We start from the raw sequence: 227966 nt of genomic DNA, 5'->3' as shown, positions 1-227966 counted from the left end.
GGCCCCAGCCCCCGACCTGCCACTTCCGTCCACTCACGCTCGTCCACGTGGCCCCAGCCTGCAATCTGACACTTCTGCCCAGCAGGAAAGGAGCTGCCGGCCTCGGGCAGGCAGATGGGCTGGACAAACTGGGAGCGGACAGCACAGCGGTCCCCCTTCTTCTTCAGCCGGATCAGGACTGGGTGGAAAGAGACCAGGGGCAGCTTGAGGAGTGGGGGCCCACAGTGGATGGGGTCCTGGGGGACCGCCGCAGGCTCACGGGGGCTGATGCTGGGAGGCTGGGGAGGGAGCCAGCCAGGCCTCCTCCCGCCCAGTGAGGCCGCGCCTCTGACTCCCGCCCGCATCAGGGTTCTGATTTGGGGTACCCAGGTCCCCTGGCCTGGGGGTCCTGCTCACCGAGGTCATGGTTGCTGGGGTTGAACACAGAGTACAGGGAGTAGGGCACATACTTCTCAATGCTGAACGTCTGTGTCACGTCCGTTGTTTGGTTGAAGAAATGCTGGCCCAGCACCACCGACACACTGTCCCTGGGGGGGCTGGACAGTGGGGTGGACGGAGCAGGGACCTGGGCCTCTCCTCAGGCCACCCAGGCTGGCTTCCCCCACCATGGCAGAGCGGAAGGCCTGTGTCCCTGTGAAGGCTCCTGGTGCCAGGCTCCGGCCACTGCCACGCTCAGGAGCGGACCACAGCTGCCACCAGAGCCCTGGCCTGACCCCCACCAGCTCCGACAACCCCAGAGCACACCGCAGCTGTGCCTTCCGGGCTGTGCTGGGGGCGGACGCCTGGCTGGCCTGGAGCCTCCTCCCGACGGCATCCCCAGACGCAGCCCGGCCTTCCCAGGGCCGGCCAGGGCTTTCCTCCCTGCACTGCTCAGACTCAATGTCTCCCTGTGGGAGCAGGATGGGCCTCAACCCCCCACTGCCGGCCGCTGAAGAATGGGCTGGGCCTCAGTCTCCCAGGTTTGGCAGGGCCTGGGAGCTCTACTGTGCATCCCCCGGTTCCCTTCTCCAAGGGGGTGCTCTAAACACGTGGGCAGCAGGGCCAGGAGGATGTGCGGCCCCCTCGCCGGCGCCCCTCACACCACATTTCCAGGAGGGACGGGGTCTGAGCCAGGGAAGAACCACACCCAGCCCCCCACCCAGGTGCACCCCCCGTGGATGCCCCACCCCTGAGCCCCACAGGAGGGGCTGTGCACCCCAGTGCCAGCAGGGCTGGGGTGGTCCCACAGGAGTCCCGTCCCCAGGACGGGCCCTCCGGTGACACAGCCGCTGTGTGCAGTGGGGTAGGGTGGAGCCGGGGGTGGGCGGCTGGGGAAGTGGTGGAGGGGGGGATGGCCAGGCAGCGGGCGCGGCGTGGGGGTCGGTGCGCACCTGTTGGAGAAGCAGTGGGCCGCGGACAGCACCCAGCAGGTGTGGATGAGGCTCCCTGCGCAGAAGCTGTGGCCGATGTAGATGGCGGCCAGCCAGGGGTGGGAGCCGGGGAGGGCGGACGAGCCACCCACGATGCGCGGCCTCAGGAATGTCCTTTTCCTGTGCCTCCTGCCGCAGGTGGGCCGTGTGGCCGGCGCCGGTGCCGGCAGGGCCAGCAGGACCCCGGAGGCCGGGGGCTGGGCTCTGCTCAGGGATTCTGGGAGCAAAGGTCACGGGGTCACACTGAATCCCGCAGGCGCCCTCCCAGCCCTTCCTGGGGAGCCCCGGGCCACACCCCCGCAGGCCTTCAGGTCACAGTACTCCCACGACAGCACGTTGTCCTTCACCACGTAGCACCAGGGCCTCTCGTCTTTGTCTGGGTTCCTGGGGACAGGCAGTAGATCAGAGAGGGCAGGGTCCGACCGGACACCCACCACGCGGTGCCGAGCCCTGTGGGTCTCCTGGGGGGCGGCGCCTGGGCGTGCCCCACGGGGCTGGGTCCTGTCAGACTGAGGCTGCCCTGCCCCCCGCCCTGGCCCCAGAACGAGGCGGCCACTGGGTGCTGACCGGCAGTAGGCGTGGGGGCCGAGGCCGAGCAGCGCGGCGGCGCCCACCGAGTCCACATGCAGCTCCTGGTAAAGCAGCTCCGAGTTCCAGGCCAGGCAGCCCAGGCCCGAGGCGGCTGTGGCGGCCACGCCACGGTACTGGGTGCCATTCCCCAGGAAGCAGTGTTCCCCGGGCACTGTGGCACAGGGCAGGGGTGAGGCAGGGGCCGTGGGGGACCCCAATGCACCCCAAGCGGTGTGGCGGACGCGCAGCTCACCAATGTTGCAGAGCCGCCCGGCATAGCCCGGGGGACAGGCGCAGACGCTGGTCCCAGTGCCCACGATCAGGTGGCAGGTCCCTCCGTTGAGGCACGGGTGGCTGGGGCACGCTGGGGGGAAGCTGGGAAGCTAGGCGGGGGGCCACATGGAGCCCCGCCCTCTGCCCTCCGCCCCCCGCCCTCTGCCCTTCACCCCCCGCCCTCTGCCCTGCGCCCCCCGCCCCCTGCCCTGCGCCCCCCACCCCCCGACCCCCGCCCTCTGCCCTCCGCCCTCCGCCCCCTGCCCTGCGCCCTGCACCCCGTGCCCCCTGCCCTGCGTCCTCCGCCCCCGCCCTCTGCCCTGCGCCCCCCGCCCCCCGCCCTCCGCCCTCCGCCCCCCGCCCTCTGCCCCCCGCCCTCCGCCCCCTGCTCTGCGCCCTGCACCCCCCACCCCCTGCCCTGCGCCCTCCGCCCCCCGCCCTGCGCCCTCCGCCCCCCGCCCTGCGCCTGGCTGGGGTGGGGGGACATCCCGCCCGCCCAGGCCTCCCCGCCCGGCCAGTCAGACCTGTGTGACGCGCATCCTCGCAGTGAGCCCGGCCCTCCCGGCAGGTGCACTCCTCCACACGCGCCCCCTGCACCCGGGCCCAGCGCTCGGCCGGCTCCAGGTACTCATGGCGGGTCTCGTCAAAGCATTTCTCTGGAGGCCACACAAGGAGCCCCATGTCCTGAAACTGCAGTCCCCCCCCACGGCCCCCTCTCCCTGACGGGCCGCCAGGGCCCGCCTTGGGTCCCCAAGCCCCCGGGCTCCCTTACCTGTGCCACAGTCCTTGCCCATGAAGGCCGGGGGGCAGGCGCAGTGGTAGGACACAGGGTCCTGGGTGTTGGAGCAGGTGCCCCCATTGAGGCAGGGTCCAGAGGCACAGGGGTCAGGGACCGCTGGGGACACACAGGGCAGTGAGGCGTGGGGACAGGCGTCCTGGGGCTCCTCATCACCCACCAGCTTGCCAAGGGCCTCTGTTGAGTCTTCAGATGCCCCCCTCCTCACCCTGTCCTCAGGGGCACTGGCCTCCCCTTCCTCCCAGCGCCCTCCACCTGCTCAGGGGCTCTGAGCACAGAACCCACACTACCAGGGGCGCGGTGGCCAGGGAGGGAAGGCGGGCCCGTGGTCACCCCAGCTCCTGTGTGTGGCCACAGCGTTCTGGGGTCTGACCACCAGAGGGCGCCGTGGCCCCGCTGATGGCCGTGGCACTAGCCGGGCCTCTCCCGGGACAGGTGCTGTCCCTGGAGCCTTCCCCAGGCCGCTGCCATCTTCCTTGACCCCCCCACTTCCCGGCTGGGCCCAGGCTGTCCCCCCCTCCCCGCCCCGGCACCCACCTGGGCCTTCCGCGGGCAGGGCAGCCTCCACGCAGTAGCCCCAGGCCCTGTCGCGGTCATAGTTGTGAGTTGTCGCACACCTGGGGAGCAGTGTGAGGGGTCACGTGGCGTCCGAGCCCCCATGGGCGGGCCGGACCCGGCCGGACGCTGGCCTCTGCCCGACGGAGCCTACCACTTCCTGCGGGCGCTTCCCTCCGAGGTGCAGGAGTGCACCACGCGGCCACCATAGCGGAAGGGGAATCTGCAGGGCTGCCCGGCCTCCGTGAGCACTGCAAGAGCCCAGAGCGAGGTCCCCCACCGCCCGGCCCAACAGACCCCGCCTGCGCCACCCAGAGGGCCTTCCCCGGAGCCCGCTCACCTGGGCCCTGGGGGCTGAGGCCGGAGGGGGCCGCCTTGGGCAGAGGAGAGAGACCTCCGCTTTGGGACCCCTGGGTCACAGCCTTCGGAGCCCCAGTGGCTGTGGCCTCGGGGGTCACAGAGGTCGCAGGGACTGTGTAGATCCCAGGGATGTCCGTGGCATTCGGTCCCTGGGGATCCGTATGGTTCTGGTGGCATCAAAGGGCAATGGGTACACTGTGGGAGACCCCTCCCCCCAGCCCGCCCACCGTGCGGGCAGGCGGCCAGCACCAAGCCTCGGTTTCCCTCTTGGGGCCTCTGAGAGACACTGACTGTCCCCGAGGCCTGCGCTGGCCTCCACCCCCAGCCCGAGTCACTCGACCGCTGGCCCCGTGGCACAGCCAGAGAGCTGAGCTGCCCCTCGGGAAGTCCTGGTGTGGCCAGAAAGAGCTGCAGACCCTTAGAGTGCCCCCACCCCTGGCCCAGCGGAGGCGGGGCCCCACAGCCACAGGGTGCAGGTCGAATGGGGCCAGTGGGCCCAGGGGAGGCCTTGTGGGGCCGGGCCCCCGGGCGCCCAGGCCTCCTACGCCCCGTGGCTCCCGGCAAGGACCGGCTTTCTGCTCCCAGCCGAGCCTCAGCCCACTCCACGCCGCTGTCCCGACCCCTCCCGCCTTTTCCCGGAGCCCAGAGCAAGCCCACGGCGTGGCTGGGCTCTCACCCCGCTGGCCGGGGGCCCCCGCAGCAGCAGCAGCAGCAGCAGCAGCAGCAGGATTGCGCAGGGTCCGGGGGAGGTGAGAGAGCAGGGCTTGGGGATCCAGGCCGGGCTCCCCATGGCTCCTCCTGGCTGGCCACAGGGGCGGGGGAGGCGGGAGCAGGGCTGCGAGCAGTGGGGTCAAGGCCTCGCGGCAATGATTAACCCCGGCTGCATCCGTGGCCCCGTGGGGAGCCGCGCACCCCCTCCCACCCCTGCCCTGCACCCTGCTCTGCCAGTGGCTCCCACGGGGCTCAGCCCAGCTGCGCTTGGATGCCAGCCTCACGCTCAGCCTGGAGCCTTTCCGGGAAGTGTGTGGGGCCACATGGACAGGACAGGCCTGACCCTGGCCAGTTCGAGCTGGCTCCAGAACCCCCCAGCTGGCTCCGAGATCCCCAGCCGGCTCCAGGCCCCTTGGCCAGCTCCAGGACTCCCCAGCTGGCTCCGGGATCCCCAGCTGGCTCCGGGATCCCCGGCTGGCTCCAGGCTCCTTGGCCGGCTCCAGGACCCCCCAGCTGGCTCCAGGATCCCCGGCTGGCTCCAGGCTCCTTGGCCAGCTCCAGGACCCCCGGCCGGCTCCAGGACCCCCAGATGGCTTCAGATCCCACATAGGCTAGAGAGCTGAGCTCTTCGGTGTGTGACCCCTGCGCCGAGTCTCTGCAGGCCCACACAGCGACTCGGCGCTGACTTGGCAGGGACCCCTGCCAGAGATGGTGGCACCGGGGGAGGCAGAGCCCCACAGCACACAGGGTCAGCTCAGGGAGGGGGGCACGCCCAGAGCTGAGCACTGTCGTGAGCCCAGACCGGAGCCCTGGGGCGTCCAGGACCCCTGCAGATGCTCTGCCTCCTCCAGGAAGCCTTCCCACCTCTTGCTGCCAATGTGACAGGCTAGAGGACCAGAGCTGGGCCGGCAGTCTCTGGTCTCTGCACCGCACAGCCCTCCTGCCCTGCCTGCGGCCAGATGACAGTGCCTGGCCGGACAGCGGTGGGGCCGCCTCCAGCCAGCGTCCACTCCCCTGAGACAGCTGCGGCTGCACAGCCACACCGGGCCTCACCTATACTTTGTCCGGGCACTGAAGTTTTCTGTGTACCCCAAACCCTACTCTCTCCAGGCCTCCATTTCTCCCATCTGTGCAGAGAGAATGAAATTGGACAAAGGTTGGCACAGGGGGTGCTAAAGGCAAGGTGTTGCAGAAGATAAGATGATACAAAGGCGAGGTGGTGCTGGGACAAAGCGGTACTGAGGACAAGGTGGTACTGGGTCAAGATGGTACTGAGGGCAAGGTGGTGCTGGGTCAAGATGGTACTGAGGGCAAGGTGGTGCTGGGTCAAAGCGGTAATGAAGGCAAGGTGGTGCTGGGTCAAGATGGTACTGAGGGCAAGATGGTGCTGGGTCAAAGCAGTACTGAGGGCAAGGTGGTGCTGGGTCAAAGCGGTACTGAGGGCAAGGTGGTGCTGGGTCAAAGCGGTACTGAGGGCAAGGTGGTGCTGGGTCAAGATGGTACTGAGGGCAAGGTGGTACTGGGTCAAGCGGTACTGAGGACACGGTAGCACTGACTCCCTTCGTAGGCAGTCTACCAGGAACTGCTCTCTGGACCCATCCACAGCAGCACACTGTGTGTTGGGCTCCTGGATGACTTCTGACACACAACGCAACCAGGATGGTCACCAGGTAGACCTCCGCCTCCCCAGAGGCTGCTTACTGCTGAGGCTTTCCCCGAAGGCTGAGGCACAGTTCTTGTGTTCAACCCCGCCCTGTGGCACACAGCTTTCTCCTCCTGGCAGGGCTCTTGCCATAGCTGGAATACTCTGTCCAGGGCCTTGCACTGCCTGACCCTCTTTCTGGACCTTGAATGCAGTCAGGCTTCAGCTTGGATTGTCCCTCCAGAGATGCCCTCACGACCACCTGCTAAGAGGCCGAGGTCAGGGCGCAGGGACTGGGGCCAGAAGACCCCAGGCTGGTGCCCAGGAGTCAGAACACTGACCAGCCAATTTCTACCCCACTAGCGGCCAGCCTAGGCCTGAGACAGAGTGGGGCAGACATCAAAAGACAGGATTAGCCAGGGGGTGGTGGCTCAGGCCCGTCATCCCAGCTGCTCAGGAGGCTGAGGTCTGAGCATCATGGTGCTGTCAGCCCAGGCAGACAAATCTGAGACTCTAATCTTTAACCATCAAAAAGCCAGAAGTGGAGGTGTGACTCAAGTAGAAGCGTACCAGCTGAAATGGAGCAAGGGCCCAAGACCCTGAGTTCAAGCCTTAGTACTGTCAAAAAAAAAAAAAAAGCCAGATGCCAGTGGCCCGTGCCTGTCATCCTACTCAGGAGGCTAAGATCTGAGGATCACGGTTCAAAGCCAGCCGGGGCAGGAAAGTCCATGAGACTCTTATCTCCAATAAAAACCACCAGAAAACCAGAAGTAGCACTGTGGCTCAAGTGGTTGAGTGCTCGCCTTGAGTTGCAGAGTTGAGGGACAGCGCCCAGGCCCTGAGTTCAATCCCCATGACTGACCAAAAAAAAAAGACCAGGCCCAATCTGCAAGGGACAGGGAGAGGAGGTCAGGGTCTGGGTCTGGAGGCTCTCGGGCTGGGAGCCGGCGTCCTCCCCCCCCCCTTGGCCCACTGCTGGCCTCCTGGGTCCGGCGTCCTCCCCTCCCCCTCCTTGGCTCACTGCTGGCCTCCTGGGTCCCTTCTCCTGGGCGGACTCTCCGCGTGTTCTCATTGAAAGGGCAGCCCTGCCCACCCCCCGGCACTCAGCATGAGGCCAACACGCGATGTGTCCTCAAAAATACTTTATTTGTGGAGGTTGAGGCCCGGCCTGGCCCCCGAGTGTGGTGAGGACGGCTCATGTCCAGGGCCTCTGGACTGTGCGTCTGAGATGGAGGCCGGGCCAGGCAGCTTCAGACAAAGGTGGCGCGGTGCGTGCCGGTGTGCACGGAGGGCTCACCTGGGACGGGGCTCGGGCCGGGCCCGTCTGACGTCTGCGGCCCACCGGGCCTCCCCCGGGGACCCGGCCACAGCCCCAGCCCGGGGCCCGGGCCAGTGACAAGGTCCACGTCGATGATCCTGTTGACTGGGAGGCCCTGGCTGCCACGGGCCCTGCCCCCTGCCAGGGGAGAAGAGAGGCTGTTACCCACTGGCCCAGCCCTGGCCTTCCAGCACTCACCCCACAGCCACGAGTGCTCACTGAGGCCCTCCAGCCAGGGCCCAGGCCGGGCAAGAAGGCCGGGGAGCGTCGGCTTCCCAGATGTGGAGCTGCTGCTGGACCCTCCTCAGAAAGGTCTGAGTCCGCCAGCACGTCTGCAGTCCCCAGGGTGCCCAGCACCCCCGGCCACCCAGAGCAGACCGCCACCCAGTGCCAGCCGGGCCCCGCGCCGAACCTCGCCCCACCTGGCAGCCTCCACCCAGGAGCTGCCGGTCCCTGTGCTGATCTGCCCGGATGCCCTGGCCGGGTCTGTGAGTGGGGAGCAGCAGGCACAGCTGCTGCGGGCGGATGGGGGAGTTTAGGCCTGGGATCAGTTGGCCTCCAGAGAGTGGGGCGTGGAGAGCCGTCTCCACCAGGCCCAGCCCCTCGGCACCCCACCTGCCCCCATACAGCCTGGCCCTGGCCTTGCCTGTGGTCCGCCCGCCTGGCTGCTGGTTCGGCACAAGCCCCTCCAGTCCTCCCCCCCCAGTCCCCCCCCATCCTCCCCGTCCCAGCCGGCTCGGGGGCATGTGGTGGCCCCTCTGGGATGGACGCCGGTGCGTTTCAGCCAGCAGGCAGTGGTGGGCCCGGAGTGCCGCTCGGCATAGGCCGGGCCGCCCTGAGAAGGGGCTGTGGGGACCGCGGGGAGCAATCCTGCTCCCAGGCTGTGAGAACTGGCGTGCTCCACTCACGCCCCAGCCTCAGTTCCCTCTGAGCTGCACTGTGGAGGCCCTGATCCCCTTCCTTTCCCCCCTCCCCCACAGCCCCCTTCCCCGGGGGCTGGGCGGCAGAGGGGGGGCCTCTCCAGCCTCTGCATCGTGAGCACCCCAGAGCCAGCACGTGGAGCTGACAAGACCGGAAGCGTCTCCCTGTCTTCAGTCCTCTGGTCACTCTGCACACATCCTGCCAGCGCTCCGGGGTCACGCCTCACCCCTCCTGGCCCCTACTTTCCACCAGGCTACAGGGCCGGGGCCTGCGGGGCTGTGTGTCTGCCTCCTGTGCCCGCGGGCTGTGCTGGACCCTGCCATGTCTGTGGCTGGGGGGGGGGGCCGGTCCAAGCTCTTCCCACAGTCCCCACCGGGCCTGCCCTGAGGAAGGGGCCACCGTAGCCCCCCCATGGGCCCTGGCCAGGAGGCAGGACAGGCCTTAGCAGGGCCTGCCTTGTGCCCTCTGCCCCAGCTCCCCCACGACCTTCCCTCCCGGCCTGCCCCTTGGCTGACCAGCCTGCCAGCTCATGCCTGCGGCTCTTCACCCACCCACTGCTGCTCAGAGGCCTGACAACCGGGATGCCCTCCCCTGCCCGGCGGGCACCCCTGGGCCACTGCCCTGACTCTGGCCGCTCTTCACCACCCACAAATGCTCTCCATGAAGCTATGTCTGATCTAGGCTGGGTCCTGCCACCCCCCAGACACAGGCGGGGACCGGACACAGGAAGGGGCACCGGCCCCTCAGCCACCTCCCAGGCTCTCCCTGGACCCCGTCCAGGCTCTGCCCACAACCTATTCCCGGGTGCTGTCCAAGGCCCGGGCTCCTGCCGGAAGGGACCCTAACCCGGCCCCCAGCCTGGGATGCGGCTTCACCACAGGCCTCCTCGGCCCCACTCCGAGACCTCCACACTCTGCGAGGGGTGGAGCTGGCCTAAAGTTCCTCACTCAATAAATACTGACTGGGCTCAAAGGGGGGTGAACACAGCCAGGGAGGACGGCGCCCCCGGGCCACAAGGTAGACAAAGATGGGAATGGGGGGCGCTGCGGAGCGCTGCTGGCCAGCCCCGCCCCGGGGGGCAGAGGCCAGGGAGCCGTCCAGGAGGGGGCGGGGCCTGTGGACGCTGCGGTGGACGCAGCTGGAGGGCAGGTTGTCACCAGTGGGGGCAAGGCGGTCAGCCAGCTCTGAGAGCCATGGCAGCTGGTGGCCGCCGGCACACCCGCAGGGAGCGCCCGGGTGCCAGGATGTGTGCTGGGCGGCCTCCAGGTGACCGGGCGGGCAGGAGTCGCGGCAGCTTTGGGGGGAGATGAGGTCCGGGTGCCTGGCGAGGCGGGCGTCCGAATGGGAACCCAGGCCCGGGGACGCCGCGTGGATGCCAAGCCGGGCCAGGGTCTGTGCTGGCCTTGGTGTGACGCCACGCAGGGCTGGGTATGCCCAGTTGGGGAGTGGTCACTGGCGCCAGGTTCCTGGGCTCCTGCCACAGGAGGCTAAGAGGTCCCAATGACCCCACCCCTGGGGCACAGAGCCCCCCCAAACCTCACTCCTAGGCTCAGCTGGTAGAGAGGAACATGGAAGGACCTCGTAAGAAGCACCACAGGCCCCAGAGCGACTCCATGGCCAGACACCCCCCTTCCTCCCCCGCCCCCCGCGGGAGACACTGGTGGCTGAGCTACCAGGACACAGGGCCTCGCCTCTCCTCAGGAGCCCTGTCCCAGGATAGCCTCTAGCCCCCCGGGGGGCTAGAGGACCTCACTGGCCAGGAAACTGAGGCTGGCCTCCAGTGGCTGAGGCGGGGGACAGGAACCCTCCGGGATGCGCATGGGACAGGCCCTGCAAGGGCTCAGATGCCCCTTGCTGCCCCTGCGACCCTCCCCGCACCGTTGCTGGCCAGGCACTCTCCAAGAGCCAAGCAGCCCTGACCTCTGACCCATCACCACCTCTTCCTCCCGGGAACAAGGTGCCAAAGGCAGGGTCCCCACGCCCTCCCGCGGATGTGGGAGTGCATCCTACTGTCTCACCCGGAGCAGGGGCCTTAGTGGCCCTGTCACTGAGACATTCCACAGCAGTTGTTAGACACCACGAGAGCAAGTCCAGGTGGAGCCTGCACTGGTAAGCAGCGTGGGGCAGGTCCAGGGCGGAGCAAGGCACACCAGGAAGCCCTGGCCAAGGAGCTGAGTACACACACACAGACACCCGCGGCAGACACACACGCACACACACACACGCACACACACACGCGGAGACATGTGCAAGGTAGACAGACAGACATGGAGACATGGGCGCAGCAGACACACACGCACACGCAGACACACCCACGGCAGACAGACACACACACAGTGACACATGGCAGACCCAGACACACACACGCACACACAGACATGCACAGCAGTCACACAGTGACACACACATGCAGACAGAGACTGGTACACTCATGACAGACATGCTCATGGACAGATATACTCACTGAGAGGTATGCGCACAGGAGACAAGCTCATGGACAGGCACGCTCATGGCAGACACGCCATGGCAGACACACAGCACACACATACAGGGACAGACACCGGCACAGCAGGTATCCCTCCCCCACCCGGGCCCTCTCCCACAGACGATCCTGAGAGGCCTGGATCCATCCAGGCGGCGACTCGCAGCGGATCGTCAGTGCCCACAGCTGTCTGGCAACACCACAGCCTCCAGCCCCGTCCTGCCAGGGCCCTGGTCTCCAGGCACAGGGCAGAGCCAGCTCCCTGCCCCCTGCCGGCACATACAGGGTGCTCCAGCAAAGGCGGCCCGGCCGGGTGCCACGCTGAGTGCTGCTGCCCCTGCCCAGTACCTCCATGGTTGGAAACCTGGTCCTGTGTGGCTAAACGACATGGCATGGCTCTCCACAGAAGCTGGCTGCACCGCACGGAGGGGCACAGAGCCAGCACACGCAGCCACACCATACGTCCAGTGCGCACCCAGGGGAAAGAGCTCCACAGCCGCCGGCCCCAGAGCAGATCTCAGCTCCTGGCTTGAGCAATTCTGGCAACCTCCGTCCACCCAGCACCACCTCCGTCCCAGAATGCCCCTGTGATGGGAGCCCGGGTGGGGCCCCTCAGGTGGGAGGGCCATGCGGGGCCACTCCATCCCCACTTTCGAGACGGCTGCGGTGCCTGCCTGGGGACAGCTGGGCAGAGCCAGTGCGAGGGGGCGCAGGGCTTTGCCAACCGAACGGTCTGCTTTTTTTTGTTTTTTAAGCCAGTGTATTAAGGTAAGTCCATTTAATTTCCCAGAAATGTGTGATACTTTCCTAGGGAAGAAACATATCTATACATTTCTAAGTTGTGGAAACACATTTTCAAATGAAAAAGAAAAGAGTTTGAAACTAGTGAGGGTTGAGATCTAGAGTTTATTACTCTCAGAAGGACACAGATCAGAGCACAGGTGGGAACTGCGAACAGGAGCCACAGAGGAGCGGAAGGACACAGGACGCAGGCCAGGGGCCCAAGAAGCTCACAGGAGACCTCAGAGGACAGAGTTCTAGGGAGCTCACCCTACTGCAATGCCCCCCAAATGCCCAGATGTGTGTGGTGCGCAGAACATGCACTGGCCACGGCTGCTCTGAGCTGGCGGAGGCTGGAGGCCGCGCCGGGAGCAGGGCCTGGCTGCCCCGGCTGCCCCGGCGGGGCACGGCGGAGGCACGGGGGGTGGGGGGTGGGGCGCGTCCACCCGAACAGCCACGCGTGCCCTGGAGAACCCGGCCAGTCCCGAGTGGGACCCAGGGAGGACGCATTCCTGCCAGGAGTCATGCTGTTCACCTGCACACACTAAACTTCATGCTTTCATCCGGAAACTCCTGGACACAAACACTCGAGACTGGCGAACGCCATGGGAGGAGCAGCACTGGCCCAGGGCACAGCACGCGGCCCGGGGCACGGCCGGGAGCCAGTGCCCCCCACGCAGCTGCGGGGCCGGGCCGGGGCCCCGGGCTCTGCGAACACAGGGGCTCGCTGACTTGCTCGGGGTGGATGCTAGTTACAGTTCCGACTTGAGACTGAGACACTGAAAAGCCAGCTGTGTGACTTCAAAAAGTAATCCACGTTTCACACCGGCCCTGCCCAGGCCGTCCCTGAGCCTGGCTCACCCCTCCGCCTGCGCGCCGCGGCGAGGTGGCCTGGCGGCTCGCCCTTGGCTGCCACCCACACCCGCGTCTCAGAACCGGCAAAGGAGGCCGTCCCGCACGAGGGCAGGGCAGGGCAGGGCCACGCTGTCCCTTTTACCCCCGAGCAGCCCGGGCGCAGGTCAGAACTTGGAGGTACCTGGCTTCGGGGGTCCAGGGAGGTCCTGGGGGCTGGGGGGCAACAGCGTGCTGTTGGGGCTGCTGATGTCCCCTTCCGCCACCAGGGTCAGGTCGGCCACGTGCTCGTCCTCCACGGTCTGGATGCCCCCAGCCTCCGCGTCTGGAGATGGCCTCCTCCAGACCTGCGCGGTGCCGTCCTGCCGCGGGGAGGGGCTCAGGGGCGCCCCAGGGGGCTCCGGGGCGCTGTGGGACGAGCTGGGACTCTGGGCTGAGCCCGGGCTGGTGGCCGGGCTGTCGCTGGGGTCTGGGGCTGGCTCCCAGCTGTCCCCGCGCCGGGCCACTCTCCCCCGGCCGTGGCTGGCTGCGGCTCTCTCGCTGAAGCCCTTGGCCGGGGCCAGCTCCGTGCAGCCGGCAGGGAGGCGGAGGAAGTCAGGCAGCACCAGGTCCTCCTTCCTTAGCAGTCCACGCTGGTCATCTGCTCTGTTGCTCTGAGCTTTGGAAATGAGCTCAAAAAACTCTGTCGGAGGAAAACCGAAAGAACGTCAGTGTTTTAGACTTCTGGGAGGCTGGCTGGGGAGGGAGAGGGGGAGGGGAGGGGGAGGGGGAGGGGGAGGGCCCGCCCCGCCCCGCCCCGAGCTGCCTGCTGCCCTGCACTCCGGCCGCCAGCCAGCCGCCAGCCAGCAGCGGTGAGCCGCAGCGTCAGAGCAGAGCCCAACACCTGGCTGATCGCACAACCTGTTTTCGCTGTGTAAAACGGCTAGCTGTAGGACACCCTGCAAACCACACTGCGAAGTCCCAGCCCAGAAAGCTCAAAACTGAGCACTGTGGGTGCTGAGTGCTGGGTGCTCCACAGTGTGCTGCTAGAGCTCTGAGTCCACACCAAAGCCCTGGCTCCCTTCTGAGGTCGAGGCAGAAAGGAAGGCCAGACCAGGGCATGACAGAGCCAGGGGCCCCTGCTGCAGCTACAGACCCAAAGTTGGAAGCCAGTGGCCTACGCACAGAGGACAGGGAGGGCCGCAGCAGGCATGACAGGGAGGGGGAGAGGGGCTCAAATTCATCTGCGTGCTGGGCAGAGGGCGCCCCCCCCCAGCCATCCGAGAGGAGGCCCCTCACAGCTCCTCCGGCCCTCAGAGCTCCGTAGCCCTGGGCCTGGACTGCTGGCTCCCAGGGAAGGACTCCCTGTGCCTGGCACCCCACCTGGCCCCCCAGAGCCCCTCCCCCTCGTGTCTCACTGTAAAGCTCAGGGTGCCTGAACGTGCCCCGGCGTGGAAGTGGCACCGAGTGCACAGACCCCAGGGAGCCCCGGCCCCGGCCCGTGTCCCCAGAGCTGCACACGGCCCGCTGGCTGGGAAGCCAAGGGAGGCAGGCGGCGTGTGCTCGCTGTGAGGCTGGGGCGCAGGTCTTGCTTTCCAAGCTTCTCGTCATAAGCTGCCAAAGGAAGAACGTGCTCCAGTAATGGCGCCTGTCCCTAGGCCTGCAAGGGCTCCGCGCGGCTCCAGGGCCCAAGGCGGGGGGGGGGGGGGGGCGGAGGTTAGCAAGCCGTAGGCCTTCCCGGCTCAGACCCCGCGCTCCCTCCTGGCAGCCAGCCACGTCCCCACGCGGGGGGGGGGGGGGCAGCTCACGTCGGGGGAGGGGAGAGAGGCTGCAGCAGTCACAGCCGCTGCCTGGGGTTGTGTAGCCTCTGGGCGCCCGCTGCCAGACGGGCGAAGGGGCTGCTGGATGGACAGAAAGTGGTAGTGCATTTACTGAAAACCAGGGTTTAAAGAGTACACATACCCTCAGCTTCGTCCAAATTAATTTTCTGATATTTTTTTTTCCCAATCTTTGCAATAGATTCTTCTCTCTTTGAAAGCCGGGGATCCCTAGCATTTTTTCCATTTTCTCCTTTTATTTTAATAGAATTAGACTTGCCTAGTGTTCTTTCCTCTCCCTGCATTAGAAGGAAAGTCAAAGTTCTACTTACATTTCAACATAGGACAATACACAATTCATCTGTCATACCTGAGACACAGGGGCATTGATACAGAATTTTTAGGTGCATTGCAGAAAATCAATCACAATAATTGCTTACAACAAGCACAGTATGTGTCCCCACCACCACTGCAGAAGAAAAGAAAGCGCAAGACCCAGCCGAGTGAGAGCCAGCCCCGGGGGAACCGAGGGGAGACCCCACGGGGCGTGGCGCCCACCCCTGAAAGCAGAGCCTCCCCCAGACACAAGCAGGGCCACGGCGGAGCCCAGCGGGGGGAGGGGAGGGGGGCAAGGAGCTGAGAGCTGCTGGGAAGGGCGGGAGCGGCAGGGAGGCCGGGGTGTGAGGGAATCACCGAGGCTGCGTGGCTTCTGGGACTGGAGCTCGGGACGGCCTTCTGCTTGCCTGGGGCGCCCTTCTGTTTGTCTGTGGATGCCAACACCAAGATGAGCTTTACAGCGGCAGAGGCTCACCACGCCGGCACACAATGCCAGCCGCCTCTTCTGCCTTGGACAGCAAAGCAGCAGAGAAGCCAGAGGTGCCCGGGCCTCCCCCGCCCCGTAGAACCCGGGGCGGCCTCCCCATCCTGCTCACCCGGCAGGCCACGGCCCTGGGCCTCCCAGGCCTCCCATCCTCCTCCCCACCTCCCCCACCCCGCAGATCCACGGCCCTCGGGTCTGCCCGGCTGGCGGTGGATGGGGCACCGCAGCGTTCTGCGTGAGTGTGCCGCCTGCTTTTTGGAGCAGCGAGCTGGAACCCCGTTCCATACCCAACCGCCTGCGCACTCCTTGGGAAGTAAGTTTTACAGTCATGACAAACGGGTCCAGCCTGCCCCTTCCCAGCAGGCCTGAGCAGGACAGGAGGCTCGTATCCACCAGTACCCAAGGGGGGGGGGGGAGTGCTGAGGCCACACCCCCAGTGGGCGGAGCCCTGGCCTGCACTCAGCCCATGGCCTCCAGGGCAGGGGGTGGGGGGTGGGGGTGGGGGGCAGGCCTCACTGCAGCAGAGGCGGTGGGGGGGGGCGGGAGGGGGGGCAGGCCCTCAGCCCACGGCCTCCAGGGCGGGGGCGGGAGGGGGGGCAGGCCCTCAGCCCATGGCCTCCAGGGCGGGGGTGGGAGGGGGGGCAGGCCCTCACTGCAGCAGAGGCGGTGGGAGGAGGCAAAGCTGGGACGAGGACTGAGCAGGAGGGACGCACCCCCACCTGGTCGAGGACTGAGCAGGAGGGACGCACCCCCACCTGGTCGAGGACTGAGCAGGAGGGACGCACCCCCACCTGGTCGGCAGCATGGGGACAGGCCTGCACCGCCACCTCACACACAGCCCTCGGGGTCGCTCCTCCATGCAGAGCACCCCAAGGCAAATTTCTAGAAAATTCCTCCTCCACCTAGACAGTCCCTGAATCACAAAGGGGCCCCGTGTCCCTTATGTCCTGCAGACTGAGTGTCCTCATGTCTGTCCTACCAGAGGGACAGTCCCGGAATGGCCCCAGCTGAACGGCCAGGAGGCCCTCAGGGCCCTGCCCAGCCTGGTGATGGCAGTGGGCAGCACCCCAGCTGAGAGTAAGGCCAGGGCGCCCCCTCCCCTCCCTCCTCCCCCCCTCCCCTCCCTCCTCCCCCCTCGCCCCCTCCCTCCCCCCTCGCCCCCTCCTCCCCCCCACATGAGGGCCTAAGGCGGTCAGTCGGAAGACAACAGCCACTCATCAACCGCAGCAGCAGGCTGGAGGCAGGGGCAGGGGACACAGGCCAACTCACCTTTCCCTCTGCAAGAGTCTTTCTCCTCCAGGACCACCCGCTGCCCGTCCAGACTGGAGATAGGGGCACCGAGGTCCAGGGGCTCCTTCTCCCCGCTCTAGAGACAAAGAGGACACACTGATCATTGACTGAGGTTGGAGCTTTCTGGAACACTTGCTCACAGCCCAGCCACTGGGTGCAGGAATGACCCAGGCTTAAAGGCATCTCATACGGGGTGCCCCCGGGCCAGGGCCCTGAAGGCCGGGCAGGGCAGCCCTTCCCGCAGTCAGGTGACGAGGGCACAGAGGCCATGCTGTGAGCACGACACGTCTCCCGCTCACAACCCCTGAGGGCTGGCCTAAACCTCCCTGCCTCCTCTCTTCCTAAACCTGTGAGGAGCACCCCAATGGAAATTAGGGCCCAGGGCCGGTGCCCCGCCTTTGCTGCAAGCGCCCTCTGTCTTGCTGGTCCCTCTTGCTGCTCACTCACCACCACCGTTGTTTGCGCCGCGTGGCTCGCGCCTGCAAGCCTCGCTCTCAGGATGCTGAGCGCTGAGGACTGCAGGTCAAAGCCAACCCACACAGTGAAGCCTGTGGGGTTTTATCTCCAACGTACCACAAAAAATCTGGAAGTGGGGCTATGTCCTGAATGGTAGAGAGCTAGCCTTGAGAAAGCTCAGGGACAGCATCCAGGCCCCAAGTACACATGCACACACACACACAGGGGTACCTGAACTTCTCGCTCGCATTTTAAACTCCCTGTCATTAGGAGTGTGCCTAACCTGACCAGAAAGGCGGGGCTCGAAGGGGCCACGGCTGGCCACGCTATGGCCAGCGTCCCAGCTGGACTTCGGTCTGTACACCTGCCAGGTGACTAAAGGGGTCACTGACTCCTGGTGTGGAGGAATGCAGGGTTGGAGGGGGCTGCCTGGGAGCCCCTGCCACGGAGAAAGACCCCTGGAGCACCAGACAGCCCTCCACACCTCACTTGGCAGATAGAGAAACTGAGGCCCTGGGGCTAAGCGACCACCTAGGCCCTGGGCAGGACGCAGGAGGGAGGCATGCTGGGAGCCGGGCCGGGTCTGCCTCTGCCCGGTACTTCTAGAATCTGGGGCAGGGCAGACCGCTTCAGGTTCCCCCTGAGCTCGTGTTCTTGAATAATTGAGTAAGTTCCTCCTGGTTGCATCAAAGCTCTTGAGCGATTTTGAAGCCAATTTGAGAGAAAAGTAACATCCTTAACATATGTGAAGTCACAGCCAAGGAAGGAGCCGCTGCCTCGGCACACCGCCACGCCCCCGCCGCGCACACTCAGCGCACACTCAGTGTGCTCACAGCAGCGGCGGCAGAGATGCCTGCCCGCCGCCGCTCCTGGCCTGCGTCTCCCTCCTCGGCCCAGCGCGCGTGCCAGGCGGCGCCCTGATGCATCAGGCGCGGCTCTGGGAGCGCCCGCCAGCCCGCAGAGGGCTGGGACGGCTCGGGGCCTCTGCGTCTCTGTGAGTTCCCTGAAGTAACGCCTTGGGCACATGGCAGGTCTTCCACAGCCGTGCAAGTGAACAAGGGTTTTTCCCACAGGGTGGAGTGGAGCGGCGGCAGGGAGGCTGTGGCACACGGCGTGCCCGTGCCAGCCCCTCACCGGGTCCTTGTCGGTGCAGAGATGGAGGCGCCAAAGAACCAGGCCAGGCCCGCGTGGAGAACACTCACCAGCCTCACCAGCAGGCTGCCCAGGTCCAGGCCGTACTTGGCCACCACGGGCCGCAGCACCTCCGTGACGGGCTTGGTGGGCTTGGCCTTCAGGCCCACGGACCGGTTAATCGGAACGAGATCCAGCCTGAGGGGAAGGGACGAGGGACGTTTTCAGAGACTCGCATCAGCCTGCAGTGAAGACCACAGGTCACCTTACGGACAGGACAGGGCACCGGACACAGCACCGCAGTCCTTGCGACCCGCTGGGCTCCGAGGGAGGGGGCCTGTGTGCGAGCAAGCCCACGAGGCCCCTGTGAACTCTGGGCTGCAGGGACATGCCGCCGGTCACTCCCGGCACCGCAGGCAGAGGGCACCCCTCCCTGCCCCACCGTGGTCCTAGAGCCAGGGAGGCCTGCGGGTGGGCAGGCTCCACCTTTGCCAAGCGCCAGATGGGGCACCGACCCAGGGCTGTGCCCGCTGGGGAGACGGGCAGTGCCCGGGAGTGACCGCGGCAGGAGGAGCCCCGAGGATCAGACACAGCCCCCGGGGCTTCGGAAGCCGCACTCTGCTCTTACCTAAACAAAGTGCGCTTCTCTAGCCGCAGGTCCCGCGACGCCAGGATGCTGCTGTCCTGGTGGAGCACCAGCGGCTGCAGCACAGAGAGACCGGGGTTAATGTGGGGGTGCGGGCCCGTGGGCACACAGCTGCACACAGCAAAAGAGCCGCGTCAAAAATAGCCCGCCGCATCGGCATGCAGGGCTCCGCACAGCGCAGCCCCGCAGCGCCCGCGGGGGTGGGGAGGCCGGCAGACCTGAGGCGCTAGCCGCTGGGCCGAGCGCACTGCAGCAGCCGCACGAGAGCTCACGCCTGGCCGGGCCAGTACCTTGTCCCCGCCCGCCAGGAAGAGGTCCACGGCGGCCCCGTTGATGCCCTGCCGCTCGCAGAGTCCCGCCAGGATGTCTTTGATGGAGAATCCGGACCTGACGGCCACCGAGCAGGAGGTCCCGTCCGGGAGGTGGATGCAGCAGTGCCGGGCAGCCTTGTCCCTCTCGGCCGCCGGGGTTCTGCAGGCCTCGGGCTGTGGGGCAGGGAGACGGGTCGCGGGTGCAGAGTGGCTCCCCAGGGAGAGCCCGCGGCCCACCTGCCCCCACACAGCCCGGGCAGACGCGGCTCTCCACCCAAGCCGTCTCCGGGGAGGCGCAGGAGGCAGGGTGGGGGACAAGCCCTTCACACCGCCCACCAGGGAGCGTGGCGCCCACCCAGGCCGCAGCTCAGCACAGACCCTCTCACCCCGTCACCCCCTCCCGACCCGCACTCTCATTCATCATCACCCTTCCTGACAGTCTGAGCGTTATTTCCAAACCCAGCCGGCAGAGTGGTGGGCTGGCTGCAAAGATGGCCGCACGACTCCCCGCAAGCCCATGTGGGCCTTGCAGGAAGAGCGGGGCCTCGGGGCTGCCTGGGGAGGCACGCGGGGCCGTGCTGGCTCCCAGCTTGGCCCACCAGAGGCCACGCCGTGGCCCCTGAGAACACCAGAGACACGAGACTGGACTGGCTGCTGCTGCACAAGCCCCCGGCCCGGGGCCACACAGAGGTAAGATGGCCCAGGAGCTTCCATGCCCAGGGACTTGGGGCAGCGAGAGCGCAGCCAGGGTGAGCGCAAGCTGGCTCCTGGCACAGCACGGCGCTAAGCCACTGAGGTTGGGGTGGTCGGGCTGCAGAAGAGAACGGGTCTGTGCAAAGCCCTCAAGCTCGAAACCCTACGTGGTACAACTGAAGAGCTCCTCTGCATGGAAGCAGCAAGCCCCCAAAACTCACCGAGGACCCCTCAGGTCCTAGGCCAGCTGCCCAGCCCCCTCCCCAGCTGCAAAGGCCAGAACAAGCCGTGGCCAGCAGTCAGCAGAGGAGCCAGGCTGCGCCAGACCTTGCTCGTAGCGGGAGCCAAAAACTCAAACAAATTAGAACACCAGGATTAAAGAAGCAAATGCAAGCTGGATTCAGTCCTCAAGCATCTTATCTGCCAAACAGTGACCCGAGCTGCCTCTGGACCCCTGAGCTGGGGTCCGGTGCCAATTTCTAAAATGAATGCTGGGTTTTTCATGGGACAGTCTCGTCCGCACAGCCTGCGCCCCGGCGGAGGGGGCAGAGGAGGGGGGAGGGGAGGACTCACCAGGTCCACGCTCCCTGAGGAGGACACGGAGCCCTGCGACTCCCGGCGGCACAGGCTCCCGTTGGCACGAAGGGCATCTTAACAAGGAGACAGCCGGTGTGAACCCAGAGCAACAGCCTGGACTGTCCTCACGTAACACAGAGACAGACACAACGCACACAGATACACAGACACAGACACGCACAGGCACGCACATACACACGCAGACACACAGACACACACAGACACACCACCTCCAGTCCCAGAACAGAGGGAAGAGGAACGGCACTCGGGAGGTGGGAGGCTGCGGCCGGGGGAGGCAGCCCAGCCAGCCCACACAGGGCCAGCCCTGTGCTCCCAACGCGCCCCTTCACCAGGCTCTGCTCTCCAGCTCAGAGGGTCCTCTTTGGGCCCCCGCGGCCGTCCCTGTGGACAGCAGCCGAGGCTCTGGCCAGCGGCTCGTCTGACCGTGTGTGGGGCCCGCGGCCTTTGTGTGGTGGCTGATGGCCCCTGTGCACCGTGAGGCCCCTCCACAGACAGGCTCCAGCCCCCGTGACCCCCGCATGCAGAGACGCTCAGGGCTCCTGTGACAGGCACGGCCAGGGCACAGGCGTCCAGAAGGAAGCACTGAAGCGAACCACAGAGGGGACAACGGAGCAAAGAGCCGGATGCCGACAGCACGACATTTTTCACAAATGTAAAAGTTGTTTGCTGACTTGCCTAGACCTAGACGAAGCTGAGGCACGGTCCCCGCAGGAGAGGGACACAGCAGTCAGCCACCCGCAGCGTGAGTGTGAGACGCCGCAGGCGCAGTGCAGCCTTTCTCATTCCTGCAGACGGCCTCGGCACCCTCACTGCACCCCTGGCCGCGACCCGGGACCCACACGTACCGTGGGCAAGGTCCCCCTGCTCCCTCCTCTTCTGGGATCGTCCCGTGCTCCGATTCCTGGACCAGGAGAAAAAGGCCCCTTTCCGCTTCCTCTCACTGTCCTCGTCCCCCGCATCTTCATTTAGGGATCTTCCTGACTTTGATTTTCCACTTAACTGCCAGAAAATTGGAGCCTCGATTAAATCACTGAAGTCAGGCGAGTGCAAGTAGTTTCCCTCTGTAATCCCAGCGACTGAGGAGGCTGGGCCCTGAGGCAGAGCCGTTCCCAGCGCTCGGGGGCCTCTGGGGTCACTCGGGGCCTCTGGGGTCGCTCGGGGGCCTCTGGGGTCACTCGGGGCCTCTGGGGTCGCTCGGGGGCCTCTGGGGTCGGGGAGCTGGGGGAATGGCAGACGGTGACAGGGTACGACGCGCTGACTCACAGCCCTGACCTGCCCGACCGAAACCCTTCTCTGCAAATACTTAAGGATATTTTAAAAAATGAATCTTGAAATGACTTGGAAAAAACCCACCTCATCTCTAATAAGCCAGTGAAAAGCCAGACTTGGAGTTCAAATGGTACAGCACCAGCTGTGAGCAAAAAGCCAAGCACTCAGGATCCTGAGTTCAAGCCCCAGAGCCAGCACACACACAAAAAGAACAAAAAGGACAACACTGTAGTGTTGCTTTACGTTTCATGAAGCCAAGGATCTGAATACAGAGCTGTACACAGAAGAACTCCATGGAACAATCAAGACCCTTCTGTCAGTCAAGGAAACTGCCCTGACCACGACGCGACCCTGCCCACAAAGCCAGAGCCCCGCAGGACGCCTCCGCGGAGGACACCGCAGCCTCCTGTCAGCCGGGCCGGCACCTTTTTCGGCGTGGACGCGCTGGAGTGCTCGGAGCTGAGGCTCTGCTTGGAGGCCGGGCTGCTGGGCACCGGCTGGGAGTCCGGGAGGGCGCGGCCTTCCACCTCCGCCAGCACGCAGTCTTGGTACATCTGGGATTTCAGGAAGCGAGTGTAGCTATCAAACTTCATCAGATTGAAAATCTGGGGAGCAAGCACCACACAATACGGTGACAGGAGGAGCCGGGGTGCCCGCCCCAGGCCCGCCCCACCGGCTGGCCCGCTCTGAAGACGCTGCCAGCCTGGCACTCCTGACGCCCGCCCGGGCCAGGCAGTCTCCTCTTCCCCTCAGGAAGCCAGCCTCTGCCCCTGCTCCATCACTCCTGCCCTGGGCCAACCCCACGCACAGGCAAAGCCAGCCGCTCTGCGGACTTGGGGCCTCAGGCTTAGAGAGCCCTTACTTAGGGAGGGGAGACCCAGGTCCGGAGGCAGCCTGGGGTCTCACAGACTGGGAGGCCTCCCCTTTGCTGTCCTTTTGTGTCAGGTCAGTCCTGCACCCCATGGCAGGGCAGCCCCCAGCGGGGCCTGTGAGGTGCAAGGTCCAGATGCGGCTGTTTAATGCCACCAGGCCGCAGAATTTAAAATCACACGCAGGAGGCGGGGGGGGGGGGGGACTCTCAGGCGGGGGGGGGGTCTCAGGCTGGCCAGCCCAGGCCACACGGTCAGTGCAGGGGCGCCTGGAATTATTCTTGTGGTGGTGGTGGTGGTTTTGGTCTCAGAGCCCTCACTGCACCTTGCGCCCAGGGACCCCTGGGGACCCCCACCTGGAGCTGCTGCTCCTTGAACATGTCGGGGTGCGGGGCGTTGAGGACGTCGTCCGCCAGCTGGGCCTGGCTGTCGATGTTGACTGGGGTGGTGGCCTTGCTGCACAGGAACTTGCTGAAGATCTCCCGAGCTCTGTAGGAAAGCTGAGGGACGGCCGGTCTCAGGGGCGGGGGCCACCCTCACGCCCGCCCCGCGGTCCCGAGCGGCTCTGTGAGGGCCCGGGGCGGCACATGCCCGCACGCGCGCAGGCCGCACCCGAGAGGGAGGCGCCCGGAGACAGGGACCGGCCCGGGGATGGGACGCACGGCGGCCAGCACGGTGCCGCCCTGGGCTCCCGCTGGCCCCACGCCCAGATCCGCTCTACCTCCAGCCTACTGAGGCCAAGGCTGTGACGTGGGCTCGGGGCTCACAGCCCTCACACACATTATGTTTAGACGGAGCTAAATGCCATCCGCATTGACAAGTTAATTCTGAAAAAGAAATGACCTTTCCAAATGCGCGGTGTCTCCCACGGAGCCGGCCCGGCCGCCGCAGGCAGGCGGGACTTACCTCTTTCTTGTCGTGCGCGGGGACATGATTGAAATATTCACAGGCCTGCCAGAAGAGGATGTTTTCCTCACTGAACTCTTTCCTTAGGAAGTCCTGAAACCGCAGAGGGGAGAGGTCACCCTGCGGCAGCACCCCACAGCTCGGTGCCGCGCCCCGCAGGGGCCAGCAGCAGGTGTTCACTGCCCTGTTCTTAGGAGTGCGTTGTCCCTGGGCCGCACCCGGCTTGCACAGGGGCCTTGAGTGGGTACTCTCCCCTCAGACCCCAGTCCAAGCACCGGCAGTCTTCAAGAGCTGCACTAGGCCGTCAAGTCTCACTCCCAGACATTTACAGGAAACTCCAGCCAGGCCAGGGAGTACACACCTGTAATCCCAGCACTCAGGAGGCTGAGGTGGAGGACCGTGAGTTCCAGGCCGGCCAGAGCTCGTAGTGAGACCCTGACTCACTTCAGGCAGAGAGGGGCGCACCCTAGGGAGACCGCAGGGCGGAGGGCCAGGGGGCCTGGACCTGCCGCTTACTCCGGCTGCCCAGTAACCGGGGGGACCCAGGACAGCGCTGGGCCGGGCCGCTGGGGCCCGCAGGGCGCTACCCCCGCTGAAGCAGCTCTGTAGAGCCCGCGCCCCACCCCTGCTACTCACGGAGAAGTAGCGCACACCCACGGGGTCCTGCAGCAGGCGCTCGAACGACACGGCCCAGCTGGCCACCCTCCTCTCGCACAGGCGCCGGCAGCTGTGCACGCTGGGCAGGCTGGCGTTGCTGCTCAGGCTGTGGTTGCTCACGCAGTCCTTCAGGTCGGCACCCGTCAACTCTGCGGGACCAGCACAGCGCGGCTGCAGCCCTGCCGCTCCTCCCAGGGGCCACGGTGCCCGCGCCCACGCCCGCTCTCTGCAATGCTTGCTGAATCACACCACACACGACACCACAACTGGCCCAGCACGTTCTCGACATACACAGCACTCAGACCCCCGCCCTGGCGCCGTTCACACTTACTCACACACACACGCTCTACACTACACCCACGGGGAGGAATGGGAGAATCAGGAAGCTTTAACAGAAGTGAGGGTGCACAGAGCAGAAAGAGCAGTGGCGACGCACGGCCCGGACACGCGTGACACGTGCAGGGCAGAGGCACTGGACGCAGCGGGAGTCCAAGGAAGGCTGCCGCTGCCGGGCGCCAGCAGGCACGCGTGGCCAGAGACGGCGCTCCGGGGCAGCGCAGACCCACAGCGCCCGACGCCCAGTGTGCACACAGGCTGCGTCTCAGAGCAAAGCCCTCCTGCCATGTCCGCTCTTCGTGGCACTGACAGCACAGAGTTCCTGGTTCAAAAACACACTGCTGTCCAAACAGAGACCCCGCCCAGAAGCTGGGGCATCAGCTCTGGCCTAAGCCCGGGAGGGACGGGCTGAGCAGGCACTCTAAGGACCACCACGTTCCCCGGAACGTGTCCCCCTATGGGAGCATCCTGGGTGCACGGGAGCCCAGCCCGGCCAGCCGGCGGCACGGGGGAGGCCTCGCGCTGTGTGTGGCGGAGCTGACCGGCACCCACCTCCCGCGTTCCCCGTGGCCCCCTCCCCAGTTCCGATCCCCAGTGGACCTGCTCCCTGCTCCTGTGCGGGTCAGGCCACGCAGCCGCCACGGATGAGCCCGGGGCGGGGGTGAGCAGGCCCCTACCGTGCCACCTCCCGCGGGTGGGGCTCCGGGAAGCGGCGGCCCGGGGTGAGCGCGGAGGCCTTCCCAGGACGCCTGGTCCCCAGCACCCTGCCGCTCACCTGAGACCCAGCACAGCACGTTGCTGTTGTGGGCCGGGGCAAACCCGGGACTCAGTCACAGAACTCGGGTTGAGTGGGGGTGGCCTCACCCTCCTGTCTAGCACGACTGTTCACATGCGGCCCTCATTAGGTTCCAAGCAGCCCCATCTTCTACACACCACAGATGCGCACGTGCAGAGAAGTAACGTCACAGGACCAGCATTTGCACACGGTGAGATTTTCTTTGCACCCACCTTCCCGGCTCCACTTTTGAAATAAAGGAGCGCATGGCCCGGCCCTGGCACAGGGGGACACCGGGGAGGCCTGGCGCCAGGCTGGCATGCACACTCTGAGCGGCTCTTCTGGAAGACACGTCAGGGTGGGCAACATGGCCAGCGCTGAGAAGGCCAGACACTGAGAAGCCAGCAGGGTGTGGCTGCTCTGAGCAATGCTGCGGCCCCATCAAGGAACCATCTGGAAACACCTGACATGGAACGCTTGTCCACAAAGGAAGCTCCTGTTCACGTGTGAGAGGCTTGGGCACACTGGTGTGCACAGACCCTGGCTCTCCCGCCTCTGGGGCCGCCATGTCCGGTAGCTTGCACCGTCTTGGTCTCCCCCTCCTCGTGCACCGAATCCCGTTGTGCATTAACAGAGCTTTTGTCAGCCCTGCACCTTCCCTTGGGGCCAGCTCCCCACCCACGACCCACAGTGAGCCAAAGGGTGGAGAGATCTCCAGGCCCACTGTGCACAGCAGGTGCACCCCGGGACAGAAGACCAAGTCCAGGAAGGGGCTGAGGTCTCGGGACAGGCGGGTCACTAGGTGGAGACGGGTCTCACCTGACCTCCAGTGCCCGTGAAGTCCGACCCAGGTGACCAGATTTCAGTGTAAAATGCAATTAGAGAAATACTGGGAGACCCGAGGTAGTCCTTGAAGACACCTGGTAAAGACACCTGCACGTGTAGGTTCACAGCCACACGCGCACGTTGACTGCTGCTCTACTCACAACAGCCCAGTGCCCCACAACAAAAGGCGGTCCACACACACCGTGGGACTTGACTCATCCTCAGAATAACTAGTATTATGTCACCTGGAAGGAAACGGATAGACCTCGAAAAAAATAGTTACATCAAGTAAGCCAGGCTCAGAGAGAAACATGGTGCATGCTTTCTCTCACGTGTGGAAGCTCAATCTAAAATACAAACACACGTGGCAACATACGCAGGTGATACGCACATGCACACTAACGGCTAAAGGAGAGTTAGACTTGGGGGAGGAGCCCAAGGATTTTGAACTAATGAATTGTTCAAAAAATGAATACCAGGAAGTAGAAAGATTTGGGGGCACAGGAATGGAGGGAGGAGGGAGAACTAATGCAGTCGCTACATTCAATGCACACTATGTGGAAGTGGGGGGGGAGATGGCAGAGAACGGTGGACAGGGTGATCCACTCACAGCTGACCTGCGGGCTGTAAGCCCTCTACCCACGTGCCTGTCAGTCCCCGCACCCTGCTGCTGCGGGGGGGGGGGGGGCGAGGGGAGGAAGTCCAGCTCCCAGACAGCCCAGCTCTCGAGCCTGCTCCGGCCCGCTCCACACCCTGCGCCCGGCAGGCTGCACCAGCACAGCCCTGCCCATCCCAGCCACAAGCCGGCACCCGGGGTGGTCCGGCCGCTCCAGAGCTAGCTGCCGAGGTGCTGTGCTTGTGCAGTGATTGAGTGAATGAACATAGGAGTGCTGACTGGAAATGTAAGCTAAACATGACCCAAGCGTTGATAGACTTATCTTTATGATAAGAGCTAGCCTATACCAAAGGCAGAACTTTCTAGACTCATAAACCAATACAGGCACTTTGAAAGTCTAAGCAAGAAGTGAACATTTTCCTCACACAAAACCAACCTGGACCCTCGAGTGTGTGTGCGCTGGCCTCGCACTCAGCTCCTCAGTGTGCACCAGTGCGTGGAAGGCCCAGCCTCGAGCGTGAGGGGGAGCGGAGGCCATCTCTAGGTGTCCAGGCTAGGGACGTAATGCTCAGGAAACAAGGGTGTCCTCGCCAAAACTGTAGACACCGTCCAGCGAAGGGGGGGGGCGTGCAATGCGTGAGACCGGGGGCCTCCTTCAGACCCTGGGGGCACACCCTCCCTCACGTGACCGGGAGAGCCGCCCCCACCCCATGCAGGGCTGCGGTCACAAGTCCAACACGGGGGCCCTGGAGCAGAGGGGCGTCCAAGGCCAGCGCCAGGCCACCCCACATGCTCACAGCCTCCAGGTCACACAGGTTCAGAGTGGAAAATCAGAGAGGATGATAGAGCCCTTCGACGGACGGTACACAGAATCACATGAGCACAGTATGATCCTACTTGGGTAAAATGTGAGCACACAAATGGATGGAGTGTGTGCACACACGTGTGCAGAAGGCCGTGGGGGTGTGGATGGAGCGTGTGCACACACGTGTGCAGAAGGCCGTGGGGCGTGGATGGAGCATTGCACACACGTGTGCAGAAGGCCGTGGGGCGTGGATAGAGCGTGTGCACACACGTGTGCAGAAGGCCATGGGGCGTGGATGGAGCGTGTGCACACACGTGTGTAGAAGGCCGTGGGGGCGTAGATGGAGCGTGTGCACACACGTGTGCAGAAGGCCGTGGGGCGTGGATGGAGCGTGTGCACACACGTGTGTAGAAGGCCGTGGGGGTGTGGATGGAACGTGTGCACACACGTGTGCAGAAGGCCGTGGGGTGTGGATGGAGCATGTGCACACACGTGTGCAGAAGGCCGTGGGGCGTGGATGGAGCGTGTGCACACACGTGTGCAGAAGGCCGTGGGGGACAGGCGGCAGCAAGGCCCGTAGGGTTGTGGCAGAGACACCCTGTGGAGTGGAAATCTCAGCACCATGCTCGACACAACAGGCACAGAAAGTTCCATTCTTGTGGAGCTGCAGTCTACAGCATGTTCTAGAACTGTCCTCCTGCATGGAAAACCGTCTGTGTTCACCGAAGGCTTGACCCGGACCCATGAGCACTGCCCTCTGACGTTCCCTGCGATCCGACAGCTCGCGGTACAGCTCGCGGCCCGGCGGCAGGCGACGCGGCCCGGCCGGAGCCACAGCCGTCCACGCGCCCCCCGCCGCCAGCAGCTGGCAGGGGGGACGCACCCTCCCCGCTTCCCGTCACCTCAGAGACTTTTTCTGAGGGTTTGTTGTGGGTTTTCATTTTCTGAGTCACCGAAGTGCTCTTCTGGTGAGAGGGTTTTTGTGGTCTGTCAGATAAGCCAGAAAAGCCACCACATCGCTACTGATTGGTTGGCAAAGGGACAACATGTAACAAATTTAAGTGACACCTAAGTTTGGGGCTAGCGTCACAGCACAGGCCCTCAACCCCGCGTCACCTCTAGTCACGCCGCCCAGGTGGCAGGCCGCCGTCCCTGCACAGGCTCGCCCCGGACCACACGGACCCCCTCTCCCCCGCCCCGCGTGGCAGGCAGACCCGCAGGCCGGTGAGGGACTTTACCTGGGCAGAGCCGATACGAGCCGCTGTGAGGCCATTTAGCCCAGTACTTCCAACCGTTCAGCGTCAGCCACCCCTCTGCACCCATCCCCGGGGCCGCGCAGGGCCATGCTGCCCGGCTCCACCCGGGCCTCCAGGAGTGGCAGCCGCCGCGGCTTCTCCAGGGACAGCCCCGCTCCACAGGCCTCCCGGGGCGGAGGCTCCACTCCGCTGCCCCGTGCATACATAATTCACAGCCGCTGAATTATTTACACGAGGAGTCAGGAGACAGCGGGGCCGCGCACGCTCGCACGCCTGCCCGGCGGGCGGAGGCCGAGGCTGAGCCCTGCACGGAGAGCAAGAAACAAACTCCCGGCTTCCAAGTATGAGATTGCTACGCTTGTGCCCGTGTGTGCTTTGATGCCAAACACGTTTAATTGCATAAACACAAGTGATCGCTAGTGGTCTCCTAGGTAAGAGGCAAATGAACCACGCCAAGCCACATCCAAAGCAAAACACACCACACGCTGGAAAGCCTGGAGCCCTGGAAGCCACGGCCACCACACAGGCCGACACCGCCCCCACCCCCGCCCTCCCTCCAGGACCTCACCCCATGGCCTGGGCAGAGCCAGGCCACCTTGAGAGCCTCTCCAGGTACAGAAGCTCTCCACACACATGGCAGTGCCAGCTGTGAAGGGCCCATAACCACGTCTACTTACTAGCGTGACAACACATGCCCACCCGCCAGCACCAAGAGGCAGCCACTTGCCTACCCAGCCAGCGCCTACACTGCCAGCCCACCACCCACCTCACCAGCTGCCTACTGGCCCCACCCACCTCACCAGCTGCCTACTGCCCCCACCACCCACCTCACCAGCTGCCTACTGCCACCTTCCTTCACCCGTGGCCGATCCTCCCGTCAAAGCAGTGAGTCCTTCAAGGAAATCATCCAGGAGCCTGCTGCGGCTTTGGAGCTAGGGCTCCAAGGAAGGAGGGGTGCATGGGCGGGAGCCTCGGCCCTGTCCCTACCTCCGTGAGGTGGCTGGTACAGGCCTGGGGAAGCCACCCAGCTCCTCACGTGAGCACTGCTCTGCCTGTGAGGACAGAGCCCTGCCGATGATGTGACCTGACGCCCCGACCCCACAGCAGCCCGATCGCCTGGCCCGCTCCCCAGCCAGGCTGCTCGGGTCTTGGACGGGGCCCCTGCCCAGGGCACGGCCGTGGCGGTGGGGCGGGCGGTGCCCCCCAGCTCCCAGCTGACTCCCGGTGCCCACGAGCAGGCAGGCTTCTCCTAGCCAGACCTCGCAGCCCACCCAAGAGCAAAGCCCCCGTGGCAAGCACGCCCCCAGCACCGCGCGCGCCTACAAGAAAACCTTCTCGGTTGGCGCTTAAGCGCCCGGCTCACAACCACCCAAGGAGCTCCCACCCCGCAAAGAACCTCTCAGCATCTGAGCGGCAGAGCCTTCTGGAGGAAAATGCCAAGCAGATGGCAAATGCTGAAGAGCCTGCGTGGCCTCGGGCGGGCAGCGCGGCCAGCGCGCGCGTGGGGTCAGCGTGGCAAGTGGGGGCGAGGGGAGAGGAGGCCTGGTCACGACCGGTGCTGACGGGAGGCGCGGCGCGCAGCCAGCCCGGCAGAGCTGAGTGCCCGGCCCCCACCTGCCAGGCCTGAGCCGAGGACGCCTGGGGGTCGCGCCCTTCACAGAGCAGCTACGCTTCCCAGAGACTCAGGAATCTGAGTCCTGCAGGCTGGCCTGCCCCACCAAGAAGACAGACTCCACACACACACACACACACGCACGCACGCACGCACGCACACACTCACGCACGCACACACGCACGCACGCACGCACGCACACACGCGCGCACACATGCACGCACGCACACACACACACGCACGCACGCACGCACAGACATGCGCACGCACACACACACGCACGCACGCACACGCACGCACACACACACGCACGCACACACACGCACGCACGCACGCACGCACACATGCTCAGACACGTGCACGCACGCACGCACACGCACGCATGCACGCACACACACACACGCGCACACACACACGCGCACACACACACACGTGCGTGCGCGCACGCGCTCTCGGGCTGGGGAGGAAGGTCAGAACTGCCACTCCCCTCCCCACAGCTGCGACAGGCCGCACGTGACAGCAGGCAGGGTGGTGAGCGGCGCTTGTCCGGCAGGCCAAAGAGGAGGCAAGGACCCTCCTCGGCGGACCGTGCCCCAGGGGGCCAGCCTGGGCTCCTGCAGCAAAGGCCACATTCAGAGGAAGGAGGCATGCTGAGCACTGTAGCTCATGCCTATAATCCCAGCCACACGGGAGGGAACGAGTGGAAGGACTGAAGTTCAAGGATAGCTTGAGCAAAAAAGTTAGCAAGAAAAAAGAAAGCAAGATCCTCGCTCGAGCAATAACCCAGGTGCGGTGGTACACATCTGTGAGTCCCAGCAGGCAGGAGGCTGTGGTCAGAGGCTGGGCCTGGGAAAACACAAGACCCCTCCATTCCCCTCTCCCCAAACGATCATCTAAAAACAATGGTTGGGAGTAGGGTCCAGCACCAGAGCACCTGCCCAGCAAACACAGGCTCTGGTGACCCTCATGCCGGGGGAAGGGCCGTGAGAGACAAGGAGAGACTCACGGCCCGCGGCCCGCCTAGACGTCACGTCATTTTAATCATAAAAGCGGTCCAGCCGGAGAGCGTGGCTCAGGGGCGAAGGCAACAGCACAGCAAGAGTGAAGCCCCGTTCAACCCCACTGCTGCCAAAGGGGAGGAGCAGAGAGGGAGGGAGGGAGGCGCAGCACTGGTACACGCAGTACTTGAACTTGCACTTGACTGCAACTTTATCAAGCAAGCAATTTTAAACGCTGGAGCTCCCAAAACTCCGCTGAGCGAGGTGCCCGTCCCCTGCCCCCGGGCCGGCGCCTCCCGGCCTGCAGAGCCGCTGGCGGGAGGGCACCCACTCCTCCTCCAGGTCCCCCCTCCCCTTCCCCTCCCCCCCCCCCCCCGAGACAGCTCGGCAGACCCCGAGTGCGGGCCGCCTCGGGACCTGCCATGCAGCCCTGTGGCCCCAGCGCCGGCGATGGTGTTGACCACGCGCGGAGGCGCAGACACAACTCGGGAAACGTCCACATTCCCAGGAAGGCAGTATGAAAAACAGGGCGGGTTCCGTCTACTTGCAAATCTTTATAGGGGTCTTTCCTGTGAGAGGCTGTCAGTCATGGAGTTTCCCTCCGTCCTGACTCTGGTGTTCACGCCGAGGACAGGTCTGCCTGGCCAAGCTGTGGTGTGTGCGGAGCAAGGCTGCGTGCCACGTTACCGTCGGGGCTTCCTGCAGTCAGACCTGCCCACGGTGTCCTCAGTGTGGCTGCGCCCACTGCCTGGCTGGCTGAGGGAAACACAGCACAAACACAGATGCCCAAAGCAGCGGGCATGAGAGCCGTGAAAGCCCCCGGGAGTGGGACAGCTTGTTACAGGGCCTTACTCAACCTAAGCTGACTAGGACACTCATCTAGAACATAGTGGTCTTGTGGGACAAATGCATCCTTAACTTCCCAATCCCGCCAGCCCCCATTCGTTTATCTAATCAGTTTCTATTTCTTATAGTCTGTATTTTCCTTTAAAAAGTCAACTTGCTCTAATAACCATATGTATTCATAGAAAGTTGCTGCTAGAATTCTCTCAACGCTACTTTCTAGCCAGAGCTGGGAGCTGCTTCTCTTGGTGCTGCGTCTGTCGATCCCTCTCCCGCGTCACAATTGTTGAAAACTCATCTGTTTGCATTATTATTATTAGTTACATGTGTTTTGTGGGGGTTTTTTCTTATTTTTGTCAGTTGTGGGGCTTGAATTCAGAGCCTGGCCGCTGTCCCTGAGCTTTTCACTGAAGGCTAGCACTCTACCTCTTTAAGCCACAGCACCACTTCTGGTTTTCCAGTGGCTAATTCTCCAATTAAGAGTCTCACGGACTTTCCTGCACGGGCTGGCTTCAAATCACAATCCTCAGGTCTCAGCCTCCTGAGTAGCTAGAATTACAGGTGTGAGCCACCGGCACCCGGCTTATGCATTTGTTTTGTGATATATTTTGTTCATTTCCAGGTTTATCCTTATTTCCTTCATCTTAAGTTACATTCATTTTGTTCTTTTTTTTCTTACTATTTCAAACTTTTTTTCCTATTTACAGTTAGTGCTTTACGTTACTGTTGCATAGATTATTCTGAAGCATGGTTTAAATTTTTTAATGTAGAAAGCCCTCCCATGTTCATGGACTGGTGGAATTAATATGCCAAAGGCGATCTATAAACAACATAATCCCCTCAAAATCCCAATGCCACTCTTCACCAGTATACAGAAAACAAGCCAAAAATTCATATGGAACCACAAAAGACCGCAAATAGCCACAGCAATTTTAGACTGAAAAAGCAATGCTGGTAGAATCACAACCCCAGACCTCTAGCTTTACTACAGAGCTCTAATAACAAAAACAACTTGGTACTGGCACAAGAACAGGCCTGAAGAGCAGTGGAACAGACTAGAAGACCCAGAAATAAAGCCATACTCTTAACAGTTATCTGAAATTTGACAAGGGAGCCAAAAACATATGGTGGAAAAAGATAACCTTGTCGATAATTGTGACGGGAACACTGGACGTCACATGAAGAAAACTTAACATGGGATGCCTGCTGTCACCACCTACCAAGAGGAACTCAAAGCGGAACTGTGAAACTACTCCAAGACACTGTAGGAGAAATGTTAGAACTCATAAAGCATAGTAGGAACTTTTTGAAAAAAGTCCCAGGGGCATAGTAAATAGGAGAAAGTTGACAAATGGGATTACATCAAAATAAAAAAAAGGGTTTGCACAGCAGCGGACAGGAGCACAGTGGGAATGCATGCTAGTACAACCACGCGGACGGCCATCTGGAGGGTCCTCAAACAACTAACCTTAGACCCACCCCAGGACCCAGCCACACAACACTCAGGCTTCGGCCCAAGCTTCATGAGCCAGGGTATGACTGGGAGAGAGTGAGGAACAGATGATACAGCAGGGAAGGAAATGCACTCATTACTGACTCATGTAAATGGAACCCCTCTGTCTAGCACCTCTATAATAACAATAAAAATTTTAAAAAGACAGCCAACATCCTAGGGGAAAATCTTTACCAGCAATAGATCTGACGAAGGCCTAATATTCAAAATATGCAAGGAGCTCAAAATTAAACCCCACACACAAAAACTAAGAAACCAATCTATTGATTGGGCAGAGGAACTAAGGAGAGACTTCTCGGAAGCAAGAATGGCAAATGGATGCGTGAGAAAATGCTCAACATCCCTCTCTGGCCATAAAGGAAATGCACATCAAAACAACTGTGAGACTCCAGCTCACCCCAGCTAGACTGGACCAGAATTCACACAACAAATGCAGGTGGGGATGTGGGAAAAGAGGAACCCACTGCACTGCTGGAGGGAGTGTGAACTAAAACGACCACGCGGGACAGCAGTCTGGAGGGACCTCAGAAAACTCAACATGTCACACAGAGTAACATTTATCGGGATGGAAACAAGAGGTTTTCCTCTTTGTTGCTGTTTTTGTTTTCTTTTTTTTTTTTTACTTGTTTGTTTAGTTGTATCTTTCGGAGGGTAAGGGGAGGCACAAAAAATTAGACGCTACATTGAAAATCAACTATACAACTTGTGGGTAGGGATGGGAGGGAAAAACTTGGGAAGTGTAAGGGAAGGAGTAACATTGCCCAAAAAGAAATGTACACTTTACCTGTAACTGTAACCCCCCAAAACCACCTTTATGATAACAAAAAAAGAGAAGGAAACATAGACCTTCCCTGTGACCCAGCCAAACCACTGTGGGCATCTACCCTGATCCTTACAAGTCAGGATACAATAAAACACTCACACATCCAGATGCCCTACAACAGATGAGTGGATCAATAAAATGTGGTACCTACACACAATGAAATGTTACTCATCCTTTAGAAAGAGTAAGATGATGTCATCTGCAGGGAAATGGATGGATCTAGAACAAATTGTGCTAAGTGAGGTCAGCCAAGCTCAGAGAGACAAAAGATGAATGTTTTCTCCCATCAGTGGAAGCTCGATCTAAAACAGAACTGGGCATGATAAGCTATGCAGGCTCTAGGCATTCATGCACGCAGTCCAGCTAAAGGAGGCAACCCTTCAGGGAGGAACACAAAGGCGTGACAAGTCTGAACATTTAAGTGCTATGTATCAAAATGAACTCTGGGAAATGAAAACGTGGTTTTTGCTGTTGGTGGTGGAGGTGGTGGTGGTATTTTTGCTTTGGGGTTTTTTTGGGGGGGGAAGGGACAGATAAAGCGGGGGTAGGAAGGAAGGGTGAACAATTCAATCATGCTGTTTGGTAGATATTATGTAGGAAATGAGCTATGTAACTTGTGGGCAGGAACAAGACAAGAAAACTGGGGGAAAGCAAAGGAAGGAGTGATAGTATCCACAAAAGAAGTGTACTGGTTAGGGGCTGGGAAGTTGGCTCTGTGGTAGAATGCTTGCCTTACATGCAAGAAGCCCTGGGTTCTATTCCTCAGCACCACATAAGCAGAAAAAGCCGGAAGTGGTGCTGTGGCTCATGTGGTAGAGCATTAGCCTTGAGTGAAGAGCTGAGGGACAGTGCTCAGGCCCAGAGTTCAGGCCCCATGACTGACAAAAAGAAAAGAAAAGAAAAGAAAAGAAATGCACTGGTTACTGAAAAACTAAGCCCTCTGTACAACACCTTAATAATAACAATAAAATTATAGTTAAAAATAAAATTAAAGCCAAATGCTGGTGGCTCACGCCTGTAATCCTAGCTATTCAAGAGGCTGAGATCTGAGGATCACGGTTCAAAGCCAGCTCCAGCAGGAAAGTCCATGAGATTCTTACCTCCAATAAGCCACCAGAAAACCAGAAGTGGCGCTGTGGCTCAAGTAGTAGAGCACTCACCTTGAGCTGAAGAGTTGAGGAACAGCGCCCAGGCCCAGAGTTCAAGCCCCATGACAGACAAATTTTTTTTAATTTAATTAAAAATTTAATGTATAATAGATAAGGATGGTAAGCATTTTCTGCAGAAGTTAGGGTGGTGAATGCTTCCAGCTCTGCCAGCCATGTGGTCTCTGTCACAACTGCTCAAGTCTGCAATCCAAAGAAAACTCAGCAGTGAGTGACCGAGGATGATGTGTGACAATAAACCTTTATGGATCCATAAAAAAAAAATTTAATGTATAAATTCTATTTTTTATTCTGGCATCTATTTACATTGCTGCCAGGAGATCCATGCTATAGTACTTTTACATTTGATAAATGTTCTGTATGCCTTTTTTTTTGGGGGGGGGTCCGGTCGTGGGACCTGAACTCTGGGCCTGGGCACTGTCCCTCAGCTCTTCAGCTCAAGGCTAGCGCTCTACCACCTGAGCCACAGCGCCACTTCCGGCTTTTTTTCTTTTTGCTTATGTGGTGCTGAGGAATTGAACCCAGGGCCTCAGGCATGCAAGGCAAGCGCTCTACCACTGAGCCACCTTCCCAGCCCCTCTGTATGCCTTTGAGAAAATGTACTCTACACTGGGCTGGAAGATCTGTCTCTGGTGGTCCGTCTGTCACTCAGCTGTCGCTGGGGCACACGGCCGGCGTGCTTCCGGGAGGATGTGTCCGCAGCCGGAGCCTGCCTCCCTCGGCTCACGCATGCAATGCTGTCGTTTTGGTGCACAATGTCTGCTTTGTCCTGCTTTGTTCACCGTGAACTGTCCTGTCTGATACGAATATTGCTACTCCAGTTTTCTTGTTTCATAATATCCGCCTGTACGTTTTCTTTCATTTATTTCTGTCTTTCTCGCTGCTTTGTTGTGAAATTGGACTTGGGACAACGTAAACAGTGTCTGTCTCCTTTGATCTCGCCCCTTCCGCTGCTCGGGTCCTGTCCCTCAGGTCCTGCTTTGGACTCTTCTCCCCAGTCCCTCTAGGCAGCCATCGTCCCCACAGCCAGTGGAGCGGCGGCGTGCCTGTGGGGGCAGAGGCAGGCTGCGTGCGGGCAGGCGCAGCTGGCTGCGGCGCTGAGCGAGGCCGAGGCCGGTGGGAGGGCGCCGAGGGATGGGCGCTCGGGAGCGGGGGAGGGGGGGTGCTGCACGCGCGCACACGCGGCGGGGGGGAGCCTCACGCATCACCCACCCGTGTGCGTGGAGGTCACAGGAGCACGCTGTGGGACGCACACGGGGCGGCGGCTCTCGCACACTCCGGCCTCTGACATGGGGCCCCTGCGCTGCGGGTCCTGGGGGTGAGGCCCAAGCCTCTCGTGTGTCGGCACGTGGCAGTCCACCGCACCCCTGGGCACTTTGGTGTCAGACTCAGCGGCCTCCCAGGGCCCCGAGGACGCGAGCCCTCACCCACCGACGGCTCCCTTCAGCCTCCGTGAGTCTTTGATAATCATTTCAAAAACTACTCGTGCACAGGCAAGACTCGCAGCCACCGCCCAGCCCCTCCCCGTCCGGTCCTCCCCACGTCTGCCAAGTTCACAGCCACACAGGTGTGCGTGCACACACACTCAGAGCAAGCCTTCCAGGCCGGTCTGAGGCCTCCCCCGTGTGCTCCAGCTGCCCGCGTTCCTCTTCCTCCCTCCTCCTCAGCACGGCCTGTCCCTCCTTCTGCCCCAGACGCAGGGTGGGGCCAGATCAGGCCCTGCCACGCCCACGCGCGCGCGTCCTGCCCGCATGGGCGTCCCTGCAACACCTGGCACATTACCACCGCCTTCTTCTTCCTCTTCTCAACCAGAGCCTCCCGAAGGGCGAAGGGCGAAGGGCGAAGGGTGAGGGGCGCCAAGCCGCCTGATGAATGCTGGGTTTAGATATTTTTAGAAGCCATTCATCTTGAAGACGTGGTTTTGTAACAGGCGAACAAACCAGTTCGCCCTCTGCTTGTCCCACAGAGGACTGGCCTCAGGGAGCGAGCAGCTGCAGCAACAACAGTTAGAAACGCAGTTGCCCTGGTCAGTGGTTGTTTGTGACTTGTGGCAATGCTTCTAGGAAAAGCTTTATGTAGATTCCAAAGCGCCGTATTGCACCAGCTCGGATAGAAGAAAGCACTGGTGCCAGTGACTTAAACACTGGCTCTACAGTGTGTAAGAAAAACGCAAGTGCTTGAAGACAAGCAAAGAGAGACATGTCAGTAGGTGTCCAGGTGCCCGACAAACAGCAGTAATGTGACGTAAGTCCTGATCTACTGACGGATGACAAGACTAACAAAGCAGAATGCAGCCACATACAGGGGCAGAGACAGACCCAGAGCACAGGACCGCTGCACACCGTCCGGGCGGGCGTGGTGTCGGTGAGGAGGGACAGTATTTCCAACAAGTAGCACCAGCACAAATGGAAACCACCTGAGGATTCCCCACTCGAGCCAGGCGCCCAGCCCACTGCAATGGGGCCGGAGGGCACTGGGCACCGGGCAGAGGCTCGGCCCTTGCCAACTGGGAAGGCACCAATTGAACAGCCCCCTCCCTCCACCCCTGCCCCCCCCCCTGGTCCACTTGAGCCATGGCTCCACTTCTGGGTTTCTGGTAGTGAATCAGAGATAAGAGTCTCACAGGGACCAGAAAACCAGAAGTGGCACTGTGGCTCAAGTGGTAGAGCGCTCACCTTGAGCTGAAGAGCTGAGGGACAGTGCCCAGGTCCAGAGTTCAGGCCCCAGGACCAACCAAAAAAAAAAAGTCTCATGGGTTTCCCTGCCTGGGCTGGCTTTGAACTGTGACTCAGATCTCAGCCTCCTGAGCAGCCAGGATTATTGGTGTGCCCACCGGCACCTAGCAAAAGACACCTTTTTGAAGACTGGAAAATGGTAAACTAGGTCAGGACTCTCCAATTTGGTTATTTTGGGTGCCTAAATATATATGAAAGATCTCCACCTCTCAGAGTCTGACAGCAGGCCATAGAGATGTGTTGCTGGTAGCTGGAGGAACACGGGGGCGGGGGGGGGGGGAGGAGTCTAAGAACCACCTCAGGGCTGGTCCCCTCTGCCCCAAGTCACACAAGAATGTACTCCTCCCTGACCCGCAAGTGTCCCTGAGTCCCTGCGTCCCTCGGAGGGGAGCCTGCCGGACAGTGGCCCTCCATCATACACACAGCGCTGAGCACCAGCCTCAACCAGCCCCTACACCCTGTGCACATCCTGAGCACAAAAACATCTTCTCTGGGGGCTGGGAAGGTGGCTCAGTGGTAGAGCGCTTGCCTTGCATGCCTGAGGCCCTGGGTTCCATTCCTCAGCACCACATAAGCAAAAAGAAAGAAGCCGGAAGTGGTGCTGTGGCTCAAGTAGTAGAGCGCTAGCCTTGAGCTGAAGAGATGAGGGACAGCGCCCAGGCCCAGAGTTCAGGCCCCCCCCAAAAAAAAAACAACAACAAAAAACATCTTCTCTGAGCAAAGCAGGTGCTAATGGCAGCACTCAGCCCAGCGGGAGGCCACTCCTGACCAGCACGAGGTCCCCCAGGAGCCTGGACGCCACACACAAGGGCCGTGGCCCCGGGGAGCGCGGGAGACGCAGGCTCCAGCTGCAGCACCACCACGGGTGACATGTCCCCGTCGCAGCAGCTCTGGTCGGAATCCTGGGCAAACTGTAGCTCTGCTGTGACGGCAGACTCTCAGGAGGGGTCCGGCATGCGCCAGAGCTCCAGAGCAACCCTGAGACCCTGCTCTGGCTGCAGCAGCAGCATGGACAGCCCCAGGCAGCCTCCCCTCCCCTCGCCCGGCCCCCTCGCCCGCCCCGTCCTCGCCTCCTACCACCCCGAGAGCACAGGACACACACCGCCCGCCAGCCCAGAGGCCCTTCTCAGGCTCTTGGCCTTTGTCTGCCGGGAATGGAAGCAGCACCAGCCACGGAGCACTCGTGAAGATCCTCATAGGCATTTGATGAAACGCTTATGCCGCTTTTTCTTGTTAAGCAGCCTACTGTTAAAATTGGATTCCTAGACCCAGCCAAAGAGCTTCCGGAACTGAAGGAGTGGAGGCCGGGAGACCACCCTGCCCGCTCTTCGCTCCAGCGCGGCGCTGTGGACCAGGCCAGGCCCAGGCCACAAGCGTGTGACCACAAGGTGCACAGGGGCCCCGGGCTGAGCGAAGCAGTGGCACCTGCAGCCCGGCCCAGGCACCGTCCTCCAACTCTGACCCCTGCGGTACCGACCTGGACTCGGGTGTCATCTGCCACAGGCTTTTCAAAACAGGGCTATAGTTTATTGTGTTTGGCTGTCCAAGAATCAAACTGCTTTCAAGTCACGTTGGGAGAGGGCAGGGTGCACCTCCGCTTCCAGACAGGGCGGGGGGGGGGGGGGGGGAGGGGGAGTGCGGAGGATGCAGGGAACTGCCCGCGCCGGTGCCTACATCGGGTTTGGAGACAAACGCGTCTGAGGGGCCGAGCCCTAAGGAGGCGGCAGGGTGACCTCGTCCGCTCCACTATCTTGGAACTTCTGCTTCAAAATGTTTACAACCCAGTTAGTAATGCAAACTGTGCATGCATCTTGCAGGGCTAGAGGGAAGCAGCATGCCGTGTCCAGGCCCTGCGCTGGCGGCTCTGGGGAGCGGCTAGCCCCATAAGCAAACCACCGAGAACGGGACTGTATTAAGTCAAATAGTTATTGCTTCAAACAGCCGCCGTCACGCGGCGTGTGACACATTATCACTCCAGCTCTCCTCATCAGCAAACACTTTCTGAAGTACGCAATTAGGTGGCGTTTTAAGTGAGAAAAAATGTGAGTTCACCAAATAATGTTCCATAAAGAGCCACAGCACAATGCTTGGGCCTTCTCCGTTTCCCTCCGTCTCTCCTAACTTAATGCAGTCACCTGCCGCAAGCTAACGTCGCCCTCTGTATTTTGAGGCTGGCGGCGGCGGCAGCGGCATTCCAGCAGCCCTGCACCCGCCCGTGCGAGGGCCGCTGCCCCGCACCCCAGGCGCCACCAAGGACGCTCACAGGACCCTGCACATCCGGGGTCGGCTCCCACGTGTGGAGACGGTGCTCAGGGGCCAGCCCTCCAAATCGCCACCTCTGACACTGAAAGGCTCCCTTCCAGAAATGAAGGTTGAACAGGACACGCTTAGTGCCTGTCAAGCAGCTGAGAGGCAGGGGGAGGCGCGGGCTGGGTGGAGGAGAGGGCGTCCTCTGGACAGGACGGAGGTGAGGGGTCTCCCGCAGGCCTGGCCCAGACCAGCAACAGCCATAGCAAACTGGGCATCCAGGGAGACAACGGGAAACCAGTGGCAGTCAGGCCCCTGCATGGCACCCGGTGGACAGGACGGACGGGAGTGGGCAGGGTAGGAGGGGCAGGGGAGCTGGCTGGCAGCCAGCTCACAGCCATGAGGATGGTGAGTGTAGGCAGGCCACCGCTGGCCCGAGTCCCGTGGCCCTTGTGCAGACAGGGCAGGTCGGGGTCCCTGCTGGGCAGGGCGCAGCTGCAGCCCTGAAGAGGGCCTTCTGTCCGCAAAGGCGTGAATGAGCGACGGAGGGGGTGGAGGAGGAGCCCACCCCGAGGACGTGGGGGCCTCCAGCTCCTGCACTGATCTGGAACAATCGCAGGTGCCTCCCAAGGCCCTGGGGTCTTCTCTGACCCTGCAGTCAGGGACCGCGGGTGGCTGTCATCTGCTGGCGAGCCCAGCCTTGCTTGCTGTGCACCATTTCCCACACACCCCCAGACGTGGCCGCGGCCCCTCACTCCAGAAGCTCGGGAAGGGGCCACCATCATGGCTCTCAGAGTGCGGTGCGTCTGCCGTGAGCTCCCTTCGCAGACCAGGCCCAGTCCCCACAGGGAAAGCCCAGCGCTCTTACCTATGCCTTCCCTTTTCTCTTTCCTTCTCTGCCTGACCCCTCTCCCTGCCCCTTTCTCCCTCTTTTTGAGGTGCTGGGGTTGGGGCCAGAGCTCAGCGTGCTGGCCTGGGGCCTGTTGCATATTTTAGCGACTTGAAATGTCCCTCCAGGTGGATTCCTGGAAGGAATTATACTCTGTACAGACTTTTGCACAAGCCTCCAAATGCTAGAATGTTCTTTCTGCTCTGAGCTAGACCTCCAGTGGTCTCTAGCCTCAAAGTGGGTACTCACAGCCCTTCCCTTCTGAGCAAGTACAAAACACAACTGTTAACCAAGACTGCAGCCAGCACTCACTGTGAGCAAAGGCACACACTGCCTGGACTGGCCGCGGAGGGGGGGGATGGGGGGGACGTGCGGGGGGGGCGTGCAGGGGGGGCGTGAGGGGGGAACGTGCGGGGGGGGCGTGAGGGGGGGACGTGCGGGAGGGGGGCGTGGGGGGGGTGTGCGGGAGGGGGGTGAGGGGGGGACGTGCGGGAGGGGGGCGTGCAGGAGGGGGGTGTGGGGGGGTCCGCCAATCCCGAGACCAGGCTGATGCAGACGCAGCCCCAGGTGGGCGCTCGGCCTCCCAAGGCTGGGGCTCGTCCACCCTCACCCCTGCTCAGACCACGGTGTCCCACAGAAGCTGCAGGTCCCAGGCTCCTGCGTGACCAGCATCTACCACTGACCCGCGCCATGAAAATGTCTATGGAAACACACCTCAGTTCTGCCCAGCCCTCCTCACCACTCCTGCTAGTCCCTGGGAAGGGATGGCCAGGGTCAGCAGAGGGGGCGGGGAGCTAGGGAGAGGGAGGGTTGAGGGGAGGGGAGAGGGAGGGGGAGGCCTCCTGGGAGCTGGGCTCCACAGCGGCGGCGTGGCTCCAGCACGCAGCAGAGCCCAGGGCAGAGGCTGCCTCCCTCCGGACGAGCCTGGGCCTCGAGCCTGGGCCTCTCCCAGTCCACCAGCCCCGCCTCAGCAACCCTACGGTCATAACAGCAAATAAGGCAATATGCATATTCAATCAGGGAACACCTTCTTCTCACTCATAATTAGAAAAGCCATGTCCTTTGCCATGCAGAAGCTCTGCAATTTCATGCAATCCCATTTGTCCAACCTTTCTTTGATTTGTTGTGTTTCTGGGTCTCTATTAAGAAAATTTTGGCCTGAGCCAAGGAGACCTAGGGTTTCTCCTATTCCATCCTGTAATGTTTTCAGAGTGTCTGCTTTGACTCTGACGTCTTTGATCCATTTGGAGTTGATTCTGGTGCAGGGTGCTATATAAGGAACTAGCTTTAGTTTTCTACAAGTAGTTAACCAATTTTGCCAGCACCATTTACTGAAGAGGCTGTCTTTCTTCCATTCTACTTTTTTTTAGCTCCCTTATCAAAAATGGGATGGCTATATGTCTGTAGGTTCTAGCAAAATCAATAGAAAGCCCACGGATTAGGAGATCTTTACTAGGCATACAATGGACAAGGGTCTCATATCTAAAATATACCTGGAACTCAAAAAATTAAATCCCCAAACAACAAATCCTCAAAGAAACAACTGCCCAATAAATAAGTGGGCTAAAGACTTAAAGAGAAATTTCTCTGAAGAGGAAAGAAGGATGGCCAATAGACACATGAAGAAATGCTCAACCTCCCTAGCCATAAAAGAAATGCAAATCAAAACAACATTGAGATACCACCTCACCCAGTTAGAATGGCTATACTCAAGAACTCTAATAACAACAGATGCTGGAGGAGATGTGGACAGAAGGGAACCCTACTGCATTGTTGGTGGGAGTGTAAACTTGTCCAACCACTTTGGAAAGCAGTATGGAGGTTCCTCAAAAGACTCCACATAGAGCTCCCCTATGACCCGGCAATCCTACTTTTGGGCATTTACCCAAATGATCACAAACAAGACCATACTAAAGCTACCAGCACAACTATGTTTATTGCAGCCTTATTTACCATAGCTAAGATATGGAACCAATCCAGATGCCCCTCAGTAGATGAATGAATCAAGAAAATGTGGTATATATATACAATGGAATTCTATGCCTCCATCAGAAAGAATGATATCACCCCATTTGTTAGGAAATGGAAAGATTTGGAAAAAATTATATTAAGTGAAATAAGCCAGGCCCAAAGAAACATAGGTCCCATGGTTTCCCTTATTTGCAATGACTAGTATATGTCTGAGACAAGCAGAAAACATTGGATAAGTTGATGTTAGGTGAAATGAACCCCCAGATAAGTATTCAAATGTTTTTTCTTTCTTGTGATTCTTTCTAACACATTTATAAGATTATTTCTTTGTTGCTTTGTATGTCCCTCCCCTGTGGTATAACCCCTGTTTTCACTATATTTGATGTTGGTATAATTTGGGGGAGTGGAAGGGAAAAAACAAATTGCTTAAATAGGGATACAGGTGGACCCATTGCAACAATGAGATGTACAAGTCGTTATGTCGAAAAATGAACTTTACAATTTGGGGGGGGGAGGCAGCGGAGATGGGAAAGGATGGGAAGGGGAAGCAAAGGAGGAGGCTACAATGCTTGATAAGAAATGTACTCATTACCTTGCTCATGTAATTGTAACCCCTCTGTATGGTGTTTTCACAATAAAAATAATAATAATAATTAGAAAAGCCAGAGAACACAGAAGAAAAATGAAAGGAAAACCAATGTCCAGAGAGCCGGGGCGCCCCACCAGAGGAAGGTGGTGAGGAGCCGGGCGCCTCGGCAGCCCCCCCCCCCCAACACCAGATAGGATCAAACTGCGCACTACATTTATAATTCCCTGTGAGAATGGAGTCCCCTCCAGCAGCCAGAGGGCAGGCCTGACCTCGGAGATGGGCTGGGCTGGGCTGGGCCCCACAGCTGGTTTTCTTTTCCTGCATTAAGGAAGTTTTCACACTTCCAGTTCAAGACTGATTAAGTGACACATCCACTATTGTCAGTGATATACGGAAGGGAATATAATTCCCTTTATTCAAAAGCTCCACCCCCACCCTGGAGCTCCAGGCCGCTGGTCCGGTTCCTGGGTTCCCGGTTCTCGGTTCTCGGGTGCACAGATTGTTATTCAGGAGAACACATTCCTCGGTCCCATGCGGACCCCTCCCCCAGGCGTCCCCCCAGGTCACAGGCTCTCCCAGGTCACAGCAGCCTCTCCCAAGGCCAACACTCAAGGTGGCAGTTGTGGGACAAAAGGAAGTTTCCAAAAGTTTCTCTCAATACTAAGAGTTACACGAGAAACAAGTCGTCTTTGGATGAAACTCTCCAACAGTTTCAGTTTTTACAGAATAACTGGAGGAAAATTGACAAGGATCACACCGAGTTCTCCTAAATTAAACTAAATGTTTCTGGCTATTTCCTTTTTGAACTGATCCTATTAGAAGAACCTCTGTGCGCAGAATTTCTTAACAACAAAGGGAAGTGTTTGAAATGTTTGACTCTTCTTCACCGGGCCCTCAGCTCACCTTTCCAGGAGTCTCAACCCAACTCCAGCACTGCTGGGCTCAGGGAGGGCTCTGAGAGCTGGCTGGCAGGGTGAGGCTGGTTGTGCGGGAAAGGCGGGGCATGTTTGAACTTGCCACCCACCGCCGCAGGAGCCCTGCCACGGCCCAGGCCCAGCCCGCACTGGTCCGTGCTTCCCCTCTGTCACCCGCGCCGTGGCCTCCGCAAAGCCCCAGGCCGGCCGTGGCCAAGAACCTCCCACGGAGGGCTAGGGACAGGCAAGGAACACTTTCCTGACTGGGCTAAATAACAAAACATTTTCTCAATCTGAAAACGTCATTGAAAAATAAAGTATCATAAATCAGGACTTACCACCATCAGACACAGTTGCGGACTGAAAGAAAAGAGAGAAAGACATGAGTTAATTAGGCCTCAGGAAACAGCACATGGTCCACGGAAGAACAGAGCCCAGGTCCAGGGGAGGCTGGGAGCTGCCCAGGTAGGAGGGAGCGGCCGTGAGTCAGCCCGGCAAGAGGCACCTCCACCTCCGGGCGGCTCCACCCAGCAGGGGGCCTGGGCCGGCCGGGAGGAAGTCCACGTCATTTTCATTTGCAAGGAGCAAATCCCAGCACGTCCCACATCTCAGCTCTGTGTCTGTGTGGAGGGGCTCTGGGCACGGTGCGTGGGGAGGGGCGGGGCGGGGCGGGCGTGCACCAGGGCAAGCCCACACCAGACTCCAGCCTGCAGGGCCCACCAGCATCACCTCCACTCCACCCTGGGCGGCCCAGCCCCTAGGGGCGGAGCCGCCAGGCAAAGGCAGGGTCAGAGGCGGGACAGTGGGCAGGGCCCGGACAGGCGTCCAGGGGGTGCAGGGGGTGCAGGGAAGAGTGGGATGGAGGCCGGGGAAGGGCAGGCTGCACAGAGCCGAGTCCTCCAGGACAGGCTGGCTTGCTGCGGGGAAGGCCAGACAACTCTGAGGGGCAGCCCCCCCTCCCCGCCCCGGCCGGTGGAGAGCTGCGCCACGGCAGACATGGCACCGGGTTGCCCTTCAGAGGGTCAGGGGATGGCAGCCCAGGCTGGGACGGGAAGGACAGGATCTGGAGACCAGCCAGGCCGGGTGGCGGGCATCCCAGGTTGCCAGGGAGTGCTGGGGGGTGGGGGAGGGAGGGCCTCCTGCTGGTATCCACACCCAGCGAGCTCCGGAGCTGGCAGAGCAGCAGCGGGGTGAGGACATCACAGACCAAGACCACAGGCGGCTGTGCTGCGGGGTTGGTGCACCCGGGTCGGCTGGCACGCCAGGGCACCTGCTGTCCCCAGCCCTGGGGAAGCCCGGGACCCGCACGCCCAGGGCTGGCCTTGGCACAGGGGGCTAGAGGACAGAAGCTGGGTGCCAAACCAGAGGCCTCTGGAGGTCTCGCTGGGCCTTCCCCACATCCAGGCCACTCGGGCAAGGGAGGCGTTAGAGTTCTAAAACAGAATGAGAAAGGCACAGAGGACACCCTGGGAGGCAGCCTTACACAAGGACCGTGGCACCCGCCCAGCCACGGGCAGGCCAGCCTCCATCACACTGGGAAGCCTGAGCCTGTGCCCTGAGCTTCAAAACAAGTGATCCAACAGCAGCGCTAAATACTTCCCACCGGACCCCAGCCTGCAGAAGGCAGCCCTGGCCTGCCCTGCGGGCTGACACCGCGTCCCGATGTGACCCATACCGCAGGGGCCCGAGGTCTACCAAACAACCACTCTTCCCCCAACCAAGGGCACAGAGGAGGAAGGACTTCCCAACAGCCACACTCCCAACCCTCACGCACCCTGGAGCAGGGCCTAAAGCCCAAGGTCCCAAGCCAGGGGCTGGTGGCTTGTCTGTGACTCTAGCTACTCCAAAGGCTGAGATCTGAGGACCGTGGCTCCAAGCCAGCTTGGGTAGACAAATCTGAGATATTCTTAGGTTCAATAGCCAACAAAAAGCCACAGGTGGCAGTGTAGTTCAAAGGAGAAGAAAGATGCAGATATGCAAGAAAACCACATGCAATATTTGCTGCAATATTTAAAAATTGCAAATGTCAGAGCAGAGAGATGAAAGGTGAGGGTCTGGAAGGCAGGGCCACACAAGACATCCCGCCTCGCTGAGGGCCCGAAAGAGGAGGCAGAAGCTGGTGGGCTGGCTCAGCGGGGGTGTGGGGAGGAGGGGTGGTCTGCACTCTGCAGGGGTGTGGGGAGGAGGGGTGGGCTCTCTCTGCAGGGGTGTGGGGAGGAGGGGTGGGCTCTCTCTGCAGGGGTGTGGGGAGGAGGGGTGGGCTCTCTCTGCAGGGGTGTGGGGAGGAGGGGTGGTCTGCACTCTGCAGGGGTGTGGGGAGGAGTGGGCTACACTCTGCAGGGGTGTGGGGAGGAGGGGTGGGCTCTCTCTGCAGGGGTGTGGGGAGGAGGGGTGGGCTCTCTCTGCAGGGGTGTGGGGAGGAGGGGTGGGCTCTCTCTGCAGGGGTGTGGGGAGGAGGGGTGGGCTCTCTCTGCAGGGGTGAGGGGAGGAGGGGTGGTCTGCACTCTGCAGGGGTGTGGGGAGGAGGGGTGGTCTGTACTCTGCAGGGGTGTGGGGAGGAGGGGTGGGCTCTCTCTGCAGGGGTGTGGGGAGGAGGGGTGGGCTCTCTCTGCAGGGGTGAGGGGAGGAGGGGTGGTCTGCACTCTGCAGGGGTGTGGTAGGAGGGGTGGGCTCTCTGCAGGGGTGTGGGGAGGAGGGGTGGTCTGTACTCTGCAGGGGTGTGGGGAGGAGGGGTGGTCTGTACTCTGCAGGGGTGTGGGGAGGAGGGGTGGGCTCTCTCTGCAGGGGTGTGGGGAGGAGGGGTGGGCTCTCTCTGCAGGGGTGTGGGGAGGAGGGTGGTCTGCTCTCTGCAGGGGTGTGGGGAGGAGGGGTGGGCTCTCTCTGCAGGGGTGTGGGGAGGAGTGGTGGGCTCTCTGCAGGGGTGTGGGGAGGAGGGGTGGTCTGCACTCTGCAGGGGTGTGGGGAGGAGGGGTGGGCTCTCTCTGCAGGGGTGAGGGGAGGAGGGGTGGGCTCTCTCTGCAGGGGTGTGGGGAGGAGGGGTGGGCTCTCTCTGCTGGCTGGCCTGTGGAGACCAGCCCAGTAAGAGCTGCAGTCTGTACAGGGCTGGCCATGTCGGCCAGGCGCCCGCTCACTGAGGAGACAAATTCAGGAGCGCGGCTAAGCGGGGAGCTTCACTCCGGGAGGAGGGGTCTGTGGTAGAGTGTCAGCCGAGACCAGGCCAGGTGAGCACTGGACGCTGAGTTCATTCCAGCCGAGTGTGGGCACAGATAGGCACACACACGCAGCACAATCACCTGACCTGACACAGGCTCTCTCCTCTCAGCTCCCGCCTCACCACTGACCTCTGACCCCAGGGACTGTCCACCTCCACCAAGCTGGACACAGCCCATGTTACCCCTCTAGGGTCACATCCCTGCAGAAAAATAAGTGACAACTTTTTCTAAGAAGTTAATTCGCAAGGAAAACTTCCCATTACCGTGCGTCTCACCGACCTGCCCGGGGCTGACCGCACGCCCGAACGCACCCTGGCGGGACGGTGCCGCGTGTCACAGGAGCCTGAGCCCTGCGCTGGGCACACGGCAGGCTGGCACGGCCCAGAGCGAGGACGCCCAGCAGCGTGGACACGTTCCTGGGGGCGGGGCTGCGTTCTAGCAGCCACGCCTGCTGCCGGGACTTTACCTGGGCATGCAGGTGCCGGGGCCGGCTACCGAGGGGCGCCAGCCAGGGGCCTCCTGTTTACGGGGGCAGGCCTCGGGCCCGGGGGCAGGCGGAATGAGAAGGCGGGGGGGAGGCCAGCGGGGCCCAGACCAGCCCTCATGCTGCCCGTCCGCCTAGGCCTGGTGTGCAGCTGTCTCTCAGCTCACAGGCCAACACTCGGAAGCCGTCACAGTCCCAAGGACAGCCCTCACCCACAGTTCCGCCGGGACCGTGGGGCAGCCACGCACGCAGTATTGCTGCACTGATGCGTTTCTGTAGTGCGGTGGAACGCACCGCAGGTCGCCGTGCGCAGCACTGTGCACCATTGCGTTAGCACTGCACACCGAGGGCAGCACCCCACAGCGCGGTACGCCAGTGTTTTAGTACTGCCAGCATCACCTCTAGGCCCTTTTGGGATTTTCCTTTCACCAGGACCAACCAGAACCACAGAGGAGGCTTCACAGATCTGACACGGACCAGAGCGATAAGACCCTGAAATTCTTTTGAAAGAGATACATTTCATTCTTGGTTTGAAACTTTTTTTCTGTCCCTCGTGGGGCCTGAACTCTGGGCCTGAGCGCTGTCCCTCAGCTCTTCAGCTCAAGGCGAGCGCTCTACCACTTAGCCACAGCGCCAGTGCCAGTTTTCGGGCTCCTCAGTTCTCAGCCTCCTGAGCAGTTAAGATTACAGACATGAGCCACCAGCACCGGCCTGGTTTGAAACTTTCAATCTTACGTCATTAACATAACTGGAAAAAATAAAGTGATTTCACAGCACTGTCATAAATATGCCCACACAGGAGCATCCGCGGCGGCAGCGGTCAGTGCCACGGAGGGGGTGGTTGCGGCTTTCCTTTGCTAGATACCAATTACAGAAATTGAAGGTGTACAGCACAGCGTTTTGATACCCTACACACTGCAGTACAATTACCACCATCAAGATGATAGCACGTCCCTCCCACACACGGAGGTTACCTGTGTGCACACAGTACTCAGTACTCAGTACAGAGCACTGACTAGCACTTGCTCATCAAGTGTGAACTTGGACCCACAGCTCCTCCACCCCACCTGACGGCCCGGGGACCACCCATCTCTCTGCTTCTAGGACTCATCCACATATAAGTGGATGAGAAGATGCAGTGTTTGTCCTTCTGTGTCCGGCTGACTTATTACACTCAGAACACTGCTTTTTTTTTTTTTTTTCCCTCAATGCTGAGTCTTGAACTCCAGTCCCGCACTCCCTGGGTGGGTGCTCTACCGCCTGAGCCACACCGCTAGCCCTTATGCTTCAGGTCTTTTCTGAAGAGGGTCTCAGTGCAGCCTACCACACCATCTCCTATTACACCTCAGACACACCCGGCGTGACAGGCACGTACGCTGCGCTTTTAAGTTGGCGGGGATGTGGTCTTGTGGACTATCTCCTGGGATGGCCTGAACTGCAATCCTCCAGATCTCTGCCGCCCAAGTAGCTAGAATTACAGGGGTGAGCTGTACTGAACATGGAGTGCAGCTGTCTCCGGGAGATGCTGACCTCCTCCTGGGGGGCTCCTCCTGGGGGCTCCTCCTGGGGGCTCCCCCTGTGGAGGACACAGGCACTCCGGGTCTGGTTTCCCAAGGATCTTCACCTGGTGTTCACAATGGCTGTGCCGACTGCCACTTCACCACTGGTGAGCACGCCGCTCCCGCGCCCCCGGCCCCCAGCAGGTGCAGGGGTCACAGCTCACGGGCATCTGTGGCAGGCCCACGGAGGGTACGTGCAAGCCTTTTTTGGAGAAACAGCCTCTCGGGCCCTCTGCCATCCGGTGGTCGGGCTGTGCCGCCGCGGCCCTCAGGGGACAGGGTGTGCAGACACCCTCTCTGGTCCGGCGCGTCTCGCTTTGTTGGCAGTGTCTTTTGCAGGCAGCAGTCTCCGGCCGGACGCGGCCTCCTGGTTCACCTCTGCTTTGGTTTTCTGCACTTTTGGTGTCATATAAAAACAAATCATCACCAAGACCCTATGTCTTCTAGGAATCGGATTCATTTTAATTCATTGTGAGTGGCTTTGTGTGGTGTGAGGTAAGTATCTCATCTAAGGACTTTGGAAGGTAAGTACCCCAAATTTCTTGCATACTTGGACCACTATAAGCACTTTTTTTGGGTCAGTCTTGAGGCTTGAACTCTGGGCTTGGGCACTGTCCCTCAGCTCTTCAGCTTGAGGCAAGCACTCTACCACTTGAGCTACAGCACCACTTCCGTTTTCTGGTGGTTTATTGTAGATAAGAGTCTCACAGACTTTCCTGCCCGGGCTGGCCTTGAACTTTGATGCTCAGATCTCAGCCTCCTGAGTAGCTGGGATTCCAGGAGTGAGCCACAGGTGCCTGGCGTTTATGAATCTTTTCTATAAATAGCCTTTCTGATGTTTACTATTCTGTTATCTAGTGTGGCTGGGTTTGGTAATTTATTTTCACTAGCCAGCACTTCTTAGATTCTTCCCACATCTATACATTTTATTTACAAAAAAAAGAACAAAAATTTTAAAGTACAACCACAAAAACAAAGAAAATGTGAAAAGACCCCAGTAAATTAGCATTATTCTGTGCTTATCGTTTGAAAGGCTCTGAAATTAAACAGCTCAATGAATTTCTCCAGCGTGATTCCAAGATTAGAATTTAAAGTAAATATATTTCTTCTTTATTATTTATTTATTTTTATTTTTAATTTTTGATGCTAGTCCTGGGGCTTAAACTCCAACAATAGGCACTGTCCCTTAGCTTTTTGGTTCAAGGCCAGCCTCTATCACTTGGGCCACAGCTCCACTTCCAGGTTTTTGGTGATTACTTGGAGATAAGAGTCTCACAGACTTTCCTGCCTGGGCTGTCTTTGAACTTTGATGCTCAGATCTCGGTCTCCTGAGTAGGTAAGATTACAGCTGTGAGCCGCCGGCATCCAGAAATATATTTCTCCTTTAAAATGTTATATTATAAGAAATATATTTCCACGTCTGCTGGCGTGCGGCTCGCTCCCCAGGCCGGCCTCAGACACTCACATCTTCCTCTACCTTGAGTGGCGATCAAGAGCTCCTCGGCAGACTGGTGCTGCCAGCGCCTGCCTGGTCCGTGTTGGTCACCGGGTTCAAGCCCCAGCACTGGCCAGCACCTCACGCATTCTGTCGGAATTTTATTGTGAATCGACGTTTTGAAGATTTTAATAATTTGTATTCATCAGTGTTACATGATGAATATAATCTTCACCAAGCCTGTTCTCCAACCTCAGCAAAAGGAATTACTAGAGCAGATAATCCGTATGCACTGGTGGAGGCTGTGATACAAACTTTCTATTTTTAGACACCAGCAAAATTTCCTGCCTTGGACATAAAAACTACTGAGTAGCCGCATGAGAGTCCCGAGAACGAGAACAGAGGTTTGCGGGACGCCGATGCACCGAATAAGAAGACAGCAGATCTAAATGATGAAAACCTTAGGAGTTCAGCAGTCCAGTTCGCATGCATTTATTCTAAAACCGCCCTGTGCAGTTTGGGGAGTCTCAGTGCCTGCGGGATGAAATACCGAAGACAGCGGCTCATGTCTGCGTGTGTGCATCTGTGCACGTGCGCATCTCTGCGTGTGCACGTCTGTGTGCACCAGGTGATGTGGGGTTGCACCCCGCCCCACGGCTGCTGTGCAGGACCAGCCCTTCCTCTGTCCTCCCCGCCCTCCGTCAGGAGGCGCGGCCCACCGCGCCCTCGCTGTCACAGCCCCACAGCAGCACCGACGTCTCCCCTGGGAAGCCCCGCTGCCTCTGGCCAGCCCTGCTGTGGGGACAAGCCCGCACCAGCTCGAAGCCTGCTCTTGCAGACCCACGGCCCGCACGCCCACCCTCTGGCCGGCAGAGCAGGAAGGGCTGATGCACAGCCAAGCTGGGACTCGAACCCTGTGCCCGAGCCCAGGCACGCTGGCATGAGCACAGAGTTTGCAACCACAACCCATGCTCCACTGCTCTCTTCTGTTCACATACACAAGCACACACCTCCATAAGCACACACACACACACACACACACACACACACACACACACACACACACACACACACTCTTTTATTTAATAAGCAAAGACAATTGGAGAAGTCCACACAGGACACAGTGGAGGAGGCACACATTTCCAGTCTACTCTTGGGAGCTGGGTGCAGCTTAGGAGGCAGCCATCAAGAGGGTTACGGCCTGAGGCTAGTCCAGGCAGAAGGTTAGTGAGACCCCATCTCGCAGTAATTCTGGGCATGGTTGTGGATGCCTGCCAGTCAGCTATACAGGAAGATCATACAGAGTCCAGGCTACCTCAGGCACAAACATGAACCCTAACAAAAAGCTAACGAAAGCATGAAGGACTTAGCTCAAGTCTAGCAAGTATGAGACCCCGAGCCAAACACCAGTACTACCAAACAGATCATGAAAAGGAGCGCTGTAGCCAAGTGGCAGAGTGGCCATGCAGTGGCACTACAGGTGCACACGGGAAGGCACCGGGGCCGGGGACCAGGCGTGGCCGAGGAAGGGGGGCCTGCCACAGAGAGCTTCCCCCGCGCCTGAGCCCCGGCCGGTGCCCCCTCACCTCTGGCCGAAGCCCAGGCCTCTCCCGAGACTCAACAGCCACGGAGCAGAGGCCACGACGTGCAGCCCAGGGCCACACGGCCAGGGCGTCTGCGGACGCTCCCTGCACAGCGGCAGCCAGGCTGTGCCCTGCACCCTCTGGCCCCTGGGGAGGACTCACAGCCCAGGGGATACCCGCGGGAGACCAGCACCGGCTTTCCTCCCGGCCGCGGAGCCTTGGCTGTGGCATCTGCAGCTGCCTCCCCTGGAGGCCAGCCTCCCGCCCGCCAGGCAGGCCTCCGTCCTCTCCCACGAGCCCCCGCTGTCCAGGCCCACCGCAGGGCTCTGGCAGATGTGGGGTGTGTGCGGGGTGGCCTCTGTGCGGAGACGGGCGGGCAGCGTGCGGGGCAATGCAGTAGCGCCCCCCACACGCGTGCTGGACAACGAGGCCCCGCGGGTGCGGCCTGCCCGTGGGGTCTGGAGAGGGGCCCACAGACGCCCGCACACGCAGCAGCACGCAGGGCGAGGCGGGAGCGTGTGGGGAGAGAAGGTGCTGTGCATCTGGGGCAGATTTTCAAGGTCGAGCCCGCGAGCTGCCGGCAGCCGGCCCGAGCCGCAGCTCCACGCCGTCCTCCCAGGGGCTGGGAGCAGGGGTGAAGGCCCAGGAGGCGGCGGCGCTGGGGCCTCACAGGCCTCCCCAATGTCAAAGGGCACCTTGGGGGTCAGGTCGGAAGCGCTGACAATGAAGTTGAGGAAGTCTAGGGTAACACATGTGCCAACAACACACAGGGGAGTTGGGGGACGGCTGAATGAAGGGGGGGAGCGGCCGGGCCCAGGAGGGCGGACGGTGCGGGGGGGGGGGGGGCGCCAGGTCTCCTCCGGTGGCCCTGGTCAGCTCCGCCGCGGCAGGACCCGCAGCAGCCTGACACCAGAGGGACAGGAAAGGCGGTCACGGGTGACGGGGAGGAGGAACGAAGAGACTCAGCCAAATGCGAGGCGGCGGCGAGCCTGGGAAGCAGGCAGGGCCGCCGACACGTCCCCCCACCCCCGTGGCACGCGGTTTTTCACGCCCCACGGCCGCCCCGTCACCCTGCTCACCGTGCCTGTAGCCCGTCGCGCGCACGCGCCGCGGGGGTCTGTGGCAGGATGGCCCCGGCGAGGCCCACGCTGCCCACGCAGGCCCTGGGAGGAGGCAGGGAGGGAAGCCGGGGCAGCTGGTCCCGTCACAGCCCCGCCCCTCGACCCCTCTTCTCTCACCCCCCACCCTTCCCACGGCCCCACGCCTGCCTTCTGCACGCCTCACGCACCTGTGTGGCCGGCAGCGCTCTCCGCAGGCCGGGCCCACCGACCCCCGTGACCGTGAGGCCCGCACTGCCCAGAAAGAGCATTCCGCTTCTCCAGTGGTAAACGGAGATGAGGGACTCACGGACGCTCCTGCCCGGGCTGGCTTTGAGCCACAATCCTCAGATCTCAGCCTCCTGAGTAGCTAGGATGACAGGTGTGAGCCACCAGCGCCGGCTTCTAGTACAGCCCTTCCATATTTTCAAATATGAAACAGAACCTAACATGCGAAGGGAGAGAGCCCCTCGCCCTCTAGAAAGCTCTCTCCCTGACTGCTCCAAGCTGACAGAAGCAAAGTCAATCCAATCATACACACGGGCAGAGTGTATTTCAGGAGAAGGACAGGGTAGCTGGAGGATCACCAAACCACCACCTGCCGGCCACCCCCGCCTGCCCTGGCGCGGCAGCACCAGCACGGCCCAGACATCTGAGGGCTGAAGAGAAACAGAGACACCCCCCCCCCCACAGTGGCCGTGGAAGATGCCTCACCCCTCAGCTGGGCCTTCGGCTCCCCAGGCCGCTGGCTCTGCCCCGCCCCGAGGCCGAGGCCAGGGGAGAGTGGGCGGCGGCTGGGCAGGCTCACACAGGGGGCGGGCTGGCGCTGTGGGAGCGAGGGCTGAGTCTGCGGAGAGGCTCTCGGAGCCCTGAGAGCAGCCAGGGCCGCGTGTGTCCTGCCCGAGGGGGCTGAGGGAGCTGTGGCCAGTGTCTACGGCCAGCCAGAGCCTCGAGTCCTCCCCACTGCCCATGCCCCCCAGAGCGTGCTGGGCTCGCAGAGGGGGCAGGGGCGCCGGCACCTGCGCACGCGCACACGGCATCGAGACCCCCCCCGGGGCCGCACACCCGGGACAGGCACGCCAAGCCCAGCCTCGCATCCTCTCCCTCTCCCTCCCACGCGTAGGGGTCGTGCGATGGCCATCCCGAGTGGCCAGGCCAGGGGCCAGAGCTGGGACCTTCCCCCCCTTCCACGGCAGCCGGTGCAGTGAAGGGAGAAAGTTACGGGCATCTTTAAATACAACCTTCCCGGCCAGGCTTCAGCTCCACACTGAACAGCTATCTGCCTGTTTAAACATCTGGGAACACTGCAAAAGGCAGGTCAGATTTACAGAGGGAAAGAAAAGTCGGGTCTGTCTGCACGTGTGACTGACGTGGACATGGCAGCCCCTGGTTCTCGATCCCCCGGTGCCCGGCACGCACCCTTCCAACACCCCAGGGGACACCGCCGTCCCAGAGGCCGGCCGGCTCTGACTAACGCACGCGCTGGAACCCCTTCCATCCAGGCCCCCACACCATTCAGTTCCAACCAGTGGTTTCTCCTGCAATGCTCAGCAGATGACTCCAATTAGATGCTAAGAAAACATCCTAAGATGAAGCAAGTTCCAGACATGAACCAATTAAAAATCAGTACCTAGCAATTAGTAACCATCTCCTGTACATAATGTTTATCTTTGCATCAACACAGCAAAGCCATGGAAGAAAAGTGAAGATTTTTATCTTTTTATTTACTCTTAAGCTTTTTAAACACATTTTATCCTATGCTCAACTTCATAAACTCATATAACAACCAGTCATTAAGTATATTCACGCAGTAGAACCAACTCTAAAACCTAAGCTATAAACTGGCAGTCTAAAAAATCATGAGAAATATCAGTGCTTATCTAGTTGAAATTTCCTATTTCAACCACATTGACTCACATCTTTAAGGTTTTAGGATTACTATGATAAGGGAAAGGACGTTTGGCAGTCTCTGGAAGCTAGGAGGATTTGAAGTGACCCCCTGGGGAGCAAGGCAGGCCCTGCCCCGGCCCCAGCCCCCAGCCGGGCTCTTAATCCACGCTGTGTGCTCTCAGTTCCTTGAGACAGAACCAAGAAAAGCAGCTTCCGCTCTCCGCTTAAAATCCTTGGGAAATTCCCCAGCGGCCATTCAGAGAGCCAGCTTCAAACAAAGCAGTGGCCAAGATGCCAAGTTCTCCTACAACGCTGGGGGGAGGGGAGAATCCCAGTGAGAATCACTTACCTGCTGGCCTGTAGAAACATCGGATTCATCTGACAACGCTTTTTCCAAATTCATCTTAAGACAGGAGAACTTCAGTACTGTGCCAGGCACCAGATCGAAGGCGCCGCTGGGCACGGTGCGCCCGTGCCTGTCAGAACAGCGCAGGCATTTCAGCACGGCCCATGTGCTTCCTCCGTAACCTATGGCAACAGGAGGGGGCGGCCGTGGTCTGCAGAAACCCCGCCCGCCCTGCCCCGCACTGGGAGCACGTGGGGGAGACAAGTCTCAGAAGGGGCACCACAGCTGCCGTGATCTGCTGCTCAGCCGCACGCTGCGCTCCCCTCGCAGAGTACCTACAGCTGCCGCCGGTTCCATGAGCAGCCTGCCACACGTGCACACGCAAACACACACGTGTGCACACACACACCCTCCCCGCCCCAGGTCCTGAGAACCTCCACTTCATCGATGGTCCGTGGTCGGCTCCAAAGCAAGCAAGCAAGCCGGAAGATGCCAGAGCCAGCGCCCCCACCCCCCACCCCAGCCTCCACCTCGCTCCCTCCCTCCCCCTCCACCGGGAGTTCCCCCCCCCCCAGACCCCAGCCTCCACCTCTCGCTCCCTCCCTCCCCCTCCACTGGGAGTCCCCAGGCTCGGCCCCCCCCCCCGTGCCCCTAGCTGCAGCTCCTCACGGCAGGGGTGCGGCTCTGCTCCCAGGCGGGCGGCCCCAGTCCCAGGGCAGCTGGGCCAGCCTTGGGTCTGGCGCGGCCTCCGGCCTCCGGCCTCCCCCTGGCGGTGGTGATGGGAAGGAGCAGTGAGCGCAGCGGGCGGGCGTTCCTCCACAGACAGACAGACAGCCGTTCCATCTTCTCTGCAGCGAAGGGGAAGGGGCGTCCACCCCCACCCTCTCCCCAGCACAGGGGCCAGGGCCGCCCCACCCTGGGCCCGGAACCTGCGCTACCACCGCCTCTGGCCGGGGTCGGTGCCGTCCCTCCTCCTGCCTCAGGCACACCTCGGCAGCAGCGTCACCGCCACCTTTCCTGACGCCGCTCACACCTGCCTCTGTCTCAAGGTGGAGCCCTCCCCAGGAGGCCCCAAGATGGGCCGCGGCGCCTGGGCCTCCCTTCCGCGGTCCCCTTCCCCCGTCCGGTCATCTCAGCACACACCATGGACCCAGCTGCAGCTCCTGCCACCGCCCTGCATTAACCCCGCTGCCGGACTCCCTCCTGAAACCCCAGGGGCCTGCCCTGAGCTGAGCGCAGAGGCTGCCGCATGGGGCCGGGCCCAGCAGCACCCTCCAGTGACCACACAAGGCCCAGGCGCAGGGCTGAGTGGGGACTGCGGCCACCCAGAAGCAGGTCACCTGGGTCATGGTTTTAGTCACTCGGTGGATGCTGGGTTGTGTCCCAGCCCAGTGTGCTCAGTGAAGGACCCGAGGAGAGACCCGCGGCTTGCCATGTTGTGCGCACCCTCGGGCCGGCTGGTTCTCTCCTCCCTCGAGGTTGGCCGGGCCCGCGTGACGGGGCACTGCGGGTCAGTCTTGGAAGGCGGAGGCAGCGCCCAGGCCTGGCCCAGCAGCCTCGGCCTGAGATGAGCTCAGGGGGAGCTGCCGGTGGGTGGGGGACCTCGGGGGCACGCACATGGCCTCGCAAACAAACCTGCAGCCACTCCAGACACACGGCTCCACACTGAACAGAGAGCTCACACAACTCACAGTGCCAGAGCCACAGGGACTGGAGTGAGTGACTGACCTCATCACCTGTAGGAAGAAGCGCCGGTAGGCGCCCGCTGACCCCGCTGGCCCCCGCTGACCCCACGCGTCCTTGCCCCTGCCCACCTGGCGGTGACTCTCAGGCTCTTCTGGTCCCACATCTCCCTAAGGCAACGCTCCCGTTGTCTGCCCATCAGTTCTGCTCAGAGCCTCACCAAGTGGACCACCAGCTGGAGACGAGCCGGTCTGACCCGCTACCGCCTGCCTGCCCCCTCGCTGCCTCCTTCCTTCCCTGGTGCCCCAGCTCAGCACGAGCCCCTCCCCGCTGCAGAGTGCCACCCTCCACCGCAGGGCGGCGCATACTACCCCGGGCACACGGTGAATGTGCCTCCGAGTTATCGGATCTTAGAGAGAATTTCTCAAATAAATAAAAGTAGACCAATACAGGAAAACTTTTTAAGCCAAATTCCCTTGGAAACAGTGAAGTACAAATTTTTAAATGTGTAAGAGCTAATTTGAAACATCTGCAGGACGCGCCCCCCTCCCCACAGGAGGCTGGGCTGGAAAAGCAAACCAGCCAAAGCGGCAGGGAAACCCTGGCCTCCTATCTTGTGTTCTGTCCCTGTTTGCCAGTGCTTGTGACTGACGGACACGAGGCATCAAAGCAATTCACCGAGGCCGTCCTCTCCCCCTCCCCCACCGCCTCTGTCCAGCTCCCTTCTGCTTCACACTGGAGCAAGTGTCCAGTAAGTTCTGACCAAGGTTCAAGCACTACCTAGGCGCCCTCTACTGCCCAGTGCAAGTCACTACCAGTCTCTGCAAACAGCACCTGGCCTTGGGTGTAGAGCAGCCCAACTCCTCCAGCCAGGATGCTCTGGGACCCAGCAGGATGCTCCGGGGCCCAGGAGGATGCTCCGGGGCCCAGGAGGATGCCCCAGTGCCCAGGGGGATGTTCCAGTGCCCAGGAGGATGCTCTGGGGCCTTGGTGCATATAAATAAAGTCTTCAAATGCTAGAAGAGTGGCCCGGAGCAAGGCTGAGGCATAGGAGGGCTTTGAACACGTTGAGTCTCGGGTAGCTCAGGGCACACAGGCCTCATGGGCCTGGGCATTTCAAGCCAGGGCAGGTCAGTGTCTGGGGAAGGTATAGGGCGGGGTGTCTGCTGAACAGTCTGGAGCAGGCGGGAAGGTAGGTGCTGCTTTCTGACAGCAGCACCGTGCCAGCTCTGCTACTGGGGAGTGTGGGGCTCACGGCAGAAAACACAGGCCTTCTCCACGCAGGGCCCACAGACACCCCTTCAGCTTTTCAGTCTTGCAATCCCGCACCCGGCCTGCGCCCGGCAGCTGCTACTGTGGTTCCGATCATGGCCTTGGATGGCCTGCAGGTAGACAGGAGGGGACACAGGGTGGGTCCCCAGTCCCAACTGCCCTTCAGCCCGGTCCCCAGCCCCAGTTCTCTCCTGGGATCCTCTGGGAATGCCCACGTCGCTCAGGAACGGGGCTGTCCGGTGCAGTGGCTCCATCCTGGCCCCTCCCCAGGAGCAGACCCCACCCATGGCCATGCCCAGCTCTGTGCGGCCTGTGACCACACCCAGCCACAGGCGCCGAATCCCCACGCCTGAGCCAATGTCCCCCAGATCACACTCAGTACAGTCAGCACCAGCTCAGTCCTCCCTCTGGCACGTCCTGTCCTAGGACTGGAGCTCGGCATGAACACCTCGCCCACGGTCCTTGTGGCACACACAACCATCACACTGCCATGTGCCACGACTCTCACACCTGGAGGGCGGGCTCTCTGCGGCAGGCCTGGCTTCACCAACGCTGCCATAGCCGGAGCAGCCTGGGGACAGGAGTCTGAAGTCAGGTGACCAGACCCGAGCCCTGGAGGGCTGCCCTGCCAGAAGTTTGTAAAAGTCCGACACTCGCCCCAGGAAGGTCTCGGCACACAGAAGCAGCCATGGCCCCGAAGCCCCGGGAACATGGCTTCCACCTCCCCCGGCCACCACCAGCTGCAGGCAACGAGTGGGGCCTGGGCAGGAAAGGGAGGCGGCAACATAGTGCTAGAGACTGCTGCAGTTGGGGGTCCCAGAGCCGACCAAAACCCACAGCAGGCAGGGGCGGGGCCTGCCCCAGGCCACAGGCAGTCTGGGCTGCACACTGAACACACATTGGATGCATGCAAGCCCCAGCTGCACGCCCTCCACACACTGAATGCACACTGGACGCAGGCCCCGGCTGCACGCCCTCCACACACTGAATGCACACTGAACGCAGGCCCCGGCTGCACACTGAATGCACACTGGACGCAGGCTGGGGCTGCACACCCTCCACACACTGGATGCACACTGAACGCAGGCCCCAGCTGCACGCCCTCCACACACTGAATGCACACTGGACGCAGGCTGGGGCTGCACACCCTCCACACACTGAATGCACACTGGACGCAGGCCCCGGCTGCACACTGAATGCACACTGGACGCAGGCCCCGGCTGCACACTGAATGCACACTGGACGCAGGCTGGGGCTGCACGCCCTCCACACACTGGATGCAGTCCTCGCATGTCAGCCTGGACACACGTGTGCTCAGCCAAGGCACGCGGCATGCTGATCCCGGGCCGTCAGCCCTGCAGATGTAGCCGTCTGTGGTCCTGGGACAAGCCGGGCAGCAATGCCTCCTGCGCCGGGTGGGGCAGGCTGCAGGCCACATGCCCCTGGCTGCAGGGTTGCCCCACTAGGCCAGGCAGGCAGCTCACGGCCACAAGAGGAGGAAGGGGAGTGAGAAGGGGAGCCAAGGGGTCAGCTCGGATACCGGGAAGACAGAAACCAGAGCCAAGGAGTGTCCCGGTCCTCTTGACCCAAGGCAAGGCTCTGCAGAGACCTGTGGGCAGGGCGTGCAGGCTGGCCACAGGACCAGGAGGACCAGGGAGGCCGGTGCAGGAACGAGTGGGACATGGACCGGCATCACCACGGGGCAGCACGCCACGGCACGTGGCACGCAGAGAGTGAGCCGCTGTGTGCCAGCCTGGCCTGGCCTGGCAGTCTTCGGTCTGAGCGACCTGCTGGCCAGAGGTCTCCATCGCTAGCCGCAGCGCCTCTCCACTGCCCCCGTCCCCAGCTGGCCATCGGGGGCAGGGCTCAGCACACTCACTGCACCTTCTGGGTCAGACTCAGATCCCCAAGGCCAGCCACACCCCAGGGAGCGGAGCCGGGTGTGACGGTCGGGAGGAGGGCCGGCGCAGCAGGATGGCTCCTGGCACCTGCCAAGAGTAGCCAAGCACGGGACAGCAGGACAAGCTCACAGGCTTCCCCAGAAAGAGCCCTGCAAACAAGAGTGGCGGCCACACTGGCATCCTCAAGCAGAAAACTAGGAAAAGTCTAACCCTCAACTCTGACAAAACAAGAAGTCACACATGCGGCAGAGAGGCCTCGGCCTCATGGCACTCAGCCCAGAGCGGCCCAGATCCCATCCGCGTCCAATAACGTAGCCACGCTACACAGGTATGGTAGCACACACCTTCGATCCGGCACTCAGGAGCTAACTCAGGAGGATTGTTCCAGGTCAGCCTAGGCTACAGTGCAGAAGAAAAAAAAAAGGTGGCCATGTTTACAACCCACTGCCAGGCAGTTCCAAGACAACACGGGCTGCACTGCGCTGGGAGCCCAGGCTGCGGGCAGGCCCTGCACACGCTCGGAGGCCGAGGAACAGGCCAGGGGTCGGCACCGACAACTCGGGGTGGCATCAGAGTGGTCCCCACCCCCACAGGGCAGGGGCCCGGGCCTGCAGCCGGCACCCTCTCAGTCCAAGAACACTGGCACTGAGTGGCCCATGCACGTGGGTGAGACCTGTATACAAGAAGGGTATGCAGGGGGCCCAAAGATGGTGGTTAATCAGAATGTCAATGCACACAGGGTGCAGGTGACACCCGCGATGCGATGCCAGTCCAACAAGGGACAGAGGCGCATGGAGGGGGCAGCACATGCGCGGCAGGAGAAGCGGGGCGCAAGCACCTCACACCTATAATCCTGGCCACCCGGGAGACCGAGGCCAGAGGACTGAGGAGTCTGAGGGACTCTCTCCAATTAACTAAGCAAGCCAAGCAAGTTCAGGCCCCGTCCTGGGGCAAAACACGATGTGGGGGCAGGCGTCCAGGGGAACTCGAAGGGGAGTCGGGCACGTCTGTAAGGCCGTTTCCAGCTCCAAAACCTCTAGGAAGAAAGAGCCGAGTCTACCCACCTCGAGATCGTCCAGGGAGCGCGTGATGCTCAGCCTCTTGGATCTTCCGAATGACCTCCGGGCGGAGGAGCGCTGTGACGTCTGGGCCAGTCCGATGCCCCGCCCAAACTTGGAGCCCTAGACACAGAGAAGAAGACGTGTGTGTGAGCGTCTGCAGAGCGGGTGCTCTCACCGCAGGGAGAACAGGGCCAGACTCCGTCATCCCAGGCCCTGCTGCCAACGAAGCGCACGTCACACGCTCGAAAACACACTCCAGAGTCGTCCTCTGCCAGCCACCCACTGGTGCCCAGCAGCTGCCTCCAGCACCCCGCCCCCGCCTCCCCACGCCCAGTCCTCCGGGCAGGAGGACCTCAATCGTGTGCACCTGAGGAGTGACGTACAAGCAGAGCCGAGGCAAGGCCTTGGATGTGCTCTTACCAGACTCCCTAAGCGTTCTGTGGCATCTGAAGACGGTCCAGGCCCTGGTCCGGAGCCGGGCTCCTGAGCCCGGAGGGGACGGAGGCCCGCGCCAGGCCTTGCGGGAGGTGGTGAGGCGCTCTGGAAGGCTCGGCCCCACCCAGACGACGGGAGAGGCACGGATCCGCACCTGCCGGTGTTTCTCCCCCGCTGCCTCGCCCCCGCGTGCTGTAGGTGGCACACGTTGGCCATTGTGATGCCATCAGTAGATTTTTCTGTCCCATTGTTCATGCTGGTAGAATTTTAAATTTCTAACCAAACAGTCTCAACCCTAGACCACATCCTCCCTGAGACAGGCGTGGACGCGTCCAACCCCGGAGGCTCGAGGATCGCGCCAGACCGCCGTCCCCACACACAGCGCCAGGCTGCGCCTCTGCCGGGTGAAGATGCACCCCAACCCCAGGGACCCAAACAGTTTCCATCACGTCCGCCTGCCAACAGAGAACGCACTCGATCCGCTGTCAGCCGGGCCACTTTCTGCACAGTCCGCTACCGCGGCCCGCCTGGGAGGCAGCGGCTGAGGAAGCAGGCCCTGGGGAGGACGGCGGGACCCAGGGGACACAGACCGCGCCTCCACTCGGAAGGCCACCGCACACCACTCCATCCTGCGGACTGGAGTTTTAGAAAAACCACAGGACCACAACTACGCAAGCGTACTCTGTGCTCGCTACACCACGGCCCACGGTCCCTGTGGGGAGATGACCCAGAGAGCTGCCCTCTTAGCTGCACACGCGGCGAGAAACACGGAAGGAGGGGGAGGGGAATCCCGCATGCAATGCCTCCCTCTCACCCCCTCACCCCTCTGCCCTGGCCCCGACCGGCCAGCAGCCTGTGGAAGACTGGAGGGACGTTTTCAGCAAGGTGATTAAAGCAGAGCAGGCAGACTTCCCTCCTTGGGCTCTAGGAAGGAAAAGTCAGAGAAGCACTGGGAGACGACCTTCAGAAAGACAGAGCCGACGACAGCACCGAGAGCCACCAGGGGCAAAAGCACAGCTGGGAAGGGTAGCAGGACGGGGATCGGTGACGAGCCCGCCCAGGCCGCCCTGGCCACCTCTGCAACACGACGCATGTCTCCTGCAACGCATTCCCCAGCACAGGCCCGAGGGACACCCGTGCCCGGGGCAGGCTCCCGCCCAGGGCAGCGCAGCGCGGGGGCGGGACGCCACAGGCACTCCGTCGGCCACCAGAGGCCGCCAGTTCTCAGCTCGGACACAGAGAGCGGCCGTCTGCACACCCAGCCAGGGCTCGGGAGCTGACGGCCGGCAGAGGGTGACGCCCATCAGTGAGACCCTCATGAGACCTCCGTGCTTGTCCAGAACACATTTCAGAGCAGCCCGCAGCTCCATCGCACACTGCCTGCAGGCGGGCACGGGCCTGGCGGCCTCACCCGCTAACGACGCCGTCCCAGGCACTCTGGGAGGCAGGGCGCACGCAGCGGCGGCAAGCAGCCTGCCTGCGGACAGGGCAGGCTTCAGGTGCAGCCCAGGCACAGGTCTGCGGCAGACGCAGTGGCTTCTATGGGATGGAAATTAAAGACAGTTGGGACCATGGGGGGGCGTGGTAGATGTCCGAGCCCCCGCCCCCCAGGAGAGAATCGTGTCAGTCAATGGAAGAGAGGGGGTAAGGAGACTCCAGGCATGCTGCACGTGGAAAGCTCACCGCCGGACACTCACTGCTCGGGGCAGCGAGCCAACCCAGAGCTAACTCGCTCGACTGCTGCGCCGACACAGCCTCCTGAAGACCTACACATACACCTGTGTGTGTACAGGTATGTATATGACCCACTTTCTATAAACCCTCATTGATTGATTGATTGAACTCAGGGCCGGGCACTGTCCCAGAGCTTCTTTTGCTCAAGGCTAGCACTCTGCCACTTGAGCCACAGCGCCACATCCAGCTTTTTCTGTGTATGTGGTACTGAGGAATGGAACCCAGGGCTTCATGCCTGCTGGGGAAGCACTCTACCACCAAGCCAGATTCCCAGCCCCAACCCTCCATATTTATTCTTTCCTTTTATCCACAGTAGGATTGCTGTCTTGCTCTTTTTCTTTCTACCTCTAATCCACCCCTAATCTAACCTTCCACCTTACCTATACGATCTACAGACTTACTCAGTAACTGCCCAACCCAAATATTCATTTTTCCTAGGTATTTTTGTGTGTGTGTGTTATGCGTGCATGTACGTGTATCTCGTGCTGTTCTGAGCTTTGCTTGGTCAGTTTTTTTCCTGGTCGCTGTTTTATCCAGTTGTCACGTGCTGACCTCCCCCCCCCTCCCACCCGTTCCTTCCCTCCCGTCTGCCTGCACACCGGTGCTGTTATTGTTACTCCACTGTCGCCCTGGTTAATCAAGCTCTTCCTAGGACATAGAACTCAGGGCCTGGGTGCTGTTGCTGAGATCTTTTGCTCAAGGCAAGCTCTCTACCATTTTTTTTTTTTTTTTGGTCCGGTCATGGGGCTGAACTCTGGGCCTGGGCGCTGTCCCTCAACTCTTCAGCTCAAGGCTAGCGCTCTACCACTTAAGCTACAGCGCCACTTCCGGATTTTTTTCTTTTTGCTTACGTGGTGCTGAGGAATCGAACCCAGGGCCTCGAGCATGCAAGGCAAGCGCTCTACCACTGAGCCACCTTCCCAGCCCTCTCTACCATTTTTAGCCACAGCTCCACTTCTGGTTTTCTAGTGGTTCACTGAAGATACGCGTCTCCCCATAGCTTTTCCTGCCCAGGACTCAGCCTCCTGAGCAGATATTTTTATATCTACATTGATCTAGAGACACTGGAGCACTAGAAGGGTCTCACCTGCATACGGACTGTCACGGATGGGAGGCTGTGTTTATCACCTGCAACGTCTGGAGCAGAACTGAGAAGACTCTGTACTTTGTATCTGGGACATCAAAACTGACTGTTGGACAGCAGAGACCCACTTCTCCAACACAGCAGCAGGAAAACATACCTCAACCAACCATGACCCAGTCCTGAGTCCTCTATAAGAAATCACCAACTAAAAACATAACACAGGAAATTGAACTCTCCACCAAAACTTGACCCCAAATACACAAATATCAGCAAAAATAAAATCACTAAATTTGTAGATAAACAAGGTGATGTGACTCCCTTTAAAAGCCAACAACTCCACAATAAAGGACTCAAGGGATAATGGAGAGGAAAAACACTCAGAGAACTCAATGGAACACTGGCGAGAATGGCTAGTGAATGCTTAGACACCTGGACACATTAAAACAGGATTCAAACAAACGAGAGAATACAAACATTAATGCGCTGCACAAAATAAAGAAGGCAACGCCAGACATGAAAAATGCCCATGAAGACATAGACATTTGATTTAAAAAATCAAGCTGAGCTGGGCGTTGGTGGCTCACACCTGTCATCCTAGCTACTCAGGAGGCTGAGATCTGAGGATCACAGTTTTAAGCCAGGTGGGGCAAGGAAAGTCCGTGAGACTCTTATCTCCCATAACCAGCAGAAAACCAGAAGTGGCGCTGTGGCTCAAGTGGTAGAGTGCTTGCCTTGAGCTGAAGAGCTGAGGGACAGCGCTCAGGCCCAGAGTTCAAGCCCGACGACAACAGAGGAGGAGGAGGAGGAGGAGGAGGAGGAGGAGGAGGAGGAGGAGGAGGAGGAGGAGGAGGAGGAGGAGGAGGAGGAGGAGAAGAAGGAAAATGAGAAGGAGAAAAGGAAATAGCTAATAGATACTTATCCTGAGCGATAAAGGAAGTGAGAATCAAACCACACCAGGATCCCATCTCACCCAGCCAGAATGACAGCACCCACACATGCTGTTGGTGGGAGTGGGAACTAGCGCAACCACTACGGAAATCAGCATGGAGATTCCTCAATAACTGATCGCAGAGTGATTCTCTGGCTCCATCATGGCACTATTGGGTACAGACCTGAGGGAGAGTGAATCAAAACCAGAAAGACACCCACATACCCATGTTTACCAAAGCACTACTCACAACAGCCAAGCAACAGAATCAGCCAAGATGTCCAGCAACAGACGCTCAAACAATGAAGATCTTTATAAACCACAGACTATCACACAGCTCTAAGGAAAACTGAAATCATATCACAGCTGAAAATGGATGGAACTGGAGGATTTTATATTGAGTGAAATAAGATTAAAAAAAAAAAGCTTTAAGGGGCAGGGAAGGTGGCTCAGTGGTAGAGTGCTTGCCTCACATGCATGAGACCCTGGGTTCAATTCCTCAGCACCACTTAAGCAGAAAAAGCCAGAAGTGCTGCTGTGGCTCAAGTGGTAGAGCGCTAGCCTTGAGCTGAAGAGCTGAGGGACAGCGCCCAGGCCCAGAGTTCAGGCCCCACAACCAACAACAACAACAACAAAAAAGCAGCTGTTAATGTGGTTCATAGCTAGAAGCTAGATCTAAAAGAAGTATACGCTCATGGACATACATATACATACCTGGATACACTTGTATTTATGGATAAACATAAAACATGATCTAACTAAGGCACTACTTAGAGCATAAAGGGAAAGCGGAAATGGGAAAAGAAAGAAGATGAATAAATTTTAAATACAGGGCTGGGAAGGTGGCTCAGTGGTAGAGCGCTTGCCTTGCATGCATGAGGCCCTGGGTTCGATTCCTCAGCACCACATAAGAAAAAAGCCGGAAGTAGCACTGTGGCTCAAGTGGTAGAGCGCTAGCCTTGAGCTGAAGAGCTGAGGGACAGCGCCCAGGCCCAGAGTTCAGGCCCCACAACCGGACCCCCCCAAAAAAAATTTAAATACATTAACTATATCTGAACACAGCATATATAACCTCGAGGAAGCTGTTGGTCAGCAGTAAGAGAGACCGGCTCTGCTGGGGCGTGGGGGGGGGGGGGCGTGTAGAGGAGGGGGCGGGCCAGGGTGAGTGACTGACACACAGAACCACAACAATGAATCTGCCGAAAGTGTTGTTACGAAGTGGGTGGGGGGGAAGAAGGGGGGAGTGGTAGAGGGGGCTCTTGACTGGAACACATTGTACCCACGAGTAAAATGTCACAATGAAATCTAATGGTTATTAACTAATGTATGCGAATCATTTCAAAAGAACTGCAGTGTGCACACTCAGAAAATCACTTTGTCCACAATGTTCTGCGGGCACAGAGCTAAGCTCCGCCCCTCGCAAGGGCGCACACCCTCCTTCCAACCACAAGGACGGCAGCCCGCCCTGCCCTCTGCTACGTGGGGGCGGGGGGGGGGCGAGGGGAGCGGGGTCTCCCGATTCCCTCACGTTTCCATCGCTCATGCTCCGAACTCGGCAGAACTAGGTTCTCTGGTGCTGCCTGAGCCACAACGCAAAGCACTGAGTTCGCTCAACCAACACCCGGGCCAGCCCCGGAGCCCGGAGCCCGCAGCACGGGCTTACTGAGGCCCACCCCATGTGAGCCAGCTCTTGGCTTCCTGATCCTACCTCGGTCCCTGGGGGCCGGAGGGAGGCTCTGGGGTCGGGTCTGTTGTACGGCCTCGGGAGGTGGGGAGGGGAGGGAGGTCAGGAGGTCCTGTTAGGCTGTGGAGAGCCACCGTCCCGCGCGCTCCAGGCAGGCCCGGCCGGCCAGCAGAGGCCTGGGGCAGCTGCTGCAGCCCGGCCCGGCCCGGCCTGCTGTCTCACACCCTCGGCCTCAGGGGGACTCACCTTTTTGTCCTCCTTGGTCTTCCGAATATTTCGGTGAGGCCCGAAAATGTGCTGCATCCCAAAGGCCTTCCGGGACCAGTCCCTCTTCTGGGCCCGGGGCGCGGCCTGCGGGAGGCTGCCCTCCACCCGGTAGCGGTCGGCGGGGATCTTGCTCATGGGCGGGGGCAGTGTGCCGCAGTTCACGCTGGACCAGCCGTCCGTGGAATCCGTGTAGGACTCCTGGTCGCTGGCGTGGCCGCACTGCCACTCCTGGAGTACGTGGACGGGGAGCCACCTCTGGCTGGAAGCGCCCCTCCTGGAAGGGGGCACGGAGCTCCGCAGGGCGGCGGGGGGCACCTCCCCGTGGGAGGTCGGTCCCGAGTGCCTGGCCAAGTCACGGAACCTGTCGGCCTGGGCACCGGTCTCAAACGGGGAGCCCCCCTCGGGGTCATGGCAGAAGGTCCCGTTCCAGGGCGCGCCCCAAGGCTGGGAGCTCCTCCCGCCCGCCCCCTCCCACGGGGGGCCGCCGCCCTGGCTGTGCCTGTTGGAGGCCCCCCCCAGGTCCACCACAAGCACCCGGTTGCTCTTCTCCTCCTGGTTGAAGTTGCCGATGCCGCTGTCGCTGTTGCTGCTGGTGCTGTGGTTCTGGTGGGCGTCGGCGTCCCCGTCCAGGAAGGCCCGGGCCCGCACACCCTCCATCAGCTCGCCCATGTCTCGGTAGAGGACAGAGATGAACTGCAGCACGGGCAGCGAGGACGAGGGGAACTCCAGACAGCCGCCGGTGTCGGGGTCGGCCGTGCAGGCAAATCCAAACCTGCGGGCGACGCCCTGGTGGACCCGGTGGTGGAAGAGGTCGGGGTCCACCATGAACACGTGGCAGGACGTGCGCAGGGCACCCTCGGCCTCCTGCGCCGGGCCCCTGTCCTCGTTGGTCTGCATGGTCACCAGCCCGAAGAACCGCCTGTCGTCCGGGCACACGGCGCTGAAGGCCAGCTTCTCTGCGGGGTACTCGGCCACCACGCCGGCCCGGTCCGTGCACAGCTGCACCCGGTCGTGCATGACCCTCAGGGTCACCAGCGAGTGGATCTTCTGCTCCGCCCGCAGCCGCCGCATGCACCCGCGCATGGCCTGCAGGCTGTCGGTCTCCAAGTTGGAGCTCGTGGAAGGAAGCTCAATGGAGCCCAGATAGCCCACCACCATGGCCACATTCAAGATGCTCGCGTCCAGTCCACAGGCGTCGTGACCGTGGCCTTCCAGCCCCCCGGCGGACGCGGAGTCGTCGCCCGTGGTCTGGGCCATTTCGTCCTTTGGCGGCAGGCCGGGGCGCGGGGCGCTCGGGCTGTCCTGGCCGGGGGCCGGCCCCACCGCGGCAGACTCCGACAGTGACCTCTGCTTCAGCCTGGACGGCTCGGAGCTGCTGGCACAGAGGCCGGGGCTTTCAAACATCATGTTGAAAATCCCCCCGGACTGCACTTCCTCCACAACCCTCTCTGCCCGGTTGATGCCCAGGGCCCTGGAGTCGAGCTTGGGCCTCAGCCAGCCCTTCCCGTGGTAGAGCCCGGTCTCGTCGTCGCTGGAGCAGGACTCGGCGTGGCGGCCATGGCCCGCGCCCTCCCCAATCACCATGCGCAGCACCCCGGAGCACTTCCCGATCAGCTTCACCACGTCTTCGTGGGAGGCCTTCTTCACGTTGATGTCATTGATGGCCAATATCTGGTCTCCCGCGCGGAGGCCCACAAAGTCTGCGGGGCTGCCCCTCAGGACGCAGCTGAGGGCACAGGGTGCCTGGCCCGAGAGGCTGAACCCGTAGCCGGCCCTGCTGCGGGCCACCTCCACGGCCCGCACGCGCGGGGGCGCGGGGCCCGCCAGCCGCCGCCCCGGCTCCCCCGCCCGGAACATCCTGGGCAGCCGCCAGGGCAGAGCGCATGTCGCCTTATCCCAGGGGACCCATGCTGCCAGGAATGCCGTGCTGCTCTGCGCTTCCTTGAGACGAGGCCCTAGGGAAGAAAACAGGGGCTGGTTATTAACGACCCCAGTCCAGCCGTCTGCCGCCACAGAGTGGCGATCGGGCCAGGACGCCGCCATCCGCGCGGGGGGGGGGAGGGGAGCCCTCCCGCGCAGCAGACAGCTCCTCAGGCTCGGGGGCCCACTCAGGACTGCGCAGGGGGAGGCTGGCAGAGCAGCCCCTCTGCCTCTTCCATTGCGATAGCGAGAGGCCCCGCACACAGTCCCCGCTCCCCTCCAGGCCACACGTGTCTGGTGAGCCCCGTGGCACAGAGTGCAAAGGAACGGCAGGGCTTCTCCGCCTGACCGTCCCATCCAACCGCGGCCAGCAGGGCCCCCCGCCACGTTCCCCCGCCCCACGGCACGAAGTGCTACGTGAGGAAGACACATTCGCTGAAATGACTCAGTCAACAAAACCACCGTGGTTGCCCGACAGAAGACATAAAACAGCACCAAATGTAGACTCGGTTTGCTCCAGGGGCGTGGCAGCGGGCAGCCCCTCCAGCACGGGGCACAGAGGCCGGAGCAAGCCCAAGCCCGCTACAGTGGGGGCCGCAGAACCAGCAGGGAGCCGCCCTGGCCACAGGCTGCGCCCCCCGAGCCCGGGCAGAGGCCGCGTCCAGAGCTGCCATGCCAAATCCAGACTCCAGAGCATTTCCCAGGAAGCCTCCGAAGCAGAGCAGCGTCGCTCCAACCACACCGTCCCGTGGCCAGCCGAGGCTGGGGGCCCGATAGCAGGTGTCCTCCCCGGCCAGGCGCCCCACCCAGCCCGAGGCCAGGGCTCCCCCCTCCCCGGCGCACACGTGCACACGCGCGCACACACACGCCACACCACCGAGAGGGCTGCCTCAGATGTTCAAAACAATGAGGTCTGGGCTTGGGCTGTGAAAAGCGTGATTTTTAAGAGCAAATGTCCTTAAAATAATTGTTGTTCAAAGATATTCTCGTGTCTCAGGATAGAGTTTCCCGTGACGGCCTCGTGGGACTCAGGGCGGCCCCGGCCCGCGCTGGCCGCGCTCGTCTCCATACACGCGCGTGTGGTAAAGTATCACGATGCTCAAGTTATTACGTTACTATTGTGCTATTGATAAAGTATTGTGCTAAGTGGTGCTAAAGTCATCATCTCAGTATTAGGATTCATCTTATTATACGTTACTATTGTGCTATTGATAAAGTATTGTGCTAAGTGGTGCTAAAGTCATCATCTCAGTATTAGGATTCATCTTATTATTCATTAGTAAGGTGCAACTCAGGGTAGAGATCCTGTTGAGCAGGACAGAGGCCCCGAGTCCAATCACCAGCACTGCAAAAAAAACAAAATACATATATGTATATGTTATATAACACACATACACATGTATCGCAACACATACATGTATTATAGATACATATACACGTATAGATGTGTTATTTTTTGGCAGTACTGGGCCTTGAACTCGGGGCCTCATGGTTGCCAGGTAGTCCCTCTCCCACTCTAGCTACATCCCCAGCCCTTGTTTGCTTTCCTTATCCTTCAAATAGGGTCTTGAGCTTTGGCCGGGGGCCAGCCTCTGACACAGCCTCCTTAACCACGTCTGCTGTATGGCTGTTCACACTGCAGCTGGCTGGACGCCGCGTGAGGACCTTGTGCTGGGTCCTCCCGGTGTGGACGGCCGAACTGTGCCTCCAGAGCACCGCATCCCGGCCCAGAGCCCAGGCCGCCCCTCACAGGCCCTCACAGGGCACCAGGAGATGGGGAGAGGACCCCGGTTAGGCCTGGGCCTGCGGAGGAAGGCAGGGGGCCAGCCTGCGGAGCCTACCCCAGCAGGCGGGAACCCGCGGGAGCTCCCGCACAGCTCCGGGCCCTGCCCCGCACGCCCCGCACCCCCGGGAACCGCACCCTGGCTGGCCGTCGTGGCCGTCCGGCCAGTGTGACGGACCACACCAGCCATCCACTTCTCCTGCCACGGGCCTCCTCGCCCAGCCTGGCTGCCGGCACCACGAGGTAGCAGTCCGCCCGCCCCACACCCACACTGGACCCCCCGGGGAAGCCAACCACAGGCAGCTCCCGCCCCACGCAAGAGCACAGCCCGGGCCCAGAGCATCCTGCCCGGCCTGTGATGCTCCTGTATCTGTACACTGCAGCCCCACACACCCGCCCCCTTCCCTTCCTGCTCTGGCTGCTGGCCTGCCCACCCGTCCATCCCCAGGCTCCTCCTCCGTTCAGCCCCAGTGGGGCCCAGCTCCTGCCTGGCTCCCGGGGGACCTTCCCCACCCCAAGGCCGCTCTCCCCTCTCTTTCCTCCCAGGCAGAGGAGGCTCTGAGAGGGCGCTGAGGCCTTGCCCAGGACATGCAGAAGACGCCACCGGACAGTCACCCAGCCAGGACAAACCACGCCCCAGGGAATCTTCCAAGTCCAAAACGCAGGAGTGCGCTGCACGGGCCCGCAGCACAGAGCAGGGGCCGGGAGGACCGGGGAGGCCCTGGCTGGCCATCCACCAGGAAAGTGCTGCTCAGCGGCAGAGGCCGCACAAACGCTCCTCACGGGGGATGTGTGGCGGCTGTCCAGCGTGAGCTATAGGTCACACGCGCGTGCACACACACACGCACAGACACTCCAGCATGGAGGGGGCTGGCGGCTCAGCCCTCACCGCTGGTGGGCTACTCTCACACACACACACACACACGCACACGCACACATGTATTGCTCTTTATGGTCAATGATCTTGGCCATCAGTATTTTATCTTTCTATATAATAGAACCACCAAAGTCTACAGTTTAAAGGATTTTTTTTTCATTCTGTTCTTAAGATGTTTGTGATTAAGGGCTTTATATTTCTTACAAATAATATAAGCAATACAGTACAATTAGAATTTGTTTTAACATTTCTTTTGAGGTATGTAGAATGGTTAATTTAGGAGTGATTTTTTTCATAAACTCAATTTCATTTCTGCATAGTAAGTAGAGTGACTGCCTTATGTACCTCCACTCCAGCATGGAGGAGGCTGGCGGCCCGGCCCTCACCGCTGGTGGACTGCTCACGCGCGCACACACACACACACACACACACACACACACACACTCCAGCATGGAGGAGGCTGGCGGCCCGGCCCTCAACGCTGCTCGGACTTTTTTAAAAGGTGAGGGGAGTCAGAAGAAACCCCAGCTAAGCAGGAGGGACCTTGTTTGTAGTCACCCACGCAGGGACGGGCAGGCCTCGCGTGGAGCCAGGCTCAGAGCAGCACAGACCTCCAGCTTCCCACCTCTCAGCAGCAAGCACCCCGCCCAGGTGACACAGCTCACAGCCAAGGCCAGCCTTGCCCAAGGCCGGCTGACTGACCCGAACGCAGCAGCCCTCTCACCACTGGACACACAAACCTTCACACTCACAGGCGGGAGAAGGAAACCCCCACGGAATAGTCCAGGGCAAAGGCCTCCTTAGAAGACACAAGAACCCCCAGACCTGAGAACACAGGTGCCCGGCACCGGCAAGCCTGGCTACCGACATCAAACACACACACTGGCTGCAGCCCCAAATCCAGGGACCGTCCATCCTTCCCCAATGCCTCCCACTGGTGTCCAGAGCCCCACTGTCCCCATGACCGAGCCTGCGGCCGCGGCTAAAACCCCAGCACCAGACAACACGGAGCACGGCACACAGTCCCGGTGGGACGGCCCGGCGGCGACGGCGCCTGTCACACGTGCACGTGCGTCCGCCCTGCTCAGATTACCTCGGTAACCACCCACAGGGCTCTGCCAGGGAACAGGGTGCTTGCTGATGCCAATTAGGTTCATTCATGCAGAAAGGCACCTGGTCCTGTGGGCAGAGGCTGGGGGAGGGCCACAGCCATTTGGAGAGACCTGGGCCCTGTTCCCACGGCCCTCACCAGGCCAGCCATTAGAGACACTAGACAGATGTCCTCTGGACAGCCCCCAGCACAGCCCTCCTATTAACATGACCTCACCCATCCATCCTGGGGCACTCAGTCAATAGATTCAAGATCAACCAGATGCCAATGGCTTCTGCCTGTCATCCTAGCTACACAGGAGGCTGAGATCTGAGGATCACAGTTCAAAGCCAGCCCAGCAGAAAGTCCATGAGACTCTGATCTCCAATTAACCAGCAGAAAACCAGAAGTGGCGCTATGGCTCAAGTGGTAGAGCGCTAGACCTGAGCAAAAGAGCTCAGGGACGGCGCCCAGGCCCAGAGTTCAAGGCCCACAGCTGACAAAAAAAAAAAAAAAAAAGATACAAAGTCCAAGACCCCAATAACTGCCCCCGCTCGATGTGCCTGTGTGCATCTTCTCCCGCCTCTGGAGGCCCGGGGCCTGGGTGATAAAGGAAGCGTGCTTCCTGAAGGGCTCTCTGAGGCAGGGTCTCCCGAGCCGCAGCAGCACCCAGAACAGGGACGTGTCCCCGAGCACCAGCACAGCAGCGTTGTCTCTGTGCTCAGTGCTCCTCCAGACAACACGGCCCACTGGGGGCCCTGAGGGTCCACCTGGGATAACCAGAGGCACCAAAGGACGAGAGGGGCCAACCTCCGATCCCAGCAACAGGAGGCTGGAGCCAGGGCCGGAACGCGGGGCCTGCGCTCCTGCAGTCCATACCCCCCCCCGCTGTATGCAGCTCCTCTCCACGCAGGAGCCCGCAAAGCAGGGAGGCACAGCGAGGAGCCCTCCGGAGCCCAAGAACAGGACAGCAGGACAGGGGGGCTCCGGCCCTGGGACGCTCGCCCGCCCGCCCCTCCACCCTCCTGCAACCGCGTCGCCATCGCTGTCATCAGCCTCTCCCAAGACCCACTGCCTGAGGCCCTTGTCCCCACGCCCCGGCCACCTCTGCTACGTCCACGCAAGCCCAGAGTACACGCCACGTCCAGCCAAAGCGGTAGTAACACAGGTGCCAGCAAGCGCAGTGCCTGTGAAGGGCCGCGGCCCGCCTCCCAGACTCCCCGACGAGGCTTTCAGTGCTCCGGGGCTGCTCGCCGCTCCTCACCCAGGAGCACGCAGGGCGCAGGTCACAGCAAGGGGTCCAGCTGGTGCCGTGACACCAAGGAGAGCTGCAGGAGAGCCATCGAGTTCAGAAAACCACGCTGGGCGTGCGACACCACAGCTGGAGGCGGACCGGGGCAAGTGGGCACTGGGCTTCCAGGAGTCAGACACTGGTGGGGGTGGGAGGAGGGCCACAGCTCCCAGGACTTGAGACCTGACGAGAGATTTCCACACAGCAGTCTGGGTGTGGGGAACTCCCACTCTCTCTGATGGAAACTCCATGGAGCCCTGTCCAGTTACCGGTGTCCAAGCGCAGGTGCCCAAGCACAGGTGTCCAAGCACGGGTGTCCAGGCGTGGGTGTCCAGGCGTGGGTGTCCAGGCGCGGGTGTCCAGGCGCGGGTGTCCAGGCGCAGGTGTCCAGGCGCGGGTGTCCAGGCGCGGGTGTCCAGGCGCGGGTGTCCAGGCGCGGGTGTCCAAGCACGGGTGTCCAGGCGCGGGTGTCCAGGCGCGGGTGTCCAAGCACGGGTGTCCAGGCGCGGGTGTCCAGGCGCGGGTGTCCAGGCGCGGGTGTCCAGGTGCAGGTGTCCAAGCACAGGTGTCCAGGCACAGGTGTCCAGTTACGGGTGTCCAGGCGTGGATGTCCAGGTGCAGGTGTCCAAGCACAGGTGTCCAGGCGCAGATGTCCAAGCACGGGTGTCCAGGCGCAGGTGTCCAGGCGTGGGTGTCCAGGCGTGGGTGTCCAGGCACAGGTATCCAGGCGCAGATGTCCAAGCACGGGTGTCCAGGCGCAGGTGTCCAAGCACAGGTGTCCAGGCGTGGGTGTCCAGGTGCAGGTGTCCAAGCACGGGTGTCCAGGTGCGGGTGTCCAGGCGCAGGTGTCCAGGCGCGGGTGTCCAGGTGCAGGTGTCCAAGCACAGGTGTCCAGGCGCGGGTGTCCAGGCACAGGTGTCCAGGGGCGGGTGTCCAGGGGCGGGTGTCCAGGCGCAGATGTCCAAGCACGGGTGTCCAGGCGCAGGTGTTCAGGCGTGGATGTCCAGGGGCAGGTGTCCAGGCGCAGATGTCCAGGCGTGGATGTCCAGGGGCGGGTGTCCAGGTGTGGGTGTCCAGGCGCAGGTGTCCAGGCGCAGATGTCCAGGCACGGGTGTCCAGGCGCGAGTGTCCAAGCACGGGTGTCCAGGCGTGGGTGTCCAGGCACGGGTGTCCAGGCGCGGGTGTCCAGGCGCGGGTGTCCAGGCACGGGTGTCCAGGCACGGGTGTCCAGGCGTGGGTGTCCAGGCGCAGATGTCCAAGCATGGGTGTCCAGGCGTGGGTGTCCAGGGGCGGGTGTCCAGGGGCAGGTGTCCTGGCGCGGGTGTCTCACTCCGCCTTAAGAGCAGAAACAGGGACCAGCCAGAGCTGGAGAAGCCTGGAGACCACAGTGGAGGACTGACTGGAGGTTCAGCTCAGAAAGCGCCATGGACCTGGGAGCCAGCACACCCGGGACTTGACGGCGGCCTCTGTGTGGTGAGGGGCGGGACCGCAGCACGGCCGCCTCGGGAGGCCGCGGCCTGTCCAGGAGCAGCCTTGGGGCTCCCCAACAGCCTGCCCAGGTCCCCACGCAAGGCCTCCCGAGGGAAGCCAAGCCTACCAGACTCAAGGCCGCCCCGGATGCACTGCAGCGTCTACACCGGTACAGAAATACAACTAAAATCAAAGTGAAATCCTAGAAACGAAGGGCTCGATTACTCAAATGGAACACTCAATTGAAAGCATTGGTAACAGAACAGAAGAAGTTGTAAATAAGTTTCAGGGATAAGGATAAAACCAAGATCTTGGATCAGTCAGAGATGCTGGAAAACTTAGGCGATGCCAAAGACCTGGAGCAGAATAATTGCAAACCTAGAACTGCGGCCTGGCCAGAGGGAAGAGAGAGGAAACTAGGGAGTGCCAGCATTAGTGAGGGGGCAGGAGGGCCGGGCAGGCACGGCGGCCCCTCCCCCTTGGAAGGAAAGGATGACACTAAAGCCACCGCGGCGGGCACGTGACACCGGAAGCTCTGGGACCACCCTCTGGGGTGCGTGGGCGGGGGAGGGGGCAGGGGAGGGGGCAGGGGAGGGGGCAGGGGAGGGGGCGGGGGGGGCCACAGGTGCCACCACCTGAGTTCCATCCGGTGGCTGAGTCTTCTACCTGGGACGGCAATGGAGACCACAGCTGGGGACACGGGAGGTGCACACGCGTGTGGGACTGTGTGCACAAGGAGAGCGCTGGGGAGGTCCCAAGATTACAGGCGGGGACACGGCCGTGGGGACAGGGACGACATGTTCAAGCCAAGGAGGAGGGCCTCTGACACAAGCCTCCTGACTGGCAGGCTCCAGGGGGGATCTGGGAACTTCCTAACCAGGGCCCTGGGTACCACTGCGTGCACACCACCGCGTACACACCGCCACAAGCTCGCCACCATATGCACACCACCGTGAGTACAGCACCGTGGGCATACCACCGTGAGTACAGCACCTTGGGCACACCACCGCATGCACAGCACCAAGCGCAAGCCACTGCAGGCACACCACTACGGGCACAGCGCCACGTGCACAGCACCGTGAGCACACCACCATGAGCATGAGCACACCGCCATGAGCATGAGCACACCGCCGTGGGCACACCACCGTGGATACACCACCGTGGACACACCACCGTGAGCACACCACCGTGGGCACACCACCGTGGACACACCACCGTGGATACACCGCCGTGGGCACACCACCGTGGATACACCGCCATGGACACACTGCCATGGACACACCACCGTGGATACACCGCCGTGAACACACCGCCGTGGGCACACCGCCGTGGACACACCGCCGTGGGCACACCGCCGTGGGCACACCCATGGACACACCACTGCATGCACAGCACCAAGTGCAAGCCGCTGCAGGCACACCGCCGCAGCACACTATGGGCACAGCGCCCGTGCATACACCGCACAGCACACTGCCTGCACACGTGTGTAGTGTGCATCCAGGTTTTTGCTTTGTGCTTCATCACTGGAATTGCTGAGACAGGCCTCCCTATAAAGCCAGGGCTGGTCTGAGCATAGCCCCTGCTCAGCCGCTAGCACTGGGGTGGCCGTTGGCCATGACTGAAGAGCCCTGGAGATGGAAACGCCACCCAGACAGCTCTGGACCCGACCCCGCCCTCAACTGGACCCACAGCCGCACACCCTTCCCAGGGCGGGCCCGTGGACACCCACATCCTCCTAAGGAGGGAGCATGAGGCCACGGGGACCCCAGGGTGGGGACCTGGGTCTGAGGCTGGGCAGTTCCTCTGTGACAAGGCCTTGAGAACATGTAAGTCCCGAGGTGGGGGGGAGAGGAAGATCTTCCTGGTTGGTCCTAACCCTGGCATTACAGGCGGGGGCAGAGGGAGAGCCCAAGACCAAGGAGGGCCAGCCCTGGGAAGGGCTGCCCACAGCCATGCCGGGACATGAGACCCCTGCAGACTTCTGGCCTCCCGATGAAGAGGAGGTCAGCGCAGTCCTTTTCAGCCTCTGAACCTGCGGTCTGCGTATCGCTCCAAGGGAGCTAACAGGTGCTAACCACAAAGTTTCCAGAAATTCCACCAAGTTGGAGTAGGGGAGCCTCCCGGTTGCCGTGTGCTTGTAACATTTCCCACCCCCCACTCCCCACCCCAGCCCCCACCTCTTCCCAGGGCCCCGCCCACCCCGCCTGCCTGCCCCGCCTGCCCGCCCCGCTTGGCCTGCCCACTCCCCCCAGCCAAGCCCCGGCCCCACACTGCCCACGGCAGTCCGGCGTCCCCGGCCCTCAGCTCCAGCCCTCCCCTGGCCCCTCCAGCGCAGCCTCGACTCTCCTCTCCTAAAGTAGGAACGGCTTGAACGTGCAGCTTCCAGAGACAGAACTGGTTCTGGGTCTGCTGCCTGTGATGCCTGCAGCAACCCAGGCCCGCGCCGGCGGGTGTGTGTGCACATCTGCCCCAGGGCCTTCGCCCAAGCAGAAGGGTACGGGGTCCCCATCCCTGGGACTCTGAATGCTCCTCTGCTGTCCTTGGCTAGTGAGTCCATCCCTGTTTCTACAGGGTCCTGAAGCCCAGTGCTGGGCCTGGCCGCCCTGAGCCACCGTCCGCTCCCCCAGACGATGAGGAAAATGATGCACACTTCACTGATTCTTCAGAGATGTTGCAGAGACGATTCTGTCGCCTTTCAAAACCTTTAAGCACAGGCTTCCCATCTGGGAAGTTCTCCCAGCCCCGCCCCACGCCCTGCAAAGGTGGGGCAGGCTCACTCCGGGGGCCAGGCCCTCCTCCCTTGGAGAGGGGGGGACTTGCGGGCTTCAGGCCCTCCTGGCTTCCCACAGCCTTGGGCATCTTGGGAGGGGCCGCAGGAGGAGGGCAGGTCACACAATCTGCACAGGAGGCAGCAGAGGAAGGGGCAGGGGAGGGGTCACTGCCCGTGAGTGGCCAGGAGGAGACCAGGCCCAGCAGGTGTGGGGCCTCCATCTGACCCTCCAACCCCACCCTCTGCCTACACCTACCTACACCCCGTCTGAGTCCAAACCCCACTGTCTACAACTCAGTCTGAGCACTTCTGTCTGCGTCCCACGGTCCGCACTTCTGTCTGTACTTCTGTCTGCGCCCCACGGTCCGCACTTCTGTCTGTACTTCTGTCTGCGCCCCACGGTCCGCACTTCTGTCTGTACTTCTGTCTGCGTCCCATGGTCCGCACTTCTGTCTGTACTTCTGTCTGCGTCTCATACTCCGCACTTCTGTCTGTACTTCTGTCTGTACTTCTGTCTGCACCCACAGTCCGCACTTCTGTCTGTACTTCTGTCTGCACTTCTGTCTGTACTTCTATCTGCACTCACGGTCTGTACTTCTGTCTGCACTTCTGTCTGCACCCACGGTCTGTACTTCTGTCTGTACTTCAGTCTGCACTTCTGTCTGTACTTCTGTCTGTACTTCAGTCTGCACTTCTGTCTGTACTTCTGTCTGTACTTCAGTCTGCACTTCTGTCTGCACTTGTCTGTACTTCTGTCTGTACTTCTGTCTGCACTTCTGTCTATAAAAATTGTCTGCACTTCTGTCTGTACTTCTGTCTGCACTTCTGTCTGCACTTCTGTCTATAATTCTTTCTGTACTTCTGTCTGCACTTCTGTCTTCATCCCACGGTCTACACTTCTGTCTGTACTTCAGTCCGCACTTCTGTCTGTACTTCTGTCTGCATCCCACGGTCCGCTCTTCTGTCTGTACTTCTGTCTGCGCCCCACGGTCCGCACTTCCGTCTGCGCCCAGGGTCTGCGCCCCGGCTGCCCGGCCCCGGCCCCGCTCGGGCCCCGCGGTTCTTCCCGGGTCCTGGGAGCCGCCGCCGCCCAAACAAAGCGGCCGCCCGGGCCGCGGGGCGGAGACCGGGACGGGAGGCCGCGGCCCGCCTGGGGTGGGCGCGGGCGCGGCGCCGCCCGAGCTGGGCGCGAGCTGGGCGCGACCCGGGCGCCCCGCCGCCCGCCGCCGGCCCCGCCCCGCCCGCCGCCCGGCCAGGGCCCGCGAGCGCCCGGCTCCGGCGCGAACAAAGGAGGGGCGGGCGGCGCCGCGGAGCGCGGGCGGCCGGGCGGGGCGGCCGGCGGCGGGCGCCGCGCGGGGGAACACGAAGAGGAAGGCGGCGCCGGCCCCGCTCACCTACCGGGCCGCGCCGCTCGCTCCGTGGGGCCCGCCGACCGCGCCAACCGTCACCGCCGCCGCCGCCGTCGTCGCCGCCGCCACCGGGGGGCTCCTGGGGGCGGGGCTCCCGCGGGGCGGGGCTTCAGCGGGGCGGGGCTCCCGCGGGGCGGGCCCGGTTCGGGGGCGGGGCTCCCGCGGGGCGGGGCTCCCGAGGGGCGGGGCTCCCGAGGGGCGGGGCGCGGACTCCGAGGGCGGGGCTCGCGGTGGGCGTGGCACGCGTCTCGGGAGGCGTGGTTTGTCGGGGCGGGGCCTCGGGGCGTGGTCGGGCGGCGGGGCTCCCGCGGGGGGGGCTCGGGTGGGCGGGGTCAGGGCGGGCCGGCGGGGTGGGAAGGATCGCCGGGACTGGATAACGGACCACTGCGGATCCGGACGGAGGGACGCGGGACTTCCCAGGGGCCGGGTCTCCAGCCCCAGCGCCAAAGCCGAGCATGGTCCTTGGAAGAGCATAGGATGGAGAGCAAGGCGGCTTCTTTCCCAGCCAGGAGGCCAGGAAGCCTCGTCCTCCCCGGAGTGGCGGGGCCGGGCAGGGCGCACCTGCCCAAGGGTGGTGCGCGCGAGTGTGAGCACCTGCGAAGAGGGGTGCACACATGGAGAGAAGTGTGAAGGTTCACAACTGTGGGTGTGCACCTCTGGGCACGGTGTGCGCAGCTGCAGAGGGCTGTGCACGGCTGGAGAGGGTGCGCACAGCTGCAGAGGGGTGTGCACCTCTGGGCACGGTGTGCGCAGCTGGAGAGGGGTGCACCTCTGGGCATGGTGTGCGCAGCTGGAGAGGGGTGTGCACCTCTGGGCACGGTGTGCGCAGCTGGAGAGGGGTGCACCTCTGGGCACGGTGTGCGCAGCTGGAGAGGGGTGCACCTCTGGGCATGGTGTGCACAGCTGGGGGTGTGCACCTCTGGGCATGGTGTGCACAGCTGGGGTGTGCACAGCTGGGGGGTGCGTAGCTGGGGTGTGCGTAGCTGGGAGTGTGCACAGCTGGGGGGTGTTCTGCCTGGGAGTCTGCTAGGCTGGGAGCTTCCCACGATCTTTGTGCCCCTCGGACTGCACACGGTGACACCGCGTTCATGCCTAGCCAACACGTGAAATCAATTAAATGACACATGAAGCTGGTTTTAATGAGAACACATGAAGTGAACTAGACAGGACACGCTGTTACTCAATAGGGTTTGTGCCCGGGCGCCAGTGGCTCACGCCTGTAATCCTGGCTCCTCAGGAGGCTGAGATCTGAGGATCACGGTTCAAAGCCAACCCCAGCAGGAAAGTCTGTGAGACTCTTATAAACCACCAGGGAATCAGAAGTGGTGCTGTGGCTCAAGTGGTAGAGCGCTAGCCTTGATCTGAAGAGCTGAGGAACAGCACCCAGGCCCAGAGTTCAAGACCCATGACCGACCAAAAATAAATAAATCGGGTTTGTATTAATCATCAAATAGAATACACACCACTTAAACAGACCACAACGCCACCAAATGGATGGATGCTGTCAGTTCCTTTACTTTTTCAGGGCCCCAGGAAGAAGGGGGGGGAGCTCCTGCAGGCCAGGGGTAGCACACTGACAGGCTGGACTCTGAAATGCCTCTTTGTGTCAAAGACCAACATGCAGCTGTGACACAATGTCTCCAAAGTCCCAACTCAGAGAAAATGTGCTTCAGCATTTCCTATTGTGCAGTCTTTTTTTTTTTTTATTGGTCAGTCCTGGGGTTTGAACTCAGGGCCTGGGCACTGTCCCTGAGCCTCTTTGTGCACAAGGCAAGAGCTCTACCACTTTAAACTACAGCACCACTTCCAGTTTTCTGGGGATAACAGGAGATAAGAGTCCCACAGACTCCTGCCCGGGCTGGCTTCAAACCACAATCCTTAGATCTCAGCCTCCTGAGTAGCTGGGATTACAGGCGTGAGCCAGCAGAGCTCAGGGCTGATGATGGGCGCTGGCCCATGGAGGAAGGGGCTGTGTCCCATCCTGGAGGCCTCCCAGAGAGGAGCGGAGCCAAGGGCAGGCGGCTGCCGGGGCACTCTCCCCAGGTGACTTGCCCTCCCTCTGTCTCTCCTCAGAAGGAGACTGGGTGCTTCCCTCTTTGTGGCTATTAACCCCTACCTAACTCCGTGTGCACCCACAATGGTTATGGAAACGGAAGCTGGGAGGTGGCTGCTGAGCCTTTGCTGGGCATCCAGTGCCCGGGGGGGTCCGGAGCCCTGGAGGATGGGCTGTGAGAGCGGCCCAGCCCATGCTCCCAGCCCTCAGCCTCTCCCTCACCCGCCTTCCATCAAGGCCTTCGCCAGCTTCCATCCTCAACTTCCAGCCTCTAGAGATGTGATCCAAAGAAACTTCTTGTCTTTGTCAATTACCAGTCTCTGGTGCTCTGTGACACAAGTCACAGAAAGTGGACCGGCTGGCACGCCTCCTGGACCCAGGGGACAGACACCATGTGGCACCACCGCCAGTGTAGGGAGAGGCTGCTTGGGAAGAGCTTCGGCTGGCGGAGCAGGAGCCGCTGCTTGGCGCTGCCCTGGCCGCATGGGGCCGGGCTGGGCTGGGGAGGCCCGGCGGGGGGCACCGCCATCTGAACACACAGTGAAGCACACCTAAAGGGGGTTGAGGTGGGCGCTGCCTTGCCAGCAGGAACTGGAGAAAGAGCAAGGCAGTGGGAGCACCTCCGTGGGGAGCACCTCCCTGGGGAGCCGCTCTGTGGGGAGCACCTCCCTGGGGAGCCGCTCCGTGGGGAGCACCTCCGTGGGGAGCACCTCCATGGGGAGCACCTCCGTGGGGAGCACCTCCATGGGGAGCACCTCCGTGGGGAGCACCTCCATGGGGAGCATCTCCGTGGGGAGCACCTCCCTGAGGAGCACCTCCGTGGGGAGCACCTCCCTGGGGAGCCGCTCTGTGGGGAGCACCTCCATGCGGAGCACCTCCCTGGGGAGCACCTCCCTGGGGAGCACCTCCCTGGGGAGCACCTCCGTGGGGAGCCGCTCTGTGGGGAGCCGCTCCGTGGGGAGCACCTCCGTGGGGAGCACCTCCGTGGGGAGCACCTCCATAGGGAGCACCTCCGTGGGGAGCACCTCCCTGGGGAGCCGCTCCATGGGGAGCACCTCCGTGGGGAGCACCTCCGTGGGGAGCACCTCCGTGGGGAGCACCTCCGTGGGGAGCACCTTCGTGGGGAGCACCTCCGTGGGGAGCCGCTCTGTGGGGAGCCGCTCCGTGGGGAGCACCTCCGTGGGGAGCCGCTCCGTGGGGAGCACCTCCCTGGGGAGCACCTCCGCGGGGAGCACCTCCGTGGGGAGCATCTCCGTGGGGAGCACCTTCGTGGGGAGCACCTCCGTGGGGAGCCGCTCTGTGGGGAGCCGCTCCGTGGGGAGCACCTCTGTGGGGAGCACCTCCGTGGGGAGCACCTCCGTGGGGAGCACCCAACTCTCTGGGTTCTCCAAGCCCACTCACCAGTTTCTGTGCTCCCTCCCAAACAGGCCTCTGCTGAAACAGGCACAGGAGCCGAGGAACAGGAACAACAGTGACCAGGAGACACGGCCACCCGCCCTGGCCTCCCTCACCCAAGCAGAGCCAGCGCAGTCCCGCGCGGGCTCCCAGACGCCACCTTTCCCGGTGGCAGAGGTGCTTCATCAGCCCCGTGGACCATCAGGTGGACCAGGCGGAGATCTGTAGGTGGGGGGGGCTGGAGGGGGGGAGGGCACCGACCCTCGTGAGGTCAGTGCGGCCAGTCTCTGCTCCAAGCTCCTAATGGACGCACTGTCCTCATTCCCCTGTCCCTCACTCAACAGCCAGACCAGGGCTCAGCACACACGCATGACACCGACGAGCCACCGACAGTGCCAGCTCGGGCTGGGGCACAAAGCACGGCTTTGCCCTCCTGCCTGGACGGGACCCGCTTCTCAGGCTGGGGCGTGCACAGATGGAACCCATCCCAGGCCTGGAGGAAGGGACCTGGCTGCCAGGTCCCTCCATGGTGCTGGGCGGGGGGCAGGGGTCACTGAATAATTCAGAGAGAATGCAGGGCTGCCTCTCCTGAGCGATGCGGCTGGAAGTGTCTTTTCATCTCTTTGTGTCCAGATGTCCCCCACAAGCCCGGGGGTCCCTCTCCTCTCCGCCCCGTGCCCCTGACCCAGGTCAGCGGTGCCAGGCAGACTCGTTCTCACGGCCCTGGCCTCCCAGGCCTGAGCATTCGGAGCAGGTCCCTCTCACCCCAGCCCCTCCCAGGATACCCTCGACCTCGCAACCCCAGAGTGACAGAGTGGTGGCTAGATGGCGAGTGCTGCCATCCTCAGGAGAGGAAGGAGTTCCTGCAGACGGCTCTGGGGCTGGAGGAAAGGGGTCCCAGGAACAGTGGTTTGTGGCTGGCCTGTCTCTATCTCTTTGCTTCCTGGCCGCCACGAGACCCACAGCTCTGAGCACAGCAGTGCCAGCCAAACGCCTGGCAATGGCAGCCAGGCACCGTAGCAATCCCACCGCAGACCCCCAGATGCCCCTTCCTGTACTCATGTCGGCAAACCAGCAGCCGTGTGGTTAGAGCCCAGATTCCCGCCTAACTTGTACTCTGTTTTCAGTGTGGAGAAACTTCCCTGCTTGGGTGGAGGCCTTCATACCGCCAATCAAATCTTTCCAGCAAGTATTTACAGTTGGAAAGAGCCACAGATTGAATTTATCACATTCCAACGTTGTTCTGGGACTATCACAGAAAATATTACCACGGAAATCAACACGGCTGGCAGCAAGCTTTTCACTATCATTAAGGCAGCGTTGAGAATAATACTGCATCTTCAGGTCCTTCTTTGAAATTTTTGTGCTGAGATTGTTGTTAAAATAAATAATCTTTTTCCATTATTCAAGTCTTGAGTTAATTTAAAATGGCAGAAAGTCATCTCTCGAATTAGGTGAGGTCATTTGATGTAAATCTCTTTCATAATCAACTGTGTTTCTTTTCCTTGGATTTTTACTAAAATGATATTTTTGTGGCATATCTCACATGAAGTTTTTTTTTTCCAGTAAAGAAAAGCCATTTTCTCTCCAATTCGGAAGATATTTTTAAGTTTGTAAAACGTGCAATAGGTTTTTTCTTTTTTGGGGAGCTTTGGCTAACGTGCTGATGGCCAAGTGGCAGGGTTGAAGCCTAGTTACTTTCCTTTCCCGTCTCTCGGCGCATCGGCGCACCTTTGTCTGAGAATGTTCTGTGGTGCCACCGCTCAGAGGATGTTTCGTGATGCAATGTCGGTCACGCCCGATCGCTGAGCAGCGCCCTGCCCTCGCTCCGCGGGGTTCTGAGGGTGACCGCAGGTTGGCCAATGCCTGGCTCCCTTCTCCCGGGGCCTGGCACCCACCGCCTGGCACCCGGAGTCCAGACTCCTCCAAACAGATTCAAACTGCGCACGGCACCGGGCTACAAATGAGGCTTCTGAGCTCGGCGGGTTCTGGCTTCTCCAACTTTTCTTTCATGGGCTGTTGAGGCCATCATCGTTCGGCGTCTTGCAAACAAGAGCTCTGAAAGTGTAACTGAATCTTCTTCAGCAAGCGGCTCTCAGCCTCCGAGGGCGCCGCAGCCTCAGGAGCCGGGGCACAGGCCGCCGTCCTCACAGCGGGCAGACGCTGTTGGTGTCACAGGCCTTAGGCCTCCACCCTGGGCACAGGCCGCCGTCCTCACAGCAGGCAGACGCTGTTGGTGTCACAGGCCTTAGGCCTCCACCCTGGGCACAGGCCGCAAGGCCTGCGGTTCAGTGGCAGGCAGTGCCACCACTGGCTGGCCTGCTGCTGAGCGGCTGCTGACCTGCCGGCTGACCAGGCACCCTCTGAGCTCTCACCTCAGGAACTGGGTGGACAAGAAGGGGTGCGTGCAGGGAGCTCTGTTTAGAAGAGAAATGGCAGCTGAGGCTCTCTCCCCCCACCCCCGTCAAGGTGGCTAGGGGTTTGTACACTCTCGGCTGTGCTCTGGTGGTTTGCCCCAATTACAATTAGGCGTTTGGATTCGCGGCCCCTGCGACTTGGTCCTGATCAGGACCTTCTTCAGCCCTCGCTCTCGGGTCATGGGAAGGCCACCAGAACCTGCAGGCTCACAGGGGAGGCAGCGCGGGAGGCCTGTTTCCTACTGGAACCTCTTTTGCAACAAGGTTGACTCTTTTGTATCTAGTTTCCACTTGCCAGGCCAAGATGTTTCCACCTGCAAAGGCCCTGGGCCCCTCGTCTGCCCTTCCCTGCGGGGGTGCTCCAAGCAGAGCATAGTCCCCGGCGGGGTCTCAACCGCACATAGCCGCCAGCCTGACACGCAGGGAGCAGAGCCCTTCCCCCCAACACACAGGGAGCAGAGCCCCTCCCCCCAACACACAGGGAGCAGAGCCCCTCCCCCCAACACACAGGGAGCAGAGCCCCTCCCCCCAACACACAGGGAGCAGAGCCCCTCCCCCCAACACACAGGGAGCAGAGCCCCTCCCCCACCCCCACTAACACACAGGGAGCAGAGCCCCTCCCCCCACTAACACACAGGGAGCAGAGCCCCTCCCCCCAACACACAGGGAGTAGAGCCCCTCCCCCCAACACACAGGGAGCAGAGCCCCTCCCCCCAACACACAGGGAGCAGAGCCCCTCCCCCACCCCCACTAACACACAGGGAGCAGAGCCCCTCCCCCCACTAACACACAGGGAGCAGAGCCCCTCCCCCCAACACACAGGGAGTAGAGCCCCTCCCCCCAACACACAGGGAGCAGAGCCCCTCCCCCCAACACACAGGGAGCAGAGCCCCTCCCCCCAACACACAGGGAGCAGAGCCCCTCCCCCCAACACGCAGGGAGCAGAGCCCCTCCCCCCAACACACAGGGAGCAGAGCCCCTCCCCCTCCCCCACTAACACACAGGGAGCAGAGCCCCTCCCCCCAACACACAGGGAGCAGAGCCCCTCCCCCCAACACACAGGGAGCAGAGCCCCTCCCCCACCCCCACTAACACACAGGGAGCAGAGCCCCTCCCCCCAACACACAGGGAGCAGAGCCCCTCCCCCCAACACACAAGGAGCAGAGCCCCTCCCCCACCCCCACTAACACACAGGGAGTAGACTGCCCCCCCAAATCTTGCAAAGCTGCAGCCAAGGCCCCCGCTGCTCTGAGAACCAGGGAGAAAACCACATGGGGGCGTCCTGTGTTGGAGAGGAAGGACCTGGCAGGTCCGCGTGTGCACCTGCGTCGGGTGGAGGAGAGGAGAGTGTCCCCTGGGGCAGCAGACACAGGACTTTCCCTCGCAGAGTAACAGGAAAACCCCACTAACCAATCCTTCTCACCGGCACAGGCTGGAAACACTGGAAACCTTCTAGAAAGCCTGCGGGCCGCCAGGCACCTGCACAGCCCAGGTGCCCACAACACGTATCTCCAGGAGGGACTCGGGGACCACCTGCAGGAGGGCAGGCGGCCCAGACAGGCCTTGCAGCCAGACTCCCGGCCACCCAGCCTCAAACTGACAGGGCAGGGAAGGCCGCACTGGAGGCAGACAGAGGCCTCCCCAGGCTGGGACCTGGGGTCAGCCTGGGGGTCAAGGCCAAGGTGGAACACCACAGACACAGCTGCCACCACAGGGACACCCCCAACACTGACAAGATCTGAACAGAGCGGCGAGGGCTGGGCTGGTACTGGGCCCGGAGCTCCTGCCTGCAGTGTGGCAGTGTGTGTGTGTGTGTGTGTGTGTGTGTGTGTGTGTGTGTGTGGCGGGGGGGGGGGGAAGGGGGAAGACAGAGAGGAGACCCTAGCCGCACAGAAAGAGTGTGAACCCAGGAAAGAACATGGCCGTTGTCCCTGCTGTTCATTTACACCCAGTGGAAGAAAATACTACACAACATGTAAAGAGAAAAAAATCCACCCACAATAAAAACGATCTCAGCCAGGTGAGCTGATGGCTCACACTTGGAACCTTAGCTATGTAGGAGGCTGAGACCTGAGGATCGTGGTTTAAAGCCAGCCTGGGCAGGAAGATTAGTAAGGTTCTTAGTAAGGTTCTTAATTAACCCACCCTCCCCCCAAAAAAAGCTGGAAGTGGAGCTGTGGCTCAAGTGGTAGAGCATCAGCCTTGCTCAGAACAGCTCAGGGTCAGTACGTGTGCCCTTCAAGCCCCAAGACCAGCATAAAAAAAGGAAAGAAAAATCAATACATGGATTGCAAAAGCTTAGTAAACAACAAGCAGGACAGTTACAAAGAAAACACATGCAGGAAGGAATTGTCTGAAACAAAAACTAAAATCTTAAAACAGATACATTACCAGCATTGACACAGCAGTAGAAAAGACTGCAGAGTTCTTAGCAGAAACAATGAAGCCCAGAAAACAAAAGAACATCTTTACAGAGGGGAAACTGTCAGCTGAGAAATCTGTATCTAAGGAACAGATCCTTCCAGAATATTAGCAAGTTGAATTCTACCATGATAGAGTATGGTATGCCTTAGGAATAAAGTTTATTTACCATTTGAAAACAAGTCTTACAATCCAAACAAACAAAATAAGAGTCTTGTGACCATCTTACATCCAGAAGCAGCCTCTTGTCAGACTTTGACATGGGTTTATGAGGAGAACTCTAAACGAAGTAAAAATAGAGGCCAAGTCCCTCAACTTGGCACACCACAGCTGCCTCAGGAGTAAGGCAATGACCTTGCCTTAACCTCTTTTCCACATTGAAGTGGAAGACCCAGCCACAGGAACAAGGCAAGAAACAGAAATAAAAGGTCGTACGAAAGTAGGAAACCATGCTTACTCATAAAGCATGTGACCATGAACACAGAAAATCCCTGGGAATGACCAACAATAAGAGAAAAAGAGCAATTAGGAATAAGAGGGGACATCTGCAGGCTACAGACACAAGCTCAGTGTGCTTCCACAAGGAATCGCATCCTCAGGAGTAAACTTTGTGACGGCTGCCCAGAGCTCTCGGGAGGAAGCCATACTCTACACTCCACGGGCATAAACCATAAGGCTCAATGGTTTTTATGTTTTATTCTGTTTGGTAGTGCTAAGATTTGAACTTAGGGCCTTGGGCTTGCTAGGCAGATGCTTTACTACTTGAGCCACATGCCCAACTCTCAGACTCAAGATCATTCAACATGTCCCTTTCTCCAAGTGGGTCTATGGACTCAAAGATATCCCAATCAAAATTTCAGGAGGTTTTTTATGTTTGTGTGCTGGTACTGGGGCTTGAACTCTACACCTTCCAACTCTTACATTTTTTGCTCAAGGCTGGCAACCTACCACTTGAGCCACGGCTCTACTTCTGGCTTTTGGATGATTAAATGGAAATGAGTCTCAGGCTTTTTTGCCTGGGCTGGCTTTAAACAATGATCCTCAGATCTCAGCCTCCTAAGATGCTAGGATACAGGCATGAGCCACCAGTGTGGAAAGTTAGCAGGCTTTTTGGGGGATAGAAGTTTATCAGCTTTTCTAAACTTCTATGGAAATGCAAATATTGAATAGCTGAAACAGTTTTTGAAAAGAGGAACAAGGTCAGAAGACTTTCACTATGTGATCTGATTTTCTGGCAACTATGGTAATGAAGATCACAGACGGCAGACAATGGACTGAAGGAACTCTGGAAATAGAGTTCCGCCCCGGTTCCGTGAATTGATTTCTGACAAAGGACCTAGAAAAGACCACTAGCGACGGAAATACTTGTAAACAAATGGTTCCAGAATAACAGGTTAATCCTATAAGGAAAAAAGCGGCTCCTGCCGGCCGGGTAACACGGGACGGATGGGGCATCCAAGGGCAGGGCTGCTTCTAGGACAGGACATGGGAAATGTACTCCTGACTTCAGTGAAGGTTTCTTAGGACACAGGAAGCCTTCACCATGAAAGAAAAACTTGGATCATCCTGATTTTATGGAAAGCAAAGTCTTCTGCTTATCAGAAGGCAGCCTAAGCTTGTGCTTCCAGCCTGGATGGAATCCCCGGTTCTGGACTCTGTCCTTGCTGAGTTTAGCGTGGAGGGGCAGAGTGGGATTGGGGGGCCTCCTGCGCCCCTTGGCTCTCCGCGAAGCCTGGCCTGGCTCTGCTGCTGTGGGACCACATGGCTGCTCAGAGAAAGCCGCTGCCAGACTGCAGGGCTGCAACCTGGCCCATGGGGTGCGGCCACAGAGAATATGTGACGCAGGGGCTCAGAGCAAGCACCGGGCCGTGCAGCCAGGAAGGCCGGGAGCGGTGCATCTTCAGGAGGGAGTGTGTATGGAATCTGGGGTGTGGCTCTCCACCTGACAGGCAGCCCCATTTCCCACCACTCAGGGTAGCTGTAGGGGGTTGGGCCTGGGCGGCCTCCCAGGCCTCCCCCAGGCCCCCCTCCTCCCCCCTTCTCCTCCTCCTCCCCTCCATCTCCTCCCCCCTCCTCCCCCTCCTCCTCTCCCCCCCCTCCTCAGGGCCCTGGTCCCAGCCACCTGGGTGGAACGTTTCTATTCTTGGCTGTAACCTAAGCAGCTGCCCATTAAAATTCCATTAGTTTGGAAGGCTTGGGCTGCAGTTGATATTTCTAATTATTGTGAAATTAAAATTGTCCCTGTAATTTAATGATAATTGCCGACGATGCCAGCTGGGCCCCTGGGGCGGCGCTCAGTCCCGAGCCCAACTTGGAAAGTCTCTTGAAAGTGCTTTGAAAAGACAAAGGCTTTTTTTTTTTTTTTTTTTTTAATGAGAGTGGGGCTCAGGCATGCGTCAGAATCTAAATTTCGAGCACCAGTAGCTCTGGGAGCAGGTGGCCGCTAGGGAGAAGCCCCCTCCCCCGCCAGCCCCCCTCCCCTGCCCTCTCACCCCCCAGAGGCTGGGGCAAGTCCGAGGGGAGATTCAGCGTTAATAGGGAGGATCAAGGCACACACACAAGCAGGTAGGACACCACAGAGCACCTTCCAGATGCTGACAGAAGCTGGCTCTGAGGGAGGTATGAAGGGTGGCTGGTGATGGGCACTGGGGGAGGGGAGCAGGGATCCACCCTGCCAGCCCCTCCCTCCAGTCTCCACGGCAGGTGAGAACGCTTGGACGCCCTCCCTGGCGTCTCCGTACATCCTGGCCTCTTCCCCTGTCAGGGTGCGTGCACCCCGGACCCCCTGCCACTGAGCCTGGGTCGCAGCCAGTGGAGGGCCGGCGGGAGGCAGGAGCTCCACCCTGAGGCAGAGGCCCTGGCTGCCCCGTGGCCCGGATCCTTCCTGTCCTGAGGTCCAGGCTTGCGCCACACCCTATGGGCTCCTAAAGCGCCGAATGTTACGGGCGGGGTTCTCCCAGCCCCGCCCCCCCAGCCCCTTGAGCAGGCTGGAGTCTGATGACTACCTCCTCGGGGCTGGGGTGCGTGGGGGGGGGTCATTGGTCCCCAGCTTTGCTGGGATCCCTGGCCTGTGTCCATGGACTGGACCTTGGGGGACCCCGAAGCTGGGGGGCCCAGCCCAGCCACCGGGCTCAGGGGCGGGCAGGCAGATGACACCCCCACAGCCACGCGGTCTGAACCACCACCCCGCTTGTAGGCCAGCAGCTCAGCCTGCCGTCCCTTTGGCTGAAAGTGGCCAGCAGGGGACCAATCGCAGGGTGGAACTTGGAGTGCTTTTCCTGCCACGCCCGCCCCTCCCGCTACTGCCCTGCGGGTTGCTGCCCAGGGCTGGAGAACACAGCAGGTACACAGCCACCGCCTCCAGCCACCAGCTGGCCCCACGGGCCCACAGCCCACCCACCCCAGGACCCGACTGCCACTTCAGCATCTCCTTTTCTTCCTGCCACCAACTTCTCTGTTTAATATTGTGTTTGGCTGCAAATGGGAGAATAACACTGGTCTGGTTTGGGATTTTCTCTCTTATAGAGAAGCCACATCCGCCCACTAGCTCTGGGTATAACCAGACTTTTCCCTTGAGGTTGCTGGGCAGACAGCTCCACCTCACTCTTTCTGTACAGAGTATGGAGAAATGGCAACAACAACAAAAATCCCACCTAGTGGGGCACCAGTGGGCATGCCTGTAATCCTAGCTACTCAGGAGGCTGAGATCTGAAGATCACGGTTCAAAGCCAGCCAGGGCAGGAAAGTCCATGAGACTCTTTATCTCCAATAAACCACCAGAAAACTGGAAGTGGTGCTGTGGCTCAAGTGGTAGAGCACTAGCCTTGAGCTGAAGAGCTGAGGGACAGCGCCCAGGCCCAGAGTTCAAGCCCCATGACTGACCAAAAAAAAATCCCACATACTTGCTGCTTTAGGGGCTAGGGTGGTACCAGAGCTCGAACTCAGGGCCTCAGTCTCTCACATGGCTTTTTTCCCCACTCATGGGTGACGCTCTATCACTTGAGTCACACCTCCAGTTCCTTTGCTTTTTTGTTTTTTTTTGTTCTAAGTGTTCATCAGATTCTGCAGCAACTGCCTTAGATGTCTGGCTTGACTTCCTAGCCTGGAACGGACATGTGGCTGGATTTAACTGAGAATATTCCTGCCCAGAACAAAAGCAGCCTTTAGTTTTACAGAAGATCACTGACACCGATGGCCGTCCGCAGGCTGTGTCGGGGAGCGTGTCCGGAGTTCACCCAGACCACCAGCTGTCGAGGTCCGATAAATAAACTCTGGTGTCCTGTCCCCCCTCCCCCTGCAGGCCCAGCCTCCCAGGGCTGCACCTGCGCAGGTGTGGCCCAGGACCAAGAACCGTGCACCTGCTCCGTCCTCTGCTGCTGGGAGTGGCTGGCTGGCTTGCTTCCCCTCGGGGGCACAGGCTGCTGGCAGCTGGCCCTGCAGGACTGTGAATGGAGAACTGGGCCCTGCAGGACTGTGAATGGAGAGCCGTTAGCAGGGAGGCTGTAGGGCGGGATTCGGGGGACGGCGCTAAGCTGCTAAGCGGGCCTCGGGGACACCCGGCCCGCTGCACCCTCAGCCACTGCAGCCTCCGAGCCGGGGAGGGGGGGCTGGGGGCTGAGCACCGCTCCTGATGATGAAGTAGACTTAGGGATGAAGCATCTTAGTGGCGCTACCTATCTTGCTGCATTTCAGTTATGTTTACTTATCTCTTATCTCGTCTCAAAATGTGAACTCCAGCCCAGTTCTGCTCTTTTACTCAAAGCTATTTCTCTCCTACCTCACAAAACGGCTGCGGACTCTGTGCACTGTCCAGCCCGTCCCAGCTATGCGCTGTGTGGGATGGCTGAGGGAGGAGGTGCACCAGGCCACAGGGCAGGGGGGTGCCGGGGGGGGGCGAGCTCCTGGAAGGGGGGCTCTCCCGGCCCCACTCCACCCTGGATGCCTCCCAGCGGTGGCCTGGGCCAGGCTGCAAGGCGGGTTCCCACACACGCCTCTCAGATAGGGCTGTGGACCCTGAGGGTCACTGGGCACACAGCGTGCAACTCCTCCAATGATCTGAAGCAACATTCTGCTGTGCAGCTTGCTGGCGGAAGGATAGCCCATGAGCCCTCGGCGGGGGCCAGAGCCCAGGCAGTCGGCCTCGTCTGTCCGCCTGACTACACACGAAAAAATGCATTGTTCTTGCAAATGTCCTGGAAGAGGCAGTAGAATGACCAAGCGCATTATTGCTGGAGGCTGGCGCTCTACCACTTGAGCCACAGCTCCACTTCAGCTTTTCTGGTGGTTAATGGGAGATCCAAGTCTCACAGACCTCCTGCCAAGGCTGGCTTTGAACTTTGAGCCTTAGACCTCAGCCTTCTGAGGAGCTAGAACCACAGGCATGAGCCACGCCCCCAGTGCCTGGCTCACAACTAAGCTTAAAAACAAGACCAGGGCTGGAGGAGCAGCTCTGTGGCAGAGCACTTCCCAGCAGACAGCCCAAGCCCTGGGACCCCATCCCTCAGAACCAGCATCAAAACCAGCACCAGCGTGCAAAGACACTCCTGTGCTTGGGCAGGGCAGAGTCAGAACAGGATGATCTGGGAAGTTACTGAAGTGGTCCTTTCTTCTCCAGGTACACGTCCACGGGAGCCATTTCCCAGCCCCATTCCCACACTTTGTGGCCAGAACAAGAGGCGCAGAGCAGACCACAGGCCCGGGGCTCCTGGGGGAAGACTCTGAAGCCCGAGATCTGCAATGCTGCCAGCCAACGCCACGCTTCTCACGGCTCTGCAATCGTGAGGAGTATTAACACAGACTGGGTTTACTGTTTTGAAAGGAATAAATACTTTCCAAATGTCCAGAGTTCAATTTCTAGTAAGTATTCTGCTGGTTGTTGACACTGGGAGCTGGAAGTTTGCCCAAGCCTTGCCCGTGAGTGCGCGGCCTGACGGGCAGGAGGCGGCCCACGGTTGGCCAATCCGATGCCCACCTGCGACTTTCCGGGCGCACTTAGCAGGCCCCGAGGCTAGTCTCCAGCCAGCCCCGGCTGGGGTCCCGGTGCGCAGCCGCACGTGTGCTCACGGGGGTCTCCGTCCACGGGGGTCTCAGTGTGCAGGTTTGGGGGGGAGGTGTCTCAGTGCGCAGGCTTGGGGGTGTCTCAGTGCGCAGGGTCGGGGTGGGGGTGTCTCAGTGCGTGGGCTCGGGGTGGGGGTAGTGTCTCAGTGTGCAGGCTTGGGGGTGTCTCAGTGCGCAGGCTCGGGGTGGGGGTGTCTCAGTGCGCAGGCTCGGGGTGGGGGTGGTGTCTCAGTGCGCAGGCTTGGGGGTGTCTCAGTGCGCAGGCTCGGGGTGGGGGGTGTCTCAGTGCGCAGGCTCGGGGTGGGGGGTGTCTCAGTGCGCGGGCTCGGGGTGGGGGGGGTGTCTCAGTGCGCAGGCTCGGGGTGGGGGTGGTGTCTCAGTGTGCAGGCTTGGGGGTGTCTCAGTGCGCAGGCTCGGGGTGGGGGGTGTCTCAGTGCGCAGGCTCGGGGTGGGGGGTGTCTCAGTGCGCGGGCTCGGGGTGGGGGTGTCTCAGTGCGCAGGCTCGGGGTGGGGGGTGTCTCAGTGCGCAGGCTCGGGGTGGGGGTGGTGTCTCAGTGTGCAGGCTTGGGGGTGTCTCAGTGCGCAGGCTCGGGGTGGGGGGTGTCTCAGTGCGCGGGCTCGGGGTGGGGGTGTGTCAGTGCGCGGGCTCGGGGTGGGGGGTGTCTCAGTGCGCAGGCTCGGGGTGGGGGTGGTGTCTCAGTGTGCAGGCTTGGGGGTGTCTCAGTGCGCGGGCTCGGGGTGGGGGGGTGTCTCAGTGCGCAGGCTCGGGGTCTCAGTGCGCAGGTGCTGCACCCAGTCTCCAGCGGTGTGTTTCATAGTTGGGAGGTGAGCTGTGGCTTCCCAGGTCTTCAGCTTCACTCTTTCCTCACAAGAATTTAAACATGATTTTGTCCATTTCAAAACAAAAACATACATTGTCGAGAATGTTGGAATTAGGTACATAAAGTTACTGGGTTCAGGAGATCGTTGGCCAGCCTTGCGTCTTTCACGGTCGCTCCTTGGCTTCTGTGGTTAGACGCATCCGCAGATAACGCTATTGCTTTCAATCACAGCTCCGTGTGGGCCATCTCTTTATGCCTCATCTCTTTTGGGTGTCATTTGCGAGGCTGAAACTCGGCTCTTGTTGCTTTAGTTATTTTTCACATAGGCCCCACTAACTTTTTGCCCAGATTGTTTTCAGACCACGATCTACATCTGCCTCTGGAGTAGCTGGGATTGTAAGCATGAGTTATCATACCTGGCTTCATTTTCATTTTTAGTATGAATAAACTGGCTTAAAGAGCTCTTGTTTTTTTGTATACTTGGTTTTCCAGGCCTATAAAAACATAATCTGAAAACAAGGGAATTTTGTCTCTTCATCTTTAATCCTGATTTTTTTATTTTTTTTTAACTTATCAATGCATTTGTGTAAATATCAAAACAACATGAAATAGTAAGGTAGAAGTGAGCACAGTTGCCTGGCTCCTGATTTTAGTTGTCAGTGTTGATATGCCATCTGTGGAAGCCTTATCAAGTCTCTCAGCATTTACTCAGAGTCACTTTTCTCCTTAAATGGACCAGCCATGGAGGGACAAATCACAGTCATCAGCACAAGGGGACATCACCAACCGCATGTGTTTTGATGGCTGAGTCCCGCCTGGCCTTAGATTCCATTCTACCACAGAAAGGGGGGGTACACCCCCAGTGTGAGCTGATGCCCCAAGGACACAGGCGGAAGGTTCTAGCACCCAGAAAAGTCTAAAGATGTCACCACACAACTGAGAACCTGCCTGTCACCTCCCCAGGCCTCTGGACTCCCCGCCCAGCCCTGTCATTCCTCCTGTAGCCTGGGAGCTGGCCTCCGGCAGAGATGTGGACACTTCCAGGTCAATTAGCCGCGGCAGTTAGAAGCCGGGGACAGGCAGGTTACTGGGCACCCACAGCTAGCACCCCAAATTAAGAGAATTTTTTTTGGTCGGTTGTGGGGCTTGAACTTGGGCACTATCCCTCAGCTCTTCAGCTCAAGGCGAGCACTCTACCGCTTGATCCACAGTACCACCGTCCAGTTTTCTAGTGGTTTATTGGAGATAAGAGTCTCATGGACTTTCCTGCCCGGGCTGGCTTTGAACCGTGATCCTCAGATCTCAGCCTCCTGAGTAGCTAGGATGACAGGTGTGAGCCACCAGCGCCCGGCTCAAAAGAATTCTTAAATGTGGTTTACCTGAGCTACAAGCAGACTCCCCCAACACTACAAATGTTGGAATCCTCCATCATTCGGGGGTCACCCCACTACTGTTCAGGAGGGAGTTGGAGCACTTGCACCAGCCCACAACGGTCCACAGTGCCCAAGGCTTGCTGGCTCTTGCTGGCTCGGGGCGCAGACGTGTCAGGGCAGCTAGAAACCAGAGGCGGGGCCGCGGCCTCCACAGCAGCGGGGCCACGCGCTCCGGGACCCGAGCGGCCCACTGCCTCCAGCAGGGCCATCTCTGGCCACAGCACTTGGGGTCGGGACAGTCCTGACCACCAGGGGCTAGAGGATCAAGCGGACCGTGCGTGTTGCTGCCTCTGGGCTGCACGCAACGCCCCGCCCCGCCCCGCCCCACACATGGGGCACCACGGTCCCACACCTGGCAGAGCCCCTGCCACTCTCCTGCAAGTGGCGCGAGTGACCGTCCACGGGGGTTTACACCACTCTCATCCCAGCACAGGGCACCCCCCACCCCCAGCAGCAGGAAGGGGAAACATGGCACCACACCGCCGCTCGGACCCACCGTCCAGGGCACCAGTCAAGCTGGACGCCATTCGTGGGATGTGCCCAGTCCCAGCCTCTCGTGCGGCTCCGGTGGCAAAAGCCAAGCCCTGGCCAGCGACAGGATGAACCCAGCTGGGGGCTCTCAGTACTTGCCGAGGACACGCGAGGGGACGCAGGACGCACAGCCACTGCCGCTGGGGCAAACCCAGCCAAGCTCCTCCCTGGAAGGCTACACCCAACGTACACCAGGCGAGAACGGAACCACACACTCGGGGGGCAGCAGGGGTCGAGAAGGGAAGCGGGGGGGGGGGGGAGGATGGAAGGAATAGGGTTGAGCAAGATGCAGTGTACTACTCATCACCTGACGTCTGCAACTGAAACTTCCTTTTACAGCTACGTAGTAATCATTTTTTCACAGGGTCTGTCTCTCCTCCTCCCTGCAGGCACACGGCCCTGGGTGCTGGCCGCGGGTGGCAGCCCCCTTGCTGCTCCTGGGCCTTGCCCGGTGTCCTCCGGCTTTGCGGGTGTTTGCATTGGCTGTTCCCTGAGTGCACTGCTCTTCCCAGCTCCACATCTGGCTCCATCTTCCCTCCAGCCGATTCCCCACATCACCTAGCACGGAGCATGGTCTGCTATGGTTTCTGCACTGTCTGGCTCCACTGAGGGGAGTCTCAGGCCAGGAACCGTGTCTGTCTCTGGGGCCGGAGGATTCAGGTGTGTGGGCAGCAGGTGGCATGCCACTGGCACTGGCGCTACCCCTCGGGGGGGGGGCAGGTCCGGCTGCAGTGCCAAGGGCCCCCAGAAGGCAGCAGGGGCCTGTGGGGGTGTGCCAAGACAGAGGCGATGTTAGGGCTGATGCAGTGGGCCCTGGGTGGGGGGACACGGGTGCCCCCTTTGGCAGTGTGTGTTTCTGGACGCCAACCTATGTCCACTCACAGGCTGACGCTGCCCCTCGGCACAGATGCAGCTACTAGGCCTTCAGGCTGTGCCGGAAGGACACGTTCACCATCAAAAGCTCCCAGTCCCCCTGCCCGTTACTCTGATGATGAGCAGACTGCAGAACATTCTGACAAGGAGCGATCCTGGAGGCCTTGGCCTGGGCCTGAGGAAGGGCGTTCATGCTGGAGATGGGACCCTGGCTCCCAGGGCCTGATGGGTCCTCACAGAGCCCTTGGGAGGGGCATTTGTAGGAGGAGCAGCCCGTGAGGCCTGCTTCGGCTGGCCGTCTCTCGGGGCCCTGCCTGGGAGAGCGGGCGCTGTGCCCAGTGAGCCAGATGACGGGCCGCAGGTGCCCGCCGCCGCCGCTGCCGCCAGGCCTAGACGTTGGACTTGGCGATGATCTTCTCGAGCAGGCTCATCATGCGCTCCTGCAGCTGCAGACTCTGCACCTGCAGGATGTTCTGCTGGTCCAGCACGCGGCGCACCTCGCGGCACGTCTCCTCCATGGCGCGGCTCAGCCGGCGCTGCTCCTCCAGCATGGCCTCCAGCAGCCGCAGCTTCTTCCTCTGCAGGTGGCAGCTCTGCACCTTGCGCTTCTTCACTGGCCGCTCCTCTGACCTGTGGGGCCAGGACAGCAGCGGCTGTGGAGCGCGGCTCACAGCCTGGGGCACCCGGGGCCTCACGACGCCCCTTCCCTCCCCCCGCCCCTGCCCTTTCGCTCTGCTGACCTGATGAGGCCCTGGAGCCACGGCCCTGCCCTGACAGGAAGCAGGCAGCGGGGCCTGGGCACTGCTGACCCAGGGACAGTCCGCATCCTGCGCTCTGGGGGCACGAAGAGGCACAGTGGCCCAAGATGCCCCAGCCCCTGGGCTTGGGGGGGCCTGGCCTCAGCAGACTCGGGGTGGACAGGCCAGCCCGGGACACGGGGGCAGCTGTGTGTGTGGCGCTTGGTGCTCCCCGGGGAGGCCCGGCCCAGCGAGGCCCAGCTAGCCTTGGGCAGATGAGGAAACAGGCACTGGGAGGAAGGGCCTGGGATCCGAGCCCTTGGTCTCCCTGCAGCTGGAGATGGGACCTGGAGGTGGGGGGGTGGGTGACACAGCCCACAGGCTCCTCCCAGGGCCCGGAGCTCCGGCAGAAGTGGGAGGTAGAAGAGCGCGGGCCCGGCTGCCCGTGGAGCCCGTAGCTGGGGTGGCAGGCGTCCAGTGACCCTTGCTGAGAGCCTACCCCACGCCCGCCCGCCTGAGCCGAGTGGGCAGCCCGCCTAGGGACAGTGGCGCCCTCCCCAGCTCTGCCTGTGCCTCGGGCAGCTGAGCCTGGGAACCCAACTCAGCCATCCAGAGAACAATTGGCCATAAATCCCACCCCGTTTGCGTCTGGGCCCTTCCGTGAGAAGTCTCCAGTGGGAGGCAACGGGCGGTGGCATGTCGGCCGAGGGTCCCCCGACACGGACGCCTCCCCCACCTCGGCTCCCCAGAACTGAAGATCGTGACTCAAAGCCATACTCTTCCCAGTCTCCTCAAAGCTCGTCAACTCCTATTTTAGCGTGAAGGCCCACTGTGTGTGTCCCTGCCTCAGAAGCGCCTGCTAAGCTGGCTGGCCAGCCCTGCACCCCAGGGTGCCTCTCGTGCACGCGCTCTGGCTCTCCGCTGCCCAAGCGTGGGAAGATGGGGTGGGGGCGCCACCGCTCTGGAGGTGCAGCCCAGCCCCTCCTCCATGCTGTGGAGGGAGGGGAAGGCCCCCCCCCCCGGCAGGCCCCAGGGGGGCGGGCGGGCTGGAAGTTGCCAGCCACCCTCTGGGGAAATACTGGTTCATCCCCACCTAACAGAAGGGAGACTGAGGCAGAGAGGTCAAGGAACTTTCCATGCAGCTAAGGAGCCCCTTGGGCCTGGGGGCACTAAAGCCCGGGCGGGCGGGCGGGCGGGGCACCCGGGTGGCGAGAAGAAGAAAGACACACTACCTGAACTTAAGGGACAGTAAGCTGGAGGAGCTGTCGGAGCCATCGTCCTCAAAGCGGCCTTCGTAGGAGCACTGGGTATACGGTAAGTACAGAGGGGTAGACTTAGCAGACGGCGACAGAGACGCCTCGGTCTGGGACGTGGAGGGCCCCGGCTGCTGGCCATCCGGAAGTTTGCCCTCACAGGACTCGGGGACCTTGGCCAGAATCCTATCAATGGCTAGGTAATAGGGCCAGTCCGGTGGGACGGACTCGCTATCTGTCATGCATTTTAATTTCCTGAAACGAGAGACACAAGAGCCAAGGGTGAGAAACAGCTAGTGCAGCCCGTCCCGCCTGGCCCCTGGGCAGAGGGGTCGCCAGGCTCCAGGACCCCAGGGTGAGGTGTGTGCCAGCACGGCAGGAGCCTCCACAGCCAGCTCGGGGGCCCGGGACAGCAGGATGGGGGTGGGGGGCACTGGGACCTGAGCAGCCTCCTGTTAGCAAGGCAACACAGCCAACATAAGGGTGTCTTCGGGGGCAGGGACCCGCTGCTTTCGGGTTCTAGATGCTGCAGTGCGTGCACACTGCTTTTCACATGCGTACCAGCAGTAATGAAATGCCGTGACTAGATGGTGTATTATACACAGGGTCAGAAGGCATTGTAACAAAACAGAATCACAGGAGCACAGGCCACAGTGTCCACAGCACTGAGGCTGAATCTGGTCCACGCTACTTTGTTGTATGACCTTGGGCAGGTTCATTAACCTCTCTGAGCCTCCACTTTCACATCATTAAAATGGGGATGAAAGAGTAAGCCCCTCACAAGATGGAATTCATCCATGCTCAGCGCCTAGCCAAGAGCACGCTAGTTTCAGTGTTGCTGCTGGCTGAGCCTATGGGAGCCAGCCTGGGTCCTGACCTGCCGCTGGGACCCCATCGGCCTGGGCAGGACCCAGATCCCGACCGCACACTGGACATCCGGGCACACGCCCCATGCTTCGCTCTACTCCGGCCCCCTGCCAACAGTCAGCACAGTGCATTTGTGCCCGGGGTTGGGCCAAGGCCCAGGCCTGCGCCCCACCCTCTCTGCACAGGAAGGGAGGCCTCAGGGTGGCTGGCTGTGGCCAGCCAGGGTACAGGCCACAAGCCAGGGTGGGTGGGGACCTCTGCCTAACAGACGGGGTCTCCCAGTGCCTGCCAGTGCTCTCTCCTAGGAGAGAGCTGAGGGCAGGCCGGGCCCAGGCCCGGCCCTGGCCTCACAGTCACCTGTCTCCACGGCTAGATCCTGCATGGACAGCTGCCAGCAAACAGGCACAGCGGAGGAGCAGGGCCGCTGACTCCACCAGGCCACAGGTGGAGGGGCTGGCTGTGGGGAGCCGGCAAGGCCTGGGGCTCCTCCCACCACGTGGACGAGGCCCACGGGGCAGCAGCTGTACTCCTGACAGTGGAGGTGTGTCCGACCACCCTGGGAAGGGCGTGGGGAAGGTGAACCTCACACCTGGCATTCCATCAGCCCCCCACCCCCGCTCCCCCACAGCTACCCCTCCTCCTCCTCCCCCATCTGCCTCCTCCACCTCTGCTGGCCACCCCGTCATCTTCAGCACAGAGGCCCAAGTGGTGTTCCAAAAAACTATGTCCCATGGTTAGTATGATAACCTTCCTATACAAAGAGTTCTGGAAGAAAAAGAAATATGCAGTGGAGAGGCTGGGATAGAAACTGTTCACCCAATCACAGCGTCATCTTAAGACGCTCTTAAGGTCTGTGTGGCAAGACGCTCTCCCTATCTGGACCTCAGTTTTCCCCTTGGTAAACACGGCTGATAGAAGTGTGTGCACGCCTAGACCACAGTGGCTGTTGAACCCCGTCCCCGGGGCCTCCTGGGCTCTCAGACTCCATCTCCAGGGCTGGAGACAGAATCCCTCCCCTGGGACGCTGAAGAAGGCTTTCTGGATAAATAATGAATAACTCAGCCAGGCGCCAACTGGAGCACGCCCAGGCCACCACTGAGGAACTGAGTTAGAAGGGAGGTGGGGAAACGGTGCAGGCCGATCCTCACTGGGTGCTGGGGCCGGGGCCCAGACGACAGGGAGCCAGGCAGAGCAGCGCCGGGCGGCCGTCCCCACGTGCCTGTCCATCGCTGGACAGCAGCCGTGCCCCAGCCCTCACGCCACCCGCGGAAGGTTCAAATTAATGGCAGTTCTGCTCAGTAGCTCCTGTCAGGCTGACCAGGGGAGGGTGTGAGGGTCAGACGATACAGACAGGCTTCAGACCCCTCCTAAAATCAACACACGTGGAAATGGGGTCTCAGGGCCTGAGGGACTTTCCAGACCCCAGGAGACCTGCCTGGCTCCCAGGAGGCCGGGCCCTGAGCAGGGACTCCCCTCCTGCCTTGTCCGGCCCCCCCTGGGCTGGCGTCTCCCTGAGAGGGGCGTGGAGCTCCTTCCTCTGTGGCCATGCTCTCAGGCAAGTGTCTACACAGCACCTTGTGAGGCCGGGGTGGCGCCTGCCAGCTGGGGACCCAAGGCCTCTGAGCAGCCTGGACAGGCCTCTCGTGGGCCCAGTGCCGTCTGCCTTCAGCTCCTACCACGTGCCTCACTTCTACACCATGACCTTCAACCCTCCTGTAACCTTCACCCCATGCCCCCCAGTTCATAACCCTGACCATCCACGACCCCTAACCTGCCTATGATCCCTTCCGGATCACCTTCACGGCCGGGCCGTGCATGGTGGTTTGCGTGTGGGGTCACGATGCTGGTGGCAGAGGGGCCCTGGGCACACAGGCCCCTGCTGTGGGGCAGGGAACAGCTGTCCTGGCACGAGCCACAGGAAAAGTTAAGGGAAGATCTAGAGATCCCCAAACCAGGAGTCCCCAGGGCCAGAGCCAGGCTCTACCCCTGAGCTGGGCATGGGGTCAGCCCCCAATGTTCCCTTCACCCACCCTGGGCCTAGCTCAGATGCTGTTCAAAGTTCCAGACCGGGCCAGCCAGGCCTGGGAGCCGAGCCTTCTCCCTCTGGCTCGCTCTGCCTATCTCTACGGGGGGGCCTGACGCTGCTGAGCTCAGGGACCGTGGCGGGCGGGGCCCAGCCTGGCTGGCGGCCTGCAGCTCCCGCCTGGGCAATGTTACCCCCTGAAGCGTTGTATGGGAAAGGACGCCATCTCGGTCACACCAAGCATCAGCCCCAGACCCAGGAAGACGACAGCCACCCAGCACTCCCACCCGGGAGTTCCTGACCAGGCTCCTGCTCTTGCTGGGCCTCCATTTCCCGGCCTCTCCAAGGGCAGGCCGCACACACGGTCAGACGAGGCCATCTCACCCATGGACCCCTGGTGACCCGGGGTCCGAGGTGGCCAGGAGCAGGCGAGCGCAGCCTTCTCCTGCCGCCGTCCCTCACCCACCTGTACTGGAAGGTCATGTTGGTGATTTTGATCTTGATCTCTTCGCCCAGACGGCGCTCGCCGGTCATCTCGAAGAGCTTGCTGGCCATCTTCTCATATACCTTGGCGTTGCGCTTCGTCTGTTTGAGCTCCTCGAAGAACTCCTCCCAGACGAGCATGAGGCCGCGCATCTCGGCGTCCGTCCAGTTGCGGGCCCGCCGGTGCTTCTCCGTCGGAGGAGACACAAGGTAGCTGGGCACCTCGGCGGCCGCCATGCTGGAGGCCCCTGCGGGGTGAAGGACGGTGCTCAGGTGAGGCCCCAGGCCCGGCCAGCGCACCATGGGCGGAGGCAGTGCGCTTGCTCCCTCGCTCGCTCGCTCGAGGCAGCTCCACGCTCAAAATGGGGCCTACATCTGACAGGCAGGAATTTAGTTAAAAGCTTTTAAACGGGAAACGTCATTTTGATGTCACGTTTCCATAGCAACAGAGCAACGGCATAAGCTACAACAACAGAAACCTTTTAACTGAAAGCACAGGAATCAGGGCCGCACTGACGGGCCATCAATATTGCAGGAACCGGCCGGGCCCCACCTGCAGCCCAGCTCCCTCTTCCTCTCACCCGGCTGGTCCTTGGGCCTCACAGCCCCTGGGACAGCCGCTCCGTGGGCCCAGCAGGCTTCCCTGAGGCCTCGTGACACCCCACATCTCACCTCACCTGGCTCACGCAGGCCAGGGAGCTGGGACAGGGCAAGCCGAGCCACAGAGAGGATGGGCAGATTGGTCCAGAGGAGCCTATGGCTGCCCTGACGAGGGGGCTGCTGGTGCTGTGGGGTCCCTCACTCTTCCCAGAAGACCCCACCAGGCTGGCCTGAGGGGGCCCCTCAGGCCACTCTGATAGCACGAACTCTTAAGGCCCTGCTCCCCTCATCGGCCCCACCCACTGAGCACCCTGAGCCTCAGGTCATGTGGATACAGGGAACCAGGCTAGCCAGAGCCCAGCCCCGGCCCTGTACGCAGTTCAGGCCAGCGGGGGCCAAGTCCTCCCCTCGGGCACAGGCAGGGGCAGGAGCCCTGCACTGGTGGTGGAAACAAGCACCGTGCGGAGATGAGGAAGAGCCCTCGGGAAAACTGGGAAAAGCCTAAGAAAACTCATGGGAAGCGCTGGACACCCCGGCAGTACACTAGGGCCAGGTGGGGCGTGCAGGGAGCTCCTGCAGAGCCACGACCACAAGGCTGTGCAGGGGACACAGCACCCAAGGTGGGCCGAGGGCCGGGCTGGGCACGGGACGCCTGCCTCTGCAGGGCTGGGCAAGGCCCGCACCCCAGGCGTCCATGGGAGCCAGGCCGGCAGGAGCGCGCCATGGAGGGTCTTCCAAGGGGAAGGCTTGCTTCAGGGCATCCATAGCCAACACTTAATTTTTGCCAGTCTGGAGCTTGAACTCAGGGCCTGGGCACGGTCCTTGTGCCTCTCAGTGCTCAAGGCTGGCGCTCTACCACTTGAGCTCAGCACTACTTCTGGCTTTTTCTGTGTATGTGGTGCTGAGGAATCAAACCCAGGGCTTCATGCATGCTAGGAAAGCAGTCTACCACTGAGGCACATTTCCAGCCATGACTAACATTTAAAAGGTAAAACTCAAACAAGAGTCCATGGAGCCCAAGGCCCCGGCGGGCCAGTACACCATCGACAGGCCTGCTAAAGCCCATGTCCCCCAGCTCAGCAAGGGAACGGCGAGCGACTGTCCGTCTTGGACTTGACCAAAGGGAGGAGGAGCTGCGCCCTTGGAGAAAGGAGCACACGGGGCCCATAAGCAACAGCAGCTGACCCAGGAGCTGCCCAGTCTGGCTGCAGCATGTGGCGTGGGGAGGAAGCCTCATGGAAGTGTCTGGGGGACAGCAGGTGTCCGTGGCAGCCCCCGGAGGGCTCACTGGCCTTGCCATTCACCCCCACGCCTGGTGGCGCCCCTTATCTGGCTCTGGGGGGAGGGACTCGGGGATATGTACCCACCACCCAGGCATGCAGCCCCCTCCAGATGCTCACGGCTGCTGTACTTAGGGCGCTTGTGATGGCCCCCTCGATTCCACTGTGCTACGGGCAGTCTTTGGTCCTGCTGCTGGCCTGCCAGCTCCCCGCCGCCCTCTAGTGTCCAGTGTGGGGCCTGGGCCTGGCTCTCTGAGCTCGGAGGAACATGTGCAGGGTGCTTAGAGGGCCCCTTTCTCCAGAAAGCCCCTGCTCCTCTGGCACGGGAGTGGATGCTGCGGAGGGAGGCTGGGGACCGGCCCCCTGGCCTTCGCAGTCATGTGGAATTGGCCCCCGCACGCACGGAGAGACAAACAGCCTCGGAGTCCAGCCTCACCACAGCCCCTAGCCTCAGCATGGGGACCACAGGGCTGAGGGGGACCACCAACCCCCAGCACAGCTCCTCCAGCATCCTGGGGGAGCCATGGAGGCCCCTCGGCCCCACCCAACCCCTTCCACAAATCTCAGGGCTTGAGCTGGCATGAGGCCCTGGCAGGGGACAGCTGCCGATGGTGGATGGCACTACTGGCGCTTGGGTTCCCGTAGCCAGATGTTCCTAAGGGAAGCGCCAGTACCCCTGCCTGCCCGAGTTTGGTGGCAGTGTAACCAGCAAGGGCCGCCCCATGCCCCCTCCCAACCCCAGCAGCACCTGCAGAGGTGTGGCTAGGTTCCTACCTTCTCTTCTCAGCTTTGGGGTACACTGGAGCCTTAGAACAGGGACCGCCCAGGGTGGGGGCTCCTCTTAAGCAGAGCCTTCACCTGGGCCTCCAATAACAGGAACATACTGGATTGGCCAAGCCAGTGCCCCCGCCTAGGGACCTGTGCCTGTCCCAAGGGGTGCCCTCCATACCTTGGCACAGCTGCATGGCCTGCTGGGACCTCAGTCGCTGTGGGACGGGCCCAGGGTGGGTGCCCGGCAGCACCTGCAGGGAGAGGGAGCAGTCAGCCCAGAGCGGGAGCCGAGGCCCGGGGCCGGGCGGACTTGCTGTGTTCTTGGGTCTCAGTGCTCCCTCAATCACGAGGCTTAGCCCAACGCGGCCCACCTCACTCAGCATTTGTGGCACCTGCTCTGCCTGGGCTGGGCCAGGCTCAGGAGCACAAGGCCCAGGACAGAACACGGACAGCACGCCGGGTGCCAGGCGCATTCTGGAGCAGGTGGCTGTCCGCCAAGCCTGGGCTCAGGGGAGGAATTTGGAGGCTGGAGAACAGTCTGGAAGGCCTGGAAGCACGCATGTACCAGTGCGTGTGCCAACATGTATACACACATACCTGTGCATGTGTGTCAACACACACCTGTCAGAGTGTACAAGTGAGCAATGGCCAGAGGTAGCAGGGCCAAGTCCAGGTGACCTAGAACAGCTCAGAAACTAGAACTGCATGGGAGAGGCAAACCACCCCTGGGGGGCTGGGAAGGGTCCTGGGTGGACAGCAGGGGACTTGGGGGTCTAGCTCGTACGCTGGGGGCTGCCATCCTTCTGACCCAAGACCCCGAACTTTTAGCCCTGTCTTGGCTGACAGGCTGCCCTGACCCACTGGCCACATGGGTCTGGCATGGCCCGAACGCCTGCTCTGCAGGAAGCACAGGCCGGCAGTCCTGACGCGCTTCAGGAAGGTGGCCACGCCAGCGCTGGGCTCACTCAGGTCCCTGGAGAATTCCTTGGTGCCTCACTGCGCTGCCTGAGAGCCTTTCGAATCCGGTAACCAGTGCTCCCTGCAGCTCCAAGACACCCAGAGCTGGCGTGGGCACTCACCTCACACTGGCCGCCACCCTCACCCCATGCGGTTAGGCGCTTCCTTTGGGAAGGTGCTTCAGAATGCTTTCAGAAGGAAGACATAAAAGCCGCTGCCGGCAGGAGTGTCCGTCCCAGGGGGTGGTGGGAGAAGAGGGGCCTAGCCACCTGCCTCCAAGCCCGCTCTGGCCCTGTGTGGCTGCTGGAGCCAGTGGGGCACGCTGCCAGCCTACACCAGGGGGCCTGCCCCTCTCTCATCCAGTTGGCCCCATTCGGCAGGCGTGTCAAAGGTCTGCTGTCCACACCTGAACCAGGGCGAGGGGTGCTTCGTTCCACTAGTGATCTGAGCTCAGCGAGTTCCAAAGGGCGGGGCCGCTGGGGGTCCAGGAGTTTAGTGACCTCCCGCCTGCCCCCCACCAAATGCACATGTGGTAGGGCCACTGACAGGGAGAGGATGGGATGCTTAGATCACAGCCTGGACCTCACAGAACCTGAGGAGGCTGCAGGCCTCTCCTGGCCTCACCCACAGGGCCAGCGCCTCTGGGGAACCGTGACATCTCCCTCCAGTTAGCTGCAAACAGCAGGCATTCAGCAAGTGCGCACCGAATGCAGGGCCGGAGGCTACGACCCTGAGCACCAAGCTCTGGGGAGGGGCCTAGGAAGGCACCGAGATGAACAGAGCATCTGGACAGGAAGGACCTACAAGCTGCAAGGGATAGGGCAGGCACCGTGGCCAGCACAGGCTGAAGGTGGGAAGGCCAGTGTTGGGGGTGGAGATGGGACTGGGTCAGGCACACGGGGGCCAGTAGTTAGGAAGGGGGCCAGAGAGGCCATACAGGGCCTCCAAAGCCAACCCTGTGCTGTGTCCAGAGCCTGGGAGCCACTGTGGAGGCAGAAACAAGGCCATAGCCAAGGCCTGGCCCAGTGAGCTTCCAATGTCATCAGAGCTCTGCCAGTGCCATCTGCCAGAGACGGAGGCAGAGGCAGCCCCCTGGCCCGGCCAGGCCCAGGTTCCTACCTTCATCACTGCCCCTGCTGTGGCTGGCTGAGGTGTGCGAGCAAAGCACGCCTCACACAGTACCACCGCGGGGAGGTGTCCGCGCAGAGCATGCCTCACACAGTACCACCGGTGATTAATTGTTCCTTTAATTTGTCTGTACAGTGTCTGCAGCAGTTTAAAAAAAAACAAACAACTAAATATACATCTCATGTCAGTCCTTCCTCTTGGAAGTGGACAGCCAGGCCTGGGCTCCGGGACTCGCCCATCCTGGCCCTGCTGACTCCGGGGAGCCGATGGCCTGCTCCCGGCGCTGCTGCCTGCGCGTGCATGCGCGCGTGCACGGCTCACAGCGGCAGTGCGCACGGGGCCTCCACCATGGCCACAGCTGGGCGGGCACATCCCCAGCACCACGACGCCCAGCCAGCTCGCAGCACAACTCTGTCCCCACACGCCCAAGTTTGTCAGGCCCTGCCTGGCCCTTCTAGGCCCCCTTCAGTTGTCACAAGTCTGTTTGGGCAGCTTCTGCTCAGCCTCAACAGCTCTCCGTGTCTTCTGCACTGACCCTGGGCGGCTCGAGGACCCCGAGTATGGGCAGTGCCGGCGACAGTCCCAGTAGGGAGAGACTGAAGTCCACGCGGGGATGTCTGCCAGGAGGAAGCTTGTGGGTGGCAAGAAGAAAGTACCTTCCACCTCCACAAACACCTGGCTAGTCCCAGACCGCCAGGTGGCCACGAGCCAAGGTATTGCTGTGTAAGACCCAGCCCAGCCGGGCTCCGTGGTGGGCAGGCACCGGAGGCTCCCCAAGAAGTCCCTGTGTGCCTTCCGGTGCCTTCCCTCCTGAGGGGTGCAGGTGCAGGCAGAAACAAGAGCAAAAAAGGACACTTGACAGCTGGGAAGTCACCTACATAGGCCAGCAGAGCCAGCAGAGAAAGGGAGGCACATTTTTGGAGAAGAAACATGCTTAAGTGCATTGCCAGATAATTCTACCCTGGTTTCAGTAAAATCTTTCCTGATAGTACCAGCAGGAAACAAAAATAACCTTACCTCCCCACACACACCAAAAAACTGACCACCAAAAGCGGTATTTTCAATGAAATTTCAGAATCCATACATTTGGAGGAACTTGATAAAGTCTCCGGTCCTTCTGCGGAGTTGACCAGATGACGCCGCTTCCTGCGGGCTCCCTGGCGGCGGGCCCCTTCTCTGTTGAGTTCCGCTCCTCAGGTGCTTGGGTCACCCAGCCAACGTTCCATGGCGGATCTCAGTTCAGTGCCAGGAACCACACAGGTGCGTCCAGAGGCCTGGCACATCTGTCTTCAAGTGTGTGTGTGTGTGTGTATACAAATAGATTCGTGTGTGCTTGCACATGCGCACACCTTACACGATTAGACACGGGAACTCATGTACATCTCGAACACAGGGCAGGTCTTTGGGTTGACGTCCCCACCAAGAAGGGCTATCAGAGCCAACAGAACCAAGCCGAGCCCAGGACAGGACCCCGAAGGGCACGGCTCCACACTGTGCACTCACAGGGTTATTTCTCACATGTAAGCACACAGCCTGGAGCAGCATCTGGCCTGTTGGAACAAGCTGGGTGTGGGGCGGTAGTCCACAAACACTCCCAGCAGGCATTCATGGGGAAAGCTGGGATGAGAAGCAGGAGTCCTGGATAAGCGAGAGAGCTGGTGACCTCCTTACTTCTCACTAAAACCCGCAAGGTCCTCCTCAAACTCAGAGCCTCTTCTCTGCTCAGGTCAGCTTGGGAGGCCCCTGCCGGGACTGGCAAAAGACTCAGCAGTGGGGCTGCAGTGGGGAGTCCCCTCCCTGTGCCCCCCCCCCCATGAGCACAGTGGGCAACTCTGCATTCTGGCTGTCCCCACCTCCCCTCTCCCCCCAAGGGAGTGCAAGGGTCTTGGGCAGTTGAAACATTGACAAGACTGACAAGCAGTTAACTAAAAGCTCTCTCCTTTGGAAAATAGTACTGAATCATCATGTACCAAGGTAAACCCTGAAACATCAACCACTGGGCTAACTAGCATACAGGTCACCAACCATGCAGGCTAGCCTCCAGGGTGCAGGGAGGCAGTGACTGTCCTACCACCAAGTCAGACAGTAAGCAGAACTTCCAACTCAAGCCAAGAAATCAGAGAAAGCCTTTCTGTCCTGGGTTCATCTTCATTTACAGGGGCACTCCAGGGAGCTCTGATGGGCTCGCAGAGCGGTCCCTGAGCTGAGCTCAGCTGCCACAGACCCCTCTCCTCCTTGCCGTCTCGCCCTGTCTGAGATGGAGCCCCTTTGTGGGCTCTGATGCAGATCTCTGGGCTGAAAGGCCTGGGTAGGCGCAGAGCTGGGAAAGGAAGGGAAAGAGGAGGTGTTGGGAGTTTACCCTTACCACTTACTGGAACACTATGCTTTGTTCTTGACTAACAGAAGCCTAGGCAAAGTAGAGCACAGTGACACCCTGGGGCTGCCGGTCAGGTACCTATTTGGACCCACTGTGCAGAACAGGCAAGGGATGGTGTATTCAACACTGCTGGCCAGCTCCATGGAGACCACCACCTGGAGTCAGCTCAGAACTAGTTATCAGAACCAACATTTCTGGGCGCTAGAGACCGCTCACGGCCGCCCTTCCTGACAGCGAGAGGAGTGCTGCAGTGCGCGCAGACCCGGACGGCGGACAGCAGGTCTTCGCCGCCCCTGGAGCCAGCCCGAGGAAGGGAGGAAGGGTTTCTGCTGTGGGCACCCGACGGCAACCTCTGTCTACATTCTAAGTAAATGTGAATGCATAAAAAAGGGAGACGTGCCACCAGGTATTAGGATGCTACAGGAGGCACCGGCTGAGCGGACGGAGCAGCTGGAGGGGGCGTGGCAGCCTGGGGCCCTCCCACCTCCAGGGACGTGATCACATGCAGCACAGGCCTTGCAAATCACACACTTTACACGGGCATAGGAAGAGTTACATTTAAAATTAATCTCTTTACTTACAGATAATTTTTAAGTCCTGAGAACAACAGAGAACAGGAGACAGGAGCTAGGCGCCTGGCACCCTAGCCCCAGCTGGCTGCACACCACAGCGTCTGTGTGCGGACACCGGTGCACCAGGCGTACCCTGTTCAGGAGACGCGAACGTGTGCCAGCCCACTGGGCTGGTGGGAGTCTGCCTGCGGGACAGGAGGGCTCAGAACCAAGACTCCTGCCCCAGGGCAGCTGCCGCCTGGTGAGCACTCGAAGGACGCACACCCCACTGACTGGGACTGGCACCAGAGACAGCAGGGCCAGGACGCAGGACGCAAGCTCCACCCCCGACACGCACATTCCCTGCATGGCCGCCGTCGCCGCTGCAGAGCACTGCTGCTATGAGTTATCCCACACTGCTAGCTGCCCCCCAACAATGCAAGCGGAAGCCTGAGGTGAGGCAGGCGTGTGCTTGCACGCTCGGTCCAGGCTCCCGGCTCTGGCTCCTGCAGCTACTAAGCCATCCTGCCACAGGTGCTCAGCAGGCGGTGACCTTATGGACGTTTCGCAAACACGTAAGTAGCCGATGATACGGGCCTCCTGGTGTGGCTACCACTTCAAACACAGACTGGAAGGCCCTGCGATCAAACTCCTCCTCTATCTGGTGTCTGTAGAAGTCTGTGGCAACCAGGCAGAAAAGGTTCACATCCACCTGCTCCAGCTTGCCCATCCTGCTGATGAGGTGTGGAAGGCTGGCGAGGAGTCAAGGGAGAATGCTGGCAAGGGTGGGGAGGGGCTCCCTGGGGAGCCCTGTGCGCAGGCTGGCGGGCTGCAGGAACACCAGCACCTATGCCCCTCTCCCTGCAGCCCAGCTCTCCCACACGGCAGCACTTACCTGACACAGTGCTGGTAGCTGGGAGCCCCGCGCCCCGGCTCAGTGCAGGGAAGGCCGCGTGTGGCTGCTTGCTGGTCTGGCCAGCACAAGGGAAGGCAGGGCCGAGCTGTCGGCACTGCCGCAGCCACTCTGAGCAGAGCCTCTTGTGGTCTGCTGAGGGGAGGGGTACTAAGCCGGGAGCTCCTAGCTGGCAGCACTGTGGGGCAGGAGCTGGCTCTTCACTGAGGACTTTCCCTGGGAGGCGGCCATGGCACAATGACACACGCTAATGAGAAGCAGCACTGGGAAGAAAGCCAGGGGGCAGAGCATGCTAGTGGATGGACCACCGCAGGGCCAGGGGCTGACCTGAGCCGCCCCTCCTCCACCAGCCACTAACCCTAACCAACACGGCTGCCACACTGCAGCGCCCCCCCCCCCCCCCAGACCTCCCTCCTCGAAGCCTGGCTGGCAAATGGCTGGCCCTTCTGTTTTGTGTCCTGTCCATATTTTATGTCTTTGGGACTGGGCAAACATCACCTTGATGCTGTGGGGGTCTAAAATGTTAGGTTTTAAAACCTTCAGCGAAACCTGATACTGGGAGAAAATGAAGGAGGAGATGACACTGTTCAGAAAGGACTGTACTCATCACCTTATGTAACTGGAACCCCTCTGTACCTCAATTAAAAAACAAACAACAGGGGCTGGGAAGGTGGCTCAGTGGTAGGGCGCTTGCCTTGCATGCCTGAGGCCCTGGGTTCGATTCCTCAGCACCACATAAGCAAAAAGAAAAAAGCCGGATGTGGTGCTGTGGCTCAAAGTGGTAGAGCGCTCGCCTTGAGCTGAAGAGCTGAGGGACAGCGCCCAGGCCCAGAGTTCAGGCCCCACACAAACAAACAAACAAACAACAAAACAACATCTGAACCTAATGCCAACAGAGCAGGCAAGGGCTGGCAGGAGGTGAGCACAGGAAAGGATACATGGCTGAAACCCAGAAGCTGGTAGATGCGCTGACAAAAAAGCAGGAGAGGCTCCACATGGCCATGGCGACAGGCGTTCTCTGCGTGAAGTTGGACAGGGACAGCATGACCCAGTCCCGGACCATCGATGACTGTCCCGCGCTGTGCAGAGTCTGGAACACCTAGGGAGGAGAGACACAGCTAAGCGGGGCCGCGCACACCGGCTGGGGCCTGAGCTGCTGCTGGTTAGGACTGGATGGCCCTGGCGGGCGGCGAAGCCAGTGGAGACCTGGAGCCAGCTCCACCACTGCTCCTTCCCTACCCAGTCGCCTGTACCTTGTGCACCACGGTGGCCATGAACTGCGGGTACGGCTGCTGGCTGGATAGAAACTCTCCGATGACTTTGTTCATGACATCCTGGGGCGGGAAGAAGTCGTCCAGGAACTGAGGCAGGATCCTTGCCACCACCCTGGCTTCACAAGGAAACCCCTTCCTGATCCTGGAAGGGAGGCATCGGGTCAGAGCATCGCCCTGGGCCCCGCCCAGGGCTGCCCTGCAGGGATGTTTCCCATGGGGCTCAGGCCACAGTACAGTATGAGGTCTTGAGAACAAATTGTGACATTCTGGCCCTCCCTCTGCTCTCCTCACTGGAGAGGTGAAGGCCGTCAGTGTGCTGGGCAGACCTGGGACTTCCCACCCCTTGTGGGATGGATCACAAAGAGGGATGTGAAAGTACTAGAAAAAAAGCCAGCAGGAATAGCATTGGGTGACATCAGAGAACACATTTTCCAGGTCCAAGTACGCTATGGACTCCTCCCCCAGCTCCTCTCTCTTCCTTCTCTTCCTTCCTTCCCTCCTTCATTTTAGTGGTATTAGGGTTTCAACTGAGGACCTGCTAGGCAGGCACTCTACCATTTGAGCCGTGTCTCCAGCCTGTTTGCTCTGGTTATTTTGAGGTAGGTTATTTTAGTCCAGGCTGACCTCTCAAACGGCTAGGATTACAGATGTGACCCACCAGCATCTAGTTCGATGAACTTTTTTTTTTCTTTCTTTTGGTTGGTCATGGGGCTTAAACTCAAGGTCCAGGAGCTGTCCCTCAGCTCTTCAGCTCAAAGCAAGCGCTCTACCACTTGAGCCACAGCGCCACTTCCAGGCTTTTTTTGCTTATGTGCCCATTATTGTAAGGCAAGTACTCTACCACTGAGCCCCCTTCCCAGCCCCTCCATGAAATTTTCAACACCCCATGTCCCAGTGCCTGGTAGCCCTGCTACCAACTGAGGCCTTTTCTTGTTCTCAAAAACCTGACGGTTCTCTTGCCGACTCATCTCTCACAGACCCTGAATTCTGAGCGTGGGAAGACACTGTGTGCCCATGAGTGCAGTGCAAGGCGGAGAAGTGCAGAGTGGCGCAGCACACGGCTGTGCCTCCTTACAGTGAGCCCGAGTGTGCCCGCCCGCAGACTGTGCCCAACAGTCCTCCCCGGGGCCCCAGCAGGATCCCTGAGGGCCCTGGGGTTGAGGGGCCGCGCCGAGCACTGAACCGTGAACTCCGTTAGGGCAGTGGCCTGGCTACGCACTGGCACGTGCCCAACTCCAAGCCTGCTCACAGGCAGCGCTCTATCGTGTGTGCACTGGAAAGTGGCTGCAAGACTGACATCTTAAGAGTCAACATAAGCCGGGCGCTGGTGGCTCACGCCTGTAATCCTAGCTACTCAGGAGGCTGAGATCTGAGGATCGCGGTTCAAAGCCAGCCCGGGCAGGAGAGACCGTGAGACTCCTATCTCCAATAAACCACCAGAAAACCGGAAGTGGCGCTGTAGCTCAAGTGGTAGAGCGCTCGCCTTGAGCTGAAGAGCTGAGGGACAGCACCCAGGCCCAGAGTTCAAGCCCCACGGCCGACAAAAAAAAAAAAAAAAAAAAAAAAAGAGTCAACATAGAAACAGGCTGGTGTCTAGAATACTTTCTCTGGCCAGAGAGGACACAGGTGAAGAAGATCTTGGGGTGTGCTCTAGGGACAGGCCTGATGGACTCCCATCGGCCTAACAGACCTGAGGATGAAAGACTGGGCCTTGTCCTTGAGGAGACACTTGGTGTGGCTCCCGACGCTCTCCAGAACGGAGACAGACAGGTGTGCAGGGTGGAAGGCCCCACATACCTGCCACGGCTCTCAAAGATGTTTCTGTTTGTTCTGACCTTTGCCTTTGCTGGAGCCTTTCCCAACAAAGCTGTTAGGTGCCCTGTGCTCCAGCCCACAGGCCCCGAGGGTAGGAAGGAACTTGCTTCTACCTCTCTTCACATAAGGCAGCGAGCGTGAATGGGACACACACCTACACCCATCCCACAGGTCTCTAGGAGAGGCTGCCGTGGAGTCAGCCCTACACTCCCATGTTCTGGGCCCAAAGACAACCTATCACACGAGATTCCCCAGGCCAGGCCGGGCTGGGCCGGGCCTGGATCAGGATCAGGGTGCCAAGAAGATGAGCAAATGAGCACAGTGGCAGGCAGCACAGGGCGACAGAGCAACCTGAATTTCTTACCTGTCGAAGAGAACAGACACGCGCTCCATAGCGACGATCACGGACTCACTATCTGGGGCTGCAGGGCTGGGGTCCGAGGCTCTGCCTGGACTGGCTTTCTCCTTTCCTGAAATGAAGGTGCTCCAAGTTGAGGCCTAAGAGGCTCTGCAGACCACACCTCATACAGAGCTTACCACATCACCAGAGGTGGTCCCGGGAAGCCAGAAGCCAGCCCAACCCCCGGCTCAGCCACAGGGCTGCAGCCAGACCCCGTGGTGTGAGCTCAGCTCAAAATCTCTCCCAAGTCTTAACACTACAGATGCCATGCCAAAGGGACCCAGCCTCGTGTCCCCAGGGTGCAGGAGCTCACCTGTGTACATGCAGGTGAGCATCAGGCCGAGCGCTGCCATGGCCCGGTGCGGGCTGTGCACGTTCACCCTGTCCACACTCAGCTTGACCAGGGACTCTGTGTCCAGCCGGGAGAGCTGCTCCGACAGCAGGAGGCGCTCCAGGCCGCGCAAGGCGCAGTGGTAAATGGTGGACGGGGTGGAGTCCTCGCTGCCGGTCAGCATCACTCCACACATCTGGACACGAGGAAAGGTTCATTCTCGCCACTGACTGGTGCAGCCATGCCTCCCCTCTTCAGAAGAGGCCCGGTAGAAGCTGCCTACCTGTATTATAGATGCAGAAAACTCCGGCCCCACATCTAGAGGATAGTTCTCGATTAGGTAGAACGCGGTGGCACACATCACCAGCACGTGCTGCTGGCTGTGAACGTTCACGCAGCTGAGAACAGGAGTCAGATGTCATGCTTGGCCTGTCTGCAGTGGGGACAGCCTCACCGCACATCCAGCCCAACCGCAAGTCCAGAGCTATGCACCCCAGCGGCCAGCCTGCCCACTGCATCCTACCCAGCTGTCTGTAGCGGCGTGCCTCTGCACGCCTCCTGCCATGCTGTGCTCCCACAGTCCACTCCCACCCCCTAATGAGGCCGGACACTCCTTCACATCCAGGAGGGATGGGAGCTATTTTCTTCCTGTGTGAACGTGCCATCCTGTAGTCCTCTGACCTTCGGGATCTCCATGGGCACCTGTCTGCCCCACAGCAGAGGGGCCCAGACCTGGCTGGCTAGTCTCTCAAACAAAACAGCCAGTCACCTCGCTCTCCACGCAGATGCCCACAGATGCTCCATCAGCCTCTGAGGGCTGGACCGAGGCTCAGCACGTGCCACAGGCCCTCTGCTCAAGGTGCTCCCTCCTGCCACAAGCTTCTACCCCCACCCCCCACGTCCTCTGTACCCCCCCCCCCCCCCCGTGCCTCACTGCGCACGGCACTTCTGCATCCCTGAACAAACCTGGGCCCATCTCTGGGGATCATGGAGACTGGCCAGCTGTCCATCTGCCCTGTTCATCATCCAATGAGAACAAGTGAGACAGACCTCTTTACACCTGTGCCACCACTGGCCTTGAAGACGCCTCCGCAGCGCTTCCTGCCCTGTTCCAGTGCACACTCCCACTGCCCGATGGGCATCCAAATGCACCCCACTCAAACCTCACCCTGTCAGAAACTTCACCTCACCACAACAGCCTCTCACCACCTCTCAAGCTTCAATCTGTGTCCCCAGACTTGCACTCTGTCACAGCACAGCTGCGTTCTCCTCCCCGTGCCCTTATCATCTTTGATTCCCAACTCTGGCCCCTAATTCCCTCTAAGCCTGGGCTACTGGGTGAGGTGGGCTATGGCGCTAAAGAAACCTGCTCATGAGGAGCCAGGTCTTGAGGGATGGCCTGGCTCTGCTCCCGCATTCTGGGTGTACGGGGTACGCAGTGGAGCTAGGATGTCACTGGGCTTCCCTCTGCTTCAAGACACAGATTGATGAGCTGTACACACAGCTGCTTTGGAGAGAAGGGTGAGGAAGACCAGGGCAGGCACGGGTGACTTTCCAGGGCGGATGGGGTGTGGGGTGGGCTGCGGAGCCTGGTGATAAGTAAAGCGGCTGTCTGTGACAGCTGGAGCTAGAAGTGGCCATGTAGAAGTGTATGCCAGGTACTAAGGAGCAGGGCGAGGAAGCAAGACTCTTAACACATGTCTGTGACCTTGTGACCCACTGACCTCTATTGCTAATCCTTGGAGAATGCTCATCTGGGGTCCCTACCCTCTATTCTGTGCCCACCTGGGATCCCCATCCACCATTCCAGCGGGACCTCACAAATGCTCTGAAAGGCAAAACGTGGCCCTTTGCTTGGCTCCTGTCAAGCCTGCCGGCCCTACTCACTGGGCTGCCCCTTTGAGGTTAGACAGGAGATAGTCGCTGACGACCGGGATGAGCTGCTTCGCGGTGTCATCCAGGAGGTCACACTCCAACACGTACAGGATGCCATGCAGGGCTCCGATCTGGCTGGGCAGGTGGCTGCTCCTGAGTGTGCTCTCCAGCAGACGGCTGACCGGCTCTGCCACAGCCTTGTCCTGGGCACAAACACAGACACCGGCTGCCAAGGCAGAAGGACAGCTCCGCATCCCAACTGACCAATGTCCTTGTGGCTAAGAGGGCTGCCCCACATCGAGGAGACCATTGGGCGCAAACTGGCAAGGCCTGTCCAGCAGAGACCCACATACAGGGCTAGTCCTTCACTAGATTAGGAAACCCAATGAGCCAGGCAGAGATGCCCGTGTAACCAGCCCTGGCCTTGGCATCTGCCCTGGGCTCCCTGGTGGGAACAGCTCCTTCTGGGGAAGGCAGCCTGCATCCAGAACAACTCTACCGAAAAAGAATTCTGGAAGATTCTGGAAGATCACTGGTTTCCTGGGCTTAGGCCACTTGACTTCTCCTCTGCAGATTCTGCTTGGGTCCCCTCAGCAATACATCTTAGCTCTGGCCCCTAGCAAAAGCCCAGGGTAGTTTATGCTAACTTGGAACAGAAGTGGGTGGAGCTGAATGTGGACCTGGACACCCGCATGCCTGCACTTCAGACTGACTTCTTTGATGGTGCAGACAGCCTTCACAGGAAGTGAAGCGGGGGCTGGAATGGCAGGTCAGTGTTTGCAGCGAGTTCTCCTTCAGCAAAGGCTGGCTGAGCCTCATCTGGTTCCACAAGAGCAACAAGAGGCCACAGCCCTCTGGTTCTCTGTGGGGTCTGTGGCTGAGGGCTCCAGGATGAAGACCGCCACTCCTTGCCAGTCCACTGCGCCTTGTCCCCTTCCTGTGCTGCCCCCACCCACACCACAGAGCTGTGGGGCGCCTTCCCAAAGATGGCCTCCACCCGAGGGCCAGTCCACATCCGCGATACAATGCCGCGATCTGCTGTTGAGAGCAAGCAAAGAAAGTGACATGCCTGGGTGCGAGAACACAGGACAGGCTGGAAGCCAGACAGAAGACAATCACCTTCAAAAAGGAGCATTTGCATACACAGAGCTGGGAATGCCCGCCCTGTGCCATCCGGCTTTAGGGCCTGTTTTTAAAAACCATTATTATTTGCTTGATGGATTTGACTTGCATTTTGCCTGGGGATCTGGAACTGAGCACAAAACCACAGCCACAATGAAAGTCAAGGCAGCAGCTAAAGCCCCCCATGGAGAAGAAAGGGCCTCCCACAAAGACACAGTTGGGCCAATGCCCCAGGGTGCCTACTTGAAGAACAGGTTCACACGAGGGGACAGTGGGTCCCTGTCCTACCAGGGACCCCGGGACGCCTGCCCTCGCCCGAGCTCAGGGACCCCGGGTTCTTTGGGAAGCAAGCTCTGCCGTGGCCTGCACGTCCTTCTGCTTTGTCAGGCCATGAACAGGGTTGGACGGGAGAAAGCCCGGCAGACAGTGGCGGCTGTGTGCTGGTGACGCTGCCACTAACCATAGCAGCACTGTTGTTGACAGGCAGAACAGTTAGGACAGGGGTGTGTGAGAGGGGCAGGGCCTGCTGAGCTTCCCAGGCCATTCCTGACAGTGGTGGCCACTAGCGTGTCCAATGCACAGGTATGCTGCTACTGCTATTATAAAAAGGGATTCTAGGAAACTTGGGTATGAAGCATCATGATAATGGGCTCACGCTACGTGACAAAGCAAACACCCACCAGTTTTGGCAGTCTGGAGTCTCTTTACTGGCAGTGCCAACACCCTGTAACAAGAGGCAGCAATTTTCATGTATGTATCTGGTGTCTGTACGGAGTACCATAAGGTGACATGGACATGGGACAGGAGGGCCTTGCCACTGTGGCTCGGCCCTGAAGAATGGGGTTATTCCCCCTTATCAGAAAGGCCCTGGAGCCTGCTCACCACTTCCATGATTTAAGAACACAGCTATCCCTAGACTCTGAATCTGCCAGCACCCCAGCCTTGAGAACTGTGAGCAATAAACATGTATTACCTATAAGCTACCCAGAATTCTATAACAGCAGCATAAATGAGAAAGAAAACCATGGTGCACAGAACTACTGCAAATGCAGGGCTACTCGAACCTAAGGCCGCAGGGAGGCAGACGGTCCAGGAGAAGTGCTAGGAGAGGCAGACAACATCAGAGGAGGGGAAGAGGCCCCTAGGCCACGGGAAGAAGGCAGTTCTGATCCACTGGTGCAGCTCCTGTGCCCTGCCCACCCCTGCCTCTGCGGGGTGACCTACTATGATGACACAACACAAGGACACAAGAGTCTCGGGCCAGCCAGCCACTACAACACATATCACAGCGTCCTGAGGGAGACACCAACAAGGAGTCCTCTGGGCTAACCAGTGCCATAGCTCACTCATGCTGGGGACCTGTGCTTGAGACAGACCTGTGGGAAGGAAGGGTGTGACTACACATGTCACGCTTGGCAGCAGCAGCTGCCAATCCAGAACAAGCCTCATGCAGCTCCACACCCCGCCCCTTACCATGCCGAGCACAGCGGCTGCCTTGCAGGTGGCAGGCACCAGGTACTGAACAAGGATCTCATCTTCTGAAGGGTGCACCCTACGCAGCTCTGTCAGCGTCAGGTACATCATCTCAAACTGGGTGCGTTCGGTGAACAAGTCTGAGACCACGAGAAGCTGGAGACAGCACATCAGAGAAGGAAGGGGCAAGTTAAACTCCAAAGAAAACAAATGCAGTGCAATACACGATTAGTAGTAAAACTTGTTCCAGTATCCAGAATAAAATACGGAATTCACAGGGGCTCTTACAGAGAAAATAAGTCAATATGGACCTAAAGGCTTAAAGACTATATTATAAAGAAAACCTGGTGACCTGATACCTTGTGAAAAATGCCTCTGCACCTCTTGCAGCTTGAGGAAGGCTTGGGCCTCAGTTGCCACCTGCATGGAGACCCTCACTTATAGGCTTCCCCCAGGAAAATGGCTGCCTGGGTCATGTTTCAAAATACTAGGCCCGGGCTGGGAAGGTGGCTCAGTGGTAGAGCACTTGCTTTGAATGCATGAGGGTTCGATTCCTCAGCACCACAGAAGCAAAAAGAAAAAAGCCGGAGGTGGCGCTGTGGCTCAAGTGGTAGAGAGCTAGCCTTGAACTGAAGAGCTGAGGGATAGCAGCGCCCAGGCCCAGAGTTCAGGCCCCATGACTGAACCCCCCCCCCAAAAAAAATACTAGGCCCTCTTGCAGCCCATGCAGACAGACCCTCAAAACCCCTTGGAAGAGGGAAGTTGGTGATCATTTGTTCCAAAAACACATGCTCTGGCAACTCCTCTTTGTCTCCCTAGCGCTCCTGTCTCTATTTCATGCCACACCCAACACTAGATCTTAGGTGCTGACACCTGTCCTGTACATGTTCAGCGGGGCTGGGGTAAGGACATCATGGAAGCCAGGCTTCTCAAGGGACCCTTGTATGTCTGGGTACTGGAGTACTCTTGAGTACTCTTGAGTGTTATCATTACAGGCATGTATCACCATACCCCACTTGAAAATCTATTTCCCTAAGGACTAGGAGCTGAAACAAAGTTACTTTGCCTTTCCATCTTCAGTCTTTCCTAAGTGTATAGTGGGATTTCCTACATGGTATAGCAGTCAAGAGAATTTTTCTTCTTTCTCCTGTGTGTGTGTATGTATGCCAGTACAGAGGTTTGAACTCAGGGCCTCATACTTGCTCAGTGTGCCTGTTCAGTTGGTGCTCTACCACTTGATCTAAACCTCTAGTCTGGCTTTTTGTTAGTTTTTGGAGATGGAGTTTTGCAGACTTTTTTTTTGGTCGTGGGGCTTTAACTCTGGGCCTGGGTGCTGTCCCTCAGCTCTTCAGCTCAAGGCTAGTGTTCTACCACTTGAGCCACAGCACCACTTCCTTTTTTTCTGCTTATGTGGTGCTGAGGAATTGAACCCAGGGCCTCATGCATGCAAGGCAAGAACTCTACCACTGAGCCACCTTTCCAGCCCATTGCAGACTTTTCTATGGACTGACTTCAAATGGAAACCCTCCGGATCTTGGCCTTATGAGTAGCTAGTATTATAGAAACCTGGCTTAAAATTACAAAAAAAAAAAAAGGCTCTCACTGTATAGCTCAGGCTAGCCTAGAACTCTAGAGCTTTCTGCCTTATCTCTTGAGTGTTATCATTACAGGCATGTGTCACCATACCCCACTTGAAAATCTATTTTAATAAGCCTAACATTTTCATTTACATTGCAAAACTATCATTATTGTAACTGGACACATCATCTATGTTTTAAAGCATTTCTGATTCTATTTCCAACCCCGTGAACAGTGATAGAGTTATGGAGGGGCCTCTGGCTCCTCATTTGTAATGACTGCTCTGACCTGGGCTCCTCAGAAGTGGGGTCAGAGCCCTAGAGGAGAGAAGCTGTGAAGGAAAGCAAGCCTACAGAACAATGGCAGCGGCCAACATTCTATACATCTGTGAGACAACCTGCTCTCGATCTGAAACAAGAAAATCTCTCCCTTCCCCAATTTCAAAAGTACCACTTTATCATTCTGTAGCTGAGAGTGTTAGAGCTCCTTCACAGATTCGGAGATATTACAAACCGTGTGTATGGCATGTGGGGCTGTGGTGTGTGTTTAGCATATGCCTGTGTGTTGTGTGTATGTATGTGTGTGGTGCATGCATATGTGTATGGTACATGGATACCATGTACTCATACCATATATGTGTGTATCTGGCACACACAGGCAGTACACGTGAGGGGAAAGCAAGCTTACCGATCGAACCACTTCACTGATGAGGATGACCGGGGTCCTTCTGGCAGAGCTGGACGGCAGGATCCATCGGCTGTATAATTCAAGCAAAAACTGCGAGCACGAGTGGATATCGACTCCAGCCCGGTGCTTCCTGTGGAATGAGTATGCAATATGGCTGTTTTCCCCCACTCACAGATGAGGGGTTCACGTTCAGACACACCCAAAATCAGATGACTAATAAAGCCAATGTAACCTGGAGTTGACTGGAGACACGGGAGGAGATGCTGGTGCGGGGATATCAGCTTCCTCCTCCTCCTCCTCATCCCATTCCTCCTCTCTCAATGGTGTGATGTTGTTCCCCAGCCACACCGAGTGTATAGATACCTGTCACAGAAACAAGATGTTGGGGCTGTGCACCCCAGCACCCCCAGAAGGGCACACGTTTACATCGGAACAGGAACACACAGAGAGGACAGACAGCATGGCCACAAAGCCAGAATGTGGCCATGCTCCCTACAAGTCTGAGGCCTGCAGTTGATTACATTCCAACATCATTTGTCTCAGCATGGAAGCTTCTCTATAAAGCAGTGGAGGCGCTTGTCTAGACAAGCAGTGGGGCTCACGGCCCCTGCTCCAAGGCCAGTGCGTGCTCTGCTCACGGGCCTGGGGGAGGCTGTGCCCACAGAAGGCACAGAAGGACGCAGTGGGACAGCCCGGTGGGAAGCTCTGCTGGGAAGGCGTGGCCAGCCTGGTGGAAGAGGAAACCCTTGGAAGCAACCAGTTTTTAAACTCTATTCTGATCAGAAGCTTCTGAAATGAGAATGACAGAGAAATTTGCCTAACTGGCTTGCACAGAAGTAGAGGGAAAGGGAGTGGAGGAAGGGCCGCGGGCAGTGCAGCGGCTCCACAGCAGGTGCTAGGAAACTGAAGCAAGTTTTCATGGAACCCACCCAGCGTGGCACCATCTGTCTGATGCCTCGGAGGCTGGGCAGAGCCGCCCTCACCGGGCCTCATGGGTACCAGCTGTCTCCCTACACCATCCCACTACGTGTTATGCATACCTGTGTGCTCACATGGGAAACGCCTTAAAACTTAGAATAAAGAGTGCAAATCAAAGGGAGAGTACAAGTTCCTTCTACCTAAGAAACTCATGTAGCTTTCCCCTTGATGCGGGACGTGGTTGTGTGGGCCTGCCTGGGGTGCGGGCACTGTGACTGACCTGGCCCAGCTTGTAGCTCATGTTGCCCAGCTCGCGCTCCGGGTTGGTCTGCAGCAGCAGCTTGTCGTGGCTGATGAGGGCACCTAAGAAGCAGCGACACAAGGCGTTGCTTTCTGCGCACTGGCCGGCAGGGCAGACCCCAGGCTGCAGGCCTACCAGATACAACCCTGCTCCTTCCCACCCAGGCAGGTGCCCACCGCGCCATCTGTTCTCATGACTGGCAGGATAGCTGCAGCTGTGCAGAGGCCCATGGATCATATGGCTCTGTTAGTTTGTAACCTATTAAGCTGGCAGGCCCAGTGGGCAAAATGGACTCTCGTTTTATTTCTGGAAGAAGTCTAGCTAACCTCTGCTGGGTCTCATTACCCACCCTCTCTCAAAGCACATGCTCCCACTGCCTCCCAGAAGCACGGCCTTCCTCCTCCAAGCCCCCAGAGGGCCTGCCCACGCTCTGCTGCCCTGTACCAAGCAAATGCTTCTTCTCATCAGCTCTACTGGCCTGTAGGTTCCTAAAGAACCAAACCTACCATTATCCAAGTCCAGTGTTCTTATAATTCAAGATCACAATAGATACTTAGGGGCACACGACATACTGCACTTCCATATGAAGGTTTTTCCAAAAACTCTTCAAGCAACTTAAAATTTACGGCACCAATGACTACTAAACACTAGGGGAGGAAAGTGTCACAAATTAAAATACTGCTTGTTCAACAACAGAAAAAGTGTATTAAGTCCCTTCTTTTAAGTCAGTGACAAACTCCAGTGCCATGTGAGACAGGCCCAGGTGCAAGAGGCGTCTATGCCACAGAGCACACAGGACGCAGGGCAGGGGGGGCTCATCAAGAATGCATGCCCTTGTGTTGTGCATGGGGTTTTTCATGAGAAGCGGGAGGTTATGGCTAGTTGAGACAAACTGCTGATATTTTTTCAAACATAAGTAACCAAAGAAGAAAACAAAGCATGAGCAACTACTTTGGCTTTTAAATCCTGTGGAGGCCACCAGTCTTCCAGTCTCAGGAACTCTCCGGCTTGTCAAAAGTTGACAATGCTTCTAGTTCATTTCCAGATTTATTTCCTCAAGCCTGATTTTTTCCCGGGTGGCATGATACTTGTGAATAGGGGTGGTATACTCTGCACACAGCCTGTGCCAGTATGTGTGCCCGTACCTGTAGTAGCCGGGGACAGGGAGGGGACCGGATCCCAGGCCTGGTAAGGGTGATGGGTGGCGATGTTTTCTCTCCGAGAAACCATGGCTTGAATCTCCTGCTCTACAACCCCCCTGATCACGCTCAACTTTCTCCCGAACCTAAAGGTAGAACAAAAGGTAAAAAAACACTGTGTTAAGTGAAGAGTGCCGGGCCTTTCTCTCTTCTTTGCTTTGCCTGAAGGAAGCTGGGACAGTAGTAAATGAGCCCTTGGGCTATGCCCGGGTCTGTCCCCAAACACCCAGCAAGCCCCATGTCATTTCAGGGCAAATTTTCAACTTTATGGTTGGTCAGAAAATCACTTTTGGATCTTCAGCAGGGCCAGACACAGTGTTGTCTCAGTTCTGATCAGGGAGGGGTGAGGCGCCTGTGCTCCTCTTGCAGTAGGGGGCGTGGCCACGGAGAGGCTCAGGCAAACCTGGTGTCGAGTGCTTTCAGGGGTTTGTTCCTCGGCTGTTGTTCCAAGCAGCTCACAGCGGGGTTGCCAGCCACAGGCACAGTCATGGCACTGAGCACCAGGGAGGTAATGGCCTGCACGGCCAGCACGTGGATCTGTGTCCTCTCCATGTCTTCCTGGAAGGACAGTTCACATGCTAATGACATCAGCCAGCAACTACTGGCAAGTCAGTGAGTGTTCACAGGCTACATGGCCTCGGAGGCTGGAGTCAATGCCCTGAGGGCTGCGGAGGGGCAAAGCTTCCCACATGCGAAGCCTTGTGCCTGTCTCAGATCTCCAAGCATGGAGCCACACCTCCACACACCTATGTCATAAGAGTAAAATCTAAGGCACAAGTGTCTATTTTTCAAAGACAGGTCTTTTAACAGCCACAAAATTCCAAATGCAAATTACTAGGTAATAAACTATCCTTAAAATTTCTCAGTAACTTTAGAAGCTCTGCAATGGTAACCTACTGGCACATCCAGATGGATTTAAAGACAGCCTGGGTTTGTGACGTGTGCCCCAACCCTTTATTTTAGACACTGAAAACTAACGAGAACTCAAAATGCTGTCAGGAGAGGGAAGGACACCAGCCACAACCTGGCACTCAAACCCCAAACTGCGGGGAGGCCGGTGCTCCCTGGAACTCCGGTCAAGATCTGGTCTGGCTGGTTGCGAGCGTCGTCTCACCACAGAGCTCAGGCTGGCCTCAAGCTGCCTCCTGAGGCCTGGACTTAAGGTGCACTCCACCCTGCGCAGCCGGTCCGCTTGCTCATTTATTTATATTTACATTTTCGTACTCTACCACTTGGCCCACACCTCTATCCTGCATTTTTTAGTCATTCATTTCCTGCCCAAGCTGGCTTTAAACTCAATCCTATGATCTCAGCCTCCAGAGTAGCTAGGATTATAGGTGTGAGCCACTGATGTCAGTAGCTGTAGTTTTAGCTACTCAGGAAGGTGGTAAGAGGAGCTCTGTTCGGGAACAGCCAGGCAGAAGAGGTCTCAAGATCCCTTTTCAACTGAGCTGGGCATAGTTTCTGTCATCCTAAGCTATGTGGGAGGCTGAGATTGGGAAGATCTTGGTTCCAGGCCAGCCCAGGCGGAAAAGTTCACAAGACTTAAATCTCAAAGGAAGAAGATGAATGATCACATGCACCTGTCATCCCAGCTCGAGTAAGTGCCTGAGCAGGAAGCAAGCCTTCATCTCAAAAATAACCAGCACAAGAAAGGGCTGGGGGCATGGCTCAGTGGTAGAGCTCCTGCCTCTGTTCAACCTCAGTACTGTTCCGCACAAAAGTGCCTTTAGCCAGAAGTCAGCATCACTGTGGCTTCCCAGTCCGCCACACCCTCGTGGCAATGGCCTCACCTCTGGTGGGCTTTCCTCCTGCTCCAGCACAAGCGGCTGCGTCACCAGGACACCAAGGAGAGTGGCCCAAGTTTCTTCAAACTGAGTCCGACTAGTCCACCCTAGGAAGTAAGCATTCTGTTAGATAGTCCACTCACCTCCCAACCCTCAGGGTGTTACCTACACACAGCAACTCTTTTGGTTTTTTTGGTCGGTCGTGGGCTTGAACTCTGGGCCTGGGTGCTGTCCCTCAGCTCTTCAGCTCAAGGCTAGTGCTCTACCACTTGAGTCACATCACCACTTCTGGCTTTTTCTGCTTATGTGGTGCTGAGGAATCGAACCCCGAGCCTCTTGCATGTGAGGCAAGCACTCTACCACTGAGCCACCTTCCCAGCCCCAACACATAGCATCGCTTAACAGTTCTTTGTAATCTTCCTGGCAATTACAAGACACAGGGAATACTAGTCTACTTGGTCAAGAACATCAAAACACAATGAAACAACAACACATGGAAAGGAGCCACACTGCCCAAGATCACGCTCTAAGTAGGAGGAGCAGCCCAGCTCAGCCCAGGTGCCTCTTGGGGTCTGCTGCATGGCAGTGACTGTGAAAGAGCATCAGAGCAGGCTAGGTCTGAGCCGGCTTGGGAGCCGCCAGGAGGCAGGAAGTCTTTCCTCAAGTCCCACCTTGAGACTGTGCTGATGGCAGCTGTATGGCTTCATGAGCAGAACCGAGGGCAATAGACGTACACACTCCCAGGGGGTGGGCTACGTGGTAGGTGAGCTCTGTCTCAATGAAGCTGTAAAGATGAAAAGCCGAAGCCACCAATTCTTTGTCCCTGTCCAGAATATGGACCGTAAAAGCCCATGGTCTAGTTGGGTATGCTCCAGCATTCAGAGAAGCCCAACCTCTAGCTTTGCCAGAGGCTGCATTCGGAGGTCCCTTCGCTGTCTCTGTGCCACTGGCCTTGGACAGGTGGCTGCTTCTGGGGGCGGCACTTAGTGCTCCTGCTATGACCTCAGAAGAGCCACAGGATTCATATTAAGGCCACGAGGCCAGGTTTGGGGGGGGGGGGGCGAGGACAGGGACGTTGAACACTAGGACCTCCCTGACACACTGGAAATAGAAAGAAAGGCTGATTCCGATTCAGGAAGATTCACATACTGACAGACACAGTTGACAACTGGCATAAGGAAGAAAGACAAAAACAGGCAGGAGGGCTAGGAGGGTGGCTCAAGGGTACAGCACTTCCCTAGTGTACCTAAAGGGCTAGGTTCAATTTTCATTATCATTTCAAAAAAATAACACAACAAAACAAAGCCGCAGCAAGAGCAAAGGCAGGATCTAGAAGAGACCAGAACTGGCCCAGGTCAGGTAGGCCACAGGAGGAAGACTAGGAACTGGCTCCAGGCAAAGGCCCTGAGGATGCTGCCTGCCATCAGTCTGTAAGGAGAGGGAAGAAGAAAGCTTCTCATGAGAATGTCACTGAGGACAGTGATAACTAAATTGTCCAGCTAAGGAAAGATATCTGCTGCCAGAACCTTCTGGAATCAAAATAAACACAAAAATCTGCAGACACCCAAGGTGCTAAGGGCAGACTCCGCACGGAGCTGTCCCGGAGAGACCAGACCATGGCTCTCGTCATAAAACAGCAATTCATTCTCTTTAGAAAGCATGGGAGGGCTCTGATCGAAGATCATGCTGCCGCTTGTGAAGATGCCAAGCAAGGTACACTCCTTAGCAGTCCAGGTTGCTTTGCCCCTCCCCTCACTCCTGTCCTGGCTCCCTGGCAAAGTCAGCCTCTACCCTTCCCAACTGCTTGATCCACAAATGAGAACCCAACAGTGAGAACATCTGGAGAGAACCCCTTCCACAATTGAGCCTGAGTGCATAATATGAAGATGGGGTCGGCTGCACCTCAAGTCACATGCACATAAAACCCTGCAATTACACCTGCACCACCCTTGGGTCTACACTGCCACTAGGTTTCCGTCACCGTCACATTCTGAATCTTTCCAGGCCTTGACCCTGGGGCTTCCAGAGGTGGTGCTCCAGGTCCAGGTCCAGGTGGTATGTGTGTGTGTGTGCGTGCGTGTATGTGCGTGTACGTGCGTGTGTGTGTGTGTTACCCAGGGTGTTGATGCGGTAGATGAACTCTTTGAAGATTTCCTTCTCCTGGAGGAACTCCACAGGGATCTCAGGAAACACGGTGCCAAAATCCCCTCCTGGTTTGGGCGACCATCCGAGTTTCCACACCTGAGATGAGAGAACGTTCTGACTGAGCCAGGTGGCAGGTGCTGACAGGTAGCCATCACATACCCCTTTTCTCTCTGTGGGTCCCACTGCTGAGCCAGCCAAATGGCCCTCACCGCTCTCACAGACTTGCCCAGAGCCTGCAGTGCTGTTTCAGGAGAACAGCTTTCACCCTGTGCCCAGGACCCCCTGGCCAGTATCCCCCCACTTCCCCATGCCTGGCCCTGCCTAGGCTACATCCATCACCTTCCTGTGGCACTGCCCACTGCCCACACCCCATTCAGGCTGGCTGTGCAAAGTGGGCAGACATCAGTCAGCACTCACTCCACAAGTGTACGATGTGCTAATCAAGTTCTGCTTCATGTGTACTGGCAAGCCCCACTTTCCTTAGGGGCTGGTCAAGCACTGAGCATGCACAGAGAGCAGCTTGAGATAGACTCAATGGTGTAGTTCCAGTAGCAGGACCGCCAAGCTACCCTAGCTATGTCCCTCACGGAAGATCTACAGAGACTGCTCTAGATTCCATAGCTAGGCTTTGCTATCTCTTAGGAAACTTTCCTTACATTTCTGATACCACCCACCAAGATGTGTGGGCACTTCTGGGGGTGAGGTGGGGGTGGGGAGAGAACGGGGCGCTTGCCATTGCTACCTCCCTGACCAGCGCACCCCAGGGAGTGAACTCAGCCCTGCTGCAGATTTCTGTCCAGCATAGGACTGTGCAGGCAGATCCCTGTGGACCTGGCAACCATCATGACCTCAACACTGTCTTCCTAAATGGTTTCCTCACAATCTTCCAAAGGACCAGGTGCTTACTGTCCTAGACTCACATACACCAATGGGACGGGTGAGCCCTGCCCGCTTCCTGTGCTCCTGCTCCAGGCTGGGACATCTGCGGCTCTTTATTCCATAAGCACTTTCAGCCTGCCTGGCTCTCCCTCAGAATGACCCTGTGTCTCTCAGGTACACTGAACGCTTCGTTCTAGGATCTCACTTGCAGACTTCCACATCCACAGATGCACAGAGGCTATGACCTGGCAGGGGGCAGAAACAAGCATCCTCCCTTGCTCTGTGCTTAGGCCTTCTGCATGCTACTGCTTCCCTGCACGAGGCTGTGACTGGAAAGACATGTTCCACTGTGGTATTTCAGAAGGCCATGAGAGAGCAGATGATGCAATTTCATGGGGCTAGGTTGGTTCAGATCCTAAGCTAGGCTCTTCGTTCTAAATATATTCCTGTGATCCTGTTGGATAATGCCTATTTTAAGCTGCCAATTTTTAGAGAGGTTCTGCAAAACTGGTTGCACTGATATGCACAAGTATTTTCAAAAGTGACTTTTTTTTTTTTGGTCGGTCGTGGGGATTGAACTCTGGGACTTGCCATTGTTCTTCAGCTCAAAGCTAGTGCTCTACCACTTGAGCCACAGTGCCACTTCCCGTTTTCTGATATTTTATTGGAGATAAGAGTCTCACGGGACTTTCCTGCACAGGCTGGCTTTGAACCACAATCCTCAGATCTCAGCCTTCAGAGTAGCTAGGATTACAGGCGTGAGCCACCAGCAGCCGGCCAAAGGTGACTACTTCTGAAGGAAATTACTTACCATTAATTGGTTTATTTATTTATATCATATCCCACATTAACATATGAGTGAAGATGAAATCTTATTTGGTGAAGTAATGCCTCATCCTGTATTTTTACTAGCAATCACTGTACACAACGCCTAAGGCCACTAGATAGCTATCACTGCATACAACAAGACGTGTGCCACTGGATGGGAGCATGGGAACTTCATGGTTCCTTTTCAACCCAAGTATGATGTTCATGCCTATAACCCCAGCACTGGGGAGGCAGAGAGAATCATACATTCTAGGCCACCCTGGCCTACACAGTGAATTTAGCTAAAAAGAGAGATCCGTCTCCAACAACCCAGAGCTACATGTTTTGTAGCTTAGTGGTAGCGCACTTGCCTAGCATATGAAAAGCCTATTCCTAGCAACACAAAACAAAACAAAACAAAACAGCCCCCTACCCCCCTGCCAGGATCGTGATTATTATTTTCTGATCTCCCAACTCTGGGCTGCTTGGGTGTCTTGTGCCTCTTGGTCTTAGGCAAAGAAAAGGCACTACCAGACTCACCAGTGGGGGCACACGGGTGTAGCTGTTGACAAGGGGGAGGCGGGCCAGGCTGATGACAATGTTCTTCAGCACGGCTGTGAGAAATGCGGGCACGCTGCCATTCCTCTTGTGGCCTAAGGCCAGAACTGACTGCAGAGACTCCACCATCTCGGCCACCATCTCACAGGCCACAGCCACACACCTGGGGTCTGTAAGCAATCATGTGAGAGGAGCCTGTCAAAACATACTACAACCCTGTGAAGGAGGTGCGCACCTATCCACAGCCGCTCAGTTCACCTGGGCTTCGGGCTGCTCACTGGAGGGGTTCAGACAGGACTATAGCAATGACCTTGAATCTGAGCCTGAGGCTCAGTTTCTTTCTTACGCACTCTCAGCAGATAAACAACTCAGCTTATCAACATCTACAAGCCATTGTGTAGCATCTCAGCTTCCAAATTCCTTCAGGACATCTGTCCCTTGCCTTGTAGCTCTCCCAGTACCTAAGCTAGCACCCAAAGAACCCTCTGGCAATCCCTGGCCCAGTGGTGTTTCACAGGATGGGGCTCTGATGGGAACTCCTGAAGCTGAATGCCGAGGAAAACCTGAGACCTTGGGGGAGACCCACCACTATGCACCAGCAAGGTGTCACAGACAGGGACTACTATTCACTGTGTCTGATCTACAGTAAGGGACTAACTCACCACGTTGCACTGGTAAATGATTAATACGTTACCCTAGGCCCTAAGATGTAATAGTTTAGGTGACTTCTTAGTCTAGAAAAGGGATTCTCCTGGGGGGAGGGGAGGGGGAGAAGGGAGACTGGGAGAGAGTGATGGAAGGGGTGACACTGCCCAAAAAGAAATGTACTCTCTACCAGACTTATCTAACTGTAACCCCACGGTACATTACCTTCATAATAACAAGTGAAACTTAAAAAAAGAAAGAAAAGGAATTCTTGGCTGGACATAGAGGCACATACCTAGAATCCCAGCTACTAGGTAAGCAGAGATGGGAGGAATATAGTCTGAGACAAGCCTAGGCAAAAATATCAGCAAGACTCTCTCTCAAAAAATAAAACAAGGGATGGGAAGTTGGCTCAGTGGTAGAGCGCTTGCCTTGCATGCATGAGGCCCTGGGTTCGATTCCTCAGCACCACATAAGCAAAAAGAAAAAAGCCGGAAGTGGCACTGTGGCTCAAGTGGTAGAGCGCTAGCCTTGAACTGAAGAGCTGAGGAACAGCGCTCAGGCCCAGAGTTCAGGCCCCACGACCGGACTCCCCCACCCAAAAAAAATTAATAAAACAAAACAAAACAAAAAACTGAGGATGATAGTTCAATCTTGTAATCCTAGCTACTAAGAGGTGTAGACAGGAGGAACACAGTCCAAGGCCAGCCCTGGGGAAAACAAAATCCTGTCTAAAAATAAACCACTGAAGGTGCTGTCCGCGTGGAAGAGTGCTCGCTAATTTATTAGCAAGTACAAGGCCTGAGTTGAAGCCCTGTCCCACTGAAAAAGAATAATTCTTATAGAACTTAGTACCAGGATTGAGAAATGAGATTGATGTCAATAAGAATTGGTGTCTTTAAGAAGTAACAGTAGCTGGGCACCAATGGCTCATGCCTGTAATACTAGCTACTCAAGAGGCTGAGATCTGAGGATCATGGTTCAAAGCCAGCCTGGGCAGGAACAGCCATGAGACTCTTATCTTGAATAAACCACCAGAAAACCGGAAGTGGCACAGTGGCTCAAGTGGTAGAGCACTGGCCTTGAGCTGAAGAGCTGAGGTACAGCTCTCAGGGCCAGAGTTCAAGCCCCATTACCAACAACAACAACAAAAAAAGTAGTAACAGTATATGGAGATGATTTTAAAAATACAAAACAAAAAAGCAAAAAACAGCTTCTTCCTCTGACTGCAATTAAATTAACAAGCCTGACAAGGGAGGGCATTAAGCCTAAGCACAATGACACCAGCGAGCATTAAGCAGGCAGCCAGCTCTCAAGGTCAGTGTTTCACGCTGCCTATTACCTTTCTTATGTTAGCCAAACTACAGAAGTTAGAATACATAGAACTGTGCTACTCAGCTAGAAAACAGTTAACATGGGAGGTGAATGTTTTCTTATTGTGTACTTATCAGTAAGAAATCATGAAATGACAAGGCTACAGAAACTGTAGGAGTTCAAAACAAACTGAAGAGAGTTTGCCTGTGTACTGAAATCACACTGCTTATGGTTCATCATCCAAGTGCACAACTTGGAAAAGGAACTTGGAAAATTCTATACATGGGACTGAAGACAGAAAAACTGCATCTGTGACTGGCATTTCACACCTGTGAAGACAAAGGCACCTGCGAAGTATGCATACAACTCATGTTACCAGTGGTACAACAGACAGACAGCTCCCCATGAAGCACATTTTTCTGTTTTCTCTTTTGTTGGGGGGGCGGGGGTAGGCCTGCACTGCAGTTGCAGGTGGTACTTCAGCACCTGGTATCAAGGCTCAGAAGGCCCCAGGATCTGGAGGCTGGGAGAACAAGGAGTCCCAGGACCAGAATGCTGTGACTCTTATCACAGTGAGGTGGCCACCTAAGAACCAAGAGGGGCCAGCAGGAGTGGCCGCAGCATGTGTCTGAGCTAGCACTTTAAATGATGGGGATTTGAATGGCTTTCTGTAGAAGAAAAAATATTTTCTTTTAAAGATCCACCAAAAGTTAGGCATGGTTGGGGCTGGGAAGGTGGCTCAGTGGTAGAGTGCTTGCCTTGCATGCACGAGGCCTTGGGTTCAATTCCTCAGCACCACATAAGCAGAAAAAGCCGGAAGTGGCGCTGTGGCTCATGTGGTAGGGTGCTAGCCCTGAGCTGAAGAGCTGAGGGACAGCGTCTAGGCCTAGAGTTCAGGCCCCATAACCGACAAAAACAAAAAACAAAACAAAAAAAAAACAAAAGTTAGGCATGGTGGGGGGTACATGCCTGTAATCTCAGTGCTCAGGAAGCTAAGGCAACTCAGGCTGGGCTACATATACAGCAGGACCCCGTCTGGAAAGAAAAAAAAAATCCACCAAAAGAGATGGCTGAAATAGTCACCTAGGTAATAGTAAACCCTATAGGTTTTTTCACTAATTTCAAGTTCCCTAGTGTTTCTATTTATTCATCTAGCAGTCAGTAAGCATTTGCTGGTTATTTACAAAAACCTATTAAGCTTGAATTCTGGGGGCACAAAGGAGGCGAGCATATCCCCTGCCCTCAGAAAGTTCAGAGTGATTTCGTATGCAAAGGGTAGAGATGGGGGCTTTCCAGGACACTTGTGCAAAGCACGGAGACGGGGGCTGCTAGAACACTGGTGCAAAACCAACGCAGAGGGAAAAAGGATTAGGGAGGGAAGCCGGAGGGTGTCGGCTGGGCTGGCAGGAGCACTAGACAGCCAGGGAAGAGGGCAGTGTCAAGGCTGAAGAGGGAACGTAGTGCAGCCATGGCTGACACCCACCCCTTACGTTTATGATGACAAGCAGTTGAGAGAAGCAAGCTCTCAAGAGCTCACAATTCTCATTTTCTCTTCTATGAGTGACTTTCAAGCCCCCAAAGAAAGACAGATTTTTGTGTGACTAGACTTACTTTGTGTGTCTGAGTCCACCTTCTCCTCTCTGACGGTAGTTGGAGTGTTCAGTCTGCTTTCTGGACTAAGAAGCTGGTCTCCAGGCTGTACCACAACTAAAAGTACAACAAGCACTTTTGTCACTCTTCATTCTTAGACCTTTCCATCTTAGACCTTTCCATCTGTGCAATCTCGAGCAAATTCATGGTACAGCTCATGTCAAATGAAGTTGAGAGTTTCTAGAACCAATTTTAAGCAGAAAACACTAGACAATACCAGATTAGGTACTCATCTCTTGGTTGATCGTTGAAGTACAGGGATTTAGACTTCTCAAATTTCTAATACTTGCCGTCTCTATCGTTAATGTTTTAATCAAACTGTTCACAATTTATTACTGGTAAAGGCATCACTGTGGCCCCCAAGAAACCTAGCTTTTAAAAATTAATCCCTGGCCCTTCATTTTCAAGTTCACTACAAATGCACAGATGAAAACAATTTAAACAATGAAACATCAAAACACCACTCTATAATGTTTAATTTGAAAATACAAAACTTCAAAACATCCACTAACATGTAAACTATAATGTCCAATTTAAAAAATTTTTTGGTTAATGACCCTAGTCGAGGACACTATTCCTTAAAAAGAATGAGTCGCTTTTATTTTACAACTTATTAGTATTACAATGCAGTATAGAAACACACATTTCATCTCTAACAAAAAACAACTCATCTTTTGAATATAATCTTATTAATCTTATAATCATTCAGAACGAAAAACATGAAACAGCCAATGAGAACCAGAAATCAAAAGGACATGAAACTTAGAAGTCTTTTTTAAAAGCTGGAACTCAAAATATAAACAAAATGACTTGAAAAGCACATTCAAACTAATTCCAGTAAAGATGCCAAGACTCTGAAGGTGAAGAGACGGAGCCTTGTTTCTAAAGGCAAGGTCACATTGTATTCACTTCCTCACCCCAAGTTGTAACTACTTCCTGGCCAATGGGTGGCACAGAGTAGAACTGTATGTGCCTAGCCACATTGATGAATACCATTTCAGCAGAGCAAGGATCAAAACCCATTCAAGGACACATGACTTACTAGCTTCAAGGAGGAATCGCACACAGTGGATCAGAGAGCAGACGTGGGTCACAAACTCTGCAGAGGAGATCACACTGCAGAGGCCAGGAACCTGCAGTGCCAGGCAGCAGCAGTCCAGCCCCGCTTGGAGGTCCAGACTCAGTGGGATCTGCTCGTGGATCAAATGCCATGCCAGGGCCTGCAGGGAAGCACTGCATCAGAGAATGGCCACCCAGCACCCTGGCTCTAAGCCCTATCTAGGGAAGCAGCTCCACCAGCAGCTGTGAGGAACCACTCAAAGACTAGGATGCCAGAGGATCCTGCCCTTCCGGGGTGGCCTCACCCTGTGTCCTAGGCTGCTACCCTAAGCTCACTCACATCCAGTCCTGACCCACTCCCTGAAGTGTGAGGCTCTCCTCTTGTCAGAGCACCACACAATCCCGCTGCCTGTTCCTGCAGCACTGTGGACACTTCTCTAGCTGCAGGGCGTCTGTCCAGAGGCTCTTTTTTGGGTCCCAAGTGCAGGGCTTGCTTTAGGCATAGCCATGAGGCTCAGGTTGGGGGGGTGGACTCTGGAGACAGCAGGACTGAAGCTCAAATGCTACACTGGCTACTTCCTAGCTGAGCAAACCTCTAGGCCTTGCTGCTTTCCTCATCTGTGACATGGGATCAGTGCTGGTGTGGGACCTGATAATACAGGTAAACTTGATCCTGCACACGCTGGACAGGGTGTGAGCACTTGTCCCCAGAAAGAGACCTGAAGGACGGGCTCACACTGACTCTTTTTTTTTTTTTTTGGGGGGGGGAGTCCGGTCATGGGGCCTGAACTCTGGGCCTGGGCGCTGTCTCTCGGCTCTTCAGCTCAAGGCTAGCACTCTACCACTTGAGCCACAGCGCCACTTCTGGCTTTTTTTTTTTTTTGCTTATGTGGTGCTGAGGAATCGAACCCGGGGCCTCAGCCCCAGAGCAGTGTTTCAGCACTGCCTTGTGAGCAATATACACAGGCCTAAGCCACTTGTTTCCTTGGTGCTGGGAGGAGGGGAGGTGCAGTGCAGCTCTGTGCTCACATGAGGAGAGCAGCTGCAGCACTGGAGGCCAAAGGCAGCTTTTCAGCTGTACAAAAAGGCAGTACATCCACTGTATAGACCTGTTTCTGGAGCCAAGTATTTGTTTCTCCCTAGCGGAAATACCCAGGTTTACTGCCTAGATTAGGGTGCCCGCTGGGTTCATCATGCAGTTCTATGTGGGAGTGGTGTGGGGGGAAAGCAGGGGGATGTTAAGCAGATGAGAACTTGATGACAGTACTCAATGCGTTGTGTTTTGAGACATTATCTTACTACGTAGCCCAGGCAGGCCATGAACTCCCAGTCCTCCCCCAAGGACTCCACACACAGGAGTGTGCACACCATGTACACCACACGCAGCAGGCTCTGTTTTTGTTTTTTGGTTTTTTTTGGGTCCGGTCGCGGGGCCTGAACTCTGGGCCTGGGTGCTGTCCTTCAGCTCTTCAGCTCAAATCAAGCGCTCTACCACTTGAGCCACAGCGCCACTTCCGGCTTTTTTCTTTTTGCTTATGTGGTGCTGAGGAATCGAACCCAGGGGCCTCAGGCATGCGCTCTACCACGGAGCCACCTTCCCAGCCCAGGCTCTCAGTTTTCAAACAGAACTATTTCTCCTTTTCACTCACACCAGGCACATGTCACCTCCTCGCAGAAACCCTGAGTCCCAGAGCTGCACATACTCACCTCGAGGGTCATCACCACGAACCTCACTGTGTCCCTCTCCTTCTCAGCAGGAAGGTGCAAATGGGTGGGCACTTTGGAGATCACTACTAGGTACTGCGCCAGGGCCCGAGCCAGCGTGGTCATGGTCTGGTATAATGTGGCATCCCCTGAAACATGAGCCCTGTGAGCATCTGTGATGTGAACACAGGCCCCTTCCTCTGCATTCTGTGCAGACACACACAGTTCCAGATACCTGGCCTCAGAACACATCTGCACGCGCTCAGGTGCCTGCATGCAGCAGGGACTTGCTCCTCCTGAGTATTCCTAAAGGATGTGAGACCCTGACTATGTCCAGGTTGTCCAAGTGGCAAACACACAAAAAGAAATTTAGAGCTCAGACCTGGTGCCAACCAGGTTTTCAATCAACAGCACTGACAGGTATTCTTACCTAGGCCACACACCATGCTAGCCCTCAGAACTGTAAATAAGAGAAGCTTTTACTTAAATTACCAAATAGATTATTCAGCTTGCTCCAGTAGCCTGTGGGCTCTGTGGGCAGGAAAGGCTGGAAGACCTGATGGACAGCAGGAAGCTGCTGGACGATGCCAGTCACACGGTCCAGAGTCACCCCACGAGCAGCTTCAAAAAGGACACTCTTCTGGCCACACGTGATCTCGCTCATGCCGAGGCTCAGGCATGGAGCCAAGAGGCTTAGGTTGAACTCCTAAGATTAGAGCATTAAAGGTGAGACAAACAGGAAGAATATTAAGCTTTCTATCAGATAAGGCAAACACAGTCAGGACTAATGCAAGTGTTTCTAAGATAATAACAATGAACTGTAAGTAAGGCTTTCAAGAACACTCTAGAGACCCAAACACTAACTTGCATGCAGTGATCTAAGCCAGCTTGGGACTCTGGCAGTAAGGCCATCAGGTGATGAGGCCCCAGGCCTTGCACCTCTAGAACCATAAGTCAAAACCAGCTAGACCTCTATAGCATAGCAACCAAAGTGGACCAATACATTCAGCAAGAGGCTTTTGTTTGAGCATAAACAGACAAAATAAGGAAATAGGTAAGATCTATTTGAATTCCTTATTAACAAAATATACTGTTTGATGTCTGCTAAAAAAGTATAAACAATTTAGTCTAATATTCTCTCAGAAGAATATGTCAATGGTCTCTTTATGGCACTTTCATTTTTATCTATTTTTTTTAACCTTTTTTTTTTTTTTGGTTGGACATGGGGCTTGAACTCTAGGCCTGGCCGCTGGCCCTGAGCTCTTCAGCTTAAGGCTAGAACTCTACCTCTTGAGCCACGGTACCAGTTCCAATTTTCTGGTGGTTAATTGGAGATAAGAGTCTCACAGATTTTTCTGCCCAGGGTTGGCTTTGAACCATGATCCTCCGATCTCAGCCTCTTGAGTAGCTAGAGTCACAGGCACGAGCCACTGACGCCTAGCAACTTTTTCCTTTTTACAAATAAAATGTTGAGGCTAATGTGCCCCATATGAAATGAATGAGACACCTGCATTCCTGGAATTAGAGGCAAATGTGCAGAAGCAGCTAGGACTGGTGACTCTAACACACACCTGGCTAGCCAACACCTGGCTGGGAAAGGGTATGTCATAGGACAATCTACTTGTTCTGTCAACTTTTTTTTAAGACATTTAAGGATTTGGGAAGCCAGTTTCTCAGGTAACACATCAATTTTAGCTTAACATTTAGAAAACTGTATTTCATCACTAATATTGCAAAGCAAATGTTCCTTTGGTTACAGCTAAAACCTGTAAAGCTATTAAAAGTTCACTTGCAAATTTGGAAAATCCAATAAATGAGTCACTAAGCACATTTATCTGTGAGTCAGATTCTGCTGCATGCTCTTTAAGAGGAAGCGAACTTTGGCAAACTGACTTCTTTTTCTTGTTCAGTGCTGCTCTTATTTACAAACCAGTCAATAGCTAGAACTTCAGAACATACACACGTGCTGCCTGGACCACAAATCCTTCTTCACTAACACTTGATTATCCTCTGGATCACGTGCTCTGTCTGTGGGGCTCTTTTCCTGCATTTGTCCGCCCAGCACTGTGGCCTACAAGTGTCCTCATCAATCTGAAAAGGAGCCCTGCTAAGTCTATGGCTACAGAGTGACCGACAGGGGCTCACTCCTCACAGGAGTCCACAGAGATGAGGACAGGAAACTCACACTTGTGAGGCCTGCTAGACCAGCCCTGCAGTATATTCTGACACCAGGGAACCTCATTACATCTAGAAGACATGAAGGCCCTGTTTACGGGGAGGACTTATTAAAGATCAATTTCAAAAACAAGTTATTTAAATCAAGAACCACGATGCCAACACAATACATTCCTTCATTATCATGAAACACACAATGAAGAACTAAGTTTGTGGATACCCACAGCTTCTTGACACATATGCCAGGCTCAGTTAAAACAACATGCCTCTTTGGGGACTCTGTTCCCCTGTTCCCCACTGGAGTACCACCCATTCTGTGTGCTATTCCTGAATAGACTCAAGTCCCCACATAAGTCACTGCTACGTCAGTCCTGCGAAGGCAAGGCAGATCCCACTCAGAATAATCCGCAGAGCTCATGGGTCCCTGCACCTCCACCGCGTGCATACCGAGCTCATCATGAACACGCTCATGTCTTCAGCAGGGATGTGATTCACCAGCTCTGCACCTTCCAGCAGTGCAGAATCTGACTTGGTCCAACATTGTGATCTGACGAGACGGAGGTACCAGTCCTGGAAAGAAGAAACAGCCATCAGGCTGGCACTCAAGAGCTCCCGCCCCCGCCAGTAACACTGGATGCCTGGATGGCTGGGAAGGTGGTGGGTATGCCCTAGGCTTATAGCTAACTCACCAGACTTCAAGCATTTCTGTGCTGTTTTCCCTCTTCTTTCCCACCACCTGGGCAACTTCCTCCAAACTCAGGAAAAGTAGCAAGGGTTAGCCAACTTCACCTCTGCTACCCTCACAAGCTACTGTAGCAACCACTGTCGATTAGTGATCTGCTTCCTTCATCTGCCTCAGCAGCCAGGACCACGGAGGTCCAATGCGGCCCAGGAGTACACAGCAGAACCTGTGTTTTTCTTCACTCAGGCTGCTGATTTCTGAAATCTCAGCTCATCTTTCCTGAGACCCCATGTGGTCTGTAACTCTGAGGTGAGCAGTGATGTTAATGACAACATGCCAAACTGCTGGCAGTGGCAGCATGTGTGAGAGGTAGAAGGTACAGGGAAAGGGAGGCAGGCCAAGTCTGCCAACAGTCTGTTGCAGCTGGCTGGAACAGCCAACTTCTGACCTGACCAGTGATCCCCCCACCCCCACCACAAGAATACCACGTCAGCCTGGCAACCGCTCCCCCGTCCTGTCACAGAGCACCACACCAGCACTGTCTTCCTCACTAGGACACCATGGTTCTCCTGTGTCCACCCCATTCACCAACCAGAGCTGCTAGTGACTGGGCAGAAAGTCAGAAGGTCCTATGTGCAGACTGCCCTCCACCTCCCAGACGCTGCACATTCTGCACAGAGGTGTCAGTATCTTTGTGGGTACTTTGGCATCATACACAGACCCACAGAGCACTAACTTTGTCTGGAATCACCGTTTCCAGTGGCATGTACCCATCCCCGTCCAGCGGGTGGGAAGTGACCGGAGGTAGGGGGCTGAGGGAATCTTGCACAGTGGAGAGTCGGAACCTGTCCAGCAGGGAATAGAGCCTTTGATGTCTGAAACACAAACACAAATGAACTGCCGTATAGTCTGTTTTTTAGACTTAGTCTCCATATTGCAAACCAGGGTGCTAGAAACACAATATAAGAAGAAAAGTTAAAATGCAGCTTGTTGAAAACATTCCCTTTGACATTCCAAATGCAAATCCAGGTCCTAGTTACTTTTAACTACCATAATTTTTATCTCGTTAATATTTTCCAGAAATTTCATTTACATTCACGTATTTCTACAGGCACTATATGGCATAAGAACTAATATCTTTACTATATGCAAAACAGATGATTGCTTCTAAAATCCAAGTGCATAAACTTTCCTAGTTAATCTCCCACAAACAATTTATGGCCAAGTGTTGGTGGCTCATGCCTGTAAACCTAAATTACTCGGGAGGCTGAGATCTGGGGATTGCAGTTTGAAGCCAGACCAGGCAAAAAAGTCCCAGTTGGACTCTAATCTCCAATTAACCACTCAAAAACCAGAAATAGCACTGTGGTTCAATGTGGTAAAATGCTAGCCTTGAGCAAAAAGAACTCAGGGACAGTACCCAGGTGGAGTTCAAGCCCCACAACCATTAAAAAAAAATTTATTTTATACCACCAGAAAGTCATTTCATAAAAGGACCATCTCTTCTGGCCCGAGGTATCTATACTCTTTTCTAATTTCCTCATCTGGACCAAAAACTTGCATCTAGAAGCAAAACACAGTAACAGTTCATCCTCCTATTACCTCCTCCCAGACTGACAGTGACTCAGGCTGCACCAACACTTGGGGCTGCAGACTGAGAAGTCACCCCAGACTGTGTCCTGTTCTGTGTAAGGGCACCATCTGCAAGGCCTCCTAGGACTGGAGTCACGGTAGAATTACGCTGCCATGCATACGCCTCTCCACATGAAGCCGAAGGTAAAAGACTCTTATGATTACCTTGTAATCATAAAACTATGCTCACATTACAGATGCATGTATTTCTGAGAAAGGCTCTGAAAGACTTTTTCAGACAGACGTCAGTGACTGAATAGCTATAAAGACACAGAATTTGACAAGATATAGATGTAATTTGTACATGCCAAGAGCCAGGTAATGCTTTCAGATTCATGATCTCTTACCTAGTGATTTGGTTATGTGTCTTGATTGTACTAAGAGAAAGCTGATAATTCATATTCCTATTCATCACAGGGCAATAAAAATAACAAAGTTACTATTCTTCAAACAGCCAACAGGTTCCTGGCATCCTTTGCTTATGTAGCAGATGTGAGACTATCTGTTTTTCTTCACTTCTCATACAGTGGGATTGCACTCTTGGAGATTGGGGAAGCCTTCCTGCCGTGGCAGTTCTACTGCCCACCTCACAGCCTGGCCGTTTCCTAAGCCCATGTGTCTGCTCCTGCACAAGCCCGAGTCCTTCCAATCTGGCTATGGAAAACCAAGGCCGCCAAGGACACAGCCTCACCTCTGCGCGAGACCACTGCTCTGGAGATGCTCCTGGATTCTGTTCAGCTCTTCTACTGGTAACTGGGCCATGCTGCTCTACACAGACAAGAAGACATCTGTGAGGAGCCATGATCACCTACGCTCAGGTGAAAACAACAAGCTGGGTGGGCGTATCTGCCCCCAGCACAGCAGGGTACAAGAGAAGCGGGTTGTCAAGTAAGACATGGCATTGCCAGGTTTGCCCCGGTACTCATCATTCTGTTGGTGGCTCCATCAAGGCCAAACTTATGGAGAAGAAAACCCAGCCAAACAGTTTGTTTGCCATGCTATTTTGATATAAATCAGTGTCATTTTTTTAAGTACCTGTAAATTTGCAGCCAAAAGCATTTCTACCCGGCGGCAGGCCAGGGTGTCAACCATGCGAGCCAGTGCGCGGAAGGGGGTGCCCAGGAGCCTGTCCACATACAGTGTGAGCACAGCGCCTGACTGGCTGAGGTGAATGCCTTCCAAGCACTGCAGCGTGTTCTTCAGAGTGGTTGGCTAATGCCCAAGACAAGGAAGAGACAGGAGCTGATTATTGTGCCAAATGGAAACAAGCACTTTAAACATGTCATTACTCCATGTTTAAGACAGAAAGCTGACAGGCAATAGTTGGCAGACTTACCGTTGAAAGATTTTCACAACGAGATTGGATTGCTTGGATAAAAAGGCCACTGGCGGCAGAATTCCGATGAATTGCACTAATAAAGTCCTGGACTGGAGGCTCATGGGACAGGCTGATCAGATCTTGAATGTGATTCACAATGAGCCACGTTAGGTGCTCTGAGTCATGGAGGTTCTGACACTGGGAAAATACAATCAAAGGCTCATTTGCAAGCAGGCAAGATAAAAGGGAGATAGTTATACCACAAGAAAGGCCACAGAGGGTTGGCAGAAGACATATTTCAAATGTCAACTTTGCCTCACTAAAAATATAGAGGTTATTTGAACACAACTAACGTAAGAAGCAGGACATTCAATCTGCAGAGACTGTTACCTCCAACCACAAGCCACGAGACCACACAAGTCAGAACTCACAGCCAATGCCAAGCTCCCACGAGCAGTAGAAAATGGTCCAAGGTCAGACAAAAGGAACAGAGGTCCCTTCCTATGGAGAGGTCTGAGGCCAGAGAAGCGACACATCACCACCCATGGCCCTCTGCTTTCCCCAATCCGCGTACAGCGTTTCCAAACTTACGACATAATCACAGAAGAGAATGAGGGCTCCCCTTCGCACAATCTCTCTGTTGCACATTCCAAGTTGGGCTGCTGAGTCAGAATCCTCCTCGTCAGACATCTGGGGGCTGAGCGACTTTGTGCAGGATAGACTGTGTCTCCTACAGGAGTGACAGATGCCGTGAGGGTGTGTCTATGGCAACAATAGGCATGCGCACAATACAGAGCAAAGGTATGCTTGAGTCTTGTTCTTAAACAGACAAGTTATCCTCAAATTGCTACATCACAATGATGTGCAAGCAACAGGAAAAAAAAACTTCACTTGGTCATCTGTGCTTGAGACTATGATATAAAAGCACACGGGAAAAAAGTAAGGACACAGGGAGTTTAGCAGGCAGAAGATTGAAGTGCTTGGCTGAAGGAGAAAATCCATCACAAAACTGCACATCCAAGCCTCATTGCTCTTTCAGAATTCACATTGGCCATGTTTGGTCATAAATTCCTGTCTGCCATACTCACTGTCAACTTTCAGAATGACAGAAATAGTGACACTGAACAAGAAGCACTATACTCATTATCAGACATGGAATTGTAACTGCTTTGTGTAATTACATCAGCAGCAGCAGCAGCAGCAGCAGCAGCAGCAATAATAAAAAAGAAAACTTTTATACTTTACTATCAATTCCAAACAAAACATTACTCTGTGAATGTGTCTGCAGTGCACATCCTATTGCAGGATCATGGTTTCAAATATTTCTGGAGGCCTGTAAACCTAGTTTCTAAGGAGTCTGAGATCTGAGGATTGCAGTTTGAAGCTGGCTTGGGCAGAAAAGTCTGTGAGACTTGTATCTCCTTAAAATTAAGTACCAAAAAAGCCAGAAGTGGAGCTGTGGTTCAAGAGATAGAGTGCTTGCTTTGAGCAAAAAGCTCAGGGACAGTGCCCAAGGCACTAAGTTCAAGCCTCAGGATAAGCATAATTTTTTTTTTAATGCCATTCGCGAAGGCACCTCTCCTGGCCCCGGTGATAGTATTGGCCTGACCTGAGCACAAGACAGACTTCTGACAAGCTGAGGGAGGGGAGGTAAGCTATCATTCCACTCTTCCAAAAAGTTAACAGAACTGTTTTTGTCTTGTACATGTAGTCAAGGCAATGAGCATAATTCCTTAAAAAGAAAGAAATCCCTTGGAATTGGGCGGTGAGAATTTTAGATGAAAGGGTGGAGCCTCTGCCTAGCAAGCCTGAGATGAAACTCAAGTCAAAATTTAGTAACATAAATAAGAAAATAAGACACTTTGCTAACTGGTGGCTTACGGGTGGAGCTAGCAAGCCTGAAGTGATGCCTAAGTTCAACCCCTGAACAATACAGAAATGAACCAACAAGTAGAAAACAGTGCTGTGGAGGTGTATGAGGACAGGCCAAGCAGGCCTGAAGTGAGACCTCAGGTAAAACCACAAACTAAATACGTGAATAAATAAGTAATAATAATAATAAATACGTTGAATAATAAGTAATAAATAAATAAGCGCCTCTCTTCCTATTTCACCTCATACTTAGTCTCAGTGTCTCTTTTTCTTTTAAATAGATGGGAATTATAAACTTCAAGACTCAGTTCTAGCTCAAATGCTTATGACATGCTCTGGCTTCGGGGTGTGGGAGAGGACTGTGTCCTTCTGGGAACAGCAGGGCCCATCTACCTCCTGCTGAAGCCTGGTGGGAACAGAGGCCATGCGAGCACAAGCTGGAGAGGGCATGTGGTTGGAGGTCACAGGCTCTGTAAACGGAACGTCCTGCCTCTTCAGTTGGTTGTGTTCAAACTTCTGAACTGTGTCTACTGATACTTTGGCTTCCTGATTTAGAAGGTAACTAGAATAAAACATTCTACAAGTTAAAAACTTTTCCAAACAGCTATTTCTGTTTCTCAACTGATGACTGGATAAGCAAAACACCAAATTTGTAACCAAGAAATATATGTGGAAAAATCATTAAACTTACAGGAAACACAACAGCAAGTTATCCTTCATCAATACAATTTTAGGAGACGTTTTTGTTTTATTTTGTAAATCACATGAGTGATGCTGGTTTTATAGTTAAAACCTCCACAGAAAGCCAGGCACCAGTGGCTCACACCTATAATCCTAGGCACACAGGAAGCTGAGATCTGAGGATTGCAGTTTGAAGTTAGCCCTGGCAGGAAAGTCCGTGACACTCTCATCTCCAGTTAACCACCAGAAAAAGCCAATAGTGTAGCTGTGGCAAGGGGTAGAGTGCTAGCCTTGAGCTTTTAAAAAAGTTCAGGGACAATGCCCTGACACTGAGTTCAAGCTCAAGAACAGGAAGGAAGGAAGGAAGGGAGGAAAGGCGGGAAGGAGGAGGCAGGCAGGCAAGCAAGCACACACGCACTAGTATTATGAAAAAGCTGCCTGATGACATCAAAGCACCCTGTCACTTACAGCATGCTCTGGGAACCAGAGGTATCAGCACCACTTAGGAGCTTGGCAGAAATGCAGGCTCCCAGGTCCGAGCAAGCTAATGCCTCCAAGTGTTAACTAAACTAGCTTTCTGGCTGATTTATGTGTACCTATTATAAGCACAGAGCTGACCTCCAGACTACTAGAGCGCCTACAGCTGAGTTGCTGTGACAGACCTAAGGCATTCTCTAGGCATTTTGAATACTGTTTGGCTCTATCTCTTCTAGCTGAGCGATCACATGTGGGCAGGAAGCAGCATTGCTTTTTCCTTTGCAAATTGCACGGAGCATGAAGACAGGCAATCATATCCCTAACAAGATGCCTGGTTAGACAGAAGGCCTGACAGAAGCCCCATTTCCTGGTACCAAGCACACTAGCACTTCTGGATCTTTTCCTTGAAGGGTTTTCAAGCTGTCCAGAAACTGCACCAAGGACTTGGCATGGCTCACTGCTTTCACTTCCAAACATGAGTGAATGTCTGAATAAGCACCTGGACACCAGGGCTTCAGCCTGAAAACATACGAAAGTGGCTACACACAACCAGAAACTTAACAGTAAGTCTTTCTGAGTAATTTTTTAAAAATCCTATTTCCAAACAGTTGTGAAATTTGCTAAATAATTACTTCATTATCTAAGAATAACCAGAACCACATTTAACTCATAATGCAGTTATTACAACATGTCTCGCTGTGGAACCAATTTAAATCCTGTAGCCTAGCAGGAGGGACACGGCCCGACAAGAGCATCAGGCAAGACAAAAAGTGTCCAAGAACCTGTCAAAGATGATCACGTTGAAAAAGCAGCTGCTCGCTTTGAATGCCGATAGTCAAACCACATTCTCCCCTACAATACAGTGCCTATGAAAGGAAGATTAATAATACCGCCAGAATTCCACAAAGCCTCACGAAGAATGGAAACTGAAAACGCCTTCAGAGTAGTCAAGCCTCAAATCACGTAGCATCTTGAGCCAAGCACTTGGCAGACACCCTGGGCTGAAGGAGCCATGTACCTACTTGGGAGTCTGTTGCACCTCTGCCCACCAGCAGTGGTCTGTGTGGTTGACAAGCAGCAGGATCTGGCACCAGAGGAGCACCAGGGCCGGGTGCGTGGGCACCATGGAGCGCACGCGCGCGTTCAGACTCTCTAGGGTGTAGAAGCTGCCCTCACCACTGTCGCTGCTGAAGAGTTTAGTGGCAGCTGCTGTTATTCTCCGGAACATTCCTAGAACCAAAGTAAATGGATTATGGGAAGGTACCTCCTGTCATCTCAGCCTAGCAACACATAGCTACATGAAGACTTCACATCAAAAATGCACAGGTGGCTCTTTCCCGTGCCACATGGTCAAAGTACGTGGTATTTAGTAAAGTCTGATTTTCTAAGCAGAAATACATACTCTACTCAGGCCAGAAAGCAATGCCTGTCCCTCCCACTGTCTTCCCCTCTGCTGCTCAACACTGCCACATTCTCCAGACACTCCAAGCTGGGTGCTCCAGCCTGGACACAGCTATACCTAAGGAGGCAGCCAACACAGTGTCACACGTCACTGAGCACAGGCCACAAAGGGCCTTCCTGGAACTGGGTCACAGCCGTGAAGCAGCACAGTACCCTCACCTGCTCCTTGGCTTGTTGGTAACTGAGCGACAGAAACACCACAAAAGGTTTTTTGGGTTGTTGTGGTTGTTCTGAAAATTTAGACATTGTCACAGGAGGCAAACAATGTGATCTATTTTTCAAATCTGAAAACGTATTCCTTCTGTTTTGAAACCATAATTAATTTTGAGTTTTATTCACTCATTGATTCCAAAATGAAAGCTCAAGAAGTATTTTTCATGGACTGGCAATCGGCCACCTGAGTCACACCTCCACTTTAGGCATTTTGCTTGTTATTAATTTGCATGTCCAGCCTGACTCTAAACCACAAGATCTCAGCCTCCTCTGCAGCTAGGATTACAGGCGTGAACCACCAGCATAACTATTTTTTTCTCTGCCAGTCCTGGGGCTTGAACTCAGGGCCTGGGCGCTGTCCCAGAGCTTCTTTGGCTCAAGGCTAGTGCTCTACCAATTGAGCCCCAACTCCAGTTCTAGCTTCTTTTGGTCGTTAACTGAAGATAAGAGTCTCACAGACTTTCCTGCCCAGGCTGGCTTCAAACCATAATCCTGAGATCTCAGCCTCCTAAATAGTTAGGATTACAGGCCTGAGCCATTAGCAGCTGGGATCATAACTCTTTTTAAGTATACAGTTCTGGAATTAAATACATTGATAATGTTGCCCAACCAGCAGCACCACCACCTATTCTGTCTGTCCTCTAAGTTTCTCATGAAAACGAAATCAAACATTTGCCCTTTTGTGTTTGGTTTACTAGCAGAATGCTGTAACATATGTCAGAATTATTTTCCCTTTTCAAGATGAAAACTCCATTTCTAGACAAATCCAGCTACCTAATGTACCACATACATACCAGCTTTTGTGTATCGATTATCCCACCAGCAGACACCAGACGTGTCACCAGCTTAGCTACTGTGAGTAACAGTTGCTGTTATGAACATCAGCTTGGCACACAAATCTCTTCCACTCACCCTGCTTCCATTTCTTTGGGCATCTCCCCATAAGTACAACTGCTGGACCACATGGTCTCAGATTTACTCTTTTCATTAGCAAAACATTTTCAAATGGCACAGCAAACACAGAAAAGCTTCCACAGCACAGCCCCATGTCCTAAGAGCACACTGTGCAGGAGAAAAGACACTGAAACACCACAAAGACGACTCCTCATCGCCTACCAGACTTGAAGATGTGGATGAGGCACATGAGCAGTGTGCCTAATTCCTGGCAGTAGAAAGTATGCTGCTGTTCACTCATTTCCACTTTCAGTTGCTTTGTAACAATGTCCTCTAGAAGAACACCAGCCAGCTGTAACAGAAACCTGAAGAGGGGCGGGGGGGGGGAGGGAGTAAGGGGGTGGTGGTGGTAGAGATGGGGGGGTGGGGAGGAGACAGACTGTGAGAAGGTAGCCATCATAGGGAGAGGGTGACAGTGAACAGGCAGCTGTCACAGGGAGAGAGCAACAGTGAACAGGTGACCATCACAGGGACGGGATGACATTGAGAAGGTGACCATCACATCACAGGGACGGGATGACAGTGAGCAGGTGACCATCACAGGGAGAGGGCGACAGTGAACAGGTGACCATCACAGGGACGGGATGACAGTGAGCAGGCAGCTGTCACAGGGGAGAGGGTGACGGGAACAGGCAGCTGTCACAGGGAGAGGGTGACATTGAGCAGGTGACTGTCACAGGGAGAGGGTGACAGGAACAGGCAGCTGTCACAGAGCGTGTAAACCAAGTATATATGGGACATAGACACAGTAAGTTAGGTAATGTAAAAAAGGTACACTAAACAAAGTGGCAGTGAATGTTTCATTACCATTACTTGTGTGTGCACGCACATGTGCACACTGGGATTCCAACTCATGATCTGAACATTGTCCTTAAGCATTTTCGCTCAAGGCTGGTTGTCTACCATTTGAACCATACCTCTACTTTCAGCTTTTTGGTGGCTGATTGAAGAAAAGAGTCATGGACCTTCCAGAACAAGTTGGTTTTGAACCACAATCTTTAAATCTCAGCCTCCTGAGTAGCTAAAATTACAGATATGAGCCACTGGCTCCTGGCCCCATCACTTTGGCTCAGTGACGTTCCTCCCTGTATTCCACCTTCCTCACTTACTCATGAAAGCAACCACACCACCTTCAAAATGACATCTGTATGTATGGGGCTTTTTGGCTTTGTGCTGGTCCTGAAGCTTCAATTCAGAACCTCGCATTCTCACTCGGCTTGTCCTACTCACAGCTGGCGCTCTACCATTCAAGTCATGACTCCACTTCTAGCTTTTTTAAACTGTCTGCAGTCACCATGAGACCTCCCAAAAGCTACGCATTACGAGGTTAGACAGAACACATACCTTGAGAATATTTCTTCTGGCAAACTCTTCACTTGTTTCCTTTCAGTGTGTTCTCCCGTTGTTGAGCTACTGTCTCCATCTCTTAAACGGTTAATTACTGGACAGGAGATTAAATAGGGAGAGAAGGAGAGCTCCTGAATACGAGAAAGAACAATATCTTCAGTTGACTGGGAAATGAGAACCCTCAGAATGGCTAGGATTCCAGATATCCACAGTTGAACAGTGCTCACAGATGCCTGAAAGAAAGAAAATATATCATTAAGGAAAGAAAAAGATGACAATTTCCCAGGTCGTCAGTTCCCCTACGAGATGAACTGTATCACTCCTGCAGTGAGTCCCTGCGCCCCCGGTTCTCCAAGTGTGGTGACAGCAGTAGCACCAGTGGCGGCTGGGGAGGTGGGAAAGGAACTTTGAGCCCCCGAACGAGACTGAGGCAGCCCTGTGCTCCAACCCTCTTTCCCACCCAGGCAAATTGGGTGCATCATGTGACTCACCATTGTACTTGGCGTGACAAACATACTCCGCAAAAGCATGTCCACAGGACGGAGGGAGGAAGGAGCCAAAATCTCAAATAAGGTATTTAACACTCCAAGGGCTTCATGAGAATCAATATGCATCTGCAGAATTGAACAGCAGACATTTCCACATAGGCCAATGGAACGGCAGCTTCACGGACAGCAGGCTCTGTATCTCCAGGGCACCCACCACCATGGCCAGTAGCACCCTTCCCTTAGAAGCTTTTAAGACAGCATTGTGTCTGCTGCACTTCTCCCTTTTTCTCTCACTCTGTTCTCTTCCTCTTTTCATGGTACTGGAGACTGAACTCAGATCCTCAAGCACTATACTACCTAAACCACTCCCCCAGGTTTGGCTGGATTCATTCCACAATAAAAACCTTCTATAAAAGATTCCAATACACAAAGGTGTCACAATGGACGGAACCTGAGGTGCAATGACCAGCCTTCTGTGCCCTGCCCCTCTCCCAGTGCCTCCAGACAGCACATGGGACAGGCACACACAGCCTTCCCACTCCACCTGCATCCCACCCCACCTCGCCAGGCAGCCACGAATATTAACAAAGCAGCACATTTCCCTGTCTGAACTTTCCCATGTCCCTGCAAGCACAATACCTACCTTCACAGAGGGTTTTGTTTTGAAAAACCGTATTAGGTAGGTGTTTGCCTTTTCTCACTTAACAATACAATGGAGAACTCCCAAGGCAACTGCCTACAAAATCTGTTACCTTTTTTTTTTGGCTGAGAATGGAACTCATTATCTGGTGCTTCTGCTCACTGGCTGACACTCTTACATCTGAGCCATAACTCTACCCTAACATCTATTAACTTTTAATGGACACAAATGATTACAAACTAAGCCTACAGCACAATGTAGTCAATCATTCCCCTAGTACTTGGTGCTGACTCTAACTCCCCACTTTCTGTTACTGCTGAGGGTGAATACTTCCTTCAGTGCCACTTCCTCTTCCTCTAGAATCCCCCATGTCCACAGTAAATGCCACCTCCACCGGTGTGGTCTTCATAGTGGGTCCTGGTTGTGCCAATGACTCTTCCCATTCCTCTCTCCACAGGTGCTGCCCTTCCTCCTGTTCCCTCATCTAGCACATCTCTTTCCAACGTCCTCTTCCTGTTGAAATCCTGCTCTGTCTGCTTCTCCAAAATCCCTCACTAGTGCCCCAGTCCTGTCAATGCCAGCTGAGACCCCAGGACTCCCACATCCACCCCCTTGCTCCTCCATGGAAAGTCTTTCCCATGCTTGGCTTTAGGAATCCCACATCTGAGGTTCCTCACCTCTACCACAAAGAGGCTGTGCCTTCTCCATACTTGTCTGAGCTCTATGAAGCCCGATCCAGTGGGTTCAGACCAGGACTTTTCTCCAGCAGCCTTATCCACCTCATCCACCCCTCTGGGATCCTGTCTAGAGGCCAGTCTCACCCTTACGAGGTGTGTCCACTGAGCAGACAGACCAGGGGTCTCCGTTCCCAGTCTCTGTGTTCTGTCCATAGGACCTCCACAGGTACCCTGAAGTTACTAACCCAATGCCTCTCCCTCACAAGCCACATCCACATATCCGTTGGTCCTATTTTTATATTGTGTCCAAAGATGCTACTAATGGTGAGTGCACTCTGCCATGGGACAGCTCCTGTACACCACTCTGGGAGCCTATATTCATCTTAGCAATCAAAATAATCCAGGTAAAACTCAAATCTTATCACCTTGCTCCTTTGTGCCAAAGTGCCCTCTTCCTGTGACTGCTCCACCAGGCTGGTCTTCTGAACCTATCAGGCAGGCTCCTGCCCCAGGCCTCCTTACAGCTGACTGCTCTGTTTCCAGGTATTCACTAGTCACCCACCCTCCACCCCTCCCATCCCTCCATTCCTGTCCCTCCCTCCCTCCCTTTTACTCAAGTGTCAGCAGCCATTCTGGGTAAGGCCTTTTCTCATCTCCAATGGAATGTGCCCTCACTTCTAGGCCTTCCTCCTCAATTTTTGCACAGTACTTACTACCACCTGATACTTGTGTATACTTTATTCATTTATTGCTCTATCTGATCTTCTATACAGTATCTGTCCCAATGAAACTCTTAATCTTTGATAAATACTTTTTAACTGTTTTGTTCATTAATGTGGCTATTGCCAGTACCCACATGACTGCCAAGCACTATTGCAATAACTCACATCTGTATTAGGGTACTGACTAGAGACCTTGCCAAGAGTTTCATATGATAAACATCAGACATTCACAGAAGCAGATGTTGAGCTGGGCATTTGTATGCATTCAGGCTTATTTACCTGTAGTAAATAAACTCCCATGTAAAAATGTCTACCAACAGGCCTGGAGTCCCCCCTGCTCACTCCTAACACTGCTTGTCCATCTCACCACGTGCCCCCTGCATGGTCCACCATGGAATTACAACATGGAATTACCTGCTCATTCTACCTTATATATACTTTTTTAGCAAGTGCCAGAAACTGTGACTCGCACTTGTTTAACGTAGACAAATGCTGCCAAGCCACACCAGGGAGCTGGTAGGCTTTCTGGTAGCACTGTGTACACCCCGCAGCCCTCCGCCACTCTTACAATGGTGTTGGGAGAGGCACAACCTCCCGCGCCCTGGAGTCCTTGTGGTCCAGCACCCCTGATATGGCACAACTGAGAGATCAGATCTTCCCATTGCATTTTTTTTTTTTTTTGGTTGGTTGTGGGGCTTGAACTCTGGGCCTGGGCACTGTCCCTCACCTCTTCAGTTCAAGGCGAGTGCTCTACCACTTGAACCACAGCACCACTTCTGGTTTTCTAGTGGTTTATTGAAGATAAGAGTCTCACAGACTTTCTTGCCTGGGCTTGCTTTGAACTGTGATCCTCAGATCTGAGCCTCCTGAGTAGCTAGGATGACAGGTGTGAGTCACCAGTGCCTGGCTTCCCACTGCATTTTTTAGAACAACCAGTTATGTCATTTGATTCTTGAAATTATGATTCAATGATGGGTAACCAAGTGACTGTAGAAATGATAAGGGTCCATATCTTGTTTTCAACTCCAACCAGAGAGGGTTATTATGGGAAAAGAAATTCATCTAAGCTGGGTACCAGTGCCTCATGGCTGTAATCCTAATCAGGAGACTGAGAACTACAAGATCACAATGTGAAGTCAGCCTAGACAGGAAAGCCCAAGAGACTCCCTGTACTAATGAACCAGCTAAAGGTTGGGCTGGAGGTGTGGCTCAAGTGTTAAGAGTGCCATCCATGAGCAAAAAAGCTCAACAAGCATGGGACCTTGTGTTCAAATTCAGATAATTCTATCATCAAAGCCTAAGTCTACTATGATTTGATGATCACAACCCACAAAACTACACAACAGCAAACCAGGGCCAGGTGACAGACCTGCTGCGTGGCTAACATAGGCAGGATGATGTCGGCGACCTGCCGAGATAAGCGCTTCCACCTGTCCTCACTCTCTTTGTGGCACTGCTGCAGGACAAGGATGAACATCTCCAGCACCTGCAAGAGTGTTTGTATGCCATTAGGAACCCTCTCGTCCACACAATCTTCCTGTTCCTACAAGGCTACTTCCCACACAGATCCCATTCAGCTGGAAGGCTCTGGAATTCAAACAGATGTAATACCCATGGAGATCCACACAAATGTGGAGAAACCAGAGGGAAACACAAGGGATGGAGCAACAAGCTGCTGTAGGGAGTTGCGTAACTTGCACCATCATCAGTATGACTTGCAGTCATTTCTGCTTCTGTGGGATTTATAAAATTGTATGATCAATGATAAGGCACACAATGAAAATTAAACTTGTAGTAAGTTTGGTGAGGTATCCACCCTCTGCGGTGCCCTGCTGCTCTGTGCACATTCATTTCTTTTTCTGTTTGCAAAGGTGCTCTATTAAGGAGCATTTATTTCCAAGAGTTGCACAGGGCTGAGGATAAGCTAATTAACAATAATTTCTATACAACGGCATCTGTAACTGGGCAGCGGTATGGTAACAAGGGGCGGCCAGCCTGCTGCCTGCTTTTGTAATGTGCTATCCATGTTCACGCTGACCCTGTCTGACAGAGGTGAACTGTTGCGAAGGAGACCGCAGACTTGCGAAGCTGCTCATGCTTATGACCTACTGCTTCACAGAAGTTTGCGAGCCCTGACTTCTAAAATGTAAATGGTGTAGAACACATATCCACCTCTGGAACAAATTCTTTTTTTTTTTTTTTTTTGGGGGGGGGGTCTGAACTCTGGGCCTGGGCGCTGTCCCTCAGCTCTTCAGCTCAAGGCTAGTGCTCTACCACTTGAGCCCCAGCGCCACTTCCTGCTTTTTTAATTTTGCTTATGTGGTGCTGAAGAATCGAACCCAGGGCCTCAGGCATGCAAGGCAAGTGCTCTACCACTGAGCCACCTTCCCAGCCCCCTCTGGAACAAGTTCTATAAAGTCTCCTCCAACTACCTCATCTCCATTGGCTTCTCTCTTCAGAGGCCAGGTATAGAACTTATATCACACAGGAACTTATTGCCCCTTTGTTTTAAGAAGGTGATAGAGTCTCAATGAGATGTGCTGAGACAGACTTTGTCACGACCCTCTTCTCCAGGGCTCTGCCAGCCCTGCTGTGCCTGCCAGTTCAGCTGCACACACACACCACTCTGTCACTATTTTTTATTGTAATCATGTGGCATAATTAAGCTATTAGGTATATAATGCTACACAGACTGAACAAAATATAAATGCACAATCCCCAATGCACAAAGATAGTATTGTTTCTTTTGTGAAGACCTTATGGCTTCATAAAGATTCAAAGACTGAGAGCTAAAAAGAACTAACTAAGTGAACACCAGGCAACAGTGTAACTTTCAAGAAACAGAAAAGTCAAGAAAGCTACATTTCTACACTCAGACTACTTCAAATGTTTTAAATTCTTGTTCAAGGTTAAGGAAAACAAGGCCAGAAACTTGCTCAAAGAAAACAGAGCTTACTTCTGTTAAGTTGAAATTTAAAAAAAGAAAAGAAAAAGAAAAAAAAGCCGTTAAATTATTTCAGATTTCAATTATTCTACTTTTCTGACAACATTGTCAACTAATTGATTCTTTTTCTTTTTTTCTTTTTGTATGCCAGTCCTGGGGCTTGAACTCAGGATCTGGGCATTATCCCTGAGCTTTTATGCTCAAGGTTAGTACTCTACCACAAGAGTGACATCTGTTTGAAGTTTTTTTTTGGTAGGTAATTGCCTGGACTAGCTTCAAATCATGATCCTCAGATCTCAGCTTCCTTAGTGGCTAGAATTATATGTGAGCCACTGGAACCTGGCAAATAACTGATTCTTGAACCCTGTCTTAAACAAAATACCTCTGGCCACATTTAGTATCCTGAATGATGGGAAACTGTCAGCAAGGTATCAGTGACCTCTGGGGCTGTGCAAGTTTTAAAGATCCAACCTCACTACATCTCCAGTCACTCCTGGCCTTCTCCCAGTCCCAAGAGAACCTGATGGTGGTCCAAAGTAACATCCAATATATAATACACAGGACTCCCTAGCATTTCCTTCCAATGATGTATAAATGACTATTGCCGTTCTTTCCTCTTACCTGATGGTACTGGATGAGTCTCAACAACATCGACACCACCACTTCCTTCTGGGTTTCAAGCTCTTTGCCTGCATCAGCCTTATTTGTTCCCCTTAACACAAAGAGGTCATGAACTATGGGCTGCAGAGCTGGTATGGCTATGGGCACAAAAGGGAAGGCAAGATGGCTTTACAAGAAGATTAGATTTGGGAGACAGTTTTCAACAGCTCCATCATATTTTCAAGAAATAAAGAAAAACTCTTTGTTTAGTTTATAATAAGGGATAAATTAAGATTACCAGTGAATGTTGTAAAATTATCTTGGTATTGTTGTGGAAGGATAAAGTTCTTCTCTGAACACTTGCAAGGTTTTTAAAGATTTAAAGAAAAAAAAAAAAAAAGAAAACTAAGATTCCTGTAACAAACACAATGTCATTTCTGACAAAAGGTCACCCAAAGCCAGGTGCTGGAGGCTCACAGCTACAATCCTAATTATTATTTATGAGGCTGAGATCTGCAGAACCTGGTTCAAAGCTATCCCAGACAGGAAACTCCCTGAGACTCCAATTACGAAGAAAAAAAAAGTCAGAGGTGGAGCTGTGGCTCCAAGTGGTAAGTGGTAGAACACTAGGCCTGAAGCACAAAAGCTCAGTGACAGAGCCCAGCCCCCAAAAAGGCACCAAAAAAAGAGGAAATTCATATTTAAAACTCTATTTGAAAACTAAGATATCCAAACAAGCAAAACAGTAACATGATTTAATTCATAATCTACTTGATTAACATAGAAACAAATCAGTATTTTTCCTATAGAATACATTTCAGAGCCGGGCGCTGGTGGCTCACGCCTGTAATCCTAGCTACTCAGGAGGCTGAGATCTGAGGATTGCGGTTCAAAGCCAGCCCGGGCAGGAGAGACCGTGAGACTCTTATCTCCAATAAACCACCAGAAAACCGGAAGTGGCGCTGTAGCTCAAGTGGTAGAGCGCTCGCCTTGAGCTGAAGAGCTGAGGGACAGCGCTCAGGCCCAGAGTTCAAGCCCCATGACCGACCAAAAAAAAAAAAAAAAAAAAAAAGAATACATTTCAGTCTGTCATAGATTATTATACTATTTTAGTAAAGTACTGTTTAAATTAGATAAAAGAGGTTTTCCCTGTACAAAAGTAGCTATTCTAAGAAAACCATACAGAGAAAAACCTACCAAAGAAATGACTTGAATTGCACACCACACAATATGACTCAGCAGCACGCTCACACTCTTTGGTGATACCACACATATAGATTCTCTGATACTTGGTGACACACACTGACCTTCAATCTCAATCTCTCTCTCTCTCTCTCTCTCTCTCTCTCACACACACACACACACACACACACACACACACGTATAATCAGATGATAAGTGTGTGTATGCATACTTGCTGAGCCTCAGTGACACGGACACACACTTCTACCTACAATGACCCGCAATGTACATACTGCACATTGTGCACACTGCCCACAATGTACACATACAGATAGAAACTTTAACCCAGGGGACCGTGGCACGTTCACATGTATCCTGTCAGTAACATGCACGCAAGCATTTTTATATATGATGATATGTCCACAAGGACACACTTGCTGACCTTCCTTCAGATGACAAGTGTCCCAGGAGAAAGCTCTGTGTGGCAGTGCCACCCTCACAGGGTCTTAAGATAGATCCTTACCAAATGTCAAGAATCTCCAAATTCCTGGCAAAGACACAGGCAGGAGCCAACAGGGAAATACTGAAGACCAGTTTTAGAAGTTCAAGAAAAAGGTTCATAGTACATCCTTAAGACACACACCACCTCTCTTCATGGGCTGAAGGGACTACCTGAACAGCTGGCCGGCTGTGTGGTTCCTACTTAAGCTCTGGTGAAATGATCTACCAGCGCTGGCTTCATCCTCAGGCGGGCGCTGTGATGAGGTGCCAGGGTAAAGGAATGTCCGCTTTAACAATAAGTCTGCTTTGCTAGTCATTACTTAAATGTGCAGTGCATTTGTATACAGGCTACATGTGGACTTATCATAAAAAATAACTTGGTTGAGCCGGGCGCTGGTAGCTCATGCCTGTAATCCTAGCTTCTCAGGAGGCTGAGATCTGAGGATCGAGGTTCAAAGCCAGCCCAGGAAAGAAAGTCCGTGAGACTCTTATCTCCAATAAACCACTAGAAAACCGGAAGTGGTGCTGTGGCTCAAGTGGTAGAGCACTTGCCTTGAGCTGAAGAGCTGAGGGACACTGCCCAAGCCTCCTCCCCCCAAAAAAACAACAACAACAACAACAACAACAAACTTGGTTGAATATTTATCTCCCCCCAAAAAGCCTCCACTAAATCAGGTCCCCACTACATCCAAAAAAAAAAAAAAAAAAAAAAAAAAGCCCACTAAATTAGCCTAATACCAGTGAAATAGAAAACAAAGTAGATTTATGTCAAGCTAGACTGTAAAATTTCTGAGTCTGGGGTTGTAGCTCAATGATAGAGCACTTGCCTAACAAGTGTGAAAAATCTAGATTTGACTACAACCCCTCCCACCAAAAAAGAAGAATAAAAAATTACAAATACTTTGTTTTCTATAAACAAACAAGGGAATTTATATTCAGAATCTATCTTTATCTTTTTTTGGGGTGCTAGTCCTGGGGTTTAAACTGAACTCAGGGCCTGGGCGCTGTCCCAGAGCTTTTGTGCTCAAGGCTAATGCTCTACTACTTAAACTCCACATCCAGCTTTTTGGTGGTGAATCTGACTTTTTGGTGGTAAATGGCAAATAAAGCTTATGGACTTCCCTGCCTAAGCTGGCTTTGAACCCTGATCCTTAGATCTCAGCCTCCTGAGTAGCTAAGATTATAGGTGCACACACAGTGAAAGTGGGCACTCGCAGAGTTGAAAGTGGGTAGAAGACTAACACTGCTGGGCACATGACACTGAAGATAAGGAAAGGGGTATCCTGTTACCATGTGTCACAGCCTTCCTCCCACTGGCCATGATGCCGTCGCACAGCTGAATGATCTTAGGAATCCCGATGATCTGTTTTGAATGGTAGCGCTCATAAGATAGTAATACCAGGAAGAAAAAGATGTTTGGAATAATTGCCTCTGATTCCCTGGAAACAAAAACATCCATTTAGACATTTCTTCTTATTAAGAACACATGATCAATAGGAAAAGCATAAAATAACTGAAGATTCAACATCAAGAGGTGGTGAAGAGTTCTGAGGTAAAAAAGATTCAGCAACCTAATTTTATTCTGCACTTTTAACAGTGTCCTGGCTCCGTGCACATGGAGAATGTGTCTGCTGGACCAAGCAGAAGGTACCTGACAGCCCTGGATGCCCAGCATATGAAATCTTCCTAATTCTCCACTTTCCCTTCATTCACGAACAAATGAACACTAAAAAGAGAAAAGTATAATGCCTAAAACCACACAATCAAGGTTCCATATCATCAGAGTAAGACCTGGGTATGAGAAACTCAAAAACACTTTCCTTCTACACAGTGTTCCACAAACTTCTCATTAAGTACTTCAGAAAATAAAGAACGGCAATCTTCCATGATTATAAACCTGTAACACGCACTGCAAAAATGCACTAAAGCTTTAATATATAGTAAGGAAAAGCTGTAGCTAATAAGTGAATAATCATTGCTTTTATTAAAAGCTTACTTTAAAAATGCTTTTGGCCAAGTGGCTAGTGGCTCATTTCTGTCATCCTAGCTACTCAGGAGGATGAGATCTGAGGATCTTGGTTCAGAGCAAATTGAAAATAATCTTATCTCCAACTAACCAGAAAAAGGCTAAAGCTTGAGATACAGCTCAAGCGGTAGAACATTGGCCTTGAGTGAAAAAGCCAACCTAGATCTCAAGGCTTAGAGTTCAAGCCCCAATACTTGCACAAACACACACACACAAAAGCAACAAAAGGGAAGGTGGCTCAGTGGTAGAGTGCTTGCCTTGCATGCATGAGGCCCTGGGTTCGATTCCTCAGCACCACATAAGCAAAAAGAAAAAAGCCGGAAGTGGCGCTGTGACTCAAGTGGTAGAGTGCTAGCCTTGAGCTGAAGAGCTGAGGGACAGCGCCCAGGCCCAGAGTTCAGGTCCCACGACTGGACCCCCCCCCCAAAAAAAAAAAGCAACAAAAAAGTTTTCTCTTAGAAAAAGTCATGATCAGGTAGACATAGGTATCTCACACCTGTAATCCTAGCTATTCAGGAGGCTGAGATCGGAGGATCCCAGTTCAAAGTCATCTCAGGGCAGGAAAGTCCTGCCTGAAATTCTAATCTCCAATAAACTACTCACAAAAAAATGGAAGTAGCACTATGGCTCAAGTGATAGAGCACTAGCTTTGAGAACAAAGAGGCTCAGGGACAGTACCTAGGCCCTGAGTTCAAACCCCAGGACCAACCCACCAAAAAAAAAAAAAAAAAAAAAAAAGTTATAATTTACACGGTGAAAAGTCATCATTAAAATTTTGAGATATAAATTGAAAAGTGATAACATATGTAATTACCAGATACAGAACTACTCCTAAACCAATCTTAAGAAAGCTTCTATTTATTTTTAAGAGAAGTAAAAAAATGTCTAGCATACTAATCATATTTCAAAGGATGCCTAATAATACTTCAAGGTAAATTTTCTTCTTCACAACATATAAATACAATGATAGAACTCTAATAACAAAATACAATTACCTGAATTGGCCTACTTCGATGTATTCAAATTGTTTCAACACAAATCCAATGAACACCTATAATCAGGAAAAAGTTTCACATAAATAATAAGATAACAATGTAAAAAAAAGTTTTTTTCTTCCTGCCTAACTGTATAAATTTTGACCACAGATAAGCAGATAAACTTTTGATAATCAAGAATTCAAATCCACTGTAACAGCAGTAACAACAGAGAACTTCCAACAATCCTTTTATTTTATTTTATTTTGGGTCCGGTCGTGGGGCCTGAACTCTGGGCTTGGGCGCTGTCCCTCAGCTCTTCAGCTCAAGGTTAGCGCTCTACCACTTGAGCTACGCCACTTCTAGCTTTTTTCTTTTTGCTTATGTGGTGCTGAGGAATCGAACCCAGGGCCTCATGCATGCAAGGCAAGCACTCTACCACTGAGCCACCTTCCCAGCAAGTTGAGTACAAGTGGCTCACTGCTTTAATTCTAGTATTGAATTGGCAGAGACAGGAGGATCAAATTTAAGACTCGCCTGAGATCCAGTGACACTTTTAGAAATAATAAAGAAAATAATGACAGAGCAGAGAATGCACTATATAGGCCTATAATCCTAGCTACCTACGGGCTGAAGAAAGAGGGTTCCACGTTCAAAGCCAGCTTGAGTAACACAGTGAGAAGCCTGTTTGAAAAACACGCAAAGGAACTGGAGACCTAGCTCAAATGGTACACAAGCCTCTTGAGTGAAAAAAGCCGAAGGAGAGAGCAAAGCGCAGAGTTTAAGCCTTCATACCAACACACAAACACAAACAAATAGTAATTTAAATTAATTAATTCCAGGGCTATCAAGTATCGTTCAAAATCATATCTATTCCAGGAAGTAGCAAACAGAGCAGTTCAACCCCCAATGACACACGGGGCATGGAGACAGCCTCCTCTCCAGCACACAGGGGCATCCAGTACTGAGCACCAGAGGTAGTTTGTGCAGCTATGGAGTCACTCTTGCCCTCTGTGGAGCAGTCCATGGCTCCCTGGCCAGGCCAGGATGCTCCTACAGACCATGGAGGTTCCCATGGAATCACACTGGCGGATTCTGAGGGCCCAGGGCATGATGCTGACATTCAGCACATGTGCAATGAATAATCATCTGAAACTCAATACTGGATCCTGACACCCAGGGGAACGGACAGGCTGATGGAAATCACCAAAACAAAAGGGAGGCCCACGTGCTCACAGCAAGAAAACAGACTTCTCTCAGGTGGGAGGCTGGGCAGGAGCTTGGCTCATGTGAGACAGGGGTCCAAGGTGAAGCACTCGCTATAGTGAGTTTGACACCCATGCAGAGGCCCAAAGGCACAGACGAACTTTGGCTGTTCTCCCTCAGAATTAAGGGTCATTCTAAAGGAGATCTTTGAAGACAGAAGGAATAGCAAATATTACTCTCCTACTTGGGAAGGAAGGCTCCAAAAAATGTGATATGCCTAGGGTAGGGTGGGGAGTTGATTTATTTTCTCTGTCTATAAAGAATTCCCAAAGAGGTCATAGTGTCTAAACTGCAATTGGAGAATACCAGTTTCCCAGTTCTGCTGAGTCAGAACTAAGAAAATGTGGGGAAAAAGGCAGACTGAATGCAGTTTTGATGGTTTCGTGCCCTGCTTCCCTTTGGATACCATGGTTATAGCCTGAAAGTTCTTGTCCCTATGCATCTGGTGTACCCCTTTCTGCCCCCACACCCTTCTGCTCTTGTCTGTTAATCCTATTGGAGCATGGCACAGACTTGTGAGTTAGGACCAGGGTGCCCACACCTGCTCATCAGCCACACACCTGACCTTCTGCATCTACTAGTTTCATGAAACAGACAAACAGGAAGAAGCTGGGGCAGGGGGGAGGGGGAATCATGACAAACCTCCCATTTCGCTACAGTAAATGCCAGTATTATTTCAGGATAACCGTTACTTGATGAGGACACAAGGGAGAGTGACAAACCTGATCTGAATCCAGGAGACAGTAATTGACCCGTAGCTGAACCAGCTGTGCCAGCAAATCCAAAACCTGCTTCTGCAACTGCACAGATGTTGTAGTGGTGTACTGTTTTAAAGCTTTTATAACAAGGGGTTCAAATAAACGAATGTGGTTGTGAATAGCGTTCTAGTAAAGAGAAAAGAAAGAAACTGGTAGCTATGATGTCCCAAGCTCAATGAACACTCATACTATCAAAGCTCCATGCTCACTTGGACTCCAGCTGCAGGGCATTTACCTTATCAGCTCGATTCTTTGTGACGCTCGTGAGGTTAGTCTTCAATTGGGTGGACACTTTCTGGAGTACATCAAACCATCTGATAAATGGGCAAAAACAAACAGAAGATTATTTTCCATCATCTCCTCTGTCCTCAGCTATGCTCAGTTGAAACTACTGTCATGTGCACAAACTCAGAACACGACTAAGTGAAAAAGAACTAAGAAGGTCATCATGTACTAGTACCACACACTGCATGTGTGGCTGCCTGACTGCACTGGTTCTAACACCTGAAAAAGGCTACTGAAGCCTGCATGTGCTGCTATGGGACACCTGCTCCTCGGTGCTGTCTCTAGAATTTGAGAGGAGATGACAGCCATTCGGAAGACAACATTTGATTTTCTTGAGGAAAAAAACCTTTGAGGTTTATGTGTGAAGGCTACTTGGGCCCATGAGACTGAGATCAGCCTAGGCAACATAGTGAAACCTACACCAAAACATTTTTAAGCCAGGTGCTGGTAGTTCATACCTATAATCCTAACTACTCAGGAGACTGAGGATCACAGTTTGAAGCCACCCCCAGCAGGAAAATCCATGAGATTCCTATTTCCAATTAACCACCCCCAAAAAGCCGGAAGCAGAGCTGTGGTTCAAGTGGTAGAGTTCCAGCATTGAGGGGAAAAAAAAAAAAAGATAAGAGTATTACATAGGCCCTGAGTTCAAGCCATACTACTGGCACAAAATAATAGAAGAAACTAAAAGAAAAGAACCTGTGCGTCTATGCTTTCTATATGTGAGCACACTGTTTGCCCCACTGCTATGAGTACAATTTAAGAGTTAGAGCTAGTGCTTTGCAGGCAGCCTGAGATGATATAATGTCCAAAGCACAGCCCATTGGCTGGACAGGGCGCCATTTAGAAGGGCCTATGCCTTACTCACCTTTGCAGTAACCATATTTCCTAAACTTGCTCCAACACAGGAAGCTGTTAGAAGACCCTGGCTAACTTGTTTTTATTTTTACTGCTTTTGCCAAGTACTCCTTGCCTGACGTCTGTGTCCCACCAATGGCAGATCACACCACACTCTTACCCCGAGGCATCATGCTCCTGCTCCACCTGTACCATGTTCCTCAGGCTGGCATCTGCCAGGGCTTGTGTGAAGTGGGTGTATGGAGCCATGAAGCAGTAGTGATACAAGCCTGGTCTCATACTCGAAGAGCCCAGGCGCTGGGCTCGGCCTTGAGACTTGCTGGGGTTCCAAGATAAGCTGTCAAACTGGGAAGCCAAGTTTGTTCCAAAGAGTGTCTTCAGTAGCTAAAGTGAAAGAACTGAAGCATCAGCAGCTCACCAGCTGATTTACTGTAGATGAGCAACATTTTAAGATTCACACTCCCAACTAGTAAGTAAATCCAGCCAAAATTCATAATGTGCATTTCTCATTAGGAATCCCTGCCGCTGCCCAGGAGACCCTGCTGTGCAGTGTGACTGGTGCCTCAGACATAAGTTTGGGTTTCCCTGTGCTTCTATGTGAGACGGGGCATTCTGATCAGAGACCTGCAGAGATAGGAAGACTAGGGCAAAGCAGAAAGGGACCAACACAGCTTCCATTGTCCTGGGCTCTAGGATGGATTTGGAGAGGGGGAAAACCTCCAATCATCCAGGAAGTGAGAGAATGACAGCTAGGACCACCCAATCCTTTCTGAACACATCTCCAGCAGCAGCTTCTGAGGAAGCAGCATTCTGGTACCAGGCCGGGGCAGGATGTGGGACCAAGGATAGGAAATGGCACTCTTACCTGCTGAACGCAAACCGTTGCCATCATTGGCTCTCGACTAAAACACGATTTCAGGTAACCAAGGATCTCTTCAACACACTGTGGAAAGAAAAGTAAGATACTAAGAGATTCACAGATGATCCATTGTTGTTGTGAAACCTACACAGCAATCAAAGATGCAAGATGGCTCCATTTACATTTTGTACATGTAAGGTTTTTAATTTATTATCCTGAACAGTATCCATACAAGGTATTGAAATTAAGCCAGGTGCTGGTGGCTCACGCCTGTGATCCTAGCTACTCAGGAAGCTGAGATCTTAGGTTCATGGTTCAAAGCCAGCCTGGGCAGGAAAGGCCATGAGACTCTTACCTCCAATTAACCTCCAGAAAACTGGAAGTGGTGCTGTGGCTCAAGTGGTAGAGTATTTGCCTTGAGCTGAAAAGCTCAGGGACAATTCGCAGGCCCAGAGTTCAAGCCCACGACTGACCAAAAAGGCAATGAAATTTACATAGGCATATGAAAGCTGCTTCCTTGAATTTACACACCTATTTTTTCACTCATTTGTTTATTCAACAATGACCAAGTATGTAGGGTCTGTGATGCTTCCAATCATATTTTAGGTTAGGAATTAGGAAGTGTGCAAATGAGTCCAAAGCCCTGCCTTTGTGGATATCTTCTGGCCTATGTATTCAGCTGAGCACATCACCTAATGTAACGCTGTGATTATGCCAGTGACCCCTGGAAGTGTCTCACAGCAATCTGCAACAATGTGTAAAGTAATGGCATTAATGTTACCATGTTCAAGTCTTCTTGGTCAGTGTTACCTCTTCCTTCACCTCCATTTTCCCCCTCCTATCCTTATCCTGAAGAGATCTTGTTTTTATCATAATTTAAAAAAAGTATACAGTCGGTTGCAGGTGGCTCATGCCTGTAATCCTAGCTACTCAGGAGGCTAAGATCTAAGGATTGCGGTTCAAAACCAGCCCAGGCAGGAAGTCTGTGAAACTCTTTATCTCCAATAAACTACCAGAAAACTAGAAGTGGCACTGTAGCTCAAGTGGTAGAGTGCTTGCCTTGAGCTGAAGAGCTGAGGGACAGACAGTGCTCAGGCCCAGAGTTCAAGCCTCACAAATGACAAAAAAAAAAAAAAAAAAAGTATACAAAAGGATGCATACGTACTATATAAGTCTAAGAACATTCTATAGATACATACTATATCTTTTTTCATGTGTGCCTGTCCTGGGGCTTGAACTCAGGACCTGAACACTATCCCTAAGCTTCTGTGTTCAAAGCTAATGCTCTACCACTTGAGCTACAACTCTACTCTCAGCTTTTTGCTGGTTAACTGGAGATGAAAGTCTCACAGATTTTCCTGCTTAAACTCTGAGCTCTTCAGATCTCAGCCTCCCTAGTAGATAGGATTATAGGCATAAGCCAATGGCACCTGACACAGCATCATTTTATATGAGGGATATGAGCATTAATAAATTTTGGTATATGCAGTGGGTGAGGTGGAATGTGAATCTTAAACCAATCCTCAGTGAATACTGAAAGAAGACTATACTGCATTTTAGTTGAGGATAAACAAATGAAAGGGGACTGTCTGTGAGTCACTTTGAAACATACTGGACACGAGGCGCTGATAGAGGATTAGTGGGGATTTATACAATACAGAAGAAAAACTTAAAGGATTTAAAGAATCTGTGTGGGGATGTGATGGTGTCCACCACAGAATATATGTTTGAGACTTTCATTATAAAATAGAGTAGGGAAGAATCAAAAAACATGAGTTTCCCAGCTCTGCCATACCCAAAGACATGAAGAGAGCCAGTCACTCACACTTGCTCAATCCGGTTTTGCCATGTAAAGAGCTCAAGGGGAAAATAAATGATTCTGTAAGCACATTAAAAAACCCAATATTCTAGAATAAACTAGGTTTAATATAAGATAATGTGATTTAGAGAAAATAGGGTATGCTTAGAAATGACTCTCCCCCTACCCGCCCCAACCCATGCATTTTATACCTAGGACACGAACAGTGTTCAGGTCCAGGACAGGAGTACACAGGGGCAGAGAGCAGTCTTCCCAGGCTGTGGTGCCTGGAGCCTGAGGTACCATCCTGGTCCCTGGGCTAGGGTGACATCAGGTTCAAGAGGAAGAAATGAAACACAAACCTTCCCAATGTCCTGCAGTGTCGCCAGCTCTAGAATCTGAGAAAGAACGTCCAAGGCAGAGCGCAGGAACCCCCCAAACTTCTCAGTGCTGTTCTGAAGATCCAAAGTGACCTTGGCAAGGTGGAAGGAGAGAGCACAGGGTTACTGGCACCACCTCAGTTCTGGTTATCTACAACAAAGACACAAATGCCATCTGCTGCAGCCAGAGGTCTCTGTGGACTGGCCATCTGGGTGTGTCTACTCACTAGCTATTTCAGGGACAGTCATTCCCATCCTGCCACACAATAGTACGTCAGTCTTATTATAATTAAATTAAGATTCTGAAGGATCCGGCTTACTTATACAGAAATTCTCCTATTTTCTAGAATCAGAGGATAGGACAGGGGGAAGCCAACTTCAGTATGCTTCCAACAGACCAGGAGGAAGAAGAGGAGTCCCTGTTGTGAGACCCTGGGACTTGATATGATGATGTCATGGAGGGCTACAGAGCCTGGAAGAGGCTCCCCTCCAACTTCTTCCCCTAGATAACTGAGAAGGGGAAAGAGGAGAGAGGTGTGGGATTCTAGAGTTCAGGTACCTAGAGAAGGCAGTCATGCAGTAAAAACTAACATAAGGGGCTAGGAAGGTGGCTCAGTGATAGAGCACTTGCCTTGCATGCATGAGGCCCTGGGTTCGATTCCTCAGCACCATATAAGAAAAAAGAAAAAAGCCGGAAGTAGCGCTGTGGCTCGAGTGGTAGAGCGCTAGCCTTGAGCTAAAGAGCTGAGGGACAGCGCCCAGGCCCAGAATTCAGGCCCACAACTGGACCCCCCCCCCCAAAAAAAAAAAAAACCCTAAGATAAAAGGGACAGCATGAGTGCTTAAGAAGCACTGAACAAGTCCTGGGAGACTGGAAACCACAGAAATGAGAACCAGAGACAGGAAAGGGATCACAGAGAAGAAAAAAAAGGGGTGTGATATGGAGTGTGAAGATGGAAGGAAAGAAAGAGAAGATGATAAGACACATATCAGGACAAGTCAGCCACTCCAAACACAGGGAAACTGAGGAGTAAGATAGGAACAGAGAACCAAGGAAGCAGAAATCCAAGTGACTAAGAAAGCCAAAATTAAGGTGGAATAAGGTTACAGGGAGGAAAAAACAGCAAACAGGGAGAACACTGGGAGCATAGGAATGAAGCCTCTAGCTAAAGATGACATGAACTAAGCTAAAACAAATTTTTTTTAAAAAACCAAAACAAAATAAAAACAGGCTGGGCCTCAGTGGCTCATGCCTGGAATCCTATACTCAGGAAGCTGAGATCTGAGGATCATGGTTCAAAGCCAGCCTGGGCAGGAAAGTCTGTGAGACTTTTTCTCCAATAAACCACTCAAACACTGGAAGTTGCAATGCAGCTAAAAGTGGTAGCTAGAATGCTAGCCTAAAGCTAAAGAACTCATGGGCAGTGCCCAATACCTGAGTTTAAGCCTTATAACTGACCAAAAAAACCCCCCACAACATTCTTTTTTGCATGGACTGACATGTGGAACATACTAAACAGAGGCCATAGACTTGCATAAAATGTGATGATACATTTTTTTAAATCAAAATACCTTTTAATTTAAAAAAGAAAAGCTTCTTTTTTGGAGGACTAATACTGGGGGCTTGAACTCAAGGTCTGGGCACTATCCCTTAGCATGTTTACTCAGTTGATGTTCTAACACTTGAGCAACACATCCACTTCCAGGGTTTTGGTGGTTAATTGTAAATAAAAGTATCACAGACTTCTTTTTTTGCCAGAGTTGACTTCAAACCTCAATCCTTAGATCTCAGCTTCCTGAGTTGTTAGGTCTGCAGGTATAAGCCACTGGCACCCTGCTTGATTCAAGATTTTATCTTTCAAAATGATCACTATTCCTCAGAAAGAAGCCAAGAGGTTTATAAATGATTTTCCAGCCAATTAAGAAGTTATCTATTAGTACAGTGAAAGAGGAGTATCTGGGACCCCTTTAGTGAGACATGTACAAGTACTGTGAGACATAATCTTTCAAAATTCTTCAAAGGTCACCTGGTTCTGAAGTAATTCCCTACACTGGCCAAGCACTGGTGGCTCACAACTGTAATCCTAGCTACTTAGGAGGCTGAGATCTGAGAATCATAGTTCAACGCCAACCCAGGCAAGGAAAGTCCATGAGACTCATCTCCAATTAAGCCGGAAGTGGTGCTGTGGCTCAACTGGTAGAGCGCTCACCTTGAGCTGAAGAGTTCAGGGACAGCGCCCAGGACCAGAGTTCAAGCCCCAACAACAACTCCCTACCCCAATAGGACAGTTTCCTTAGATGGAAAGGGGGCTCATGTGCTCTGAATACCTGAAACAGGTTTATGTGAAACGCGTGTCTTCCCTCGGCAGACCCATGAGGGAGACCTGCACGCTGCTGCCCTGTGATGTGCACCCCAGAGGGCGAAGCAGAGGAAACCTGCATACAGAGCTACATGAGATCCCTGTAACCTGGCTGAATGGCCTAAGAAAGAGGCTGTGGTGAGCCTCAAGGGTGCACACCCAACACACCAAGCCTCAGGGTCTCCCACTTGCATATGAACACCAGCTGTTTTGAGAAGTCCATAAACCATAAGAAATCACTTCCCTACTATAAAAATCCCAGATCTGTAAGTATCTGGAAATATCGGTAAAGCTACCATAAGCCAAGCTGAAAGACAAACTTGGTAAAAACAATCATAATTCATATCTCTAACAGTATGTCCATACATATATAGTTCAAATCCTAAGAAAAAGACCAAAAACCCATTAGACACATCAAAGTAGCCACACATTTGGTACCTTGTAGTTGGCGTGAGTGGCCTTCAGGACATCATGCAGTCTGAGGTAGGATGGGAGATGGTAGAAACTGCCCACTGAGGAAGATTTACTTGCTGTGACAGGGCCTGAGGAATCTGATTGTCGAGAGGCTTCAAAAGTATACAAAAAATAAATGTTTAGATTAAAGAAAAAAACCTGCCCAAGTTAACAAGAATTACTGATAATATGATTCTTTTTTGGTCGGTCGTGGGGCCTGAACTCTGGGCCTGGGCGCTGTCTCTCAGCTATTTAGCTCAAGGCGAGCGCTCTACCACTTGAGCCACAGAGCCATTTCCGGCCTTTTCTTCTTATGTGGTGCTGAGGAATCAAACCCAGGGCCTCATGCATGGGGGGCAAGCACTCTCCCACTGAGCCACCTTTCCAGCCCCTGGTAATATGATTTTTAAGTGTTCTAGAAAAAACAAGTTCGGGGGCTGGGAAGTTGGCTCAGTGGTAGAGCGCTTGCCTTGCATGCCTGAGGCCCTGGGTTCGATTCCTCAGCACCACATAAGCAAAAAAAAACAAAAACAAAACAAAAAAACCTGGAAGTGGCACTGTGACTCAAGTGGTAGAGCGCTAGCCTTGAACTGAAGAGCTGAGGGACAGCGCCCAGGCCCAGAGATCAGGCCCCACGACAGGACAAAAAAAATAAAAAAGAAAAAGAAAAAACGAGTTCGAGGACTGGGAAGGTGGCTCAGTAGTAGAGTGCTTGTCTTGCAGGCATGAGGCCCTGGGTTTGATTCCTTAGCACCACATAAGCGGTAAAAGCCAGAAGTGGTGCTATGGCTCAAGTGGTAGAGCGCTAGCCTTGAGCTGAAGAGCTGAGGGACAGCGCCCAGGCCCAGAGTTCAGGCCCTATAACCGACCAAAAAAAAAAAAAAAAAAAAGTTCGAATCTCACCTCTATCTTCCTGATTAAGTAGAATGAGAAACTGACTAACAAATCAGAGCCTGAGGCCTGAAAAGTAACATAAGATAGTAAAAAGAGCACTGGCTGTTCTCGTTGGTTTCATTTGCTTGATTGCTTTAGAAGGCATAAGTGTGTCCACTGGGATCTGTTTACTGGATGAATGCTGGCTGGTTTTAGGCATCAGTTTGTTGACTGAATGCCTGTAATCAATCCCAGAACCACTCTGCCCATGCCCAATAAGAACTGTACAGACTGGATCCAGTTCTTCCCGCAATGTCAAAAGTCTGGCACCTTTTCTCTGACCTTTTCCCAGGTACTGAAGCCCCTTCCAACATCTGTGAATTTTCTAGTCTTTTGCAGCTGACTTTACCCCTTTCTTTAGCAGTCTGTTTTTCAAATAGGTACCACATAGTCAGCTCCCACATTTGTTGTCTCTTCTAAATGCAAATTCTATTTCCTACTCCAAAATCCCTACCAAACCACAATCAGCTCTACACACACACTCCAGGCTATCCATACTACCTCCTCTAGTGAAATCACAGCTACCTCCATTGCCACAGCCAGATGACTTACAGGCAAGAGTGACTGCTTTTCAGTAAGTAACACTTATAGATGCTAAGACCAAAGAGTGTGCTGCTGACAAATAGCACGTTTATTAACTGAAGCAATTCAGAGAACTCCCATTGACTTCCTTGCTAGGTACTAGATTTCCGTACAGCACCAAGTATTCTATGGATTTCAACAGGAGGGTAAGCTTAAGTCCCACCCTTCCGCCGCACAGACAGCGCCTGTCCCTCCCTACCCAGCAGGTGTTCCTTACCTGTATTGGCCTCATTGCCTTTCTTGGGACTCGGTGGAACAGATGCCTGTTCTCCTGGTTCTCTCTCCTTCCCCTTTCGCCGGATGGGACTTAGGGAAGGGGGGTTTGCTAGAGAAGGCAAGGCTGCCTGAAACAGAAAACAAAAATGAGGTAGGAGTATGGCCAACAGACAATGGGAACTAAAATGACTCATATACGGTTTTGCCATATAGTGAAAAGCGCTAACCATACAACCCATCTTGTTCTTTAAGCCTGTCTTTAACAGAGCTCTGAGCTACAAATGCCTGTACTCATCCACACAACAGGTTGCACCTGGTAGGTGAAGCCCAAAACTTCTTCACAGCTGCATGGTGAATGTGTTGCAGATGCACAGGGTTCTTGGGCTATGGCAAGGACTGGAGGCCACCAGCACCCCTCTAATAGTAGGCAATTGGGCTATTCTATATAAGCCAGGACATGCACAGGACATGATCCTGTTTTAAATGTCACTTTTCAAGTGACTCACTCAAGGTCACAGTTAACAAGCAGCACAGCCAGGAGCCAGCAAGTACAGACATAGCCACATTCTTTCCCCTCCGTGAGTGAATATAGACTATCCAGCTCCCATGCCAGAGGTGGCAGCCAGCACGGACAGAGTGGAAATGACAGAGCCGCACTTCTAGTCCTTGCTCTGCTACTCACTTTCTCCCCAACCGTAACAAAGTGCCCACACAATGTCCCTGCCACTGAGCTGTTGAAACTTAACCTCTAAGATAATATATTAGGAAGTGGGCAATTGGAGATGAGGCCATGTGAGTGGGACCCTCATAAAGGGAATTAGTTCTTTTTTTTTTTTTGTCGGTCGTGGGGCTTGAACTCTGGGCCTGGGCGTTGTCCCTTAGCTCTTCAGCTCAAGGCGAGCGCTCTACCACTTGAGCTACAGCGCCACTTCCGGGAATTAGTTCTTAAAAAAGAAACCAGCCGGGCGCCGGTGGCTCACGCCTATAATCCTAGCTACTCAGGAGGCTGAGATCTGAAGATCGCCGTTCAAAGCCAGCCCAGGCAGGAAAGTCCGTGAGACTCTTATCTCCAATAAACCACTAGAAAACCGGAAGTGGCGCTGTAGCTCAAGCGGTAGAGCGCTCACCTTCAGTTGAAGAGTGCAAGGACAGCGCCCAAGCCCAGAGTTCAAGCCCCACGAAGACACTGTAAGAAGATAGTTCTATGAGAGAATGGGCCCAAACAGAAGAAAATATCTGTCAGCACCTTGATCTGACTTCTAGCCCCAGAACCATGCCACTCAGGATATGCCATTTTGTGATGGCAACTCAAACGAAGACCGAACTTCATCTGTAAGGATGTCACCCTGGGCAAATGGCCATAGTAAATGTCTATGGGAATGGGCAGAGGGAACAGGAAGGACTGGACTACAGAGGCTAGGTGAGAGGGTCTGTCACAAGGCCCCCGAGAGCATGAGCCCATCTGTAGGACTGTACAGAAGAGGCTTCCAAAGACAGAAAGCAGATCAACGGCTGACTGCTTGGAGCCAGGGGCAGAGAAGGTTTGGGGGGAAAAGTGCAGGCTTCTTTTGGGAGTCTAAAGTTGACTGTGGTGATAACAACTCTATGTCATACTTTAAAAGAAAATGAATTGTGGAAGTAGTGCTGTGACTTAAGTGCTAGAGCACTAGCCTTGAGCAAAAGAGTTCAAGGACGTGCACACCCAGGCCCTGCGTTCAAGCCCCATGACTGACAAAAAAAATTTGTCATAGAGGCTGGGAATGTGGCTTCGTGGTAGAGTTCTTCCCTAGCATGCATGAAGCCCTGGGTTCACTTCCTCAGTAACATTTAAACAGAAAAAAACGGAAGTGGCACTGTGGCTCAAGTGGTAGAATGCTAGCCTTGAGCAAAAGAAGCTCAGGGATAGTGCCCAGACCTTGAGTTCAAGCCCCAGGACTTGCAAAAAAAAGAAAAAGAAAGAATTGTATATTTGAATTATGTAATATGTAAACTATATTATTAATATTATTTCCAAAACTAGGCAAAATAGAGATACTACATCAGTCTATTCAGAACAAACTGAGAGAAAGAAAAGGAGAAAAGGATATAGTCAGGGATGTGTATATTTACATGAATACATGTAAGTATACATATGAGTTTTTTTGCAAGGTATTTATTTTTATTTTTATTGTGAAAATACCGTTCAGAGGTGTTACAATTATATGGACAAGGTAATGAGTGCATTTCTTATCAAGTATTGTTGCCTCCCCTTCCCATCCCTTCCCATCTCCACCCCCCCCCAGCCCCCCACCCCCTTGCAAGGTATTTAATAGGAAAAATAAAGGATTTGCTGACCCAGAATGAAGAGCTATCACGGCTCCTATCTCTGGCTAAAAAAATACAAAGTGAGGGAAGAGGCACAGGCACAGACATGGGGAGGGGATTAGAAGCTCAGTTCACCATGGTCAACACATCTACGATCAACCAAACAGAAGCACCATGCGGAAGTCCACTGGGCACACGTGTCTGCAACTCCAGACTGTCCTGTCCACTGCTGAGACACTACCACTAGGTGGCTATTTACATTCAGACTTAATGAAAATTGAACAAGCTTTAAGTTCAGAAGACACACTAGCCACTTTGAAGAGCTCATGAATCCTGTGTGGTTAGTGATGCTGCTGCAGCTGCCATGGACACAGACTACATCCACTGACATCAGAAGCTCTACTCGACATGGATGGTCCAGACAGTAGTAAGAGAAGATGACCCAAGACAGAGCTTTAACAGTGGGGAGGAAAAACTGAACAAGGCAGTGCTGGGGGGGGTTGAAGGAAACACAAGAGACAGACTAGAGCGAATGCTCAGAGGCTGAAGTGGGAAGAAGGAAAGAGATAGAGAAGAGTCCTGGAGACATGATACTGGCAGGAAGAGTGTGTGGGGCGTGATAGCAGAAATCAGGCTAGCAGAGGTTAAAGAGAGATGAAGTAGAGGGTCAGAGTCCAGCTGTACAAGGCCCGAGAAACCTCATTCTAAAGGTGTCTGAGAAGGGGTAAAGGCTAGATGTTGGGATGGGAGACTGAATTTTCAGAAGGCATTGCAGAAGAAGAGAACCAAAAGATAGAATGGTTTAAAGATGAAAGACACAATGCTAGGTGTAGTGGCTTACGCCTGTAATCCTAGCTACTCAGGAGGCTGAGATCTGAAAAATAAAAAAAGATGAAAGACACAGAAAAGAGAAGAATCACATGTAACTGTAAGTGAACTGGTAAATCTGTGAAGTTCATTGTGTGAATACTTTAACATTTGTTTTAGTGTTCTTTTTTTTTTTTTTTTTTTTTTGGTCGGTCGTGTGGCTTGAACTCTGGGCCTGGGCGCTGTCCCTGAGCTCTTCAGCTCAAGACAAGTGCTCTACCACCTGAGCCATAGCACCACTTCTGGTTTTCTGGTGGTTAATTGGAGATAAGAGCCTCACAAATGTTCCTGCCTGGGCTGGTTTTGAACCACAATCCTCAGTGTTGATTTTTTTTTTTTTTTTTTTTTTTTTGGTCAGTTGTGTGGCTTGAACTCTGAGCCTGGGCGCTGTCCCTCAGCTCTTCAGCTCAAGGCTAGTGATCTACCACTGGAGCCACAGCGCCACTTCCCATTTCTGATTTTTGAGTGGTTATTTGGATATAAGAGTCTCACAGGGACTTTTCTGGTACATGATAGCCAGGACCATACTGAGCTCAAAGAGGCTTGGCCTCACTAAGGGGCTGGACTGGGAAAATGCTGCTCTCCAGCAACACACAGCCCAGAACAGCTGCCACTGCACACATTCACATATGCCAGCAACATCTGAGATATCTGGAATGAAGGAACCAGCTATCCTGGAAAATGACCAACAATTATTTTCCCTTGTGTGTGCCCCTCTTCCCCCCCCCCCCAGACGGTAATCAGAGATAAAAGCCTTTTAAAATAAATAACCATAGTTTTGATGTTAAATGAAGCATCAGGATATGTGTGACATGGTTTACTTACAGCAAAAGTGAGTGAGGAAAAGGAAAGGATGGCTAAAGCAAGGTGTTCTGGAAGCCCAGTCGCCAGGGCTGCCTTGAAGAAGAAGTTACCTTAATTGCTGGCCCCGGAGTCACATCATCCAAGACGTGAGCACAGATATTGATCACCTTCAGCAGGTGGGAGAAGAGCTGCTCGACCATGGGCACCAGTGTCCGGTCACCTAACGCTGGCCACACCTCCTCTTGTCTGGTGGCTGTTGGGTTGGCTTCTTCTTCAGAGGTCCATGAACTTCTCAGAGACTTGGGGGCACTGGCTGTGACACAGGCACACACATTACTCCCCCTTTTCCAGTGGAGGGGAAGGAAGCTGCTTGTTGAAAACACAAGTTCCTCACCTATCTAGTGACAGACCGCTGGATCTCTGTACCTGACGCTCAACAGATGCCTCCAACTGTGTTCCAACTTCTACAAAAACCCAGGCTCAGTTGCAGACTAAAGCTCAGTAACTCTGCCTCTTTCATTCTTTGAATCACTTCCCTCTAATCCCAAATTACTTAAACAGAAGCTGAACCAAGATGGTAATTCTGGTCAGAATGTCAGTTAATCTACTAACTGATCTTCCTCATCTTCTCCTCCAGCCTGTACTGAATTAAGTTGCGTGATCCTTTTAGAACACAAATCTAACTACTGGTTGTAGCTTCCATGAATTCTGCGGGTGGTGAACAGAACCAGCCCAGATTCCTTACAGGGAACTGGTGTCCCTTCACCATAGCTTCAGTGGACTTGGCCATCCTGGCTGGTGCATCCTCCATTCTCATCCCTGCACTCTGTGACTTCCACTCCCCTGCAGCCACACTTTTGCATCTCCACACCCTCACATGTGCAATGCCTCACCTGATGTGTCTAATCTATACCTACCCTGTGCTGCTACTGTACTAGTTTGTATGACTCTTCTGTCAGTCGGCAATCAACTGGAAAATGAAGCCCATACATAGGCTCTAATGCTCCAAAGGTGTCAGATAATTCCTGGTACATGATAGCCAGGACCATACTGAGCTCAAAGGAGCTTGGCCTCACTAAGGGGCTGGACTGGGAAAATGCTGCTCTCCAGCAACACACAGCCCAGAACAGCTGCCACTGCACATATTCACATATGCCAGCAACATCTGAGATATCTGGAATGAAGGAACCAGCTATCCTGGAAAATGACCAACAATTATTTTCCCTTGTGTGTGCCCCCTCCCTTCTCCCCAAGAAGGTAATCAGAGATAAAAGTCCTGGAGACTCTACTTCAACTTGGTACCTGCAAGCAAGTTTCCAGCCAAAATCAAGGCGTCTTGATGGGCTGAGAGATCCAATGGGAACCAAGCTGACGAGAGCAAGGTGAGAATCATGGTGGCCATCCCCACGGTACAGCTTTTTCTAGAGTCGTCAGAGGCGCTGAGTGGGGGCGCTCTGGAAGGAGGCATTTACAAGGTAAAATGACAAGGAGTTTCAAGCAAAGTCTCAGGAGAAAGCATGTCAGATGCATTTCACACCAGCTCAGAAGTTCATTTTACTACTGCTAAACAACTAACACCCTTTCTGTGAAGTACCTAAAAACTATTTGAGAAATCAAACCAAGTAATAGATCTGATTAAGAGAAGTAGCACTATGTGGTTATTCTGATGACTTTCTAACTTCCTTTGTGTTTTGATTTTGTTTTTACTTTGACCTAAGTCAAAGTCTAGTGCTGGACCTCTAACTAAAACCTACAGTTGTGCAGTCTCTATTTGTGAGAAAAGGAAAGCAATGTTGTATATTAAGTATACAATCTAGCCAGGCACTGGTGGCTCATGCCTGTAATCTTAGCTACTTAGGAGGCTGAGATCTGAAGATCATGGTTCAAAGCCAGCCCGGGCAGAAAAGTCCCCATGAGACTCTTATCTCCAAATAACAACTCAAAAATCAGAAATGGAGCTGTGGTAGAGCACTACCCTTGAGCACAGAGGCTCAAGGACAACGCCCCGGCCCTGAATTCAAACTCCATAATGGAAAAATTTTTTTAAAAATAAAAAAGAATATAATCCATACACGGAGTCACAGACGTCTGCATATCTACTGTCAAGCATGACAGAAGTCATCAAAATCCCATAACCAGCACACAGATGGAGGCTTACTTCTTAATGCTGCACAAGAGACAAAACACTTTCCCAGATGCCAGCAGGCTATTTACTAGAGGAAAATTATTATTTAATGGTAACTCCTAACATAACATGCAAGAGTTCCTAAAGTACAGCCTTATAGCTCATCCCAGTAATTGTGCTTGTCCATGTAGTATCAGACAACGACAGGCTGGGGAAAATACATACCCACAATGCCAACCTAAACTCCAGACACAAACTGGAAAAGATGCAGAAAGAAGACACAAAGCTTCACAGCATCCAAACTACCAAAGAGAGAGAGAGAGAAAGAAAAAAAATCACCCAAACAACACAACATATTGACCAAATTAAACCTCATTTTACCTTTTATAAATAGTACAACAGAAAGAAAACTGAGAGCTCTGCATGACCACAAGACATTCACCCAACCAAAGGACACACTGATAATTTAAGATACAGCTAGACAACTGCCATACATGGTAATAAAAGGGTGATGACACCCAGGGAATAGGAGCCAGCAGTTATTTTTCATACTTGAGATCCAACTGTAAACAACCCTAGCATGGTTTTGTAGTTTACCTTTTTTCTTTCAACATTAAGAATTAATATTATAGCTCCCCATATCATTAAAAATTCTCCAAAGGATCATATTAATAAATGTACAATGTGTTAATATATGAAATTTAATCACTCTTAGCTTTTAGACATAGAGTCCAACTTGAAATCATGATATGATTACATTATATAATAATCTTTGTATTTCTGATTTACCCTTTAGTATAATTACCAGATCTCTGAGTTAATTGTACTAGAGATGCTGCATTTCTCATTCAGATTATAGAGTTTCTATTTTGTCTTCTAAAAGTGACTGAGCTAGTTTCTAATGAGTCTGTACTAGTTTCGATTCTGTTGATAAACACAGTTCTTTAGCAAGCCTCAGAAGAGTGCCCACACACCATCTCCTGTGACCATGCATGTGGATTTTCACAGAACTACTTAAAATCAACCTCCTTAAGCCCAACCAAGAAGACTTACTGTGAGTGCCCTAGTGGTTGATGTGATCAGCTCATGAGAAACTGCAGCAATAACTCTTGACAGGTTATTTTCCATGGTGACATCTGTTATGCTTGGTAGTAAGCTATAACCTCTATATATTCTAGTAAGAAAAATACAAGACTTAAAATGTACTCTTAAAGCATACAACATTGTCTTAAGATCAAATTACACTTAAAAGACTGTAAGCCAAGTGATGGTGGCTCACACCTGTAATCCTACTCAGGAAGCTGAGATCTGAGGATCGTGGTTCAAAGCCAGTCAGAAAAGTCTGTGGGAGACTCTTATCTCCAATTAATCACTCAAAAACTGGAAGTAGTGCTGTGGCTGAAATGGTAGAATGCTAGCCTTAAAAAGAGGCTCAGGGACAGCGCCCAGGCTCTGAGTTCAAGCCCCACAACTGACCAAAAAAAAAAAAAAGTATAACATTGAAGTCTAGAAACAGGAAATAGGGTTGAGGATATAGTTTAGTGGTAGTGTTTGTCTAGCACAAAGCCCTACGACCCCTAGCACTGCAAAGAGAAGGAAAGGGTAGAGATGGCGGGGGAAAACATAAGAAACAGAGGAAGTGAGGAAAAGAAAACCATGTGTGGAAATAAATCTGATACCCCTCTTTTTCCACTAGGTGCCCTCCTCCCCCAACCTGCACGACAGCTCTGGGGCCACATCCCCGGCCCGCTGCTTCTTGTGAAGACCCCTGCATGTTCTGAGCATCCAGATCACTACTACTGAAGTCGCAAGGCACTTCTTCCATATTCCATCTGTGCCACCCTGTCTACCTCTACCTTTACAGATTCTAATTCTCCAGGGGTTTAAATCAGGCCCATATGGAGTTCACATTTGATTCACTTTTGTGTTCCTCAGTGTTCTGTCCAGATAAACTCAGCAACAAAACTAAGGAGAATCTGACATCTTTTCCTAAGTGAGAAGCATGGCAAAACCTACTGGTTAACTATGACTACTATACAGACACTAAGTACAGGTGACTGTCAAGGGGCCATATGTCAAAAGAACCATGGCAAAAAGTGCTAGCTGCGTGGCTGAAGCAGCAGAGCACCCGCCCAGAAGCACTGCTGCACATCACTGAGCTAGGTGCCCCCACATAGTTAGACACTTCAGTCATCTGCCCACCTAAACATTACCAGGCATGCTCTCGACAGAGCCACTCACTTCAGAAGGGACACTAAAACAGTGTGAATTTTCAATGGACAAGTGTTCAGATTGACAGTCCCACACAAAAATGAAGCTGTCATTACAACAAGTGATGACGTCACTCTTCAGACAGGGCTTAATTAACCAGAGTGGTGGTATGACAACAAACCACAGTGGTGGTTTGACAACACCTGAAGAAGATAAATAGCCTGTCAAAGAAAGATGAGCTACAATATCCAGAATTAAAGCCTTCTGTTTTCAGAAAGGAGAAAGCAGGCATCAGAAGAAGCCTATTGTGCCAACGAAATTGGGGCACACGGGCAGTATACCTGGTAATGGTGCTGACAGAGAAGTGCGACGGAGGCTGTGTCTCGTGCATGAGCAGCTTCAGGTAAACACCACTTTGATCTCTTGCCACAGCCACTACGGGATCTGCCTGTCCTTGGTCACATTTATAAAACAGCTTTGGAACCAACCTACCAGGAGAGCAAGGCTGATTTACTCAGAAAGCACAGTGAACACGCCCATGCTTTACCCTCTCCCTCCAGGCAGCTGGCTACCCTAAATCCTTTCCCATTGCCAATAGCAATTACCTCCAGGCAGCAAAACTGAAGGCGATTGATTTTTATTCCTTTCCTACTGCCACTCTGCATATTCCAAAATTTTGACAATGAAAAATCACTTTTACAATAAAAGGTTAGTAGTTTGTTTTTCTAAGTATCATTTTAGATTCTTATGGTAAAGAGCAGAATGGCTGAAAAGACTCAGGGATACCTCCCGAGAGCCTCTGAATTCCACCCACCCTTCCCACCATCACGCCATTTATACTTCAAATACAAACAGGCAGGAAGAGAGAAAATACTGGTAAATACCTTACTAATGAAGCTGCAGCAACATGTCGCACCCTGGGGTCTTCATCCCCAAGCAAATAGATTACCACATTATTGAGGACTCGTTCTTGCAGTTTTAAAAGCTTTAGAGAGGCAGATAATAAAGATAAACATAATCTCTGTATCTGACCACATTTCAGGTGAGATATTATAGAAAGCTAGTGAGGAAAAGCCTGAGATAACTAATCTTAAGTCTATACCAAAAAGTCACAACTTTTGTAACAACTGCTAAATGTATCTAAAAACACAACAACACCATTACGGAAGTTTCACACACTAGGAAGGTCCCACCAACACTCAGGTTCCTGGAAGGTAGGGCAAGGTCTCCAAGAATGAGCTGCTTACCCCTGTGTAATGATGAGCCCCTCTGTGCAAGCTTTCTGCTTTTGCCTCCAAAAAGCTCACCAGCCTAACAAAAGAACATATTCAACAATGAAGTCACTCAGTCACTCAGCAAGCCCTCCGAGCGAGCTGCGGCCCTGGAAGCTGGGACACAAAGGCTGTCCACCCAGTCTCCAGAGGCAGCCATTCCTTGAAATGGCAGATCTAAAAGTGTACTTAAGAAAGGCTGATTTACATTCCTTCCACAATTTCAGACTCACCAAGACAGTGCTTAATAAATGGCTTTTCATCAAAGTGCTCATCTACTCTTTCAAAGACTCCAAGACTGCCCCAAAAGTGAATTCAACCACTTCCTGAGGAAGGAGGCCCACTGCAAACTATCCCGCCCACCAAGGGACCAGGCACCTTGCTCCACGGCCCTCCCTGCAGGTACAGTAAGAACTGTTCTCAGAATGGAACAGGGCTCATCCTAGCTTTAGAATCAAATAAACAAAAACACCTCCCCACCCCGCCCCTCAAGACTGGGAATGCTGCTCAGTAGCAGTCATTGCCAAACAAGTATAAAGCCCTGGACTCCATCTCTATTACCTCAAGAAAACAAAACAAAACAAATGACCTGGATTACAAAGGTATGTGATTTCCCCTCTGAGATAAATTGTTAAAAGAAAGCACCTCAACTAAACCTATTCTGAGAAAATTAAAGTTGAAACACAACAGAAATTTTTTTAATTGCAAAAAATGCAAATAAGCTAATTCCCTTAAATTCAGAAATACAATAATAGTACATTATAAACAAGCAGCATTGATAAAAGTCTACAATTCTTAAAAGTTTAAGACAAAAGTGAAAAAAACCCAGAGCTCTTTTATTCCTGCACCTAGAAAACATAACTCAAGACTACCAGAAAACCCTAGTTCTCATTTAGAACGCCCAAGCACAGGGCAAAGTTCAAAAAAGGGCTACCGTGAAGGATGAAAATCACAGCCCTCTGCCTGAACTATTGAGGTTTCTAATGACAAAACACTCAATAGCTACAAACAATCCCAGGAACTTTGACTTTCTATTTGAGCCTCTGAATTTAAACTGTATTCACTTACCTGAAGTCAATCTCAGCAAGAGTCTCCAACAGCTCTGTCCTCAGCAGCCAGTAGGGGCTATTCCTCAGAGACAGCACATCAATGAGCAGCTGTAATCCCAGGTCACTGTAGCTGCTGCTGCAGAGACTCATGACACAGTGCTGAAAAGCAGGACCCACAGGCCAAGGTGGGAGGATTAGCCCCTGCACAGCCTCACGGCAACCGTTGTAGGTGGTCTTACAATAGCACTCTTACAACTACACCTCTTTTGAAATTGTGTTGTTGTTTGTTGCTACTAGAGCTTGAACTCAGGGCCTGGGCCACTGTCCCTGAGCTTTTTCACTCAATGCTGGCATTCTACCACATAAGCCATAGCTCTACTTCTGTTTATTTTGTGATTAATTATAGATAAAAGTCTCAAACTTTCCTACCCTGGCTGGCTTTGAGCCACAAAACTCAGAGCTCAGCTCCTGAGTAGCTAGGATTAGAGGTGTGTGAGCTACCGACACCAACTCTGTTTTATGATTTTTAAATGGCAAGAGGGGATGGGAATGTGCCCTAGCATGCATGAAGCACTGTTTGATTCCTCAGTTCCACATAAATAGAAAAAGCTGGAAGTGGTGCTGTGGCTCAAGTGGTAGAGTGCTAGCCTTAAGCAAAAGAAGCTCAGGGACAGTGCCCAGGCCCTGAGTTCAAGCCCCAGGACTAGCAAAATAAACATATTTCAGTAAAATCAAGAAAGGGATAACATTGTCCAAAAGTAGTAAAAACATTCATTACCTGACTTACAAAATGGTAACCCTTCTGTGCAACACCTTAATAATAACAATAAAATTATATTTAAAAATTAAAAACTAGGTTCAAACATCCAGGCACTGGTAGCTCACATCTGTAATCCTAGCTACTCAGGAGGCTGAGATCTGAGGATTAAAGTTTGAAGCCTGCCCACACTGGAAAGTCTATGAGACTCTTATATCCAGTCAACCACCAAAACACTGAAAGCGAGTCTGTGACTCAAGTAGTAGAGGCTAGTCTTGAGCAGACAAGCTAAGGGACAGCGCTAAGGCCCCAAGTTCAGGTCCCAGTATCAGCACCAAAAAAAAAAAAAAAAAAAGCAGGTTGATTATATAATCCTTATGGCTTAATTTATTCCACATTTTATGTATTGGCTTACTACAGAATTTTATTTTGTTATTCAATGGCTTTTGCATTTAATAATAGCATGGTGTAATTCCAAACATATTCTTTAGGAGAAGTATGTATTTAAAAAATATTCAATGAATTTTAAAAAGTTTACTTAAGCTTTAGTGTTCTTGGCAATGTCTTCTAAAACAGAACTGGCGTGTACACATGTCATTGTTTTGTTTTAGAAGATAAAGAAATACTTCCTCTTACACTCCAATTTTAACAGTAACAACAGTAAAAAGTCCACTGGTCAAAGAAAGTCACAGGAGACACAGCACTCACCCTCACAGCTGTACAGGCCAGCTTACAGGTAACAGAAGACTCATCCTTCAAAGTTTTCCTCAGCAAAGGAATGCAGTCTGCCAAAGAAAATCTATTTCCTGACCAGGAGAATAAGCAATAAACATTTTCACTGAAATTAAACGATGGAACACTAACCAGAAAAAGCACCACTGAAGTGTCCATTACCTGTTAGGACTCTGATGGTGCCAAGCCAGTCCCCCACATGGAAGCGGGAGCGGCTGAGGATGGAGCAGATGAGTGTCCCACAGAGAATGGCAGTGGCTCCTCTGACCTGTGGGTCTCCATGATCAATATAGTTCAAGATGTCTGAGACATACTGCTCCTCTGTGGAAACATAGCACGCAGTCACTGTACCACCAACTTTCTACTTCAAATGCTTAATTCTCAGAAAGGAGAAAAACAGCATTCCAAATATGTAAGTGATTAGACCATAAAAACCCAAGTGGTTAAAAAAAAGGGGGGGGGGGTTAAGGGTTCTGGATTCATCTTATTACTGATCTCTCAAGAGATCCATTTGATTTGAGGGATTGTAATTCCAGGTTGCCAGACAATAATCCAACCTCCAAATTTTATTTTAAAACAAAGATGGAAGAACCTCAACTCGCTACTTGCTTACTTACTTAACAAATAATTTAAACGCACAAATTTACTCTCCAATCCAAAAGAAGAGAAAGAGAAGGTAGAAGATAACTTCTACCCCATGATGACAGGAGAGAGGCCCTGCCGTGGCTCTATGCACTGTAGCTCCACTAACCTCCGACCAGCTGAGAGTGAGGTACAGTACGGTGTACATAGTGTATGTGTGTAAGCCACTCTATGACTCCCAGAGTTCTAGTTTGTATTTTACAGTTTCACCTATAAACACAACATCTAAAGGGGACCAGGAAACTAAGAAGAGTGCCTTCTGTATGTCCATGGAGAGCCACAACACAGTCCAAATACACAAATCCACTCAAAATACTTTTTGTTCTAAATCTAAAACAAAATCTAAGACCACCTGAAATAAATCTCTTTTAAGTAATGATTTAAATCTGAAGAACCTACCAGGGTAATCCATGGGAGCAAGGGGTGCTTTATAAAGTCTGCTGAAAAAAGACTCCGGATGAAGGGCCACGGCTGCTCCAACACAGCTGAGGGCCAGAGCCTTAACACTGACCCTCACGTCTCTGTCTGGAACCAGGGCTGCAAAGAAATCACCCACATCAGCTTCAGCCTTTCAAATAAACAAAACTAGATCCTACTCACTGCCTGCCTCCATCGTTTCCTCCCTTCTCCCATCAGATAGGGGTAAGCAAAGCTACATTGATAACGAAACAAAAACTGAACTCCAAATTGGCCTCTAAAACCTCCAACATCTCCTCAACTGTACTTCCTCCTCATCTGTACCTGACTTCCTGTGCTTACCATTCTTTTTCCCAGTTAACAAGAATGATGCCGATAAAAGGCGAACACAATGGACCAGAGGAGCAGAATCATCATCAGTAGAGTGTCCGATATCACCTTTGATTCGGCAAGGCTAGAACAGAGAGGGAAACACTTGTTTTTCTTTCAATCAAAGAGCCAATAAATACAGACCTGTAATCGCAGGTACTCAGAAGACAAAAGTAGGAGGATCACAGATCCTAGCCTAGACAAAACAACAAAACCCTACCTCAAAAAAGATGGTGGTGTGACTCAAGGGGTTGTTCACTCACCTAGCAAGTACAGTGCTTCGAGTTCAAACTAGCACTACCAAGACAAAGGTCAATACATCTATTCATTAGTTTATTCAACAGAATGAGCAATGTCAGTTGCTGGGAAGCTGAGCAGAATCTGACGAATCAGAGCACTACAGCACAGGGCCACAGGGTCACAGGACTGGGGAAGGGGATGAGCTCAGTGCACAGGGAGAGCACACTAGAAAAGGAAGCACCAAGACATGTACTTAGTAGAGGCTTCTCAGATTATGGTTTCCACAGGACAAGATGAAAATACTCATAGCGAAGCAGAAACACAGAGAAGCCTGAGGTTAGAAACATAGGAGAGAGGAAGTAAAAAAATGCAGTTGTGAGGGCTGGGAATGTGGCTTAGTGGTAGAGTGCTTCCTAGCATGCATTAAGACCTGGATTTGACTTCTCAGTACCAAATACACAGAAAAAGCCAAACGTGCCACTGTGGCTCAAGTGGTAGAGTGCTAGCCTTGAGCAAAAGAAGTTCAGGAACAGCCGGGCACCGGTGGCTCACGCCTGTAATCCTAGCTACTTAGGAGGCTGAGATCTGAGGATCGCGGTTCAAAGCCAGCCCGGGCAGGAGAGACTGTGAGACTCCTATCTCCAATAAACCACCAGAAAACCGGAAGTGGCGCTGTAGCTCAAGTGGTAGAGCGCTCGCCTTGAGCTGAAGAGCTGAAGGACAGCGCCCAGGCCCAGAGTTCAAGCCCCACGACCGACAAAAAAAAAAAGAAGTTCAGGAACAGCACCCAGGCCCTGAGTTCAAGCCCCAGTATTTGTGACAGATGGAATTAAACTATAAGACACATTCCTTGTCCTCGAGGAATTTAAAAATAACTGGAAAGACAGTACAATTGCATGACAAAGACAAATGATATACAAGAGATATTTTAAATACTTCACCGTATCTAAGAGATCAGGCAAGGCACAGCTCAGTGCAGGCCAGATCTGTTGGGGAGGGTTTTTAACGGAGTCAGAAGTCAGCCATCTTTAACATCTGGGTAGTAGTTCCCAGAGAGGTGGAAGAGTGGGCAAGCCAGGCGAGTGGGAGGGAGACGGGCAGAGCCAGTGCTGAGCAGCAGTAAACAAGGGCTACAGAGGACAGGGGCTGCAACGGGCATCAGAACGCTGAGTCAACACAGGCCGGGCCCAGGGCACTCACCTTGGTCTCTGTGTCGCCTGGTTCAGGTGCTTCATCTCTTGACACAAATTTATCGACACTGCTGTCAGAAAGCTGCCTGCTGTGACCCATGCTCTCCAATAACTGTACCTTCTGAAGTGCTTTAAAAAGAGAAAGTGAGATCGACAGGTTTCCAATTAAAGTACAGTGCACATTTCCCCAAAAAGAATGTAAAAATAAAGGATTTAGATCAAGTGCAACCATACATAAATTAGTCTAGTTACAACTCACAAATCAAAGAATGAAAAGGTTTCTTCTAGAAAGTGAAGATGAAATCAAGATGTCCTAAGATGAAAAGAACACAGACCATTTTGCAGCATGCCAAATCGCCTTACCCAGGGAGGAATTTCTGAAAGCACTCGAGTCTCCACCAGGAAGAACACACTCAGCTCCCTCGTCCTCCTGCGGCTGGCCGAGCTGCATGCTGGGGCACTGGCTGTCAGCACCATCTAACACCTACCACAGTGAGGGCAGCTGTGAACACTCAGAATTGTGATCATCAGGGACAAGGCAAACACTCAAGGCTTGTGATACGTACAAAAGACAAAGACCATTTTACTTATCGCACTTGGTGCATATGTACAACTCTTAAGAGCTGGACTGGCCACACATCACAACTATGTTATGAAAAGCTTAGCTCTAAGAATTTTAAAGAAACTTAAGTCTAGAAAATGCTATAGAAGAAAAAGGCCACACAAGGCATTGTGATAGAAACCTATAATTTAGCACTCAGGAAGGAGAGGCAGGAAGAACATGAGTTCAAGGCCAGCCTGGTCTAATAGTGAGGCTCTCATTCAAAAGACAAAAATAAAAAATAATTTTTTCAACAACTTGTATTGTAAATCAGAAATGAAGACAAGGATATTTTTAAAAAACCTAACAATATAATAGATTGTCTCCACAAAACTTGGGACACTATTTCATATGTTCAGCCAAAAGCCTTGATTATGATTCAATATTGCAAGATGTCTCACATGCAATTGTGTAATTTACCTAAAAAGATGAGTGATGACTCTCAACTAAGTATTATGAAAACAATTCTATCATATCATTTAAGAAAATCATTCTCTATGTTCCTCATTTGAAAACAAAACTCAAGCCAGGTATTAGTGGTTCATGCTGATAATCCTAGCTACGCAAGAGGCTGAAATCTGAGCATTGTGCCAGCCCAGGCAGATAAATCTGAGAGACTTATATGTCTAACTAGCAAAAAGCTAGAACTGGAGTTGTGGAGTTGCAGTTCAAGTGGTACGGTGTCAACCAGTCTTGAAAAAGCCCTTGAGTATCCACATGCACAGAGGGGAGCGAGAGGACATGGTGCACACCTAGGATCCCAGCAATTATGGGAAAACACAGAATTCTGTCACCCAGGTAGGAGGGAGACGCTACGTTAAAAACAATGAACAAAAAACAAGACTGGAGGAATGGCTCAAGGGATAAAGCTCCAGTCTAGGAAGAGGCCATGAATTCAAAACCTAGTACTACCAAAAAAAAGATACCATGTACTCAGGACATATAATCAACAAACCCTATTTTTTACTGCCATGTTCTACACTAAAGACAATAAGCTGTTTCCTTCAGTGAACAGACAAGATCAAGCTCTTTGTTAATAATATGAGATGGCTGCAGGGTGCTGGTGGCTCACACCTATAATCCTAGCTAGACTGAGATCTGAGCATCACAGTTCAAAACCAGCCAGGCAGGAAAGTTGGCAAGACCCTTATCTCCAATTAACCACCAGCAAAAAAAAGGTAGAAATGGAGCGATGGCTCAACATTAACAAAGCTCAGGGACAGGACTGGGAAGGTAGCTCAGAGGTAGAGTGCTTGCCTTGCATGCATAAGGCCCTGGGTTCGATTCCTCAGCACCACATAAGTAGAAAAAGCCAGGTGTGGCGCTGTGGCTCAAGTGGTAGAGTGCTAGCAGTGAGCTAAAGAGCTGAGGGACAGCGCCCAGGCCCAGAGTTCAAGCCCCATGACCAACCAAAAAAAAAAAAAAAAAAAAAAAAAGCTCAGAGACAGTACGTAGCACCAGAGTTCAAGGTCCAGGACCAGCGCGCGCACACACACACACACACAAACTTTTTAAATAATAATTGGAAAATTATTATCATTACATCGGTATTGGCAGACAGCATGAGAAAAATCAGCAGGAAGGCCCAGGCTAGGCCTTGAGGAATGAGCATGGGGAGCTGGCAGGCTCGGCTGCACAAGAACCCATTCATTTGCCAACTTACAATTTCAGAACTGTCGGAGGGTGTCACGGCTGAGTCAGGCCCTTCAGTGGTGGTCTGGGAGCTGTCACTGATAGGTGAGGAGGCCTGGGTCCCATCATTTAGGTCCAGAGCAGGGTCAGATGGAACTGCACTGATCTGGCTGGAGCTGTGGCTCAAGATGTCCTCCTCATCTCCATCGGTGGCAGCACTAGTCAAGTCACAGCCAGAGAGGTCCACAGAGTCTGCCTGCAGCGTGTGCTGTGACCGAGGCTGCTCCGTAATGATGTCATGACCCACAGACCCAGGAGTGGGGACCCCCGGAGAGGCAGCCAGCTCTCCACCGATCTCACCCTTCACTGAGGCTGAACACAGAGAAACATGCATTTGTCAAATCCGCTAAGGAACTAAAGCGGTGCAAAATAAAAATAAAAATTGCATTTTTAAACAACTACATGGTTAAAATAAAAACTAAAACGTGCCTTTTTAAAATGCTGTACAAATCTCAAAGATCAAAGCTCAAGTACAAATCTCAAAGATCAAAGCTCAAGTAACTATTCCAGCCTTGCGAGACCAATACACAGGATGAGGACAATCTGAAAGCCACCTCAGCAGGACTCAGAGCAAGAGGTGACAGACACAGGAAAGTCGGGAGCGGGGGGTGGGGGGATGGGGGGGGGTGGGTGGTATGGTTGTGTGGAGGGGAACATGCCTTCCTCCCTGCTCAAGGATTTTCTAGATCAGTTTTCAAATTCCAGTTTAAGACAAAAAAAACCTGACATAAAAAGAAAATCACTTCAAAGAAACAAAATCAAGCTGGAGGCAGTAGTTACTCCAGCGTGCAACTTGAAACTTGAATTTTATATACCATCAACATACAGGTGTAAATTTTTTGTTAACTTTTTGATTTGTGTAATCAGGAAAAATATTTAATTTCAATCAATCAATAAATAATTGCCACTGGCATTTTTCAGATTTTTCTTCCCAAAAACGACTTGGTTTTCATTCATCTAAAAATATTCTTTTGGGTAAGATTACACAGTAAAACCACCCACATTACATCCATCCGCTACTCAAAAAGATTTAGGCTCAGGGAAGATAAACCAACTTTATAATATCTTAGAACAAGAACACACAGTCATATATAATTCAAAATGAACATTCTAGGAACAGCTAGATTATCTACAACTTGAGCTGGTCCCCCCGCCCCTCTGCCAGGAGGAGGACAGAAATGGTGGGCAACAGCCAGCCACTCATTAGCAAACTACCTGCAAAGGCTGCGCTGCTGACGTCAGATCTTGATTCTGAGTCATCTTCCAGAGCTTCTTCTTCTCCTAACAGTATTTTGCCTAGTAAATAATGCAACAATATAAAAAGGCTGCTAAAAATAAGGACTTTGAAAAATGAATAAATGCATGTTAAGCTGAAAATTCTAAGCATTTTACTTTCATAGTTTATCATCATATATATTTTATATCTCCAACATGATAAACATAAAGAGTGAAAAAATACAATGTTCAGAATACTATAAAAATCAATAAACCCATATGGAAAAAAGATAAAAGCAATGGTTCTCAAACTGAAACACAAAATACTTTAACAACTGATCTCATTGAGTATTGTTTGTTAAATAATTTATATTATTACATTTAACCTTAAAATAAATAGTAAACTTTGACTGAAGATTTCCAACTCTTAGCCTTAGAATATCTATGTCCTAACTCCAATAGCACATTAGAACTTATATATAAAATTTTATACATAAATAAGTTGTGTTTCTTCTATTATCTTTTCATTTCGTTTTCATCTTGTCAAGAATCAGACCTCAATCACTATATAATCTGAGGGGATTAAATATTTCAACTGAAAAGTTCCAAAACTCCTTTGTGCATGTGTGTGCATGTGTGAGTATGTGTTACAGCTGAACTCAGTAACTGCCTCATGCTTTCTATGTAGGTACTGTACCACTTGAGCCATATCCCCAACACTAGCCTGGACCTGGATCCTCCTACTTATTACTTCCTGAAGTAGCTGGGATCACAGGCATATGTCTCCACGCCCAGCTGATGAAATGAGATCTCAAGTTTTGCCAAGGATGGCCTCACCCATGAGGCTCATGGAGGGATGAGGGGCAGCATTTAGTTTCAACTGTCAAGCTTGACTGGATTGAGAATGTTTGGGAAATTATTAAAGGATACTGCTGGGTATCTGTGAGGATACTTCCTGAAAGGATCAACTAGGGGTGAACTCCTTTTACAAATGTACACAGCACCAACAGGCTACAAGTCTGGACAAAAGAAAACAAGGGAGGAGGAAGAGGCTGGCTGACATAGCCTTGCGTGCTCTCTTGCTCTCTGGCTCTGGCTCTCTCTGCCCACAGTGATATGGGCTGCTGCGCTCCCATCATGGCTGTTCATGTAGTTCCTGTCAAGACAGACTGAAACCTCTCAAACAGTAAACTCAAATAAGCCCTTTCTGCCTTACATTAGGTCAGATATTTTGTCACAGCTACAGAAAACTGATAAACACAGATACTAACAAAGATACCATTTGGTTACTGGAAATGTCCAATTTGTAATTTCACTGCTCTTTAATAAGAGTAAATTAGAATTGTGATACCACATTTACATGATGTGATATTAAAGGCACCTTTAAAAAAAAGCAAAAAAAAAAACCCCAAATGCTAGATAAAATAAAGCACACAGTAACTCAGTACAAATACCAAATAACACTGCTTCTACTACAGGGCATGATTTACTTAGAAAAACCAAATAAAATTCCCCAACGGTAAACAATAGTCCCTAGTCTCTAAATTGGTAGCTTGCAAGTACGCTACTCCGAGTTCTCCCCAGAGAAAGCTCCTCCAAAATCCACGCATAGGCGGCAAGTGCACAGGACTGCGGCCTACCCTACCATCCTCAGCCCAACCGCAGTATGTGCTCAACTCTTACCTATCGTCTGTACTAGCAGACTTCACTTGAAAAAAATAATTTTGTAGCTATAAGAAAAAAAATTATATTCATAAACTGCTTTGTTAAATGGTAACTCCTTTGTAATACCATTTAAGGATAATAATCAAAAGAAAATAAAATTATTTAAAAAGTTTGAGCTGGGCACCGGATGAGCGGGGCCCTGGTGGCTCACACCTGTCATCCTACTCAGGAGGCTGAGATCTGAGGATCGCAGTTCAAAGACAGTCTGGGCAGGAAAGTCCAGGAAACTCTTATCTCCAATAAACTACCAGAAAACCGGAAGTGGCGCTGTGGCTCAAGTGGTGGAGTGCTAGCCATGAGCTGACGAACTGAGGCACAGCGTCCAGGCCCAGCGTTCAAGCCCCACAACTGACCAAAAAGAAAAAAAGTTTGAAAACGAACACAAAGACACAATATCTATGTGCATTTGATCACATAAATAATATTTATCAAAATCAATTCCACAAAATGAAAATAGAGGTTTCTTTGTTGCTGTTTTTGCTTTTTTATCTTGTTTGTTCATTTATCTCTCTTTGGGGGGAGGAGGACACAGAAATGGAGAGATGAAGGTTGAAAAACCACAGCAGTAGTACTCACTAGACACCATGCTAAAAATGAGCGATGGAAGGGGTGACATTGTCCAAAAAGAAATGTACTCATTACCTGACTTATGAAACCATAACCCTCTGTACATCACCTTTATTTATTTGTTTATTCATTTATTTGTCGGTCATGGAGCCTGAACTCTGGGCCTAGGCGCTTTCCCTCAGCTCTTCAGCTCAAGGTGAGCACTCTACCACTTGAGCCACAGCGCCACTTCCAGCTTTTTCTGTGTATGTGGTGCTGAGGAATCGAAACCAGGGCCTCATGCCTGCAAGACAAGCACTCTACCACTGAGCCACCTTCCCAGCCCCTGTACACCACCTTTATAATAACAATAAAAAATGGGGGGGAAAAACCCTACTTGAACCTCCTATAGCTTAAAACAAAAACAATGTTTGAAAATAGCTCTGAATTTTTTTAAAAAATCTGAAGAAGAAAAAGTAAAAAGATTGAGGAAAAACAGTGTCCTAGCTAGAAGAGGACAGAATGAATCATTTCAACAGCATCTTCTTGTACATCCTCTGTGGAAATCATGACGAAGACACAGTAAGCGAGCGGAGTACTTCATCACCAGTCCTTCACCAACTAGAGATTAACTTTCCCTGGACTTCTCCAGGCCCTTAAACAATGTTTCTCTAAAATATCAAACTTGGTAAGTATTCTACACAATGATGGCCTAAATGCCTCACTTTGATTTTTAAGAGATAGTCTGCACTACGTTGTCCAGGCTGGTCTTGAAATCCTAGATTTAACAATCCTCATACCGGGCTAGGAAGGTGGCTCAGTGGTAGAGAAAAAAGCCGGAAGTGGCGCTGTGGCTCAAGTGGTGGAGAGCTAGTCTTGAGCTGAAGAGCTGAGGGACAGCGCCCAGGCCCAGAGTTCAGGCCCCACGACCAGACTCCCCCAACCCCCCCCCAAAAAAAATCCTCATACCTCAGAAAATCCCAACCACACTACAAGTATGCACTAGCAAGACAAGCTTCCTAGTGTAAGTGACTCTAACTGAATACTGTAAGTGTTTACTGGAGAATGCAATTTCAGTTAACGTGTCATGCAAAAGCCAGTTGTGGCGATTCGGGCCTGAAACCCCAGGTGTGGAGACAGCATGGAGGTTGTGAGTTGAAGACTGGCCTGTAAAGCCAGGAGACTCAAAGTGGAGCTGTGGCTCAAGTGGTAGAGCACTAGCCTTGAATAAAAAAGTTAAGGGACAGCACTCAGGCCCTAAGTTCAAGCCCAGGATTGGCACCAAAAAAAAAAAAATCTCATTCAACCTGGGCACTGGCGGCTCATGCCATTAGTGCCAGGACAATAAAAAAAAAAAAGGAAATAATCAGTGTTGCAAATAATTGTGTATAAGAAAGTTATCAAGGGGCTGGGAAGGTGGCTCAGTGGGTAGAGTACTTGCCTTGTATGCATGAGGCCCTGGGTTCAATTCCTCAGCACCACATAAGCAAAAAGAAAAAAGCCGGAAGTGGCGCTGTGGCTCAAGTGGTAGAGCGCTAGGCTTGAGCTGAGAAGCTGAGGGACAGCGCCCAGGCCCAGAGTTCAGGCCCCATGACCGGGCCAAAAAAAAAAAAAAAGAAAGTTATCAAATTAAGTCAAGAAGACTTTGACTTAATAAAAATGAAAGTAATTATATCACACAACTTTGATATACATAAAGCTAAGTGTGGCTTAAATTGGAATAATTAACCAAACAAGCTATTTAGCAATAGTCCTAACACTAGACAAAATTAATTAGGAAGAGAAGTTATCTTTATAAATTATAATGATCCCCACAGTAGGAGTGGGCCTGCTGCATGTATTAAGGTTGTACTGAAACAAGACCACACTTATCAGCTCACAGAGTTTCAAGGGACTTTATGGCTCATATAGCTAAATAGTTACTCTCTGATAACTAATCATTTTTTAAGCTCATTCCTGACCTTCATCATTAGAAACTGATGAGGAGCCAGGCACTGGTGACTCAGACTTATAATCCTAGCTACTAGGCAGGAAAGTCCAGTCCAAGAGCCTCCTATCTTCTATAAACTTCCCCAATAAGCCAGAAGCAGGGCTGTGTCTTTAAGTAGTAGAGCATTATCCTTAAGCAAAAAAACATTCAAGAATAGTGCAAGCCCCTAGGACTGGCACATAAATAAATAAATAAATAACAAAAAAAGAAAACCTCAGGGCCTAGACATATTCCCTGAGCTATTTTTGCTCAAGGCTAGCACTCTACCACTATGAACCACAGCTCACAGACTTTCCCGATAGGTTGGCTTCAAACCATGATTTTCAGATCGCAGCTTCTTGAGTAGCAGGATTACAAGTGTGAGCCACCAGCACCTGGCTCAGAATTTACTTAAAGGCCACAGAAACCTTCAGGCCTACTTATCAGATTCTGGCAATATTTCTACATACAATCATCCTACTGCGAACAACTGGAGACATTTTGTTCTACATAGTAAGAAATACAGAAGAAAAAAAAACAGTTTGATTCAACACAAGATTCAGACTTGTGAAATAATCACCTTTTTGCTTCCTTGAAAGGACAGGGCTGCATGAAGAACCCCCTCCGGCTGTAAATCACACAGAGTGACAGGAGAGAGTAAAGTAACAAGCTGTTAAAATCTAGAAGAAATTTAAAAATCTTCAAAAAACTTGATTTACCCTTAAAACTAGTAAGAATGTGAGTGAATATATTTCTATAGGAAGTGCAGAAATTCCACAGTTCGACATTTTAAACTCAGGATGAAAATTACACCAAAATTCAAATACACAGTTCTAATAATATGACTAAAATTTCAAAAGAGGTCAGACTGCACATAAAAAGCCAAATTAAAAGTATCAAAGAACTCAGATAATCGTCACATATATAAGAACCAAATATAAATTAGCTTTCACTAGAAGCAATCATTAAAGTTGAGTAATTGCTCTCATTGGTTATAAGGTAAGCTTTCCACAGAGTAAGGCGACTTCAAAGGACAAGTGGCTAGGATGGACTATCATTTTCCACTCAAATACTCACTTTCTTCAGTCAAGTCAAAGGAAAAGTTAGGAAACCAGGCTTTAAATGCTTGAGTTCATTTTATCAGCTAACTTTCTAAACCCTAGTTCTCCTTTTTGCAAAAAACGATTTTAAATTTGGGCAAGAAACCAGGTGCTGACTGCTCAGCACAGCACAGCCCACAACGCAAGAGGGTCCCAAGCATTAATTAGTACTCAGTTGCTGATAAGCAGACCTTGGCTGAGAACGCACCTAGAAGTTCCACAATGCTCCCGCTGCGGTCTCGGCCCTGGGCCTCCTCTTGAGCTGCAGCCAGCTGTCCAAGCCCACCTGGCATGGTCAGTGCCTGCAGCAGCTCCGGCGGTGGGGTGCGGAAGAGCTGCTGTAGGAGCTCCAGTGCTCCTGTCACCACATTGTGGTCTTGGTGTTGCGTGTGATGCAAAGTCAGTTCATACACCTAGACACAGAGGCACAGGTCTTCAGTCATGGTTTTTAAAACATGTCCCATATTTCACCTTGCTTTATTTTTCCAGGTCTTGATTGGCAAAGCTTGTGCTTTAATTTCTCCCTTAAAAACTCCTCTGTCATTTCTACTGGTGTTTATTAACATCCACATTGTATTCTAAATGCACATGATTTTTTCCCTTGATACACTAATTCCTTAGACATAAGCGGAGCACATCTACTAAACATGCTAAAGTCAATCTGCTTTTTCCAAAACTGGGAGTAAGAAAGGAAATGCACCCAGCTGGCACCAGGTAGACAGTCAATGCTGGAAACATGATTCTGAGAAATTTAAAGACACATTAAATTTTATTTTGATAAAATTAAAAATTGTAATACTGTTAACATTATATACTGATTTATTCTTTTTCCCTTTAAGAGTTACCAGATAAAATGTAGACACAGTGAAATCAGAATTTCAGTTAACACAAATTTTGTGTGATTTGGAACAATACTCACTGCAAAATTACTATTTGAAATTCAAATTCCACTGATATCCTGAATTTTCATTTGCTAAGTTTGCCAACTATACCATTAGTATAAAAGTATACACGCTTTTAAATTCAGTGTAAAAGAGTTTTAAATAAACAGTCAAAGAAAGCTGCCTTAAACCTTTGGTTTTAGCTCTTCTGATGCAGCCTCCACAACCCTACTCACAGCTGACAAACTGCAGTCCACAGGTCACATACCGCCTGCAACTGAAATGTCACTGGTACATGGCATGTTCATGGGCTGTCTGTGACTCTTCTGCCCTATAATGGTAGAGATGGCATGACTTGCAAAGCTAAGGGCCTTTCTGAAGATGCTTTTGGACTCTGCTTTAGGATATCAGCTTATGTTAGCACCAGCACTGCTTCTTCCTCTTTACCACATTCACATGTTTCCACATAACACTATTTAAAGTTGGTGTCCTCCATAGAGAAATTGAGTCTAAAAAAGTCAGTTAAGCCAGGCGCTGGTGGCTCATGTCTGTCATCCTAGCTACTCAAGAGGCTGAGATCTGAGGATCACGGTTCAAAGCCAGCCGGGCAGGAAAAATCCATGAAACTCTTATTTCCAATAAACCACCAGAAAACGGGAAGTAGTGCTGTGGCTCAAGTGGCAGGGTGCTTGCCTTGAGCTGAAGAGCTGAGGGACAGCGCCCAGGTCCAGAGTTCAAGCCCCAAGACCGACCAAACAAACAAACAAAAAGCAATATGTATATTATCAGGTTATATAAAATAACTCACTAGAAAGTCTGTTAACGTGATAATCAAAAGGAAAAGTTTCATTCATTACTAAGTACAGCTTAAAAAGGATTCAATGGTAATTCTTTGATTATAAATTATCTTAAAATTATTATACATTTTATTTTGCTTAAATTGTAAGATTTTTGTGAATTTCACTGGTTTTCTTCGAGTTCTTTATTGTGTCCCACCTTCTCTGCTAACAATGTAGGCACAAGCCTCACTTTATCCAGCTTCTGAGTCATAATATTTATTGTTGGGAATTCTTGGAGTTCCTAATCTGAATTACATGTTATACAACAACCAGCTTAAAAATGGCTTTTAGCACATTTCTATGTAGGATTCTTTATTTTTTTGCACTTATTTCTGGTACATTTCCTCAAACATTTTTCTTCAGAAAGCATGAAAGAAATATTCAGAAGCCAGGCACCAGTGGCTCACACCTGTAACTCTAGCTACTCAGGAGGCTATCATCTGAGTATCCACAGTTCAAAGCCAGCCTGGGCAGGAAAATCCGTAAGACTTTATCTCCATTAATCACCATAAAAAAGCTGCAAGTGAAGCTATGGCAAGTGGTAGAATGCTAGCCTTGAGCAAAAAAAAGCTTAGGGACAGCTCCAGGCCCTAAGTTCAAGCCCCAGGATTGGCACCAAAATAAGAAAGAAAGAAAGAAAGAAAGAAAGAAAGAAAGAAAGAAAGAAAGAAAGAAAGAAAGAAAGAAAGAAAGAAAGAAAGAAAGAAAGAAAGAAAGAAAGAAAGAAAGAAAGAAAGAAAGAAAGAAAGGAGGAAGGAAGGAAAAAGAGAAAGAAAGAAAAGAAAGAAAGAAAAGAAAGAAAGAAAAGAAAGAAAAGAAAAAGAAAGAAAGAAAGAAAGAAAGAAAGAAAAAGAAAGAAAGAAAGAAAGAAAGAAAGAAAGAAAGAAAAAGAAAGAAAGAAAGAAAGAAAGAAAGAAAGAAAGAAAGAAAGAAAGAAAGAAAGAGAACAACATTCAGAGTTTCTATCAGGCTCCCACTGTCTGTATTTGCCCATCCCTGCCTAGTACTGCACCCTGTCCAGACCAGCTTACTATGTCATGGATTCAAGAAGCAGAGATTGTACCTAAAATGCTTGCTATTGCATCCTTAGCCCCAGTCTGATGGAGAGCACACAGTGAACACTCAGTATTAACTGAGAATGGATGAGCACTCTTCATGACCCTTGGTTTTATAGATGGATACCTGGTGCAAGCTGAGGGGAAGCTGCAGGTCCGAAGCCGACCCCTGAAAGTCCAGTCCTGGTTCCCACAGCTATCAGTTCTGTGCCTCCTGTCCAAGTTAGTGGAGTTACCACTTGTTCATCCTTGCAGCACAAGACTATAGGGTGTGGCTCCTACCTGGACAAGCTGCTCAGCAGAAGGAGAGACTTCCATTTCTTTCCGTGTCACCCCAAAGCTGCCTTTCAGGCTTGTGTCCTTGACCTGCTGCTGTAGTAAAGGCACCAGATACCTCAATGTGAGCAGCACGCCGAGGATCAGGAGTGTGGAGTGCTCTTCCTCCACAGGTACCAGCAGACCTACAAAGGCAGCCAATGTGATTTCTTAGCAGCTAATTTGAGCTCTTTGAGCAGCTCTTTGAGCCGCAGCACTCTTTGATAAAAAGGGGAGACCCAGTAGGCACCAGTGGCTCACGCCTGTAATCCTAGTTACTCAGGAGTCTGAGATCTGAGAATCACAGACAGCTCCAGCAACAGAGTCTGTGAAACTCGTATTTTCAAGTAAGCACCAAAAAAGCCCTAAGTGGAGCTGTGGCTCATGTGGCAAAGTGCTGGCCCTGAGCACTAAGGGATAGCGTCCAGGCCCTAGGTTCAAGACAGACAGACAGACAGACAGACAGACAGACAGACAGACAGACAGACAGACACACACACACACACACACACAGAGAGAGAGAGAGAGAGAGAGAGAGAGAGAGAGAGAGAGAGAGAGAGAGAGAGAGAGAGAGAGAGAGAGAGAGAGAGGAAAATCCTCCTCTAAGGACAGCAGTAAGGATAAAGATGGTATAGGCATGACTAAAGGCAGATTATGTGCCCAGATCTAACAGTGGATCTGTAGGACAGCCCTGTCTTTAAGCTTACTAAAGACCTTACAGTGAAATAATTACATCTGAAAGTCCGGAAGTTTTTTTTTTGTTGGCCGTGAGGCTTGAACTCTGGGCCTGGGTGCTGTCCCTGTGCTCTTCAGCTCAAGGCAAGCACTCTACCACTTGAGCCACAGCACCACTTCCAGGTTATTTTATATCAAATGTCAACATGCTCACCCCTGGATCTGCTAATACTACAGGAGAAATAATCAGACACTACAGAGAACCTAGAGGGTGCTGAGGTAGTTTCAGGCCTTACAACTAAAGGGCCGGGTCGGGAGGACAGGTGGGGCTGTACTCCACCTGGATGTTCTTGGGCACCATAGCTCCTGCATGGTTGCGGTGCACATGGGCTCATGCCAGCCTCTGCACAGCTCATTATTTAGTAGGCACCCAGTGATAAGTCACCTGATTCAGCAATGACTTGATTTTTTTGTTGTTGTTGGTCGTGGGGCGTGAACTCTGGGCCTGGGCGCTGTCCCTATGCTCTTCAGCTCAAGGCAAGCACTCTACAACTTGAGCCACAGTACCACTTGCGGTTTTCTAGTGGTTTGTTGGAGATAAGAGTCTCATGGAAGCCGGGCGCTGGTGGCTCACGCCTGTAATCCTAGCTACTCAGGAGGCTGAGATCTGAGGATCACGGTTCAAAGCCAGCCCGGGCAGGAGAGACCGTGAGACTCCTATCTCAAATAAACCACCAGAAAACCGGAAGTGGTGCTGTAGCTCAAGTGGTACAGCGCTCGCCTTGAGCTGAAGAGCTGAGGGACAGCGCCCAGGCCCAGAGTTCAAGCCCCACGACCGACAAAAAAAAAAAAAGAGTCTCATGGAGTCTCCTGCCCAGGCTGGTTTTGAACCTCGATCCTCAGATCTCAGCCTCCTGAGTAACTAGGATTATAGGTGTGAGCCACCGGTGCCCAGCTTGATTTTTTTTTTTTTAAATACTGGTATTAGGGCTTAAATTCAGGCCTCAGTGACTTTTTCAATAAAGACTAGAACTCCACCATTTGAGCCACACCTCCAGTTCTAACTTTTTGCTAAGAGTCTCACCAATATGTCTGCCAGGATGGATTTAAATCCTGATCCACAGATCTCAGTCTCCTAAATAGCGGGTTTCAGGCTGGTGTGAGCCACTGGTGCCAGCTTATGGTCTGCTCTGAAAGGTTCTCAAGTCTATTTTGAGTACAGCCAGAGGCTAGGTTATCCACACGCCTCACCCTTACCTAGGAGCACATTCAGAAGCCAGCTGTAGAAGTACTGAGTCCTCCTGGAGTGCTGGCAGATACTCACTGCAGAGCCAGCTGCGGTGCGACGGACAGTGGGGGAATTTGATTTCAGATTTGCTATGAAAGCCTTTAACAGGACCTGTGAAGGCAAAAACCCCAACAAACGAAAGATGCTACAATGAGGGTCATCGTATGTCCCCTACAACTAGGCTTGAATGTAGAGCTTCAAGTTTTTCCAGAGTATATATTATAAACAAGTAAGACTTTCTTTCAGAAATGAATGAATCAAAGTCAGGAGCAGCTGACAAGCACATGGTCTATTTGCTTTTCTGTACACTGCATTAGATTTGTTCGGCATGTATGTCCTGTCTATGATAACTGAGGCCTCTGTATCCAGGGAAGGTACACTCACAGAATTCGGGGACACCTATACAAAAACATCAGACCCAGCCAGGGGCTGGTGGATCATACCTATAATCCTAACTCCTCAGGAAACTAGGATTCAAAGCCAGCCCAGGCAGGAAATTCCATGAGACCCTTACCTCCATTAACCAGCAAAAAACTTGAAATGGGGAGCTGTGGCTCAAGTGGCAAAACACCAGCCTTGAGTGAAAAAGCCAAATAAGCACACAAGTTCCCAAGTTCACGCCCCAGTTACTGGCATGAGCGCGCGTGTGCACATGAGTGTGTGCACATGAGCACGCACATGAGCACACACAATCCTATCCAAAAAGTAACTAAAGTCAAAAACTGGAGATCTTAGTGTTAGAGCATTTATCTGGCAAGTACAAACTTCAAAGTGCAAAACCCAGTACCTCAAGAAATATGGTGGTAAATACCATACATCTAAGACACAGAATTAAGGCAAATAGGAAAGGAAAATCATCTTTGTTTATAATCCTTTTGCTGTTCCTAGATTTCATTGATAATACATTTGAATGAGCACAAGTGGATTGGAAGGGCGGGGGAATATTTTTTTTTTCAGTAATGCTAAAGGCTCAAGAAAGTAGTATAGTAATATGGCTATTCTACTTTAAAAAAAAGGGGGGGTGAAAGAGGGAGAGGGAATGTAGGAAGGAAAGCAGGGAGGGAGGGAGGAAGTAAAGGAGGGAGAGAAGAAGGAAGGAAGACAAAAGCCAGATGCCAGTGGCTCACACCTGTAATCGTAGCTTCTCAGGAGTCTGAGATCTAAGGGTCACAGTTTGAAACCAGCCTGGGCAGGAAAGTTCATGAGATTCTTATCTCCAGTGAACTTCTAAAAGGTCAAAAGTGGAACCGTGGCCAAAGTGGTAGAGCACTAGCCTTGAGTAAAAAATGCTCAGGGAGAGGAGGAGACGGGAGGGGAGGGGAGGGAGACAGAGAACTTGGCACAATTTTACTAGAATATGATACAAATCATAGAGAAAAACAGAAAACTTAAATTACCCAGTGAAGTGTTATCCCCTGCCTGGTCTCTACACTGATACTAGTTCTCACAGAAGCACCTGCTCTCTCCCAAAAGGCCCCATGAGCAGGTGGCTCATTGGGCGTCACAGTGCTCATGTTCTGCAACTGCAGGAGCCTCCATGGCCAGGAGGGAGCAAAAGAAATAGCAGCATTAGCAGCTCCCACCCACTGAGCAAGATGACTGGGTTACTACATTAAATTCTTAACATACATGACCTCCTTTGCTTACTCCAAAGCCCATGAAATTGGCTTTTAACATCATGTTAATATTAAAAGAGAACCTTGAGATACAGAGAAAAAAAAAAATCATGAACCAGGCTGGCCAATTTAGTCAGGTTACCAGCTAGCAAAGAGTGTAGAATTCCAATGCAATTCCATCGGACTCCAAAAAGTGTTCTCGCCACTGCACTCCCAGCCTCCCAGGAGAACTGTGCTGCGCTGCTCAGGACTGAATGCAAAAAAGGAGAGCAAGGGTCCTGCATACACTTCACAGGCCGTGTGACAACCACAGTTCCTAGACACCACAAGCAATAAATCAGAACAAGTTTGGAGGTTGTCTGCTGCCAAGCAGGTGCTGGCGCTTGTGGGCATAACACCCAAGAGCTGCTGCCACTCTGAGGGCTTGGTGCTGACTCTCCTCAACCAAGCTGAGCCGGAACTCAACTTCTCTGGAAAAATGTGCTTTGAATTTACATTTATAAACCATCTCTTTCTTCACTTCACCCCATAATAAAAAGCAGAAGTGGAAGAAAACTCCTGGAGTGCCTGAAAACTACACAAGACAGTGGTGTGGCAAATCAGGAAGCCAACTTGCCTTGCCGTCATTACTCTATGACTCAAATGACTGCCCAGCCAGTGGCCCCAGGAGTCCCATTTGCACATTTTCAACCTGAGGTGGCAATCATACCTTAATTTCATTGTCATTTGCAAAATTGCCAAAAGAAGCCATAATTTTGGGAATAGCTGCAGCCAAGGTCTCCTGGACCGATTCCTCAGGTCTCTTGCTTGTTCGAGTTAAGCATGGCAGGAGATTCACCAGGTAAGGCCTAAATGTGCAAGAGGAACATTGGTCATTCTTCAGGTCTCCTATAATGAAAAATACAAACACTTGGCTTTCTATTAGGAAAAACATGGTTTTATAAACAAGTAATCCTTAATAGAAACAAAAACGGTACTCAGATAAAAGAACAGCAAGCTTCAGTGCAGATTGGGGTTACCCAACCCTCATCTCTCCCATAATCAGAGGACAGTAAGAAACTGGGATAATCAGTGGACAGTAAGAAACTGGGTTTAGTCAGGTGCTGATAACTCACATCTTTAATCCTAGATGTTCAGGAGGCTGAGATCTGAGCACTAAGGTTTGAAGTCAGCCCAAGCAGACAAATCTTATCTTCAATTAACTAGTATAGTGAAAAGCCAAAAGTGGAGCTATGGCTCAAATGGGCCATAGCTCAAAGCTGGGCACCAGCTTTGAGCAAGAAAGTGAGAGGACCTGAGTTCAAGCCCTCGTGCTGGTGCCTGAGCCATGCACGCACGCACGCACACACGCACACACACACACACACACGCACACGCACACGCACAAACACACACACAGAATCCAGACTTAGTTACAGTAAATTGTAAGTTATTAAAGTTATTAAAATGCCCCTATTTTGATTCAATAATACTATTTTAAAAACATAATTTTTAAATACATGAATAAAGCTTTCTTAAAAAAGAAACAATACAAAATAGAAAAAAAAAAGTGTTCAAACCTAACTAAATGAGGCCTTTTAGAGACGATCTGACCTTGGAAAGAAAAAAAGGAAGCTGTGAGACATGAAGACTGAGTCACAAGACAGAGTCAAGCCTGGGACTAAATCCTTGTCCCAACCACAGAGATCCCTGCAGCAAGGGACCTTCTTCCTTCAGTGGTGAGACAGGTGGCCGGCCAGCAAGGCCACAGGCAGTACTGACTGCTTTTGTGACAAAAACAGCAAAGAAAAAAGTAAACAGGGATGCGAGAGGACCTCTCCAAGATGACTTTTTACTGAGACCTGAAAGGAAAAACTAAACCAGCCATCTGGAAGAAACTGAACTTGTTTAATGGGGAGTCTTGAACCTAAAATTTTACCTGGCTGGTACTAAGAAGTAAGAAAATGACAGGCACATGCATATGTGACACACACACACACACACACACACACACACACACACACACACACACACACACACACACACACACACACACACACACACCTGGCTTGTACTAAGAAGTAAGAAAATGACAGGCGCATGCATACGTGAACACACACACACACACACACACACACACACACACACACACACACACACACACACACACAAAATATGTGTTCTTTTTATAGTACTAGGGATTGAACTCAACACATCGTCACCTGAGCCACTCTCCAGTCCTTTATGCTTGTAGTATGTTTTCCAAAGACAGGGTCTCCTTCTGCCTGGACTGACCTTAGATTGTGATCTCACGATCGGCCTCCCATTCTAAGTAGTTGGGATTACAGTCATGTCCCACCATACCTAATCACAATTATATATTCTTATCGTCACTTTGGCTGCTATGTAGTAAACTTGGGATGCACTGCTTCAGAAATATAATAACGTTTTCAAACTAAGGATAATTAGGCTTAGAATGTAGCTCAGTAGTGGAGTATACACTCACCATGCTCAAGGTCTTAGGTTCCATTTCCAATAAAAATAAGTAAGGTAGTCAAAGGAAGGCTTTTATAAAAACAAACTTCCTAAAGCAAGTCCCAGTGGCTCACATCTTTAATCCTAGCTACTCAGGAGGCTTACTTAGGCACGCAAATTCTCCAGAATCTTACCTTTAATTAACCAGCAAAAAGCTGGAGTGACAGGAGTGCCTACTATGAGGGAAGAAAGCCTAGCAGGGGCATGAGGCCCAGTTCCAGCCCCAATACTGGTGCACACAACACATACACACACACACAAAGCTTATTTAATGATTGTATCTTTGTGGTCATACAAGGTTAACACTGAAACAACAATGTCAAAAGGATCACTATTTCATGTTAACAATGAGGATTCAGCCCGCTCTACCAGTTTCTCTGGGATGGAGCCAAGGGTCTCTGGGATGTGAGCATGCTTTGACCAGTTAAGGAGAGAAGGAAGGACTTGATTTGATTTTTTTCTTTTTTTAAAAAAAGGTCCTACTTTGTTTCTCAACCCATTAAGGCAGAACTGTTTCAAGTAGTTAAAACTTGATGCACATCTCAACATTTATCCTTTCAATCCAGGCAATCAACACATATTTGTTTTCTAGTAATTCCTACAGTTTGTGAGATGAGACTGGAACCTCAGCCTTCCTTGTTAACAAGTACCTTTAAGCAACTATGACGTGCAGCCAGTGTGCATACATACAGACTGCACACTACAGTGTGGAACAGGACAGTGAGACCCCTGCTAACCTAAGTCACATGGCAAGATGGACAGAAAACTAACAAGTATACTAATAAAGTATATAAGAATATTCCACATAGGAATGGGTGCTGTGAAGGAAATATAAGCAGAACAAGGCAGCCATTTGGGAGGGGCAGAGTAGGCAACGTGAAACACACTAGATTTAGACAAGGAGGTGTATCTGAAGAAGAGAGATCTGAGCTGAGACATAAAGATCAGCAGATCCGAAATAATTTTTAAATGTCTCAGAGGCGCTGGGCACCAGTGGCTCTTACCTGTAATCCTACCTATTTAGAAGGCTGAGATCTAAGGATCACAGTTCAAATCCAACCAAGGCAGGAAAGTCTGTGAAACTCTTACCTCCAATGAACTACCAAAAAATCAGAAGTAGTGTTGTGGCTCAAAGTCTCAGAATACTAATTTTGAGTGAAAAAGCTCAAAGACAGTACCCAGGCCCTGCGTTCATGCCCTACAACCCACGGGGGGAAAAAAAAAAAGCAGAAGTGGAGGTGTGGCTCAAGTCACAGAGTACCAGCTAAGTGAGAGCATGAGGCCACATTTAAGCACCAGTACTGGCATCATAAAAAATAAAAGCTGAGCTAGACACTGGTGGCTCATGCCTATAATCCTAGCTACTAAGGAGGCTGAGATCTGAGGACTGAGATTCAAATCCAGCACAGGAAGGAAAGTCCATGAGACGTTTATCTCCAATAAACCACCAGAAAACCACCAGAAGTAGTGCTGTGGCTCAAGTGCAAAAAGTGGCTGTGAGCAGCAAAAAAGCTAAGGGGTAGCACCCAGATCCTGAGGCAAGCCCCAGTACTGGCACAATAAACAAACAGACAGAAATACAACTTACCTGCATTTCTGAGGTCGAACCAGGTGAGCCAGCTCAGCAAACCTCCAAAGGGCAGCACGCAGACTTCGAGGGGCCCCATTCTGAGTGCATTTAATGAGCAACAAGTTACATTTAAGGGTCACATGCACTTGTCAGCGGAAGGGCAATGTGTAAACAAAGATTCTCTTTACTCACTCCTATTTTCAGAGAGGAGGCTAAATGCGTAAAACATCTGGTTTTAGACAGACGGCTTCAATTATAAAGATATATATTAAAAAGTTAAGTTAACCTTTTAAATTTTCATCTAATAAAATGAAGAATAAGCTTCTGGAGAAAAGCAAAACAAAGTCTCCTTTTCAAACAGCATTTTCTCATAATTTTTTCTTATTAACTTCAAAATAAAATTCTAAACATACAGTTGCATTCAGTGTTAAAATATCATCTTTATGACAATGGAAAATAAAGGCCTACCTTTTTAATTTCCTTATAGAGTTCTAACTGTAGCCTTGGCAGATTAGAATCCATCAAAGCCTACAAGGAGACAGAAATAGCGCTGAGACTGTGGCAAAGTGGTAGAGTGCTTGCCTAGCCTACATGAAGCCCTGGGTTTGATTCCTCAGTACCACATACACAGAAAAAGCTTGAAGTAGCACTGTGGCTCAAGTGGCAGAGTCCTAGCCTTGAGTAAAGAGAGGCTCAGGGACAGAGCTCAGACCCTGAGTTCAAGCCCCGGGACTGGCCAAAAAAAAAAAAAAAAGGGAGAGCATGATACATTCATGGAAGACACACTTACTCGTGGTTCTAAAGGCAAGCAAAATTTGAACTTGGTAGCAAAGTCAACTAGAATAGCAACTAAATTGGAAAACTATTCCTTCCTTCCTTCTCCAACCCCCAGCACTGCCTCATTTGAACTCAAGGACTGGCTACTTTCCCTGAGCTCTTCTGCTCAAGCACAGTGTTCCTACTGTTTGAGCCACAGCTCCACTTCTGGGATTTCTGGTAACTAATTGGAGATAAGCGTCTCACTGATTTTCCTGCCCAGGCTGGCTTCAATCATGATTCTCAGTAGTAGCCAGGATTACAGGTGTGAGCCACCAGAGCTCAGCTGAAAACAATTAAGAAGCAAATGTAGGCAAAAAATTACTGGACATACTTGACATGAGTCACTAAAAAGAATTTAACCTTGCCGGGCGCTGGTGGCTCACGCCTGTAATCCTAGCTACTCAGGAGGCTGAGATCTGAGGATCGTGGTTCAAAGCCAGCCCGGGCAGGAGAGACTGTGAGACTCCTATCTCCAATAAACCACCAGAAAACCGGAAGTGGCGCTGTAGCTCAAGTGGTAGTGGGCTCGCCTTGAGCTGAAGAGCTGAGGGACAGTGCCCAGGCCCAGAGTTCAAGCCCCACAACCGACAAAAAAAAAAAAAAAAAAAAAAAAAAGAATTTAACCTTTATCAAAATCAAATACTGCATAACAAAATTAAAATTAAAGCTCTCATAGTAAACCTTCACTAGATGACACCAATTCAGGTGACAGGCTACAAAGTGAGAAGTGTGAAACAGGCCAAAGATGACCATACACACCGGTCCTGAGCCCCTCGCTCCACCCAGGATCCTCCGTCCTTCCCGAAAATCTGGGCCTCCTCTCTGGCAGAGATGCTCACAGCCTCCCCACGCCTCAGCCTATGCTACTGAGAAGCTTCATGGTCCTCAAAGCTCTTTCTTGCCCTCCCTGCTCACTTCAGGGCTAAGCCAGAAATAAGGTCCAGGCAGCCCCCTGGTAACCAAGGCTAACAGCTCTTGTCCTACTCTGGTCCTCTTCTAAAACGGCACTGCAAATGTGTGTTCACTGCAGAGGACAATGTAACCCAGCCCTCCTTGCCACCGGGACATGCACACCCTGCCATGGAAACTCAGCTCCTTCTGACGTGCCAGGTACATGCAAATACCCCGACCCCAAACCACACACCACAACCAAAGTCATCCAGACATCCTGATACACTCAAGACAGAGGAAGTATGAAACGATGGCTTCTTTGCTTAGCTCTTACTTTTATAACTTTGTTGAGGCATTCATCAGCCACCATCCTGACATCTGACTCCACATCATCACTACACAGCAGAAAAAGTTCCATAGCGATACCCAGAAGTTTCTGAAATTCTGGAGAATTTCTAAAGTATAAAAAAAGAAAAGACTGTCACAGCCAAGAGGAACCTACAGAGAGACATGATGACAAAATGAATAAAGTATCCAGAATTCTGCATGCAATTCTGAAATAGAAAAGGAACATTACATGAAAATTAATGGCTTTAATAGCTCATCAGTATTGATTGTGAAAAATATAATCCTCTAATGTAAAATACTAAATGGGGCAACACTTTCTCTTTCTTGTTAGTATACATTAGCTATACACAGAGGGGGGGTTGTGTTGTGACATTTCCATGCATGTGCTCAACATATCCAATCCCCTCCCCACGCCATTACTCTCCACTGTCTTCACTCCCCAGGTCCTAATATAATTTCAAGAGCTTCATTGTTCTTTCTTCATATTTGCCAGGCTCCATCCCTTTCTGGACAATATTCATCCTCTTTTACTCTCATTAGCCCAACAGAACCAGTTTCTCTCTCCCTTTCCTTCCCCACAGACTATTATTCATTCAAGTTCTTATCTCTGTTAAAACACCCATACACGCGCACTTGGTCCAGCCATGCCTCTGGCTTTTTTGTGTGTGCTGGTACTGGGGCTTGTACTCTGGGCCTGGGCGATGTCCCAATTTATTTAAGCATATCTCTTATCACACTAAAATGTAATTTAAATAAAATTGAACTTTTTATGGTGGTACTGAAGCTTGAACTCAGGCCCCCAGTACTCCCAGTAACCAGCACAAAACTAGGATGGATGGATGGAGAGAGAGAAGGGGCGGGGAGGGGGCAAGGGAAGGGGCACATTCTATAGTCCTAGTACTCAGGAAGTTCAAGACGAGTTATACACGAGTTCAAGGGGGAAAAGCTTCTTGTAAGCAGCAGCACATACACTGACTTTCTTTTTTTTTTTTTTTTTTTTTTGCTGGTGGTCCTGGGGCTTGAACTGTGGGTCTAGGTGCTGTCCCTGAGCTGCATTTTGCTCAAGGTTAGCACTCTACCACTTGAGCCACCATGCCATTTCCAGCTTTTTTGAGTATTTTATTGGAGGTAAGAGTTTCATGGATTTTCCTGCCTAGGCTTCGAACAGTAATCCTCAGAGCTCAGCCTCCTGAGTAGCTAGGATTACAGGTGTGAGCCACTAGTGCCTGGCTGACTTTTTTGTTCAATCTGAAAATTCTCTGCCTTTAATGTCTATATTGCTAGGTTTAAATCTACCATTTTTTCCCCTTCTTATCCCACATGTTCTTCCTAATTCTGGCTCCATTTGGCCAGCCTCGGCAGGAAAGTCTGTAGGATTCTTATCTCCACTTAACCACCAAAAAAAAAAAAAAAAAAGCTAGAAAGGGAACTGTGGCTTGAGTGGTACAGTGCCAGCCTTGAGCAAAAAAGCTCAGAGACAGCACCTAGGCCTGAGTTCAAGCCCCAGGACCAGCACCAAAAAATTAAAAAAAAAAAAAAAAAAGGATTACATACATTTCCTGTGACTACTATAATAAATTACTACAAACTGAGTGGCTTAAAACAACAAAACTTACTCTTCCACAGCTTCAGTCCAAAATCAGTATTCCTGAGCTGAAATGAAGATGTAGGCAGTGCTGAACTCCATGAGCTCACTCCTGCTGTGATGGCAACTGGCACCCAGGCTACGGTCACATCACTACAACTCTACAGCTCCAAGGCCAGCACCTTCAAACCTCTCTGCTCCATCCTCACATGGCCTTTTCTCTTTCCCTCTCCTTTCTATGCATACCGCAGAAGCAACAGAAAATTCCAAAGGCCATTCATATTTAAGGAGAAAGGTAACAGGACATAATAGTCACATGTTTACAGAGTATGTCCATTTCAGCCCTACTCTGTGAAATCTTTGTGAGTATGAAGAATATTCTAAATGAACTACTTATTTATCTGGTAAGACCTGTGATCACCCTAGCTCCATAAAATATCCTGTCATAATGTCCCACTGTAGAAGTATAATGAATGCAGCATTGCTCCATAAAAGCAGAGGAGACAAACCAATGTGAAAACTATTATTTTAAGATGGCAAACTGAACCACAACTAAAATCTTAAAACAGTTAAACATACTTACTACAAACATAAGGCTAACATTCTATGAACTCCACAGAGTTCTCAAAAAAACAAAATGTCAAGCATAAAGTTCAGAGTATTTAGACTTGAAGAGATCTTATTTTCTGGGTTGGTAGCTTTCAAGAATAAATGATATTCTTTGGGACTGAGTATTCAAGGTCACCTTGCATAAAAGGTTAAAACGTATACCTCTGGACAATACACATCTCTATGGGATGTTACTCAATGAATACAGCTAAATCTTCAGTGTTTCCTGTGTACCGCCTGCTGGCACAAAATCTGAAAATGGAGCTGACATTTCAAACATGAGACAACACAGTTTCAAAGACATTAAAGCTTACCTAAAACCACTAGCAACCAGGGTTGGAGAAAGGCCCCCAAGGTCCACTCCTGCCACTGGTGGTTCATGCCCTGCCACTGGTGGTTCATGCCTATAATCCTAACTACTCCAAAGACTAAGATCTGAGCATTGTGGTTTAACGTCAGCCCAGGCAGAAAAGGCTGTGAGACTCTTATTTCCAATAAACTACACAGAAAAATCCAGGAATGGAGCTTTGCCTCAAGTGGTAGAGCACTACTGTAAGCAAAAGAAGCTCAGGGTCAGTGCCCAGGCCCTGAATTCAAGCCCTAAGACCAGCAAATTAATAAGATCACCTAGCTTACTTTTTAAAATTGTTATTGTAGAGTTGATATACAGAGGAGTTACAGTTACATGAATCAGGTAATGAGTAATGTTCAGTTCTTTTTGAACCATGTTTCCCCTTCCATCGCTCTCTCCCAGTCTTTCCCTCCTGTCCCCAAGACCACTTAGCTTATATAGGAGTCAGAGACGGAATTCAAACCATTTCCCTCTACTTTTATCATAGTTTTGTATAGTAATATGCTAATTTCTATAGTAACATGCAAAATTATTCTACATTATAAAGTATGGACTAAAGTAGATCTTTCCTTTCTTAAGTGGTTTAGGTATCTTGTCACAGCAACAAAACATCTGATTAATACAACAAAGAAGCTATAAAAGAAGGGGTTCAGGGGCTGGGAAGGGTTCAGGGGCTGGAAAGGTGGTTCAGTGGTGGAATGCTTGCCTTGTATGCATGAGGCCCTGGGTTTGATTCCTCAGCACCATATAAGCAGAAAAAAACTAGAAGTAGCACTGTGGCTCAAGTGGTAGAGCACTAGCCTTGAGCTGAAGAGCTGAGGGACAGCACCCAGGCCCAGAGTTCAGGCCCCACAACCAACCAAAAAAAAAAAAAAAGAGAGAGAGAGAGAAAGATAAAGAAAAGAAGGGGTTCAGGCTGGGAAAGTGGCTCAGTGGTAGAGTGCTTGCCTTGCATGCATGAAGCCCTGGGTTCGATTCCTCAGTACCACATAAGCAGAAAAAGCCGGAAGTGGCACTGGGGCTCGCTCAAGTGGTAGAGTGCTAGCCTTGAGCAAAAGAAGCTCAGGGACAGTGGCCAGGCCCTGAGTTGCCCAGGACTGACCAAAAAAACCCCACAAAAACCAAAAAGGTGTGGCTGGCTGACTATTGGGAAGCTCAGCCATGGAGGCCGCTGGGCAACAGCTGCCTGCAGCCTGCCAGCCCCAAATGCAGAGGAGCAGGCTGCAGCTACGGGAGCACAGGCGTCAGGACAAGCACATCTCTGACAGGTGATACTCAACAGAGCTTGGACTGCTCTAATCACTGCAGTAAATGTAAAATTATCAAACCAAACATGACTTTTAGTATCAAACCAAACATGACTTTAATTAGCACTAATTAAATACAAACTAATTAAATACAAACATGTTATCTAATTACCATACTGGCTGTAATTCTTGTATATAAGATTATAAAAAGAAAATATTATTCACTACACTGTCTGAATAGTCTTAGTATACAACCAGAAATATGGATAAATAATTGTTAATTTCTTTATGATAAGACCTCTTTCAGCTGTCTGTCAATTATGGGCTCAAGTTTGATGTCATCTTGCTTCAGCATGACTGCTGGGATTACAGGTGTGCACAACATACCCAGCATTTTTAAAGTATTTCTTAAAAGCAACTGGTGACATAAGATGCAACACATACAGTTTTTATTCCCTGGGCACCCATGGCTCACGCATTTAATCCTAGCTTCTCAGGAAGCTGACATCTGAGGATTGCAGTTCAAAGTCAGTCCGGGCAGGAAAGTGCAAGGCTCTTACTCCAATAAACCACCAGTGGTAGATTGCTAGCTTTAAGCTGAAGAGCTGAGGGACAGCATTCAGGCCCAGAGTTCAAGCCCCACGACCCAGAAAAACAAACAAACAAAAATAAAAAAACAGGAAGTTCAGAGTACAATTACCTGAGAGATTGTGCCACTATGTTTTCACATATTGTCAGACAATGATTCACCCGGTCTTTTTTGGTGGCTGCAAGTTCCTTCTTTCTAAAAACAAAAAAGACAAAAGGGAAAAGAAATGAAGATGTATGGAATTACCTGCATCATTTACTTCTACATCCTATCCATTCAATCAGTATTTCTTATAATGAACCATTACACTCCATACAAGGAAGAGGGTAGAATCTGGACAGGGAGGCAGCGATGGGTTCCCCAAGGGCTTCCTAACCATGACACACCACAAAAAAACCAGGCAATGCCACAAAAGCAGCTCATGTTCCCCATTTTAAAGACTGACATGCCAAGAGTGAGCTGACCACCATCACAAAGACAGGAAGTAACAGATCTAAAAGTGTCTGACTTTATTTTACCAATTCATAGGTGCTCTGTATGTCAACTCCACTGACACTTCTTACAACCAATAGCATGTCACGTGAATTAGGGACATTTCTTCTTTCTCAGAAGGACAGATGGTTATAGTACAGGTTATATTACATGGGGCGTCAACTCAATGAAGCACAATATACCTATGTATATATGTATCAACCTGTCTTCATCTCTCAAAAACTGCACTGTTGACTGACTTCAGTTAGCATAGAATATAGCCTCCCTGAAGTGTAGGCAGTGGCTAGTCACTTCTATATCCCCACACAACAAAAAATAAGCTGTTAAGACATGAATGAACAGCCTGGTCAAGCTTCAGCAAGGCGCTAGTGGCTCACACCTGTAATCGTAGAGGCTGAGACCTGAGTATAACAGTTCAAAGACAGCCTAGGCAGGAAAGTTCTTGAGAATCTTATCTCCAATAAACCACCAAAAAACCAGAAGTGGTGCAGTGGCTCAAAGTGGTAAAACACCAGTCTTGAGCAAAAAAAAGAGCTCAGGGACATGTCCAGGCCCTGAGTCTAAGCCCCACCCAGGACAAAAAAGAATAATTTTTAAAAAGTGCTTCCTTCCCATTCAACCTATGACTTCAGATAGCCTCAAACTCAAGGTGAGGCAGAAGAGGAATATACAAAAGGGATACTAAGGGAACAAGGAAACTGAAGAACATTAAGTTCATCATTTTTTGGGAAGGGGGAGAGAACAGGAAAAATTCTAATACCAATGAAATTTAAAAAAAAACTTAGGTTGCACTGTGACTATTCTTAATGCAATCCTCAGGCTTCTAAAAATACACAGAAAATAAAATATGGCCACATGTGGCCATAGGGGAACACACACAAACAAGAACTCCAAAAGGGGGGGCTGGGAAGGTGGCTCAGTGGTAGAGCGCTTGCTTTGCATGCATGAGGCCCTGGGTTTGATTCCTCAGCACCACATAAGCAAAAAGAAAAAAGCTGGAAGTGGCACTGTGGCTCAAGTGGTAGAGTGCTAGCCTTGAGCTGAAGAGCTGAGGGACAGCGCCCAGGCCCAGAGTTCAGGCCCCACGACCGGACCAAAAAAAAAAAAAAAAAAAAACTCCAAAGGGGGAAACTAGGAGCCAAGATCAGGCAGGGATTCGCAGTGAGGAAGGAACCAGGGCCTGAACATCACTCTCAGGGAAGAATTCAGTGTCGACAGCAGCCCAGTTAGTGTGTTTCCCTTTACACCCTTTCCCAAAAGAATTTTTTTTTTTTTTTTTTTTTTTTTTTTTTGTCATTCATAGGGCTTGAACTCTGGGCCTGGGTGCTGTCCCTCAGCTCTTCAGCTCAAGGTGAATGCTCTACCACTTGAGCCATAGCACCAGTTCCAGTTTTCTGGTGGTTCAGGAGATAAGAGTCTCACCGACCTTCCTGCCCAGGCTGGCTTTGAACTGTGATCCTTAGATCTCAGCTTCCTGAGTAGCTAGGATTACAGGTGTGAGCCACTGGTGCCTAGCAGGAAGAGATTTTTTGTATTGAAAAGTTATATTGCAGAATACTGGTCATCCATAAAACCCCATTATTTGCTCCTTAAAGACACATGCCCTACCCCTGTTCCTGTTAGAAAGCCCTTCAGCGCAAGCCAGACATGGGGGTTTACACTTGTAATCCTAGCTACTTAGAAGGCAAAGATTGGGAGGGTTACTGTTTGAGGTCAAACTAGGCAAAAAATTTATGTGACCCGCGTTCCATTTCAACAAGTTGAGTATGGTGGCAGATGCATGTCATCCCAGCTAGATGGAAGCATAATAGCTGGGTCATCCTCCATGCCAACCCAGTCAAAAACTCAAGACCCTATTAGAAAAATTATTGAAGCAGAAAGAATTGGGGGTATGGCTCAAGTGGTACAGCTCCTACCTAGCAAGTATGAGGCCTTGAGTTCAAATCTCAGTTTTTTTAAAAAAAAAAAGCAGGGCACTGGTGACTCACAGCTGTAAACCTAGCTACTCAGGAGGCTGAGATCTGAGGATCTCCAGCAGGGATGGGCAAATTCAAGAGACTATTATCTCCAATTAACAAGCAAAAAGTCAGAACTGGAGGTGTAGTCAAGTGGCAGAGCCAGTCTTGAACAAAAAAGTTGAGCAAGATTGTGAAACCCTGAGTTTAAGCCCCAGTGTGTACACACACACACACACACACACACACACACACACACACACACACACACACACACACACACACACACACACACACACACACACACACACACACACACACACACACACACACACACACACACACACACACACACACACACACACACACACACCCGAGTCATCTTGTGCCTGGCATCTAGCTAACAACACATGACCTAGTCCCACAGATGCAGTAGAACACTGTGACGTGTAATTCCTGTCTAACTTGCTTTCCTTGGGTGTCTCCCTCCTTCATCATCTTCTAATCAGAACAATCATGCCTCATACCTAGCATGTTATACAGATAAATTGAATGGAAAAATTGCAAAGCAACAGAATAAATGGCCATCAGAAGCTCAGGCCACCAATACCTGACATCCTCATGATGTCTTGTGATGGGGCTGGAATGTGGCTTAATGATAAAGTGCTTGCCTAGCATGCATGAAGCCCTGGGTTCAATTCCTTAGTACCAAATAAACAGAAAAGGCCAGAAGTGGTGCTGTGGCTTAAGTGGTAAAGTGCTTACCTTGAACAAAAGAAGCTCAGGGCAGTGTCCAGGCCCCAAGTCCAAGCCCCATAACCAACAAAACAAAACGAGAGACATGGAAAGCTGAGGGGTGGGGTAAAGGAACTTCTTTAACTTCTGATTATGAGCTGGGCACTGGTGGCTCACGCCCGTAATCCTAGCTACTCAGGAGGCTGAGATCTGAGGATCGCGGTTCAAAGCCAGCCGGGGCAGGAGAGACGGTGAGACTCCTATCTCCAATAAACCACCAGAAAAACCGGAAGTGGCGCTGTAGCTCAAGTGGTAGTGGGCTCGCCTTGAGCTGAAGAGCTGAGGGACAGCGCCCAGGCCCAGAGTTCAAGCCCCACGGCCGACCCAAAAAAAAAAAAAAATTCTGATTATGACAATCCCATGCTTTTTTCATTTGGGAAAAGTCACAGAATTCTACATTGAAAAAGAGCCCATTTTACTGCATTTTAAGGGGAAAAATGTAATGAAAATAAAATGTTCTCTGTAATAAATCAAAGAAGACACAAAGAAATGGAAAGACCGCCCATGTACATGGATAGGTAGAATTAATATAAATATGGCCAAAGGCAATCCTCAAGTTCAACACAATCTCCATCAAAATGCCAAGATAGAGAAAAAAAAACAAAAATTCATATGGAACTACAAAAGTCCTCAAACAGCCAAAGCAATTTTAGGCAAAATAAGTAATACTAGAGGTTTCACAATTCCAGACCTCAAACATTACTACAGAGCTATATAACAAAAACATCTTGGTACTGGCATAAAAACTGGCCCAAAGACCAATCGAGTAGACTAGAAGACCCAGAAATAAACCCATATACTTACAATCACATGATATCTGACAAGGCAGCCAAACATATACAATGGAAAAAAGACAGCGTCCTCAATAGAGTTGGAAAACGTGGACATCCACATGTAGAAAACTAACATTGGATCCCTATTTGTCACCATGCACTAATATCAACTCGAAGTGCATCAAGGACCTCAACATCAAACCTGAAACTTGGGAACTCCTGCAAGATGAAGTAGGAGAAGCATTAGAACTTATTGGCATAGGCAGGAACTTTTTTAAGAGTCCAGGACACAGCAGTTAAAGAGAGAGACTACATAAATGGGACTCAAACAAAAAGTTTCTACATAGCAAAGAACAGTTACAGGGTGGCTTAAGCCTGTATTCCTAGCTATTCAGGAGGCTGATATCTGAGGATCCTGGTTCAACACGAGCCTAAGCAGAAAAGACCTTGAAATTTGTTATCTCCAAGTAAATACCAAAAAAAATTTGAAGAGGAGCTGTGGTTTAAATGGTAGAATATAGCCTTTAGCACAAAAGCTCAGGGACAGTTCCCAGGCCATGAGTTCAAGCCCCAGGCCCAGAATAAAATTTAAAATACACACACACACACACAAAAAGAGGAAAGAGAGGGGGCGGGGAGAGAACTGGGCACTGGTAGCTCACACCTGTAATCCTAGCTACTCAGGAGACTGAGACCTGAGGATCATGGTTTGAAGAAAGCCTAAGCAGGAAAGTCTGTGAGACTCTTATCTCTAATGAACCACCCCAAAACCAGAAGTGGAACTGTGGCTCAAAGTGATAGAGCACTATCCTTGAGCACAAATGCTCAGGGACAGCACCCAGGCCTGAGTTCAAGTCCCACGACCGACCAAAAAAGAAAAGAAGAGAACTAATACCCTCAAAATACAAGAAAGCTCAAGAAACTAACCCTCCAAAATTATTTTTATTTTTATTTTTTTGGGGGGGTGGGGGTCCAGTCGTGGGGCCTGAACTCTGGGCCTGGGTGCTGTCCTACCACTTGAGCCACAGCGCCACTTCCGGCTTTTTTCTTTTTGCTTATGTGGTGCTGAGGAATGGAACTCAGGGCCTCAGTCATGCAAGGCAAGTGCTCTACCACTGAGCCACCTTCCCAGCCCCGTTCTTCCAAAATTAATAAACCAATCAATAAATGGACAAAAGAGTTAAAGACTTCTCAGAAGAAATAAGAATGGCCAAGAAACACATGAGGAAATGCTCAACATCTGTGGCCATAAAGGAAATGCAAATCACAACACTGAGATTGTATCTCACCCCAGCAAGCTCTGCCAGCATTGATAATTCAAACAATAACAAATGCCAGCAGAGATGTAGGGGAAAAGGAACCCTATTACACTGTTGGTGGGAATGTAAACTAGAACAAATACTCTTGGAAGGCTGTTTGGAGATTCCTCAAAATACTAAACATGGAACTACCCTATCACCCAGCCGTACCACTCTTGGGATCCACCCGGAGCATTATAGCCCAGGACATGGCAGACACTTGCACATCCTTGTCCCTTGTTCACTGCTGCACTACTCACAATGGCCAAGCATGGAAACACCTGGATGCCCTACAACAGATGAGTGAATCAAGAAAATGTGGCACCTACACACAATGGGATTTTACTTATATTATTACATCATTTGCAGGAAAATGGACAAACAGAACAAATCATATTAAGTGAAGTAAGCCAGGCTCACAGAGACAAATGGTACATATTTTTTCTCATACGTTGAAACTAGATCTAAAATACAACTATACACGATAACATATCCAGGGCTCAATGCATTTACACATAAACTAAAGGATATACTTATGAGAAGAATCCAAAGGCATAGTTCCTCTAAGTACTGTTTAGCAAAACAGAAAGTGGAAATATGTCTTGACGGGAGCCAAGTCGGGGGAACAGAAAAGGTGGGAGGAAGGGTAAGCAAAGGTAGTGGTTATATTCAATGTACATTACGTAAGTAAGGATAGTAGGGGGAGACGGGGAAGAATGAAGGAAGAGATGACACTGACCAAAAAGCACTGTACTTATAACCTGACATAGAACTGTAACCTACTGTACAACTACATAATAGTAATCAATAAATGTTTTCTTAAGACTACTGTATTAAAACCTCTGATACAGGGCTGGGAATGTGGCCTAGTGGTAGAGTGTTTACCTAGCATGCAAGAAGCAGCCCTGGGTTTGATTCCTCAGTACCACATGCACAGAAAAAGCCAGAAGTGGCTCTGTGGTTCAAGTGGTAGAGTGCTAGCCTTGAGCAAAAGTAGCTCAAAAGGTTCTGAGTTCAAGACCCAAGACTGGCAAACAAACAAACAAACAAACAAACAACTCTGCTACAGTAGATCAGATTCTACCCACATTAATACAGCCATCAAAAAAAGTTAAGAGAAAGCGGATGCCAGTGGCTCATGCCTATAATCCTAGCTATTCAGGAGGCTGAGATCTGAGGATCTCGATTCAAACAAAGCTGGGCAGTAAAGCCCAAGAAACTCTTATCTCCAATAAACCACTCAGAAAACAGGAAGTGGTGCTGTGGCCCAAGAGGTTGAGCACTAGACTTAAGCACAAAGAGGCTCAGGGGCAGCACCCAGGCCCTGAGTTTAAGCACTGCAACTGATTTACAAAAAGAAAAAGGAAAAAAAGGGAAGTATTAATGATTTAGATTTTCAGCAACACCAAATCCAAGCAGAACCTTCTTTTTTTTTTTTTTTTTTTTTGGGGGGGGGGGTCCAGTCGTGGGGCCTGAACTCTGGGCCTGGGCACTGTCCCTCAGCTCTTCAGCTCAAAGCTAGCGCTTTACCACTTGAGTCACAGCGCCACTTCCGGCTTTTTTCTTTTTGCTTATGTGATGCTGAGGAATCGAACCCAGGGCCTCAGGCATGCAAGGCAAGCGCTCTACCACTGAGCCACCTTTCCAGCCCCAAGCAGAACCTTCTTGACAGGAGTCTCTGCTTTTGGACCTGAAGGTGGTAGACTGGAAGGTATGATTCATTCTCCCAGTTGCAACTGAAGGGGTTCAGCTAATACAGCCAGCATAAGCAATTGGGTGTGGCTGCCCATAGCAACTGTTCTCATCTACCTTCCAAAATAAGGACTGTCAGGCTAGTGCCGATGGCTCATGCCTGTACTCCTGGCTATTCAGGAGGCTGAGATCTGAGAATTCTGGTTCTAAATCAGCCCAGGCAGGAAAGTCCATGAGACTCTTATTTTTAACTAATCACCAAAAGTCAGAAGTGGAACTGTGTCTCAAACGGCAGAACACTAGCCTTGAACACAAAAGCTCATACCCTAAAATAAATAAATAAATAAGCCAGCAGGGCACTGGTGGCTCACACCTGTAATCCCAGCTACTCAGAAGGCTGAGATCTGAGGATCATGGTTCAAAGCCAGCCCGGGAAGAAATGTCCCTGTGAGACTCTCATCTCCAATAAACTAATCAAAAACCAGAAATAAAACAAAACAAAACAAAATGGCCTTGTGGCTCAAGTGGTAGAGTGCTAGCCTTGAGCACCTAGAGGCTTGGGGTCAGTGCCTAGACTCTGAGTTCAAACCCCACAACTGACAAAAAAGAAAGAAAAACCAGCTCTACATTAGTTAGCTATATGCCTGACGAAGATCTAGCTAGGCCTATGAAATATCTATCTAAGTGAGATACACACACACACACACACACACACACACACACACACACACACACACACACACACACACACACACACATACATACATATAAAACTATTATCTATACGTCTTCTATATTCCCATATATAAGATAAACCAGAAGTTTTTTTTTTTTTATCTGAGACTGGGATTCGAACTCGCTGTCTGACACTTTACACTCACTGGCAGGCTCCTTACCACACAAGCTACACTTCCAACCCCAAAAAGAAACCATTAGCAATAAACCATGTGGCCCATCTCTCAAGGCCAGCCACCTTGAACTTACTTCACAAGACTTAGCCAAACTTTATCAAACTCTGACTACTAAAGACAGAACACCAATCTCACAAACAAAATTAAAATTCAGGGGCTGGGAATGTGGCTTTGTGTTAGAGTGCTTGCCTAGCATGCACGAAGCCCTAGGTTCGATTCCTCAACACCACATAAACAGAAAACACCATAAATGACACTGTGGCTCAAGTGGTTGAGTACCAGCTTGGAGCAAAAGAAGCTCAGGGACAGCCGGGCACCGGTAATCCTAGTTACTCAGGAGGCTGAGATCTGAGGATCACGGTTCAGAGCCAGCCCAGGCAGGAAAGTCCGTGAGACTCTTATCTCCAATAAACCACTAGAAAACTGGAAGTGGTGCTATGGCTCAAGTGGTAGAGGCTCGCCTTGAGCTGAAGAGCTGAGGGACAGCACCCAAGCCCAGAGTTCAAGCACTGACAAAAAAACAAACAAACAAAAAAGCTCAAGGACAGTGCCCAGGCCCTGAGTTCAAGCCTCAGGACTGGCAAAAAGAAGAAAAGGGAGAAGGGGGAGGGGGAGGGAAAGGAAGGGAGGGAAGAAGAGGAGGAGGAGGAGGAGGAAAAAATAAGAATTCACTATTCTGCTTTCTGCCCAGCTCTTCCAGGGAATGGAGAAGAAGCCTTCTCAGTAACCAATGGCCCTTGGCTAGACTCTGTTAGCACCACTTTGGGTTTTGTCCCAGGGATGACAGATTACCCTAGAACAAGTATCACAGCACATCTGCATCACTAGTGATCAGCATGTGCCCACACCAGACAGGGGTCCAAAAAGAGTCCAAAAAAGAACAGATAAGTCAATGCCTTCCGTAGAACAGGTTAAAGAAAATCACCACTGACATCAAAGCTCTGAGCCAGTAGATGACTTACTTTAAACTTAAATTGATAAAACCAAAAGATGAAAAGTAGAAATGGTAAAGCCTTCTGGGAAGAGCATCAAGGATAAGTCCCAAATGTTCCTGAACTCCAAGTTTCTAGTCTGGGGAATCCTTCCAACACAAAAGCATGGTCTTACTTCAAACCTGCATTGACTACCAAGATCTGACTGTCAAAAACATGAAAACAGACTATCACAAAAATAGAGAACAGCTGGGCACTGCTGGCTCATGCCTGTAACTCCTAGCTATTCAGGAGGCTGAGATCTGAGGATAATGGTCCAAAAGCCAGCCAGACAGCAAGTCCATGAGACTCTTATCTCCAATTAACCACTGGAAGTGGTACTGTGGCCCAAATGGTATAGCACTTGCCTTGAGCTGAAGAGCTCAAGGACAGGACCCAGGACCAGAGTTCAAGCCCCCATGACCGACAAAAAAATAAATAAATCAGGTCTCCCTGATAAGTGGATGTTAAATCCAAAATGTAAGGTGATAAGACAAAATTAACAAGACTTAAGAAACAAAGGACTTCCACTCATCTGGTCAAATCACTACTAAATAACCCCATGCTACTGATGACATATATGGTGTATATGTGCACACTGGAGGAAAACCAGGAGGACGACCCAGAACTAGAGGGAACCAGGGAAAACATACAACAACAGGACCCATCAGCTGCACTGGACATTGATCAAAATGAACTAAGCAACTCAATGGCAGCGATGGGAGGGAGGGAATGAGTGGGAAAGAGGGAACAGCTGACGCTATGCAAAACAAAAGAAATGTACATACCACCCAATGTAGAAGAAATAACTGTATTGCAAAGCTCATAGAACTCATAAATGTTATAGACCACTATAGACAATTTGCCCCATGAAAGTTAGAATGTGTTTGTGACTTTAACTAAACATCACTATCCCACAATACTGTGAAATTTCGGAAATTATGTAATCACTTAGTCACAATAAAGAATTTGAAAAAACAAATAAAAAAAAGTACTATATACTTTAAAAAACCTGTAATTTAAAGCTTGTTTTGGTGCACACAGCCCATCTACACACCCAAAACCTCCCTAACTTCTCCGGTCTGTCCCCTCTCCCGCAGGCCCTGCCCCACATCCCACATGGCTTGTCCCTCAGCTCTGTTCAAGCACACCAGCTCAACAGAAATGCACACCACGTCCCCCACCCCTTTTCTCCAGGGTTTGTATCATAGGCCATGCTCACTGCTGGAGACTCAGGGCATAAAACAGAGCTGGCACACCCACGGCAACAGGGAGCTCTCCGAGCTCCTCAGCTGACCAGCACTCCTCGGCCCAAAGAGATGCTGCACCGCTGTGGCTACACAGGAGCCGGGACACACAGCCCAATTTGGTGAATGAGGGCTCTGGTTCTGAGGCTTAAGGCTAGACAGAAATGCTACGCTCCTTAATAGCTCCCAAGAGACTCCAAGACTGACCCTGTTATCTCTAGCACTCACCTTAGCACCTGTGGGGATCCAAGAGACCACCACACTGAAGAGACCTTTTATTTCTCCCTCTGGTGTGAGTAGGAATAACCATCTGGAGGGTGGACCCGCTCCAAGGGGGGTTAGCATGTGACTTGCCACGTGGAAGGATGGAGACAGAGAGGCTACATCACCAATATATAACCAAAGCAGAGACCTTTCCCTATACATCTCCAAAACATCTTTTAAAACTTATTTCTGCCAGGCACCCGTGGCTCATACCTGTAATCCTGGCTATTCAGAAAGCTGAGGTTTGAGGACTGAAGTGCAAAGCCAGCCTAGGCAGGAATCTCCCCTGAGACTCCAATAATGTGGAGCTGTGACTCAAGTGTTAAGTACTAACCTTGAGCAAAAAAGCTCAGACCCTGTCTGTGCTCAAGCCCCGAGGACAGCACAACAACAACACCACCACAACTAAACAAAACTTACTTCTAGGGCTGGGAAGGTGGCTCAGTGGTAGAGAGTACTTGCCTCGCAGGCATGAGGCCCTGGGTTCTAATTCTCAGCACCACATAAGCTGAAAAGCTGGAAGTGGTGCTGGAGTTCAAGCCCCACGACCGACAAAAAAACAACAACAAAAAACTTACTTCTATAATATTACATAGCAATTACTAAGGACTATATGTACTACTATGGAACAGTATCTACAACTTACTAAGTGGGCGGAAAAGTGCTATCAACTGTGCAAACAGAAAGGACGTATGTCAACGCCTGACTCTGCGTTTGTAAATCCAGGAAGATAGAGTGATTTTTTTTTTTTTTAGGAAGTGAGACTAAAACAACTGAGAGGAAAGCTCTGCTTTTTTTTTCAGTGCTGCCTGAAAATATTTTCATGACATGTATGTGTAACTTGTATAATGTTTTTAATAGCTAAAAAGATCAGCCAAAAAATGCTCTTCAAAAAGCAGTACTAATAAATTTGGGAAATTATTTAAATGCTTTAAGAACTTAATATTGTAACCCAGAAGCAATGTAACAATAGCGGAAGACTTGCTGTTTGAGGCAGCAGCAGACCCAGCGGCCCACACCAGAGCAGTGCAAACTGCTTCCTACCACAGTTGCAGTCCTATTCGGATTGGTCTTGTAGTTAAGGGTAAAAAAGAAATAACAGTATTTATTCCAGCTGTGGAAAAAAATATATAAATTTATCTTGTGCCAGGCGCTGGTGGCTCACGCCTGTAATCCTAGCTACTCAGGAGGCTGAGATCTGAGGATCGCGGTTCAAAGCCAGCCTGGTCAGGAAAGTCGGTGAAACTCTTATCTCCAATAAACCACTAGAAAACTGGAAGTGGCGCTGTAGCTCAAGTGGTAGAGCACTCGCCTTGAGCTGAAGAGCTGAGGGACAGTGCTCAAGCCCAGAGTTCAAGCCCCATGACTGACAAAAGAAAAAAAAAATTATGACTTGTGAAAAAGGCTATCATTGTGACAAATAGGCATGGATACACAAACCTAAAAATTCTGCCCAGGGGCTGGCAAGGTGGCTCAGTGGAAGAGTGCCTGCCTTGCATGCATGAGGCCCTGGGTTTGATTCCTCAGCCAAAGTGATGCTCAAGTGGTAGAGTGCTAGCTTGACCTGAAGAGCTGAGGGACAGCACCCAGGCCCAGAGATCAGCCCCCATGACCAACAACAACACAAAAAATTCTGCCCAATAAAATGTAAAAAAGCAGTACTAATACATTTTAATCCAGATGTGGACAAAGTACAGCCTGCCTGTTTTTAGATAGTCTACAAGTGAAGAAATGATTTAACACTCAAAAATAGAGAGGCAGAGACAGAGACAGAGAGAGAACAGAAGAAAAATAAGCTAAAAATGAGCTGGGTGCCAGTGGCAGCACCTTTAATCCTAGCTACTCAGAAAGGTAAGATCTGAGGATTGTGGTTTGAAGCCAGGCAGACAAATCCATGAGACTCTTATCTCTAACCAGCAAAAGACTGGAAGTAGAGGCATGGCTCAAATAGTAAAGTGCTGGCTATGAACAAAAAAATTTATAACAAGAGCAGGTTGCTCTAAATTTAAACCTTTGGCCGGACACCGGTGGCTCACACCTATAACCCTAGCAACTCAAGAGGCTGAGATCTGAGGATCACAGTTAAAAGCTAGCTAGGGCAGGAAAGACTCATCTCCAATTAACTACCAGAAAACTGGAAGTGGAATGGTGGCTCAAGTGGTAGAGCAGCAGCCTTGATCTGAAGAGCTCAGGGACAGCGCCCAGGCCTAGAGTTAAGGCAGCACAACTGACAAAATAGTAATAATAATAATAATATAATAATAATAATGTTTGCCAACGTTGGTGGACGGGAAGACTTAAAACGTCATCATTTTCCAAACTAATATACAAATTCAATATAATCTCAACCAGAATCCCAATGGGCTTCTTTGTAGAAACTGACAAACTGATTCTACAACTGATATGAAAATGCAGAGGGCTCTAAAATCCCTGAATAATCCTGAAAAGGACCAAGTTTGAGAACTCACATTTCATTAACTGAAACTCGTACAAATTTCAGTAATCAAGAGTGTATAGAACTGGCATAGGATAGACATACATATCAGTGGACTAGGATCAGGAACACAAAAATAAATCTATGTACTATGGACAATTAGTTTTCAACAAGAGACCAACGTAATTGCTAGTCTTCACACAGGGAGGCTAGCAACCGCCCTCCCCAGTATTAGAAACACCCTTATTCATATAGCCTCATACGATATATGTGGCTCTCTTCAGGTCTTTACTCAGAAGCCATCATCTTAGTGGACATTCCCTGAACATCCTGTCCAAAACATCAATACTGACACTTCCTAGTGCCTTTCCCTGCTTTGCGGATCCTTTTCATGTTTTATTAACATGTTTACTTATTTTATTTATTATGTATTTTATTTATCTATCTTGCTTACTATCCACAACCCTCCTTAGGATGAAAGCTTCATGCGGGCATAGCTTTGTTCCTGCACAGCCCTGCTCTCCAACAGTAGGGATGAATAACTAACTACAAGCAGAGGAAAATGAGATGAGATTCTGAAGATGAATGAGAAAGTGTCAAAGGCAAATGTCAATTGCTTCTTTCTTTTTTCTCTTTTTGCCAGTCCTGGGGCTTGAATTCAGGGCCTGAGCACTCTCTGTACCTGAGCTTCTTTTTTGCTCAAGGCTAGCACCCTACAGCTTGAGCCACGGCAATACTTCTGGATTTTTCTGTTTATGTGTTACTAAGGAATTGAACCCAGGGCTTCATGCATGCTAGGCAAGCACTCTACCACTAAACCAAATTCCCAGCCCCTCAATTGCTGCTTTTCTTTTCATGGGTCATGGGGCTTGAACTCTGGCCTGGGTGCTGTCTCTCAGCTCTTCAGCTCAAGGCTAGCACTCTACCACTTGAGCCACAGTGCCACTTCTGGTTTTCTGGTGGTTTATTGAAGCTAAGAGTCTCATGGACGTTCCTGCCTCAAGTCTCAGTCTCCTGAGTAGCTAGGATTACAGGCATTAGCCACCAGTTC

The 227966-nt window shown here is 53.2% G+C and overlaps 5 protein-coding genes across 11 annotated transcripts; all 5 read right to left on the bottom strand.

The window, feature by feature from the left end:
- Nucleotides 1-37: 37 nt before the first annotated feature.
- Nucleotides 38-4753, bottom strand: LOC138822915 (hepatocyte growth factor activator-like; the record flags this gene model as incomplete). Its single annotated transcript, XM_070015884.1, has 12 exons — nucleotides 4640-4753; nucleotides 3944-4130; nucleotides 3758-3854; nucleotides 3586-3665; nucleotides 3025-3147; nucleotides 2777-2908; nucleotides 2233-2343; nucleotides 1977-2151; nucleotides 1705-1793; nucleotides 1371-1626; nucleotides 397-536; nucleotides 38-178 (listed from the first exon to the last, which is right to left on the bottom strand). Coding segments are annotated over exons 1-12 (1645 nt in total), but the record flags the coding sequence as incomplete, so codon positions are not given.
- Nucleotides 4754-6501: 1748 nt separating this feature from the next.
- Nucleotides 6502-81362, bottom strand: LOC138822917 (regulator of G-protein signaling 12-like). 7 transcript variants are annotated; one of them, XM_070015887.1, is made up of 19 exons: nucleotides 81278-81362; nucleotides 68658-70633; nucleotides 62550-62666; nucleotides 45362-45383; nucleotides 24090-24259; nucleotides 23454-23546; nucleotides 22904-23047; nucleotides 22104-22283; nucleotides 21255-21408; nucleotides 20386-20462; nucleotides 19099-19293; nucleotides 18791-18864; nucleotides 18234-18360; nucleotides 16555-16651; nucleotides 15159-15229; nucleotides 14611-14764; nucleotides 12854-13351; nucleotides 7614-7772; nucleotides 6502-6578 (listed from the first exon to the last, which is right to left on the bottom strand). In XM_070015887.1, exons 2-19 carry the CDS (start codon nucleotides 70533-70535, stop codon nucleotides 6532-6534), a joined length of 4257 nt encoding a protein of 1418 aa, XP_069871988.1. In that variant the 5' UTR covers nucleotides 70536-70633; nucleotides 81278-81362; the 3' UTR covers nucleotides 6502-6531. The 7 variants fall into 7 exon arrangements, with proteins under 7 accessions (XP_069871988.1, XP_069871989.1, XP_069871994.1 ...); XM_070015888.1 differs by lacking the exons at nucleotides 6502-6578; nucleotides 62550-62666 and having other exon boundaries at nucleotides 7454-7772; XM_070015890.1 differs by lacking the exons at nucleotides 6502-6578; nucleotides 7614-7772; nucleotides 14611-14764 and adding an exon at nucleotides 14798-14835 and having other exon boundaries at nucleotides 13280-13351.
- On the bottom strand, nucleotides 74007-76902 carry LOC138822914 (putative proline-rich protein 21). Its single transcript, XM_070015883.1, has 3 exons — nucleotides 75909-76902; nucleotides 74912-75118; nucleotides 74007-74083 (listed from the first exon to the last, which is right to left on the bottom strand). The coding sequence occupies exons 1-3, from the start codon at nucleotides 76900-76902 to the stop codon at nucleotides 74007-74009; spliced, it is 1278 nt and encodes a 425-aa protein (XP_069871984.1).
- An 18316-nt stretch (nucleotides 81363-99678) lies between the features above and the next one.
- LOC138822916 (myb/SANT-like DNA-binding domain-containing protein 1) lies at nucleotides 99679-104955 on the bottom strand. The gene is made up of 2 exons (XM_070015886.1): nucleotides 104636-104955; nucleotides 99679-99919 (listed from the first exon to the last, which is right to left on the bottom strand). The coding sequence occupies exons 1-2, from the start codon at nucleotides 104953-104955 to the stop codon at nucleotides 99679-99681; spliced, it is 561 nt and encodes a 186-aa protein (XP_069871987.1).
- Nucleotides 104956-109485: 4530 nt separating this feature from the next.
- Nucleotides 109486-224489, bottom strand: LOC138822918 (huntingtin; the record flags this gene model as incomplete). Its single annotated transcript, XM_070015895.1, has 67 exons — nucleotides 109486-113068; nucleotides 114168-114328; nucleotides 114483-114645; nucleotides 116683-116788; nucleotides 117032-117245; nucleotides 117333-117447; nucleotides 118937-119127; nucleotides 121520-121675; nucleotides 123785-123914; nucleotides 124017-124147; nucleotides 124983-125065; nucleotides 126149-126288; nucleotides 126606-126760; nucleotides 127996-128096; nucleotides 130104-130230; nucleotides 132361-132548; nucleotides 135949-136044; nucleotides 137030-137207; nucleotides 138754-138899; nucleotides 139243-139456; nucleotides 141373-141495; nucleotides 142344-142482; nucleotides 143931-144007; nucleotides 144275-144451; nucleotides 144576-144755; nucleotides 145149-145287; nucleotides 148610-148817; nucleotides 150378-150520; nucleotides 151560-151795; nucleotides 152054-152176; nucleotides 155459-155575; nucleotides 157655-157791; nucleotides 160607-160755; nucleotides 162338-162393; nucleotides 164305-164466; nucleotides 164576-164654; nucleotides 165644-165867; nucleotides 166349-166426; nucleotides 168503-168613; nucleotides 171319-171446; nucleotides 173066-173192; nucleotides 177150-177352; nucleotides 178342-178493; nucleotides 179390-179466; nucleotides 180218-180338; nucleotides 181717-181863; nucleotides 182260-182360; nucleotides 182623-182686; nucleotides 183715-183854; nucleotides 185161-185258; nucleotides 185347-185505; nucleotides 186226-186363; nucleotides 186586-186697; nucleotides 188053-188171; nucleotides 188406-188526; nucleotides 190307-190647; nucleotides 191551-191631; nucleotides 196371-196418; nucleotides 197099-197303; nucleotides 199948-200126; nucleotides 201913-202054; nucleotides 204269-204407; nucleotides 207662-207741; nucleotides 208112-208171; nucleotides 209688-209808; nucleotides 214195-214278; nucleotides 224446-224489. Coding segments are annotated over 67 exons (9198 nt in total), but the record flags the coding sequence as incomplete, so codon positions are not given.
- Between the last annotated feature and the right edge of the window lie 3477 nt (nucleotides 224490-227966).

This window comes from Dipodomys merriami, unplaced genomic scaffold, assembly GCF_024711535.1.
Source record: "Dipodomys merriami isolate MVZ:Mamm:240054 unplaced genomic scaffold, mDipMer1.0.p SCAF_1175, whole genome shotgun sequence".
NCBI classification, from domain to species: Eukaryota; Metazoa; Chordata; class Mammalia; order Rodentia; family Heteromyidae; genus Dipodomys; species Dipodomys merriami.
The sequence above is the reverse complement of the archived record's forward strand: the minus strand, read 5'-3'. Positions and strand labels throughout refer to the sequence as shown.

Excerpts from the sequence above, each read along its gene's own strand:
- LOC138822914 (XM_070015883.1), bottom strand. The coding sequence starts at position 76,902 with ATGCTTGGACATCTGCGCCTGGACACCCACGCCTGGACACCCGTGCCT. Across the intron at positions 75,119-75,908 it reads GCACCTGCGCTTGGACACCG|GTGGACCCTCAGGGCCCCCA; the intron begins GTAACTGGACAG and ends TGGTTATCCCAG. Across the intron at positions 74,084-74,911 it reads GCGGGAGAAGATGCACACAG|GTCTGGGGGTTCTTGTGTCT; the intron begins GCACATCGAGCG and ends CTGTGTTCTCAG.
- LOC138822916 (XM_070015886.1), bottom strand. The coding sequence starts at position 104,955 with ATGGTGCGCTGGCCGGGCCTGGGGCCTCACCTGAGCACCGTCCTTCAC. Across the intron at positions 99,920-104,635 it reads AACATGACCTTCCAGTACAG|GTCAGAGGAGCGGCCAGTGA; the intron begins GTGGGTGAGGGA and ends CTGGCCCCACAG.
- LOC138822917 (XM_070015887.1), bottom strand. The coding sequence starts at position 70,535 with ATGTTCCGGGCGGGGGAGCCGGGGCGGCGGCTGGCGGGCCCCGCGCCC. Across the intron at positions 20,463-21,254 it reads GCAGGGGGACCTTGCCCACG|ATGCCCTTCGTGCCAACGGG; the intron begins GTACGTGTGGGT and ends CTCCTTGTTAAG. Across the intron at positions 18,361-18,790 it reads GAGAAGCGCACTTTGTTTAG|GCTGGATCTCGTTCCGATTA; the intron begins GTAAGAGCAGAG and ends CCTTCCCCTCAG.